Here is a 288,358-nt window from a genome sequence, read left to right on the forward strand (position 1 = left end):
CAAAGTCCCGGTTGACTAATTTTTTATGAATTTTTGTGGTGCATTTTGGAATTCCTGTTTTTACCCCCTTCCCAAACCGTTTGTGCACATGGGCGGCTGAAGGGCAGTAAAAGTAAGCAGTTTAGCCCCATTTGCTACATTTGCCCTGGATGACCTTGTCCCAGCACTGATGAAAATCATTTATGGTTTTTAATTTCAGAAACATAATCTTGCAACTTACATATGCAAACATATATCCTTGACAACATATTAATTCTTGGTAGGCTTATTGTTCCACAAATTTTGTTAGAATGCGTCGCAGTAGCAAGAAATGATTATGCTTTTCCCATTCTATTGCTGTCTTTTCTTGGTGTGTAAATAGTCTCTGCCAAGTTATATAAAACCGACTGAAATTCTAATGATTAAAATGTAAAAGAGCGTAAGACACACACTTTGCTTCTGAATGAGTCAGTGTGAATATCATAATTTTTGTCGCTAAATTGTATAAAGGGCATTCATTTAGATGGCTATTGGGATTTGTAAACATCAGCGGATGGAAAACTGTAAAAAAAAAGGCCTGTTGTGACTTTCTTTCTGAAACCCATAGAGAAAAAACATAAAATTGTGCTGGATTACTATTAATGAGGCTGGGATGAATCTGTCCTCTCATTATAGGCAGAAAACATTTAAAGATTGTTGTGTTGCGCTATAATAACACCAGCTGGGTCACACTCCATAAGTAGTCCAAAAAGGCATTTTTGAAAAATGACAGCAATAGACAATACACAGGTCTTGCAGCTTCCGATAATCTGTGCTCAAAGGACAAACTAAAAGAACAAAAAAAGAAAAGTGGCGAAGTGCACACCCTAGCACAGTTAATCTTTTTATTGATAGTGAATAAAACAAATAAATTAATCAACTCAGCAATGGACATGGCCGGGAGAGACAAAGACCTCTTGGTATAAGTCGGCATCCCACATGCAGCTAAGCACCAGCAGAGTGTAGAGAATCCGGTGTTTAGCGCCTCTCCGTTCCATACAGAGCGCTCTCAGTGGTCTTAAAAGCACCTAGGCAGGAGGAGAGCAGTGTGCGGAATCACAATCAATGCAGACAGGCTGTGTGGGAGAGGCAACTGTGCTCACAGCCACAGGGAAACACAAAAATAAAAAAACACATAAAAACACAAAAATAAACTATAAAGCCTCATACACACGACCGAGTTTCAAGAAACTTGCTGGGATTTTTTTTTTGCCGAGGAAACCGGTCATGTGTACATTTTTCGACGAGGAAACTGTCGAGGATCCTGTCGAGCCAAAAAGAGAGCATGTCTTTTTTTTCCTCGACGGGAATGGAGAAACTTGCCTTGTTCAGTTCCTCGACAGCCTAAGGCCCCGTACACACGTCCGAGGAACTCGACGTGCCAAACACATCGAGTTCCTCGGCGAGTTCAGTGTGGAAGCCGCCGAGGAGCTCGGCGGGCCGACTTTCCTCATTGAACAACGAGGAAAAAGAGAACATGTTCTCTTTTCGGCCAGACGAGTTCCTCGACGGGTTCCTCGCTGAAAAGTGTACACACGACCGAGTTTCTCGGCAGAATCCAGCTCTGACCGAGTTTCTGGCTGAATTCTGCCGAGAAACTCGGTCGTGTGTACGGGGCCTGACAAGGAACTCGACGAGGAAAACTATGTGTTTCGCCTGTCCAGTTCCTCGGTCGTGTGTACGAGGCTTCAGAATTTATAAAAAAGAATTACGCCTGACGGTGCAATATTGCAAACATTTTGAGCAGATTCTTGCCTTGCACCCTGTGTAGGCCTTCAACTCGTTTGTGAATGTTCCAGCACCCAAACACCTTTTAGCGGTGCACACAGTGGTGGTACCAAAATCAGGTAAAGATCTCTGCCAAGTCCCTAATTATCGTCCCATTTCTTTTTTAAATGTGGACATCAAATTATATGCTAAAGTGTTTGTAAAGTGTATAACGGGGCGGGTGTGTTGCATTTTTTTTCTCTCCTAGAAACACATTGGCTGCAGGGTGCTTAAGGCAGGGAGGGTTGGCCTGGCATTTTCCTTAAAGGACTGTAAAGAGTTTAGTCTGAAATACCTGATAAGGTTCCAGCTATGGATAACAGCTAGCCTTAACTGCCCTACATTTGATGTTTGATGTTCTTTCCTTGGTTCCTGATTAGTGTTTATTTTATTTTTGTTTTCAATTTAGTTACTGTTTGTCATTTTGTAAATGGTTGTGGTTTCTTGCACCCCTTGGGGAATTTTGATTCCACAGACATGCTTGTGATTACTCATTGTGACTAAATTGTGTATGATTCCTCATTTCACTGTATCTGTTTGGCTGTTGATATGTGTCTGTGGACAACTTTCTTTATTTTATTTTTCACTGCATAGAAATTTATTATGAAAAAAAAAAAAAAAAAAAAAAATATATATATATATATATATATATATATATATATATATATATATATATATATATATCATTTTGTTGTGACCATAAAAATGCTTTTAAAGGTGAAGTTGAAATACTCTAGAATTGTTGGAAATCATTGACATAGCAAAAGCATGCTTAAAAAGACACTGGCACTTCCCATTTTTGGCAGAATTACATTGCCACCTGTTAGCCCGTTTCACAAAATAAGTTGAACCCAGGTCTTGCCCGAGGGAACATGTATCAATGAAAAAAAAGTTTTAAAAACGGTCGTTTTTTGAAAAAAACTACCGTTTTTAAAACTTTTTTCCATTGATACATGTTCCCTCGGGCAAGACCCAGGTTCTCAAAGACGTTTTCACAGGCATACTATAGACACCCAGCAGGTACAATATTTAAAGGAATTTTTCATATATATATATTTTTTATTTAAGCATCATTAAAATCACTGCTCCTGAAAAAACTACTGTTTTTAAAACTTTTTTTCCATTGATACATGTTCCCTGGGGCAAGACCCGGGTTCTCAAAGACGTTTTACGACAATAACTTGCATATTAGGCTTTAAAATGAGCACTTTTAAATTTGAACGTTCAAATCCCATAGACGTCAATGGGGTTCAAAATGTTCGCGTGAACGTTCGGTCTGTTCGAAGGTTCTGGTGCGAACCGAACAGGGGGGTGTTCGGCTCATCCCTACTCGCCATGCCTCTTACTAAATTCCTTGGACTGTCTACTTTCCATAAATGGGTCTATACTGTCCTGACATTTTTGGGTCTCAAGAAATGAGATAGGGCATCAGTGCGTGATATACAGCACATACATTCCTACAGACTAAATAATGCACACTGATTTGGGTTATTTTGATTTTGGTTATTTTCACCAAAGCAATGAAGCAGAATACATTTTGGTCTAAACTTATGAAGAAGTTTTTTTTCAAAATGTAAGATTTTTTTTTTATTTATTTAGCAAAAAATAGAAAAAACATTGGTGATTAAATACCACTAAAAGAAAGCTCTATTTGTGTAAACAAAATGATAAAAATTTTGTTTGGGTACAGGGTTGCATGACGGCGCAATTTTCATTCAAATTGTGACAGCGCTGAAAGCTTAAAATTGGCCTGGGTAAGAAGGGGGTAAAAGTGCCTGGTATTGAATGGGTTCATGCACTAGGGCAGTGATGATGGCGAACCTTGGCACCCCAGATGTTTTGCAACTACATTTCCCATAAAGCTCATGCGCTCTGCAGTGTAGTTGAGAAATGTAGTTCCAAAACATCTGGGGTGCCAAGGTTCGCCATGACTACACTGGGGTCATTCAAACCTAGGTAATTTTAAAGGAAACTTGATGTGCTCAAAATGCTAGTTGTCTGTCTTCATAAATTTGAGTAGCTAGTCTGCAACAAGCATTCCAACAACCAAAGTCAGAATGATGTCAGAACTCCTGATCTGCTTACTTGTTGTATGTCAGTGACTCAGAAAAAACTGAATACAGTGGTTCAGCATGGCAGCCAGACAATTACCACGTTCACAAGATGGGGGTTAGTAAAGGCAGCCACCAATTTTCCTTTAAGTGGAAGCTCAAGATGGTAATTTTTTAAAGAATACAGAAGTATAATAATAACCACATTATATGGTGTATTTTGTTTAGAATAATGACGTGTATGTTAACCCTAACTTTGAAAAGTTGATAACAAATTCACTTAGTCCATCTTTAATCCCTAAGCAATATTTGCATTCTGTAAGTGACTTGTAATAGTTATAAATAGGGATGAGCCGAACACCCCCGTGTTCGGTTCGCACCAGAACCTTCGAACGGACCGAAAGTTTGTGCGAACATTTAGAACCCCATTGACGTCAATGGGACTCGAACGTTTGAATTCAAAAGTGCTCATTTTAAAGCCCCATATGCAAGTTATTGTCGGAAAACATCTTTGAGAACCCGGGTCTTGCCCCAGGGAACATGTATTAATGGAAAAAAGTTGAAAAGATGATATATCTTTTAGAGTTACTGGGCCAGATTCAGATACAATTGTGTATCTTTAGGCGGCGTAGTGTATCTCCTATACGCTACGCCGCCGTAACTTTGAGAGGCGAGTATGGTATTCAGAAAGATTATGCGCCCGAAGTTATGGCGGCGTAGCGTATAAGGGCCGGCATAAGCCCGCCTAATACAAATATGGTAGATGCGGGCGTGTTTCATGTAAATTAAGTGTGACCCCACGTAAATTACTTTTCTAACGAACAGCGCATGCGCCGTCCGTGAACGTATCCCAGTGCACATGCTCCTAATTACGCCGCAAATAGTCAATGCTATTGACGTGAACGCAAAGCCCTATTCGCGAACGACTTATGCAAACGACGCAAAATTTGACGCTGGCCCGACGTCCATACTTAACATTGGCTACGCCTTATATAGCAGGGGTAACTTTACCCCGGAAAAAGCCTTACGTAAACGACGTAAAAAAATGTGCCGGACGTACGTTTCTGAATCGGCGTATCTACCTAATTTACATATTCTACACGTTAATCTCCGGAAGCGCCACCTAGTGGCCAGCGTAAATATGCAACTAAGATACGACGGCATAAGAGACTTACGTCAGTCGTATCTTAGCCAAATTTTGGCGTATCTTGCTTTCTGAATACAGAAAGAAGATACGCCGGCGCATCCTAGAATTTACGCCAACGTAAACTCTTTCTGAATCCAGGCCGATAAGTTCACACACAATGGCATAGACACACTAAGATGAAAAGGATTTGTAAGGGCGTGCTTATCACTTCCACCTAAGTATGAATTTTTATTTTTAGCCTTTGATACAATGAAGCTAAATAGTATAACATGTTTGAATCAATAAAAATTATTAATACCAGCAGTTGTAATCATTTATTTGAATATAATAAGAAAAAAAAAACATATTTAATGCAAATTTTCTCACATTGCATAAACATTTTGCCTTCATGTCTCAGGCAATTAGTTCACACTGAGAAGCTAATCACTCTGTACTGTAAAAAAGATACCAATGAAAACACCAGCCGTCTATGAAACAATAAAAGTACAGCTTCTGAATGATTCTATTTAAACCAGTACTCCAGTCAGACCTGTAAATTCCTGAGCTACTAAAACACTAAACAAGTGGCAGTCAACTTTCTTGATGGTTTCAAGTACGGCCTCGGACATCACAAAAGAGCAGCACATTATGTTCAGTAAATGTAAAGCTAGAAAAACCTGTTTGATAATCTCCTGTTTAATGTCTGTAGTCTCTATGTTTATGGAATTGCTAGAAGAGATAGTCAGAAATTGCAGACATGGTGAACCAGCCGAAATTTGCTCAGTGGGCATCCCCCATTAGCAACCTCCCACCCAATATCCCCCAACTGTCCATCCACACTGTGCAACAAGGCTAGAGGGAGCTGGAAGATTTCTTCAAGTCAGCCTGCAGGCTAAATGTAGAAAAAAATGTGTATGACCAGATTCAGTGCCAAAGGGCTGCAAGTTGAGTTCCAGGGCCCTTAACCAACAGAAGCCACCGAGTCATAGACTTTACCAAACAAACTGATGCCATTGCACAACATTTGGTATCCACATTTATTCTAGACTGTTGGGGAATATTGGTAGTGTATTAATGTTCACCGGAGGTACATCCCTTGTCTACTGTCACCCAGTATACAGTAGATGGACTAGTTAGATTTGGTTTGGTATGCAAGATGTATTCCTAGTACCCATTTACACATCACATATACCCGACACATACATCCAAAACAAACCATTCTCCCACATGATGGTGCAAATATCCATGGCAACTAGCATTTAATGTGAGCCTGTCATGGTGGCTGCCACTGTTTCTTCAGTTGCCTGCATGTTATATTGATCCTCTGCCTTTAGCCCTTTAGTCACTCATTCAAAGTGTTGAAACAAATGGCGCACCAAACCAGCAATGCTTCCAGCATTTTCAGAGAGACAGTTTAACATTGGCAGGCTCCATGTGCCCCCCATTATGAATTAAATGTTATAAACAAATGTATTTACTTTTCACAGGACAAAAGATGTATTCTGATATTCTAATACCTGTATCAATGTGGACTACAATGTACAGTGTTCCTCTGGTGTTTCTATGCATCGCATGTCCCTCTAGTGCCCAGTGTTATCGACTGACATCATGTTTGTGAGACCGCCTAAAGGGATTGTGGGATGAGTAGATCCTCAGACTGTTAATTGCTTCACATGACTCTGTACTTGGACTACATATACTATATAAGAAGTCAAAGCCATGCCCTGTGCTCTCTTCCTTCTGTGCCTGATGCAAGATGGACTTCTCTGTGCAAAGGGGAGAGAGGTTGCGGCCTACCACGCAGTGTATCACATTCCAATCTGGGCGAGAGGGGCCTAGCACTGCTTGATGTTCATCAGACATCCATTCAGCACCACCTTGGCTGCTCGCCAACCTATGTTCAGAGCTTTGCATCAAGTGTTCGATACGGCGGAACCGCTACACGTGTGTCACTACAAGAGCTGCAGTCCAGAGGGTCTTAAATTGGCCTGGTCGTTAGTGAGAGGGCAATCGCCCACCTTTACAAATCCTTTATCACCGTTTCACTGGGACACTTTGCACAGACATCTTTACTTTGGGAATACTTTACTGAACTTATCTTGAACACTGTGCAACACCTTTAGCTACTACCATTTCAAGAAATCTTATGGCTTGCTTATTGGATACAATTAAAGATCTCCTACATGCCAGTGAAGACCATCAGATCTGCAACAAGGACATTACTGTCATTACTGCTACAGGGGTCCTTATACCATTGCCATTAAGTCTGACCTCTCATTAGGGTTAAAGGTTTATAGGCTGGCATAGGCTTTCCCTTTCAGAGGTCTGTCAGTATAACCAGGTGCAAGTTTGTGTTGTTTGGAGAAATTCCTTTGCTGAGTTGGTGTTGTTGCCCAAAACTCAGCAGAACTATTACCTCCTCTTTGTGACTATATCTTCTTTGAACTGTTCCAGTAAACATTACCAGAACATAAACACACAGAGTTGTCTGATTTATTGCTTTAAGGTGGTGTAAAGATGTCTGAACCCATAGTACCAGGTGGGTTGGAATGTTCATCGGGTCATGGCAGTGCAGTTGCAACAATTGTGTTGCTAGCTGTGATTGGTCACAGTGATCACATGGTATAGACTGGGCCAATCACAGTGCATCTGAGCCATATGATCAGCTGTGGCCAATCACAGCTAATCACAACAAAACTGTGATGGTTCTGAACCTCAAAGGGGTTCAAGATGGATTTCTACTGCTGTTCGAATTGTAAAGTGTAGATATGCGTGCACGCTGGGATTAACTCACTGACACATCTGTGCAGTCCAACTACTTCCTTATCTCTACTTTATTACAGGCAGTGCCAAGCTCTTTTACACACAGCACGATAAAGCATACATCACCATTATGTAAATGTTATCAGTCTAAAAAGCACATCTGATTGGCTGAAGCTTGCTCATCACTTGTCCAGCCTTTTCACTTCCTCATTCTTTTCATGTGTGGGTACTAGGGGCCAGACGTCATATTTGTCTTCAGCCATACTTGACTCGGTGGGAGGGGGTGTTCCTAGAGGCCATTTTGAGTAAAGACTTTTAAAGCAGTTGTGTACATACAAAAACAATATAGACTTTATAGTATAGAAAAAATGCATAGAAACATGTATACACATAAGAAAATAGGCATTTTTATGATTATCACATTCCTTCACAAAACAAACTGAATAAATCAATTTCATTCAGTAAAATACTTAAGCAATAAAATTCATTGTAAAGGCCAAAATAACATGTAAAAAAAAATACTGATCACAGAGTAGTACAGTATTACTATGGTAACATTATATTGCTCTGGTCAAAGTGAGTTTTTTTTTTCGTACTGTCACCAGTCAGTGTCCCTAATCACAGCCACACCAATTATATGATGACCGTAAGTAAAAATTAAATAATAACATTTTTAATTTCTTCATTTTCCCAAAAAATATGACAAAAAAATTAAAACTTCAAAAAACTCGCCATGCCTCTTACTAAATTCCTTGGACTGTCTACTTTCCATAAATGGGTCTGTACTGTCCTGACATTTTTGGGTCTCAAGAAATGAGATAGGGCATTAGTGCATCATATACAGCATATACATTCTTACAGACTAAATAATGCACACTGATTTGGGTTATTTTCACCAAAGCAATGAAGCAGAATACATTTTGGTCTAAATTTTCTAAAGTTTTTTTTCAAAATGTAAGGTCTTTTTTCATTTATTTAGCAAAAAATAGAAAAAACATTGGTGATTAAATACCACTAAAAGAAAGCTCAATTTGTGTAAACAAAATTATAAAAATGTTGTTTGGGTACAGTGTTGCATGATGGCTCAATTTTCATTCAAATTGTGACAGCTCTGAAAGCTTAAAATTGGCCTGGGTAAGAAGGGGGTAAAAGTGCCTGGTATTGAAGTGGTTCATGCACTAGGGCAGTGATGATGGCAAACCTTGGCACCCCAGATGTTTTGCAACTACATTTCCCATAATGCTCATGCGCTCTGCAGTGTAGTTGAGAAATGTAGTTCCAAAATATCTGGGGTGCAAAGGTTCGTCATGACTACACTGGGGTCATTCAAACCTAGGTAATTTTAAAGGAAACTTGATGTGCTCAAAATGCTAGTTGTCTGGCTTCATAAATTTGAGTAGCTAGTCTGCAACAAGCATTCCAACAACCAAAGTCAGAATTCAGAATGATGTCAGAACTCCTGATCTGCTTACTTGTTGCATGTCAGTGACTCAGAAAAAACTGAATACAGTGGTTCAGCATGGCAGCCAGACAATTACCACTTTCACGAGATGGGGGTTCGTAAAGGCAGCCACCAATTTTACTTTAAGTGGCAGCTCAAGATGGTATTTTTTTCAAGGAATACAGAAGTGTAATAATAACCACATTATATGGTGTATTTTTTTTAGAACAATGACGTGTATGTTAACCCTAACTTTGAAAAGTTGGTAACAAATTCACTTAGTCCATCTTTAATCCCTAAGCAATATCTGCATTCTGTAAGTGATTTGTAATAGTTATAAACTACCTGGTAATCGTGATAGTCAGGAAACAACCTGCTCCTGATTATACCTGACCAGGCTATCACAGTAGCATATCTGTCCTAGCCTGGCCAGTTTGCCTTTTTTCTTCACATGGAAGATATAGAATGGCTTGCCAATGCACAGTGTTCCTGTAGTCCTGAAGTGAGATTACAGCTGTCACGTCTCTGCCCAGCCCTCCTCATGCTGAGTGGCAGTTGCTTCTGGTAGGGATTGGTAAGAGATATCAATCATCCCTGTATCTCTGCCTACAGCCTGAGTAGATTTTACGTGAAGTTAAAAGTCTGTGATATTGACAGAAGCTGCTAAGCATTGTTTTACAATCTCCACCCAGCCTGCTGTGCTGCAGGAGATTAGGAGTCATGTGTATTTAATGAGTTAAAAACAAAAAAAGGGCAAATAAATAGTTTTGTTTTTTTAATTCAACTAAAACGTTAGAAATGTATAATAGTTTATACTAATACAAAATGTTCCTTTGCTTTATAAACTTCAAATATGTTTTAAATGATATTGTGCCATGAGAATAATTACACACTAGGGACTCATTTGTTTTGGTCTACTGCAGTTTTAAAAGCATAAGTCGCCTTTCCTCATGTGTCCATCGTCTTTTAACAGAAGGAGAAGTTCTGAGGCTTTAAAAATCACCCTAGCCAGCAAATTGGTTTGTGACTTTTTTGTGAGATGTCAAAGTTACAGTAAATGTCCCATGTTTCTACTCCCTCCTATATGTTTCCCTATTCTCATCTTTAACGTGCCATACATTGGAAAATAACCACCTATATAATGTTATTCTTGTCCTAATATAATGGGTGTCTTGAAAGTGAATGAAGTGAATCTCCATCTATTTTAGATTGTTTTTGATGTGCAAAATACTTTTTTTTTGCAATCTTCCTCCTATCTAACACCAAGTATTTACAGTGTAGAGAAATAAAGAAATCTATACAGCAGTGGTCATCAACCCTGTCCTCAGGGTCCACTAACAGGCCAGGTTTTATGTATTTTTTAAAGGGGGGAACTAAAGCGCTAGCCAAAACTAACAAAGTGAGGAATGAAAATCGTGAACAAAATAATAGAAAAATTAATGCAGCTCAAATCTAAAATGTACTAACGACAAAGAAGTTGGATGAATAATGCTGGATGATGAGCGCAAAAATTGTTAAATAGTGCATACACAAACAATGTGAATATGATCCCCTATAGGAGAATAAAACCAAACAATAATAATAATAATAATTATAAATAAAATCCCATAGCCACTCAAGGAAGCTATAGCAGTGATGCAAACAAGAGTGAACGAATAAGTAAATCAGTCCTGTGTTTCAAAAGAATTGAAATTAAATAGTGTCCCAAAATAGCAGCGATGAACTTGTGCATCCAAGTGTAAGTGCTAAACACAATCCAACCGGCAGCTGGGCTCACAGAGCGCTTACCTCCCTGATGTGAAAAGACAGCATGAAAATCCTCAGATGGAGACTGGACAGCCTTCTCCCCGCTCGGACGAGCTGCTGCAATCCTTTGGGTTCTTTCCTGAAGAGCGTCTACCTTCCACTGTGTACAGTACAGGGCTACACCAAAATGGAGGCTCCGTGCCCAGAACGTTCATAGGCAGTCCCCAAAATGATGAAAGAGGGAAAAAAAGGCTCCAAATAGTGAAGTATTTCACGGCAAAACAATTTATTGGTCCAAAATATAAAAATGCTGAGCATAAACTTAAAAAAATCTAACGTATAGACACCAAGTTGCGGATGTGCGGACGGGATGTCACGTCACTTCCGATCACGTCTTAGCAGGGCCTTACGCGTTGCGTCACGACACGTGACTTCATCAGAGGCCTCTGACGCTCTAAGAGGAAGTCCGAACGGACGAAACGTCAGAGCGCTGCTATCCAGCATCCAAACCGGAAGTGACGTTTTGCGCTCCACTCGTTGAGGGAACCAGGAAGCAAGCCACAGGAAGGATACCCAAGCGGTCTTCAGGGGTCCCGAGAAACAGTGAGAGTGGCATAAACACCCATACCAATTTTATATTTTTGCCTGACTATTTTACTTATCTGGTACGCATGTTTTTAAAGGGGATACGCATGTATGTTTTTGGGTAACATTAAATATTATCAAAAACTATATTGCATAAACTGCTATTACCTGGAGAGTGAAAAATCTATACGGTGATCGAGGAAAGGGGTATGCTGTTCCAATCCACCATCTGACAGCGACATATTATATTATAACGCGGTTTTAAAGTAACCATCTGGTGAGTGCTTTCCCCGAAGGGGACCCCATATCCCCCCACGTGGTAAATTCCTGATTGGTGATTGGAGCACATATTATTGATTCTTTTGATCGAGTCATCACACACAGCATACACATCAAACCAGGGGTTTGCAGCGCTACTGCAGGATTTTATACAAGCTCTGTACGGGCGGTTTTTATTTTTCTGCTTTTATACATGGTATACAGGGTTCACCTACATAAGTCCAGATTTTCCATCATCTGGTCCTGGAACCAGCTTGACACTTTGAGGAGGAGAACTAAAGGTTAGCAGCATGGAAATTAGTTAAAGCGGGGGTTCACCCAAAAATAAACTTTTTGACATTAGCTACATCCCTCCAGCATACTGCTAACATCTGCAGTATGCTGTTTTTTTTGTACTTATCGTTATACGAGCCCTTGTTATCCGGCTCCGAGCGGGGGATTACTTCCGGGTATAGGCGTTCCTAAGCAAAGAGGAGTTGATTGACGGGCTGCTAAAGCGCGTCATGCCTTACGAAAATACCCGAAGTCACACTCGGGTGTTTACGGCGCCTGCGCAGTCAGCTCTACACGGCAGGCGCAGGCGCCGTAAACGCCCGAGTGTGACTTTGTGTATTTTCGGAAGGCGTGACGTGCCTTAGCAGCCGTCAATCAACTCCTCTTAGCTTAGAAACGCCTATTCCCCGCTCGGAGCCGCATAACAAGGGCTCATATACGATAAGTACAAAAAAAAACAGCATACTGCAGATGTTAGTAGTATGCTGGAGCGAATGTCAAAAAGTGGATTTTTGGGTGAACCTCCGCTTTAAGGTTAAACACTGCATTCACCTTCTTCGACCAATCACCACAAAGTTTATTACATGACATAGAATGTAGCTAGTTAAATATCAAGCCAAGAGAAAACCTCTTTATTCAATAAATTACAATTACAAAAATGTATTTTAATTAAGACTTAAAGTTGACACATAACCTTACCTATACAGTTACAATTCCAATGCCGAAAATACAAGGAATCTCATGCATCTAACATCTGAGCCAACCTCAGGCTCAACCCGCGTTCCCATCCCTACTGCTTCCCTTTCTTCTATGGATGGCAAAAAGGTATTTTTTTTTTTTTTTTTTAGATGTCTTTATGCCAGTCATGTGATCAGGTGGATCCTCTGGCCAATTGCAAATATGACTGAAAACTACCTGGTTCGTGTGTTTAATAATCATGCATTTTCCATATTTTACCCATGATTATCGCTCATTTTCTTGGAAAATGTATCGCCCTGTTGTTTTATGTGCTAAGGTAAAAATTTATAGAGTGTGGACATTCCTATAAAGGGCCAGCCATCTGTTCTTAAAAATTAGTTCAACTGTATTTACATAGCCTCTTACAGCTTTTCCTGTATAATCAAGTCACTAATTAATTTCATTATGGCTGAAAAGATGCAACTACAGCACATAAAGGTGGCATGGGTATCTGTTGAGGACTCTGTGCTGCTAAAATAACTGTGTAGCTTAGAGCATCAGCTTTGTAATAATCGCTGCTCCATGCTGATGTGCAACTAGAAATCTGGTTTGTGTAACATACTACTTCAGGAGAATAATAACACTTCTTTTTTTAATCACTCAGGTATCGTAAAAACAATACAGTGGATGGAACCAGCTCTGTTTTATTCTATCATTTAGAAGGATGTGGCTTTAAATCTAGCATCCAAAAAAGACCACATATGATAAAAATATTTTTTTTTTAACAAAAAATAAATACATAATTCAAATAACTAGTCTAAATCATGGTGAATGTACACTTATGTACAACATAGATAAGCAATTTAAAACCCAGCTCACTGCATTATTTATCACATCAATAGGTCAACACATTTAACAGATTTTATTTTTTTCTGATTTTTTAGGACTATTATAGACAATACATTTAGCAGTATATATTGTTTATATGTTCTGTACATTTGTCTACAATAAAGAACAATCACTTATAAATCAATATAACATACAATACATATTCATAAAAATCATACATTTCTTCACATTCTAACAAAGTCATTTAGAATTAATAATCAAAGTACACAGAATAACAACTGTTAAGTCTCAAATTATTATTATTATACAGGGTTTATACAGCGCCAACAGTTTGCGCAGCGCTTAACAAATCAAAGTCAGACATTACAGTTACATTACAATTTGGTACAAGAGGAATCGGAGGGCCCTGTTCATTAGAGCTTACAATCTAAAAAGGGAGGGTCAATTGATACAAAAGATAATAGCTGTTGGGGATGAGCTGATGGAGGAAGTAAAACAGTGTTAGTTAGCAGGATAGGCTTCTTTAAAGAGAAGAGTTTTCAGGGATTGTCTAAATATGGATAGATTAGGGCACAGTCGGACAGATTGGGGTAGGGAGTTCCAAAGGATGGGAGAAGCTCTGGAGAAATCCTGGAGGCAAGTATGGGAGGAGGTGACAAGGGAGCTAGAGAGTAGGAGGTCTTGGGAGGACCGAAGAGAGCGGCTTGGTTGTTTTTTTGGGACTAGGTTAGTGATGTAGTTGGGGGCCGAGTTGTGGATGGCTTTGTAAATTATTGTTAGTACTTACGTGCTCAAATACAGTATATGTTAAACATTGCTAGGCCTCCTTAAATGGCAAGCCTGGTCCCGGTCTGGAACTGCAGCAGTGCTGAACAGGGGAAGCAGTAAAGAAGCTGGTGAGATGCTATGCATGTTGTCACCCAGACACTGTAATCCTCTATAGGGGGAGGCAAAGAGAAGCTCGCTATAAGCAACCACAACAGGTGTCAAGGTACTCAACCACAGAACACACAGTCACTCCCTATGCTCAAGGAACTGTCACAATTGAACTAGATGGCGACAGATGAACATCCATCAGGGATACTTAGCTAATGCAGCCATCCTCAGACTTGGGAATGGGTACAACCATAAAAAATGCACACACAGTAGGACGCAAGCACCTAGTGGATTACCAGAGATTTAATGTGTAACAAAGTGGAAGATAAATTGGTACTCACAAAAGCCTAAACCTAGCTCTGAAGAAGGGGGTATGCCTCTGAAATTAGTCAGCTTGGCACATAGAGGGGTGTATGTCGGGTTATGCGATTTATGCACATGGTGTCTCGTGGTTTTTAATGCTTTTGTACTGTTTTCTTTTGTTAGTACCCATTTTGTTATCTGTCCCTTTTTTATACATTAAGTCTCTGATAATGCACTACATGCAGTCCTGTGTGTTTTTTTTAAAGTCACTGTACTTAAAGGGGTTGTAAACCCTCGTGTTTTTCACCTTAATGCATCCTAGCCCCCCCCCCCGAGCCCCCGTTTTACTTACCTGAGCCCTGAATTTCCGTGGGTGCGATCTCGTGTCACTGTCTCAACGGCTTCTCGGCTCTTCATTGGATAGATTGATAGCAGCACAGCCATTGGCTCCCGCTGCTCTCAATCAAATCCAATGACGCGGCCGCCGGGGAGCAGGCCCGAGTCATACCGCCAAGTGTATGACACAGGAGCGCGCCCACAAGGTAACCCCCTTTGGGAGAGGGTTTCCCAGAGGGGGTTATCTATTGCTGGGAGGAGCAGGGAGAGCCGCCGTGGGACCCCAGAACAAGAGGATCGGGGCCACTCTGTGCAAAACGAATTGCACATTGGAGGTAAGTATGATATGTTTGTCTTTTTTTTTAAAACTGAACCTGTACAACCACTTTAAGATCAAAATCATTTTTATTTTTTATTTTTTATTTGCCAAATGTGTTTGCAGTGTCATTGATGTTTATCACATTATTCTCTGCAAGAGCTGCTGTGTTGCCACATTTAACATAGGCTGTATAGACCTAAAGTTGTAGCTAGATAAACTAACTCATACATTATTTTACTTTCTGAGCTTACTATGATAAACCTCCCTCAAAGCTTCCTGTGTCCTACAGGACACAGCATTTCAAATCCAATTCAAAGAGAGGTTAACAATATGTTTCTTGTAGAACTATGTACATTTTAAATGAATGCCTCATTCCTAATATAAGTACATTCTCCATTTACAATTGCATGCTGGGTGTGCAGCAAAAAAAGTGTCTATAGAAATGTTTTTGAAATGTGTGCAGCTTTATAAATGTGGGTGTTTTATAAGTGATACAATATGTGAATATATCAAAACCATAATGTAGTGCTTAAAAGAATGACCATTTGGACTGTGTCTGGTCATAGTGACCCAAGAATGCATATCTTGGTTGTATGCTACTACCATACTCATCCTAGTGGAACTTTAGTCTGAAAATTAGGTCCTGCTAGATCACTTCAGGCTGAAGTTTGCAGGTACAACCTTAAAAATAAGTGCCTATACTGTTTAAAATTCAGTATTACACTGATTCACCCTTCTCTGCACATGCTTAGTTTCTTCCTATATTTTGGCACTGTGATGAAAATCAGAGCCACTAGAGGCCGATGATTTACTGATGCTCAGAGGTTCTGGGCTTCAGCAAAATGGCAGCTTCCAGCAAGAAGAAACAGGGTTAATGGTGAAGGCATAATTAATAATGTGGAATGTATGTTCCTTGCTAAAAAAAATAAAATAAACATTATTTGTTATCAAGTTATAATGTGTAAAGTTCCACTTTAATGTGTGGATAGCATTTGCCAGTACCTTCTAAATGTGTAAATTTATTGTGAATTCTCTCCACACACAAACTGGTAATCTGGCAACCCTTGAATTTGCCAAATTGATTTTATTTATAGGCAGCTGTGAGCTCCAATGGGTTACCCAGTCTCAAACATGTTTTAACCAGAGAGTAAAGGTTATTTAGATAGCTGGCCTTGGTAGACAGGACCATTTTATTACTCAAAATTCAGCTACATGTTTTAACAAGCTGTTTTTTGGGGGATAGAGCCTGTTAAATGAATAACATTTAATGTAATCTTATGCAAGATATAATATGAAAGAAACAGAATAATGTGAAATATATCACAATTAAACACATATATGTTAAACAGGTACAAATTTAACAGTAACTTTGCAATTATTTCAAGATTATACTGTACTGCAAATGTGTTACAGTGATAACCAAATAGACTCATATGACAGTTAGAAGTTTCCAAGGAAACTGCTGTTATGCATCAATACAAGTACACTATTCTCTTAGCCTGTACACATTGTTTAAATTGAACATAGTTTAATGAGGATGATGAAAATGTGAAGAACAAGCATATTTCCAGTAATACATGACATGCTGCCTTGTGTAGTGTTACTAGAGCAATGACTATATGGAAGCACATATAGAACGTGCATAAGGCTATCAGTCATGGACTTTCTATGTGTCATGGTTTATCACGTGATTCACAAAAAAAGTCATTTATCTTATTAAATTCTCCAATGGATTCAGCACTAACATTTAACAATATATTTATAAAACAGAGAATGTCTTAATCATTTGATACTAATCTGTTATAAAAAGTGCATCTACCATTTACATTCTCCTGTATGTTGCCCATTTTAGGTACATTTACCAACATTCATTCAACAACAGTATTTTGCATTTTCAGTGGGAAATTCGGGTCTTAGTAATTCATAGGCCTTGTACACACGACCAAGGAACTCGACGGGCGAAACACATCGTTTTGCTCGTCGAGTTCCTTGTTAGGCTGTCGAGGAACTCGGCGAGCCAATTTTCTCCATTCCCGTCGAGGAAAAAGAGAACATGCTCTCTTTTTGGCTCAACGAGTTCCTCGACAATTACCTTGTTGAAAAATGTACACACGACCGGTTTCCTCTGCAAAAAAAAAACCAGCAAGTTTATTGCTGGTTTTTGCTGAGAAACTCGGTCGTGTGAACGAGGCCATACAGATTTTTGTAATAAGGCCAATGGTACATTTACTGACACAAATCATTTTTTGAACTCTGTGGAGACCTGTCATGCCTATTCAAAGGCTGTTGTTTGCTCAGTGTTTCTCAACTTTTTTTCAGTTAAGGCACAATTAAGGAAATTGAGGCACCCCATTCTAAAAAAAATTATAAATAATAACTAAACTGATAGGTGTACATAACGCTACAGCACAGGACAGCCAACATTAGAGGTGAATAATTCTTCCAATGGAAATACACCTTTGCACTCTGGCAGTGACTAGTATTCTAATGCTTATCTTCTACCTCTGTCTTTCTTCCTCACTCGGTGACCCCAACGGCTAGAAGGTTATAATGGTGCACAATATAAACCTGTGGCTTTGTGTAACTTAAAGGCAGGCTTGATCCACCCACTGACTTGTATACAATTTGGGGGCCAATTTTTTGTCATTTTGCAAAGGCACCCCTAAAAAAACCTGAAGTCACCCCAGTTGAAAAAGGCAGGTCTAGCTTCATACTCAACTCTCTGGATATCAATTCATGTTTCCACAGAAAGGTATTTACCTCCTGTACCTGCTATAACTTATTGTTAGAGCCCTAACTTATAGCAAAACTACAAATACTAGGGAATAGCTGGGATGTAAAATGTTAACAGCATCATTCCTGCCAAGGCTTTTTGTTGTTGTTTGGAGAGCAAATTACTATCTTTAGCAGGACATAAATTCCTAGAATCAACCTAGGTTTAACTATCTTATGTGTGGAAAGTCTACATCAGAGCAGACATTAAGGATGACCTGTGTCACTGTTTTCTCTACACATAGATAATATGGGTTGGTAAGAAATACATGCAAGGAGTGTGAGAGGATTAGGTGCCACTGTAACTTGAGCATTAAAGGGTGATGGGTCCACAAGTGCCATTAAAATATTTGCACAAATCGTTTCACTGTGCACCTTCCACTACACTACTACTGTGTCTGAGCTATATGCAGTGCTGCCTCTCAGTGTCACATCTACTAGTATTCCTTCTCCTTCTAAAGACGCATCCCCTGCAACTAAATATGTACCTCTGCCTGCCTGGTATTACCTACCTAAATAGACATTTCATCAATGAAATGCTCCTCCACTTACCAGACTCCACAGACAGTACAAACTTTTTAGGCATATTTTATTGTTGGGGCCTACAAAGAGGGGGTTTAAGCTGTGGCTTTAATCTGGTGGCTGAGTATAAGAGGCTGCATAGAAGACAGTAGGATTTGGCATGTACAGTATCTCACAAAAGTGAGTACACCCTCACTTTCTTTGTAAATATTTTATTATATCTTTTCATGTGACAACACTGAAGAAATAACACTTTGCTACAATGTAATGTAGTGAGTGTACAGCCTGTATAACAGTGAATTTTTGCTGTCCCCTCAAAAAAACTCAACACACAGCCATTAACCACTTAAGGACCGCTTAACGCCGATATATGTCGGACCGCCACCGCCGGAGTGCTTGCGACCCGGTCCAAAACTCTGTAACCTCGCCCGCGGGACCCGTGGACCCGAACGCCGCTGGTGTCCCGCGATCGGGTCACAGGAACAGAAGAACGGGGAGAGGTGTGTTAAACACACCTTCCCCGTTCTTCTCTGTGGCAATGTCACTGATCATCTGTTCCCTGTTATAGGGAGCGACAATCGGTATCGTCACACCTACAGCCACGCCCCCCTACAGTAAGAATCACTCACTTAGGGCACACTTCATCCCTTAGCACAGTCATTTTCACAGTAATCAGTGCATTATTATAGCACTTTTCGCTGTGAAAATGACAATGGTCCCAAAAATGTGTCAAAAGTGTCCGATGTGTCCGCCATAATGTCGCAGTCATGAAAAAAATCGATGATCGCCGCCCAAAAAGGGGAAGGTCCTTAACCTGCATAATGGTCCAGGTCTTAAGTGGTTAATGTCTAAACCGCTGGCAACAAAAGTGCGTACACCCCTATGTGACAATGTCCAAATTTGGCCCAAAGTGTCAATATTTTGTGTGGCTATTATTAATTTCCAGCACTGCCTTAACCCTCTTGGGTATGGAGTTAACCAGAGCTTCACAGGCTTCCACTGGAGTCCTCTTCCACGTCCCCATGACGACATCACAGAGCTGGGGGATGTTAGAAACCTTGCACTTCTCCACCTTCCATTTGAGGATGCCCCACAGATGCTCAATAGGGTTTAGGACTGGAAACATGCTTGGCCAGGCCATCACCTTTACCCTCAGATTCTTTAGCAAGGCAGTGGTCATCTTGGAGGTGTATTTGGGGTCATTATGTTGGAATAATGCCCTGCAGCCCAGTCTCCGAAGGGAGGGGATCATGCTCTGCTTCAGTATGTCACAGTACATGTTGGCATTCATGGTTCCCTCAATGAACTGTAGCTCCCCAGTGCCGGCAGCACTCATGCAGCACCTTACCATGAAGCTCCCACCACCATGCTTCACTGTAGGCAAGACACACTTTCCTTTGTACTTGGTTGCTTTCACACACACTTTATACCATCTGAACCAACTAAGTTTATCTTGGTCTCATCAGACCACAGGACATGGTTCCAGTAATCCATGTCTTTAGTCTGGGTGCCTTCAGTAAACTGTTTGCCGGCTTTCTTATGCATCACCTTTAGAAGAGGATTTTTTTTGGGAAGACAGCCATGCAGACCAATTTGATGCAGTGTATGGTCTGAACACTGACAGGCTGACCCCCCATCCCTTTAACCCCTGCAGCAATGTTGGTAGCATTTACAAAACTATGAGGGGTGTACTCATTTTTGTGAGATACTGTAGTTGATTGCTTTAAAAAGTGCTCATTCTGTAGTTTATAGGTCTGCCTAGGGCCAGGATAATATTTCAGAATCCAGCATCCTAAGTACTGTCACTTCTGCCATCTTGGAGAGCAGGTGGAGCACAAACCGGTGTTCCCAGTTTGTTTTGAATGCTGTGAATGGACTTACAAATTGTAAGTGTGTTTTTAGCTTTTTAATTAAAATATTTGGATTTACTGCACTATGAAATGCTTCTCTTTTACCTTCTGAGCATGGTCTGGTGTGAGAATTTATTAGCACAGGAGCGCAACAATTGGTGACTTGCCCTGAGATGCTCCTCTCAATACTGCAAGCAAAATCATCAAATAACCTATGCTGTTTTTGACTGTCTGCAATAGGGGTCAGAAAGTTCTGGTGAGTGGGCTGTGTGCTTGAATGTTGGTGAAGAGGAGACACTAATGGTCACTGTCAGAGTGATATCACTGTGGTGTTGTTGGATTTACCTTGGATTATAAGGACACTGTACATATTGTCTAAAATGGACTGGAATTATAATCCCGTGACCACGTCCTATTGCGACGAAACGTTGAGCAGGCGACGTTCTGACGTCACCGCAACACCAGCTGTACCCAGAGGACACGGGCAGGCACATCGAGGAGCCGGCCCGCTTGATCTTATCTGTATGCCCTTTAACAATCGGATGATTGTAAGTGCGCATTTTTATATTTTTACAATAAATCATCTGGGATTTTACTCTGTGAGTCCTTCTTTTTCATGGTTCATCCTGTTTGTGAATATCATCTAAGTGGACCCCCCTGGAGGAGAGTCGTTGAGAGGCTTCTGTCTCATGCACTTTTGATTTCCTTAAAACAGAGATCTATCCAGCTGGTAAGAGACAGTATTATCTTAGGTGGTGGCTTTCCTGTCTACACGATTTTCTGGATTTTGGGATTTTCACTGAACCTGCTCAGTTCCAAGACGTTGCTGCTATTTTGCTAATTCGCAGTTAACTTTTTTTGGACTTTACCTTTGGACTTTGTTTTACTGTTCACATGTCACTGGGTTGTTACGTTTATTTCATTATAATGTATGCCTTTAGCACTCTTGTTTACTTAGTGCACATATATAAAAAAAAAAAATTTGACCTGGATTATCACATTTCCAGGTTTAACAATATTTACACTTATTGATTATGTCATTAGTATGTCTTTAACCACTTCAATACAGGGCTTTTATACACACCTCAATACCGGGCCTATTCTGGCACTTCTCTCCTACATGTACAAATCATCATTCTTTTGCTAGAAAATTATGCAGAACCCCCAAACATTATATATGTTTTTTTAGCAGACACCCTAGGGAATAAAACTATGGTCATTACGTTTTATCTTGCACAGTATTTGTGAAATAATTTTTCAAACGCCTTTTTTTGGGAAAAAAATTGTTTCATGAAATAAAAAAATAACAAAACAGTAAAGTTAGCTCAATTTTTTTGTAAAATATTAAAGATTATGTTACACAGAGTAAATAGATACCTAACATGTCACGCTTTAAAATTGCGCACACTCATGGAATGGCGCCAGACTTTGGTACTTAAAAATCTCCATAGGCAACACTTTGAATTTTTTTTACAGGTTACTAGTTTAGATTTACAGAGAAGATCTAGTGCTAGAATTGTTGCTGGCACTCGAATGCACGCGGCAATACCTCACATATGTGGTTTAAATGGCGTTTACATATGTCGTGGGACTTGTGTGTGCGTTCGCTTCTGCGCGCGAGCTACCGGGGACAGGGGCGTTTACATTTTTTTATTATTATTATTATTTTCTTTTTTTTACATATTTTTTTTTTTACACTTTTTTTTAATTTAGTTTTTTATCACTTTTATTCCTATTACAAGGAATGTAAACATCCCTTGTAATATGAAACGTGTGTGACAGGTCCTCTTTATGGAGAGATGTGGGGTCAATAAGGCCCCGCATCTCTCCTCCAGGCTGGAAAGCATGAGATCGGTGAAAAAAAATTCACCGATCTCATGATTACTGTTGCTTAGTAGCTGCAATCGCGGCTTTGTTTACTTACGGGGACCCGGGCGTGACGTCATCACATCGCGCCTGGGTCCTCCGACGGTCAAAGAGATGACTGGTGACCATCTGGTCACCAGTCATCTCTATGATTCCTGCCAGCACCGGACGATTCTTTCTCCGGGCCCCCGATGGCACGGGAGAGCCCGGAGAAGCACCGGATGGCGGTGGGATGTCCCCTCCCGCCGCCTATAAGAACGATCAAGCGGTGGAACCGCCGCTATGATCATTCTTATGTTGCACAGAATCGCCGGCAGAAGAGAAGGATATCTGAATGATGCCTCTAGCTGTAGGCATCATTCAGATATCCCCCCACAAAGCCCAGGACGTCATATGACGTCCACCCAGGATGGGAGATCCCATCTGTGGACGTCATATTACAATGGGCAGGTATTGAAGTGGTTAATGTGTCAATATTTATTCAATTATTTTTTTCCCTCTAAGTGGGATCTTTGTTTAGTCATTTGGTTTTAGCGCAGCTTTTTTTGTATCCATTTATATATTGTTAAAGATGGACTCACTGGAAATATAATTTTTGTTATACCATTCTCAGTACTTTGCAATATGGTACTGCATAAGGGAGTATGTGAGACCATTTGGGTTTAAAATCTCATGAAACAAGTCCTAATTTACCCAGAATACCACAAGCACCTACAGCTCGGAAAGGTTGTAAGTGCTTGTGGTGCCCTGTGTAAATTAGGACTCTAGTTTCACCTGTATCCTTAATTAATCTTATGTTTTGCCCATGAAAAGGATATAGAGGTGTGATGAAAATCAGCACAATATGTGAAAAATGATACATGTTTATAGTATTGTCCTGTCTTTCACTCTCTTATGCCCTGTACACACGACCGGAATTTCCAATGGGATAAAATCCGATGGAATTTTTCGTCAAGCTGTCTTTCAAACACACTGTCGGACCAAATTCCGACCGTCTGAGAAAAATGAAGTACAATGCTTCTGAGCATGCGTCGACTTGATTCTGAGCAGGCACGTTTTTTTCTCCGTTGGAGTTCCACACAGACGATCAAAGTTTCCATCAGAAAACAATAAAACATGTTCTGTTTCTAAACTCTAATGGAAAAAAGTCAGATGGGGTCCACACACGGTTGGAATATCCGATGAAAAAATTCCATCTGACTTTTTTCATTGGAAATTCCGATCGTGTTTTCAAGGCATAAGGGTGTCCTTTTCTTACCTTTAGACCTTTTGCGTTTGTATTTTTAGTGTGTAGAACTTCCTAGAACTGTGGTATCTGACATTTGGTAAAACAAAGGTCTTGAAATACAACAAACAGCTGGTTCTTACTCTTTTTGTATATAGACTGAGTTTGTAAATCCTACAGGAACCCCAGCAAGCTATTCTGGCCATGCGGCATAAAAGGCAAGTAACTATGAAATTAGATATTATTTGTACCCTACAAATCTTACAGGGATTCACTACTCAACAATGGGGCTTGGGAAGCAGGAGACACCAAGACCACATTTCACTTAATATAAAAAATGAAAATATTTGCATAAATTCAACTGGCTAAATCTCTGGATATACTGATCTTTTTGATATGAAGTTTTTACTTCTAGTTACACAATTAACTATGACTGTGACTTATACATTTGATTGTGGGACCATGGCTTGGAAGTTGCTCTTTGTAATGCTTCATGCAAATGTAGTGTTTGTTCAAAAGCAAGGCCCATGTGCTGATCTGCTAAAATTGAAACCATTTATAGAACTGGCTTCATCACAATGAAATAAAGGCATAGCAGGGCCAATGTATATATGGCATGAATGCAGATTTTGTACTCTTTCCATGAGTGTACAGTGTATTTTCTCTGGGTTCTGTAAAAATTATAAGGTGTTTGAAAGCCTATCATTTTCTTGTCAAATTTTTTTCTCTTTGCTTTGAAAATTATTTTAAAAATAACAGTCGTTTACTGGTTTTATAGCAGACGAACATATTGGAAAGGTTAAAATATACAACTTCTAAGCTATAATTCCTTGATGATACAGTTATAAATGTTGACATTTATTTTGAAGGTTATACAACACTAGTTGCAGGATGAATGTTAAATTGCTGTGACAGCCAATCTTTTGGTGCATTTAGCTGTTACAGGGGAACGTTGGCTTACTTTTAACCATCAAACAAGTGGTTAGTAGGTGTTGTGTTAGCTGGACTACTACTGTTTTAAAGGAAAACTAAGATGAGATGCAATATTTTGCTATAATAAATATCCCCCAAAAACATATAATTTTTTTTCCCTCAGTTTAGGCCGATACGTAGTCTTCTACCTACTTTTGGTAAAGAAAATCGCAATAAGCATTTATTGGTTGGTTTGCGCAAAATTTATAGCGTTTACAAAATAGGGGATAGTTTTATTGCATTTTTATTATTTTTTTTTTTTACTACTAATGGCGGCGATCAGCGATTTTTTTTCGTGACTGCGACATTATGGCGGACACTTCGGACAATTTTGACACATTTTTGGGACCATTGTCATTTTCACAGCAAAAAATGCATTTAAAATGCATTGTTTACTATGAAAATGACATTTGCAGTTTGGTAATTAACCACAAGGGGGAGCTGATGGGGTTAAGTGTGACCTCATGTGTGTTTACAACTGTAGGGGGGTGTGTAGGTTTGACGTCATTGATTGTGCGTCCCTATATTAGGGAACACACAATCGATGACAGCACCACAGTGAACAACGGGGAACCCGTGTTTACACACGGCTCTCCCCGTTCTTCAGCTCCAGGGACCGATCGCTGGACTTTAGCGGCGATCGGATCCGCGAGTCCCGCGGCCATGGTCCCGGAGCTTCGGACCGGGTCACGGGGCGCGCGCCTGCGACCCACCGCTGGGCTTTATACAGTCACGTACAGGTACATGATTGTGCCCAGCTGTGCCATTCTGCCGATGTATATCGGCGTTAGGCGGTCCTTAAGTGGTTAATATGCATGTTGCACTTTCTGAAAGCACAGTGGTTGGAGCTTAAATCTGGAACACCGCAATCTCGCTACCAGTTCTACATTTGCAATTATTTGAATTTTTTTTGGATCTGCATTTTTTGGTTCTGCGTTTTTTTTTTTTTATAAATAATTTATTGGTGTTTACATGGACATTGTTGCGCCCTTTTGTACCTTTCTTTTGTTTATTATGGTCAGTCCGCCCCTGCTCGGGAGACGTCATCTGGCGCCGGAGAATAGAGAAGCCAGGAGCCATGGCTGTGCCCTAGGCGGCAGTGCCTAGTTCGCCTAGCGGTCCACAGCCACCTCTGTAACCCCCATCCACAGCTACTTCAGAAGCCCCCCTGTCCACAGCCACCTCTGTACTCCTCCATCCACAGCCACCTCTGTAAACCCTGTCCACAGCCACCTCTGTATCCCCCCCCATCCACAGCCACCTCTGTATCCCCCCATCCACAGCCACCTCTGTAACCACCCCATCTACATCCACCTCTGTAACCCCCTAACCACAGCCGCCTCTGTATTCCCCCTGTCCACAGCCACCTCTGTATCCCCCCTGTCCACAGCTACCTCTGTATCGCCCTTGTCCACAGCCACCTCTGTATCCCCCCATTTACAGACACTTCTGTATCCATATCCCCCTATCCACAGACACCTCTGTATCCCCCCCATCCACAGGCACCTCTGTACCCCCCCACCCCTTCACAGCCACCTCTGTATCCCCCACTGTCCACAGCCACCACTGTACCCCCATACACAGCCATGGGGTCTTGCTGCGGTCTGCTGCACAGATATGACAGCCAGAATCCACCATTTTGGTTCAACATGTCATTGTGAGCCAGCTTCCTCTTCCAGATTCAGGCAGGCAGCCCAGGTCATTTGCTGTATTTATTAACACTTGCTTAACTTGCCGTTCTGAAATTGTTCAGAGTAGAAAATCACAAGAAAAATTAACCAATTTTATTAGTGAAGGCATTGGAATATTGTATGATTGTTTGGTGCTCTCATTGGACTGTCTGTACTTGGATCTTCCAATACTCAGACAGTGGGCCTAGGGTCATGTGTGCTCGCTCTGCCCACCAGCTGCCATTTATCTTGCTTGGACAGGGGGGGCAGGACATTTAATTGTTGCCTAGGCAAAAATGGCAGCAGAGGACAGGGTCGGAAAGAAAAAAATATGAAAGATCAACAAAATAAATGAGTGGTTTTTACATTGTAAGGGGGAGGGGGGATGGAACCAGGGAGGAAAACTCACCAGAGTAAATGAAGGGCTGCTTTAAGTCTCACAACCTTAGAATGTTTTTCAAGATCTATGGGTGGTTATTAGTGTATAATAATTGTATAACTTCTATCATAGACTTAGATATCCTCATATATTAAGATGTTACTCAGGTAAAATCTATCAAACTTACATTTTTTTCTCTTTCCAGATCAACAGCAATACTCATGGTCACCCACCCAGCACTTCAATGAAGAAAATTTCTCTCCTACCCTTAGGAATATGAAAGGATTATCTGGTAGTCGGAATCAGTCACAGCTATGCGCTGGTCATACTTGTGGCCTAGCGTCCCCTGATGATTGTGAACATATACATGACCATGGGCACCATGGACAAGAACCTAGGCAATCATATTTACTTAGCCCAACGGAGAGCTGTCCGATGGACCACCACCGATGTTCTCCGCGGAGTTCGATCCACTCAGAATGCATGATGATGCCTGTAATGATGAGTGATCATATGTCAAGTAGCACTTTTCCAAGAATGCACTATAGTTCCCATTTAGAAACCCGAGACGACTGTGCTGTCTCACATACTAGTAGTAATAAAATAAACCGAATCCCAGCAAACTTACTGGATCAATTTGAAAAACAGCTTCCTTTACACAGAGATGGATTTCATACTTTACAATACCAGAAGACATCCACTGCTACAGAACAGCGAACGGAAAGTCCAGGGAGAATACGTCATCTTGTTCATTCTGTGCAAAAGCTTTTCACTAAGTCTCACTCTTTGGAAGGGTCATCAAAAGGTAATGTTAATGGGACAAAAGGAGAGAGTCGCAGTGATGATCACCATCATGGCCATTACTCAAAACATAGCAAAAGGAGTAAAAGTAAGGATCGGAAACCTGACAACAAGCATAAATCTGGGATGACAGGATGGTGGAGTTCAGATGATAATCTGGATAGCGATAGCACTTATAGAACACCTAGTGTAATGAATAGGCATCATGTAGATCACATATCTCACTGCTATCCCGAATCTCTTCAGGGACATTTTGGAGATCTTTCCCTTAAGACTTCTAAGAGTAGCAATGACATGAAATGCTCAGCTTGTGAAGGACTTGCAATGACACCTGAAGGTAAATATATGAAGAGAAGTTCTTGGTCGACACTTACTGTTAGTCAAGCAAAAGAAGCCTATCGGAAATCATCACTTAATTTGGATAAACCTCTTGTCCATCAGGAAATCAAATCCTCCCTTAGACCATGCCATTACCTTCAGGTAAGACACACTATAATCAATCTCATCCTCCTTATTTAACAATATGTGCTAGAAATCACAAATGAGTCTTTATTAGGTTAACCATATACTAGAGAAAATACAACTATAGAGCAATTTTGCTTATAAAAGTCGTTCAATATATTTTTGTTTAAAGATAAAAATACATGATACAAAGATACATTGACCAAGTGTGCATAGTTTGTATTCCAAGCAAACATCTTTAATTGTGACATTTTTCTTGCTGTTGGGATCAAAGTTACCTTTTTAGGTTTAAAGGGGTTGTAAAGGTTTGTTTTTTATTTTCTAAATAAGTTTCCTTTAACCACTTAAGACCCGGACCAAAATGCAGCTAAAGGACCTTGCCCCTTTTTGCGATTTGGCACTGCGTCGCTTTAACTGACAATTGCGCGGTCGTGCGACGTGGCTCCCAAACAAAATTGGCATCCTTTTTTTCCCACAAATAGAGCTTCCTTTTGGTGGTATTTGATAACCTCTGCGGTTTTTATTTTTTGCGCTTTAAACAAAAATAGAGCGACAATTTTGAAAAAAATTCAATATTTTTTACTTTTTGCTATAATAAATATCCCCCAAAAATATATATATAAAAAAAAAATCCTCAGGTTAGGCCGATACGTATTCTTCTACATATTTTTGGTAAAAAAAATCACAATAAGCGTTTATCGGTTGGTTTGCGCAAAATTTATAGCGTTTACAAAATAGGGGATAGTTTTATTGCATTTTTATTAATTGATTTTTTTTACAACTAATGGCGGCGATCAGCGATTTTTTTCGTGACTGCGACATTATGGCGGACACTTGGGACAATTTTGACACATTTTTGGGACCATTGTCATTTTCACAGCAAAAAATGCATTTAAAATGCATTGTTTACTGTGGAAATGACAGTTGCAGTTTGGGAGTTTACCACAGGGGGCGCTGAAGGAGTTATGTTTCACCTTGTGTGTGTTTACAACTGTAGGGGGGTGTGGCTGTAGGAGTGACGTCATCGATTGTGTCCCCTTATAAAAGGGATGACACGATCAATGCCGCCACAGTGAAGAACGGGGAAGCCGTGTTTACACGCGGCTCTCCCCGTTCTTCAGCTCCGGGGGGCGATCAAGGGACCCCATCGGCGATCGGGTCCGCGGGTCCCGCAGCTTCGGACCGGGTCGTGAGAGCGCGCCGCGGGCGCGTGACTGCGACCCACGGCTGGGTACATGTACAGGACGTACCTGTACGTACATGTGCCCAGCCATGCCATTCTGCTGACGTATATGTGCAGGAGGCGGTCCTTAACCACTTCCATACAGGGCAGTTATACACACCTCCATACCGGGCCTATTCTGGCACTTCTCTCCTACATGTACAAATCATAATTTTTTTGCTAGAAAATTACGCAGAACCCCCAAACATTATATATGTTTTTTTAGCAGACACCCTAGGGAATAAAACGACGGTCATTGAAACCTTTTATCTTGCACGGTATTTGCGCAATAATTTTTCAAACGCCTTTTTTTTGGAAAAAAATTGTTTCATGAATTAAAAAAATTAAAAAACAGTAAAGTTAGCCCAATCTTTTTGTAAAATATGAAATATGATGTTACACCGAGTAAATAGATACCTAACATGTCACGCTTTAAAATTGCGCACACTCATGGAATGGCGCCAAACTTCGGTACTTAAAAATCTCCATAGGCAACGATTTGAAATTTTTTACAGGTTACCAGTTTAGATTTACAGAGGAGATCTAGTGCTAGAATTGTTGCTGGCACTCTAACGCACGCGGCAATACCTCACATATGTGGTTTAAACGGCGTTTACATATGTCGGCGGGACTTGCGTGTGCGTTCGCTTCTGCGCGCAAGCTACCGGGGACAGGGGCGTTAAAAAATTTTTTTTTTATTTATTTATTTATTTTTATATATTTATTTCTTTTTTTACACTTTTTTTTTTTTTTTGATCACTTTTATTCCTATTACAAGGAATGTAAACATCCCTTGTAATAGGAATGTGTGTGACAGGTACTCTTTATGGAGAGATGCAGGGTCAATAAGACCCCACATCTCTCCTCCAGGCTGGAAAGCATGAAATCGGTGAAAAAAAAATTCACCGATCTCATGCTTGTGGTTGCTTAGCAGCCGCAATCGCGGCTTTGTTTACTCACGGGGACCCGGGCGTGACGTCATCACATCGCGCCCGGGTCCTCCGACGGTCATAGAGATGACTGGTGACCATCTGGTCACCAGTCATCTCTATGCTTCCTGCGAGCGCCAGACGATTCGTTCTCCGGGCCCCCGATGGCACGGGAGAGCCCGGAGAAGCACCGGATGGCGGCGGGAGGGGGGGATGTCCCCTCCCGCCACCTGTAAGAACGATCTAGCGGCGGAACCGCCGCTATGATCGTTCTTACGTTGTGCAGAATCGCCGGCACAAGAGAAGGATATCTGAATGATGCCTCTAACTGCAGGCATCATTCAGATATCCACCCGGAAAGCCCAGGACGTCATATGACGTCCACTCTGAACGGCAGAGGTTCTTTGTGGACGTCATTTTACTATGGGCCGGTAGGGAAGTGGTTAAGTGGTTAAGCTAGTGCATTGTAGAGCAGTGAGTGTGCAGTGAGGTACGGTAGTACTCTAGTGACATTGTACAAAACAGCCATGCTATTATCAGCTATCACTGCTATGGTTTTTAATGCCCTCGGCCTCCTGACTGTGTTTTAACCACTTAACCACTTTAGCCCCGGGCCTGTTTTTCAGAGTCGGTGTTTACGAGACAAAACCATTTATTTTTGCTAGAAAATTACTTAAAACCCCCAAACATTATATATTTTTTTTTCTAACACCCTAGAGAATAAAATGGCAGTCATTGCAATACTTTTTGTCACACCGTATTTGCGCAGCAGTCTTACAAGCGCACTTTTTTTGGAAAAAAATCACGTTTTTAAATTAAAAAATAAGACAACAATAAATTTGGCCCAATTTTTTTATATATTGTGAAAGATAATGTTACGCCGAGTAAAAAGATACCCAACATGTCACGCTTAAAAATTGCGCCCGCTCGTGGCATGGCGTCAAACTTTTACCCTTAAAAATCTTGATAGGCGACGTTTAAAAAATTCTACAGGTTGCATTTTTTGAGTTACAGAGTAGGCCTAAGGCTAAAATTATTGCTCTCGCTCTAACCATCGCGGCGATACCTCACTTGTGTGGTTTGAATACCGTTTTCATATGCGGGCGCTACTCGCGTATACGTTCGCTTCTACGCGCGAGCTCGTCGGGATGGGGCGCTTTAAAAACATTTTTTTTTGGTTTTCGCATTTATTTTTATATTTTAAAATTTTTAACACTGAAAAGAAAATTAAAAAAAATATCACTTTTATTTCTATTACAAGGAATGTAAACATCCCTTGTAATAGAAAAAAGCATGAAAAAATGTTTCTTTAAGAGGCTGGGCGGGACTGACGTTTTGACATCACTTCCGCCCAGCAGAGCTATGGGGACGGGCGAAGGAGATTTTTCCTTCAGTCTCGTCCCCGCTCAGCTAGCGAACGGTCGCGATCCCCTCCGCCGCTACGGTAAGCGGCGGATAGCGCGGGAGAGCGGCGGGCCCTCTCCCGCCATCGATAACGGCGATCTCGCGGCGAATCCGCCGCGGAGACCGCCATTATTGTTTACACGGCCGCCCACAGAAGAGATGAATATCTCGATTGTGGCAGCAGCTGCTGCCGTTACCGAGATATTCATCTTTAAAATGAGGACGTATAACGACGGTGGGCGGTCGGCATACGTCGGCAGAATGGCACGGCTGTGCACATGTACGTACAGGTTCGTCCTATACTAGTACCCAGCCGTGGGTCACGGGCGCTCACCCGTGCGCACCCGCGGCACGCTCCCGCGGCCCGGTCCGAAGCTCCGTGACCAGGACTGCGGGACCCACGGACCCGATCGCCGCTGTTCGGTCCCCGGAGCTGAAGAACGGGGAGAGCTGTGTGTAAACACGGCTTCCCTGTTCTTCACTGTGGCGGCAGCATCGATCGTGTCATCCCTTTTATAGGGGGACACAATCGATGACATCACACCTACAGCCACTCCCCCCTACAGTTGTAAACACACTTCAGGTCACACATAACCCCATCAGCGCCCCCTGTGGTTAACTCCCAAACTGCAATTGTCATTTTCACAATAAACAATGCATTTTAAATAAAATAAAATAAAAACCACAGAGGTGATCAAATACCACCAAAAGAAAGCTCTATTTGTGGGAAAAAAAGGACCCAATTTTGTTTGGGAGCCACGCCACGTCGCACGACCGCGCGATTGTCAGTTAAAGCAACTCAGTGCCGAATCACAAAAAGGGGCAAGGTCCTTTAGCTGCATTTTGGTCCGGGTCTTAAGTGGTTAAAGGTTCAACTTTACATCTATGCGATGCATCAGAGTATGTGCCTTGCTGCAGAACAGCCTATTTGATAATGAACTGCCTGCCACCCCTCAATAGCACCAAAGTGCATAGGCCTTTTTTTAATGCCGCTGCACCAAAATGCATGGTGCTTTTGTTAGCATGCATTTTTATTTTTGTGATTTTTTTATTTTTTATTCACACACATATATATATATATAATGTGTGTGTAAATAAAATAAAAAACAAATCACAAAAATGCATTCTAACAAAGGCACCATGCATTTTTTTGAGAATCGTGAGAGAATCGTGATCTTCATTCTAAGATTCTTTGTGATTCTTATTTTTCCCAGAATCGTGCAGCTCTACTGCCTTTAGGAATTAATTTGAGAAACACCAGCAAATCTATTGACGTAGCTTTAGGTGCACACTGTACAGAGGACACAGACAGTACACCACATGAAAATACTGCAGCTAGCACAATCACCTGCCTGCCAGTATATTAGGAAGAGCGGATCTATCTAAACTCAATACAGTGTATAAATATATATACAACACCTGGGATGCATATATATATCCTCTACACACTGTAACTCTAACTCACTAGCCTGCCTGCTCTATCTAACTCCAAAAAATGACACTCTCTCTCTCTGTCTCTCTCTATAAACCACCAACACACTACACAAGGCTGACTTCCAGGCAGCATTATATAGTGTGGGGCGTGTACTAAACCCCCTGAGCCATAACTGGCCAAAGCCACCCTGGCTTTGGCCAATTATGGCTCACCGTTGGCTCACCGTTTTTTGAACGCTGTAATTGGCCAAGCATGCGGGTCATAGTGCATGCTTGGCCAATCATCAGCCAGCAATGCACTGCAATGCCGCAGTGAATTATGGGCCGAGACACGCCACTCAAATTTGTCGCGAACGGCCCAAAACGTTCGTAATTCGACGAACGATCGAACATACGATGTTTGAGTCGAAACGTGAGTTTGACTCGAATACGAAGCTCATCCCTAGTGCTCCCTATATTTTGTAGTCTCTTGCATCTACCTCATGGCTAAATGTATGCTCTCCAGGCATTTTCCCATGGTGGGATTTCTGATGGTGACAACAGTGGAATATATCTGTGTAATGTGGGTTGATTTGAACCATTTGCAGTCTCCATTTTTCAATGGAAGCTTTAGATTTAAAAATATTGACAATGGCTTTTAAATATTGTATTAACATGTTAAAACTTATATGGGATTTTATTGATTGTATTTACATATATGTAAACGTATAAACTGTATGTATTGCTTGTCATTTTTCTCTTAGAAATGTTATATACATTTTTTTTCAAGTACTCGCCGATTGCCAATACTTTTTTAATTTCAAGTGACAGTAGCATTAATATGCAGCACTGATGGGCACTGATAGGTGGCACTAATGAAGCGTGGACTGTGTCAGTAGTTTTTTTTTGGAATTTGCAATTTATATTTTTATGTTCTTTTTTATGTTCTTTTTTTGACAATGCTTTTTCCGAAAGGGAAGGAGCCAGTAAGGAAGGAGCCTCCGCTCTCCATCTTGCCAAATTTGAGGCATGGGGGGACCAGAGGAGGACACAGAGGAGTAGCAGAAAAGGAGCAGAGGAGGACACAGAGGGATAGCGGAGAAGGAGCAGAGGAGGACACAGAGGGGGAGCGGAGGAGGACACGGAGGGGGAGTGGAGGAGAACACAGATGGGGAGCAGAGAAGGGGCGGAGAAAGGCATGGTGGGGGAGCAGAGGAGGACAGAGGGGGACTGGAGGAGGCCATGGAGATTTTTTTTTCTCCCGCCAGCGCAGCACCTCAGTGTGAAAGCCCTCTTGCTTTTACATTGAGAATGCTGGGGCAGGAGTATTTCAGGCGTTATTTATGCGATATTTTTAGCGCTAAAACGCCTGAAATACTCCTCAGTGTGAAAGGGGCCATAGGAAAACTGGGGAAAAGGACAAGTCTCGTGAGCCTAAAAAGAGGGACAGGATAAAGGGGGAGTTTTAGGAGAAACGTGAACTGTGGGTATTGAATGATTCCAACACCTTCTTTTTTAGTCCACTCGGTCTATGTGAGTGAGTCCAGTAGGAGCCACCATGGGAAAGGGCAGTTGGAGAGGCAGAAGTTTTCAAAGCCAGGTTTTCGCAAAAGCAAGTAGCTTAAGGGCGTTATGCCGCGTACACACTATCATTTTTCGGGTTATAAAAAACAACGTTTTTCAGGCTCTAGAAAAAACTAAGTTTCTTTCAACTTCATCACTAAAACGGTGTTGCCTACACACGATCATGAAAAAAAAATGCTCTAGCAAAGCACGGTGACGTACAACACGTACGATGGCACTATAAAGGGGAAGTTCCATGCGGATGACGTCACCCTTGGGGCTGCTTCAGCTGATTTTGTGTTCGTAAAAGACGATTTGCGCTTTTCTGTCTGTTACAGCGTGATGAATGTGCTTACTCCATTACGAACGGTAGTTTTACCAGAACGATCGCTCCCATCTCATAACTTGCTTCTGAGCATGCGTGGGTTTTTCACGTCGTTAAAGCCCACACACGATAATTTTTTACAACCCGAAAAACAACAACGTTTAATACGTCATTAAAAAATAGAGCACGTTCGGAAAAAAAATTGCCCGGGCGGCAAGTAGTTAATAGAGGAATTGTCAAAAACTGTGTATTGTGGTTTTTACTTTTTGACACTTTTCTTGGTCAAGGGGTAGGGGTACAATGGATCTGAGGGGCCCCTTCCAGATTCTGATAAGACCTCTGCTGGCAAAGCCTGGGTTGTGGGGACGAGGCCCTTGTCCCCATCCCCATGTTGAGGGCAAGCGGCCTGGTATGGTTCAGGAGGGGGGCGCTCGCTCGTCCCCCCTATCCTGACCTGCCAGGTTGCTTGCACGGATTAGGGTCTGGTTTGAATCTTGTGGGGGCCCACGCAATTATTTTTTTAAATTTGGCATGGTGTTCCCCTTAAAATCTATGCCAGACCCAAAGGGTCTGGTATGGATTTTGCGGGAGACCCTTTTTTTTTAATTTTGGCGTGGGGTTCCCCTAAAACCCTTACCAGACCCAAAGGACCTGGTATGGACTGGGGGGGGGGACCCATGCTGTTTATTTTCTTAATTCTGTCACAGGGTTCCCCTTAACCACTTCAATACGCTGTATTATATACTGCACACTGACTGCACTGTATATATACTCTACACTGACTACACTGTTTTTATATATATATATATATATATATATATATATATATATATAAAATTAGACTACCTGCACTGTATATCTATATACTAGACTGCCTACACTGTATATATAGTCTACACTGAATGCAGAGTATAATATATATATATACACTACACGTATATATATATATTAATACACTAAACTGCTTGCACGCCACTAACTTCTCCCATTCATAACACTAGGCATTGACTTAACCCCCTGAGCCATGATTGGGTAAAGGCACCCTGCTTTTGGCCAATCATGGCTCTCACAGCAAAGCACGCTGTGATTGGCCAAAGCACGCAGGTCAGGTGCATGCTTTGGCCAATCATCAGACATCACTGCACTGCGATCTTACAGTGCATTATGAGGCATTCCGCAGCGCTCAAATTTGCAGAGAACACCCCATAAAGGTGGGTTTTCCCGAAATGGCTGAGCACATGATGTTCGAGTCGAACTTGCATCGCGCTCATCTCTACTCTTAAGTTTGCTCTTTTATGTCACCCTAGAATAAGTAATTGGAGATGGACAGGCAACAAAAACTTGGTAGTACAATATTCAATCAATTATCAGAGCATCTTGCAAATGCTGATGACATTAATGTGTTCTCTCAAAAGCTGTTAGACCTCAAGGAAGGTCTTTTAGAACTAAACCAAATTGTAGCAGTATTATAAATTGGTGATTACTGAGCACAACTACATTAACATAAGAATAGCAGCAGGTAATACAGAAGTTACTTTGCAAAGATTATTGAAAACATGTACTCTGCAGAGACTTAAAAACAATCATTTACTGTCATAGCGCAGCCTATTGCATTAGGATGTGCACCCCAAAGGTCAGAGAGGAATGGAAAGAGAGAGGGAGAAATGTAAAACCTAACTAAATGGCATTTCGTTTGCGAAAGTCCTGTGTATCATAAAAAATTATGTAATATAGTTCAGCGCCAAAGAGTGTGCTAAACCAATAAACGTATAAATATATAGGTGCGCAACCCTGTGCTATCACTGTGCACTCCACAACGTGACTAATAATCGGTGTAAAATGTGCAAAAAACAATCACATTACTCCACCTAAAACCGAAAATTTGTATACATCTGATATCAGTGTCCACATGAATTAGATGTGCAATACTATTCCTAATGTTAGTGTATGTCCACCAGTCTGGGTTTAAAAAATGTCCTCAAATCGTTCGTGCTCCAATTAAGTGTAGAAATTCACTTAAAATTTCACCTTATTTCTGTTGCCCTGTTTAGGTAGTAGATGTGCAGAGAAAAGGGTAAGATCACATCTACTACCTAAAGAGAGCAACTGAAATAAGTGAAAAATACCATTACTTATGGGGATTATGGCTGGATGCACACACACAGGCCCAGATTCTCAAAGGACTTACGACGGCGTAGCGCCATGTACGCCGTCGTAAGTCCGAATGAGAGCCGTCGTATCTATGCAGCTGATTCTTAGAATCAGTTACGCATAAATTTGGCTAAGATACGAGCGGTGTAAGTCTCTTACACCGTCGTATCTTAGTTGCATATTTCCGCTGGCTGCTAGGTGGCGCTTCCGTAGATTTCAGCGTCGAATATGCTAATGAGCTAGATACGCCGATTCACGAACGTACGTGCGCCCGGCGTAGAGTTACCCCTTATAAAGCAGGGGTAAGTCATGTTGGGTATGGACGTCGGAAACGTCAGAACAGCGTCGTGTTTTACGTCGTTTGCGCAAGTCGTCCGTGAATGGGGCTGGACGTAAGTTACGTTCACGTCAACTAGGCATTGAGCGGGCGTAATTTAATTTGAGGTCACGATACATTAACATAAAACACGGCCACACTAGCCTACTTTGAATTACGCATGTTTACGTCGGCACAGTTGCACTACGCCGACGTAACTTTGGCCGCAAGTTCTTTGAGAATTCGGGACCTGCCTCACTAAGTTACGGCGGCGTAGTGTATCTGAGATACGCTACGCCCGCCTATAGATAGGTGCTTTTTTGAGAATCTGGCCACAGTGTCCAGCTGTGATCCTCGCTGGTAAATGCTGGCTGTCTGAACAGCCGCAAACACCTTTGGTCACTGGCAGCCGGCGTGATTGATAATGGATCTACTTTAGGGGACATTGTTTTTTGATTTTTTAATAAAGGACTTGTCAAAAACTTGTGTCTTCACTCATCATTTACATGTTTTTGATGAATGGGTAAGGGTACTGTGTACCCCATACTCATTCACATGAGGGGGCCAGGTTCTGGGCGACCTCTTTTTATATGGGTCTTCCACATTCCAATAAGCCCACAGACCCCCAAAACCACCGCTCAGGTTTCTGGGGAAGAGGCCCTTGTCCCCATCAACCGTTGATGGGGTCAAGGTGCTTTGGGGTGGAGGGACAGACCCATGTTGAGGGCATGTGGCCTGGTATGGTTCAGGAGTTGGGCACTCGCTCGCTCCCCCCCTTTCCTGTTCTGCCGGGCTGCATGCTCAGATAATAGTCTGGTATTGATTTAAGGGGGGGGCCTCACATCATTTTTTTTTTATTGCTTTGTTTACATTTCAGCTCTCAGTGGGGAAGCCTGCTGACAGCTGACGAGTCATTAGGGTGCGGCAGCCAGCCTCCCAGCCTGCTCCTTAACCACTTAAGACCCGGACCTTTATGCAGGTAAAGGACCTGGTCAGTTTTTGCGATTCGGCACTGTGCCGCTTTAACTGACAATTGCGCGGTCGTGCGATGTGGCTCCCAAACATAATTGGTGTCCTTTTTTTCCCCACAAATAGAGCTGTCTTTTGGTAGTATTTGATCATCTCTGCGGTTTTTTTTTTGCGCTATAAACAAAAATAAAGCAACAATTTTGTTGAAAAAAAAACAATATTTTTTACTTTTTGCTATAATAAATATCCCCCAAAAAAGATATAAAAAAATAGTTTTTTTCTCAGTTTAGGCCGATATTCTTCTACCTATTTTTGGTAAAAAAAATTGCAATAAGCGTTTATCAATTGGTTTGCGCAAAATTTATGGCGTTTACAAAATAGAGGATAGTTTTATTGCATTTTTATTAATAATTTTTTTTTACTACTAATGGCGGCGATCAGCAATTTTTTTCATGACCGCGACATTATGACGGACACATCGGACAATGTTGACACATTTTTGGGACCATTGTCATTTTTACAGCAAAAAAATGCTATAAAAATGCATTGTTTACTGTGAAAATGACAATTGCAGTTTAGGAGTTAACCACTAGGGGGTGCTGAAGGGGTTAAGTGTGACCTCATATGTGTTTCTAACTGTAGGGGGCGGGGCTGGACGTGTGATGTCATTGATCGTGTTTCCCTATATCAGGCAACACATGATCAATGACATTGCCACTGTGAAGAACGGGGAAGGTGTGTTTACACACACCTCTCCCCGTTCTTCAGCTCCAGAGGACCGATCGCGGGACACCGACAGCGATCGGGTCCACGGGTCCCGCGGGTACGGTCACGGAGCTTCGGACCGGGTTGCATGCGTGCACCCCCACGGCTGGGCTTAAAGGGCCTTGTACAGGTACGTGGATGTGCCCAGCCGTGCCATTCTGCCAACGTATATCGGCGTGAAGGGGTCTTTAAGTGGCTATTTTTCACACAGATTTTAAATGAAAGAGAACATGCATCAAAATGCAACTAGGGCAGTCCCCATGGACTTTTAAGGCAGAGAATATAGTAAGTTATTGATAAAGGGCAACAGATGACACTTTTATTGAGTACAAAACTTAATGAAATTGTAAACATAGCCTTATAGGCAAGATATTTTAAAATGCACAATGTATACAAAATAAATCAAAATGTACATGTTACATACAGTATATATCAAACCCAAAGGAAACAAGTCTACCCAGGCACTGCCAGAGACATTCTGTAGTCAGTCCATAGGAATTTCTTGGGGAACAAAACAGGAAGTGCCACCTAAGTGCAATATGTTAGTCACAATTTATTGTCCTTCCCATGGTGCTCTCTCTGGTTCCGCTTCCTGTGACGTCATCGTCTGTGTTCCACGCTGGTTCTGGTTGGCTTCCTGATCACTACAGGATGAATTTCTACACTCTCCTGTCTACCCGTGAGCCTGGATGCACCTGAGACCAGACCGCACTGCAATTACAGCACACAGATGAGCCCGGTTTTTATACATGTTTGTAAGTGCATTTCCTTTTTAACTCAATAAATTTGGACTAACATATTGCACTTAGGTGGCACTTCCTCATAGGCGTGCGCACTGGGTGTGCCAGGTGTGCCCAGGCACACCCTAATCACCCTGTGCAGCACAGATTCCCTCTACTGCCCTCGCTCCCATCTTTCCCCCGCAGTGCTGCCAGCTTCCCTCCTCTCCTATTGGCTGTTGCTGCTGGGATGTTTTAGAAGTGGGGAAGGGGCCAGTAAATATGTAATTTATTGGCCCCTTCCCTTTCTGAATGAACACCTTGAGCGATCGGTAGTGTGTGTTTGGGGTGCACACCCTAATGCCATAGGCTGCGCACACCTATGCACTTCCTGCTTTGTTCCCCTGTCTTCCCTTTACAGAGCCGACTTTCTCTGAGGACAGCTGCCGCCTACCATCCTCCTATTCCACTCCTCTCCTCCTTTAAAGGACTGGTTATTACCACATATTAGAATATGGACTAAAGAACTGTGACTGTTTTTTAGATCTATCATCTGTCCATATCTATTTACATTTGTTATGCACTAGTCTTTTGCGCTGACAGTTTATCTTATTGTTTTCATAGGAATTTCTTGCATATAGCCCAGGGGTGTCCAAACTTTTTTCAAAGGGGGCCAGATTTGATTAAGTGAACATGCGTGAGGGCCGACTATTTTGTCTGACATTCTTTGAACCATTAAAATTCGGTCTAAAGCCCCGTACACACGGTCGGACTTTTGCCCAACCAACTTCAAAATCCGGCACTTTTCGTATTTGTCCGACCGTGTGTACGTTCCATCGGACCAACTTTTTTGGCTTCAATCGGACAAAAAGTTGGGTCTGTGAACGGACCAACTTTCTGTTCCGAAAAGTCCGATTGTGCAAAGTGCGACCGTGTGTACAGCAAACCATCGGACTTTTGGACAAAGTACAAATGCGCATGCTCAGAACCAATGTTAAACTCAACCAACAATAGCAGAAGTTAACCAAAGGGTGGCGGTAAAGAGCAAGTAAAACCACGTGATGTTGGGAAAGTGTTAGAAAAGTTTGCAGAAAAGTCCGAGCGTGTGTATGCTATGGGTGTGATCGGACAAATCAATTAAGACAAAAATCCAAGGGAAATTTTGTTGGATGTCCTACCGTGTGTATGAGCCTTTAGTGTGTTCGTCTGAGCACTAATACACTGCCCAACAAGAATTCTCTTGCCTTTGTGGCTGTGTGTGGTGAAGAGATGAGCTTGGGCGTGTTATTTGGATATATTGTATATATTTCTTTTGTGGCCCCAACGAATCCCAGAGCGCTTCTCAGGACTAAGGATGAGCTTGGGTGTGTTATTTGGATATACCATATTTATTGGCGTATAACACGCACAGGCTTACAATTGCCATGAATGTATCCTCACCAGTGCCATGAATGCAGCCTTACCATTGCAACGAATGCAGCCTTACCATTGCAACGAATGCAGCCTTACCATTGCAACGAATGCAGCCTTACCATTGCAACGAATACAGCCTTACCATTGCAACCTCACCATTGCAACCAATGCAGCCTCACATGTGCCATGAATGCAGCCTCACATGTGCCATGAATGCAGCCTCACATGTGCCATGAATGCAGCCTCACATGTGCCATGAATGCAGCCTTGCCATTGCAATCAGTGCAGCCTGAACGATGCCCATCTGCAGCCTCAGAGGGCAGAGGGAGGGGGCGGGACGAGTGCCAACAGATTACAAACAGGAGAATCTCTTGTTTACCCTATGGCCTCTTTAATACAAAGTCCCGCCTCCTATGATAGACAGAACAGTTGCCCAATGGCATCTCAGGTGACGGGACTTCCAATAGAGATGCTGCTGAGTAAACAGGAGATTCTCTTCATGTAATCTGACGGCGCTCGTTCTGTCCCCTCCAAGGCAGCTCCAATAAATACAGTATATATCTTTTGTGGCCCTGGGGGCCACAAACAATATATATATATATATATATATATATATATCCAAATCCCCAGGGGGGCCATATTAAATCAACAGGGGGGCCGCATTTGGCCCCCGGGCCAGACTTTGGACATGCCTGATATAGCCCAACATGTTTTCGGAATTATTAGTGTATATTCCGTCATCAGGGGAGATTATATTTTGGGTGACTTTGTTTCTCTTTCTGAAATATAAGCATAATCACATATTAGTCACACTGCAATACATAGTGTAAACAGGACCAATAATTTGTAATAATGTAAACTATAATGTATATGTGGCTATGTAGATACTTACATAAAGGGGTTTACAATACAGAAACACAAAAGGAACAGAAAATAAAATCAATGAAAAATCCCACAATGGCTGAGACAGTCCTCATAGAGACAACAGGTAGATGGGTGTGTATCCCTGGATGAGTAGTCTGCAGAAATCCACAAGAAACGCCCTGTAGGCTGCACTAGCAATAGAGGTTACAATATCTAAAGAAAAAAAAGTTGGGGAGACATGTTAACATACATTTGTTTAGAGGTCCTTACATAAAGGCATAGACAGCAAGACAGGAATACAGATTGAAGTGATGTATTTCTGTCAGAGATTACAGTACCTTTTAACAAGCTGGTGCAGACATTCCACCACAATGGCAGTGCTTATATATAGAGAGTATCACACTGAGGGAGCCAATCCTCAGAGGGGGAGGTGCTGGATTTCTGGCGCCAAAAATCGTTGCATTAAAAGTGGCTGGAGCCAGGAACGGGGCAGTTTTCTGATGAGGAGGCGGGATGACGTAATGCGCCGGCACGCCACCGGCGTTAAATGTTCACCAAACATGTCCTAAGACGCAGTGGGGATGGGTAGGAGCTCCTCCCTGCAATTAGTAAAATTCTAACCCCTTAAACCCTGCACCAATGTACTGCAAGTGTGTGTATTGCATTGTGTAGTGTTTAAATTCAGCAACTGCCTGATCAAGGGTGTTCTTGTTCGAGCATGTTCTTTTTTGCCTGATCTGTCTGCTGTCACTCTCTGGACAATTCTGAGGGTCACAATCAGACATTGCAAGAGCTTCTGCTTCAGTGAGAACCTTCTGTTGCTTTTTGGTGACACAGTGGATCTACCGAGGGCCAGTTCACACCACATGCAGTCCAGTGTGTTTTTTTTTCTACATCAAAATCACATGGACATTAGGTTACATGGATTCTAATTGTAAAGTTCACACCACTGTGGTTCCAGTGCAGTCAAGAAATGTTGATTTTTTTTTTCTGCATGGAACTGCACTGGAATGTTGCAAAATGCATAAAATTTAGACTGGAACACATTACAGCAAAAAAAAAAACAGGGAACTGTGGCAAAAAATAAAAAACAAGAGTGGAAGAAAAATGCACAGAAACACATTGAAAACGCATCAAAAACGTGCATGCATCTGGATCGCAAAAGTATGGTGTGAACTGGTCCTGAATCCATAACACAAAACAGAAACCTGCAAAACTGTAAAATCTAACAAAGGGAAAAGCCTGCTTTGCAATGTACAATACCAAGTTTTTCCCTCATTTTTTGTTTGTTTAGCAAAAAATAAAAAAACCCATTTGGTGGTAAAAATACCACCAAAAGAAAGCTTTATTTGTCTCCAAAAAATTATAAGAATGTCATATGGGTGCAGTTTTTTAGTTACATAGTTAGTCAGGTTGAAAAAAGACACAAGTCCATCCAGTTCAACCTCAAAAAAATAAACAAACAAAATAAAAAACACAATACAATCCCATACACCCAACTCCATACCCACAGTTGATCCAGAGGAAGGCAAAAAACCCCAGCAGAGCATGATCCAATTTGCTACAGCAGGGGAAAAAATTCCTTCCTGATCCCCGAGAGGCAATCGGATTTACCCTGGATCAACTTTACCTACAAATCTTAGTACTCAGTTATTTTATGTACATTTAGGAAAGAATCCAGGCCTTTCTTAAAGCAATCTACTGAGCTGGCCAGAACCACCTCTGGAGGGAGTCTGTTCCACATTTTCACAGCTCTTACTGTGAAAAAACCTTTCCGTATTTGGAGGTGAAATCTCTTTTCCTCTAGACGTAAAGAGTGCCCCCTTGTCCTCAGTGTTGACCGTAAAGTGAATAACTCAACACCAAGTTCACTGTATGGACCTCTTATATATTTGTACATGTTGATCATATCCCCCCTAATTCTCCTCTTCTCAAGAGTGAATAGATTTAGTTCTTCTAATCTTTCCTCATAGCTGAGCTCCTCCATGCCTCTTATCAGTTTGGTTGCTCTTCTCTGCACTTTCTCCAGTTCTCCGATATCCTTTTTGAGAACTGGTGCCCAAAACTGAACTGCATATTCCAGATGAGGTCTTACTAATGATTTGTACAGGGGCAAAATTATATCTCTGTCTCGGGAGTCCATACCTCTCTTAATACAAGAAAGGACTTTGCTCGCTTTGGAAACCGCAGCTTGGCATTGCATGCCATTATTGAGCTTATGATCAACTAAAACCCCCAGATCCTTCTCCACTACAGATCCCCCCAGTTGTACTCCCCCTAGTATGTATGATGCATGCATATTCTTAGCCCCCAAGTGCATAACTTTACATTTATCAACATTAAACCTCATCTGCCACTCAGTCGCCCAATTAGACAGAGCATTGAGGTCGGCTTGTAAATTGGAGACATCCTGCAAGGACGTTATTCCACTGCATAGCTTGGTGTCATCTGCAAAGACAGAAATGTTACTTTTGATCCCAGATCCAATATCATTTATAAATATATTGAAAAGTAAGGGTCCCAGCACTGAACCTTGGGGTACACCACTGATAACATTGGACCATTCAGAGTAAGAATCATTAACCACGACTCTCTGAATTCTGGCTTTCAGCCAATTTTCTATCCATTTACAAACTGATATATCCAATCCTGTAGACCTTACCTTACACATGAGCCGTGTGTGTGGAACTGTATCGAACGCTTTTGCAAAATCCAAATATATCACGTCCACAGCCACGCCTCTGTCCAGGGTTTTACTTACCTCTTCATAAAAGGAAATCAGGTTTGTCTGACAACTTCTGTCTTTCATGAATCCATGTTGTCTGCTGCTTAAATAGTTTTTTTCCTGCAAGAACTCATCCATGTGGTCTTTTATTAAACGTTCCAGTATCTTCCCAACTATAGAAGTTAGACTAACAGGTCTATAGTTACTTGGTAAAGACTTTGTTCCCTTTTTAAATATAGGCACCACATTGGCTCTACGCCAATCCAGTGGTACTATTCCTGTCATTAATGAGTCCCTAAATATTAGATACAGTGGCTTTGAAATGACAGAGCTCAACTCACCTAGGATCCGTGGGTGGATGCCATCTGGTCCAGGTGCTTTATCCACCTTTATTCTGTCTAAATATTTCTGGACCATATCACTTTTGAGCCATTGTGGATTTGGGGCTGTGTCACTCCCACCCCCATTTTGGACATGAGCTCCCCCATGCTCCATTGTATACACAGAGCTGAAGAAAGCATTTAATAAATTTGCCTTCTCTTTGTCCCCAGTCACCCACTCTAGATTATTTTGTAAGGGGCCTACATGCTCAGACTTCACCTTTTTACTATTAATATATTTAAAGAATTTTTTGGGGTTTGTCCTACTATCTTTTGCAATCTGTCGTTCATTTTGAATTTTTGCATCCTTGATTTCCTTTTTACATATCCTGTTATATTCTTTGTAACATTTAAACAACACTAGTGTTCCTTCATTTTTATATTTTTTAAAAGCTACTTTCTTATTGTTTATAGCTTTTTTAACTTTGTCCGTGAGCCACATAGGTTTTATTTTTAGCCTTTTAAACTTATTGCCCATGGGAACATACTTTGCAGTGAGGTTCCACACAGTCTTTTTGAAAAATTCCCATTTCTGTTCTGTGTTCATCTGTGTCAATAGTCCCTCCCAGTCCAAGTCCTGGAGAGCAGCCCTCATCCTTGGAAAATTTGCTCTCTTAAAATTTAGTGTTTTAATATTTCCTGTATGTATTTCCTGCTTATAGTTAACATTAAATGAAATCATGTTATGATCACTGCTACCCAGGTGTTCCTTTATCTGAACATTAGTAATAAGCTCTGCATGGTTTGAGATTATCAGGTCCAACAGAGCATCATTCCTAGTTGGGGCCTCAATAAACTGCACCATAAAATTGTCCTGCAATAGGTTTTTAAATTTTTGTCCTTTAACTGTCCCAGAAGTGCCATTAATCCAGTCAATTTCTGGGTAGTTAAAATCCCCCATTATTATCACCGTCCCAGCCCTTGCAGCCCTTTCCATCTGTGCAAGGAGCTGAGTCTCCACCTCCTCATTAACATTGGGTGGTTTATAACAAACTCCAATGATTAATTTTGAACTACGCACATCTGTATGCAGTTCCACCCATAATGCTTCAGCCTCACCACACTCTCCATCAACCAGGTTCTCTTTCACGCTTGCTTTGAGGTCACTTCTCACATAGAGACAGACCCCTCCACCTTTCCTTTTTACCCTGTCTTTAAGTTTTGCATGGTCACGCAATTGTCATTGAAATTGAGACAGCCCTGAAAGCTAATAATTGGCATGGGCAGGAAAGGGGTCAAAGTGCCCTGTATTGAAGTGGTTAATCTATGCCATTACACACATTAATTAAGGACCGGCTCACGTACATATACGTCGGCACTTTAAAGATGAGTATCTCGGTAACGGCAGCAGCTGCTGCCACCACAAAAAGATATGCATGTTTTCCGTGGTCGGTCCTGTAAACGATAATGGTGGTCTCCGCGGTGGATTCGCTGCAAGATCACCGTTATCGGCGGCAGGAGAGGGGCCCCTCCTCCCGCCACTCTCCCGCGCCCTCAGCCGCTTACCAGAGTCGTCGGTAGCGGCGGAGGCTATCGGGTCCTTCTCCCTCTGTGTCATGGATACGAGTGAGGGCAAGATGGCCCCACCCGTCTCTTAAAGGCACATTTTTTTGTTGTCATATTTTCAAATGACAAAAATGTATTTATTTTTATTGCATTTTAGTCTAAATATGAGATCTGAGGTCTTTTTGACCCCAGATCTCACATTTAAGAAGACCTGTCAGGCTTTTTTTCTATTACAAGGGATGTTTACATTCCTTGTAATAGGAATAAAAGTGACCCATTTTTTTTTTAAACAGTGTAAAAATAAATAAAATCAAGTAAAATAAATAAGAAACCAAAAAACGTTTTTTTTTTTTAAAGCGCCCCGTCCTGACGAGCTTGCGCGCAGAAGCGAACGCATACGTGAGTAGCGCCCGCATATGAGGTATCGCCGCAATTGTTGGAGTGAGAGCAATAATTCTAGTCCTAGACCTCCTCTGTAACTCAAAAGATGGTCCTGGTGTTATCCAGAGTGACCTTTCGGCACTCAGGTAGAGGCTTGGCTATAACCCCAGGAAGTGATTATCCAGATGGGCGAACACACAGGCGATGGCTTCCCAGTCAAGGGGTCATCTTGCCTTTATATTTGTGGAGGGTAGTGGTGGGGGATCACCCCAGACGATGCACTATTTGATGCCATTTTGTATATTTGAAAAGCGCTGTTCATCTTTTTGGAATGTAAGTGTTCTTACCTACATTTAACATTGGTACCTATTCAGTATCACGCTATGTGCTCTTCTCTTCTTTTTCAACATCTCCATTTATTGGTATACATTTTTGGCCCTAATTGGGTACCTCTTGGAAGCACCCACTCATCCTTATCGCCCTCCTGGTACTCCTTTTGGATTGACGTACAAGTTGTTCCAGTGATGACTGCAGCTGACGATCCAGGTTCAACAGTGGTTCACATTCTGCTTTACTGACCCTCTGGACGTATGTCCATTTGGGTACAGTAGCTCCGGTAAGCTTCCCCTTCAATGATCGGTGGTGGACTTCTTTGCTGGCCTTTTTTTTTTTTTTTTTTTACTATTGGGAGTAACATGACTTATTCTTCTCACTTTTTGGACCATCACTATTTTCACTGAGGACTTTATATACACTTTACAGTGTTCTTACATATTTTTTATGATTGAAATTTATTCACAATATTTTTGAGCATGTTTATTGATGTGGTTCATTCATTTATTCACCTGGATGATTTTTACTTTTAAATTCTGTATATGCGCTACACTTTCTATGTTTGTCTTTAACTCAAAAGATGCAACCTATAGAATTTTGTAGACATCGCCTATGGAGATTTGTAAGGGTAAAAGTTTGACGCCATTCCACGAGCGGGCGTAATTTTGAAGCGTGACATGTTGGGTATCATTTTACTCTGCGTAACATTATCTTTCACAATATAAAAAAACATTGGGCTAACTTTACTGTTGTCTTATTTTTTAATTCAAAAAAGTGAATTTTTTCCAAAAAGTGCGCTTGTAAGACCGCTGCGCAAATATGGTGTGAAAAAATGTATTGCAATGACCGCCATTTTGTTCTCTAGGGTGTTAGAAAAAAATATATAATGTTAGGGGTTCTAAGTAATTTTCTAGCACAAAAAAATGTTTTAAACCTGTAAATACAGAGTCTGAAAAACAGGCTCGGTCCTTAAGTGGTTAACGCATGTGCATTATTGCACCACAACAGATACAAAACATGTACATGATAATGTTTTAAAAACGCTGTGCACCACATTGCGCAGTATATGCATTACACTAGGCATTGTGCTTGGGGCTCTGCTTCCCATTCACTCAAAAATTGAACCACACTACGCGTATTGCCATGTGTTGTGGTAATGCAGGTTACCTCTTGCAGTTTTGCACACATTCCCACATAGCACAAGTGTGAATGGGCCCCAAAACCCTCACCCACTGTATAAACAAAATTTTGCTTGCCTAACTTACAGCTCTCATTCAGGGGTGGACTGACAACCCATGTGGCCCCCGGGCAATAGAAGATTATCTGGCCCCTGGGCTTACAGATGGCCACCACGCCAGGAGGCAGTGCAGAGCCAGGGTAGCTAAAATCTCAGGAATTTCACATCAAAAGCATGTCGGTTTCGAACATATAGAAACACAGAAACACAGATTTTTACATACTGTCCCTGGTAACCCTGATGGGGGCCCCCTAATGGCATGGGGCCCTCAGGCAGTGCCCGAGAGTCCCAATGGTCAGTCCACCCCAGCTCTCATTTATACCATATGTTTTCTCATTATTACAAGGAAACGTTATTGAAAGCTTATTTCTTAGGTGTAAGAATGCTGTCTACACTTAAAATAAAGCTGTCAGATATTTTCAGCTTATAAAAGTACAGCCTAAGGGCAAATGCGTAGGAGGGCATTCTGTTTAATAGGGGTAACAGCAGGCATCCTGTGGTACCTTCTCCTGTGGATTACCTTTCGTTTGGATTATTTTAAATGCTGACAGGTTCGCGTAAGGCCCGGATATTGCAAGCTGCAGACATTTGACTTTGTTGTTATTGTTCTGCTACGATATGATGATTGGGATAAAATGTACTGTTCTAACTGTCCTTATTTCAAAGAAGTGGAAATTCTGCAGCATACCAAGTTGCTTAGCAACTGACATTTGCTTGTGCATACTGCACTCTTTTGATGGGTTCTTATTATGACACTCTTGCTTAAAAGATAGAAACGTACCATCACCGTGTTAAGTTTAAAATGAATTAGGCAGCCAGACTAAAGCTTTTCATTTTAGAGGTCACAGCAATAAACTTCATATTCCATAATACCTATAATACCTTATGCAGTGCGTGTTACTACTGTATAATGAAATTGAGGTTAATTGAATAATAAAGTGCACATAAAATATGAACCACGGGTATTGTTGTGAAACAAATGTAAACACCTCTGTGTAAACCTGATTTGTAAATTGACTCTATACCCAACTGAATGGGACTAGATCCATAAAGTGATGCTGCTTGGAATAAATATACCACAACAAAGCCAGTCCTAATAAAAGTCCTCAAGACAAAATTAGTGCATAAACACAATTGAAGTGACAATCTTGGTGATGGTTTTCTTGAAAAAGCTTCCTGATGACGTGCATAACGAAACAGCTGTCGAGGCGCAACTAGGTCACGTGATTACATCACCTCCGGTCCCCCTGGCTCACCGCCATCACAGGTGGAACGCACGCCAGGCATCTCCACAACGGGACTTTGTGTATTCAGCCATATGAACTGCTATCCAGCCTCAGTGCCGGGTCCGAGGCACCCACAAATGTAAGTGACCACTTGGCTTGTTACTTGTGTTTAATTTTTTTTAATAAATGGGATTACACTATGTTCGGTCTATCTTGTCATTTGCATATGCGGTTCTGAGCCTGCCAGTGTATGAGAAGTTCTGATCTTGTCTGCATCAATTTCCCCTATCTGCCATCATCCATTATAACTAGAAGCACATTAGACCTCTTTTTTAATTAAAAGGGTCAATGTGTTCTAGTAAGCTGCCATCCTTACCTTGAGCACTTTTGGGTGTCGTTTATTTGCAACTGTGGTGAAGGTGAATGTAGCAAGTCACTTTAAGTTTTGGATTGTTTCCTTCAACAGACGTTTTTTCAAGAAAATCATCACCAAGATTGTCACTACAATTGTGTTTATGCACTAATTTTGTCTTGAGGACTTTTATTAGGACTGGCTTTGTTCTGTTTTGGTATATTTATTCCAAGCAGCATCACTTTATGGATCTAGTCCCATTCAGTTGGGTATAGAGTCAATTTACAAATCGGGTTTACACAGAGGTGTTTACATTTGTTTCACAACAATACCCGTGGTTCATATTTTATTTGCACTTTATTATTCAATTAACCTCAATTTGTTTACACACTATTTTTAGTAATTTAGATGGTGTGGGCAGGGTGGTGTCTATACCATTAATTAGATAGCTTTTGTAATATTAATTTGAGTGCCCCCATTAATATATTATATTATTTTATATAAAAAAAAATCGCTACGTCTTTCCAGTTTGGTTAGTTGGGGATAGCGGCTTATATTTAATATATTTTTTATTAGGCGTGAGATTTATACATTTTTTCACTGTATAATGAGCATTGTTGTCATGTATGTGTACCAAGGTCCTGGGCCTCCTTTGATCTGATGAGAACCTCCAGGGCCAGAGATAGCTGACATCCTTCTGTATATAGTGGATTGTGAGGCATGGTGCGTGCAGAGTAGTTAGTTATTGGGCACAAGACACTTCTTAAATAGAAAATAAAGTTTATTTCTCTTAACAAACTTTTTTGGGGGGGAGAGGGTTAGGGCCAGGATACCATTGGGTAGTTACAAGCTTAATTGGCAGACTCTGAGACTTCAATAGGAGGACAGCCATGCAGGGAAAGGCATCCAGCAAGACGTCACATCTGCATGTGTAGGAATGCTGTCTCCTATGGCAACAGTCTTTAACAGTTCCAAACACAAGGCTCAACAGTTCCTTCACTTTCACTACAATCACTCCCACTGAGCTCCCAGTCTCTCACTAGACCCACTGATCAACTGCCACCGAATCCCTTGAGCTCATCCTCAAGTGTCACTCCTGCTTCTCTGCTGGGTCCCTAGATTGGCACTCTAGATACCTCTCAAGCTTCACCCGCGCTGGCCTGCTCGGTCCCTAGCTTCACAAACAAGGTTGCGTGCAAGCGTCACCTCCGCTGGCTGGGTCCCTGGCTTGATTCCCACTGAAGTTTCCTGATTCTTCACCGTCCCCAGTTGGTGAGAATACTGCTCCACTACTTGATTCAGTTACTCACTGTGTTCCTTGGTAATGAGGCAGATAGTACCTTATTGGCTAAAAGAAAACACACACAGTTCCTTACTGGCGACAGCTCCCCCTCTTCCTCCGACCATGTCAGGTTCTCTGGCCGACAGAACTGTCAATTCTGGGTGGACTGCAAGCCGCAATCCCAACCCTACGCTGCTCTCTTACTTCTGGATAGGCCCTGAGACAGCCTAGCAGCCAGATGTGCCCGGGATAGACCCCATCTCTGACCCTTGCATCCCGGGCAATACAACACACGTACACCCAGACAGCCATGCACGTGTCACAGATCACCTGACCTCACCCGAATATATAGGCTCTCCCAGCAGGCCAAGCAATACAAGAAAACCCCTGTTCATTGGCTGAGATACCCCATATAATTATAACCTGATCTTGCATTGCCCTTCTTGTATCTAGTACCACCAAGTACCCAGCCACCTAGTGGTAGAGGAGAAAAGTGCAAAAGGCCAAACTTATGGAGAAATCAATAGATCTCTAGCAATCAACCAGGATAACTACTCCTGGCAAGTAAATTTGTGAGGAGCAACTCTGCCTAACCTCCAGGGTGCTACATCTGCATAAATGTAACAACCTTAAAATGATACTAAAGTCAGTTTTTTTTGTTTCTTTAAAAATAACAATCATGTTATACTTACCTCCTCTGTGCAGTTGGTTTTGCACAGAGCAGGCAGGGTCCGTCTTTGGTTCTCCTGGGCCCTCCCTCCTGTGGAGTGCCCCCACAGAAAGCAGCTTGCTATATGGAGGCACCTGAGCCGCAGCTCTGTGTATTCATTCAGACACAGAGCTGCGGTTTGGCACTGCCCCTCTTTCTACTGATTGGCTCACTGACTTTGACAGCAGTGGGAGCCAATGCCGCTGCTGCTGTGTCTCAGCCAATCAGGAGGGAGAGTCCTGAATGGCCGAGGCACTCGTGCACATTGCTGGATAGAGATTGGGCACGGTTAAGTATTAGGGGTGCTGCTGCACACAGAAGTTTCTTTTATCCTAACCACTTCAGCCCCGGACCATATTGCTGGTCAAAGACCAGAGCACTTTTTGCGATTCGGCACTGCGTCGCTTTAACTGACGATTGCGCGGTCGTGCGACGTGGCTCCCTAACAAAATTGGCATCCTTTTTTTCCCACAAATAGAGCTTTCTTTTGGTGGTATTTCATCACCTCTGCGGTTTTTAGTTTTTGCGCTATAAACAAAAATAGAGCGACAATTTTGAAAGAAAAAAATGAATATTTTTTACTTTTTGCTATAATAAATATCCCCCAAAAATATATAAAAAAAACGTTTTTTTCCTCAGTTTAGGCCGATACGTATTCTACATATTTTTCATAAAAAAATCGCAATAAGCGTTTGGTTTGCGCAAAAGTTATAGCGTTTACAAAATAGGGGGTAGTTTTATGGCATTTTTATTAATATTTTTTTTTTACTAGTAATGGCGGCGATCAGCAATTTTTTTTCGGTACTGCGACATTATGGAGGACACTTCGGACAAGTTTGACAAATTTTTGGGACCATTGGCATTTTTATAGCGATCAGTGCTCTGTAACAGCTCCATATTGGCTGCTCAGCGAGATGACGTATAGATGACGTATAGCTACGTGATCTTGCCCAGCACCTGTCGCTGTATAACTGTGGCGACTGGTCGGCAAGCAGTTAATACATAGAATTCAGATGCCTTTTACATGCACATGAACTTTAATGGTATCCCAGACTTGGTCCATAGGGTTTTAATTTTTAGATGACCCACCCTTTGCAGTTATAACAGCTTCAACTCTTCTGGGAAAGCTGTCCTCAAGGTTTAGGAGTGTGTCTATTGTAAAGTTTGACCATTCTTCCAGAAGCATTTTTGGTTTCAATGGTGTTTATTAAAGGGTTTTCAAGTTTACAAAATAATACATTACATTCGCAAAATTTGTTTGACAATATGACAGTAACCTCGCAGGAGCAGCAAACTGCGGTCCAAGTGGCAAAAACATGCATTATAAGGCACAACCTCAGGGGCAGGCCCTGCAATAAACAGACTTGGCAAGTGTCCTCTGGGGTCAAACACCCCCCGGGACAAGCACCGCCCCTGCAGGGGCCCTCAGAAGCATTTTTGAGGTCAGCCACTGATGTTGGACAAAAAGGCCTGGCTCGCAGTCTCCGCTCTAATTCATCTCGAAGATGTTCTATCGGATTGAGGTCAGGACTTTGTGCAGGCCAGTCAAGTTCCTCCACCCCAAAATTGCTCATCCATGTCTTTATGGATATTGTTTGTGCACTGGTGCGAAGTCATGTTGGAACAAGAAGGGGCCATCCCCAAACTATTCCCACAAAGTTGGGAGTCTGAAATTGTCCAAAATGTCTTGATATGCTGATTCCTTAAGAGTTCCCTTCAATGGAACTAAGGGGCCAAGCCCAACCACCGAAAAACAATCCCACACTATAATCCTTTCTCCACCAAATGATTTGGACCAGTACACAAATCAAGGTCATGGATGAGTTTAGGGTGGAGGAACTTGTCTGGCCTGCCCAGAGTCCTGACCTCAACCCTATAGAACACCTTTGGGATGAATTAGAGCAGAGACTGCGAGCCAGGCCTTCTTGTCCATATCAGTGCCTGACAACAAATGCGCTTCTGGAAGAATGGTCAAACATTCCCATAGACACACTCCTAAACCTTGTGGGACAGCCTTCCCAGAAGAGTTGAACCTGTTATAGCTGCAATGGGTGGGCCAACTCATTATTGAACCCTATGGACCAAGACAGGGATGCCATTAAATGTCATGTGTGTGTAAAGGCAGGTGTTCTAATACTTTTGGTCATGTAGTGTACGTATATATATATATATATATATATATATATATATATATATATATATATATATATATATATATATATATATATATATATATATATATATATCTATATATATATATATATATATATATCACAACTGTCATATAACAAAAATGGCAAAGCTTGTTAAAGTTTTGTTTACTAAGTATTGCTGCATTTGTGATGATCCTTGATGTACATGTGAGGTACAATAGGGTGGAACATAACTTTCTATATTTTTATTATAACATACCAGAAGGAATGAACAGGCATCTAAAAATGTGGATTCTGTGTCATATTCTTGTGTATCAGCTACTGTTCCTGAATGCCTAGAATATCAAATGACATGGGTACTTTTATAACTATTTATGACATATTGACAGGTGCCTCAAGATGAGTGGGGAGGGTATCCCTCTGGTAGTAAAGATGAGGAGATCCCCTGTCGAAGGATGCGAAGTGGGAGTTATATAAAAGCCATGGAGGAGGACAGTGGAGATTCTGATACAAGTCCTAAAACATCCCCTAAAATGTCAGCAAGGCCTGAACCACTACTGAAATCTATTGTGCAAAGATCTCACGGAGAAGTGCAAAAGTAAGTCACTTTCAGTTAAAATGATTGTGTTTTATTGTGGGTGGTATTATTGCTATATCAATTATTATATTTTTTGTGAACATTTAGCTACAGCTATATCTGCAAAAAACGAAGACTTGGTATAGTAAAAAAGTATGCCAAACCTCAACCTAAAATTCAGTGTTAAAGGGGTTGTAAAGGTTTGTTTTTTTATTTTCTAAATAGGTTCCTTTAAGCTAGTGCAATGTTGGTTCACTTACACTTTCCTTCGATTTACCTTCTAAATGTTTTTTTCTTTGTCTGAATTTCTCACTTCCTGTTTCTCCTCAGTAAACTTCACACCATCATCCGAGCGGTGTTTAGTCAGCCAGAACAGCTTACTGAACAGATTACTGAGGAGGAACAGCAAGTGAGAAATTCAGACAAAGAAAAAAAAAAAAAATTAGAAGGGAAATCGAAAGAAAAGGTAAGTGAACCAACAATGCACTAGCTTAAAGGAACCTATTTAGAAAATAAAAAACATGTACTAATGTGAAAGTTGTATCAAAATGTACTTAATCATCCCTTCATGGTCGCCAAAAGGCGGGAATAACTTCCAATTCTGGTGAAAATGGTGGAGTCTTGGATTAAAAATACTCCACAGGCAGAATTTAAAACTTCCCCTGACAGACTACTGACTAATCGGACTCCTGTAGGCTGTTTGCTAGAATTTGGTTCAGAATATCAGCTCCTAAAAGATTGTGGGCCAGATTCTGAAAGGACTTATGACGGCGCAGCGCCATGTACACCGTCGTAAGTCCTAATCCGACCGTCATATCTATGCGCCTGATTCTTAGAATCAGTTACTCATAGATATCCATTAGATCCGACAGGCGTAAGTCTCTTACGCCGTCGGATCGTAACTGCATTTTTCCGCTGACCGCTAGGGGCGTGTAAGCTGATTTACGCGTTGAAATATGTAAATCAGCTAGATACGTGAATTCAAAATTTAAAAAAGTTGCGTTGTTTGCGTAAGTCGTCCGTGAATGGGGCTGGACGTCATTTACGTTCACGTCGAAACCAATGACGTCCTTGCGGCGTACTTTGGAGCAATGCACACTGGGAAATTCCACGGACGGCGCATGCGCCATTCGGGAAAAACTTCAATCACGTCGGGTCACAGTAGATTTACATAAAACACGCCCCCTGATCCAAATTTGAATTAGGCGGGCTTACGCCGGCCGATTTACGCTTCGCCGCAACTTGCGGAGCAAGTGCTTTGAGAATACAGCACTTGCCCGTCTAAGTTGCGGAGGCGTAACGTAAATCAGATACGTTACGCCCGCACAAAATTGCGCAGATGTACGAGAATCTGGCCCTGTCACTTTATTACTGTCATTTTAGTGACAATTTTTGCTTGCTGTCCTAGCCCGAGTTTAAGTAGCTTGGACTCAACCAAATCAGTAGAGGTCCTGGTTAGGCCAACACCAGAGGTAACATTTTCGGATAATAATCCTGGAGGTAAACCCTCTATATTAAAAACAGATCAGCTTTCACCAGTATAAATTTAACAGGTTAAAGGAGAAGTCCAACCTGAGCTCATTTGGCAGGGCTTCTCCTATGGGTCACAGGAGTGCAATTTGTTTTGTACTCCTGTGACTCGTTTTCATCAGAGAGCAGTCTGAAGTCCACTCTCCTCTGACGTCAAACAGATCAGGTCAGGCACTGCATCATCCTGACTCTGGAAGTCTAGATCCGCCAGGTGCCTAGACTGATGGCTGTCTCAGGCTCTCAGCTGAGAGGCTGAGACAGCTGCTCCCTTCCCCCCCACAGCTCAACGCTCCAATGAGCGTGGAGGAGCAGAGCAGGAGAGCAGCTCTTTGCCCAGGGCACTGAGAGAACCGAGCCATCGGCGGTGTTCGATGGCTTGGTTCTCAGTGCAGAGACACCGGGGGACAGATGCCGCATTGGACCTATGCTGCATCCACCTAGATAAGTATAATGAGGGAAAAAAGCCCAAAACCATACTACTTTAATTCTGTTTCTCCTCCAGGATAAGGGGAGCTCTTGTAAAAATACTTTTAGTCTGGCCTCGGAACCATTGTCTCCCCTATTTAACATGATTGACACGGGCATGACATTTTCCTAGGCCTGATCCAGTGCTTTTGGCAAATTGGCAGAGAACTGGGATCAGCATGAGGTGCCTCTAAGCTCCTTTCCAGTCTACGGTCAGAAAAATGATAGGATTTGGCTAGATTCTCCCTATCCACACACAGTTCAACCCGTAAAGGAGGACACAAACATATTCACACACATGTTACCCAATCAGAGAGTGGGTCTGGTTTCCTTGAGAACTGACAGATAGGGCACATAGGAAAGGCAGAAAATATAGCGAGCTTAAGAACAGCTTACCTAGCTGGCATTTAGAGGTCTGCGTTCCCAATGATCCCAATCAAAGCGCGGTTCCATCTGAAGACTCTGCCAACTCCCGATATCTGACTCGCCTTTGGGTAAGCACAACAAAAATGGCTTAAAATAGACGATTTTTGAAAATATGCTATACCTTCACTTTAACACCTCTATATATATTATTTAATACTGTTCATCATCAAGAGAACCACCAAAAAAAAAACGAATTTCAAAGTTGAAGAAAAAAGTAATTCAGGTAGATTTTCTGATTCCAGAGAAGAAAAGTAATTGGAAACTGTTAAGTCTAATTAGGGAAACTAGACTGATATTAAGTAGAGCCCTGTAATACAAAAGGATACTAATGTGTAGAGAATGGCTTTTTTATTAAATCATCCTCACTAGAAAATGGAAGGGAAGGCATTAAAATCATGTGACTCAAATTTAATTGAAAGCAAATGCTGTTTATCACCAGTAAATAATTCAGACTTACAATGCATTAAATGAATTAACGTTGCAACTACATTTGGAAAACACAGAGGGCCAAAAGGAAATGTGATTTAATTAGATGGCAAACAAAAAGCACTCTGACAAAGAGTTTCTGCAGGGAGCTGACTATCTATAGATTATTTCATTACATACCTGTGGTTGTTTTTGTCGTTCTCTAAGCTGACACTGCTTTAGAAAGTATTTTCCTTGGTTCTTTGAGCACAGACTGAACTGGCTCGATTTAGCCTGACAATCCTTGATAACTTTTAGGCCTCGTACACACGACCGAGTTTCTCAGCAAAAACCAGCAAGAAACTTGCTGTTTTGTTTTTTTTTTTGCCAAGGAAACCAGCCGTGTGTACACTTTTCGACGAGGAAACTGTCGGGGATCCTGTCAAGCCAAAAAGAGAGCATGTCTTCTTTTTCCTCGACGGGAATGGAGAAATTTGGCTCGCCGAGATCCTCGACAGCCTAACAAGGAACTCGACGAGCAAAACAATGTGTTTCGCCCGTCGAGTTTCTTGGTCGTGTGTACAAGGCCTTAGAAGTGTTTACCACTTGGCTATAGTTCTTGTTGTTGGTGCTTTAGGTGGTCACTTTTCTGGCAGTAATTACAAGTGCATTCTATCTAGGTTAACTGTGGCTGTGATGATCCCTGATTAATGCAATGGTCAGTTCATATATGTAGTGGATGTAATGCATTGGATCTTGTATTGGTAATTACCCCCAGAATATAGTAGTCCTCAATCCTAGAATTTGTGTTGTCTACTTCATAGGTCTAGTCATGCTCACTATTTGTGTCTTGTGCTGTTCCCTCATTAAGGTTGATTTACTAAAACTGGAAAGTGCAAAATCTCGTGCAGCTCTGCAAAGAAACCAATCAGATTTCAGGTTTTACTGTCATAACTTCAAGTGATTCTAAAGGTTGTAATAAGAATAAAAAATAAAATAACAAACTCGTTATACTTACCGCCTACCAGCAGTTCTGGCTCCTCCCCCCTGCTGAGAGCCCCCAATAGCAAGCCTCTTACTTTGGGAGCACTCAATCGGGCTTCTCCCCGAGCCCACCCCTGTAAATTGACATTGTCCATTCACACAGAGAGTGGCTCGGCCCCGCCCCTCTTGTCTCCTCATTGAATAAATAAAAGTGCAGCGCCGAATAACAGGAACTCTTATGACTAGAGTTCTAAAATATTGAAGTGTAGCCAAAAAAAATTGAATTTGTTTTTGCTACACTTCAATATTTTAGAACTCTAGTTCAATATTTTAGAACTCTAGTCATAAAAGTTCCTGTTATTAGGCACTGCACTTTTATTTATTCAGTTTGTTACAATTATCCTTTTGTTGTGTTGGCTGCCCACTATAGATACTTTTAAGGAAACGCAGTATTTACTTTTTTTACTTTGTCTCCTCATTGGCTCACTAGCTGTGAATGACAGCAGCAGGAGTCAATGGCTCTCACTGCTATGTGAGCCAATGATGAGAGAGACCTGGGAGAGTCACTGCTCTCATGCACATCACTGGATTGAGATAGGGCTCAGGTAGGTATAAAGGGAAGTGCTCTGGAGGGAAGCTGCACCCAGATTTTTTTTTTACAATGCATTAAGATAAAGAGTCTGCCTTTAGAACCACTTTAATTTAACAAGCTAAAGTTAGAAGCTGATTGGCTACCATGCACAACTAAACCAGATTCTGGGTGGTCCAGTTTTAGTAAATCAACCCGATTGTGTCTAGTGATGGCCATTCCCTGAGTCTAATTGTTGTTGCTACCTAGTGGTCACTTACCTTCTTATTCTCAGTATTCTTTTTCATTTTTGCATTCAGGGTTGTTGTGAGCTGGGCAAGAAATAATACACTTCCGGCATGTAATCTGATTGATGAGTTAGATACATATAAACATAGAAGGGTGATGGCAAAAAGTAAATAGGAATGTTTCAACAAAAATGTGGAGATTATACTCAGAGCCGGATTACTCAGGGGCAACCCGACTTACAGTGCGACTTTGCAAGGCAACTTCAGCTCGACTTCAGCTCGACTTGGAGCAACTTACAACGCGACTTAAAGTTGCCTCCAGGACAGGCAACTTTGGCTGTGGCCAATCACAGAATAATCAGCTCTGTGGGAGGGAGGGGTTTGCCTGAGTAAAATATTTACTCTTCCTGTAAAGTTGTTTCAGTTAAGACGGTGATCTGACTTTGGAGGCAACTTCCATTGAAATCTATGGGTACAAGTTGCATACAAGTTGCCTTTTTTTTTTAAAATACTTAAAATACCTCACCCCCCCCTTCTTTCCCACAGCCCCCAAAACACACCTTCTAAAAAAAAAATGATAATTGTTTTGAAGGAAATCATGTAAGCCACGTGGTGAGTTAAATAGAGAGTTTCCTCTTTAGTAAAATTTCAGCATTAGAGAAATCAGTCTTTTAAAATTGCTCCATTAATCCCTTGACCCATAACCCATTGTACCCATAACTCATCACTACAAGGCTTTAGATTTAAATGCAAAGCCATGGGGTTTTGGTCAATTTAAAGTCACACAGCAGTGTTGCATCCTCAGCTCTTCTGCACAGCTATATAAAGGACATTTACCATAGTATAGCTACATATAACCTAATGTGAAGGACTTTTACATTGGGATGTGCTACCAATTTTAGGATTCATTTTCAGCTGATGGTAACTGTAAGTTCTCTATACAAAAAGAAGTCATGAAAAATCTCTCCAGTGTGGACACAGACTACAATTTTTTCATTAAATGGGGATAGATTAAAATCTTTCTGTAGTCATTATTACTCTGTATTAATCTGTCTTCCTGTCCTAGTATAATTATAAAATGTATTATGTAATTATGCATTGACAAAATCTAACTATAAAAATATGTTTCCTCTGTCAAAATATGGCAAAAAAGTGTTGAAAAGCTCTGCAAAATGGAAAGGCTGCCACAGTGGGTTTTTCCTCTAAAAAATTCAATTTGGGAGGTCAAGTTACAGTATATATTTAGAGAAGGTTACTTTAGTTATTTTATTGTTCTTTATTTGTATTTTTTTCCATTTTTTTAACAGGTCATTTTCTTTTGTGAAAAAAACAAAAAAAACATTGGCACAGCAACAAGTCCATGATAGCTGAAAAACCTCAGGAGTCATTTTAGGCCTATTGTAACCTTAAAAGCCTTTTCCATGTACTCCAATACACTGCTAAAAAGATGACATTTTGTTGAAGTCTTCCAATTTTTGCCTAAGCTTTAGGAAAATGAAAGCTGTTCATTTTGCCTATACTTAAAGTGGATATAAACCCTCCATACACACAGTGAAGTGAACAGCCTCAGATGATACACAGATTACCAAATAACCCTACATAGGTTTTATATGTATATCTGCTGTCTTCACATTTATATACTGTTTAGAAGTTGAGATCATGTTAGGAGATTTCCTCTTCCTGGTTAACATAGTGTTAGATGTCTGGGCATACAGCCAAGATAGCTAACATTGTTGATTGGAGGAAAGGCACACACCCCATCACATCATAGGCAGAGACTCTCAGAGCTGTTTTGTAATAGGAGCTGCTCTCTGCTACTCTATTTTAGCAACCTCCTTTGACAAAAGATTCAGGCTGCTTTTGTCTAAAAAGTAAAAAAATATGTCATGAGTTCTCAGGCTAACAGAGGAACCATTCAGAAGAGAGCTATAAGGCTTGGCTCATTAAAAAGAGATAACAAAATACTGCAGCTATATGTGGCCAGCTCAAATTTCATGACTCGGGTTTACATCCACTCTAACCACTAATGTAAATTTTCTTCCCTCAAAAAAAAAAAATCGACCTCATTTATCGGCGTATACCGCTCACTTTTTTCCCCTTAAAATAAGGGGGAAATCGTGGGTGCGCGATACCCACTTCCCGCGCTGAGTTTGAACTGCGCCGCCGACATATTCCGAGCGCAGTACACTCGGGTACATTCGGCCAGGCTCGGCTTCGCTCGCGGTCACGCTCTGTGACGCCTCCTAGCCTTTATGCGTGAGAAGCCGAGCGTGCCCGAGTGTACTGCGCTCGGTATATGTCGGCGGCGCAGTTCAAACTCAGCACGGGAATCGGGGATTCGACTCAGAGACAGCGCGGGAGGACACCACCTAGGCCGCAGACGGACGCCGGACCGGACAAGGCCGCCGATGGACGCCGGGGCAAGACACCGACTAGGGGCATTCAAACTGTAAGTATTTTATTTATTTTTTAAATTTCCTTTCCAGGTTGGGGGTGCGCGCTATACGCGGGTGCGCGCAATACCCCGATAAATACGGTATATACCGTAGTCTTTACTTTTTATAAGGTCAGACTTATGTTTTGTAAGTGCAATGACACAAACTGCTGCATACGTAAAAATAATTTCACTGCAACCTAGGAACACCTGCAACCAGTTTCTTAATGCCACGTTTATTCATCAAATTGATCATTTACATATATTATCTTGTCAACGTTTTTTTTTGGTTCTTTAACAGTGGCACACACGGGAAATCTTAAAGAGCTCACTTTTCAGCCTGGTGAAAAGGGTTGATAAGCTTTGCATAATTAACAGTTTGAATGAAGTTCAGTAAAATTAAAGATGTGTGGATATTTGTAACATTTGCTGTAAGTTAGCATCCGTTTTATACAGCACAGCAAGATCTTAAAGCAGAACTTTAGCAAAATATAAAAATAACACTTTTTTATTTCAGTTCTGTTTGTTTTAATATCATATAATTATTGAAGATACACCATTGCAGAATAAAAAAATAAGCTCCTGTAACAAAAGATACTTAAAGTGGTTGCAGCCCTAAAAAAAATCCTCCTGTCCCGTTAAGGCACAAGATATAGCAAAGTGCTTTTGCCATGTCAATCGTCCCTTTCTATGTTGTAGAATACCTGGTTGATCCTGCCTATTTCTGTGTACCCCTGTTTAAACTGACCACATTTATCAATGGTGCTGATCCATGAATGCATGGTCAGATTACGTGCCTCCATCATCCAGCTCTCTCCTCAGTGTGTCTGCATCTCCCCCCTCCTCTCTCCCCCTGTCATTTCTTTAGTCTTTGTGTAAAGCCGATCTCCTCCCTGCCCCTCCCCTCCCCTCTCCTCCAGCCTTAATGGTGTAATATTATTCTCTGGTACCTGCTCCTCCCCTTCTTTATGATGCAATAGAGAAGAAACTGAAATCAGTTCTCACAAGGTCAGAGTGAGAGAGGAGTAACAGCCCTTCCCACTGGCATCCCTCTGCTTGGGAGTGAGAGCAGACTGAACCATGTGACCACACAGAAATTTTGCAAAAAAATAAAACCTCACTCCCATTACTATTGCCACATAAGAGAATGGATAATGGGAGTGTGTTTATGAGACTTTACAACCACTTTAGGCTGAGTTCACACTGTCTTCGGCCACGGCTCGCAGTAGGGGATCCGGTGTGTCCATGTTCTCCGTTTCAGGGACAAATTAGGACTGAATTCGTAACCTGAAAGGGAGCCAAAGACACACAGGACCCTTGTGCAATCCGCTCTGTGGAGATGTTTGAACCAGCTCCATTAACCACTTGACAACTGGGCACTTAAACACCCTTAATAACCAGACCAATTTTCAGCTTTTGGTGCTCTCACGTTTTGAATGACAATAACTCAGTCATACAACACTGTAACCAAATGAAATTTTTGTCCTTTTTTTCCCACAAATAGAGCTTTCTTTTGGTGGTATTTGATCACCTCTGCGTTTTTTTTTTTTCCCGCTATTAATGAAAAAAGAACGGAAATTTTGTAAAAAAATGAATTTTTCTTCATTTCTATCATATCATTTTGTAAAAAAGTAATTTTCCTCATACATTTGGCCTAAAATGCATACTGCTACATATTTTTGGTAAAAAAAAAAAAATTTGGATATTATTTAGTCTGGGTGAAAGTTATAGGGTCTACAAGCTTTGGTACCAATTTCTGAAAATTGAACAATTTGATCACACCTGAAGTACTGACAGCTTCTCTCATTTCTTGAGACCCTAACAAGCCAATAAAGTACAAATACCCCCCAAATGACCCCTTTTTGGAAAGTAGACATTCCAAGGTAGTTAGTAAGAGTCATAGTTAGTTTTTTGAAGTTGCCATTTTTTCCCACAAATCTTTGCAAAATTAAGATTTTTTTTTTTTTTTTTTCATACCAATATTGTCATTATAACAGGTTATTTCTCTCACATGGCATGTATATTCCACAAATGACACCCCAAAATATATTCTGCTGCTCCTCCTGAGTATGGCGATACCACATGTGTGAGACTTTTACACAGCGTGGCCACATACAGAGGCCCAACACCGAAGTAGCAACTTCAAGCATTCTAGGAGCATAAATTACACATCTAATCTCTCAACCACCTATTACACTTTTGAAGGCCCTGGAGCACCAGGACAATGGAAACGCCCACAAAGTGACCCCATTTTGGAAAGCTAACACCCCAACGTATAATCTATGAGGCATAATGAGTCTTTTGAACAGTTTATTTTTTTGCAGATGTTTTTGGAAAATGTGGAAAAAAAATTAAAACGCATTTTTTTTACACAAAGTTGTCCATTTATAGGATATTTCCAACACATAGCATGTACATAGCAAAAATTACACCCCAAAATGTATTCTGCTGCTCCTCCTGAGTATGGCGATACCACATGTGTGAGACTTTTACACAGCGTGGCCACATACAGAGGCCCAACACCGAAGTAGCAACTTCAAGCATTCTAGGAGCATAAATTACACATCTAATCTCTCAACCACCTATTACACTTTTGAAGGCCCTGGAGCACCAGGACAATGGAAACGCCCACAAAGTGACCCCATTTTGGAAAGCTAACACCCCAACGTATAATCTATGAGGCATAATGAGTCTTTTGAACAGTTCATTTTTTTGCAGATGTTTTTGGAAAATGTGGAAAAAAAATGAAAACGCATTTTTTTTACACAAAGTTGTCCATTTATAGGATATTTCCAACACATAGCATGTACATAGCAAAAATTACACCCCAAAATATATTCTGCTGCTCCTCCTGAGTATGGCGATACCACATGTGTGAGACTTTTACACAGCCTGGCCACATAGAGACCCAACATCCAAGAAGCACCATCAGGTGTTGTAGGGACACAAATTACACATCCAATTTCCTTACAATCTATCACATTTTTGAAGGCCCTTCATATTTCTAACACAGCATGTACATACCAAGAATTACACCCTAAAATACATTCTGCTGAGTAATGGGTACAAAAAAAAAGGATTACCTGTGTTTTTAGTAGTGCAATTGTCCACAGGAGGAGAGCCCTGATCCAGGCAGCAGGCAGGGACGTGGTCAGCGACAATGAATGGAATTGTCCAGGCAGCAATATTGTTCATAGTCGGTACATAGCCAGCAGTGCCAAAATATTGGTCCTGGTAGTAAGGCCAGGAAAGAATGGGGACAGGGGTAGAGGCTTCTCCCACCCAAATCTCTTTGAAGCCTCCGGGCAACCAGACCCTAATCTGGGAATGAGAAAACTAAAAAATTAGTTTTTTCATCCAGAAAAACAATTCTGGAGCCCCTCACATGTGTGAGACTCCTGTGTTCCCACTAGCATAGCAGGGTAAAAGATCAATCCAAGGGGCAGGCAAAAAACGTGGTCAAACAGTCCAGGGTCAATTCCAGAGCAGGCAGATGTAGGTACAGTTTAGGGTTAGGCAAAAGAGTGGTCGTATAACAAGCCAGGGTCAGTTCCAGAGAAAGCAGAGGTATTTTTAGCATTAGGCAAAATCGTGGTTGTATAACAGTCCAGGGTCGGTTCCGGAGAAGGCAGAGGTATGTAGAGTGCAGTGGCATAAGGGGTGTGGAGGAAAATGACAGGGAATTTGAATTTTGTTTACCTAATAATTTTCAATAGTGTGGTAACGGCGGAAACATGCACCTAAACAGAGGCCTGGTTGGGAGGGACAATCGGGACAATAAACTGTTGTGTCTCTTCTGACTCCTCCTCTGGCGCACACCCGACATTTCTTCTGACGGGCTGCACCTGTTCGACGGGGGGGGATTTTGTCAGGAAAGTGCCGTTCGTGAAGTCTGCTCACGCAATCAGTGCGAAGAATGTCTGGTGGCATTTCAGGGAACAAAAGGGCGGTGATAACGTCTTCTTGGTAGAGTAGATATGGAACGGGATTCTGTGTTGCTTTTTTGTAGATAACATAAGAGTTATAGAAGGCCAAACTGAAAAAGTAAATGGACACTTTTTTATACCAGTGACGGGATTTTCGGGAGGGAAGATAGGGTTCAATCATCTGGTCATTGAAGTCTACGCCACCCATAAATAAATTGTAGTCGTAGACACAAGATGGTTTCTGCACTGGGCCGCTTCTTTTGGGGACTTCCACGTAGGTGTCATTGTGGATGGTGGTGAGCATGTGGACATCTCGTCTGTCCCTCCACTTGACAGCCAATAGCTCCTGGTTCCGTAAAGACGTCGTCTCTCCTCGTCTCAGCTTCTGATTCACCAATTTTTGGGGGAAGCCCTTTCTGTTTATTCTCACTGTGCCACATGCTGGGGTGTCTCTCCGGTAAAGATTTCTAAACAGGGGCAAGCTAGTATAAAAATTGTCCACGTAAAGGTGGTATCCTTTTCCAAGTAGTGGATAGATGAGCTCCCAGACGACTTTTCCACTTGTTCCGATGTATTCGGGGCATTCGGGGGGATGTAGTTGGGAGTCCTTCCCTTCGTAAACAATGAAGGAGTAGATGTACCCCGTGTCTCGGTCACACAGTTTGTACATCTTCACCCCATATCGGGCCCTTTTGCTTGGGATGAATTGTTTAAAGCCCAGCCTGCCGTGGAATTTTACAAGGGACTCATCTATTGATATATTTTGTTGAGGGGTATATAACTGGGGGAATTTTTCAGAATTTTTTTTTAGAAGTGGCCGAATTTTAAATAATTTGTCAAAAGCAGGGTCATTTCGGGGAGGGCACTGGGTGTTGTCATTATAGTGGAGGAACCGTAGAATCATGAAGTATCGGGATCTGGGCATACGGGATGAGAAGACGGGCATGTGGTGGATGGCTTTGGTAGACCAATAGGCGTACCCTTTGTTTTTTTTTGAGAGACCCATATTGAAGGTCAGGCCTAAGAATATTTTAAACTCCTCTACGGTCAGGTCTCTCCAATGAAAGGGGCGGGCATAGCTGGAATCGGGGTTGTTTAGAATAAATTGCTGAGCGTAGAGATTGCACTGGGCCACAATAGATGACAATAATTCGTCTGTAAAAACTAAATGAAAAAAATCAATCGTGTCAAAATTATCGGTGTTCACCTGTACACCTGGTTGGGCGGTGAAAGGGGGGATACTTGATGCTCCAGAATTCGAAGGCAGCCACAGGGGGTTTTGAAGGCCATAGGGAAGGCTGGCATGGCCCCTATCCCTTTGGGGCAGAGAGGACACCCTACTGGTGCCTGACCTTTGTTGCACTGCTTGCGGGGTGGACGGCACTGCTTGCGGGGTGGACGGCACTGCTTGCGGGGTGGACGGCACTGCTTGCGGGGTGGACGGCACTGCTTGCGGGGTGGACGGCACTGCTTGCGGGGTGGACGGCACTGCTTGCGAGGTGGACGGCACTGCTCGCGAGGTGGACGGCACTGCTCGCGAGGTGGACGGCACTGCACTAGTAGTAGGCTGCTCCACGCCAGAACGCCTTCTTTTAACGGGCACAGGTTCCTCCTCTGAATCAGTATCAGACCCGCTTCCTGTTACGGGCTCATAGGCCGAATCGGAATCGGACAGAGACTCCTCACAGCTGTCATCAGACGCCCATAGTTTCTGGAAGGCCTGCTCGGTGGTAAAAAAAATTTTTGCCATACTGGTGGCTAGTGAGGCTGGACTGCAGAACACTGGTGGGCACTAGTGGCACTGCAGTGGCGCAGGTGTAACTGATGGGCAAATGTGGCACTGGTGTGGCTCTGGTTGCACTGCTGTGGCTCTGGGGTCACTGATTAGCAGGCGGCACTGGTGGGCACAGGCGTCACTGCAGTGGTGCAGGTGGAACTGGTGTGGCACTGGTGGGGCACAGATGGCACTGGTGGGGCACAGATGGCACTGGTGGGGTGCAGATGGCACTGGTGGGGTGCAGATGGCACTGGTGGGGCGCAGATGAGCACTGGTGGGGTGCAGATGAGCACTGGTGGGGCGCAGATGAGCACTGGTGGGGCGCAGATGAGCACTGGTGGGGTGCAGATGAGCACTGGTGGGGTGCAGATGAGCACTGGTGGGGTGCAGATGAGCACTGATGGGCACAGGTGGCACTGATGGGCACAGGTGGCACTGATGGGCACAGGCGGCACTGATGTGGCTCAGATGACACTGGTGTGGCACTGATGTGGCTCAGATGACACTGGTGCGGCACTGGTTTGGTACAGGCGGCACTGGTTTGGTACAGGCGGCACTGGTGTGGCACAGGTGGCACTGATGGGCACAGGCGGCACTGATGGGCACAGGTGGCACTGATGGGAACAGGCGGCACTGATGTGGCAAAGATGACACTGGTGTGGCACTGGTGTGGCTCAGATGACACTGGTGCGGCACTGGTTTGGTACAGGCGGCACTGGTTTGGTACAGGCGGCACTGGTGTGGCACAGGTGGCACTGATGGGCACAGGCGGCACTGATGGGCACAGGTGGCACTGATGGGCACAGGCGGCACTGATGTGGTTCAGATGACACTGGTGTGGCTCAGATGACACTGGTGCGGCACTGGTTTGGTACAGGCGGCACTGGTGTGGCACAGGTGGCACTGGTGTGGCACAGGCGGCACTGGTGTGGCACAGGCGGCACTGGTGTGGCACAGGCGGCACTCGTGGGCACAGGCGGCACTCGTGGGCACAGGCGGCACTCGTGGGCACTTATGGGCACAGGTGGCACTTATGGGCACAGGTGGCAGTGTTGTGGCACTGATGTGGCAGTGTTGTTTTACTTTTGTGGCACTGGTGTTCACTGGTGTAGGACAGGTGGCACTGTTGGGGCACTTGTGGGGCACAGGTGGCACAGATGGCACTGCCTGGGGCACAGATGGCACTTCCTGGGGGACAGATGGCACTTCCTAGGGGACAGATGGCACTGCTGGGGTAAAGATGGGGCACTGCTGGGCACTGCTGGGGACTGCTGGGGATTGCTGGGCACTGCTGGCACTTACTATTGATTTGAAAAAATCTCTCTCCTCTCCTCTCACGCTGCAACGGTGTGAGGAGAGGAGAGAGATGACCTGCATGTGACCCAGCCGCAGGGTTTGTTTACAAATGTGATCGCGCCATCATTGGACGGCGCGATCACGTGGTAAGGAGCCGCGTCCATTGGCTCCTTACCGCGAGTGCTGTTGCTGCGGGTCCCGTAGACCCGGCGAGCACCGGCGATCGCGTGTGCGCGCCCGCTCGGGCGCGCACAACGCAGTCTCTGGGAGGACGTACATTGACGCCCTCCTAGAGTACAGTAACCGCTCTGTAGCCGTATTTTGGCTATAGGGCGGTTACCAACTGGTTAAGAGCCAGTCAAAGGCTCCTGTCATGCAAATTGGATGCAGAGAAATCTGCATCCAATTCGCATTAGTGTGAACCCAGCCTGAAGAGCCCATTCACACCTCTGTGTGGTAGTTATGTTAACACCATGTTGCCACAGCACACAGGAAATACGTGTGCAACAGTGTGCAACATTGCATGTTTATGTACTTCCGTGTTGGGGTGCATTGCATTACCAAGAATGTTGCAGGTCCATATTCCGGTCCCTTTGCAGTGTGTTGAGGCAAAACACATTAAAGAGAAGTTCCAGGCTTCCCCAAATAAATTAAAAGTCAGCAGATACAAATACTGTAGCTGCTGACTTTTAATATAAGGACACTTACCTGTCCAGGGATTCAACGATGTCCTCACCTGAACCAATTGTTCTGTTGCCTTCGGATGCAGGCGCCGGCATCTCTTGAGGGGGAAACAGGAAGCAAAGCATTGTGGCTTCACAGCCTGTTTCCTACTGCACATGTGCGAGTCACACTGCTCTTTGTAAATAGTCCTGTAGTCTTCTGGGACCTGTGATGTCCTAGAAGACTGCAGGGATTGAGGGGGGGCCGAACTTCAGATCTGAACTGAAAGTGGGAGCAAAACCATGTATCCGCTCCCCCCAAAAAGTGCCAACTGTGACAGTGGAGGGGGGGGGCAAACAAGCAAAGCTTCCCCTTTTGGGTGGAGCTCTGCTTTAATGTGCATGCATTAAAATGCACTGCATTGGATCATACTTATGGGTGTGTTGGATTCCTGCATCCTTTGGCACAGTCTGTAATTTCGCCCGCCAGCCCCTACAGGACACAATAATGACTTATACATTAGCGGCTTCACCTTTCTGGGTACGCTGTGTGGCAGGGTTGTATTAATTCCAAGAATGACTGAACAGCATCGAAAATATTTTGTCAGTTATAATTCCTCACATATGTATTTAACAGTGTATTTCGCGGCTTGGTGTTAATTGAATTTATTCAGCACCACATCAAGTCCTCAATACAACAAAACACTAGACAACTGTGCGGTGACCTGTCAGTCAAATTCTTTAGCAAATATTAAACATTAAACACCATTTGTTTAAACATTATTCCAAAGTTCACCATGCTGTTTAATTCTTTGCGATTCTGCACCAAATGCATTTTTTTCTGCACTTGCAGTTTTGACAAGTCTTTTGCTGTGCTCTGGAATCTGATGAAAAATGGGTTTTGTAAGTTCTTTGAAGAGAGCAATTTCTCATTCATTATCTTGCAGCTGCCTAGCTCTTGTACTTCCCCTTCCTCAATCAATTATAACTGAATAAGAAGCTGATTATGGCTCATTATCACTGCAGTCAGGGATAGGCGTTTTTATAAATACAGGCGGCTCTGCTATAATGAGATTGTTGCGTTGTACTGGAAGATAGTGTTATTCAAAATCGTGTTATAGAAATAATGGGTGCCATTGATGGGGTTGTGGGAAAATGTACATAAACAGCTATGGTAACCCATGAAACACAGAGCACCCCAAAACATAGGAAGACAATGTATAGTCTAGCAGTGGTATTATCCACTGTAACAGTGCACAACAATGCTGCCCAGTAAGACATTTATGACCTTGCTTTGTGATGGTACTCTACAGAACAAAGGAGACTTGCTGGCATGGATTCAGGATTATGGGGTTTTGCTTATATTCTTTATGGAATAAAACACTTTTTGGTGAGGCAAATAAATCAGTTTGTCTTACTACATGTCCAGAACCAAGGGGTTGTTTAACTAAAAATGGAGAGTGCAAAATCTGGCTCAAGTGTGCATTGTAGTCAATTGGCTTCTAACTTCAGCTTATTCAATTCGCTTTGGTTTTTATGCAGAGCTGCACCAGATTTGCACTCCTAAGTTTTAGTAAATCAACCCCAATATTCCCAATGCACCACATGTTCCTGTGAGTGGGTGTAGAGTAGTAAAGGTGAATATTGGCACCCCAGATGTTTTGGAACTACATTTCAATGATGCTGATGCCCTCTGAAGTGTAGTTGAGCATTATGGGAAATGTAGTTCCAAAACATTTGGGGTGCCAGGGTTCGTCATCACTGGTGTAAAGTAAATGGATGCTGAAGCAACTGCTGTCTGAAGACCGGAAAGTGCAAAGGATATGTCACCAGTAGTGGCGTGACAAGGTTATCCAGTGCCCAGGGCAAAGAGAAAACTGGGCCCACAGGTAGAGGCGGCAGGGCTAATACCGGCGCATGGAGCAAATTGTATGTATGTTTGTGGCATATGCTGAAAGTACCAGTAGTTGTGTTACACTTCAGCAAACTGATGATTTTAAAATCAGTACACAAAGAGACTAAGGCCGTGTACACACGGTTGGTCAAAACCGATGGAAACGGACTGAAGGACCGTTTCATCAGTCCAAACCGATGGTGTGTGGGCTCCAACTTGCGTTAAAATTGGAAACAGAAAAACCGCGCTGCCACAACACAGTCCTCAGGCAGCAGCTAGCGTGTGATAACAGAAAAAATTACAATATAGAAAAGCCGCGCCCAAAATTAAAAAAATATTTTTGTAACATTAAAAAAGTCTATAAGATTCAACAGATGAGAGGAGTAATGAATCCCAAGCAGCATCAGATAAATACTTCAGGTGAAAGATCCAAGGCTGGTTTGCATGTAAGGACAATAGCTGGTCAAATTCTCAATGCACCAGGTGACATGCATGCAGTCTGTGTTATCCCACCACCAGAGACATATAGCAGCTTACCAGATGACAAGCCTTTGATGCAATTGGCTATAGCCCAGCCACGGCCTTTCAATCCCCTGGACACTTGACTAGGACACTCCGTTGTCACCAACCAGATCACAGCCTCCAACCTCAAACACCGGGACTACTGGCGCCAGTAGTCCCGGTGTTTGAGGTTGGAGGCTGTGATCTGGTTGGTGACAACGGAGTGTCCTAGTCAAGTGTCCAGGGGATTGAAAGGCCGTGGCTGGGCTATAGCCAATTGCATCAAAGGCTTGCCATCTGGTAAGCTGCTATATGTCTCTGGTGGTGGGATAACACAGACTGCATGCATGTCACCTGGTGCATTGAGAATTTGACCAGCTATTGTCCTTACATGCAAACCAGCCTTGGATCTTTCACCTGAAGTATTTGTCTGATGCTGCTTGGGATTCATTACTCCTCTCATCTGTTGAATCTTATAGACTTTTTTAATGTTACAAATATATTTTTTTAATTTTGGGCGCGGCTTTTCTATATTGTAATTTTTTGCGTTAAAATTGAACCGATGGACGCCTGACCGATAGGTCGAAACCGACGGTTAGTATGCAAAGGCATCGGTTAAAAACCCGTGCATGCTCAGAATCAAGTCGATGCATGCTTGGAAGCATTGAACTTCATTTTTCTCAGCACGTCGTTGTGTTTTACGTCACTGTGTGGGACTCGATAGTTTTTTTAACTGATGGTGTATAGGCACATCAGACCATCAGTCAGCTTCATTGGTTAACCGATGAGAACGGTTGATGTTACTGGTAGAGTGGGGCCGAACACCCCCCAGTTTGCATCTCACCAGAACTCCCGAACATGTAAAAAGTTTAGATCCGAGCGGTGAACTCTATTAGCCCCTTGCCGACCAGCTGCCGTCATTATACTTCAGCAGGTAGGCTCTCCTGTGCAAACCGCCACAACTGAATGGCGGTCCGCACATTGGAGATAGCGGGAATGTGTATACAGTGGCAGGACTAAGTTCTGCAGGTGTAAACAAGCGGATTCCTGTTCTGCCAGATGTCGGAGATCTTCTGTTCCCAGTGATCAGGAACACGATCCCTGTCCCCCCTACAGTTAGAACACACCAGGGGAACACACTTAACCCCTTGATCGGCCCCTAGTGTTAACCCCTTCCCTGCCAGTGTCATTTATACATTGATCAGTGCATTTTTATAGCATTGATCAATTTAATAATGTCACTGTAAAAACAATAAAAAAAATAAAAGTCTGTAAATCTATCTCATCGTTTGTAGATGCAATTACTTTTGTGCAAACCAATTAATATACTCCTATTGCTATTTTTTTCCAAAAGTATGTATAAGAATATACAGTATCTCACAGAAGTGACCTCCAGTGGCGTAGCGTGAGTTGTCAGCGCCCGGGGCAAGGCAAGTAATTTGCGCCTCCCTAACTTGTGGACTTTTCAGACTCCGAGTCCCTTCCCAATAGTACTGACCAACCTGACCACTAATCTACCCGATTTCTACAATGACCACTACACTATATAATACAGTGATCTATCCCATTCCTATACTGACCACTACACTACACACTGACCTACATGATTCCTATACTGACCACTACACAATACACTATCCACTGACCACTACACTACAAACCACTCCACACTAACCTACCTGATTCCTATACTGACCACTAAACACTAACTGCTACACACTACACTGACCTATCTCATTATTATACTGACCCTTACACTAACCTACCTGATTCCTACATCGACCACTACACACCACACCAAACTACCTGATTCCTAGACTGACCACTACACTACACACTGACCAGTGCACACTGACCACTACACTACACACTTACCACTACACTACACACTGACCACTACTCTACACACTGACCACTACTCTACACACTGACCTCTACACTACACACTGACCACTACACTACACAATGACCATTACACACTGACCACTACACACTGCTACACTACACACTGACCACTACACTGCACACTGACCACTACTCTACATACTGACCACTACTCTACACACTTATCGAACGTCAACTAAGTGACAATGCCACTTATTTGAAATTACCTGGGAATCCTATAGTTCGCTATAAAGATGACCTGGCTAGCCTGATAGAAAGAGGAAAGAAAAAAGGACTCCTAAACAAGAAAGAGGGAAAATACCTACAACCAATGGGATGTAGGATTCCCATCATATATACTCTCCTGAAAATTCATAAGTCCAAAGAAGATCCACCAGGAAAGCCTATTGTTAATGGATACAGCTTAGACCATAATTATTTTTGGTGTGAAGACAAGTATTATAAACAAATCTGCGGCATAGCAATGAGCGCGAAGTATGCGCCAAGTGTGGCCAATTTGTATATGGCAGAATGGGAAGAAGAAGTTTTATATAACAGAAAACAACAACAATTACATTTATACAAACGTTTTATTGATGATATTTTAATAATTTAGACAGGGGTTAGGGAAAGTCTGATGGATTTTGTTTTTTATCTAAATACGAAAGATAAAAACATAAAACTTACATGGGAGATAAGTGATGTTAAAATGAATTTTCTTGATTTAGAGATTTTTAAAGAAGGAGGTACTTTGGTAACACAGACGCATTTTAAAACAGTTGATAGAAACAGCTATCTATCTTTGGACAGTTGCCACCATACCCCTTAGTTGGACAATATACCAAAAGGACAGCTTCTAAGACGAAATTGCATCAAGACCGATGTATTTCTTAAACAGGCAGATTTTATCAACAAATGGTTCGTGGAAAAGGGGTATAAACAGGATTTTATAAAGAAGAAAATAGAAGCTGTCTCGGCTTTGGAAAGAGATACTCTTATTCAAGATTCAACAAGAAATAATACCTTTGCTGGTGGAGTGCCTCTTGTTATGGATTACAGTGTGCAACATAAACAAATTGAGACAATTTGCAGAAAGTATTGGAATATTGTGAAAGCTGATCGCCATTTAGGAACAATATTGCCTGAAAAACCTCTATTTACATACCGTAGCGCTCCCACCCTGAGGGATATGATCGCTAAAAATGTATTGGATCTCCCTGTGAAGAAGTCTTTCTCATTTTTTAATGGAAAGGGCTATTATCCATGCAAGACTTGTTTTATCTGCAGACATACGAAAGAAAGTAAAAAGAAAGAGGAAACGTTTAAGTCTGCTTTTACAGGAAAGGAATATAGAATTAAAGACTTCATTTCCTGTAGGACTGAAGGGGTAGTCTATCTCTTAGAGTGCCCCTGTAAAATCCAATATGTAGGGAGAACAAAAAGGGAGCTTTGGAAAAGACTCCGTGAACATACACAGAACATAAAAAATGGGTTTCCAAAGCATAATCTATCCCGTCATTATAACCGTTGCCACAATGGAGACCCCTCGTCCTTAAAAGTATGGGGTATTGAGAAATACAAACCCCATTGGAGGGGGGATAATATGGTCAAAAATTAGCCAGGCAGAATCCCGTTGGATACATGAACTTTGCACTTTAGTACCCCATGGGCACAACGTGGATTTTGATTTAAATTGTTTTATTTAAAATTATTAGCGTTTTTTTTCTTCCCGAAATAAGAATTGAATTTTGTCCTTTTTTCCACAAATTTAATTATGACCCCTTACATATTTTATTTTGCCCTCCTTTAAGACTATTCATCCTCTCAATTATATATTTGATAGATATCTTATGCTATGGTGTCTTGAATATTGGACCCGGATTCACTATCCTATTCATTATAGGAAACTGTTTAATATAATATAAAACTTCATATTTTTTATATTATTTTATTTATTATATTTTTATATATTTTTTATGAACATTTATTGGTGAGTGATATTATGGTTATCAGGATCGATTTTATCTCATCTACATGCATTTTAACATAATGCGACCATTGGATGCACTATTTTTATACTTACACAGTTCATATATTTTAAACATTTAGATGGGGCCTTTTTTCAATGGTGTTAGGTTTATTCAGGTTGTTATTTCACCATCCAACCACCAGAGGGAGCACTTGATGGCCGCACTATTGTTAATATAATTTTATTAAATTTCATATTATTGTCATTTTAAATCAGTATTGTGTCCGGATGGCGATGATTCATTCACAGTGTCATTGCTATTTGCAGTTATTTTAATTATAATTGGGCCCGCTGAAATGTTTGCATTAGTTGCCATGATGGCGCGGCAGCTATTAAGTCACGGTCTGCACCTACGGCTCCATACCCTATGATTAAGTGGCGTGACCAGCCATGTAACACGTTAGGGAGGGAGGAGAGCCGTTGGTGACGTCATCCCCGCTCGCGACCGAGGAATCTGTGTATATCGCATGCTGTCTTGTTTCTACTAAATTGTGAGTGCATATTAGTTTATTAAAAATAATTTTCTTAAATGATACTGCACTATGGAGCCTATGTTTTCTTTTTATGTATCACTGGGGGCTATGCATCCTCAATGAGAGCCTTTTAGACATCGCCAGCTTGGAGTTGTGATCAAGTGATCCGTCAGTGGTGTATCTGGATACCGTGGTTGTGAGCTGCTGCCCACATTTGAAGGCTTTCAATATAAGCCAGCTGAGATGAGAGGCTGGTGAGAACGGGGTCACTTTGGAGTGGAGCACCTGTCAGTTTTGCAGTGGATTGTCTGTGTCACTCTACACTTCAGGATACTTATGGACATTGTTATTTATCATTTGCATGAGATTGAATCAATATTGATTGTTTTTTCAAGGAGCACATCCTAAATCATTCACTCATTTCACGTGAATGCATGAAGTATTGTTCATGGTCTGAATTATTGCTATTTTTGCACATCTTTTAGGACTATTTTTGCACTTTATTACGCTGGTTGATACACATTATTTATGCATATATTAATTGTTATTTCACGTGTTATTAATTATTTGCACTATTTATAGTTATTATTCTATGAATATTATTATTAGACTTTACATATCTTAATTATTGGCAAGCGCCCCAACACCTTCGTTTTTTTATACTCTACACACTGACCACTACACTAAACACTGACCACTACACAACACACTGAACACTACACTACACACTGACCAGTACACACTGACCAGTGCACTACACACTGCTACACTACACACTGACCACTACATACTGACCACTACACACTGACCACTACACTACACACTGACCACTACACACTGACCACTACACGCTGACCGCTACACTACACACTGACCAGTACACACTAAGCACTACAATGCACACTTACCAGTGCACTACACCCTGACCACTACACTACACACTGACCAGTACACACTGACCACTACTCTACACACTGACCATTACACTAAACACTGACCACTACACACTGCCACTTCACTACACACTGACCAGTACACACTGACCAGTTCACTACACACTGCTACACTACACACTGCTACACTACACACTGACCACTACACACTGACCACTACACACTGACCACTACACTACACACTGACCACTACTCTACACACTGACCACTACACACTGACCACTACAGTACACACTGACCACTACACTACACACTGACCAGTGCACTACACACTTCTACACTACACACTGACCACTACACACTGGCCACTACACTACACACTGACCACTACACACTGACCAGTGCACTACACACTGCTACACTACACACTGACCAGTACACTACACACTGACCAGTACACTACACACTGACCACTACACTCTGACCGCTACACTACACACTGACCGCTACACTACACACTGACCAGTGCACACTGACCACTGCAATGCACACTGACCACTACACTACACACTGACCAGTACACACTGACCAGTGCACTACACACTGACCACTACACTACACACTGACCAGTACACACTGACCACTACTCTACACACTGCCACTACACTACACACTGACCAGTACACACTGACCAGTGCACTACACACTGCTACACTACACACTGACCATTACACACTGACCACTACACTACACACTGACCACTACACACTGACCGCTACACTACACACTGACCACTACAGTACACACTGACCACTACACTACACACTGACCACTACACTACACACTGACCACTATACACTGACCACTACACTACACACTGACCAGTGCACTACACACTTCTACACTACACACTACAGACTGACCAATACACTACACACTGACAGCTACTCTACACACTGACCGCTACTGTACACACTGACCGCTACTGTACACACTGACCACTACTCTACACACTGACCACTACTCTACACACTGACCACTACACTACACACTGACCACTACACACTAACCAGTGCACTACACACTGCTACACTACACACTGACCACTACAGTACACACTGACCACTACAGTACACACTGACCACTACACTACACACTGACCACTACACACTGACCACTACACACTAACCAGTGCACTACACACTGCTACACTACACACTGATCACTACACTACACACTGACCACTACACACTGACCAGTGCACACTGACCACTACACACTGACCGGTACACACTGACCAGTGCACTACACACTGCTACACTACACACTGACAACTACACTACACACTGACCAGTACACATTGACCACTACACACTGACCACTACACTGCACACTGACCACTACACTACACACTGACCAGTGCACTACACACTGCTACACTACACACTGACCACTACTCTACACATTGACCACTACACCACACACTGACCACTACTCTACACACTGACCACTACTCTACACACTGACCACTACTCTACACACTGACCACTACAGTACACACTGACCACTACCCTACACATTGACCAGTACACTACACACTGACCAGTGCACTACACACTCCTACACTACACACTGACCACTACACTACACACTGACCACTACACTACACACCTAGCACACTAGAGGGTGCCACATAAAAAAGACTACCCAGTACAGCTTGCCATGCATTCAATTATTTACCCTACGTATTTGTTAAACGTATTCAGAAATGGGCCGTATGTGCTGGTAAACAATTTGTTGACTGAGAAGTAACAAAATGTCCTTTTTTTAGCTTATTACAGAACAACTCCAGGAAGTTCCACTTTAAGCACTCCTCGCCCCCTTACATGCCACATTTGGTATGTCATTTTTTTGGGGTGGGGTATTTGTTAGGAGCGGGACTTCCCAGTTCCACCTAGGCGACTCCTCCTCTTAACCTAGGCAGCCCCTCCCTCTAGGCGATCTCCTGGGACACGTGACAGGTCCAAGAAGATCGCCTGTCCACTCCGAGAGCGCAGAGTGACTTGTGCATGCGCAGTGCGTGCCCGGCCGTGAAACCGAAACCTGACATGGCCGGGTGCCCAGAGTGGCAATGGAGGCACCGGCGGAGAGGAGCGATGCCACGGGTGGTTGCATCGCTGGACCGTGGAACAGGTAAGTGTCTGTTTATTAAAAGTCAGCAGCTAAACTTTTTGTAGCTGCTGACTTTTAATAAACATAAAAAGCCTGGAACTCCACTTTAAACAAACCCCCCTACAACAGTGAAACAACAAACGTGTTAGAATTTTTACTGATTTTGGGGTTCACATGCTTCTAGTAGTCACTGAGATGGAGAAGAAATTCCATTATTCTTGTGTGCCTATAACACTTCTAGTCATACAAAATGAAATGACAAATGTCAATCTGCCCAATTATCACAATCATGCCAGGGAGCAAGCTAGTACTTGTAAGTGATATTTCAATGTGTACCAGTAACAAAATATGTAGTGCAGTCCTACCCTCATTAAACTCAATTCACAGAATGTGTTTTCAATAATTAAAGGGGTTGTAAAGGTTCGTCTTTTATTTTCTAAATTGGTTCCTTTAAGCTAGTGCATTGTTGGTTCACTTACCTTTTCCTTCGATTTCCCTTCTAAATGTTTTTTTTCTTTGTTTGAATTTCTCACTTCCTGTTCCTCCTGAGTAAGCTTTCCACCATCATCTGAGCGGTGGAAAGTCATTTAGAACAGCTTACTGAACAGCTTATTAAGAGGAACAGGAAGTGAGAAATTCAGACAAAGAAAACAAAGAAAAAAAACATTTAGAAGGGAAATCGAAGGAAAAGGTAAGTGAACCAACAATGCACTAGCTTAAAGTAACCTATTTAGAAAATAAAAAAATGAACATTTACAACCCCTTTAAGTGATAAAAAAATGGCGAATGACTGTAAATATTACTGACAAAAGGGCACTGTGTGAAAACTAAGGCAAAATCATAATAAATGCAAAGTTCACATACAAAGTCTTAGATAACCAAAATACTGTGAACAATCAACAAATAGTTGTGCACAACAAAATAATAAAGTCACAACCCAGTGAGTCCACAAGCTGCGTGTATTCCTTTAAATTACATACTGGGAAACGCAGCCTGATCACCAGTTTCACTCCATCCTGCCCACCTTCATAATATGACCTCTACAAGGAATTCATATCTAACATGCTTGTATCCTCACAGTGATGAAATACTACTCCGTCATCCAGATCAAGAATTGTTTTTTGAGGTCTTCCAGAACGAAAATTCCTCTGTATAACACTCATCGCCACATATTACAGTACATCAATTTGAAAGAGAAAAAAAATCTGATAGTGCTCTTTGAATGCTTTATTTAGCAATAATGAGATTAAAAATGTGAGAACTACAAAGATATGGCTATTTGTCAAATTTCCACATCAATTATAGTAAATTGGAGAATCTTTCGGTCGCATGGTTCCCCGGATCCTAAATTGTTGCAGTTGTGTAGGCATGTGCATTTTGTTTCGTTCCGAATCGAAATTTGGACAAAATTTTTTATTATTCGGATGCATACGAATTCCCGAATTGTAAAATTAACGAATTTAACCGAATCCGAACGAACGTTTTTGAATCGAATACCCGCGGACGAAATTCGATCGAATTCGAAAACAAATTCTATTTGAATCGAATTCGAAAACAATTCGATTCGAAAACAAATTCGAATGAAAATTGAAAGCAAATTTGAATCAAAGTCTGAAAAATATAAATCGATTTCTAAAAAAGAATACAATAAAATAGAATATAAAATAATAAAACAATAGAATGAAAATCAAAGAATAGTAAAGAACAGAATGGAATTTAATAGAATGTAATTAAATACAATAGAATATGACCTGGCTTCTTCTATCTATCTTCCATTTTCTGAAATTCGAAATTCATATAGAATGAACTCAAATTTCGAATAGAAAAATATTAGAAGAGTATAATAATAAAATATATATATATATATATATATATATATATATATATATATATATATATATATATATATATATATATATATATATATATATTTCATTCTGCTCTATTCTAATATTTTTCTATTCGAATTTGAGTTCATTCTATATGAATTTCGAATGTCAGAAGATGGTTATATATATAAATGTAATTATATTAAAAAATATTAGAATAGAGTAGAATAAAATATATATATATATATATATATATATATATATATATATATATATATATATATATATATATATATATATATATTTTTTTTTTATTATTCTAATCTTCTAATATTTTTCTATTTGAATTTGAGTTCATTCTATATGAATTTCAAATTTCAGAAAATGGAAGATAGATAGAAGATAGATAGAAGAAGCCAGGTCATATTCTATTGTATTTGATTACATTCTATTACATTCCATTCTGTTCTTTACTATTCTTTGATTTTCATTCTATTGTTTTATTATTTTATATTCTATTTTATTGTATTCTTTTTTAGAAATCGATTTATATTTTTTAGATTTTGATTCAAATTTGCTTTCAATTTTCATTCGAATTTGTTTTCGAAATCGAATTGTTTTCGAATTCGATTCGAATAGAATTTGTTTTCGAATCCGATTGAAATATTATCGAATCCGGTCGAAATATTATCGAATCCGGTCGAAATATTTTCGAATTCGACCGGGGTTTTCCAATTCGGTCGAAAACGAACAAATTCCGAAAATGAATTTAACACATGTAACGAATCTAACTTAACAAAATTAATGAAATAACAAATTAAAACAAAACAAAACACATTTTTCCCTTTTGCACATGCCTATAGTTGTGCAACTATGGCACACTCTTTTACACCATGGAAAGGGAACTGAAAACATGGCAGCATAGTACCTTTTATGTGGCTAGGGTGTGTCAATGTCATTAAAATTACTGTTTTACCAAAAACGTTTTATATGCTTTGTAGAACACCAATTTGATTGTCCCCCTGTTTTTTGTATATTTTTCGCTACTTTCATTTGCACCCCGACCTCTATCCACTACACCAGCCTGGGAGAAGGAGTTCAAGGGCCAGGCGCATCACCCTGGGGTGGAGGCAGGCAGAGGGAGCTGTTGGCTTTGAGGGGGGGCACAGCTGAAATCTAGGGGGTGCAGCACCCCCCCCCCAGATCCTGCCATGCAATATAACATTCTATGAAACATTACCAAGCACCATTCTTTGGATACTTTAATATTGATTACCCACCTACCTGAAACCTAATTTCCATAGCCACTGTTGCCTTTGAATCTATATGGGGCTTCTCTTATTTCATATTGCATTTTGTATGTCAATGTTTGCATATATTGGAATAGGTTTCATGTTTTGTTACTGTAACTTCTGTTTGTTCTTATGTATTTTAAAACTTTAATATTATAATATTTTGGCTCACAATACATGTGAACCAAATGAATGGCCCCAATTGCACCACTTACCTCTACTTTCATGGATTCCGAGCACCCATTAGCAGTAAAACATGTATCATCCTGTAGTGGGACAGAAGTGTGTCATACAAAAATATAACACATGGTTTCTTCTTCATCCCCATCTGATATGAATGGGCTGCTACCAGATGGTGCTGTTACTATATCAAGTATATGAACTGCAGCACCAGCAAGAGTAGACCTTATATCAAGCACATCAAGGTTTACATACTGTATTACTCTTTTCTCCCTTTTATGTGGGAAAGTCATGACTCATGAATAGACAATTAATGCTTTTTTAGTTTGCCAAGAAAATTTATTTGCATATTCAGACACAAACAATTACTACAATATACAGTGTTTGTGCATCGTTACAGCATGGTCATGCATTTGTACAAATATTTTCTTTAATACAGGTAAGGTAATTAAGGTTATTTAAAGTTTTTAATTAATTTTAAGATTTTTTAATATCTGTCCACCCACTGTGGATTTGGAAAATTACGTTCAGGTAAACTTGTAATAGAAGTTTAATTTTTTTTATATTTTTAAGTGGGCAAGCTCCAGCTTTGTCCCTGTAAGCAGAGTCCCACCACTACCAGATCTTTGCTCCAAAAAAAGTAATTATGGGCAAACCTTACCCCCTACAGTACCTCTTTATTTGCTTCCATTCAGACTCACTGTTGTTTTACCATAATCAACTCTGCAACATTTCACACACACACTGCATATAATTGGATGCTTAATTTGAACACCCATAAATAAGTTGCTCTGTTTGGGGACCCTAGCTTGCTCCATTGGCTTTACAGTATATCAAAACTCTGTCACAATTGTTATTTCTATTTTTTGTGTGTCTTAAATATTTTAGGTCTGCAGCAAATGCTCATTATAGGAGAAACAATAAGGTCAAGTACTGTATGAGAGGTAACCACTTCTCATTATAATGGACATTATGTAAAAAGTATAGTTGCACTACAACCAGAAAAGAGAAGGCACAAAATGCAGCTTCAGGTGGTATTAAAACAAATTAATACTTTATCAAGGAAATAAAAAACTTGACATATTAAATTTAATCAAACCTTATTATGGCATTTAAATTGGTAGATGAGATAGAGGTGGAGATCAGGTCGACATTTTCTAAGGTGAACAGGCAGCCTTCCAGTGAAATCACTGATATAAGTAAGGATACATGCAGGAACCATACGAAGCTTACCATTAAATATTTAAATGTAAAGTGGAACATTTCCCTTTCTGGAATCATGTGGAACACCGTAAGATACTGAGAGGGCTTAAGGAAAAGGTGGTCCCATCCCAACACCTACACGCAGAATGTTTTTAGAAGAAATGGAAAGCTGTCTCAATAGAAGCTTAGCGGTTATGTGTCTTATCATAGAAGAGGAGAAGTTACAACTAGAGGAAATTAACAAACAGACTGAGGAAAATGTGGCTCAACTATACCCCTTTAAAGATGAATGGGAGTTTTCAAAACTCAATACCCCAGCTAGGAGTGGAATCTTCCCTTCTGATAGTGAAGGCGGAGGTATATCTAAGTCTGTGTATTTATTTATTTTAGAGAGAGAGGACAACAACGAGGAAGGATTCAAAAAGAAAAAAGTTTGCAGTATAGGAGAGAAGAGTCAAGTAGAAGAAAAAGAGGGCTCAAAAGCCAGAACGGTGAGAACAACCATGAGTCAAAAGAGATGAGGATGGAGAGTAGACACTCCAAAATGTAAATTAATGGGATATTGGTGACATTAAGGTGATCAATCTCTCTAGATTTGAGCTACAGGAAAGACACATCGGGCTTCTCCAGAAGAGGCTCTCATTTCTCCTTTGAACGCTATGAATGAATTTGAGGTCTTTAAAGACCTTCAATTTTTTTTAAGAAAAGTGATTTTTAGATACTCAAGCCTGATGTTGAGGAGGTTCTCCTGAAAGATTTGGCAAATACCTTGATTCCTTAATTAAAGAAAGGGTTTTGAATCTCCCTTTTATGTCCAGGATATGAGAGGCATTCTGAAGACGATTTTGGACGTGGTTTTTCCAGAGGAGGTCCTCCTTGTGGGGGTGGACGTGGAACCGCTTTACAAGTCCATACCCCACAAGTGGGGCCTTCTGGCAGTTGCTCATTTTTGGGATATTCGTTATCCTGGAATGGGGGCCCAGAATGAGTTCCTCATGGAGCTGTTGGAGTATGTACTCATGAACAATTCTTTCCAGTTCAGACGTTTTTAGCAGCAAATCAGGGGTATGTGAATGGGTGCCCTTTTGGCATGGGCGTACGCCTGTTTGCCTCTTGGTCTGTGGGAGGAACAGTTGGTGTATGCTTCATTGTTGTATCATGCCTATGTTTCAGTTTGGGTACGATGCATCGATGATGTACTGGAAAAAGGGGGTGGAAATAAAGGCCGTCTACTGTGGCCACCCTCACTGCGCGTAGCTGGAGAATAAATGTGAACTATAGTGATATTAATAAAATAAATAAATAAATTATTAAATATACATGAGCTGCTGCTATAAAAGTATAAATTCAAAAAATTGTTAATATGCAAATACAGTGCTACCTAATGTGAAAAAGGTACCAAATGTGATATTAAACAGCGCTCACAAATTAATACGTGAAAAATGAAACAACATATATAATATTGGTACAGTGACACAGTGAAAAATATGTGAATAATCCACCCTCTAAGTGAGATAATATATACGTGTCCAAAATATGTGCCAAAATTGCACCAAAAATAACAGGTTGGCAAAAAAGTCCATTAACTGACTAGGTGAACATAAATAAAGTTCATAAGTGAAAAACAGAAGAAATTCCTTCACAATCTTCAGTGAGTGCTTTCACCACACCATAGTGACTACGTGCTTCCACCACCAGAAATGCAAACTCACCGCAACAAATGGCCTGACACTCTCGTGTTTAGGCACACAGGCTTTTTAACTGACCCACTCAGTTATTAATTGATGGAGCTCCTTCTTAGTAGAGTGGAGCATTCAGTTAAAAGGATGAAGATCCGATGCAAACAGAAAACTCCAAGATGACAGCCATATGCAATGAAGAGAGAGAGCACAATAGTGTGATATTGTAACACAACTTTTAATAACACACTAGAAATCTCCCAAAAGTAGCACTCACAAACATAATTCTTGTCAAAAGCAGTGAATGAAATCCAAAAATAGCACGGTGTACACACAAACGAAAATAATTTTTCTCCAAGTGAACTAGTGGTCACAGCGGACCAACGAATAGCCCAAGTTATTACTCACAGCCCTTATGCAGGTAGTACTGGAGCTGCTGCTCAGGTGATTAAGCTGGTAGCAAAAAAAATAGACCATTCCACGTCCAAACTAGCAGGTTAAGGTAGCGGTTGTGACTTTAGCAATCACACCCCGACATGTTTCATCAACTGATTTATTCATGGGGTTTGCTTACCATCTGTCTAATGCCGCTTTATGTAGTTGCCAGTGTCTCCACCTCACTCACGCATTGGTGCGCGCTCTCCATTGTTTACACAGCTGTAGCGTGTAAACAATGGAGAGCGCGCACCAATGCGTGAGTGAGGTGGAGACACTGGCAAGGAGGTAAAAACCATTATGAAAAAACTTTGCCATGTGCTAACATCTAATCTTCAATTAACGAAAATAGTGGCCCTTGTCCACTTATAGGGCCAATCATTTAATACACATTTGGTTAAATCTGAATTTGTTAAAAGTCCATCACAAAAACAGGTTGCCCAAAATGGTAGGCATGTATCCATGTGCTCGTGTGCCATTTTGTGGAGAAGACCAAGGTCTTTTCCAGTAAAGACAGGTCTAAACATTTTCACATTAAAAATGTCATCAATTGTTAACCACTTCCATACCGGGCCTATTTTGGCACTTCTCTCCTACATGCAAAAATCATATTTTTTTTGCTAGAAAATTACTCAGAACCCCCAAACATTATATATGTTTTTTAGCAGGCACCATAGGGAATAAAATGACGGTCATTGCAAATTTTTATCTTGCATGGTTTTTGCGCAATAATTTTTCAAGCGCCTTTTTTTGGGGGAAACGGTTTCATGAATTAAAAAATAACAAACAGTAAAGTTAGCCCAATTTTTTTGTATAATGTGAAAGATGAAGTTACGCCAAGTAAATAGATACCTAACATGTCACGCTTTAAAATTGCGCACACATGGAAGGGCGCCAAACTTCAGTACTTAAAAATCTCCATAGGTGTCGCAAATTTTTTTTTTACAAGTTACCAATTTAGAGTTACAGAGGAGGTCTAGTGCTAGAATTGTTGCTGGCGCACGCGGCGATACCTCACATGTGTGGTTTGAACGGTGTTTACATATGTGGGACTTGCGTGTGTGTTCGCTTCTGAGTGGGAGGTACCGGGGATAGGGGCGTTTAAAAAAATTTTTTTTTTTGTTTTTTTACTTAATTTATTTTATTTTTACACTTTTATTCCTATTACAAGGAATGTAAACATCCCTTGTAATAGGAATGGTTCGTGACAGGTACTCTTTATGGAGAGATGCGGGGTCAATAAGACCCCACATCTCTCCTCCAGGCTGGAAAGCATTAGAACGTGAAAAAAAATCACAGATCTAATGCTTTCAGCCGCGGTTGCGGCTGTGTTTACATTCCGGTACCCGGGCGTGACATCATAACATCCCGCCCGGGCCTCTGACGATCATTGAGATGACTGGTGACGTCCCCTTCCGCCGGAACTGCCGCTATGATCGTTCTTATGGTGCACAGGATCGTCGGCTAAAGAGATGGATATCTGAATGATGCCTGTAGCTGCAGGCATCTTTCAGATATCCCCACTGAAAGTCCAGGACGTCATATGACGTCCTTGGGCGGGAAGTGGTTAAACGAACAGGGTGCTCTATGTGATTGAATATCCTTGCCATATGTTGTATATTTTATGTTGGCAAGACAAAGAAACCTTTTGGGGTCTGCATTGGAGAACACCTTCATTCCGTTAAGAAGAAAAAAACAGCTAAAAAAAAATCAGGAAAAAAAGTTTAACCCAATGGCACTCCACAGGCAAATACACAGGGGTTGTGTAGATGGATTTCACACTAAAGGTTTTTTTTTGTTAAATTTATCATAAAAGAGAGATGACTTTGATAAAGTTCTTCTTCAAATGGAAAATAAGTGAATTTTTAACCTTGGTACACTCTCTCCAGGTGGACTGAACACTGAGTTGAATCTTGGAATTTTCTTTGATAAATTACCTTTCTCTGCCGATCAGGCCATTTGGAGCTTCATTAATATTTATCTCTTCACTTTCCTGCTAACATAGATGAACAATTAGTCACTACCATTTATGTTTTATCCTTTACCTTGGCTCTTTACAATAAGCTATAAGCTCATTTTGCTTTGGATGGAACATCTCTAGGTCTTTACCCTAATATATGGCCGACTGATCGTTTCCCTTCTATCTCATCCCCATACACCTTGTTTCAAGTTAATGAGGATTGATTACTATTCATTCTAATACATTTTGATTTAGCTGGGTTATGGCCTGAATTGCAGGGTCAACAGCCTATAAATTAGGAATGACAGGTGCCTTCTTTAAGTCCAGATGAAGTCAGCATTTACAAGTAGCAGGCAAAATGCATAGACTGAAGCTCTGTTACCACAGAGTCTGAGTCACTCATCATGACTTTTGACTAAGCCGTATGTGACATATGGCGGGTGGAACTTTACTGCACATGTGCAAATACACTTGTTGGAGTTGGAGCCATTACGAGTAACGCCAGCAGCATATCCACAGAATGGGACACCCTCCTTAATTGGAGATTGCCAGCCATCATCTAGCCTTTCCTTCGGTTACCAGCCATTTGACAACAAAGTTCATCACATTGAGCCTATTTTGGAGAGCACACATATGTATGCTCAGTTTATTTACTCACAGGTTGGCTATCTGGGCAACAGACTGGCTGGTTAAGAGCTCACAGAATATATAGCGTGTTTATTGTGCACTCTAGGACTGCTTTGATTTTAGTGTGCCCTACATATTTATTCTTTCCAGATGTGGAACTGTTCCTTGAACACTGGAATTTCATCTTATATACTCATAGGGAATCTTTGCAATTACTGTAATATGTATACAAGTGGCTGCACTGCAAGGACCTTAGCTCATTCCCCCAATTTTAAGCAGCAAGTTGTTTTCCTGCAGATACTATAGCTAATGTTACAAGTTACTTTAATTTCATTCATGCAGAACAACAACCTGCCTACACCGATTTTTGTCATTATTATTATTATTATTATTATTATACAGGATTTATATAGCACCAAAAGTTTACGCAGCACTTTACAATATAAAAAGGAGAAAATACAGTTATAATACAATAAAATACAAGAGGATTAAGAGAGCCCTGCTCAGAAGATCTTACAATCTAATAGGGTGGAGCTGGTGGTACAAAAGGTTGAAACTGTGAGGAATGAGCTGATGGAAGTGGTAAAAGATTAGTTGAAGACGTGATGGGCTTCCCTAAAGAGATGAGTTTTCAGGGATCGCCTGAAGGTAGCAAGAGTAGGGGATAGTCGGACAGGTTAAGGTAGCGAGTTCCAGAGGATGGAAGAGGCGCTGGAGAAATCCTGAAGATGAGCATGGGAGGAGAAGACAAGAGATATTGACAGTAGGAGGTCTTGAGAAGAGCAGAGAGGACGGTTTGGGATATGCTTGGAGACAAGATTGGTGATGTAGCTCGGGGCAGAGTTGTGGATGGCTTTGTCATCTCTATTTATGCTATTTTAACACAGCACATGTATCCGTCTATTATTGCCATTATTTAAAGTTATTCTATTTAATAGTTGTAGAGCGATTACCATTCAGTGGGTGCTCGTTGATGAAATCCCTTTGTCTTAAATTGCGATTTGTTATACATATTAAATTGCAATAGTATACTGCGCCATAGATTAAACAGCTGCCAACTCCACAATTTGACAAACATTGTGCATGATTATAGAAAGTTAAAAAGTGTTGCGTTATACATCTCATTGATGTACAGATGTACAGTGACTTATTCAGAAAGTGACATATATTGATCAAATTCAGACAAATGGTTTATCATACAATCCTATCCAGACTGAACCATTCACTTATGTATATAAATTATAGCCCATACATGACATCAAAAAGAAAAGAGAAAAATGTTCATAAAAAAAAAATCCAAAGTGTATCAAACTTCCATAATGATAGAAGAAAGCCTTTATATTCCTAAAATCACCACGGTGTGTAAGGTTGTATAGGTTCAAATGCGCTTACCGGATAGTGTGGACTCAAATGTTATTAACGTAGAGTCAGATGGGCATCTGAAGACTAAGCTCCCCCAGACTTTAAAACGGTGTAGCAGATCCACCATTCGTTCTAAAATCATTTACGGTAAACTTCTTCACTCAGTAGGTCAATTTTCCTAGAAGCAAAAAGAATCTCCACAGTGTAAAACCATTTATATCGAATTTATTAAAAAAATATTTCCCTTACATCCAACAGGAAGAAAACAGGCATGTCATCAGTGGCGGCTGGTGCTCAATTCTTTTGGGAGGGCGCAAAAAAAAAAAACGAAAACAAGAAAAAAACATCAATTGCAGCCTCACTGTGCCCATCAAACGCAGTTACTGTGCCCATAATTTGCCACCACTGTGCCCATCAAACGCAGCCACTGTGCCCATCAAACGCAGCCACTGTGCCCATCAATTGTCGCCACTATTTTTAGATTTCAGTTGGCAGGGACGCTTTAGGAGCGGTGTATACACCATTCCTACAGCACTGCAAAGATGTGGCTTGCATGACTTTCTTTAGCTACAGTGTGAAAGTCCCCAGGCTTTCACATTGGAGTGAGAGGAGAGACACTTTACAGGCGCTATTTTAGCACTATAGCGCCTGTAAAGCATCTCACTGTGAAAGCATCCTTAAGGTACGTGGGCCCATACCTAACTCGGCGTAATGGTGAAATAATTGAAATTCAGTCCCTAACTGATTTTGTGGATCTTTTTTCAGAGACACTTACAGTAACGTAAATTTATTTTATTGGGATTTTATGTGATGACCCAAGACAAAGTAGCACATAATTGAGAAGTGGAAGGAACATGATAAATGGTTTTCATTTTTTTTTTACAAATAAATATCTGAAAAGTGTGGTGTGCATCAAATAAATATCTGAAAAGTGTGGCGTGCATTTGTATTCAGCCCCCTTTACTCTAATACCCCTAACTGAAATCGAGTGGAATCTATCACCTTCAGAAGTCACCTAATTAGTCCACCTGTGTGCTGTTTAATCTCAGTAAAAATACAGCTGTTCTGTGAAGCCCTTAGAGGTCTGTTGGAGAACCTTAGTGAACAAGCAGAGCATTCATCAGAGAAGCAGCCAAGAGGCCCATGGTAACTTTGGAGGAACGGCAGGGATCCACAGCTCAGGTGGGAGAATCTGTCCACAGAACAACTATTAGTGTGGGCAGCAAGCTCACCTTATAGAGTTTGGGATACATTTATTATATACAGCACCTAGACATGGGTGTCAGGGGCAGCGCCAATACCCCTACCAATCTTTTCACATATTCACATGGTAGTCCTATATTAGGACTTACAACTAGGGGGGCAGCAGCTGTTTCTTCTCCATAGCGCGGGTACCTTCACATTTAACAAGACTTTGTTGCATAATCTCCTTACTGGGAATGACATGACTCCTCATACTTGCCTGGAGTAAAGCTAAGCTCCTTCCCCAGAAGTGGGCATTTTACAACTGCAATCCCTTTTCCAGGTTCTTATTATTCTTGGTGTAGTTGAAGTTGTTTCACTTCTCTGGATGTAATATGTGGCCTAGTGACTGCACGAATTCTGATTCCAGTATAGAATATTAGCTATGTTTTAGAGGTTTAGGAAAGATAGGACAAGACAATGGTGACTAGAGAACCAAATGAGCCTCTAATAATTTTGCCTTGTATATAGTAGCTTCCTTGCTTCTTTTCGTGCTGTGTACCCAGCCTTTTGTCACTTGGTTCATACAGTATACAAAAGGATTTAACTGATATCAGGATGGTATGAACATTTATAGGAAAAACAGAATCCGCACATTTATTTATATCAGCAACAAAAACAACTTTTCCTAACCAAATGATTTATCTCTATGGTACTTTACATACCTTTTGCTGGCCATGATTTTGACCCCTGGAAGTCAAATGACTTAATAAATGTATTATAAGCTGAAAGGAACATAAGCTGCTATTGTTTTTCAATGAAATTATACTAGCATTTGCATTAAAAAATATAGCTGTCAAGCAGGGTTATTAAGTGTGTGCAGTTCTACACACCTGAGCTCACACTGCTTTGTATACTAAACACGAAAATGCAATTTATCTTCCCTTTCTTGCCTTCCTAAACAATAAAGAAGAAAATTGCTGCTACAACTGTTTTCTGAGCTGAATACATAAATTAAATTTTCAGAGACTGTGCAGTCATATTTAGCAATGTATCTGATATAGATGTACTGAGACAAGAGGATTGATTAAAATAAAAATACTTTTTATACCTAAACTGGCCAATATTCTCATTAAGAATCTTCCAACACTGTCTTTTGTGTTTTGTAGCCAGAGTTACCTACAAGCAGCAAGTGAAATGCCTGCGGGACATGTCCTGGTCCTGGACCCATCAGGAAACTACAACTCTCCAAAATTTCGTTCAAGGAACCAGAGCTACATGAGAGCTGTCAGTACGCTTAGCCAGGCCAGCTGTGTCAGTCAGGTAGAGCACTGGCTATCTTTGCCCTATTATTAATATATATATATTGTGCTGTGTATGCAGGTCTCACACACTGAGTCAACGCGCTTGAGGTCAGTAATTTGTTTTAGCTTTCTTATGAATTTTACCAGCATATATGATCAAACAAAAAGAGTAGTTTAGCGGGAACATCACAACATCATAATGTAAATATGCAGCAGCACTACAGGTGGGCCTTAAAGCGTTTGTTACCCTAAAAAAAAAAAAAAAAAAATGGACCCTGTTCCTTTAAAGCATGTTATACAGCACAGTGCCTGTGCTGTGTAATTTGGCCTTTTCACTTGAAATACCTGGCTGATCCTGCCAGGTTCTGCCCTCCCTCCTGTAAACTGACCACGGTTTATTATGCCTGCTGAGCCCTGACAACATGGTCAGTTTATGTGTCTCTGTATCCTGCAGCTCTCCTGTCTCTCCTCTGTCCTCTGACTCCCATACCCCCTGCCTGTCTGCTCTGACAGAGTCAGTTTATAAAACAAATGCTGTCTATACCTGATTTCAGAGTGCTGCCTGGCACTCACGTGGTGGGCTAGCTCTCTCCTACTCGCCACCTCTCATCCTGACTGAAGTCAGCAGGAGAATCTCGGCCTCTCCCACTCTCGCTGTCAGATCGAGAGGGAGAGAAGCGACGCTCTGAAATCAGGTATAGACAGTATTTGTTTTAATAAAACACAGAGACAGGAGCACTTGGCATAACAAGACACATAGGAATATATAAAATGGCACAGTGGGTTAACAACCACTTAACGCCCAGAGGACACATATATGCATTGCTATGTTGTCATGGACAGCTTATGGTCAACAACTGATTAACAGGAGTTGGTTGGAAGGACTCTTACAAGAATACAGTGAACAGGAGTCCCTTCTATTGGTCTCTGGCATGATCCTGGCAAGGGGTTAAAATCTAATTAAAAGAGCATTCAACCAACGGGTAATAGGGCAGCTGATGGGCGAATCTTATGTTATCAAAATCTCTCTATTTTGTATGTGAATGCTGATTGGTGTATCTTGTTGAATTTAAAAATGATGCATGACTCTTATGTAATGGGCAAATTGTGTTGTATTTCACTCCTAATGGGTGAATTTTTTCAAATGTTGATGGATGAATCCTATTTAGAAATGATGGGCGGCTAGGACAAATGATCCTATAAAATGATGGATAAAGTCCATAAAATACAGATGAACAAATACCTATCAAACATTAGGTGTGACAAATTAGCAGCCTTTTAACCACTTGCCTATTGGGCACTATCACCCCCTTCCTGTCCAGGCCAATTTTCATCTTTCAGCTCTGATGGGGTGTACTTACTTCTGTGAGATACTGTATGAAGAGTGAACCTTCAATCTAAATCTGATGGCTGCAGTAGCAGCCATCAGCTTGTGAGTGTTTTGTAGAGCCATCTCTCAGCTTCAAAGTGAAAGTGATGTGGCAGCTTCGTAGCTGCCGATCACAGCCAGAAGTGCGGTGCCCCCCCCTCCCGCGGGAAATTCCCGCAAACCCCCATAGCCCTACACACCTGCATAAACGCGAGCCCAGGGTGTGTACGTGCATGTAAACCACAGTCGCACCATACATTTGACATATCACTGCGAACATTAGAGTGAGGACAATAATTCTAGCACAAGAACTACTAGTAAACTGATGAGCTGTAAAGGCTTTTAAAGCATCACCTATTGGGAATTTTGGGCACCAGCATTTTTGGAGATATCGCGGGTGCGCGCAATTTTAAGCCATGGAATATTTGGTATCTTTTTACTCTATTCAACCTCATCTTTTAGATTTTAACCAAAAATGGGTATTATATGGTGTGGTTTTGCACTAAAATGTATTTTATTATATTCCTGAAAATTTGCATTTAATAAACAGTTGTGCAAATATCATGTGAAGTAAAAATGTGCAACTATTACCTTTTTATTCTACAGGGCCACCGCTTTCATAAAATATATAATGTTCTGGGGGTTTAATTAATTTTATTGACAAAAATTAAGATTTTTACATGTATGTGGAAAATGAACAAAATTGCTCTGGAGCCAAACTGATTAATACATTCTCTGCATTAGGGTCAACAAACTTCCACTAGCTGCTGCTCGTCTTCAGTGCCATTGCTTTCACTTCCTGGTCTTACAGGTTTCTGCTGCTGTCTGTCAAATCCTGTGAGGAGAGAGTGGAGGGCATGGCCAAACCATGCTGTGTGTGTGTCTTATAGGTACCCCCACAGCAGCCGGCTTGTTGAGGGGGCACTTGTAAGAAGATGGAGGGATAATGCCAGTAGGGGGACTCCAGAAGTGGGGGTAAGGTCTGATTAGTGCAATACAATATCCTTGCAAAGAGCAGGCAAATATACCATCTTTTTTTTATTTAAGGGAAAAAGTGAGCCCCCATTTATAGCTCTCAACTATGAACTCAGAAACCTTCAGTTCCACAGCGATCAGCTCTGCACCTGCCCCAATCCACAGCTCTTACCTCTGCACTAAGATCCCCATTCATAACACACATCTACACCAAGCCCACATCCCCATCCACAACACTCATATATGCACCTACCCTGTTTCCCCAAAAATAAGACCTACCCTGAAAATAAGACCTAGTGCTATTTTCCAGGAAGGCTGCAATATAAGCCCTACCCCGAAAATAAGCCCTAGTTAAAAATGCTTGTAAAATCCTATAATCCACTATATTACAGTAGTTTATAATGTACAATGTGTGTGTTTCTGTGATATAATTGTGGGGAAGAGAGGCTGCGGCGGGTAACGGAAGTGCAGAGCGCGCTATATGTATTTGGCACAATTATATTACAGAAATGCACACATTGTACATTATATAATACTGTAATAGAGTGGATTATAGGATTGTACAAGCATTTTAACTCAGTTCACACTGGGGATTCCTGGCAGGGAGGGAGAGAAGACCTACCCTGAAAATAAGCCCTACTGTGTCTTTTGTTGGCATAATTAATATAAGACCCGGGCTTATTTTCGGGGAAACACGGTAGCACTGCCCCACCCGCAACTCTGCATTCTTCAAAAACTTCTCCAATGGAAGGCTCACAACTTGGCTTCCAGTGTAAGGATGCTTGACTTCATTAATGTGCTGCTGCCTACATTTTTTATTTATAGGCTAGGGCAGTGATGGCGAACCTTTTTGAGCCCGAGTGCCCAAACCGCGACACAAAAACAATTTATTTATTTCAAAGTGCCAACATGGAATAAATCTACCAGCGGCTCTGTACATAGGATAGGTCTGATCATCCCTCTGAATGAGCCATAAGGGACCAAAAACCTTACCATTGTGCCCAGATAAAAAACCTTTGTGCTTTTTCAAATACAGGGATCGGATGGATGCATTGTGCTCAGAATACAGGGATTGGATGGTTGTATTGTGCTCAGAATACAGGGATCGGATGGATGCATTGTGCTCAGAATACAGGGATCATATGGATGCATTGTGCTCAGAATACATTGATTGGATGGATGCATTGTGTTTAGAATACAGGGATCATATGGATGCACTGCGCTCAGAATACAGGGATGGGATGGATCAGAGATGGGATTCTCAGAATACAGGGATGGGATGGATCAGAGATGGGATTCTCAGAATACAGGGATGGGATTCTCAGAATACAGGGATGGGATGGATCAGAGATGGGATTCTCAGAATACAGGGATGGGATGGATCAGAGATGGGATTCTCAGAATACAGGGATGGGATTCTCAGAATACAGGGATGGGATGGATCAGAGATGGGATTCTCAGAATACAGGGATGGGATGCTCAGAATACAGGGATGGGATGGATCAGAGATGGGATGCTCAGAATACAGGGATGGGATGGATCAGGGATGGGATTCTCAGAATACAGGGATGGGATGGTTCAGGGATGGGATTATCCGAATACAGGGATGGGATGGATCAGGGATGGGATTTTCAGAATACAGGGATGGGATGCTCAGAATACAGGGCCCTTTCCAACAATGCAGTGTCCTCTGCCCCCTTCACATCCCCCCACATACACAGCAGTGTCCTCTGCCCCCTTCACATCCCCCCAACATACACAGCAGTGTCCTCTGCGAGCCCCCATCTCTCCCTCCCTCACCCATAGCACTGTCCTACCTGTGTATGTGTTCAGCCAAAGTCCTCCATATTGCCATGCTTCAGTGCTGGAGGCCCGGCCTGTACAGGAAGCTGCTCTCCTATTGGCTGCCTAAGTCCAGGAAGGGAGGATCATTCTTCTCTTCCTGGCTATTCAGAGGCATTGTGCGCTGCTTACAGCAGACACTCCCTCTCTGTGTTATTTCCATTGGGCTGCTTGTATGCAGGGAGGGCTATACACACATCTGCCGTCCCACTGCCCGATCGCATTAATGATAGAAAAGGAGTCGGCTACTCCACGCCTGCATGAGTGAAAGTAACTGCATTGCTGGGGGATTCCCTCCCCTATTCTGGGAGCCTGCTGAGTGCCCACAGAGAGGGCTTGGCATGCCAGATGTGGCACGCGTGCCACAGGTTCGCCATCACTGGGCTAGGGTGTGTTTTAACAAAGTTGTATTGCTCGTTTGCAGTGTAGTTTGCAGAGAGTTTTCAGAGATTGCAAAGCTGTGTTGTGCTCGTTGTTATGAGAGCATATATGACAATTCACATACAGTATATGTATTAAAACTGTATTTAGCGGTTTGTTTGGAACTCAACTTTAAAAAGCGGAATTTGCTGTAGCTTACTGTATATAAATTCTACTCTGGGCCTTTTAAACTTTACTAAGTAGATGATGAATTAGCATTATTGGTTTATTGCAATGTTTAGCAGACTATAGCTAACTATGAGTGAGTGAGTGAGTGAGTGAGTGAGTGAGTGAGAAACTTATATAGCAAACTGAATCGCCTCATTCATAACTTGTCATGTCTAAATACTAAATATGTAATTTCTGTTTGTCAAAATGGGGCATTTAGAATGACACTTAGGAACCTACAAGGCCAGTGGCGGCTGGTGCTCAAAATTTTTGGGGGGGCGCAAACAAATGAAAAAAAAGAAAAAAGACAATTGCAGCCTCACTGTGCCCATCAAAGGCAGCCACTGTGCCCATCAAAGGCAGTCACTGTGCCCATCAAATGCAGCCACTGTGCCATGCCATCAATTGTCGCCACTGTGCCATCAATTGTCGCCACTGTGCCATCAATTGTCGCCACTGTGCCATCAATTGTCGCCACTGTGCCATGCCAGACGCAGTCACTGTGCCATCAAACGCAGCCACTGTGCCATGCCATTAAACGCAGCCACTGTGCCATGCCATCAAATGCAGCCACTGTGCCATCAACTGTCGCCACTGTGCCATCAATTGTCACCACTGTGCCCATCAAGTGTCACCACTGTGCCATGCCAAACGCAGCCACTGTGCCAACAAATGCAGCCACTGTGCCATGCCATCAATTGTTACCACTGTGCCCACATCAATTGTCGCCACTGTGCCCACATCAATTGTCGCCACTGTGCCCACATCAATTGTAGCCACTGTGCCCACATCAATTGTGCCCACATCAATTGTCCCCACTGTGCCCACATCAATTGTCCCCACTGTGCCCACATCAATTGTAGCCACTGTTCCCTCAACAATTGTCGCCACTGTGCCCTGTTAAATGCTGCCAGTCAGATTGCCCCCCCCCCGCCTGGCACTTACCTTTCTGGGGTTAGCCAACCTCCTTCCATGGTCCCTCGATGTCTTCTGCCACCCTCGATGACGCTTCAGCCAATCGGGTTACCGATAACCAGAATAGGTGAACCTGATTGGCTGAGACGGCCGTCAGTCTTATCCAAGGGACGCAGCCCCCGTACGTTCCGAGGATAAGACATCCGGGAGCTGAAGGGCTGTACTCGGAAAGCCACTGGCTCTAATAGGCACTTCCGCACAGCCAACCAGCTGCCGTTATTCAGTTAGCCGGCGCCCTATGTCCGGCTATCTGCATATACCAGCGGCAGCTGGCCACAATAACATACATTCACACAATGCATGAATGTACAGTATGTTATTTGTGCGGTGCTGCAGAACGACATTTTAATGACTATAGGAGGGGGGGTGGAGCCCGGGCACCCCCTATGGACGGGCCGCCACTGTACAAGGCCTTTGTCAAAATTACATTAAGACACAGAACTTTAAGGCTGGGTTCACACTGTCTTTGCATGCGGCTCGCAGGAGGGGGTCTGGTGCATCCCTGTTCTCTATTTCAGGGATAAATCAGGCCCGAATTATTGCCTGAATTCAGACCTAAATAGAGCCAAAGATGCACAGGGCTCCAGTGCATTTCTCTCCGCAGCCACCATGGTGATGTGTGAATTGGCTCCATTGAGTCAGGTGCGGTGATGGTAAAGCGGTTTACCGTTGGAATTGCGGCGGTATTCGGCCGCTAGCAGTGCAATTTTCCTTGGGAAGGAGCGGTGGAGGAGTAAACACACCGCTCCTTCACCGCTTCAAAGATGCGGCTAGCAGGACTTTTGGATCGGTCCTGCTAGCCCAAAGGCTTTCACACTGGAGAAACAGGTCGGTTTGCAGGCACTATTTTTAGTGCAATAGCTCCTGCAAACCGCCCCAGTGTGAAAGTGGCCTAAGGAGGATAAAACAAATATACGTGTAAACAAAAAATATGAATAAATAGAGAGAGCGGAAACTGGGAAGAGATGAAATTTAGTGCTGATACAAGTCCAATTCCCACTGGTTTAACCCATGAGTTGATCTAGTGTTTAATCTAAAAATCCACCATGCCACACTCCCCAGTAACCTTCTGTACCTGTCCCCTCCTCTTGGTGAGTGAGACAGCCTTTCTATCAGTGGTGGGCCATCCATTAGCAACTGCACCGCTAAGTGCACTTCCAAGTGCACTTGTAGTGCAAAGTGGATTTTTCTTTCGTATATAACCCCCCATAGTGTCATTATGTTAAGATGTCACTGGCTGTATGTAGTATAAATATCTCCTAAACAGTGAAAGTTTAGAAGATATGTACACTACCTATAGGTAAAAGTCAGCAAGGTAAATTTACTTCCACTTTAAGGTACGTGTAGTGCAACCCACATATTGTAGGCTGCACAAAGTAAAAGTAATTAGGTAAACTACAAAACTTACCACAGTTAACATGCTGTTGTATAGTAAACTCTTCTCCTGTAGCAACAAACATTTTACCCAACATGCTTAAATAATAGTACCTACAAGTCTGTGTTACATGGGGAACTCCCAGGGTATGATAGCCAGGTGGGTTTATTGATCCTCAGCTAGAACATGTTAGTTAACATTAGAGTGAACACGGACACTAAAAGGAGAGCACAGAGATATAGATCTTGATCTTCTGCCTTTAGCTGCTGAGCTTCCAAGGGTACCTAGAGGAAGGATTACCAGTATGCATTCCTCACTTTCTAGAACACTGGTCTAATAGTCTAACCCAACCTTGCTTTCTATGCCAGTGCTGCCTATAACCACTACTCTGGGACTAATATGTGATGCTTGATATTGAACCAATCACATGTAGCATTAATATAAACACATTATTTTTTTAATAATGAAAGCACCACTATAAAAAACAAAAAAGTTCAATGTGGTCAAACAGCGCTGAAAAATTGGTTATAACTGTCCAATTTCAATAAAATTATCTTATTTTATTGAAATTGGACAGTTATAACTAATTTTTCAGCGCTGTTTGACCACATTGAACTTTTTTGTTTTTTATAGTGGTGCTTTCATTATTATGTTTTGATGCATACGTCTTTTTGATAGTATGTTTTAAATAGCTGCTTTCACACAATATTTGCCTGTTTTTATTATAATTTGGTAAATATTAATATATCCACATTAGTCTAACTACTTAGAGGTTATTTGTCAGACCATTAACCTCTGGGTGATTGATTCATTTGTCAACATATCATTTGTGGCTGTGCATCCTGGCGCTGAGGTGTGCCACTAGGCCTAGTGTGGCATTGTTTTAACATTATTTTTTTAGGGGATTTAAAAAAAAAAATCTTGATCATCAAAGAATCGCCAAAGAAGTGAATATTCTGGAACAATGGACCTTAAAAAAAAAAAAAACTGTGCATGTTAATCTTCAATGGCAACTAACAAAATATGTTTTCTTCTTATTTTTACAGGATTTCCTCATTGAAAGTCTTCAAGAATGCTTTACCTCAAAGGATTATCCTGAGCTCAAGGTGGCAGTACCCTGTATATTCCCAGGCTAGGAGAAATCTTTAATTCACTGTTTTCAAATCTAGAGCATCACCTGTGTTCATTTTCTGCAGCTGTGATGATCTTATTTCACTGCTGTGTGAAAGCAGCGTAGCCTATTGCACATCTCTCTGAGGCAATGACTACATACATCATACTAAAATACACTGCTAATTCTGAACAATGCAATTATTGCAAATAATGCCTCCAACGTCTAATTTTTCTAAAAGTACAATTTTGATCAGGATCCAAAAATACAATTTATAAAGGAAATGGATATAAAATGTTCACTTTACACAACTAGTCTTGTTCTACCATTACATTAAGTGTTATCAAAATGTTTTAAGGCAAGATTGTGCCACATTCATTGTGCATCAATGTAAAATGGAGGCCAGATTTGATGGACCTCAAATTTTTTGTTAATTATTTAGTATTTGCATTCATTGTTGTAACAGCATGCTCGGATAGAGCGCTTGGTGTTTTGCAATGACAGAATTCTGTGTATGAAGTATGCATCACAGCCAGTCCCCTATCATCGTTCCATATTACATTGTTCCTCCCTCTGTTTCATCCACTGTATGGTGCAAAGCTTACAACTTTATTTGTGCTAAATGTTTTTCATTGTACACACATTCATAAAAGTGTTTGGTTTGTGCAGCCTCCGTCCTCTGAGTGTGATGATGCCAGGGTTGTTCAGTGGGATTCCTGAAGGCTCAGTTGCCAATGAAACCACAGATCCATGTTCCCTTATAATACCTCTACAGATTGTTCACATGGCTACAGGGGCAATGGAGGGAAACATGTGGAGAAGGCATGTTATGGATTCCAGTATTTTGTGTATGTACCACCAGTGTTGCCAACCTACCAGATTGAAATTTACTGGCACGACACCCGAAATTTACTGGCGCAGCCACATTTTTACTGGCATTTCACAAAAGTTACCCAATTAAACTGTTAGGTGCACATTTCAGTATTTAAGCTACAAACAAGTACACTAGGCAAATAGCAATGTGATTTAAGGTATATATTAAAGGTAAAAAAACATATTTTTGTTATTTTCTAATATAATAAGGGCAAATTATTTAGTCACATCACTCCCTGCCTCCATCCCCCTCTGCCACCAACACCCCCTGCCTTCACCCCCCTCTGCAGTGCCACAATCTCCCCCTGCCTCCAATCTTCTTCTGTCTCCAATCTCCCTCTGTCTCCAATCTCTCCCTGCCTCCAATCTCCCCCAGGCCCCCTGCCTCCAATCACCCCCTGCCTCCATCGTCCCCTGCCTCCATCCCCCTCTGCGGTGCCACCAACAACCCCTGTCTCCATCCCCCACCCTCTGCGGTGCCGCCATCCCCCTCTGCGGTGCCACCACAGCCACCATCACCCCTTGCCTCCAATCTCCATGTGCAGTTCCAAGCCAAATCGATCTCAGCTATTTTTACTGGCACATTCTCCGCAACCACAGACATTTACCAACGGGTGGAAAAAGTGCCCGTTTTTACGAACTGTCTGTTACAATACGGACGGTTGGCAACACTGTGCACCACCAGGTTTCTACCCTGCAGTGCCCCAATTAACCATGTAAATGGCTTGTAAATTTATCATAGTGGACAATAGCACCCTGCAGGTCAATCAGAAGGGACAGCACAGGACAAATGCAGTTGTGCCTGATAATGGCAAATATTTTTGCATCCTTCAAAATTGCCTTCCTGATTTTGAAGATTTTGTAATCTTTAGTCTTTTCAACCAATATATAAGTAAAAAAATAAATAAAAATGGTGTAAAAGATAATGTTTTAACCAAAACAGATGTATAGTGCTCCAAATCAACCAAACAGCAATTGCCTTATACAAGTCTCATAGTAAGATACCATATATAATGTTTTTATACTGATCAGTAGAAAATCTTCCTAAGAGAGTCAATAATGTACTTTATTAGTACATTTATTAAATGCAATATACAGATTTGACCTGTAGTAAGTACTTTATTTATTGCTATATCAGCTGAACACGTTTCCCTTGACATGAAAACAGACCAAATCTTGAATTCTATTAACATAGTGCTAGTAATCATTTATATAAGAATTCTTCTTCTCTGGGAGTGCTATGACATAACAACTGCCATCTTGTGGACTCTGATGGAATGAAAAAGGGAATAGCATCAATTCAAATTTTTATTGAAACATCTTCAAAGAAATATAATTGCATATCAGCCATAATGAATTTGGCTATTCAACTGTAAAGAAAATAAAGGCCTGCATGGCAACTTGCCATTTCAGGAGTCAGTGAATCAGTTTAATGTAAAGGTTTATTGATCATTTATGTCTATTCCCTTATTCTTTCATGGATTGTGACTTCATATCAGATGCATTTGTTTTGCTTATTTCTCTTTTAGTACAGAGCCTGTTATGATGAATGTGTTTTCTACGTATATTATTGATTGCAGTATAATTCACATGTTAATATTGTGTTTGATTAAAGAATGCACCCATTTACTACTGCAGTTGATTGTGTTGTAGAATGGCACACATTGTATTCTAGTGTCAGAGTTCTTTAGTTTTTTTTTTTTTTATAATTTTATTTTTTCAAATTAGGCCTTGCATGCAAAAATTATATTCCAACACTTTAATATAAACTCACAGTTTGTAAATTAAATTCAACGTTTAAAAAAAAAAAAAAAACATTGTTATGTTCTGAAGCCAAATCCCTGGCCCTGTGCAGTCCATCTTGCCCTTGTTCTGAAGAAAACAAAAGCCAAATAGATAGCTGAGAGTTTCTGGTATACTAAGCCCCGTACACACAATCAGAATTTTCGATGGAAAAAGTCAGACGGACTTTTTCCATCGGAAATTCCGACCGTGTGTATGCCCCATCGGAGTAGTTCCATCGCAAATTCCGATGAATTTCATCGGAATTTAGATAGAGAACATGTTCTCTTTTACTCCGATGGAATTCCGTGGGAATTCTGATGTGATTTTGGTCGGACAAAGGTCCGATCGTGTGTACGGGGATTAATATGATATGTGATGTCAGTCTCCCTTCTCCACAGAAATGTATCAGACTTCAAAGCCACATTACAATTAAAACAAAGATTAAAACAGATTACAAGGATTAAATGTCCTATAAAGCAGTGCTGTTCATTCCAGAATGTAACTATAATAAGTAGAATGGGGTATAATTTGGGGATATCTATTTTTTTGTTGTGAGCACAACGCAAGACCTAAAAGATTTTTTATATCCAGGTTTTATCTTAAATTTTCTCAATGCATCGCTACTGACTGACTAATATTAAAAAGTTACGCATCTGCCACTAATGTGTGTGACTTGTCGATTTTGCTTTATGTGATTCTTATAGGCTATATTGTTTTGTTTTTTTTAAACTGATTGTCCCCTACCTATTACATTATATAATATGTATTTTATTATATGTAGTAAAATACTGCAATAGTAGCCATCCCCTGTTTTTTTTTTTCCCTGCCGTGCACTATATTTTCTATTCTAATAATAATACCTAATTCATAATTGTTGTACAGTGACTTTTGTGTTTAAATCCTGTACACCTTATATGTATGTTTTGAAATGGGGAAATTCTGATTTGAGATTTCTTAAAACATTTCTTTGGCTTATCACATAAATAACAAACCATTTCTCCCTAAAAATAGATAATTCACTGACAGTGATTGACAGGCATCTTTCATTTTTTCATCAGTAGTCAGCATATTTAAGGACCTTGTCCCTAAAGCAAGGTCTCCTGTTCCCTTAGTGATAACATTTGTATTCACTTACTTCATTCTTCTTTAATTAGCGTACATTGTATCACCATGTTCCTTTGATAAAATATCTACAGCTCTAATTGAATGGGATTCTCATCAGTGTTATTTGCTGTACCAACTCCATGTGTCCTCTTCTTCCAGATGAGTGAAACAGAAATTAATGGGCAATATGAGTCGGTGTGTGAGTCAGTGTTCAGTGAAATTGATTCTCATGCAATGGAAGCTTTAGACCTCCCAGGATGTTTTCGAACAAGAAGCCACAGTTACTTGAGGGCGATACAGGCTGGCTATTCCCAGGATGATGACTGTGTTCCTGCTATGATATCTTCCAATGCCACCCCAACTACCAGGTCAACAACAGGTAAAGAATAGACTTTGTCCATGTCAGTCCTTATTTAATGTGCATATCATTGTCTGTAATTTTCTACACTTTACCACCAAACCAAAACATTATGACATGTGCCAACAAAATTTTTGCTTTGCTTTCTGACTAATATGAAAAGTGTTAGTTTAGTAGAAACAATTGTTCCCATGTATGCTGGTGCCACCTGAGAACTTTTAGTCTGAAGGACCTTTAATCAGTATAACAAACTCCTTTACCTAAATAAGTCAAATCAATTTGCATCATGCTTGATGACATCATCTTTTTATTGTCACACCAGACTTTTAATCTTATGTAAGATTTTTTTGATGTGCTTGGTAGTAATACCCCATATAAGTAAGTAAGGCACGGGAAGGGAACGGTATTCAATTTTTTAAAAGTCTTAACACATATGGACATATGAAAGTGTTTTTATTGCTGCTTTATGTGAACACAAACAAGAAATACCATTATACTGTATTACAATAATGTAAATTGACAAGCAATAATTGGCACTTCCAAAGGCCTTTTCTAGGGGTACAGTTGCTTGATGAGCTCTTGCTGAAGGACTGCTTATTTCTCCCTAGTTCCTCTTTTGTAAAAAGAATAGCTTGCAAGCTATTCATCTAAAAACTATGGTGTGTGCACAACTAATCGATAGCGGCTACACATTTTGTACTTAGCAAATGGGAAGGGCAAACGGGTAGGGAAGGTCCTAAAGGTGAGCACCCTGAGAGAAAAAAATAAAGTATGTTGCATGTGAGATAGATGTGATGAATGATGGGGTTTTGGGCAGCATATGAGGGGATTTAAATATAAAAAGCCGCGCCAGATGATTTACACCACCAAAACGGTGTAACAATTAGGATAAAACCCAATTGAATGTCTATAGCACCCAACAGATAACAGGATTTGCTAGATGCTCTATAAACACTGTTCATAAATTGCAGATGGAGACTTCAAAGTTGATTGGTATGTTGGGATAATGACTGATCAAAACTCCAAATCACCAGGTGACATGCATGCAGTCAGTGCCAGCCCTCCACCGTAAACAAAAGCAGCTTACCAGATGGCAAGCCTTTCACACAGTTGGCTATAGCCCAGCCACGGCCTTTATAACCCAGGGACACTAGTTGGATTCATCCGTCGTTGAACAGGATCCGAGGCACCGGTGTTTGTGATAAAAAATATAACAATTCAGCCGCTGATAAGGCTCACCAATAGTACCGATTCGGTCAGTGGTTCCCCAGTACATAAAATGATGGATGAAAGAAGGACGCAATAGCGTGATACCGTCGGATATCATAATTTAATAAAAACAATATTGTACTTACAACATCGAAAGTTAAAAGCAGCATATGACGAAAAAGTTTGCAAAAGCCGGCCGGCTTGAAGGAGCCCTCCTCCTTGGCGTGGTGACGTCACTGACGCAGTCTCCCAGACGCGTTTCGTCACTAGTCGGACGTTCTCAATGGGGGTAGGGCTTTCGACAGTGAGGCACCAATATATAGCAACCACTCAATGCAGAGGGCAATCCGATGGAAACAGACCCCACCATCTTTGTTGAAGGAATTATGCCCTTACCGCAGCGAAAGTTGACACCACCAGGGCTCGAAGTTTAATTTTTAAAAACAGCCTAATTTAATGTTACAACGTGGCAGTTCAACCACCAGTCTTTGTAATATAATAAGCAATTCAGTAAGTGAATATAAAACATAGACGAACACTCTGAGCTAGAAGGAGAAATTCATATCCGGCACAAGATATTCCCCCTCAGAGCTCATCATCGCCATCTTGTGGAAAAATTTCAAAATGTTAAAAATTAATAATGGATTTTTTGCCATGGAATCAGACCTAATCTTCCATCCCAGGGAGAGAAAGGAAAACAATTATATAATGTGAAAAATATAACCGCTGGGTCTAACCCGCTTTAGGCAACTTAATTAATGTTGCATAATGAAGTGAGTGACAATTTAAGTGTTAAATATATAATAGGATGAGAAACACTTTTATGTGTTGCCCAAAGTGAATTTAAATAAATTATGTTGAAAATTATAAAAGTGGAAGTGTTGTGCTTCTAGTTTGAGAGGAAAAGCCTCGCAAATAAGGGAAGCGGCTAGCTAGCCTCCCACCAAAAAGGGATTAACCCCAAAACGGATTAGTGAAAAATGTATTTATTTATAAAAATAAAAATATATAAATTTAAATAAAAATATAAGTGCACAAAAACCTAATAAAAATATGTATAACCTGTATAGGTCCGAACTTACTATAGGCCCCAAACCAGAGTTTAATCTATAAAAAAAAAAAAAGGGGGGGAGGGAGGGTTGGGAGGAGAAGCTCTTCTGAGTAGACCCCAAATGTTGGTCCATTAACTACATGTATTAATAAAAAAAAAATATTTTTATATACAAATGTCTCCAGCACAATGATTGCTGGGGAGGTAAAAATGGATTAAGCAACCCCGCGTCTGTTCCTATAGGTGCCCTTTACAAAGATTTACATCAGGCATTGTTTATAAAGGCATTCACATCCGTTTCGATGTTGAGGCCATGGGGGGTGTATGATTTTAGCCAATGGATCCACCCCATTTCCATTTGGGAAATTTCCCTAACCAGATTGCTGCCCCTCCAGTGTGCCTTAAATGTATCTATTCCTAAGAATAGAGTGTTAGAGGGGTCTCTTTTATGTTTTAATCTGTAATGATTAGATACAGAGTGGTTCCTAAAACCTGCTAGGATATTTGTAATGTGTTCATTCACCCTTATTTGCAAAGACCTCTTTGTCCGGCCTACATATTGTAGGCCGCAAGGGCACTGTAATGTGAGGGGATTTGCCTGACAGAGATCAGAATGTGGCTGCAAAATGAGAGGTTATACTGCATGTGGGGGTGATTGTAGGCATTGTAACCAAGAGCATGCAGGATGCAGAGGAAAGGGATGTAGTGGTAGGAGGTGTATAATGAGGTTGCATGGTGTGGATCCATGGGGGGGGTTGGAGACAATTTGAGGAGAATTTTTGTTGGCATATTTAGGCTTCTCAGTTGTAAACCTATGTGGTTGATATGAGATATTCTCAGCTGGTCATCAGCTGTAATTATCAAGACTTGTTATTCCAGGACAAAAATATTAGGAATATGTGCAAACATCAACCTACTGTAGAACCCGTGCTTAGAGCCTTAGATGCAGACTTTCATTGGCCCAGGACCAAGGCCAGTAAACTTACAGTACATGTAATCTTTGAAATGTAGCTTTCATGTCTTTCGTTTACTCCTGATTCCATATATGTATTTACATTTTAGAAAAGATACAGTCCAAATAATATGTACATCTTCTTTACAGCGTCTAATAATGTCAGGTGGTTCATTAAGATGTGTACCTCTAAGTCAAATATTGTTGGTACCCATAGTAATTGTCCTATGAATAAACCCTTCTAAAATGGATACTGTGGGATTTTCTCACCGCAACTGTCCTCATCTGCCCATTTTTCTCAAATCCAGCACTTGCTTTATTGATTAACTTGATTTCCCTCTATATCAAATCAAGCTAATCTCTCATGCAGACATGTATTGCTCTTTATTTTGCTATTGCCAAACTTAAAATGAGATTCCAAGATTGCATGATTCTTATTGATAGACTCCACCGAATACGGTAGTTTATTTTTCTATATTACTTTATCACTACTTCTTGTTCTTCACTGTCCTTGGTGTTTGCACATAATTTCACATTTCCACACTAAATCTACAGTCTGCTTCTCCTCTCAGCCAATCGGGTCTTAAGACCCGCTTCCTGATTGGATGCGAGGAGAAGCAGGAAGACAATAGCAAATATTAATTTGCTATTGTCACACAACTGGGTGAGCTGAGGGCACAGTGCTCTGCGCCACAAGCCCACCCTTTCTTGAAGCCACTTAAAGCCTCTGGTTCTAATCACGTGCTTCTAAAAAAAATAGAATCCATGCGCCCTTGCACCTTTAATGCACCCTTGAGAGGAAGCAGGGCAAAGTTTAAATTGAAAAAAGTCAAGATTCGCAATTAAAAAATAAATTATTGGCACCCTCAATTTAATATTTGGTAGCACACCCCTTGGAAAAATCAACTATATAGAATCCTTCAAAAGATTGTGTTTCATTAATAGAAAATGCTGTTATGCTCTAAAAAGGCACATTTTTTAAATTGTTAAATATATAAATGGAGGGTTTAAGTGGTATCGGTGTGTATTTGTAAGGTGTGAATTAATGACACATAAGATCTTGAAATTCTAACAAGATATCTAGGATGTAAAGATATACTGTAACTTTCTATCTAGCAATATGAATGAAAGTTTGTGCCAGATCCTTAGCTAGGAGAAAACCCAGTCAAACTAATTATCCACCAAACAGAATTTTTGCCCATAAAATAATGAACCAACATATTGGACAGGTTTTTTACAATTTACCTGACAGGAATAGGTAGAGACTGTCACACTTTTCCCAAAGTGATAAGATTATCACGAGAATGAACAGCACAGACCTAATTGTCTCTAATCAACTATGTCAAATATATTTAATGTACTTTGCAAAATCATATGTAACATTAAAAATAAAGTGTGTAATATATTTAAAATAATTAATATGTATGCTGTTTGGTTTCAAGAAGTTATAGAAAAAGTGGCTTCAGTGTGTTACGTGGCTTTTGTTAAAGTGGATGTAAACCCGAATTTTTATTTTTTGCTGTCACAATGTAGAGTAAAATATTTTCTATCATCTGTGCCCAGTCTTGCCACATAGAGTTAATCCAGCTCTGAGCAATCCTCTTTTATTGTTCAGTGAGATAAAATGGACTAACAGAGAAAAACCTTGGTCCATTCCGCCCCCTTGCTGTGAGTGACAGGTTATTTACATATCTCATGCACTAGCCTGGAAACAGGCATTATTTTTTAATTCCCACCCCCACTCCTTTTCTGAAGTCATGTGGCTACTTTTCTGGATTTTGACTGGTTAGTGATCATACCAGAATTCAGTGTAAGTGTAAGTAATACACAGGACAAAATGCATGTTGACAAGGAGAGTGTAGAGGTGGGCGGGGAGTCTACTGACATCACGACTCCACCCACCGAGCTCCAGACAACAGACCCACCCACAGAATCTTCAGTTTTTCAGTTCTTTGACAGGTAAGGATACATGCAGGAGACATCTATGTCCTTATAGATCAGCACTATGGCAGTAGTTTAGAAAGGATAAGAGTGGGTTTACATCCACTTTAAAGAACTCTGTTCTTCTTCATTTGCATCTAAAGTGGCCAAGTGATATTAACACATTATAACTTTAGGAAATCTTTATGCTCCATTCACACCTGATCGCGGGCGTAGCCACTCTAGGCAGGAACTGTCTTGATGGTAATCCACTTCACAGAAACCCCAGGTGCAGGCAATGCATATAGCAAGGCAGAAAAAGAAAAGTCTTTCTGGACAGCCGCACTCCAAACAAACGTTGCCTTTATTTGTTAAATAAAATGAACCAGCACTACAAGCCACAGAAAGCTGGACAGTTGACGCGTTTCACACTATTTCTAATGTTTAATTATAGTGTTTTAATCAAGCCCTGATGGGGTTTACTTCCTCTATCTTTCCCTGCAAAGATAAAGCATAATGGGCTACTATGCATTGCATTGCATAGTAGACCATTATGTGACACTTACCTGCAGTAGAAGCCCGAGATGTCTTCCGTCGCTGGCAGAGAGCATCCATCTTTACACCTCTTTTTTTGGGGGCTGTGAACTCTGGCTCTCTGACTGGCCGGAGTCGCGTGACGTCACTCCCACAAATACACACTGGAGCACAGCTTTTCACAGCATGATCCCGTCTTGAAAGGGCACATGCGCCGTTGAAGTCGTTGCTCGGGGAAATTGCAAATATCTCCAAGACCGTTTAGGTCTCAGAGATATTGCAAGTACCTACAGGTAAGCCTTAATCTAGGCTTACCTGTAGGTGTAACTTCCGCCAGAGGGTTTACAACCACTTTAATATAACACAACTTTAGGGGATCATGTGTCAAATAGATTTCAAAGTTCCTGTGGATTTAAAAACATAATGATAACTTTATTATGTCTAAGAGGTCAGAAGCTTAATGTATTTTATACTCAATAAACAACATGTCAGTACAAATATATTTAAAGAACACCTGTCAAATGTTCTAAAATTGTTTCAAAATAAAAAGCCTTCAGATGTCTTGACAGGGGCCATATGAGTCCTCAGTCATAGAGCATTTTTGGTATGTAGATTATAACATTTATCTGTGATGTCAATGATTCTTATGTCTCCTCCTTCTTCCTGAACCCTTCTAATGGTCCATAACTACGATAGGTAACTAGGGTTTGACCAGCCCTTGGCATTACCGAAAATAATCAGCATTTGCATGTTATCACCAGGACTGTAGACACCAATTGAATATACCGGTATGTTGTCCATAAATTAATTTGTGTCTACATTGTATTAATGTAGACAGCATAGTATTTATAAGTGCTACAGTACTCCCTGCGCTACCTGCTTTTCCCAAAATTTTATATAGCTACACATGCACATAAAATTGCTGCAGGCATCTATTTTTTCTCTCCTGCAATAAGCAATGAAAATGTTATAATAACGGATGCCACGCAAAAACAATTTCAGTGTGTAAAATACCATTCTTTTACCATAAACCCAAATATATAAATATCTACATCACAAATTAAGTGACAAATCAGGTGCTCCAATGTGAAAACCTGTGTCCAAGTGAAGTCTCCACCCCTTAAAGGTGTATACCTCTGGAGTGATTAAAAGTGTGGAATTGGGAAAGTATAGTGGATCCATACAGTTTTCCCACTGAGAATAGACAAGAGAGGAGGAGTGGAGGGGAAAAGTGCTTTAGGTCTACATTCTCATTAGGTCTACATTCTGAGGTGGGAGTAACATATGGACGGTAGCTGAAATAATCGAAGAGGTGGATGATGGTTTAAAATTGAGAAGGACAGTTTTTGGTGAAGATTTGCTGTTTTGTGTGCAAAAGTAAATATATTGGGCCAGATCCACAGTGAGAGTACACCGGCGTATCTACTGATACGCCGGCTTACTTTCAAATTTCCCGCGTCGTATCTTTAGTTTGAATCCTCAAACCAAGATACAACGGCATCTGGGTTTGATTCGAAGGCGTATGGCTTCGTACGCCTTCGGATTGTAGATGCAATACTTCGGCGTCTGCTGGGTGGAGTTTGCATCGTTTTCCGCGTCGGGTATGCAAATTAGCTATTTCCGACGATCCACGAACGTACGTGCGGCCGTCGCATTCTCTTACGTCGTCTCTAGTCGGCTTTTTCCGGCGTATAGTTAAAGCTAGTATTTTGCGGCGTATAGTTAGATTTGCCATGTTAAGTATGGCCGTCGTTCCCGCATCGAAATTTGAATTTAAATTTTTTTTTGCGTAAGTCGTCCGTGAATCGGGATGGACGTAAGTCACGTCTAAGTTTAAAAAATGACGTCGTTGCGACGTCATTTCGCGCAATGCACGGTGGTAAATTTCGAAACGGAGCATGCGCAGTTCATTCGGCGCGGGGACGCGCTTCATTTAAATGAATCACGCCCCCTAATCGCCGATTTGAATTCCGCCGCCAGAAATACACTACGCCGCCGTAACTTACGGCGCAAAATCTTTGAGGATTTTAAAGTACACCAGGTAAGGTACGGCGGCGTAGCGTATCTCTGATACGCTGCGCCTATCCATTTCTATGTGGATCTGGCCCATTGAGAATAATTATAAGAAGAATGTTTTATTATTTTTATTTCGATGTTAATGTTTATTTATATCTTTGCTTTTATTTCATGTGGACCTTGAATCTACACATTTCCTTTGAAATATTGATGTATATGGTCATAAGTTTTCACCTTGGATCATCTGATTTAGTGATACAGCTATTTATATATTTTGGTTTATGGTAAAAGCATGGCATTTAACACACTGACATTTTTTGTCTGTAGCGCACATCCTAAATTATAACAGCTTAGAACATCTGCAGATATGACAGGTATACACTTAAAATGTAGTGTTAGTATTATTTGTGAACATCTATCTAATTAGTCAAGTGCTGTCATAATTTGGACATAACGTATTTGTTTATGATGTTTTGGCTTTTGGTCTACTCATGGCAAATTAATTACATACAGAATATGGTGTATGTGTGCAGTAAATGTAATATCCCTTGGCTAATCTATAAAACTTCAAATACAAATGAATTTCCTTTCTGTTTGGTGTGAGATGAACACTAAGTGGAATGATCCCCTTGCAGCAAGTAAAGAGCTCAGTAATTAATATTTAAGATATCATCAATACATGTTTTATCTGAATAAGCATTTAGCTACTAGTTCTTGGACCTATGAAATCAATATATACAACATTTTCCTCTAATTGATTTAGTTGTAATTAAGCATGTTTAAAAATGACTTCTAGCCATTAATTTGTTTACTTACTTGTAGAACAAATACGTGTCTGTGTAATGAAAAAAAAAAAATATTTCTCATTCAAATGCATTATATAGTGATCAAAGATGAAGTGGGCCGTATGTTAATAGTTAAAGGGACCCTGAACCAACAGAAAACGACGTTGGTAAATATATATTTACCAAATACTGATCAAATAAATTACTTAGAACTATGTTTACAAAAGGTCCACCAATACAGGGAGGGAATTTTGGTGATAGGGGGCGACCTGAATGTAGCCTTGGATCCTATAAAAGATACATCGAAAGGTATCTCTCACCTGTCTTATATTAAATTAAGGAAAGCTAAAAAACTCCTACAAGAATTACAACTGATTGATAGCTGGAGAACAATACACACACAAGAGAAGGATTACACGTTTTTTGCAGCAAGACACAAGTCGTATACCAGAATCGACTACGTTTTTATTCCGCAAAATATAGCACCATTATTAATGGGGGCCAATATTGGAACCTTTACGCTCTCGGATCACGCTCCAACAGACTGTATAATAAAATGGGGAGAGGTAGATAAGAAAGAATGGCACTGGAAAATAAACGAGACTTTACTGAAAGATAGCAACTACGACGAAAAATTAAGAGCAGAATTAGAGTTTTTTTTGAGACAAACGACACAAATGAGACAACCCCCTTCTGTCTATGGGAAACGCATAAATGTGTAATGAGAGGCAACCTTATCGCAATGGGAGCACATAGAAAAAAAATATTAAACGAACAGATAGATACACTATTTAAATGAATCGGTGAACTAGAGACAGTACATAAAAAATCACAAGCCCAGGCGATAGAATTAGAATTAGACACGGCACGAGAAAAATTAAACCTCTTACTGATAGACAAAGCCAAAGCTAAATTAACAATGGGGAAAAGAACATTTTATGAGTTTGGAAATAAACCAGGTAGAATCTTAGCAAATGCTTTGAGAGAAGCACATAAAGGTAACCAGATCGCACAAATAAAGACATCAAATGATGAAATGGTCAGTACACCACAAGAAATCGCAAATAGCTTTAAAAAATACTACGAGAAACTATATCAGCTGGAGGATAAAAGGTCAGCAGAGAAGGAAAGAGAGAAAATAGAAAAAGCCAGGGAATATATAACAGACACTCTGATGCCAAAAATACCAGAACATATAGCAAGGAAACTAGATGAGCCAATCACAACAGGGGAATTTATGGAGGCCCTAAAAATATTAAAATTAGGCAAAGCACCAGGCCCAGATGGGTTTACCCTAACATATTATAGAGTGTTCTCGGAGAAATTGGCACACAGATTCACATCAGCTTTTAACTCACTAAGGGAAGGAAATAAAATACCAAACGAAACACTACTGGCACACATAGTAGTTATTCCAAAAGAGGGTAAAGATCCTTCACAGTGTGCCAGCTATCGCCCTATATCACTACTAAATGTGGACTTGAAAGTCTTTGCTAAGATTCTTGCTACTAGGTTAATAGAACTCATTCCAGACCTGCTACACCCAGATCAAGTGGGATTTATACCAGGAAGAGAGGGAAGAGAGAATACACAGCGAGTGGTAAATGCGATACATTTAGCTAAGAAACAAAAGAAGTCAATGATATTAGTAGCCAGCGACGCAGAAAAAGCGTTCGATCGAGTGGAATGGTCATTTCTAAAAGCAACATTGCAGTACATAGGACTGAGAGAAGGAATGCTGAGTTGGTTTTCGAACCTGTACTCAGAACCACGCGCGAAAGTAAAAATAGAAGGTAAGACATCTGACCCATTCAATATTCGAAATGGGACAAGACAAGGTTGCCCTCTATCACCCATAATCTTCGTGTTGACTATGGAGCCTTTTTTACGGAAAATTCGAGCGAACGAGAATATTAGAGGGCTAGTAGCCAAAGGAGAGATACAGAAAGTAGCGGCATTCGCGGATGATTTAATTTTTTTTATAACATCTCCAAATATCTCCTTGCCGTGTCTAATGGCGGAAATACGAGAGTACGGAAAACTGTCCAACTTTAAAATCAATTACGGGAAAACAGAAGCATTAGGAATAGAAGTAAAAGCGGGAGAACTGGAGCAGATAAAAACGAATTTTAATTTCAGGTGGACAGACTCTCATATAAATTACTTGGGCACAAAGATAACGGGGTGTTTAAACAGACTTTTTGAGCTCAACTATGTAACGTTGGCAAGGCGTATAAAAACAGACCTAGACAAATGGGACAAAGGGACCTTTACGTGGTTCGGGCGGACAAACATATTAAAAATGAACGTGCTCCCAAAAATGTTATATATAATACAGGCCCTACCAATTAAAATCCCTCAAAGCTACTTAAGAGAATTAAGATCAAGATTCTTGAAATTTATATGGGCAGGGAAACCAGCAAGGATAAGCAGGACCATTCTATCTTTACCCAAGGGGAAAGGGGGGATTGGATTTCCAGATCTGATAAAATACCAGGAGGCAGCACATATAGCCAAAGTAGTGGATTGGTGTGGGCGGAATGAAAAGCCGTGGATAAAAATGGAACAAGCTATGGTAGAAGTACCATTAGAAGGACTGGCATGGACCCCAGATAGGGAAATAACACCAGAAGTAAAAAAACACCCCACGGTAGGAGCGACTATACGAATTATCAAAAAGATTTTTGCAAAAACGAAACTGTCTGAGGATCCAAGCCCACTCGCACCGATCCTGGGAACTAAGGCTTTTCAAATGGGACTGACAGACCCAAAGTTTAAGGCCCTGCGACAGAGGGGTATATATAGGGTGACCCACTTCTCAAAAGATAACCGATTAATGACGAGGGGAGAGATGGAAAGAGAAGGGATGCAAGAACTAGATTTTCTTAGGATGATGCAATTAGAAGCATTTCTTCGAACAAAGGCAGGGACTTACACGACAGTCAGGAACCCATCTAAATTCGAGCAGACATGCCTAGAAGGGAAGTCAATAAGACACTCTCTGTCCCATTTTTACGCAATGTTAGTAAATCTAGATATACCACAAGAATTTAAGTTCATACAAGAATGGGAGAGAGACCTGAAATTAACATTCACACAAGAACAAAAAGATAAGATCTTGAGATTCACGCATAAAGCATCAGTAGCAAGTAAATACAAGGAGGGAGGCTACAAAATATTAACAAGATGGTACAGAACACCAGCGGTGCTACATCGAATATACCCAGAGACGTCAGAAGTCTGCTGGAGATGTAAGGAAGCGGAAGGGACACTAGTGCATATCTGGTGGGAGTGTAGAAAAATACAGGAATTCTGGCAAATGGTAATAGAAATAATTGATAAAATTACAGGATTTAATCTGGCGGACAGACCATCGGCGGTTTTACTATTAGATATTCCAATAACAATGGAAAAATATCAAAACTCGCTGTTAAGACAGCTGCAAGAGCGTGTATCCCAGTCTTGTGGAAGCAGGAGATGTCTCCATCAAGAGCACAATGGCTCGCAAAAGTGGCAGAAATCCAACAAATGGAAAACCTAATTTTGACACTGAAAGATCAAGATGAGAGATATCAATCGATGTGGGCCCCATATGAGAGGTACAGGGAGGGGTTGGGGAGGGGGAGCGGGGAATAGCCAGCAGAATTTTTTTTTTTTTTTTTTTTTTTTTTTTCCGTTTTTTGATTTATCTATTTATTTATTTTTTTGGGAAAGGAGTGGGGGTGGGAGAGGGTAGGGATGCAAGAGAAAAAAAGAAAGAGATAAAAGAGAAAGGAAAAAGAAGGAAAAGAGAAGAAGTACTGCCGAAGAGGGATGGAAGCGGGAGGGGGAATGGTAGGGTACTTATCTTTTCCTTACCATCTCTCCAATAATTTGATGATATAGTTTATATAAGTGGTTGAACCACAATGTATAACCCTGTAAAGCAATGCTTGAAATAAATAAAGAATTTAAAAAAAAAAAAATGCATTATATAGTCAGCCCATAGGTATTGTTTCTGATCTTTTTAAAAGTACTCTGGGCTCTTCTAATTAAGTGTCTAAAATAAAGTGTCTGTCTGTGTTAGCAACAAGCAGTCAGATTTAAACCTAGAGCGTACCTCCTAACTGTCATGATTTCTGTGGGACAGACTCGGGATTTAAATCATATCCAAGGGTCCGGTGGACCCACTTTATATCCAGTTGTCAGGTGCTATAATGCTCAATTTGATCATCTGACCTGCACAAGTACAGGAGAGTGAAAAAGGCCTATCCCCACTTCCTGTTTCTGGTCATGTGACCATAGCATCACATGACCAGAAACAGGAAGTGGGGATAGGCCTTTTTCACTCTCCTGTACTTGATAGCATCACATGACTTAGAGCCACAAGGGAAGTTTGGGTTATACTATCAGTGCTCTGAGATGCCATGTGCTGGTCTGATGTTTGAAGGGTTTTTGTAGAGTATAGGGGGAATGACCTGAAGTCTGGCATTAAAGATTTATTACCAAATTAAATCCCCCAGGGGGCCCTATGCACATAGCCCATGCCACCAATAAAATGCGAGCAGTAGAATTTAAAACATGTAAAAAAAAACATTATTGCTGGCTGTAGCTCTTACCCACATGAAGCCTGGGTTCCCAAGGGGGGAGTTACAGCCAACGCTAGGCCTTGCTTCCTCTAGAATGCATGAAGGTAAAAACCTTGTGCTTTACAACCATTTCAAGGCGGTTGGTGGAAACTGTCAGCTTGTGTGGTGAAAAGGGCTTTCATTCACAAAAACACAATCTGACAGCAAAACAATCCAGATACTCTATTAGGCTATCTTCTATTGACAGCATGTGTTATTGTGAATAAAAGCCCTGTTCTGCAATCATTCATGACACAGCCTGACAGTTTCCTCTTTCTCTGCACTCAGGCTGCATGTCCGGACTTTGTAAACTAAGCAGAAAAGGAGACAGCAGAGTTCTGTCTTGCAGCTTAGGAGGAGATTTGGGGGTGTGCATGCTATATGTGCACTGCCTATCTCAATTGATCTGTGATGTTGGATAGCTAGGCGGGTGGGTGGACTAACTGTGGGACACCACAGCTCAGCAACCCCTGCACAGATTTAGCTAGGGACAAGTGCTATGTGCACATGATCTTTGTGTTCTTCTGGTGATAGACCTTCTTTAATGAAAATATCAATGCGTTTTATATGTTAAAACTAGCATTTTTGTAGTTAGCCTTGTTTCTCGGCAGTTAGAGGATATTCATTATTGAACACTGGCCCAGGTCTTTCTCACCAGTTGTGATAAAGTGAAAGTTATAATCATCTCATAAAAGATGTTTCAGATGTAAACAGGGATTTTTATTCTCGAAAAGGTGGTGGAGTTTCTTATGTCAGAATGTGAAATACACATCAGAAGGGCAGTATGTAGTGTTTTATCATTAAAAAAAAAAACTGTGACTTTGGAATCTGTGATATGGCTCGAAGAGTATTCTAAAATTATAAAGCAACTACTCAAGAATACAAATATGGCTGAATAAAAACAATGCAAGGATGATCAAATGGGGATGTGTGATCTGGGGAATTAGGGCATTTGTTTCTCTCAATGACCAATAGGGCCAGGCATGTTTTCTCCCACTGACCAATGATACCAGGTAGTTTTCTTTCAACTGACCAGTGGTGCAGCCCATTTTTTCCAGTTAACCGATGAAGCTGTGTGCTGTTTTTTCTTCCAATGACCAATAATCACAAGAATTTTCTTTCTACTGCCACAGGGGCATGTTTTAGTCCATTTTTAGTCCTGTATTTTTTTCCTCCTACTGACCAATAACATCAGTACATTTTCTTCCACTGTCTAATAATCCTTGCCTTTTTTCTCACTGATCAATAAAGCTGGACATTTTTCCTTCCACTGACCAATAAAGGCAGGCATTTTTCTCCCACCAACAGAATATTTTGTTTTTTCTTACTGAACCATGATGCTGGGCATTTGTTCTCCCACTGACCACCAACAATAGGGCATAAAAGTAGCTCTTACTACTGCAACTGTCATACTGGTTGTGGAAGACTCCAAAAGCATTACCGTCAGTTCACAGATAAGAAACTGGTGGTAATTTAAGCCAATTCTGAGCTGATTTACAGCGAGATGTCAGAGTTGACGATCATGATATTATCAAGACAGCTTTCTACAGAAGGCTTCTGGGTTGCTACGAAGCCAGAAGCATCCAGCTTCCTAGCAACCAATGACTCAAGAGATTCCCCAGCTGACAGCTAAAACATAAGGTAGGGGAAGCTGTCTGATATCATTGTCATGAGCCAATAGCATTCTAGTTAGCATGAGGTTAAACATCTATTAAGTATGAAATGTCTGCAGTATGGACAATTCAGCCACAGTGCCACCATCTACAATGTACCTTCTCTGTCAAAAACTGAAGGCTTGAATGTATATTCAAATAGAGTGAAATTTTGAAATCATGAGATGTTTCCTGTAATCACAAATCAAGCCTACAGGCACAACTAGACTTAAAACAACAAAAACTAAATATGAAGAACATTACTGAACATCTCAGAGAATATGTATACAAAAGCGTTCATTGTTGTGCATGTGTGCAGCTTTATACTGCGTACTATAAAGGTATGAAAAAGAAAATCCAAGTGTATTTTCTGTTTGAGGGTTCTGAATAAATTCTGGGTCAATTTAATGCATAGATCTATGACCATAAGAAACAGTTTGCCATTTGTCTGAACCAAGTAATATTGAGTGCCGAATGAGAGTCTTAACAGCAATACTCAAAGGTACCTCTGTGGCTAACAGAAAACCAGGTACAAAAGAGAATAGAGAACCTTAATATAAATCAATGAGTCCAGGTGGCTTAAACTCAAAAGTACCTAGGGAATTTAGCTTAAAGGGGTTGTAAACCCTCAAGGTTTTCACCTTAATGTATTCTATGCATTAAGGTCAAAAACCTTCTGTGCAGTAGCCCCAGTGATGAAAAAAAAACGAAATGTTTTGTGAAGTAAAAAAACAAAGTTTTTGAAACTTCATTTTCAAAAACAACGTTGCCTACACACCATCGTTTTTTCAAAATGCTCTAGCAAAGCGCAGTTATGTTCAGCACTCTTTTCCATTGAAGCTCGCTTCATAACTTGCTTCTGAGCATGCGCGGGTTTAAAAATGTCGTTTTAAAGTCGTTTTAGCTACACACAGTGATTTTTTGTGACACAAAAAACGACGTTTTGAAAAACGACACAAAAAATTGAAGCATGCTTGAATTTTTTTTTTGTAGTTTTTCAGAAGACATAAAACAACGTTTTCCCCACACACGGTCATTTAAAATGACGTTTTTAAAAATGTGGATTTTTTTCATCACATAAAGTGATGGTGTGTACGCGGCATAACACTTGGGCTAACATTGAGGAGAGATCCTGTGAAACCATCTACACCCACAGTGACAGACAACAGCTGGAGACCAACGCAGAGGAACTATCCCTGGATTATTTATATCCGCACAAGCTGTTGTACACCTGCCATAAGGTAAGCGCTCTGTGAGCACAACTTATAGAAGCGCTACATAAGAAGACTGTGAAGACACATTTGTTTGGATATCTGTTTACACAAGGACACTTTATCATCCACTTTGGAACTTTTTTGTTTACTATTCGTCCTATGCATATATTGCACAGTATTGCTGCACTTTGCACAATATTTTTGGGTATTTTGCCACTTTGTACATTATTTTTGGCATTTTACCACTAAGTGAATTTTCACGTTGGAATATTTATTTATGTATTATTGATTTACTTAATTTATGTGCTGATCACTTTTTATAACAACTCAGTGGACATAGTTTATCTACATTTTGCTAAAGCATTTGATGCTGTATCTCAAAAACATTTGAGTACTGTCTGTGAAACTTTTTTTATTTGCACTAATTTGCTAATTTTCAGGTCAAGCGTTCTTAGAGGTCCAAGCAGTACTTATGCCGCATAGACACGATCATTTTTCGGCATGTAAAAAACAACGTTTTTCAGCATCTAGAAAAAACTTTGTTTTTTCCAACTTCATCATTAAAACGACGTTGCCCACACTCGATCGTTTAAAAAAAATGCTCTAGCAAAGGTGACGTACAACACATACGACAGCACTATAAAGGGGAAGTTCCATGCGGATGACGCCACCCTTGGGGCGGCTTTAGCTAATTTCATGTTAGTAAAAGACGATTCGCATTTTCTGTCTGTTACAGCGTGATGAATGTGCTTACTCCATTACGAACGGTTGTTTTACCAGAACGAGCGCTCCCGTCTCATAACTTGCTTCTGAGCATGCGCAGGTTTTTAACGTAGTTTTAGCCCACGCGCAATTATTTTTTTTTTTTTTGGTTTGGTGTTTCCCTTAATATTCATGGACTGGGGGGAACCCATGGTGTTTTTTTCAATGACTTTTATCTGTATTGCGGGACCCGACAATTCATTACAGCCGCAATCAGTTTTAAATTACTTTTTTCCTTTAGAAATGTCATTTTGCTGCAGGAACTGTTCTAAACATGGGGACAATGTGCCACTTTACATGCATACTATAGACACCCCCCAGGTATGAAATTTAAAGGAATATTTCACCTTTATTGTTTCATTTTAAGCATTATTTAAATCACTGCCCTCGAAAAACGGGTGTTTTTAAAACCTTTTTTTTTGCTTTGATATATGTCCCCTGGGGCAGGATACAGGTCCCCAAACTCTTTTTATGACAATACCTATAAGCCTTTAAAATTAGCACTTTTGATTTCTCCCATAGACTTTTAAAGGGTGTTCCACGGCTTTCGAATTTGCCGTGATCACCGCAAATTGTTCGCTATTCGGCGAACATTGGGCTCATTCCTAGTCCATAGGCAAAGGTGGATGTGGTCCATCATCAGGCAGGGCATCATTTCCTCGGTTTAGCAATGTTGCCGTGTTATCCAACCACAGCATGCAGAGGAGGTGGTGGACTGCTTTACTAAACCATTCTCATGCTCCTCATCCTCCATTACTCAAGCAGAGACTAGTGTGCAGTCCACCGCAGCTGCCAGAGTGGCTTTTTCTGCCTCCTTGTCCACAGCTACTTCTGCCATAGCCCCAGCATCAGGTATGGAGGAGTCAGCTGAGTTTTTTAAACACAGCGTGTGCTCTTTGATGATGAACAGCCATTACTTGATTCAGATCTTGGTTCCGAAGTTGAGGAAAGTAGGAACATGAGCCTACAGAGAGGGGAGAATGCAACAAACTGGCTGTCATTTTCCCCCAGCCACAGCGTATTGCCAAATTGTCTCCAGTGATGACGAGGATGGAGGGGATGATGATAATGATGATGAGGTCACTGACGTGACTTGAGTGCTGGATAGAGCAGAGGAGGAAAGTGAGGGAGAGGCACAACCCCAATGAGACAGCCATCATGGAAGGGTAGAGAGCAGCCACCCTATTCCATCAGATTGTGGAGCTGTCATATTCCGGCAACCACTTCCCACAACTCAGCTGTCTGGGCCTTTTTTAACAGATGTGCAGCCAATCGTATTGTTGCAATTTGCAAACTTTGCCTTAAGCAGTTTAAGCGTGGCAAAAACACCAGCCATTTGGGTACCACATGCTTGACAAGGCATTTAACATTAACTACTTAGCCCTTTGGCAAGAGCACCTGAAAGCCACACAAAAGGGATGTAATTCTGCTTCTCCTCACTACCCCTGATTTACCTCATGACCTCTCAGTAGCCTCCACTGACAGGGATGATGGTATAGTAAAGGGTGTCACATGTCTTTTCAGCACATCTGCCAGTAGCACACCACCAGCTGTAGACTATAGCAGGCAAATTTCTCCGCCACATCTGCTGCAGCATAAAAAGAAATACAGTAACTGCCACCCACATGCCCAGCATCTAAATTCAAGCTTGTTAAAGCTGCTGTTTTTACAAGCCCTGCCTTTCCATCTTGATGGATTCTGACCCCTTCTGTGAATTTGCAGAATGTGCTGTATTACAATGGTAGGTTCCCAGTCACTGTTTGTTTTCACGTAATGCCATTCCAGATTTGTACCATCATGTGGAAGGCAATGCTGTGGTATCATTGGGCAAAGCAGTCAGCCGCAAGCTCCAAGTTCCTGCTGACACGTGGTCCAACAAGCATGGTCAGGCACAATATATTTATTTCACAGCACACTGGGTAACTTTGCTTGCAACTCAGAAGGATGCAGGACAGGGCTCAGTGCTGCAGCTTGTTGTGCCGCCATGTCGCCATACAGCTACTGGTAATGATGCAAGTCTTGTCAGCTCCACCCCCTCCTCCTCCTCCATGCCCTCCTCTGCTGAACAGCAGTACCCCCTAAGTGTTCAAGGGGCTACTTCATGAGTCAGGCTAAAATCTACCATGCAGAGTTATAGCTGGTCTGTGTAAGGGACAGGAGCCACACTGGAGCAGAGATTCTTTCGGCTCTGCAGGGGCAGGCCTAGAGGTGGTTCAAGCCACGTCATCTAGAGCCAGGAATGATAGTGTGCAATAATGGCACAAACCCCCTGTTTGCCCTTAGACAGGGAAAGCTGACACATGTGCCATACCTGGCACATGTCCTCAATTTGGTGGTGCACCCAGGGGTGGAATATCTGCTAAAGCAGGTCAGAAGAGTTTGTAGCCATTTTAGGCGTCATACACAGCTAGTGCTCAGTTGGCTGAAATTCAGCGGGAATACCACCTGCCCATAAACCACCTGATTTGTGACATGCCCACCAGGTGGAACTCGACTTTGGCAATGCTACAGAGGCAGCACATGCAGCAGAGGACCGTCAACGAGTACCTGTGTGAGTATGGCAAAATTACAGGCTCAGACTATCTCACTTTTTTTCCCCTACACCAATGGCTGCTGATAAGGGATGCATTCACTGTACTGTTACCATTTGAGTAGGCGACAAGGATGGTGAGCCGTGACAGTGCATGCATCAGTTACACAATCCCTTTTGTGTTCCTGCTAGAGCAGACTTTATGTGGCATTATGGACAGGGCACTTGAGGTAGGACAGCAGGCAGAAGAGGATGACTTCCTTTCCTCTTAAAGTCCGCTTTATACAGACACTATTTTTGCGACACCACACAACACACAAAAGGAGAGGGAGGAGAAGGATTGTGGCAGTTTTGGAGACATTGAAGCAGAGGAAGATATGTGTTAACCCTTAACAGATGGTTTTCCATCCCCAGAACCCCTGGGAGTAGTATGTGGCTGTGAGAAGGCAGTTCCATATATTGTAATCCTCAATGACCCCGAGGAGTCTGCTGCTCATGCCTCTGCAAACTTGCAGTGCATGGGCTACCTCATTCTTTAAAGCCTGCAAAAGGACCCAAGAATATGTGGCATCAAGGAGAAGGATCACTATTGGTTGGCAACCCTTCTTGACCACCGTTACAAGGGGAAAATCATTGTAAATCCTTATTCCGTCCCTACATTCCGTCCCCACAGAGGAGAGTTTATGTAACGCAAGACTCTGGTAGGTTGCAGTCTCATGGAAAACATAGTTTTGAGGCTTCTGTTGGTTAAGAAGAAGAGTGGTAGAGAAGGGGGCCACCTGAGTGATGCATTTTACACATGCCATCGGCAGCATCTGCATCATATGTTGGAAGATTATCTAGGGGCAAAAACAGACATGGAGAGCTTTCCAGTTGACGATCCACTGGGTTACTGGGCCATGAGAATAGACAACTGACCAGAACTTGCCCAGTATTCAATTGAACTGTTGGGCATTCAGTTCTGCTGGAGGTTTTGTGACAGATAAAAGAGCACGTCTGTCCACAGACTCTGTGGACTGGCTGACATTTATCAAAATGAATCAGTCCTGGATTAGCAGGAGCTTAATGCCGATGTCGCTGATTAAGTGCTTTCTGGGTCTTGAATCTCTTAGGCCGGGTTCACACTTGTCCGACAAACGCTCTGACACTTGGAGCTCATGTCGCATGATGTGTGAAAATCAATGTTTGCCTATGAGAGCCATCTTAACTGGTCCGACACAAGTCGGTCCAACTTTGAAAATGCTCCCTGTACTACTTTGGTCCGACATTGATCCTACTTCAGCCCATTGAATATCATTGAAGTCGGACCAAAGTAGGAGCTTTGTCCTTACCATCCGACTTTTGACATCCGACATGTGATTACAGCAGCAGTAAAAGGAATTTATCACACTCCGGGATTGTTTTTTTTGGTCAAAGGACAAGTCAGACTATCACAAAGTCGGATCAAAGTAGTATCCTGTTCATGAAAGTCGGATGGATGTAGGACCAATGTAGGATCAATGTAAGACAGATGTCGCAGAGAAAAGTAGGATGAAAGTCGTACTGCTGTTGTGTAATATAGTGTGAACCCAGCCTGAAAGACTGTCTAGGCTGCCTAGCTTTGGGTGTTGATTTCATCTGTAAGGACTTATTTTTCTGCACCTGTTTGGCAGGTGCATATCATTTAATTTTTTTTACAGCAAGGCTAATTCTTGTTTTTATCAAAAGTACCTCTATAGGTGTGAAGGCACCACCAACACCCAAAGCCCAATTTTGCCACACTAAATTGTGGCTTCATCATACAGACTGGCTCCCCAAGCCGTTGTTTACAAAATAAAGAAAATTACAGGGAAAATGTCATATTTTTTACTTTATAAATATCATTATTTCTGAAGCAGGTTCTATACACGGTACAGATGTGCCACTTTACAGGCAATAAGGGGACCCCAGGCACTATATATATATATATATATATATATATATATATATATATATATATATATATATATATATATATATATATATAATTTTATTATTCTAATTTTTATGGTTTCACTTTAAGCATCGGTAAATCACTTTTTTTACAAACGTTTTCTTCTTTGATACATGTCTCCCAGGGCAGTACCTGGACCCCCATAACCATTGTTTGCCTAATTACTTGCATATACGCCTTTAAAATGGGCACTTGATTTTTCCAGTTCAGGTCTCATACACCTCAATGGGTTCGTTATTCGGTTTCGAACTTTTGCGATGTTCCAAAGTTCTGATGGCACACTGAGCTCATCCCTAATAAGTGGACATATTTATCAATGAGGAAGAGCATCAATTTCAATTAATTTATTATAATGCCTGAGAACCATCAAAAAACAATCAAAGGTCCGCAAAGCAGATTCCAAAGAATACTGAGCATCATTTATGCTCAAATATTGCTCAGTGGCTGGACAGTATGTACACAGCTTGGTTAGGCTGCAATATAAGGAGAAGGGGGAGTGCTAGAATTTGTGGCAAACTTGCAGACAGAAACAAACAATTGAAATTTGAAAACAATTGAAAATTTAGTTGGCAGCATCAGCAGCAGAGATTTTCTACCCACTGCTAATGGACGACCGGTTAATTTTTATGAAAGTGGGCCAATCCATAGTGTCAGGGGACAGGCTGATTCCTCTTTCAGTAACAAAACCTCTTTCTGTGCTGAAGGTTCTCTCAGACAGCACACTGGCTGCAGAGCAAACCAGAAACCTCTGTGCATACTGTCCAGGCAGTGGTCCAGTCTGAACATTCCATAGTCCTCAGGATATTAACTTCTAAGTGTGTCTGCACCACCCAGTGTAGTCTGAGATTATGTGGCTGAGGTGTTGGCTGCAGGCAGGCCTGTGTGCTATGGTTGTAAAAACTCTTAAAAGCATTACTAAGGAAGCAGCCATTGATGCTTCTTCTTTTAGGGATAAAAGGGTCAGAGACAAGTTGGGCATGAGAGGGAATTCTGTCATCATCCAGAAATGTATTCAATGTGTTGAACATAAAACAGCCCATTTACCAAGACCTCAATGTCACTGAGAACAACACTTTCCTCAATCTCACTCTAGTTCACTCAGTTCTGGTGCTTGGAAGAGTTGTAACATTTCCCTGAAAACCTGTTACATTTTCTCCTTCTCCTTACTGGCTGCACCCTATCCCCCCTCCTTCTCCTTGTATTCCTGCTCTTCCATCTGCTACTTCTGTCTCATAGAAATGGCAGCAGTAAGCAAAAGAAAACAAAGTGTTACTACCGCGCTAAATAAATATAAATATTAAAATGTGAATAAGACTGTCGTAAACACCAATAAGCAAATCCGTGTCTAAAAAATGTATTAGAAATAGTGTTGATGTTGCGCTGTCAATGTAATCATGTATTACTATGCAATAAATAACATAATGTGCATAAGATACTTCATAAAACGAAACATTTCATAAAAAAGACAAATATATATTCATTGTTTCTATAATAACCATATACTCAAGTGCCAATAAAGTGACTGATTAAATAACTAAAGTACCAATGATGACAATATAAATCCAACAATGCAGCTAAAATAAAATGCTCTGATTCTTTCACATTCCAAACAGTGAATAGAAGTGACTGGCGTCTCTTCTAAAAGTGTTCGACACCTCAGTGCTCACAAGCCTCTCACCTTACTGCTGTAAGGTAACATTATCAGTATCATTGGGTGTAGATAACTCTCATGGGGGATCCTTGTGCCTCCACTTATTCTAGGGATCTCTCTGCAATGGATGCAGCCATTGGGACTGGATAGATGGCAATACTTCCTTACAAGTAATCCTGGGGCTCCATCCAGTCTCTTCTGTTATGGTGGTATATAAACAAAAGGGGCTCCAATGGTGAGATATAGTTTCTCAAACAAATTTTATTTAAAAAAACAGCGTGGTTTTACCCACATTATAAACAATTAGCAAGACAAATAATCCACGAGCAGCAGGCTCATACTCCACGGTTACTTCCAGTCTATCTGTTGCCCAATCCCGATGCGTATTGTCACGTATTACGTGACTTCAGCAGTGGTATGTGACGATACGCATCGGGATTGGGTGACAAACCGGAAGTGACATAGGAGAATGAGCTTGTTGCACATGGATTATATGTCTTGCTAATAGTATATAATGCAAGTAAAACCATGCTGCTTTTTATAATAAAATTTGTTTGAGAACTACGACTCACCAAACTATATCTCACCATTGGAGCCCCTTTTGTTTATATACCACCATCAAGGAGGAGACTAGGTGGAACCCCAGAACTACTTGTAAAGAAAGTATTGCCATCCATCCCATCCCGAGGGCTGCGTCCATTGCAAAGCAAACCCTAGAGATAAGTTGAGGCATATGGATTCCCCATGAGAGTGATCTACACCCCCAATGCTGTTACCTTACAGCAGTAAGGTGAGAGGCTTGTGAGCACTGAGGTGTCATATACACTTTAAGAAGAGACACCAATCAATTCACTGTGTTATGTACGAGAACGTACCTGGTAGTCAGAGCCTAGTTTTCAGGAGGAGGCCTCTCTTACAGCCCTGGCTCGAGAGCTGCTGGAGTGGGGACAGCGAGCTCTGGAGCGCAGTGAGGTAGGAGTGCCTGGGTGATGGCAGCAGTCAGGCACAGGATGGTGCTCCTTCAGGAAGGGCTGGCGCAGGAGGCGGTGGTTGCAGACGTGGAGGGTCAGCGACTCTGGAGCTGGCACAGGTACTGGAACAGCAGCAGCAGGAGATGGTGAGGAAAGCCGGGTTAGGTACAAGCAGTCAGCTAGTAGTGGGGTCAAACAAGCCGGGTCAAGCGGGTGATCAGTCAGAATATCGTGCAGGCTAAAGCGTGGTTGGATTCAGGCAAAGGGTCTGGCAATGGTAGGCAGGAGAGCAGAGCAGTGTCAGAACAAGCCAAGGGTCGGATTGGAGAGGTTCGGGTGGTCAGCCAGAGCCGGGTTGGTACTGGTAACAGGTTCAACAGGTCACAGAATACTGGTACAACGCTGCAGACCAGACAGCAAAGTGCCACTGCAGCTGCTGGCTTTTAAAGGCAAAAATGGCACCAATCGTGCGTTAACGTGCACGCGCACGCTTGGCACTTGAGTATATGGTTATAATAGAAACATTGAATATGTATTTGTCTTTTTATGAAATATCTTATGCACATTATGTTATTTATTGCATAGTAATACACGATTACATTGCAACATCACCACGATTTCTATTAAGCAAAATAACCTGCTGGCCCTGAGACAGCAACAAACCTTTTTCTATCTCCTGCTATTGTGTCCGAAATTACTAATTTGTCAAGCCATTGAGTATTTGCTCCAGGAGGAACAAGAGAAGGATCATATCACTAAACCCCGCCCTGTTACAGCTTATCATTCTGGTCACTTTTTCAATAGATGCCAGGATGCTGCATGTGTTCTAAATGATGAGCCACTGACATATCATGAGCATTTTCTTGTACCATAGTCTCACATCTAATCATTGATGGCCCACTACTGCTGGTGAAGCCTCTGCAGCATGGCCAAAGTGACCACAAAACTGTCCAGGCCTCATGCAGGGCCTCCTAGCTCAGATTCACACTTTTTTTTTTCTAAACAACAAAATGTCTATTCTTTTAAATTGTGCCTATTCGCATATGAGAACTCAGGCACCTCTAGTTCAACACCTGAAGTTTAAAAAGGTAAATGGGCTACTTGTAAAGCAGAATGGCAATGGGCATGTTTGGTCCTATACACATCAATGGTAGAACCTGAAAAACACCTGAAAATTAACATTTTCAAAAATAACCAACCAGCTCCTCCTCCTAGTAACTATCTTTCCATTGGCTAAAACAAAAACACTCTAGCAAGGCTACACCCAAAAAAAAATGTGCAAAGACACACAGAAAAAAATGCTCCAAAATTGCCTTTGAATGCTGACACACAAGTGTTAATGCAGCCTTAAAGCTAGATTACTTAAAGCGGAGCATGCGCAATAGGGAACTGTCTGTGAAGCCAAAAGACTTATCTTTGGCCCCTGAGCAAAGTCCCCCCTCTTTGCTGTTCTGCCTTAGTGACTTATAGCGGGACTGTGATGTTGCAGCAGACAAATCGGACACCTAACTGACACTTTTGACACTTTTTTGGGAACCAATGACACTAACACAGTGATCAGTGCTATAAATATGCACTGCCACTGTACTAATGATGCTGGCAGGGAAGGGGTTAACATCAGGGGCGATCAAAGTGTGTCTAAAATGTGTTTCAGTGTTATGGGGAGGTGCTTTTACTAGTGGAAGGCATAGATCAGTGTTCCTGCTTTAGAGGAACATAGGATCCATGCTTTCTGTACTGACGACAATCTGCCTTGTTTACATAGGCAGACTGCCATTCTGTCAGTGTACCAAACGATCTGCGGGTGCCAGCAGATATCGGGACCCGCTAATCAGCTCACAGTGGAAGCAAGTCACTGGCAGTGCACACTCGTGCCCAATACTCAGAAGTTTAAAATCAGGTGTGATATATATGTATGTGTGTGTGTGTATATATATATATATATATATATATATATATATATATATATATATATATATATATATATATATATATATATATCCCTAAAAACAAACCCTGAAAAAGCCACAAAACCCACACCCTCACTGGTAACTCTAAGTGAGGGAGGGTGTGAGAAAGATAGCCGGTTGTGCAGCACAGTATCATGTCATTTGACAAAGCAGGTCTATTTATTTTGAATTAATTACATGAACCCCAGACTAGGGAAAACTAAGTGGGTTATTCAGCAGCTTCAGAATGTTTCAATGATAATACCGACACCTCACGGATTGATTTTACAGGAGTTACATTATAAAATGTATTTGTAGCAAAAAAAAAACTTTTGTTTTACATATAACTGGGAAAGATAAAAAACACTATCTGACATTTTACAGCTACTTAGGCCTTTGTTAGAAAGATTTTTCTTCACTTCCCTTTTGTTGTTCCAGTAAAAGCATATATCTATCGCTGTTGAAGACTCTCCCTCATCCCCTGTCTGGAAAAACGTCAGAAAGGGAAGGAATGTCTCTTATAAACCTTTCTAACACTATAGCCATACACATTTGGCTGGGCATACACATTAACAAGATGTAAGAAGCAATTGTGACTAATATCACATAGTTACATACTGTACAGGTAGTTACAATCCTATACCCACAGTTGATCCAGAGGAAGGCAAACAAAAATAAACAATAAAGCATGATTCAATTTGCTACAAGAGGCAATCAGATATTCTCTGGATTAATTTTACTTATAAATGTCAGTATGCTGTTATATTATGTATGTCTAGGAAAGAACCCAGGCCTTTCTTAAAACAATTTACTGAGCTGGCCAGAAACCTCTGCAGGGAGTCTATTCTACATTTTTACAGCTCTTACTATGAAGAAGGCTTTCTGTTTTTGAAGACTAAAGCCCTGTACACACGATCGTATATCTGATGGAATCTAATCCGATGGATTTTTTCATTGAATATCCGATGAAGCTGACTTTCATCAGTCTTGTGTGCACACCATCAGACTAAATTTCGATCGTGCCAAACCGCGGTGACGTAAAACACTACGACGAGCCGAAAAAAAGTTCAATGCTTCTGAGCATGCGTCGACTTGATTCTGAGCATGCGTGGTTTTTTCTCTGATGGAGTTCCACACAGACGATCAGATTTTTCTATCAGTTTTTTATCCATAGGAAAAATTTAAAACATGTTCTATTTTTAACACCGATGGAAAAAAGACCGATGGGGCCCACACACGATCGGTTTGTCTGATGAAAACAGTCCATCGGTCTGTTTTCATCGGACAAACCGATCGTGTGTACACGGCTAAAATCTCTTTTCCTCTTTGATGACCTGAGACCCTGTACACACGATAGAACATGTCCGATGAAAAAGGTCCGCGGACCGTTTTCATCGGACAGGTCCGCTGGGAGATTTTGGTCTGATGGCTGTACACACCATCAAACCGAAATCCCTGCGGACAGACAGCGCGGTGACGTTGACGCCGCCAAGTCACAAAACCAGGAAGTAAAATACTTCCACACATGCGTCGAATCCATTCGACGCATGCGGGAGATTTCTGTCCGCTGGTTAGGTGTACTAACCAGCGGACATGTCGGACGGACGGGTTTCCAGCAGATACGTTTTAAAGCATGCTTTAAAACTTTTGTCTGCTGGAAACCTGTCTGCTAGGCTGTACACACGGTCGGATCTGTCCGCTGAAACTGGTCTGCGGACCAGTTTCAGCAGACATGTTTGATCGTGTGTACAGGGCCTCAAAGTGAATAACTCAACACCAAGTTCATTACATGGACCACTTATGGATTTATACGTGTTGATCATATCCCGCCCATAATCTCCTCTTCTCAAGAGTGAATAAATTCAGTTCCTCTAATCTTTTCTCATAGCTGAGCTCCTCCATGCCTCTTATCAGTTTAGTTGCCCTTCGCTGCACGTTCTCCAGTTCACCAATATCCTTTTTGTAAACAGGTGCCCAAAACTAAACTGTATATTTCACATGAAGTCTTACTAATGATTTCTACGGGGGCAAATGATATTGCTCTCTCTGGAGTCCATACCTCCCTTAATACAAGAAAGGGCTTTGCTTGCTTTAGAACTGCAGCTTGGCATTGCATGCTATTGTTAAAGGGGCTGTAACACACAGCTCCTTTCTCTATCTGCAACATAGAGAGCGTCCTGACTTTCCTGTAGTCCAAGGGAGGGGTATGAGCACAACACTCCACATCAGGGAGAAAGCCTTGCATTACTGTGTGGAGTTACATAGAGAAGAACAGGAAGTGAGGATTTCTCAGAAGAAATAAGGACATTTAAAAGCAAACTGGAAGGATGAGGTAAGTGAAGGAGGACTGCACTAAGGTAAAGGAAGCTATTTACGAAAAAAAACATTTACCTTTACAACCCCTTTAAGCTCATGAACTACCAGAACACCCAGATCTTTCTCCACCATTAACTCCCCCAGTATGTATGATGCGTGCATGTTTCTAGTCCCCAAGTGCATAACTTTACATGTGTAGCGCCTGTGTACTTTCAGTACAGGTGCTATGTTAAATCTAGAAGGGGGATGGGAGAGTTACTTTGCTCTCATCCATGTTGATTTGGTTAAATTGGGTTTCTGCCAGGCTGGGCTGTCCTGTGGGTTCATTCTGTGTTCCAAAGATACGTTTCCATCTTTGGATAGCAGGTGGTGCCAGAGGAGACCAGGCAGAGGCACCTTTCCCCAGCAGCCAATCAGAGGAGTGTTTCCCTTGCGGGGCATGCTGGGGGAGGGTATTTCTTTGTCAGAGGCCATTTTGTGGGGTCTTTCTTCTTCGCCCGTTCCGAGTTCCAGGTGCTGCACCCACCTTTAGGGTGTGCGCACAATCACGGGCCCCGGCGAGATGGCCTACCAGGCCGGGGCACACGTGCTGCGCGGAGTTCCCAGTTGTGGGCCCTCATGGCCCGGAGCAACTGAAGCTGCAAAGGGGCCCCGGTGGCTTACTGGGTCCTCACATTCTATGAAGAAGATCCCAGGCGAGCTGTGCTGTTCGGTGGGGAGTCGGTCTGAGGTGAGCCCGGAGGCAGGTGATCCAATAGGGCTTAGACGATCCATCGGGGATCTGGGTGACTGGACACTGAGAAGTTGTATGCTGCAACTTGTCAGTCGGTGACACTAAAAATTAAAAGTCTACCTGAGGGAGATTCAGGCAAATTATATTCGCTGAGAGGATTCACTCTATTATCTACATTCCTGAGTGGAGGGCCTGTGGCAGAGGTTCCACTTCAAATTCTAATCCCATTAGAGCCAAGTCGGTGGCAGAGACTTGTTCCTTCTCAAAAGTTCCGAGTGATACTCTGGCTGCCAGGTCGGTGTGAGAGGACTGTCCAGATACACTTTACCCACTCCGGCTGGAGTGGCGACATGAGTTAAAGTCCCATTGGAGGCAGGACTGCTTCCGTTATCCATATCCCTGAATCTGCAAATTCTCCTTTCACCAACCTTTCTCTATCTACCTCAAGTTGACTGTTGGCCATGTTGGGCGAGAAATAAAAGCACAGAAAACGACACCCTATTGTTTGGACATTCCGTTATTGCATCATCATCATCATCCCTAGATGCATCACAGAGGTAACATAACATGGCGTCCCAATCTAACCAGCGGGTAGCGATACACGTTTATTAACATTAAACCTCATTTGCCACACAGCTGCCCAATGAAAAAGGGCATTGAGGTTGGCTTGTAGCAGTTGCTAATAAATTAACATGTATTTATCCATTCATTCTAATCTGCTGAAACACTAATTTCTGACCAGGCAACTGCAATTTGGAATGGCCCAAAACCTCTTTTTTTTTTTTTGTTGTACAAACGTGTTTTATTAGAGAAAAAGGTCTCAATACGAGGTAGTTACATTAAGGTATACCTCTTTTTTTCATGTGCCAAGCTGTAAGCTATGAATAAGCACTAAAGTTTGGTGTGAAACGCGTCAGTATTTACCCCGTCTGCTGTGGCATGCTTTTTGTGTGTATTTTGATTTTACAATAAAAGCAATTTATTTTTGGAGTGCGGCTGTCCAGAACATTTTTCCTTAATTTTGCATCATGCCAAGCTGTAACATTGTAAATGTAGAAGTTAAATGAAATTATGTGTAGCATTACCCCCATTGGAGCTGCTGGATTTTTGGGCGGCGTGTTACCTCGTGGCTCCTCTGAAATTCCTAGGGGTATATGATGCATATTGCATATAGTAGAAGTAAAGGAATGTCCACGACAGGTGCTCTTTGCTGTGCTCTTTATTACCCAGCCAGGAAAAAAACAGTAAACTTGTGGTGAGGAAAGTAAAGCTGAAGAAGATAGAATAGCAGATTCAGGCGTAATGATAGGAAACAGTCCTGCTCCCAAACGTAACACTTCTTAGCACCACTCCCGCCGGAATGGGTTTAGTGTACACGGACAGGCCTATCTCACTGACCTGGCAACCTGAGTATCACTCGAACAATTGTAGGATAAAGTCTCTGCCACAGACCCTCCTTGGTGAAGTTGAACGTGGGAGAAAGTCTCTGCCACAGACCCCTCTCAATGTGCCTCAGAAAGATACCTCTGCCACAGGTCCCCATCTGGGTTTGATCCTTGGAGAATTGCCTCCTTAAATGAGTTACGTCTGGATCTCCTTCAACTTGTCGCCTAGGTACCGACTGACAGGTGATAAATCCCTCGGTGTCCAGCTACCTCGATCCCCGGTGGTTTGTCCAGGCCGTTTTGGACCACCAGCCTCTCAATGGCCCTCTTCAGACTGATTCCCCACCGAACAGCAGTACAGCTTGGGATCTTCAAAGTGGGAACCCAGTCACTCACTGGGTCCCTGTCACTGTTCAGATGCTCCGGGCCAGCAGGGCCCCGGAAACCAGGAACACCGCTTGGCACACACGCCCTGGCCAGGTAGGCTGTGATGGGTGCCACACTGGACGAAGAAGAACCAGAAGCAATGGTGTCTGCCCCATAAATACCCCTCCCCAGCATGCACAGTGAGGACAAACCCTCATCATTGGCTGCTGGGAAAGAGCACCCAAACCTTGACTCTACTGCTGCCACCTGCAGCAATGGGCTGGAAGAACACCCCAGCACAGCAGAATGGGCTCAAAGCACAGCCAAGCTGAGACAGAGACCGCATTTTGCTACTAACAATCTGGATCATAGTTTAACTACACTCTGATCTGCCCTTAAATTTAACTTGCACCAGTACTGTAAAGTACATAGGCGCTACATATGTGCAATTAAAACTGAATTTCAGGCAAGTACTCCAATGCAATTCTGTGCAGCTAATTTTGTAATCAAGGTACTGCTGCTGCACAGTCAAATGTTTGACCTTCAATGTAGCAGCAACACAGGGAGATCACGAACACTGATCAAAATTCCACACAGGATATTTGAAAGCTCACTCTTTAACTCTTTCTGCTCTTTCCTCCTCTTGGCATGTTTCTTGTGCACTGCCCCTAATTTCCTCTGTGTTGCCCCCTTTCCCCTCAGTCTGAGTGGTGCTTTTGTGGGAAATACTGTAGTCTACTATCAGGATACATATAAGTATTTACACTAAATTGTAGAGATACATTACCTCTGAATTGTTTTTATATATATATATATACTGTATAATTTTTGTTTTTGTTTTATACATCTGCCTGGAGTTCAGCTTTAAATATATTCAACCATGACATTAAAAAAAAATCACGTAAACCATAATAAAAACGCTGTCTCTAAGCAAAAAAAATGCGGAGGGCGCTGATAATCAGAACTGATTCTGGGAATAATATCCAACCACAATTAATGAGGAAATATTTTCAACAGTACAGCATTACTATATCCCCAGTGCAAACGTACTAGCAGTCTTATTAGTGCTGAAATCTACCTTGTGAGCATGTTAGGACGTCTTCAGCACAAAGTAAACTGATAAAGTGTTAGAAAGTCATTAAGGCATTCAGTAAGCTAGAATTGAAAATGCAGAGCCTGCAATAACTGTAGTCGGATACATCACTTGCTGCCAGTCACAATGTCAAAATAAATGAGTCATTTAGCTGCTTCTGCTTGACCATAGGAAGCTGCCAGCCTTGTACATTTTTCCATTTAAGAAGACTTGCATCTTTTAAAGCAACAACATGGAATTTCTCTTGATGCTTACTGTGCAGTCAATCTTGGACCATTGGGTTCTGTTAAAATGTGTGCATTGATTTCATATTAAAAGAACATTGTTTTTTCTGTTTTTGCTGGCAGTATGTCCATCCCAGATAGAGGCCCAATTTACAATTTATGGACATTGCTATATGCGGGCTACAGCCAGCACTGAAGCCACCTTCCCCTCTTCATTCTGCAGCTTTCCATCTAATCTTGCAGTTCTCTGTTTCTTCTGCTGCATCCCTCTGACATCTTCCTTGTACTATACACACTTTGTTGTTATAAAAAGAAAGGCTGATTTGGTGCAGTTTCAGCCCATTCAAATTAATAACACTGTTTATTCTGTGTTTGTGGGAAATGCTTTAGAAAGCCAGCACCTGGCCACAGGGGATGAATATGAGAGTTCAGATCCACCTGGAGTGGTTTGTTTGATATCGATTTGACTTTTGCAACCATTGACTTATTTTTTATTTATTTTTTTTGTTTCAAGACTGAGGCAGCATTTTTGCTCATGAAATAGTTAATATTGTTTTCACAGCTTCCATTTTCTAACAAAGCTGTTAATATGCTTGGAAGCGCTTTAATCAGCAAATAGAGTCCTCCATTGTAGAAACTCGAGTTCAGTGCAAGCTCCTGGTCCCTGCATCGACAATATTGGAAATTTGAAAAGAGCCTCAGGGGTAAAGTAAATTAATATTATAGTGGGGGGTACCATCATCATTGAGATCAAGATATAGGGTACTTGGGTACTTTGGCGGACCTTTTTAGGTGAGCAATCTAACCTGTAGTTTCCCCCTTGTTTGTTTACATTGTTGTTTTTTAACCTATTATTGATGTACGGTTTAATTATTCTTAGATCTACTCCTGATGAAGCGGTATAACCCGCAAAACTAGTCGAGATACTGTTACAACCCTCAACTCATCGCAATGTCTTCCCTTTTGGGGACCTCTGTTCTGGTGCCGTTGGATGGTTGTCACAATTTTAATTCTGTTACGGTCTTGTTTGTGCTTTGAATAAAAATGTATACATTTTTTATATTCTCATCCTATTTTGTAACTCTGTATCGGTACCACAATAGTCCTAACTGGCCCTTTTCCCCTTCTTGGCTCTTTGGTTCGGGGACCTTAGACCCAAGTACCCTATATCAATATTGGAGATTTACAGAGACTGGAACAGACCGAATCATAGTAACCAATTAGCTTCTAGCTTTCATTTTCAAAGTGTAACTGAACAAGCTGAAGCTAGAAGATGATTGGTTACGATAAACAGTGGATCCAGATTCTGTCTGCCCCAATCGAAGTAATATCGCCTCAATGTGGTGAAAAGACTGTCTAATTATATCAACTCTTCTCATCTTTCACTGGGCCTTATGAATCGCCATCTCTACTTGTTCCCATTCTCTGTGACTGAATTCAGAGGGAGGAGCTAGATTGCACTTTAAAAATTATAAAGTGTGTGGGGTTTTCTGTTTGTGCATTGACCATGAAGTAAGCCTAGCTTCTTTGAATATAAATTGGCTTTATCATTGCCTTATCATACACTTTATTATAAAAACCAAAAAGTCAAGTACATTTCATCATTAACAGGTGAATATAAAATACTGCATGTGAATATTGTGTTAATTGCAAGTTGTAGTTGGCAGTATTACACATTGCTAAGCATGCAGATTCCTCCATAATTTACTTACAGGAAACCCACTTGTCGTCACCAGATCATTTATCCTCTTTCTCTACCCATGTGTTTAGCCATCAATTCCACTCTACTTACTCCTCCTATTCTAGGGGTATGAGGACACTGGTCTCTTAAAATGGTCTCTTCTCATGTGCACTCTCTGTTATTGATCCGCATGTTCATTATATTTTTCTGATATGGACTTTGGAGGGGTTGAAGTGTATAATAATTACATCCCTTCTCCGTGGAAGTCCTTAAAAGGCTTGTACGTTTTTTAGCCCACCATCCAAACACCCCTGCATTAGTTGTAGGGGATTTTTAAAATTTTTATTGATGCTGGGCTTGATCAGTTTTCCGCATCCTCCCTACATCAGGTGGTAACGGAGGGCCAGACACTTTATGCCAGACTTCTATAGGAGATGGGCTTACGGGATTTTGGGGTGTACTAAAAACCCACAAGCCAGAGTGTATTCGTGGTATTCAGCCTTACATTGGGGCCTCTCGATGATCAGTCTTAGCTTTTGTAATGAGGAAATATTTCCTATAATTCCTCTTGTCCCAATACGAACCAAGAGCTATCTCTGACCACTCCTCTTTTTGGGCTCAGGTTCTCACCTTGAGTATAACTAAACAATCCTACTGGAAAATAAACCCATTCTGGCTTTCCCTATTTCCAGATCCTATACTGCATACCCTGACCACCTTTATGCATATCAACAAGGATTCAGTGGCTTCTGGAGTATTCTGGGATGCCCTAAAGGCTTTTTTGAGGGGCCAATTTATTAAAGCAATTTCCTCTATTAAGACCAAGACCAGATCCTGGGAAAACGTTGTATTCCAAGAGGTTAAAACAGCTGAGGCTGCATACATTGATCTCCCTTCTGAACACAATGAGAGAGTGTAGAAGGAGGTTTTTTGTATGCAACAGAGGTAAAAACACGGGTCACATGCTAGGGGAAAAGGGGAAAACACGGGTCACATGCTAGCAATGTTATCGAAAGGCGCATCTTTTATCCCTACAGTTAACACAGCCTCTGGGAGTGCTATCTATACACAATCTAAAAAAAACTTATGACGTTTTATGATTTTTATGTAGATTTTATAAGAAGTATGCGGATACTCTTTTACCACGCCTAAAATCTGTTCTGGTAGAAGCTCTGGGCTTGGAACGCCTTTCTCCATTAATGAATGAGGCAGTGGTTATACTTTTACTTAAACCTGGCAAGGATGGCCTACTCCCTGATTTATATAGTCCTACAACTTGCAGTAAGCTGGTGACACTCTAAGCAAAATAACATTTGAATCTTAGACCAGAATGATCCTATGTTATTCCTGTGCGTTCCCCTGCAGTACAATTTTCAACATATTAATTTGAATGGGCTGAAATTGCACCAAATTGCACAAAAAGTAGTGCATGCAAGCCTGGGAAGGCTGGTTGCCGAATGCCTCCTCTGCGCTTTGAAAGTTCTTATATTGGTAAGGGCGGGGCCACCTGGCAACCTCACCTGGTGGCCCTGCGCCCTTGTAATGTCACTGACTGGTGAATGCTAGGCCAGTGATGTCACAAGGGAGCAGGGCCACCAGGTAATGTTGCTTGGAGGCCCCGCCTTTACCTATATAAGAATTGTCAAAGTGCAGAAAATGCATTCGCCGGCCAGCCGTCTCAGAAGGCAGAGCGTTATTTTAATAAAAATTGGGGTCCGGCGGGCGGCATGATTGACAATGGATTACTTTAAGGGACAAATAAAGGATTTGTCAAAAACTTGGCTCCTGTTTTTATTTTTTGTACACTTTTTTGGTGAATGGGTAGGGGTACTATGTACCCGATACGCATTTACATAGAGGGGAGACCAAGGATCTGGGGGCCCCCTTTGTTAACGGGGGCTTTCAGATTCCAAAAATCCCCCCGCCCACGGACTCCCACAACCAATGGCCATGGTTTTGGGGATGAGGTCCTTGTCCTCCATTTTGAGGGCACATGGCCTGGTATGGCTCAGGGGGGGCACTCGCTCCTCCCCCCTTTTCCTGACCTGCCGGGCTGCATACATGGATATGGGTCAGGTGTGGATTTTGGGGGGACCCCACGCCATTTTTTTGTTTTTTTTCAATAGCCGGGTGCTATATATATATATATATATATATATATATATATATATATATATATATACACACATATATATATATATATATACACACATATATATATACTACATCTGCGCCACTTTACAGGCAGACTCCCCAGGCACTATAGTTAAAGGTATTTTCCATTTTTATTGTTGCACTTTTTAGCATAATTAAAATCACTACTCCTGAAAAACTATTATTTAAGAAAAAATGTTTTGCATTGATACATGTCCCCCAGGGCAATACCCAGACCCCATACTGCATTTATTAACAATTACTTGCATATAAGTAATCAAAATGGGCACTCCTGTTCGGCTCCCATAGACTTCAATTGGGTTTGCTGCTCGGGTTAGACCACCACCCTGTTTGGTTCGCAGCAGAACTCCCTAACAGGGGGGTGTTCGGCCCATACAGTATCTATTTATCTATTTAACTAATGCACTCAACCAGAATGCAAAGAAGCCTTTGAAATTAAAATAAAAAGAGTAAAACAATTTATAAACATGTAAATTGCAATTAAGTAAAACTATTACAGTTTCCTTTTGCTTTTCCTTTCAAGACTATGAGCTGACATATGCACAGTATTTGCTCAGGGTGGCTGAATTCAAATGCACGCCTTTTCACATATTTATTTGTAAAAAAAATGTAAAACCATTTATCATTTTCCTGTCACTTCACAATTATGTGCCACTTTGTGTTGGTCTATCACATAAAATCACAATAAAATACATTTACGCTTTTGGTTGTAACATGACTAAATGTGGAAAATTTCAAAAGGTAAACAATACTTTTTCAAGGCAATGTAAATAACTAATCAGACCCCTTTAGTAATAGAAAGTTTATGTTACTGCAATAAAACGAAAAAGTAATATTGCTTTACTGTACATGGTAATAGTAAGGTATTAATTACTGCCGTTAGTCTTTTATTATTAACAGGTGAAATAAATGACACTGCAAAATAATAATGAAATAACAAACTTTAAATGCTGCATATATAAAAAGTATCGTATCTTTTTATTTTTTAGCGGTATCATACCCAAATTACAAGAAAACACCTCCTCCTGTACCCCCGCGCACAACCTCCAAACCGCTCATCTCAGTGACAGCACAAAGCAGCACAGAATCTACCCAGGATGCCTATCATGAACGGACTCAAAGGATGTCCCCATGGCCTCTAGATGGGCGGGGTCTTTATAATTCCACAGACAGCCTGGATAGTAATAAGGCCATGAACCTTGCCTTGGAGTCAGCTGCAGCACAGCGTCATGCCTCTGAAAGTAAAAGCAGTTCTGTTCGGACCACCAGTGACAAAGCTGTTCTAGTGGGCAAATCAGATGACTTCCTTAAAAAGCGGCGTGCCTCAATTGGAATACAGGTAGAATATATTTTATATGTAAAAAAATTTAAATTGTGTCCGTGTGTAGTTTCTTTCAGCTATTTAAAAAAATATTTAGTCAGATTTCTTTATTGTTGATCTTGACTCCTGATGAAATCTAATATTCTATGATATTCTACCATGGTAACTTTTGTGTGAAAGAGTTTGACAACAATCTGTGTACAAGCAGGTACAAAACATCATTTTGGGACTCTGGTAAAACCAGTGACAGTTGAACTAGTGGAACATTTACCTTGATACCTACATGTTTTCTGGTTGCGGTGCAGCAATACAGGACCATTGGGAGTTGTTTTTCATGTACTCAATAGTACATGAGCACAATGAATGAAAAGCACATCTTTAGAGGTTACTAACTGCAATGCACAAGCAGCCTTTCTAAGGCTACTTTCACACTGGGGCGTTAGGGGCATCGGCGGTAATGTACCACTATTTTTAACAGCACTTTACGGTAATTTTTGCGGCGCTATTTGGCTGCTAGTGGGGCACTTTTAACCCCAGCTAGCAGCCGGAAAAGGGTTAAAACTGCCTGCAAAGCGCCGCCACAGCGGCGCTTTACTGACGATTTGGCAGCGCTGCCCATTGATTTTAATGGGCAGGGGCGCTTTAGGAGCGGTGTATTCACCGCCCCTACAGCGCCTCAATGATGTGGCTAGCAGGACTTTTTTTTACCGTCCTGCCAGCACACTGCTCCCTCGGGCTTTCACACTGGAGTGAAAGGAGCCGCTCTTTCAGGGCGCTTTGCAGGTGCTAATTTTAGCTCTATAGCGCCTGCAAAATGCCTCAGTGTGAAAGTAGCCTAAATGTGCAGTGCAAATCATTTTTATCCATGACCTAGCATATAGCGCAATTAAGAAGATTATTATAGGTAGGTTTCCATTGTTTCCTTTAAAGCTGAACTTAATAATAATAATAATAATAAGTGCTATTAATATAAACTGTCCTTAATTTAAAGAATGTTAAAACTTTATATCTCTCTCTCTTTATTTAGCTTAATTTAATCTGTTGAATCTTAGGGTCATATTCATCATACACATGGATCAGAGGGTCATATGGCACCTGTGATGGTTATTGCCTTTACATATGATACATGATTACACACTTAGAAGCAGATTACTGTTGTAAGTTTTCTGACCCCGTTTCCAAGTATGTAGTGTGTGGGATCAGACAGAGGACAGGACTACCAATGTATTGTACATATAACTAATTGTGATAGTTGGGTTATAGTGATGTCTACAGAAGAATTTGAACACTGGCAAACAAAAAATCAGTGACCAGCCTGGTATGGTACTTCCAACATGCCTCAATTTTTTACTAGTGTCCTAGGAGGATGGACACCTTTGCTCTTTTGAGAAAAGTGTAACCATTTTTACGTAACATGTTTTAAAGATTTATTCTTCAAATGAGTTAAAAGTCATAAAAGTCAGTTTATTACTAAAATCACAGTGTATATATGGGCATATCTGTTCTACAGTGGTTACTGGGCTGCTTTCAAACAAATCCACAGATGCAGAGCAGTTTACCTGCGCGTTACCTGCACTGAGTCATAGACTTCTGTAATTACCTGCGAGTTTGGTGAGTTTTCTGAAAGTGCACCAAACCTGCAGAATATAATAGAAGTCTACTGCAAAGTATAGGTAAGCCAAAAGGTACACTGCGTTGCACCCGTGGTGCCGGTAAACCGCAGCGCATCAGTGTGAAAGCAGCTTTGGACCCCTTTGACATGGTCAGTCTGACCAATTGGACCCTCTATTTACCTCTAAGGAGTGGCAGACATAAACCGACTTGTGTTCTACCTCCAATACGATCTGCTAAAAAGTATCGTGGGCAGTGTCCGCTCTGCATATGCAGAGCAGACACGGACATGCCATCCACCCGCTCCACTCATTGTGGCCAACGACCAGTTAATACGTTGCTTAAGTGGCCCTCGCTCTTCAAAAGGTTGGGCACCCCTGAGCTAGGGTCTATTAATACTTTCTCTGTGTCCTGTACAATTGTCATGTTATCTCCGGAACCACCGGTCTGGTTTATTCAAAGACACAACACTCTCTACACTTGCATGCACTCTGTGTGAGTAACCACGGCTTTGAAATGGCACACCACACTAATGTACTTGGAACTTTACAAGGCGGTTTTCACAAATATGAACCACTAGGTTTTGACACTTAGTTCTCTAATACTCCAAGGTTAAAGAATCCTGCAACTTCTTCCCCAGATAAAGTAAACTTAGTGCTATATGCAACTCCCCTTTTTCCTCTTTAAAATGTATCAGTTTCTGAAATAAGGCTGCTCCCCTAGTAGAATATGTACAGCTTGATTATACAATTCATCTTTTCTTTCAGGAATTACTAAGAGCTTCTCACAGTTGTCCAGTTTTCAAACACAGTTCAGCAGGCAAAGCTTATTTTATTTCACTGGATGGCACATATATATTTATTTGAACAGACTTTGACAGAAATTCCACAAGCTTTATAGTACAATACAATCATTTTGAGTTTTAACTTTTTAGATTGCAAAACAAAGCAGACCTCCAGGCACAAAGCTAAATACAACAATTAAATACATACTGTATGGGAGCTGCGGTGGCTCAACGCGATTGGCGCTGATAAGCCATTCACCTCTGCAGCTAGGGGTTCGAAACCCGGTCTCGACTACATGTGAATTGAGTTTGGTGGTCTCCCACCCCCCTCCCACAAAAACCACCACACTTACATGCGCACTCGAAATTGGGTTGACATGCACGCACTTTGACCATGCGGTCTCTAAAAAAGAGAGGCGAAGGACTAACGGGGCTGGTTGAGCGGGCAAATCCTCTCACTCCCTTATAGGGAGTCCCTCTGCCCCGTTGGGCTTCAAAGCGGAGCAGGTAGGGCGGGCTGTGTGGGAGGACCCCCTCACACACCCGCCATTGCCACCTGGGGCATGGGGAAAGGTGGCAGATTGCCTCTGGGGGAGTACATGCACAAAATACACTTAAAAAAAAGAAAAAAAATACATACTGTATGTTTAATCTTATATGCCTGCCAAAAGACAGTTTAGCTTTGTATGTCATCTGCCCAGCTCTAGACAGATTATTGGGCAGTGACAGGGCCGGATTAACAATGGGGCTGATGGAGCTGCAGCTCCAGGCCCCTTTCTCAAGATAGGCCCTTTGCCCAAAAAAAAAAAAAAAAAAAAAAATTTTTTTTTTTTTTTTTTAAGATCGAATTTGGGGGGTTGTAGCTCGATGACCAGAGGTCACAGAAACCCTACATTTGGGGGTAGGCATTGGAAGAGCTACCCCACAACTGGTTAAAATATGGGACGGCTATCATTTATGGTTCCGGAGATACGGGCCTGCTTGCACAGCCTGTCAGAAGCTACATTCAGAGCGGCCAATATAAATACAAGCTGACACACTACAGCAGACTGATAGGATCACAGTGCTTATAATAATTATTTGTATATTACTCATGGTAATTAACCCCTTGCCACCCAGGCCAATTCTGACACTTCTCTACTACATCAAAAATCATCATTTGTTTTTTGCTAGAAAATTACTCTATGGTGGTCTTTCCACTTTTTATGTTGCACGGTGTAGAGCTGCACGATTCTGGCTAAAATGAGAATTGCAATTTTTTTGCTTAGAAGATAGATCACGATTCTCTCACGATTGTTGCGGCGTAACATCATCTTTCACATTAAAAAAAAAAAAAAATGGGCTAACTTCACTGTTTTGTTTTTATGGTTTTTATTGTTCATTGAAGTGGGAAAATGCAGTGTGACATAACATATTGCAGCAATAGCCATTGTATTCCCTAGAGTCTCTGCTAAAATATATATAATGTTTGGCAGTTCCAAGTAATTTTCTAGCAAATAATATTGCTTTCTAACTTAAGAAACAAGTGCTGGACTTTAAGTGGTTAAATTTAGTTACAATGTTAGTTAGTTACAATGTTTCATTTTGTTTACAAACTTCGCAGACTGCCCAGATTTGTTCTTTACACACAGAAGTGTATCCCTTTGATCTAAGAAGGAAGTGTCAGTTACAATGTTTCCTGTTAAAAACTTGGCAGACTGCCCAGATATTTTCTTTTGACAGCTGAAAGTCTCTCCACTTGTTATATGAAAGAATCAGCAAACTCTGCATTGGAGATCGTCAGGGGGGTTGAATCGATATCACGATTTTTTTTAACGATTAATTTTGCAGCTCTAGCACGGTATTTGCGCACCAATTTTTCAAACATGTTTTTTTGGAAAAAAATGTTTCATTCATTAAAAAAACAGTTAGTTAGTTAAGTTAGCACAATTTTTTTTGGTATCCTAAGCGATGCTTTACATTTTTTTAGGTTACATGTTTAGTTACAGAGGAGGTCTAGTACTAGAATTATTGTTCTCGCTCTAACGATCGTGGCGTATGTAACCTGTGTGTATCTGGCTCTGATACTACCAGTGCCTACCCAGCCACTGACTAGTATCTCTCCCCAGCCTGTCCCCACACACCCTCTCACCTGCTGACCTGTGGATGGGGGAATCACTCCTGCAGTGTTATTGTGTTCTGCCAGTGCGTACAATGATCAGTGTTGCTAACTTTAGCTGGCAGCACTGATTGTTTTAAGAAAAAAAAACAGGCTGGTTGTACTCAAGTTGATTAATAGATTGACTTGTGTAAAACCAGCTAGCCCATACATAGATTGACTATGGCTGGTCTCTGCATAATTGGCATAATTTCAATCCATGTATGACCCGCTTAACCACTATTCAGTCCCTAAATATCCTTCCACTCCTGTACATAGTGCTCACTGTCATACTCTCCACACTCCTCTCCTGTACATAGTGCCCACTGTCATACTCTCCACACTTCTCTTCTATACATAGTACCCACTGTCATACCCTACACACTCCTCTCCTGTACATAGTGCCCACTGTCATACCCTCCACACTCCTCTCCTATACATAGCGCCCACTGTCATACCCTTCCCACTCCTCTCCTGTACATAGTGCCTGCTGTCATACACTTCTCTCCTGTACTTAGTGCCCACTGTCGCACCCTCCACACTCCTCTCCTGTACATACTGCTCACTGTCATACCCTCCACACTCCTCTCCTATACATAGTGCCCACTGTCATACCCTCCACACTCCTCTCCTATACATAGTGTTCACTGTCATACCCTCCACACTCCTCTCCTATACATAGAGCCCACTATCATACCGTCTACATTCCTCTCCTGTACATACTGCCCACTGTCATACCCTCCACACTCCTCTCCTGTACATACTGCCCCATCATACCCTCCACACTTCTCTCTGGTACGTACTACCCTCTGTCATACCCCCTCACTCCTCCTGAACATACTGCCCATTGTCATACCCTTCACACTCCTCTCCTGTACATAGTGCTTTTTTCCGTACCCTTTGTACTCCTCTCCTGTACATAGTGCCCACTGTTAGACCCTCCACATTCCTCTCCCTCACCTGCACATACTTCCCACTTATATACCGTCCATACTCCTCCCCTATGTCGCTTACCCACAAAAACAGTTCTTTAAAATTATACTGAATATCCTCAATGTTACCAGCTCTAGAATGGACACAATTTTGTTAGTTCAACTAAAGGAAATATCAGTTCTCATATTTGTTCTGCCCCATTATTAGTACTCATTTAATTTTGTGATTACTACTATGATGTATAGAGGAACATCGGGGATCTCGGCTACTCTAAATATAGCACTTATATAAAAAAGTGGCCCTGAAAATATTTTTTAAATGTTGGCAACTGTGCACTTAGGCACTGCCCAAGGGCCACCGTCCACCGGGTCAGTAGGGGGCCCCATGAGAGGCTCCTGGGATCCTGTGATAATAACGCGGTAGTAAACTTTCCTGACATTACTACTTTTTAGAGGCCCTGGGGTAGGTTATGCCACAATGTAAGTATGCACAGCATATTAGCACATTAGTGTACACTTCAATTTTCAGACTGAGCCCTCCAGTGCTGCGATGAATCAGGCGGGGCCTGGACCCTTTCATCTTCACCCGGTCTTCCTTCTGGGTTCTGTGCCTTTGGTCACTTGCCTTGGCTGGGCTGCGTTCATGTCATTCCCACGCATTTATTTATTATTTATTACACCCCATTCACACCTCCGCGACAAAACGCTCGACGCCGGCCGCTCGTGCCGCTGGAGGGGAGAATTCCCATTGCTGTCTATGAGATGGTTCACATCTCATAGACGCCGTACACCTGCGGCATGAAAAAAAGTCCCGGACCCTTTTTTTCAGGTGGCATTGGCGTTCGTCCATACAAAGCAATAGGAAGGATTTGTAAAAAAAAAGTTACACTATTCGCAGCAAAATACGCCGCGTACGCGGCGTTACTTGTCGCGGAGGTGTGAATGCAGCCTAAAAGGCCCCACCAAAATCCTCAGCACCAGGCCCATGATGTTCTTAATCTGGCCCTGGGCAGTGAATGTGCATCATCACTATTGTCCAATAAGAATGGGGCTGACCCAGGAAGCAGTAATGCTAAGCAAGGAAGAAACATATTAATCTCACTTATTAGCGAAATGTGTATGTAGCAAACAAATGGGATACACATGTGACAAGTAAAACAGTAAGCATATAATGTATGTATCACATTCTTCTATTAATTGTGTTGAAACTAGAGTAAGTTCAAACTTACACAGAAATTTTGAGTGGGTCTGAGTAAACCATATACATTTAATTGACTCTAGTACTTTGTACAGAAAAATTAAAGTTTGACCTAAATAGAAATGTCCTCAGTCACTTTAAGGGGTATATTTAAATCAAGATAACAATCTATAAAAGCACAGGGATCTAAATTGGTCAAGTAGTATACAGAGCAATTAAAGAAGGGTACTGACTCACTAAAGCAGCCTGGTTCCCCCATAACAATAGCAACGGTTAGGATTTATATAGAGCCAACAGTTTGCACAGCGCTTTACAACATGTGTTCTTGGGAAGAAGAGAGATGGGAACTAAATTGTGTTGATTGCGGCTGCTGCCAGAGGGTGCAGGGTGATGGGTGCATTGGGTACAGCTAAATGATGGAGACTCGGGGTTTGGGGATATCGCTCCAGAGGTTAGGAGAAGCAGAAGGGTGAGGGAGGTAATATGGAAGTGGGATGAAGGAACATGCCCCAGTGTCCTGGAGATTTTATGTATGTGTGGATTTAGAATTAGCAGGAGTTGGTGGGTGCAGTAATAAGGAGAGGACAGAAGTGACTGTAATATATGTATGATGTGGGGGAGGGGGGGTGAAGGAGAGATAGTTTAAGGATAGAGGACAGAGCTGTCAAAAGGAGTGGTAGAGGGTGCATGTTACAAGGAGAAAGAGCTGAAGGGGTAAACAAGGTCACCTGATGTCTGTGTGGTGTTTTCAAAGTATTTTCTTTGTGTTCATTTGCTTCGTGCATTCGCTGAATTGCAGAGTCAGAAGTGCTCCCACTTATAGAAATAGCCCCACTTTGAGAAAGAGCCCCAGCTACAAATGTGCACCCTGAAAATGCCTCCCCAAAAGATGCTTATATTTATACTGATAGGGATGGGAGGTGGGTGCATTTCAATGATCAAACCAGGAGGTAATAAAGGTTTGCTGGTTAACAGGGCTAACTTCTCACAATAGTTGAAGATAAGCAGGCAAGCAATGCGACAGCAAGGAACTTTAAAGAATGTGCTACTTAGGACTTCTTTATACAAGATTGCCCTCCACTTTCGGATGGACTGTGGTCTGTTGACTTTGAAGACGCTAAAGTTCCAGGTGGAGAGGATGAATGTAACTAACCTCACAGTGAAGGTTGCTCTGCACACGAGGAGCCTAGTTCACCACCGCAGCACCACTCCTTATAGCTGGTTTACATCTCACCACTTGCCAAGGTACTGTCGTGGTGATTTCCATGCTGGTCAGCATTCCGTCCCATGTGAGGAGAACTTTGTTGGTTTTCATAATTTCACATCATTGTTTAACAAACTAATTTGTGTTTTACCACATTGGCATCATTAGAGATTGTTTCCAGTGACTTAACAATTTATTGCTTTCCCTCAATGGAAGTTTCGATTCAGCGCTTCTAGTTGTGTCTGTTTTTTTTTATGCAAGTGTTGTTATTGCCAATTCCGACACCGCTCCTGGTGCGGAAGCTCCATACAGCTGCTTTTTGGTCTCCCACAGGGCACCCTACATCGAACCTGTTCCCCAGTTCACTAGTGCCAGAGTCATTGTTGTTTCATAGAAGGATCATGGGCAGCGCAACATGGCAGTGCAACCTGCATCCTTGCAGTAGGCACAAAAGATAGGGGTAATCTTAAACCATATACTTCAAATAACATTTCGGATGCAAATGGAGCTCCTGCAGACCCACTAGTACTAGATCTGAACAAGTTTGTCCTTACAATTCCAAATAATATGACTACGGGTTGGTGCTGAGGGCCACCTGCTACATTTTCTCTTCATCATCTTTCAGATTCAAAATGAAAAACGAAGCATCATTACAAGTTCAAATCTTTGTTAAATCTCTTAGGGATTGCATGTAGTATTTGGTTTCGTTCTGATCCATCCCCTGGTCCCTGAGCAACATGATCAGGCAGTTTGTCCGTTGCTGCTATCAAGAAGACAAATGCACAATGTGGTCTGAATATATAAAGAGTGTGATGTATGTGCTGATGCAGAGGATGGTTACTGGCAGCTCTATCACACAGTCCTGCAGTACTGATTGATGCTTTATTTTATGAAATAACAGTCAGTGCTGGAGGGGTTGTGTGATAGAGCTGCGAGCTAATAGTACACTTCCACTACGCTGGCAGATACATCACAGAGCCCTGCAATGCTGACAGATGTTTTACTTTTATGAATGAACAGTCTGCACTATCTGGGCTTTCTGATAAATCTGCGGGTGCTGTGAATGTTTGCTAGAAGCCAGCAGCTCTATCACCCAACTCCGCAGTGCTGATTGTTCATTCATAATTGCACACAGTCAGCTTAGAGGGTAGGTGGGTGCCTAATCTGTGCTGTAACTCCCCCTTAAGAATGCCTGATTCGGAAACAAAAAATAAATCCTACAAGACTAAACGGGTTGCAAATAGTATCATATAAAGATTCTGTGCTTAATTCATTAAGAAATGGTTCTAGATAAGTAAGAAGAATTGCACAAAATCATGCATTACGCTTTTATTGCCAGGAACTTTGCTCACATGAATCAAGACATTTTTGTACGTAACTTAGAATGCCACCTGTTTTGCCATAACGACCACATACTCTATCCAGAGAAGTAAATTCTCTGGAATCGAAATTTCAGCTCCAAGTGATCTGAGTTTAGAAATGCATCATAGAATGGGAAATAAACATGCTAAAAACTGACACATTTCCATTCATTCTCTGTTTTTTGCTGTGTCATTAGTGCATTGTATTGCGCTCAACTGACAAAAAAGACAAATAAGAATGAGTTAAAGCAAAGGGTAAAGTTTCTACAGAAGCAACGTTTAAGCTTCACAAATGTAGAGCGAAAAACAAAGCTTAACAATTACCACTCACGCATTAAATTGAATCATTTAAAGGGCCAAATGAGTTAACTAGCACTTAAAAAGAAATTACTTACATTCCTGTTTGCCAGTCAGGTCCCAGTGTGGTAAATACATGTAGATTGTGAGCTATTTTTGGATGTACAGGTCAGTGTACCCATAGTCACAGTACTGTATATTGGCAGCTAGAAATAAAAGTTTTCACCAACCGACAAAACAATAGTTAGGAAACAAATCAAACTACATTATGGACATTTTTGTAACATAGTTTTCAATAGTTTTATTACTCGCAAAATGAAATATTATCATTGTTATCGGAGTATAACTGTTCTTGGTTGACAGAGCTTTTCATAAAACCTTGCCAGAATCGTCCGTGCCAGTAAGCATTTTGTGTATTAGAATTTGCACATGAAAATAAAGGGATATGTCATATAAAATTAGATAGTAGATTCTGCCTGCTTGATTAAATCTGATTACTGCCTCACAGGAACAGCCAAATTGTGAGGACAACGTAGTGTGCCTCCTCCATAAATGAAGTGCAAATATGGTATGATTGTTTAATATAAAAACCACTATACTGTAGGATCATTTGGCATTACAATTTGCTGTCTGTAGGGAGTTCAATCAATATATACAGTAAAAAGGTAGAACAAATGAGTAACTAAACTGTGCATCTTACTATCTGCTAATATAAAATAAAAGTCAGATTTCAAGATATGTATAATTCTATAAGGTTAGCGCTGTATATATGGCTTTATAAGCGATTGATGTACAGATCAACGGACAACTGAACTTGTTTTCTTTCCAAGTAGTCAATTAAAGGAAACAAGTACTGAGGAAATAGGTGGGCTGCCATTATTGAACTGTCCTTTTATAAATTGCTGGCTGTCTGTCATAGCGGCCTTCAGGCTTCAATACTTTCATTGATTCACTGACCTGGAAAAATTGTGCAGATCAGAAGTTATGACTTCCTTCTTACTGTGCTTAATTCATGATTGTTCTAGGTCATTGAAACAGACAGAATGGAATCCAGAGTCTGCTAGACAACTAGTATTTTTTAGAAGGAGAGCAACAGTTGTAGCCTACTTATTTATCTGCCTGAATGTTTCCATTAAAGTGTATGTCCAGTCAATGTTTTGTTTCTTTAGATTTGAATAAAGTGGTTGAGTTGGGTTTACTACCATTTTGGGGTACTATTAGTTTTCCCTGTCACAGTGACAATGGTTTCACCATACAGGAAGTGAAGGTAAATTCACAATGGCAACACAGTCAGAATGAAGGGGTTCTAACCATTTTCCACTGCAAAAAAATAAATAAAAAATAAGCTTTTGTTAGACTTTGATACTATGAGTTGGGTTTTTATTTTGGTACAGGTTATGTAAGAGATTTTTTGGTGTGGAAAGTATTTTGGGTAATGTGTATTAGTATTATCATATGAGGGGAGAAATAGATTTCCTAAGTTCTTGATAAGATCCAGACCTACTTTTAGAATCATGTTTGTAAACCATTGTCAGTTTTCTTTAGTTTTTTTGAATTGGGGTTAGCAAGTTTGCCATTCCCATTTAAATACCCGTTTCCCCCTGATTTTAAGGGGAAAAAGGTGTGTGTTATAAGCCGATAAATACGGTATGTTAGAATCTGTATAAATAATAGCACCATGCAGCTACTGTATTTTAACCAGGATTCTTGATTGGACTCCATAAATGGCTAAATCGATTTTTTTTGTAGACAATGCTCAATGGGAACTGTCATGTAGTCCCTTAGTAGACAATTAAGGCATGGTAAACTATCTACCTACCTACCTGCACTTTACACCTGAATAAGATGTTTGTTGATCATGTAGTTTCATGTTGTCATTTGTTGACCTGTGTGCACAGCTTATAGTAGCATAAATCTTAAAATGCAACCACAACATATAAGCCTGTCATTATAAGTTAAGGCACCAATTCAATTGGCTGCTCTCACCAGTCCACTAACCATACATAATTTTAAATGGTGAGACTTCATCTGCCCGATGGCTTGTATACAATTTTTGGGCAATTTTTATGTATTTTGGCAAGGCACCCCTGAAGAAACCTGAAGGCACCCCTGGGTGAAAAAGGTTCTCCAAGGATATATCACTTATTCGAAAATGAAAAAAATACTATTATATATACAAAGCGAGAAAAATAGTGTTACACCCTTTTAAATCATTGTAAAACCTTTGAAAACTGAGAAGCTGATTTATTAAAGCGGAGTTCCGGCCACAATTTCACTTTTTAAATATAAATACCCCTGTAATACACAAGCTTAATGTATTCTAGTAAAGTTAGTCTGTAAACTAAGGTCTGTTTTGTTAGGTTGTTACAGCATTTAGACACTTTATAAAATATAAATTGACTGGGGCCATCTTAAGTGTGGGCATCATGAAGCCAGACTGTATGACCTCCTGGATTTCAGCCTTGCAGATCTCGCACATGCTCAGTGCTGCACAAGCAGTGTAATAGGTTTCAGATCAGGTTTCAGCACCTGTACTGTCCAAGTCACATGATTCTTCGAGACTGGGGAGTGCACAGACTCCTGGAAAGTTACACCCACTACATTCCCAGGAGTCTGTGCGGTGTAGGTTAGGAAGCTTAAGCACCTAGGTGCAGGAAGTGGGAAGATTAACTATTCTGCCTAGCAACAACACTTTGAAGGCATCTAAAGAAAAAAAAATTCTTAAAGGACTAATGACATTTTTTTAAAACTACTGATGTAATGTTATATTTATGGGTGGAACTCCACTTTAACTGTTTACCTTTAGAGAATGGGAGAGGGACCTATGCCAGGAACTCAAACTTTGCAAAACATATAAAGATTTGCTGATGCTTCTTTCTTTCTTTTCTGTAGATGGTATAGAACCCTGGTGAGAACTCTTGGTCTTGTAATTTTTTTGTAATTCTTTTCTTATTGCGTTCTTTCCACAGCAGACAATAATAGACATTAAGAGGAATACCAAAGAGTAAAACATCTGCTAAATTCTCTTGTCGTAGTCAATTACAAGAAAGAGTAACTACAATTGTTAGGCGGTAGAGACAGTTGTTTTGAATTACCAATCATGAAGTTATTTGGTGAGGAGGCATTTTGTTTTTGTGTCAACATATTCCAAGATTACAAAGAATCAAATGAGGGTACCTACGAGACAACAGGTACCAGCAATTTTGTATAAAATGATTTTCAGGGTCCAAATTACATTATAGTATGCTTGCAAGTAGAGTATAAAGGGTTATGGGTACCAAATACCCTTTGAGGTAAGAAGTTAGAAGCAAGCTAAAAAAATAACAAGGGGAAAGAGGGAGCTGGTAGAACAGGTAGAGGTGTGGATGTCACTCCTTGGGGGTATTCTTAAAAGAGACCAGGAAGGGCAATCCAGAGTCTGATGTATGCAGAGATGCGTGCAATCTCCCTGAACACAAGACGTTACCTGTAGATTGTGATCAGTGGTAGTGTAATATTCGGAAGGACCTCCATTTCTCTCTGAATTTTTCCTCGGTATTGTGGAGGCTGGCAGTAAGGTCCTCCATAAGAAAGTATTGTTAATTTTAGAATACCATAGAAATTTAGTCAGTGGCTGCATTTACTTCCACAGGTGGAATGCAAGCTTTCACTGCATTTAGATTGTTCTTGTAATTTAATGATGAGATCTTGAAGAGATCTAAAATTGCCTAACACTGTTCATCTTAATCTTATGTGCAATGTTTCCAAGGAAACCGGCCATCTATGTGATTTAAGTCTCTCAATATAGTACCAGCAAAATTAAACACATGCACAATTCACAAAAGTATGAAAAATAACATTTCCCTAACTTATAACAGATGACAGGTTACAGAAATAGCAGTTTCTCTCAGGTCACATGCATCACAGCGAGGGGGCCAAACCTGCAGACAACTTGCACAGCATACTGCTGAGTTTGATGGTCATGATTGCCTTTCCACTATCACAAAGCCCACTAAAAGCAACAGCTCAGCAGTAATAATGTCACTGCCAAATCTTGAACTCCAGCAGCAGCTTCGCTGAAGATGTTTACCATAATTCGCTAACTGCTAATTTAATTTATCTGTGAATTCTATGTATAGATGTGTAATCCAAGATAATAATGTTTCTATAAATAAATCTAGAAATACAATCTAACCTGAATTCAAAAAGCTAACTGTCGAACTGGAATTCTCTAGTCTTATGCATCTAAAATAAATTCACAAAAGTAGAAATTAATGTTGTGGTAAAAAAAACTTTCCAGTGTATTAGTACATGCTTTTATTTTCCCTACTACTTCAAATATTTGCTTTAAATTAATATAAAACTCACTTAGGCCTAGTTTATGCTTGTAGTTGGGGGTGCTAAAAACAGGCAGTTGAGCCACGTTTTTGCTGCCCTTTTAAATCTAACAAAGCTGCATGGAATTTCAGAGTCAGGTTAAGTGGTAGTAAACTCACCTGGACAACTTTGCACCATATAAAGCAGTATAAAGAGACTTAACAGTTGTTGGCTTTAAAAGTATTTTACAAATACTATAGCTGCTAAATTTTAATATACGGACACTTACCTGTCCAGGGATTCCGCAATGTCGGCACATCAAGGTGATTTGTCAATTGGCTTTGGGTGCAGGCATCCGCATTGTAAGTAAGGGAAACCGGCAGTGAATCCTTCAGGCTTCACAGCCGGCTTCCTACTGCACATGCGCAAGTCACGATGCACTTTCTGAATGGTCCTGCCATCTTCTAGGACCTTTGAGTTTTCCTGAAGGCGTAGGGGAGAGGAGGAGGGGTTGGAAATGCTCAGAGATTGCCGTGGCGATCTTACCTGGAAGTGGGAGCAGGTCAAAACCAGGTACTCACCCCCCCCCCCAAAAAAACTGCCAGATGTGGCAATGAAAGGGGGACGGTGCGAACAACCGGAGCTTCTCCCACTTTAACTTGTGCAGTTTAAGAAATATTACCCACTGTCTCTTTCAATGACATCACTGATGCCTGCGCATTTTTTACCCCATTGATGGCACACTGAGTGTGACATCAAACCATCCATCTACGTGCCTTTCCTCTGCTTGCATTACTTCACAGCATTAAATTGAAATCCAAGACTGTTGACCGATCATGCAGAGCTAAGTCACCATGGTAACTTTACACGAAAACGAGGCTTGGTTCACTTGTGTTGCACATTCTGACAAGGACATACTAGAAAGGGCGAAAGTGCAGATGTGGATGAAATAGAAAGGTAGCGGCAAAGATGGTGCCAGCTTCAGCCGGAACAGAGGAATAACAACATAAGCTGTACAAATAGTAAGAAAGCTTCAATGATGCTCCAGAGTATACCCTTGTGTGTAGAAATGCAATACATAGTGGTGTTATGCTTTTAAAATTTTCATTTTAATATTAATCAACAGTATCGTGGCTATCATGCATTTTTTTTTAGTTTTTACTAAACAATAAACTCAAATTCCCAGTAAGTAATTTTTTTCTACCTTGATCCTACCCTTCCTATTGTTCAGAATCAGATTGGTAATTAAGCAAGCAGTCACTTCCAGCACTATTAGGTCTTCTGTAGTGTAGAACAGCGATCACAATGGTAATTCCAAAAATTGAGTGCATGCTGCCCTCCACAAATGGGGTAATCTGATTGATACTACAAAAACAAAATAGAATGTATGGCGCAAGCACCTAATGCATTACCAAAAGACATTTAATCAATGATGAGATCAATAAAAAATGGATACTCAAAAGGTGAGAACTAATAGTAAGCCATAAAAACACACATTGCTGAGCAGTGTGGAAACACATGTGCCATATTCACAGCAGGGGGTATACAACTGACCCCCTTTCTCAGAGGTAAACTACCGGGGTCTACAGGGAGAAGTTATGGATTAAAACCAGGTTTTGGTTGGTTTATGCTTTTTACATGGCTTACTAATCTATATGCTTGCCCTCTATCCAGATCTTGATGCCCCTTTGAAAATGAGGTGCCTGGCTTACTAAAACAACTTTGATGTTATTCTTAAGCCCCTTTGACTTTATAGTCTAAAACTCTTGGGAGATACGCCTATTTGCGCTGTCTGCTGACAGGAGCCATAGTAACTGTTGCTTCAATATAGATAACCTATATTTTTTTTTATCTATTCCACAGTGCTTTGTTTATTAATTAATAATTGCACGATTTAAGCAGAGAGAAGAGATGGGATTTATACTAAGTACCCAGATTCATATAAACTTTGTTTTATATCTTCCCAAATAGTCTATTTGCAGCTTATGAAAGGGAAGTGATCTTGATGTGTCTTTAGAAAGATCAAGACATTTCAATTATAAGCAGTATATTAAGTTACATTGTGCATGTGTGACTTTAACTACATGGGTATATGTCATATTTCATAACTACAATATATATGATGCAGTTGGCAATGCGTATTCTGGCTAATTACAGTGGTTCTATTGTGCTTGTCATAGGTTTTCAGATGTATTTAACCATTTTTTTTTTATTTAATTGGTAGAAGATGTATTCTTTGAGAGTCTTTGGGACAAAGTAGGCCTTTTTTTTCTTGTATCTCTTTCTCTAGTTTTTTTTATTGTTGTCTGTTTTGCTGTTGCAGATTTTTCCTCACTTCCTGTCAGTAGTCCCCAAAACTGGAGGCCCTAAATAGAAATAAAACCAGACAGGCAATATAACCCTTTCCTACTCGATCCGAAACATTTTAGCTATAGATAAAATGTAACCACTTCCTGTCCAGTGTACATACAGTATATACATCCTAGACCAGAAGCTGTTATACCAGAATCATGGCTGCAGCTGAACTGCCTGCGTCCAGGGCCAATCAATTGCAGGTAAGCTCTGCATAGTTGTTACCTGTGAGTGGTTTCAATTAGCTGTGAGAGTGAGTAGCCTCCCACCTCCAGTTGCTTTCAATGGGGCTGTCTTCCACAGTTAATTGGCAGGATCCCCTGCAGCTTTTCTCACATCAGGCAAAAATGCAGGTGTGTATGTAACCTTAAAGGACAAGTTTCAAAATAATTTAAAAATAAATCACCACCACCTCGTACCAATTCTCTAACCCAATCAAAATCTTAACACCTTCCCCCACCCAGGTGCCTGCCTAGCTCTTCTCAATGATGGCAGTGTTTACAACCTCCTTCCTAGAATAGGGATGTACCTAAACTATTTTTTTTTATAAATCTTGCACTTGTAATTGTATAGCCACAGCAGGTTTTTAGACCCAGAAATTTGAGCACAGAGATCTCACCAAAAGAGACAGAAGTTTGAAATGTTTAGCTTCTATTAATCACTTGAATTCTATTATTCTATTAATCACTTGAATGGCAGTTTTTGTTTGACCAATGCACATTTGGAGTAAAGAAACAAAAAAACAAAGGATGAGTATGGAAATAATTTAAGTCTCAGATCATCAATAAGTACCCTATGAATTTCTGACAACGCAGCCTTCTGCTTTCTACAGACACATCTACTCTACAATATGGAACGTAATGTATGTGAAGTCTGAAAACAGACAATTTGTTGTGCAGAAATTCTGCTGCATCTGAAACTGTTAAAAATAACTGGCCCTGAGGAAGAAGAATGCGTGATAAGTCAGCAGCTATGTTTTCTGAGCAATCGTCGTCATATGTGAGGAGCTTTCTGCTGACGAGTAAGCTGAAAACAATCTCATACCTAGAAGATAAAGCTGCTTCATTAAAAAATGTAATTACCTGAAATATCCCTCATGGCCTGGCCATATGCATGTATGTGTCTTGTAGGCTTATGTTGCCTTTCAGGGAACTGGTCATTAACATTAACCAGTGCTGCATTACTCCAACAATCAGTCAGATTGAAGCAGTTATCTCAGCAAATGTTATGGATGGCAGAATGAAGGTGGTGCTAATTTTCATATTACAAATATCTAAAGTAGCTTGTATTTCACATTTATTCAGATATGGCACATTATTAAATAATGATATAGTGTATTTGGATACAAAAAAATACATTGGCAGGCTGTAGAGGACTACCATTTTCACTTCTATTTCCACTTCTTTTCCTTACACACACACACACACACACACACGGGAATGTTAAAAGAAATGTATAGGAATTGTTTATTTTTTAAATATTGTCATGACTAAAATGTAAGTATTTTTTCACACAGGTGATTCACCAGTATATTTTAGCCCCATGGTTAAAGGTATTGCTTTGAGCGCCAGGGTATGAGCAGATGTGCATCCGTTTATAACTGTGTCCATTTAGGTTTGTCGAACCAAACACAATGGAGTTGATTTACTAAAGGCAAATAGACTGTACACGTGCAGTTGCACCTATTTTCCCCAGAACTTAGTGAATGTGGTGAAGCGTCACTTTATAAAGAATACCCAAACAGGTGCAAGGAAATTTAAAAAAGAAAATGCATTTTTGCGTGCGCATGATTGAAATATGGAAATCAGCAAAGCTTCACAACATTCTCTAAACGGTGGGGAAAATTAGTGCAACTGCACTTGCAAAGTTCACAGTCTATTATTATTATTATTATAGAGGATTTATATAGCACGTTACTTTAATAGGTAGGGGCTGGTGGAACAAAAGGTAATAACTATGAAGGATGAACTGATGGGAGAAATAGAAGATTTGGTTATTAGCAGAAGCGGGATGGGCTTCTCTGAAGAGATGAGTCTTCAGGGATCACCTAAAAGTGGACAGCATAGGAGATAGCTGAATAGATTGGGGTAGTGAATTCAGTAGAATGGGAGAGGCTCTGGAGAAGTCCTGGAGACGATCATGGGAGGAGGAAACAAGGGAGCTAAAGAGCAGAAGGTCTTGTGAGGAGAGAGGACAATTTGGGTGATATTTAGAGACAAGGGCCCAGATTCTCGTATCTGGGCGTAAAACTGCGGCGGCGTAACGTATGTCATTTACGTTACGCTGCCGCAAGTTTTACAGGCAAGTGCTTTATTCACAAAGAACTTGCCTGTAAAGTTGCGGCGGCATAGCGTAAATCCCCCGGCGCAAGCCCGCCTAATTCAAATGAGCCGGGTAGGGGGCGTGGATCATTTAAATTAGGCGCGTTCCTGCCCTGAACGTACTGCGCATGCGCCGTCCCTAAAATTTCCCGACGTGCATTGCGCTAAATGACGTCGCAAGTACATCATTGGTTTTCGACGTGAACGTAAATGGCGTCCAGCCACATTCACGGATGACTTGCGCAAACAACGTAAATTTTTAAATTTTGACGCGGGAACGACGGCCATACTTAACATTGGTTGCCCCTCATATAGCAGGGGCAACTTTACGTGTCGCAAATCTAACGTAAACATCGTAACTTCACTGTGTCGACCGCGCGTACGTTCGGGAATTCGCGTATTTTGCTAATTTGCATACTCGACTGGGAAAACGACGGAGGCGACACCTAGCGGCGAAAAAAAAAATTGCATTTAAGATCCGACAGCGTAAGAGCCTTACGCCTGTCGGATCTAATTGTTATCTATGCGTAACTGATTCTAAGAATCAGTCGCATAGATACGACGGCCCAGATTAGGACTTACGACGGTGCACATTGCGTTGCGCCATCGTAAGCCCTTTGAGAATCTGGGCCACGATTGGTGATGTAGCTCAGGGCAGAGTTGTAAATGACTTTGTATGTTATTGCTAGTGTTTTGAATTTTATTCGTTGGGCAATGGGAAGCCAGTAGAGGGATTGGCAGAGAGGAGTGGTGGACACTGAATAGTTGATAAGGTGGATAAGTCTGGCAGCAGCATTCATGGTAGACTGAAGAGTTAATGGAGAGGTAGGCCAATGAAGTTACAATAGTCAAGGCGAGAGATAACGAGGGAGTGAATAAGTTGCTTAGTCGTTTCAACTGTCTATTGGCCTTTAGTAAATCAACCTCAATAAGTTATCAGGCATTGTAAACAGATGTAGGAAAATATAGGCAGACATAAGTCTGTTAACATCCAGCTGCCTATAGGGATTATATGGGTCTGTATCTCATCAAAGGTCTTATCTGTTTTTCTTCTGATATGTGAAAAGCGTGGCATGCATTTCTAATCAGCCCCCCTAAGTCAATACCTTGTAGAACCACCTTTCGCTGCAATTACAGCTGCAAGTCTTTTTGGGGATGTCTCTACCAGTTTTGCACATCTAGAGAGTAAACTTTTTGCCCATTCTTCTCTGTGAACAGCAATTTTCAAGTCTTGCCACAGATTCTTCATTGGATTTAGGTCTGGACTTTGACTGGGCCATTCTAACACATGAATATGCTTTAATCTAAACCATTCCATTGTAGCTCTGTCTGCATGTTTAGGGTTGTTGTCCTGCTGGAAAGTGAACCTCCAGTCTCAAGTCTTTGCCAGACTTTAATAGGTTTTCTTCTAAGATTTGAACCTGTATTTGGTTCCATCGATCTTCACCATCAACTCTGGCAAGCTTCCATGTCCTACTGAAAAAAATGGTGTGTTCAGGGTGATGTACAGTGTTAGTTTTTCGCCACACATAGCATTTTGCCTTTAGGTCAAAGAGTACAATTTTTGTTTCATCTGACCAGAGCACCTTCTTCCACATGTTTGCCGTGTCTCCCACAAGTAGGGATGAGCTTCATGTTCGAACCGTTCGCGCCAAATTCGAGTGGCATATCACGGCCCATAATTCACTGCGGCATATCGCAGTGCATTGCTGGCTGATTATTGGCCAAGCATGCACTATGGCCCGCATGCTTGGCCAATCACAGCTTGCAAAAAACAGAGAGCCATAATTGTTATGCTAAGTGACTATCCTTTTCCTCCTCAATGATCATGCTGATAGGTTGTAAGAACATTTTTGGTTCTGGGCACCAGCACCAGTGCCTAAGGCCCAATTTGTCTGCCCCTGTTTAACAGGGGCGTATAATTACAATTTTTGATGCAATACTTTGAAGCGGGCTCATTCCTGTGCTCCAACTAGAGTATCTGTGAGGGGTTGCAGTGTTGTGGCACCAGCACCAACGCCCAAGACCCAATTTTTCTGCCCCTGTTTAACAGGGGCGTGTAATTACAATTTTTGATGCAATACTTTGAAGCGGGCTCATTCCTGCGCTTCAACTAGAGTATGTGTGAGGGGTTGCAGTGTTGTGGCACCAGCACCCCCACCACCACCAACAAAGGCCCAATTTTTTTGCCCCTGTTCAACAGGGGCATGTAATTACAATTCTTGATCTAATATTTCACAGCAGGGCCCATTCCTATGCCCACCAAGAGTAACTGTGAGGGCTTACAGAGTTGTGGCACCAGCACCACCACCACCACCACCACCACCACCAAAGGCCCACTTTTTCTGCCCCTGTTCAACAGGGGCATGTAATTACAATTCTTGATCTAATATTTCACAGCAGGGCCCATTCCTGCGCCCACCAAGAGTAACTGTGAGTACTTACAGTGTTGTGGCGCCAGCACCAAAGGCCCAATTTTTCTACCACTGTTCAACAATGGCATGTAATTACAGTTCTTGATATAATAGTTCACACAGCAGGGCGTTCCAGCACCCACCAAGACTAACTGTGAGGGCTTACAGTGTTGTGGCAACACCAAAACCTAGGGCCCAAATTTCTGCAGAGTATATACGACAGGCCCCTACTTTCAAACATCCAACTTACAAATGACTCCTACTTGCAAACGGAAGCAGACAACAGGAAGTGAGAGGAAATCTACCCCTAGGAAGGGAAATTCTCTTCTGTAAGAGGTGTCTCCTGTCCACTGATGCTTTATCACCAATCCTTTTTTTACAAAATAAATAAAAATAAATCATGATGCATCGCATAGATGTGAAGTTGAACCTTTAAAACACAGTCAGGAGGCCGAGGGGCACCAAAAACCCAAATTTTCAAAAAATCATTTGTCATTGGGACAGAAAGTGAATTGCAATCTTCTGAACAGATGCACACAGACAGCACAACAAATGTTACAGGGGTGATAACTCTTCTCTATGTTTTCAGAAAAGCTTAAAAATTGATTTTATGGCTGGAGCTACACTTTAAAAAAGTACCAGTTCACAATTACAAACAGATTCTAATTAACAAACCTACAGTCCCTGTCTTGTTTGCACCGCCTATATACTGCTGTTCAAAGTATATAGGGCCAAAGGGGCTTGTAATGACCTGGGGGGAGTTGGGGGAAACCCATGCTATTTTTCTCAATGATTTTCATCCATATTGCAGGGACCAGACATTACATTTAAGCCGCAAGCAGTTTTAAATTACTTTTTTCTTATAGTAATCTGATTTTGTGCAGGGACAGTTCTAAATACATGCCACTTCACAGGCATACTATAGACACCCATCAGGTACGATATTTAAAGGAATTAAAAGCAAAAATCCACTTTAAGCATCATTAAAATCACTGCTCCAGAAAAAACGACAGTTTTTAAAACTTTTTGATACATGTTCCTTGGGGCAAGACCCAGGTTCTCAAACCCATTTTCCGACAATAACTTGCATATTGGGCTTTAAAATTAGCACTTTTGAATTTGAACGTTCAAGTCCCATAGACGTCAATGGGGTTCTAAATGTTTGCGCGAATGTTCAGTCCATTCGAAGGTTCTGGTGCGAACCGAACAGGGGGGTGTATGGCTCATCCCTACCCACAAGGGTTTCTCGTAAACTGCAAGCAGGACTTCTTATGGCTTTCTTTTAACAATGGCTTTCTTGCCACTCTTCCATTAAGGCTATATTTTTGGAGTGCACAACTAATAGTTGTCCTGTGGACAGATTCTACCACCTGAGCTATGGATCTCTGCAGTTCCTCAATAGTTACCATGTACCTCTTGGCTGCTTCTCTGATTAATGCTCCCCTTGCCTGGCCTGTCAGTTTAGGGTGATGCCCATGTTTTGCTAGGTTTGCAGTTGTGCCATACTCTTTCCATTTTCGGATGATGGATTGAACAGTGCTCTGTGAGATGTTCAAAGCTTGGGATATTTTTTTATAACCTAACTCTGCTTTAAACTTTTTCACAACTTTGTCCCTGACCTGTCTGGTGTGATGGCCTATTGAAAATGAATACCACTTCCAGGTAGCATCCATGTAGCATCTAAGTAGCACTACATAAGTGCATTGAAATCAGATTGCAGCAGTATGAACTTGCCTTAGATTCTCAGATTCTCCAGACCCTCAGGATATACAGACAACAAGCAGAGGAAAGAAAAAACAAACTTGCATGGGGTAATAACATTTAGAAATGAATTTGAACTTACAAATCACAAAGTGGATAGGCACAAAAAGCAAAACAACATACAGTGGGGTAAAATGGCGCACTTTGGATATGACAGTGTTGTTACATATAAAAGGGTATGGAGTGGATTATAAAGGAGCAATAAGACCAGTCCTTAAAATTAAGTCCATGTAAGGATAGCTGTTATGCTGTCCTCAAGAGGCTGCCAATTCAACAGTTTTAGAAGGAAAAAAAACTCTGGAATATAGGAAGGAAAAAGAACAGTGCCCTCTAAGTGCAGCAGATTAAAACGTTTTAATTATAAACAATAGATGAATACAGTCACAAACAAGTATTATGTTCAGGCATGGGATATAGTTCATCCGCTCTGGCTTCCGGGTGATTGCTGGTGTCACTGGCTCGGATGTTGTTCCACGATCTGGCCGTCCTCCGACCGCATTGTTGGTTTACATGGCTTCCGGATGGCTGGAACGTTGACCAGTGGTGCACACAGGCGGCGTTACTTTCAGGTCCCTCACACCAGACTCCAATCCCATCCACTGGCTGATATTGCCTCTGATGAATATGATTGGCAAAAAGCACTTAAAATCAAACCTAGGGCTCCTCAGCTCACAGATCCCGAATGTCCTCTAAGTTACCGAGTTTATGTGATTATAGTGTAAAAGCCTGTTCAGTACAACAATGCTGTTGCCTCATATATGTAGTGTGAAAAGAGATAAATTATAGCCATTTCAACAAAGATATTCTAAAATGGCCTGGACAGATTTGTTAGTACCCTTATCCCCCGTACACACAATCGGAAATTCCGCCAGAAAAAGTCTGATGTGTGCTTTTGAACGGAAATTCCGACCGTGTGTATGGCCCATTGGACTTTTGCTGTCGGAATTTCTGCCAGCAAAAGATTGAGAGCTGGTTCTCAAATTTTCCGATGGAAAATTTGATCGTCTGATTCCGATGCGCAAAATTCTGACGCATGCTCGGAAACAATTTGGCACATCCTCTGAAGCATTGAACTTAATTTTCTCGGCTCGTCGTAGTGTTGTATGTCCCTGTGTTCTTGACGGACCAAAGTTCAGAGAACTTGTGTGTGACCGTGTGTATGCAAGACAAGCTTGAGTTGAATTCCGTCGGAAAAACCAGCCAAGGTTTTTCTGACGGAAAATCCGATTGTGTGTACGATTATAAATAATTAAAGTGATATTTCAAACGAACTGTTTTCTGTATCTAGTATTACACGTGTCTTAAATCTTTTAGTCAGTCAGCCTATTTAAATGAAGAAAAGTTGTCACTGCTGTATGATAATTATATGTGTTCGCCACACTGAACATGGACCAGAGAAAGGAAAAGCAAGAGTTTTCTGAGGAGATGAGAAAGAAAATGTTATACCAACATTTGGTAAAGCTATAAGACCACCCCAAGCAGCTTTATGTTCCTGTGACTACAGTTGCAAATATTTTTAAGAACCCTCTCCCAGGTTCATGGGAATGTTCACAACCTTCCTGGCTGTTGCCTCAGATAGAAAATAATGATAACGAGTGAGAAAGGTAGACAAAGAGCCAAGGAAAACTTTCAAAGATATGCAAGTTAAGGTCAATATGAATCAGTGGCAGTGTCGCACCATCCATTGCGACAGTGGGCTCAAAGGGAGAAAACCCAGGAAGATTTCACTCTTGAAAGAAAAGCATAAAAAAGCCTGAATGGAATTTTCTATATGCATATTATTAAGCAGCAATGCTTCTGAGAGAATGTCCTGAGGACAGATGAGACAAAACTGGAGTTTTTGGGCAAGTCACATCAGCTCTATGTTCACAGATAAAAACAATTAAGCTTTTAGGTCTTATTTGCTGTGCCTGGCACAGGGCGTCTTAAATCTGTGCAGGGCTTCAAGACTATCAAGGAATCCTGGAGTAAAATATACTGCCCAGTATTAGAAAGCTCTGTTTCAGTCACAGGACATCGGTTCTTCAACAGGATAATGACCCAAACCACGCATCTAAAGGCACCCAAGAATAGCTCAGAACAAAACTTTGGACTATCTTGAAGAGGTCTTTTATGAGTTCTCATCCAAATCCCTGTGAACATCTGTGGAAAGACGTACCCTTAAAAAATGAGACAAAAGAATGAGCCAAACTACCTGTTGGCATGTACAGAACTCTAATTAAGAGCTACAAAATCTCTTATTTGTTGTGGTTGGTCCTAAAGATTTTCCAACAAAATATTGGGTTAAGGGTCTTGTCATGTTTGTCCATGCCCTATGTTTTATCATTTAAATATTCTGTTGAATCAAATGTGGAGGGGTACCAACACATTTTCCATGGTTGTACTTATAAACATTTTCAGCATATTTCCTAAAATGACTACATTGTACATTACTCGTTTGCTCGTTTGCCAAGGAAAACACTTGACGATGGCACATTCACCCCATTATAAATCTAGTGGATGTTGGTGAATGTGTGGCATATGCAGTGCCACAAATGTGTGTGGATTTGCTGGGGCGTTTTAAATAAAATTGGAAGCTTATAAAATCAGGCATACCCATATAATTTTTATTTTCTTTACATCTGTATATAATATAGAGTATATAATATAGAGCTTACAACTTACTAAATAAACATCCGCAGAATTCACCACATTTCCTAGAGTAGGCTGAGCCTTCTGTTAACTCTTAATACTTTACTTATTACGATGCAATGGTAGTAAATATTGAAATATTGAAATTTAATCAGAACCAATCAAATCACATTTTTAAGAAATATGAGATAAAAGGATGATGATACAGTCAGATATGCAAAATAGTAAGCATTTGTTAGTAGATTATTATTTGGAAATGTAATAACATATGTAAAACAACATTGTTTATTGCAGTCAATAGTTTTCCAATGTCTGTATCTTAATAATCTTTTTTTTTTTTTTGAGAAAATCAATAAAAATAAATTTGAAAAAAATAAATAAATCATAAGCACACATTACAAATATTTAAATTAAAATATTTTTGTCTTTCGGTAAAGATTACCAGCTATACATAAGCAGTCACTGTACAGAGATTTCCTACCAGACCTATAAATACCTTTAGACTTTGGCAAAGCCTTTTGCTTTGTGGTAGCTTAAATATATGGGATTTGTAACCAGACATTTAAATTAGGGATGTCCCGATACCACTTTTTTAGGACCGAGTACAAGTACCGATACTTTTTTTCATGTACTCGCCGATACCGAATACCGATACTTTTTTAAAAATGTATCCATTGGTCCCCAAATGCAGCTGTATGTCCCCAAATGCACAGCACCTGCAGGGCACTAAATAGGAAAGCTGCTGGGCCTGCATTCCCCAGCGAATGACAGCTTAGTCAGGCTCTGGTCTTACAGGGCATGAACGATTCTGACTGACACTGCATCTGCTGTGAAAATCATTTGCCCAATGAACCCTGATGGATGAGTTATTATGGCACACTGATTAACTGCAAGAAAATAGCTGCCCCCCCTTTTGTTTTATGGGTGGTAATTTTAAGTTTTTGCTTTGGGGGTTTCCCAAAGCACAGCTTGTCCCTGGCTATCCGTTTTTGGAGCTGCTGATTGCAGCACACTGCTGCATTGTTTGAAAGAAAAATAAAAGTGAAAACAAAAGTGGAAGAATGGTGTGCAATGTAAACATATTATATCACTCACACACATTGTCCTGTTCCCATAGATAAAGTTAGGTCTATTATATTTATATATGATTAAAGCTGACCTGCTGCTGGTCACTGCTGTAGCCTCTGCGTCTAATTCATCAGCGCTCGGGGGAACATACATACCAGCTTTCATTTGAATAGCTGTGTGTTCCCCGCCGCGCGTTATAAATAGCCCCTCCCCCTTGTCCAGGCACTTCGACAGACAGATCACCTGTCCAATCCTGGGACGGGGGGTTATCTGTCTATCAAAGTCCCTGGACAAGGGGGAGGGGCTATTTATGACGACGTGCGAGGTGGAACACACAGCTATTCAAATGAAAGCTGGTATGTATGTTCCCCCGAGCGCTGATGAACTAGACGGCGGCAGCAGCAGCAGAAGCAGCTCTCCTCCATTAGTGGTATGTAGTAGCCTGTTTTACATACCGGAGGACTGCTCTGCTCTCCGCCTCCTCAGTCCGCTCTCCGCCTACTCGCCGCCCCCTCTCCGCCCACTCAGTCCGCTCTCCGCCTGCTAGCCGCCGCTCTCCGGCCCTTTCAGTCTGCCCTCTGCCTGATAGCCACCCCCTCTCAGCCCGCTCTCCGCCCCTTTCAGTCAGCCCTCCGCCTGCTAGCCGGGTGAAAAAAAAAAAGTATCGGATCTGGCATCGGGAGCATTTGCGCGAGTACAAGTACTCGCGCAAATGCTCAGTATCGGTCCCGATACCGATACTAGTATCGGTATCGGGACAACCCTAATTTAAATGATCCATTTAAGCATAGCATTGTCTTGTGCCTTAATTTTTCAGTGTAAGAAATGCTATTTTCATGATAAATTGTTACTGTCAGAATTTGAATACCTTTGCCCTGAGGTGTAGTACACTTGGTATAACCAAGTTTAGTATTTTTGGAAAAATCAATATGTAAGAGCTTATGACATGGCTATTAATGATTACAGAGGCCTCCTGTATCTACTGAAGAAAAAAGAAATTAAGCCTAAAAACATAATTTTAACTAGGAATCATCACTAAAATAGTCTCTGAAGCTTAAGTAATTAATCTTAATAATTAAACTCCTTGAGGTTAAGTGAATGAAAGTCACTGCAACATAAATAATGATTTTAGTAGGTCAGATGCTCTCTAAAAACTCAAATGTATCACATACACACCTCATTAATAATCATTTATTTGACACTTTGTGAAACACTGTTAGCTATTTGTTGAAATCTCTTTGCTGCAATGACCTTAAAATGACATACTTCCGCAGAAGCCTGCACTAAAACGAATCACTAAATAAAGCATATTACACTGTATTTACATATTATTTTCAGGCCAATTTCTTAACTAGACTGTGACCATTTATACAGTTGAGATATTATATATATATATATATATATATATATATATACAGTAAAACCTTGGTTTAAGAGTAACTTGGTTTGAGAGCGTTTTGACTTGTGAGCAACTTTGGGAGTGTTGACTCACAAGACGAGCAGAATTCAAACTAAATAGGCCTGCAGTATCTCATTTGGCCTGAGGTACGAGGGCGCAGAAGCCGAACATTGGCCTGCAGTACCTCATTTGGCCTGAGGTACGAGGGCGCAGAAGCCGAACATTGGCCTGCAGTACCTCATTTGGTCTGAGGTACGGGGATGCAGGAAACAAGCCGAAGTGTCCTCGGGCCTTTTCGGGTGTTTTTGGTGCTCTCTGGCCCCCCCCAACTCTGGCCACATTCAGTATTGCATTACATTGAAGACAATGCGGAACAAATTATTTTCTTTTCCATTGACTTGAATGGGAAAACTTGCTTTGATATGCAAGTACTTTGCATTACGAGCATACTCCTGGAACGGATTATGCTCGTAATCCAAGGTTCAACTGTATATTTATATTTGACAGTACATGGCCCCATCCATCGTCCCTTTGATGCAGTGAAGTTGTCCTGTTCCATTAGCAGGAAAACACCCCCAAAGCATAATGTTTCCACTTCTATGTTTGACAGTGGGGATGGTGTTCTTGGCGTCATAGGTACAATTCCTTCTCCTTCCGAACACGGCGAGTTGAGTTGATGCCAAAGAGCTAGTTTTGGTCTCATGTGACCACAACACTTTCACCCAGTTCTCTTCTGAATCATTCAGATGTTCATTAGCAAACTTCAGACGAGCCTGTACATGTGTTTTCTTGAGCAGCTACACCTTGCGGGCGCTGCAGGATTTCATTCCTTCACGGCATAGTGTTACCAATTGTTTTCTTGGTGACTATGGTCCCAGCTGCCTTGAGACCATTGACAAGATTCCCACGTGTAGTTCTGTGCTGATTCCTCACCGTTCTCATGATCATTGAAACTCCACGAGGTGAGATCTTGTATGGAGACCATGACCGAGGGAGATTGACAATTATTTTATGTTTCTTCCATTTGCGAATAATCTCACCTGTTGTCACCCTCTCACCAAGCTGCTTGGCGATGATCTTGTAGCCCACTCCAGCTTTGTGTAAGTATATAATCTTGTCCTTGACATCCTTGGACAGCTCTTTGGTCTTGGCCATGATGTTGGATATCTGATTGATTGATTGCTTCTGTGGACAGGTGTGTTTTATACAGGTAACACTTTGAGATTAGGAGCACTCCCTTTCACCTCATTACCTGTATAGAAGACACCTGGGAGCCAGAAATCTTACTGATTTGATAGATCAAATACTTATTTCAATCATTAAAATGCAAATCAATTTATAATTTTTTAAAATGCGTTTTTCTGGATATTTTTGTTGTTATTCTGTCTCTAAGGCCTCGTACACACGACGGGACCAGTCCGATGAAAACGGTCCGCCGGACCGTTTTCATCGGACATGTCCGCTGCCGGATTTTGGTCTGATGGCTGTACACACCATCAGACCAAATTCCCAGCGGACAGCGAACGCGGTGACATGGCCGCGCCGTCGCGGCGACGATAACGTGGCGACGTGCGCGACCCTGGAAGGTCAATGCTTCCACGCATGCGTCGAATCACTTTGACGCATGCGAGGGCTTTCGGCCGAGCGGACATGTCCAGTGAGTCGTACAGACGACCGAACATGTCCGACGGACAGGCTTCCAGCGGACATGTTTCATAGCATGCTATGAAACATTTGTCCGCTGGAAACCTGTCCGCTCGGCCGGGAATCCGGTCCGGTCGGCCGTACACACGACCGAACATGTCTGCTGAAACTGGTCCGCGGACCAGTTTCAGCAGACATGTTCGGTCGTGGGTACGAGGCCTCACTGTTAAAATAAAAAGACCATTAATATTATAGACTGATCATTTTTTTGTTAGTGGGCAAATGTACAAAATCAGCAGGGGGTCAAATACATTTTCCACATCTATCTATCTATCTATCTATCTATCTATCTATAGATATATACACACACACTATATTGTCAAAAGTATTGGGACACCTGCCTTTACATGAACTTTAAAGGTATCCCAGTCTTAGTCCAATATTGAGTTGGCCCACCCTTTGCAGCTATAACAGCTACAAAACTTCTGGGAAGACTGTCCACAAGGTTTAGGAGTGTGTCTATGGGAATGTTTGACTATTCTTTAAGAAGTGCATTTGTGAGGTCAGGCATGGTGTTGGACAAAAAGGCCTGGCTCGCAGTCTCCACTCTAATTAATTTCAAAGGTGTTCTGTCAAGTTGAGGTCAGGACTCTGTGCAGACCAGTCAAGTTCCTCCACCCCAAACTCACTCATCCATGTCTTTATGGACCTTCTTTGTGCATTGGAACAGCAAGAGGTGATCCCCAAACTATTCCCACAAAGTTGGGAGCATGACATTTTCCAAAATGTTTTGGTTTGATGACGCCTTAAGAGTTCCCTTCACTGGAACTAAGGGGCCAAGCCTAACCCCTGAAAAACAACCCCACACCATAATCCCCCCTCCACCAAATGACTTGGTGTCATTGAGATGCAGAACAATTCCAACAGGCAGTTTACCTTTGTGACTTCTTCCCCTTATCTGCAAGTCACTACAAGCTGTTCAGATTAATAAAAAAAATGACAAAACCTTACATCATTTGATTCCTGACACATAAATCTAATTTTTAGCCACTAGATGTGCTTAAATGATTTATGATCTGCAGCACTAGGGGGAAAACACCACGTACTCCAGACAGACCTCTTGCCAATAACTAATTCTTCAGGTTGTCAGTTTTGCCAGGGAAACTCATTAATATGAGACACATCTTGGTAAATAGAAAAATCACTACAATATAGTCATCAACCACAGGAATTTTTTTTACTTTTACTACACATTGCTACAAGCAAATACAATGTATTCGATTTCCATAAAAAAAAGTGCCTACAGATAAAGGTGATATACTGAAACAGTGGGCCGGATTCAGAAAGAGATATGACGGCGTATCTCCTGATACGCCGTCGTATCTCTGAGTCCGGCCGTCGTATCTATGCGCCTGATTCATATAATCAAGTTACGCATAGATATCCCTATGATCCGACAGGTGTAAGTGACTTACACCGTCGGATCTTAGGCTGCAAACTCACGCTGGCCCGCTAGGTGGCGCTTACGTTTGTTTACGCGAGGAATATGCAAATGAGGAGTTACGCCGATTCAGAAACGAACGAGCGCCCGGCGCTTTTTTTTTACGTCGTTTGCGTTCGGCTTTTTCCGGCGTATAGTTACCCTTGCTATATGAGGGGTAGCTAATGTTAAGTATGGCCGTTGTTCCCGCTCCGAGTTTTGAAATTGTACGTCGTGTGCGTAAGTCGTTCGCGAATACAGCTGGACGTAATTTACGTTCACGTCGAAAGCAATGACGTCCTTGCGACGTCATTTAGAGCAATGCACACTGGGAGATTTTATGGACGGCGCATGTGCCGTTCAAGTAAAACGTAAAAAAAGGCGGGGTCAAGGGAAATTTTAATAAAACACGGCCCCTACATCCCCATTTGAATTACGCGGCCTTACGCCGCAACACATACGCTACGCCGCTCTAACTAAGGGCGCAAGTTCTTTCTGAATAAAGAACTCGCGCCCAAACTTAGAGCAGCGTAACGTATCTCAGATACGTTACGCCGGGCGGACAGATACGCCTATGTACAGTAAGTACACACTTGTCCTTAGAAGCTGCCATTGCCCCCCTTGGCAGAAATTACTTTTTGTAGGCATGTTGCATAACTGCCCATCAGTCTCTGACTTCAAACACACAGATTTAATCACTCCTCCAAATTCCTTCAGTTGCAAGTTGGTTATGCGTTTCCTTGCTTTAACTACCCATTATAGATCTCCCCACAACATTTTTGGTTCAATACATTTTCATTGATTTTACAAAGTTATTTTTCAGTTCCAGAGAAAATATACACACAGAGGGGCAGATCCACAAAAGAATTACGCCGGCGTATCTATTGATACGCCGCGTAATTTTAAAGTTCCCGAGTCGTATCTTTGTTTTGTATCTACAAAACAAGATACGACTGCATCTGGGATCGATCCGACAGGCGTACGTCTTAGTACGCCGTCGGATCTTAGGTGCATTTTTCCGCCGGCCGCTAGGTGGCGTTTCCGTCGAATTCCGCGTCAAGTATGCAAATTAGATAGTTACGGTTTTGAATTGCGCGCCCTTACGCCGCCAAAGATACACTACGCCGCCGTAACTTACGGCACGCATTCTTTGAGGATTTGAAAAAAAAATAAGTTACGGCGGCGTAGTGTATCTTAGATAAGCTACGCCCAGCGGGAATATGCGCCGCGCTACGTGGATCTGCCCCAGTGTGTGCAAACACTGAGCAAGTCATTAGAATATAAGTTGTTTGAGATTGTACATCATGTATTGTAACCTTGCCATTACAGAAACAGAACTAAAAACAAGTATGAAAGCAGTGGTCTTTAATGGAGCTAGGAAACCAAAGTATACAGCTTCAACATTATACTGGGATTCAAGTCATGGCTTTTATTATACCAGTCTAGAACTAACCTTTTTTTTTAACCTTTCCTTTGTATATTTGCTTGTGTGCTTCAAGTGGTTGTAAACCCCTACAGACCACTTTTACCTACAGGTAGGCCTAGATTAAGGCTTACCTGTAGGTGCAACAAATATCTCCTAAACCTACACGGTTTAGGAGATATTTGCAAAAAAGACAGCACCGATGTAGACAACGGCGCAGGCGCACTGAGCGGGCCGTTAGTTAATGGGATCATGCCGTTAGTGGCGGCTCCCGCGCATGTAACATCGGCCAGTCACAGCGCCGGAGCCCTGATACCCGGAAGTCACTCTGGGAAAGATGGCGATGACGGAGGAGGCAAACGAGGACTGCTGCGGGGGCTTCGATCTCAGGAAAGTAATTCATAATGAGCTAGTATGCTATGCATACTTGCTCATTATGCCTTTGCCTTTACAGAGGCTTTACTTCCTCTTTCAGATTTTTATTTTGGTTTAGACTTTTTCCAACTGTAGATGTATGCACTTTGACACAAATTGTTGCAAGAGTTACCTGCAGATCCCAGGGATGCAGGGTTTACATAAATAAAAGCTGACCATTTTGTCATTGCTAAAGCAGAATTACATCTATTTGACTGTTTCCCACTTTTAAATGCAAGACATGCCGCGGATGATAACTGTCACAGTTGTGTGTGATCATTTGTGTGTGATATGGCTGGTGTCATAACTGATTACATGGGCAGCACCATGGCAGCTGCATATCAGACAGAGGCTAAGATGGCAGCTTCCTTGGCTGTAAAGGATAGAAGGGCTTAGCTCCACTTTAAGCTAAGTGGTTTGAATGCATAAAGGAAACCCCCCCCCCCCCCATGTGAGGATTATTGCTACAGTTTTCTTTATACTCCAATATAGTGTCTTAGAATAATGGTCTTGTATTTCTCACTAGCTGAATACCCGGCGTTGCCCGGTCTTCCTATCTTAACCTTTTGGGGAGGAAAATCATAGTAATATAAATATACCCATCTTTTATATAAGGGTGTAGGTAAGGGTTAATTTAACTGTCATATTTTTATTTGGCATATAAGTAATATGTGTACCAGGTATTATTGAAATATCTCCAGGCGTACAGAAGTTATGTGGGAACATACATTTCCCATTGATTTGCATGGGACTTTAAACAAAAACCCCGACCCTCACAAATGGGGGTAGTTAAGGGATAAATTAACTATCCTATAGTTTAAGTGGACATATAAGTAACATGTGACCAAGTGTTATCGAAATATCTACAGCCGTTTGGAAGTTATGAAGTAACATGTATTTCCCATAGAGTTGAATGGGACTTTAAAGAAAAACCCCGACCATGGCAAATGGGGGTGGGTAAGGGTTAAACCACCTATCCTATGTTTGTTGCTGACATATAAGTAAGATGTGTGCCAAGTTTCATGTTAATATCTTTAGCCGTTTGGACGTGATGCTGGAACATGAAGTAACATGTATTTCCCATAGAGTTGAATGGGACTTTAAAGAAAAACCCCGACCATGGCAAATGGGGGTGGGTAAGGGTTAAACCACCTATCCTATGTTTGTTGCTGATATATAAGTAACATGTGTGCCAAGTTTCATGTTAATATCTTTAGCCGTTTGGACGTGATGCTGGAACATACATACATACATACATACACACACTTGGGTTTTATATATATAGATAGATTATACCTCCGCCCTTAGCATTATGTTTGTGTCTATTTATTGATAAATGTCCTGCACGTGTATTTGGGTATGTTCACTGATTCATTAGGAAAAAATGTCTGTATAATTCTTATATATATTATCTGTTTTTTATTTTCACTTATACACATGCGGCTCACATAAATCAGCTACACTTCCATAAATTCAACATTGATGATTTTATTGTTTCTTTATATTAATTTTTAATTATTCATTGGTTGTTGCTAAATCACGTTATAGATTTATACATTTTTATTAAATTTGCACTTGGGTATATTTATATACGCAGTTTTCTTTTTTCATTATTTATTTGTTTGTGTTTTGTTTATTCTTCATTCAACATTATAGTGTTTTTTTATCATTTAGATTTTATGAATTTGGGTCCTTTTTGCCTCCAGTTTGGTGCAACGTGGGTACCCTTTATTCATTTACTTATTTACTTCTTTACCTATGAATTATTTTGATTATCACTATAAATTTGTTTATGGTATGTTTACTTCATAGAAAGACCTAGGTTCTTTTGTGGTTACCACCCTTTGAACATCTGTGTTTATAGAGGGTGGCTCTGTATAAGCTTACTTAGCAGGATATGTCTTTGTAATGATTAAGCAAAATTGTACTGTGTGAAACGCATGTACAAGACTTTGTGTTAGTGTCTCCTGGTGTCATTTTGGTGACCAATAAACAACATTTGGAATCTATTGATGTGCAGCCATTTCTTCATTGTTCTAACATCCTAGATAGCAAGCAATTGTGCTGAAAGTTTGAATATGACTTCCTAAACCATAGCTAGACATGCCAGGTTTCACAAGTTTGTTGCATAATTGCATGACTCTAGATCAACTTTCTTGGCCAACTTTCTGCAAATCTGCTGCAAGTTCTGGTTCAGTTATGTTGTGCAATAGTCATCCCACCACAGGGGTCAATGTAAGTTACAGAGCTCTTGCTGTAGACTCACCACTGCAACTTTGCTCTTGCTAGAGACTTGCCATGCAAATTTGCTACAAATTGGAAAAGTGTCAACTAGAACTAGTGATTCAAGTGCCTGCAAGTGTACAACTTGCCAGTGAAAATGTGCAGCAAGTTAACAGACTTACAAACGTATGATAAGTTATCCTTGCTATCTTGGTATATTCTCAAGCTACTGCCTAGTAGACTACACTGTGTTCAGTCAACAAAATAGCTCCTCAATTTCAGATGTTTTATAATGTAGCTGAACCTGAGATGTGTCAATATTACATGTACAATACTTTCTGAGCTCTCACACTCACAAGATGTCAGTATACTAATTCTTAATGCTTTTTACTAGTTATTCTTAACTTCTTTAATAATTTAGGTGGAAGCAGCTGATTCGGATACAGAAAGCAAAGGAAGAGAATATCATTCTGTTGGGATACAAGTGGAAGACGAAAAAAGGTAAAATCCACGATGAACCATGCTGCACAATTTTCTGATGGCTATATTATCCCTTAAGCCCTGTACACATAATCGGATATCTGATGGAATCTAATCCGATGGATTTTTTCATCGGATATCCGATGAAGCTGACTTTCATCAGTCTTTATCAGTCTTGCCTACACACCATCAGTTAAAAATCTGATCGTGTCCAACGCGGTGACGTAAAACACTACGACGTGCTGAGAAAAATGAAGTTCAATGCTTCCGAGCATGCGTCGACTTGATTCTGAGCATGCGTGGATTTTTGACCCATGGACTTCCCCACAGACGATCGTTTTTTTCTATCGTTTTTTTATCCATAGGAAAAATTTAAAACCGGTTCTATTTTTTTTCACCAATGGAAAAAAAAATGATGGGGCCCACACACAATCGGTTGATCCGATGAAAACGGTCCATCGGTCCGTTTTCATCAGACAAACCGATCATGTGTACAGGGCTTAAGTCTTTGGTTGTTGTTTATTATTGTTATATGACCCATACAGGTAGCTTAAGACACTAATAAGTTTATTCAAAAATGCAGTGAAAAAATAATAAAAATGTTGTAAAGTTTGCACTAACCCAAGCTTTCCTAACTGATTTGAAAATGGCTTCTTTCAGTATTAAAGCGTTTGTTACCCCAACACTTCATATCTCTGATGTGTGCCTGCTGTACCATGTACTTGTATGAGAAAGTATCCGATTCACTTTATATTGCTACCTTTATGATGTTCCTACCAATCCATCTGCTTTTCTATTAAAAAATGACCACTCTAAGCAGGAGAGCACACCATGGTCAGTTCTCTAGCTATGCTGGGAACTCTGTGTACTCTCTTCCAATAAACAGACTTGTGCTGACATTGCCCCTGCTGCACAGCCAGTCACTGGAAAGCTCAGAGTGCTGTTGCTTCTCCTAACTCCAGCTCTTATGCAGCTGAGAACAGAGGGAATTTGATCACTTAAAAAGGGAAAAAAAGGTATTTATAATTTTTTTTATATTTATACAAAAATGTTTTGCCTTTAATTTCTATTTTAAACAGAATGGGTTGTTTTACAAGGTGATCATTTACAATCACTTTAAACTGAGCACGCTTCTTTATTAGTTTCTTTTTAATTTTTTTTAATTATTATTTTAAGGTTATATAAACTAAATTAGGCATTCTCTTTTTTTCCCTCTCTTACACACCTTTTTTCATTTTCTGTCACTTTTTCTCTCACTTTCGTTAATACCTAATATTGGATTCCATTTCTATACAGAAATCTGGTATTCATGATAGTTATTTACCACATGAGGACACAATTCTAATTCCTATATACTGTTAACCCTCAAAGTTCTGTTCAAATGTGTTAACTATCCCTAAGGTTAAAACAAATCCACCAACATGCAGACTACAGTGTATTGGCATGGTCACATCCAATGATAGTATACTCTCAGTTATGATGTAAAAGTCCAAATCCAGCCTTGCTCCAAAATTAGTATGACCTTTAACGCCTGAAAATGTTTACCTTTATTTCCACATTTCTTGGTTAATCACCAAGCTTAGCCCTCCCTTCTCAGTGCTCAGCTGTCGGTTAATTACCAGCACCCATCTTTCCACAGTGCCTCACCTGGTGATTGTTTCCTGCTTGTCAGCCAGCCCCTTCTGGCTATTTAAACTGCCTGGTTCATTTTGCTCATGCCTTGGCCTTGGTCAACATATCTGAAGATTCTCTGGTCTGTTCCTGTTAAAGACTTGCCTGGTTCCTGATCCTGTTTGCTGTCTCCAACTACACTGATCTCTGACTTCCTGATTTATTGGCTTGCACTGGCTACGTGCTTTAATTACTGAACCCTGGCTATGTTTTGACTGCGTTTACAATTTGTACCATTTTTACCACTATATTAAAAGGTGTGATCTGTACTGCATTTTCTGTCTCCATCTGATTCATGGTTGCTGACAGTAGGAGAAGGCCATGAATTCAGAAGATGCAAGCAAGCCACCCAATGGTAATATTTTTTTCAGATTGAATGAGCAGGATTACTGCATGGATCAGTTTTCAATAGCGTTACAGACGCTTCTGATTCGCACTGCTCACCTGGATCCTTCCACTGTGGCTGTTCCGGTACAACATGTGGAGCTGCCGCTCTAGTCTCTGTGCAGGCACCCGCCAGCAATTTGGGGGTGATCCAGTTCAATACAGATGGTTTCTCAACCAGGTTGGGAGATACTTTGAGATGCTGCCCCAGGCGTTCCCCATGGACAGAAGCAAAGTAGGCTTCATCATTTCTTTGCTTTCTGATAGAGCCTTGGCTTGGGCAAACCCTCTATGGGAGATGGAAAAACCCATTGTCATGAGTTACCCAGAGTTTGTGGCTTTCTTTAAAAGGGTATTTGAAGTTCCCGCTTACTCCACTTCTGCTGCCAAGAGCCTCATGTCCATCAAACAGAGTACCAGAACTGTTGCTGTCTACGCCATTGAATTCCGTACTCTGGCAGCAGAAGTCGCTTGGAACAATGAGGCCCTTGTGGCTGCTATTTCTCATAATCACTCAGATAACAAATCCTCAAAGATGACATAGCAGCCTGAGACATACCTACAGATCTGGGGAAGTTGATCACGTTTACCATTCTGATTGACTCCAGACTCCGAGAGAGATCTTCCTTAACCACTTGCCGACCGGCCACCGCCGTTATACGTCGACAAGTTGGCTCGGCTGGGCGAGAGCACGTAATATGACGTCCTCTCTCCCAGCCGCCACTAGGGGCTCCCGTGCTCCCGACTCCCGTGCGTGTGCCCGGCGGGCGCGATCGCCGCCGGGCACACGCGATCGCTCGGTACAGAGTGGGGACCGGGAGCTGTGTGTGTAAACACACAGCTCCCGGTCCTGTCAGCAGGGGAAATGCTGATCTTCGGTTCATACAATGTATGAACCGAGGATCAGTGTTTCCCCTAGTGAGGCCACCCCCCCCACACAGTAAGAACACACCCAGGCATACTTAACCCCTTCCCCGCCCCCTAGTGTTAACCCCTTCACTGCCAGTGGCATTTTTATAGTAATCCAATGCATTTTTATAGCACTGATCGCTATAAAAATGCCAATGGTCCCAAAAATGTGTCAAAAGTGTCCGAAGTGTCCGCCATAATGTCGCAGTACCGAAAAAAAAAAATCGCTGATCGCCGCCATTACTAGTAAAAAAAATATAATAAAAATGACATAAAAATACCCCCTATTTTGTAAACGCTATAACTTTTGCGCAAACCAATCAATAAACGCTTATTGTGATTTTTTTTTACGAAAAATATGTAGAAGAAAACGTATCGGCCTAAACTGAGGAAAAAAAATGTTTTTTTATATATTTTTGGGGGATATTTATTATAGCAAAATGTAAAAAATATTCTTTTTTTTCAGAATTGTCGCTCTATTTTTGTTTATAGCGCAAAAACTAAAAACCGCAGAGGTGATCAAATACCACCAAAAGAAAGCTCTATTTGTGGGGAAAAAAGGACGCCAATTTTGTTTGGGAGCCACGTCGCACGACCGCGCAATTGTCTGTTAAAGCGACGCAGTCCCGAATCGCAAAAAGTACTCTGGTCTTTGGGCAGCAATATGGTCCGGGGGGTAAGTGGTTAAGGAGCGTTTTTGGAAGCCTCCTGTGTGTTTGGCTGCAAGCTTTGCAGTCCCACCCTTGCCTCCCTCACCTACCATTCCTGCCAGTCTGCCAGTGAAGTGGAATCCATGCAGTTGGGCATCACATGTTTCTCTGCAGATGAGAGGGCCTTTAGAAGGAGGGAGAGATTGTGCCTTTATTGTGGTCAGGCAAGACTCATTCTTACACAGTACCAAGAATGTAAGGGCTGATGCATTGTCGTGACAGTTTTTCTCCACTTACAAGATGGAGTCAGTTCCTGTTCCTGTGATACCTCCCGATCATATTCTGGCAACTGGTCGTACCAGTCTCACTTTACCTTTGGGTGAAAGAAGTCTTGCCGCTCAGATCCAATCTCCTCCCGAGAAACCTTGTGACCTCTGCTTTGTCCCTGAGATTCTCCGCGCTGCTTTGCTCCAGAATTACCATTCTCCCAAGGCAGCTGGCCACCCAGGGAAGAATCATATAATTTGGGCCATTTCCCAACAATTCTGGTGGCCTAGTCTCTGCGCGGATGTAGCCGATTGTTCCGTGTATGCTCAGTGTAAGACAAAACAACACCTTCCAGTGGGTCTCCTACAACCCATACCCAATGGAGAGAGGCCTTGGATCCACCTGTCTATGGATTTTATTGTGGAGTTACCCAACTCCCAGGGCAACAGTTATTCTTATGGTGGTTGACCAGTTCTCGAAAATGTCACACTGTATTCCACTTAAAAAGTTGCCCACATCCAAAGAACTGGCGTCCATTTTTGCTCGGGAGATCTTTTGATTACATGGGCTACCCAAGGTTATCATCTTGGACAGGGGTTGCCAGTTTGTCTCCAGATTTTGGCAGGCCATTTGTGCACAGTTGGGAATTGAGCTTTCTTTCTCCTCTGTTTATCAGCCACAGACCAATGAGGCCGCAGAACGAGCCAAATAAGCCTTGGAGCAGTTTCTACGCTGCTATTATTCTGACCACCATAACAACCGGTCAGACCTCTTATCTTGGGTGGAGTTTGCTCACATTAGTGCTGTCAATACCACTTCCCGATTTTCACAGTTTTTGGCAAATTATGGCTTTCAACCATACATGTTGCCTTGACGCATTTGCTCCTCAAAGTATTCCTGCGTTAGAGGAGCATCTCTGTGGTCTTCGTTCCACTTGGGTACAGGTTCAAGAGTCCTTGCAACATGCCAGTGATAGGTACAGACTCCATGCTGACCACAGATGCCTGTAAAAAAAAATATGTAAGTGCAGCGCAATGAAAGTCCATATAAAAGTAACTGAAGATGACACCCAGTGATACAGCGAAAGCTCTTCAAACTAAAGTGATGTAACCTCCACCAACAAGAGAAATGCTTACTTACCAGATGGGATGGACCATTTGCGTTAACAACTGGTCAAAACAGCTTGGTCTCACCATAGGAGAGAAGATGCGGATGGATCCAGCAGAGTGGTAAGTAATCCGATCAGATCTGAAAAAACAACAGAAAACACGATCTCAGTGTAGACTGTTTGTATTTTATTCCAAGGGTAAAAAATTTCACTATACAACCAAAGATCCTGGACTGGACAATATGCACAGAGAAATCCACTGAAGGACTACCATCTGGTATAGGGAATGGGATTAAAAAACATAAAAAAGCATGGCATGTAGCCGTGGTGTACAGCCGTGAACGGCAATGGAAAGGATGCGGGTGACGTCACAAAGCTCCTCCCCCGTATGCACGTTACATCCGATTGGACAGATGCCTACCTGCGAGAGGGTCTGGCTGTCATCACGCAAACTCCGTCAGATTCATGGTTAGTTTATATAGCCTTAAAATAATTTTAAAAAACCTTAAAAAGAAAACTGTAAAGAAGCTTGCTCAGTTTAAAGTGATTGTAAACGATCACCTTGTAAAACAACCCATTCAGTTTAAAATGGAAATGAAAGGCAAAACATGTTTGTATAAATATAAAAAAAACATTATAAATACCTTTTTTTCCCTTTTGCCATTCCCTTTTTTTCTCCTTTTCCCTGTTGTCTTTCTAAAAAATGTTAGAAACATTTAGCGCTTGAGGGCATTTAACATGACATTGTACCCTTTACAAATTGCTCTTTCATCCTAAGGCATCTTTGCACTGATGTTGCATGCAATGCATGCACTGATGTTGTTCTAGCAGTGTTCTGCCCACAGCTGGACCACTCTCCTGGAAGGGGGCCCACTGGGGAACTAAATACTATCCAAAAGGCTTCTACATCCCCGATCCCCCATGATGCAGCCGCAGCTTTTAAAATGAAAAGGGAGGGGATTTTGTTTTGGCAGGGGTCAGGGCTGCTGCCAGGCACTCCATTTGAATAGCAGTATGAATAAAACCATTACACTATATACAGTATATGTCTGCCATATACACCTAAGCTGGATTATGTAAGAGAATGTGTTCCTCAAATTACTTGGACACTTGCATTTTCATTCTAAACTTTCAATAGTCAAATATAAAGAAAATGACATAGATCTTTAACAATGGACAAAGCAAGAGAACTTACTGTACTTCTTAAAATCTAAGCTGACGTAGTAAAAATGATGTAAAACTATAGTATCTATTAAACTTTCTATGATTTCATCTGTTTAGGCAAGGACGTTTTAAAAGGTCGAATAGTGTGACTGCAGCTGTACAAGCTGACCTTGAATTAGAGGGCTTCCCGGGTCACATCACAATGGAGGATAAAGGTCTACAGTTTGGATCTTCATTTCAAAGACATTCTGAACCTAGCACCCCAACTCAGTATGGTGCAGTAAGAACGGTACGGACTCAGGGATTGTTTAGTTACAGAGAGGATTATAGGACCCCAGTGGATACATCAAATTTGCCACCACCAGACCCTTGGCTAGAGCCTGCTCATGAACCAGTGGACTCAGGGCGAATATCTCCTAGTCGACAAGATGGCACATGGTTTATGAAGTTGCTCCATGCAGAAACTAAAAGAATGGAAGACTGGTGTAAGGACATGGAGAGGGAAGCAGAGGAGAATGACCTTTCTGAAGAAAGTAAGAACCCCCTCTATTTATATATGCACACACTTACACATGTTTTTGTACAAGTAGGGTTTTTTTGTGCTCTAATTTGTGTCTACCAGGAGTTAGTGCTTACTGTTGTAGGATGTGATATAGAAATCATGGTAAGATATCTGTCTGCACTGAAAAAAGTTTCTATAGTTTGATTTTATAATAATGGTTTACTCTGGTGCCAATATATGTGGAAATGTGTAAGGATCTGTACTGTATTTTATGTAATTTTAATCTCTATCCCATTATACAAAAAATTACAATAATTTTCTTTTTGTTGAACTATCATTGCACAGTCATAATGTTGAAATCCTTACAAGCCTTCATATAAGCTATTAATAGAACGTATTCTGTACAGTACTAGCCAAATATATATGAGCTCATTTCATAAAGTAGTATGCTATGCAGCATTTTACAGGGTACTTATCACAATTCATATCAGACCCTGCTTCTGGAGGGAGACTACCATCTAATATCTCATCCACATCATAACCTGCCTTTGGGGAAGGCTGCCATCTAACATCCCATTAACACCAGATCCTGTTTCTGGGGGAAACTACCACCTAATATCCCCATCACATTTATACACCCACACTCACTAAGAGCAGTGTTGTCACATGCCTTGTGGTTGTGGAAGAAGTAATGGAAGCCCTAGGAAAATGTATGCTAAATACTAGTAGAACATAAAATACAGCAATCCTGATGGGGTTGGAGCCCAAATCCCTTTGTTAGCCACATACAATGTAAGGGGTCACCGTATAATATCCATGGCATATATGAGGTTTAAACATTGAATTTTATCTTGAAAGCATGCAAGTTTTACCTATATTGTCCCTCAAAAAAAAAAATGTAGCAGTGTTTATACTATATCAAACAGAGAACTTAAGTTCCAAATTGTAAAACTTTAAAACAATAGATGAAAGGTTGATTTGTTAGTGGATAGTGATTATTTTGGATAGTGATTATTTTGATGAATGATCTGTTGTTGTATATAGTCCTTGTTATAGGAGTAGGCCATTTACATACAGCAATTCCCTGGCCAACTTGGCCAAAGAAACTCCCAGAGATGGCATCATTCCATCCTGCCTTGTTGCTAGGACATTACTGCTCACCCCACCATCACAGAAGCATGCTCTCAAACTCCAACGCATGTGTGGTCCACTATCTCTTCTGTAACAGCATCACTAAGCTCAGAGCTCAGGAGACAGGAGAGAGAGAGAGAGCACATGCCAGGGGGTTTCAGGAATCAGCTGGGAGTGTCCTAGCAATGACCTGCCTGTCATGGATATGCAATAAAGTCTGGCAGCTTACCTGTTTCCATCTGTTCATTAGAGGCCTGACTCTGTTCTGGTTGCCTTTTTATCACTTCCCCTTCCTGTATGGCCCCACCCAGGCCATCCCAGGAAGTCCATATTAACTGTCGCACTACAGGTCTGCAGTGTTGTTAGCTTAAGTTCCTGTCTGCAGTGTGCTATGATTACCTTCCTGTGTACCGCTTTTGGCTCGTCCCTGACTTCTCCTGTTTGCCTGTGATCCTGACCTTTTGCCTGTCCCTCGGTTACCCTTGTCTGCCTGTTGCCCTGACCTTGGCCTACCTATCACTATCGCTTGTCCTGCTTGCTGCTTCCCCTCTCTCCCTGCGGAGCGTGACCTAGGGGATCCCAGGGGTCGCGACCTGGATTCAGCTGCGGCGAAGGCCATCCTCACCACTAGAGGCTCTGGTGAACACAAAGCTGGGTCTTAGACTCCGCGCCCTGGAGGATCTTCGGTTCACGCTTCCTCTCTGATAGCAGCAGTCGGTTATAGGGTTCACTACCCTGTGGTGCATCCCTGACCCCAACGGAGTGCACTTGTCACCTGGCCACAGGTGACCTGACACTACCATCACAGCAGGATAGGATGATGCCATCTCCAGGATTTTTTTTCTCCCGCTTTGGGAGGTGCATAAATGGCCCACACCTATAGCAAAGGTATTATTCAACTTTGATCAAAGCTGCATAGTTTGCTTTTATCCACAGACACCCCCTTACCTGCATAGGCAGTTTTTTGGTAAAAGTGAACCAACCCTTTAATACAAGTTTTAAGCTTTTGGTTGACCAGCACAATACACCTATTAGTGTTTGATGCTATGAAAGTAATGGAATTCAGGTTCTAATGGTTGATAAGGCTATAATTCCTAGTATATGTATTGTGGCCCAAACTGAACCTCTAGCTATTAGGCTATGGAAATCCCTACCAATGGACAACATATATGTCATTACAGTAATAGGACACTGGTATTTTTTCAAGATGTGAATAAAAACCTACTCAAAATGGAACTAGATAAAAAAAAGTCTCAACTCTAGTCCTTAACAAACTCCAAAAGTTAGTGATTTTAGGATTTCCCAAAGATAAAACAGCCGTGGTAATGATTAAGCATGGGATATTAATTAAATCACCTAATATTATAAGGAATTAAAAAACGCGGGACTTGTTAGGGGTACCTAAATACCGCAGAAAATAAATACTGTTCCAAAGAAAGTATATCCCTTTACAAGAACTGTAGCTGTAGACCTGTTTGTGCTGCATATCAAGATTACAGGTTTATGTATAGTTTATATTATAAACCAGTATAATAGGTTTCACTAGTTTCTCCCTTTAAAAATTTACCCAACTGCCAGCAAATTAGCATTGCATTTCTTAAAACTTTAGTAAACCGCAGCAAATAATTAAAAAAAATTGAGCCACAGGCAGCGCATACTAGCACATTATGACAGACCTCCCTAAAAATTAAGCCTTCCAGCAGCGCGCTGTCACTGTTGTAGGTGCTTCCCTCTTCACCTGGTGTTCCTTCTGGGTTCACAGGTTTTGGTGGCATGAATGTCCAAGCCGCGATGAGGCCACTACCGAGCATGGGTGTAGGACACTGTTTACGGGACAGTGTTCTGAAGGAACGGCGCAGCTATGCCATTCCTTCAGAGCGCATGCGCCGGTGATGTCACCGACTGCGTGTCAAGTAAATATCTCCTAAACGGTGCACATTTAGGATATATTTATTGTATCTATAGGTATGCCTTTTTATAGGCTTACCTATAAGTAAACATCAACCAAGGGAGTTTACTCCCACTTTAATGTACAAAAATGATGGGGGTATAACATTAAACTTCTAAAGAATTCCTAAGCATACTATGGAAATGTTGAGATCTTTAATTGTGGGATAGTTTTATAATAAACAGTCCCAGGCTACTTAATCCCTTAGTGAGAATTGACACTTGAATAATTTATATCTAGATTTGTGTTAAAGCTTTAGATTTCTTGCTGGATCCACATAATTACTTCATTCAATTATATGTAGTATGTAATCTTTCAGTAAACCCTTGCAAAGAAGCCTTAGTGTTATCTTATGCAGGAAAGACAATTAAGCCCCACTTGATAGATAATGTTTGACGGAAGAAATTCGCCTACAGACTGACAAAATGTATTACATATGATATGCTACAGAGCGTATCATTGAGATTCTGCTACACAAGCACTAGACAGAAACATGAACCAAATATAGAATAAGAAAATGTGAATGTGCTGTGGTGAGTACCATGAGAGCTCATAAGAGAATAGAAACATAGGCACCTCTAGGTTAGAACTGTAAACATTTTAATGAGATACAGGTGCATTATCCACTTACATGGAGGTTAAGGAAGTAAGGCCACAAGTCCATCCACACTGGTGTGGCGTTCACTGCAGAGCGGCATTCTGAAGAGCTGCTTTTTCTGCCTGTGGGGGAGAAATCCTATCCAGCAGGATCTCTGGAACCACGGCGATAAAACCAAGGCTTGGTTCAGGCCGATGGTGAGGGCTAGAACGCAGCGCCGGGCATGATGACATCACTGGTGGGTTGCAACAGCGCTTTGGAGCATGCACACTGGTAGATGGAACTCAGGGCGCGCTCCTTTGTCAAGCTAGTGAGACTTTGCCTTATAACATCCTTATATATGCCTTGGAACACTGCCATCTAGTGGAAAGGATCTGACATACTTTCCAACATGAAATACCCAGAGCTAAAATAATATAGATATCAACAGACTGTTAACCGCCTATGGTTTAGCACAGGCATGTCCAAAATCCGTCCCGCGGGCCAATTGCAGCCCACGTTACGGTTTAATATGGCCCCTCTGGTAATTTGGATATATATCTTTTGTGGCCCCCAGGGCATCGATCAGCCTGCACTGGGGCAATGGTGAGGCTGCATTCATGGCAATGGTAAGGCTGCAGATGGATGGGCACTGATTAGGCGGCATTGATGGGCACTGGCCCTTATTTTGCTTCACAGTTCTTTATTTAAAATCCTGAAACTTCCTTCTTAAAGCGGGGGTTCACCCTAAAAAAAAAAAAAAATTTGTTCTAACATGCCATCCAGCATACTAGCGCGAGCTACAGTATGCCTTTATTTTATTTTTTTGCGCCGTACTCACTGTTTAATCCCGTAGTTAAGTTTCAGACTAGTAGGCGTTCCTATGCAGAGGGGAACATGATTGACGGCCTGCTATGGCGCATCATGCTTCCCGTAAATAGCCAAAATAGGACTTGGCTCTTCACGGCGCCTGCGCAGTCAGCTCCTAGTCTGTGCGCAGGCGCCGTATAGCGCCGTGAAGAGCCGAGTCCTACTCGGGAAGCGTGACGCGCCATAGCCGGCCGTCAATCATGTTCCCCTCTGCATAGGAACGCCCATTCCCCGCGGGGAGTCTGAAACTTAACTACAGGATTAAACAGTGAGTACGGCGCAAAAAATAAATAAAGGGAAACTGTAGCTCACGCTAGTATGCTGGATTTCATGGTAGAAACATGTTTTTTTAGGGTGAACCACCGCTTTAAAGTGAAGGTGCGTGTTATACGTCGATAAATACTGTATATCCAAATAACACACCCATGCTCATTCTTAGTCCTGAGCGGCACTTGGGGGCCACAAAAGATATATATATATATATATATATAAAAAAATAAAAAGGGGGCAGGGAAATTAGATGTTAACAGTAACACTATGGGGGTTATTTACAAAAATGTAATCTGAGGGGTAAATCTGAAATAAGGGGAAGCTTTGCTGATTTTATTAACCAATCATGTACAAGCTAAAATGCTGTTTTTTTTATTTTCCTTGCACGTCTCCCTCAGATCTACAGCGACTGCACTTCCAAGTACACTTTCAGTGCAATTTCAAGTGCACTTTGCACTTGTAGTGCAAAGTGGATTTGCCCTTAGTAAATAACCCCCTATGTTTCCTTATTATTGGGACGAACCTCCAACAGAAAAGTATGTTATATGAAAACCATCATGATAGGGAAAAAGAGGGGAAAAAAAGGGGAAATATTGTGGAAAAATTTTATAATATAGTAGATGCATCTAGTTTCTTGTTGAGTCCCCCTGGTGAAAGAGTATCGAGAGAATAAATCCAATATGTTTCGTGTTCGCAGAGCCTATGGAATTGCTCAGCCTCTGACAAGTTCTTAGGCATCTGTTCCACAATTCATACTTTTAGGCCTTCAGTAGATTTCTTATGATATTGGGAGAAGTGGCGAGGAACACTGGGCCTGATTCCCAAAAAAGCTGCCTAACTTAACTTTCAGCAGTTAAGTTACACTGACTTAAAATCTCTACCTAAGTGCCCGATCTTCAAAGCACTTACCTAGAAATTTCAGGCCGTGTAACTTAAGTGCCGCCGTCGCAAGGCGGTCCTCCTCTCTGGGGGGCGTTTAAAATTTAAATGAGGTGCGCTCCCGCGCCGGCCGTACTGCGCATGCATGTGACGTAATTTTCCCGACGTGCAGCGCGCGAACGTAATTGACGCCGGGCGGCTTTGTGGATTGCGACGGGACACTAAAGTTGCGACGGGTGAAAAAAAATATACGCGCCGGGAAAACAAATAATTATAAAAAAAATGACAGCGTCGCTCAGCATGCATTCCTGAGAGGGAGAACTCCATGCCAATTTTCAAAGAAAAAACCGGCATGGGTTCCCCCCCCCCAGGAGCATACCAGGCCCTTAGGTCTGGTATGGGTTGTAAGGAGACAAAAAATCGACGTAGGGGGTCCCCCTACAATCCATACCAGACCCGTATCCAAAGCACGCTACCCGGCCGGCCAGGAAGGGAGTGGGGACGAGCGAGTGCCCCCCTCCTGAGCCGTGCCAGGCCGCATGCCCTCAACATGGGGGGGTTGGGTGCTCTGGGGCAGGGGGGCGCACTGCGGGCCCCCCCACCCCAGAGCACCCTGTCCCCATGTTGATGAGGACAGGACCTCTTCCCGACAACCCTTGCCGTTGGTTGTCGGGGCCTGCGGGCGGGGGCTTATCGGAATCTGGGAGTCCCCTCAAATAAGGGGGCCCCCAGATACCGGCCCCCCACCCTAAGTGAATGGATATGGGGCAGGTACCCACGTGGTGGGTGCCTACCCACGTGCACCCACCACGTGGGTACCTACCGGAGCATGATGGGACGGTGATGCCTATATAAATGGGATGCAAGGCGCGCTTCCATCATTACAGTGACAAGAGGCGACGAGTCAACATCGGAAGAGGGGAGATGAAGAACCTGACGTCACAGAAGACCGCGCTGGCTGCCTGTTACTAATTGAGCTAACACACAAAGATAGCAGGCAGCCAGCGCTGAAGAAGAAGGCACCGGACAGCTGCAGAAGAACCGGGGTTCGCCGAGTCAACAGCGGAGAGCGGCGAAGATAGAAGAAGACCCCCGGAGAGCGGAGAAGCCCCCCCCCGGAGAGCGGAAGAAGAAACCCCCCCGGAGAGTGGAAGAAGACCCCCGGAGAGCGGAAGAAGCCCCCCCTGGTATTAGAGCTAATAAAGAAGACAGGGGGGGCCTCCGGAGCAGAATAATTATTTTAAAAACCCTTGTGTTGTGTGTTTACTAACTTTTACTTTTTGCCTCCAGGTGAATGGGTAGGGGTACGATGTACCCCATATCCATTCACTTAGGGTGGGGGGCCGGTATCTGGGGGCCCCCTTATTTGAGGGGACTCCCAGATTCATCAACATGGGGACAGGGTGCTCTGGGGTGGGGGGGCCCGCAGTGCGCCCCCCTGCCCCAGAGCACCCAACCCCCCCATGTTGAGGGCATGCGGCCTGGCACGGCTCAGGAGGGGGGGGGGGCGCTCGCTCGTCCCCACTCCCTTCCTGGCCGGCCGGGTAGCGTGCTTTGGATACGGGTCTGGTATGGATTGTAGGGGGACCCCCTACGTCGATTTTTCGGCGTGGGGGGGGTCTCCTTACAACCCATACCAGACCTAAGGGCCTGGTATGCTCCTGGGGGGGGAACCCATGCCGGTTTTGAATTTAAAAATTGCCGTGGAGTTCTCCCTCAGGAATGCATACCAAATGCCGTCGCTTGAATGGGCCTTTACAAGGTGTGACTAACTTTACACTTTGTAAAACCAGCCCTAGTTTTGCGCAAGCAAAATCGGAACTTACGCAGAAATCACAATGCTGAAATGCTTTGAGAATCTGCTTAAGTCCTCATTTGCATACTCAAAGCTGCATTTCCATGAGAAATGCCCCCAGCGGCGGATGCGGTACTGCATCCTAAGATCTGACCGTGTAAGTGTCTTACACATGTCAGATTTTCTGCCTAACTTTGGAAAAAGCCTTTTGAGGATCGTTTCCAAAGTTAGGCACAGACTGAACAGCAGTTAAGTCTGCGTATCTCTTTTGGGAATCAGGCCCACTGTGTTTATCTTTGCCTTCCGCAACCTTTCTCCGGTGCTCGCCAAATCTCTGTCTGAGGGGGAGGATAGTACTACCTATGTAAAGTTGATGACAGGGGCAGCTGAGGTAATACACCACATCATCGTGATATTGTAGGTTTAGCCCTTGGTAGTAAATTGTTTCTTGCCATTTTGTACAAAACTACAGGTCTTGCATAGCGTTTTTTACATTGAAACATACCCTGTAATGCAGGGGTCAAGTCCTGGGGAAAAAAGTGTGGGAACTCCTACCCAAGATCCATTCCCCCACCAAAAAAAAAAAATGATACGCTCATATGCATAATTACTAAACCGCATGTTATGTTTTTTTTTTCGATCCATTGTACCTTAGTAATCTTTTATGTTACTGGCCGCTTCCTGTATATGGATTCATCGGGTAGTGTGTGGGTATTCCGTCACTTCCTCAATGCCGCAATGTCTGACACTACCCGAGGAATCCATATACATGAAGCAGCCAGTAACATAAAAGATTACTAAGGTTCGCCTGCCCCTGACAGTGACTCGAGCTGGGCATCGCCGCTTAGTGAAGGATTGGCTCGGGCGGCTCGGCTGCTCTCGGCTGCTCTAGTCCTGAAAAGGGAACTGCGTTCCCGCTGTGAAAAAAGTGCAGGAACTCCATTCCCACGCGTTCCCGCAGGACTTGAGCCCTGCTGTAATGGTATGAGGCATATCTGAGGTGTCAAATTGATGGGGCAAGATTTGAGCTTGCTGGGTGTGATTTTGTTTTTGATATTAGATGCTTTTCTGTATGTGATTCTGGGGAGGTTAGGGAGAATAGTTTTGAGATGTATATCCTCAAATAATATCGGCCAATGTGTTTTTACTATGATAGCTCATACGTCATACCCTGTGATACTGGTATCCAAACTAACCAATGTATGTAAAGCACCCCCCCCCCCCCCCCACCAGTGGGAGTAATAATTGCCCCTGCATATATAGTCACTGGTTGTAATAAATGCCTGTGTAAGCCCCACTTGATAGACAATGCTTGACAGAAGAAATTCCACACACAGACAAAATGTATTACATATGATATGCTGTAGAGTGTATCTTTTAGATTCTGTTAAAAATACTTCCACAGCTTCAAGTAAGCTTGAATCACAGGACTCCACTTATCCTGCATAAAAGTGTGCCAGATCACGACTGCATCATACAATGAATAAATTTGAATGGGTTTACACCTAGAATTCTCATAAGGTTATGAGGAGGCATTGAACTGTGTGTGAAATGTGTCAAGTGTCAACCATCTCTCTACAAATTCCTGTAAATTAATGAACTACAAGAACCATCTTCCATCATGGCAGACAGACTTAAGTGTACACACGACCGGTTTTCTCGGCAGAATTCAGCAAGAAACTCGATGGGAGACATATTCTGCCGAGAAAAACGGTCGTGTGTACACTTTTCGCCGAGAAACCAGTCGGGAAACTCCTCAAGCCAAAAAGAGAGCATGTTCTCTATTTCCTCGTTGGGCAATGGGAACATTTGGCTTGACGAGTTTTCTGACAGCCGAACAAGGAACTCGACGAGCAAAACTATGTGTACAGGGCCTGATAGTTTCAGTTGGATGTTGAGACGCTTATGAGCGTGCACATAGTTCACATATCCTCCAGCTTTCAAACATAAAGCTGAAAGCCCAAGGACATGTCTGCGGGTGCAATGCTTTCCAGGCTCCTGCAGGAAAAAATATTAAATGCACATTTTTCTTTTACAACAATATGTGTATTTATTATTTTTTCTGTAAAGGGGTACTCAGCCTTTAAGATATATAATTCCGCCCAGAATTGAATATTGAACGTGTTTAATTCCCCATAGTCTAAATTGCTGGTATGTTTGCAGCTGAATCCGCCCAGAATTGAATATTGAACGTGTTTAATTCCCCATAGTCTAAATTGCTGGTATGTTTGCAGCTGAATCCGCCCAGAATTGAATATTGAACGTGTTTAATTCCCCATAGTCTAAATTGCTGGTATGTTTGCAGCTGAATCCGCCCAGAGTTGAATATTGAACGTGTTTAATTCCCCATAGTCTAAATTGCTGGTATGTTTGCAGCTGAATCCGCCCAGAATTGAATATTGAACGTGTTTAATTCCCCATAGTCTAAATTGCTGGTATGTTTGCAGCTGAATCCGCCCAGAATTGAATATTGAACGTGTTTAATTCCCCATAGTCTAAATTGCTGGTATGTTTGCAGCTGAATCCGCCCAGAATTGAATATTGAACGTGTTTAATTCCCCATAGTCTAAATTGCTGGTATGTTTGCAGCTGAATCCGCCCAGAATTGAATATTGAACGTGTTTAATTCCCCATAGTCTAAATTGCTGGTATGTTTGCAGCTGAATCCGCCCAGAATTGAATATTGAACGTGTTTAATTCCCCATAGTCTAAATTGCTGGTATGTTTGCAGCTGAATCCGCCCAGAATTGAATATTGAACGTGTTTAATTCCCCATAGTCTAAATTGCTGGTATGTTAGCACTGATGAAACGCCATCTTTAATTGAAATAATGGGAACTTTTTTGCTTATGCCTTTTGCTTAACAATCTGTAGACTATCCACATACCTTGATTTTGTTTTCCTTTCCTCCCTTTGCTTTACCCCTAAATTATGGCCTTTCCTTATCTCTATTAGCTGTCCACTTGTAAATCTGTTTCTTAAGTGAGAATTCTGCTCTGCATAGCCAGCCATTTTATTACCTTCCTAATTAGTAATTGGAAGAACACACCCCCCATTCCTAACAGTATATATCTAACCATCTCTTGGGAAAGGCACGTTTGCCTAGGGGTGGCACGTTTGCAAATGGGGTTCCTTCTCAAAGTGGGGGGATTTATCTAAGTGGGAGCACTTCTGAGCCTGCACTTCAGCGAATGCACAAAGCGTAGGAAAAAAAAAAAAAAAAAAAATTGGAGATTTGTTGGACAGGTAACCTTGTTCACACTCTCTGCTCTTCCTCCCCCTACTAAAATGCTGTGTCTACCACTCCTTCTGACAGCTGCATCTTCAATCCTTAAACTGGCTTTCATTCATCCCTCTTCTCCACCCCACACCTTGTATATATCACCCTCACTTCTGTCCTCCCCTTATTACTGCGCTCACCAACTCTGGCTAACTCTAAATTTACACGCCCAATACTCCAAACCACTGGGGAATGTCCCCTCATATAAATCACATTCCCACATTACCTCCCTCACCCTTCTGCTTCTCCTATCCTCTGGTGATGTATCACCAAACCCTGGGCCTCCTAACTGTGCTCAACACACCCATTACCCTACACCCTCTGGCTGCAATGCACACAATCTAGTTCCCATTACTCTTCTTCCCAAGACCAGACTCCCTTTCTCTTGCGCCCTTTGGAATGCTCGCTCCGTCTGTAACAAACTGACCTCCCTCCATGATCTCTTTATCGCTAAATCATTTAATCTTCTCGCCGTTACCGAAACCTGGCTTCACGAATCCGACACTGCGTCTTCTGCTGCTCTATCTCACGGTGGTCTTCTTTGGACTCACTCCCCCAGAGCCAGTGGACGCAAAGGAGGGGGTGTTGGAATCCTTTTAGCCCCACATAGCACCTTTCAGGTACTTCACCCACCTCCCTCTCTGTCACTCTCCTCATTTGAGGCGCATTGTGTTCGTCTCTTCTCCCCAGTTTCTCTAAGGATAGCTGTGATCTACCGGCCCCCTGGCCCAGTATCATCCTTCCTGGATGACTTCTCTGCCTGGCTACCCTACTTTCTCTCTTCTGAAATCCCCACAATCATTCTTGGTGACTTCAACATCCCTACTAATGCTAGCACTCCTGCAACTTCAAAACTTCTCAGTCTAACCACCTCCTTTAACCTGAAGCAATGGATACAGGCTCCTACTCACTCCGAAGGCAATACCCTTGACCTTGTCTTTTCCCACCTATGCATTCCACGTAACCTCTCCAACTATCCTTACCCCCTATCTGATCACTACCTTATTAATTTCACTCTCTCCTTCTCCTCCACCTCCTCTCCACCCAAACGCCTAACGGCTTCTCGTAGAAACCTTCACCATATCAACCCTTCTCTTCTATACTCTGCGACTGACCACCTCTACGACAAAATCGCACCCCTGTCCTGCACTGACCTAGCCACTTCTGTCTACAACACTTCACTTCTAGCATCACTGGACAGACTGGCCCCCCTCACTACACGCAGAATAAGGCCCCGCCCCCTTCAACCCTGGCAAACAGATGATACCAGAAGTCTGAAAAAACACAGCCGTGCTCTTGAGCGCCAGTGGCGCAAGAGCAAGTCCAAGGAAGACTTCGTTCAGTATAAATCTGCCCTCCAAAAATACAATTCCAGCCTCCTCACTGCCAAGCAGACCTATTTCATCACCCTCATTAAAAACTTATCATCCCGTCCCCGTCAACTCTTCTCTACCTTCAACTCTCTACTTCGTCCCCCACTGCCTCCACCCACCAACTCACTCACTTCCCAGGAGATCGCCAATCACTTCAAACAGAAGATTGATACAATTCGCAAGGAGATCTCTACTGTTCAGATACCCTCCACACTTCCCACCTCATGCCCACAGGTACAATCTTTACTTCCCTCTTTCAACCCCACCACTATAGACGAGGTCGCTAAATTACTTGCCAACGTCCATCTTACCACCTGCGCTCTGGACCCTGTTCCCTCGCAAATGCTACGTTCACCCTCTGACTCTATTCTACATTCTCTAACCCACATCTTCAATCTCTCCCTCTCTTCTGGCATCTTCCCTAACTCTTTGAAACATGCACTAGTCAGCCCCATACTTAAAAAGCCCTCACTGGACCCATCCAATCTTGACAACCTACGTCCCATCTCCTTGCTCCCCTTTTTATCCAAACTCCTTGAACGTCTAGTCTACAACCGACTGAGCGTACACCTTGCTGATAATAACCTTCTTGATCCCTTTCAGTCTGGATTTCGTCCTCAACATTCCACAGAAACTGCTCTCCTAAAACTTACAAACGATATACTAACAGCCAAAACTAAGGGACACTATTCTGTGCTCCTACTCCTGGACCTCTCTGCCGCCTTTGATACGGTTGACCACCCACTCCTCCTCCAAAAACTTCACACCTTTGGTCTCCGTGACTGTACTCTTCGCTGGTTCTCTACTTACTTATCCAACCGTACCTTTAGCGTTACTTACAATTCTACTTCCTCCTCTCCGCTTCCATTCTCAGTTGGGGTCCCCCAAGGTTCTGTTCTTGGACCCCTCCTATTTTCAATCTACACCTCCTCCCTGGGTCAGCTGATAGCCTCTCACGGCTTCCAATACCATCTCTACGCTGACGACACTCAAATTTATTTCTCTACCCCTCAACTCACTCCTTCATTTTCCTCACGTATCACTAATTTACTATCGGATATATCACTTTGGATGTCGCACCACTTCCTCAAACTCAATCTATCTAAAACGGAACTTATCATTTTCCCTCCCCCACGTGCCTCTTCCCCTGATCTCTCTGTCAAAATTAATGGCACAACTATCAGCCCATCCCCACATGTCAAGGTCCTAGGTGTAGTCCTGGACTCTGAACTGTCCTTTAAACCTCACGTTCAATCATTGTCCAAATCTTGCCGCCTCAACCTTCGCAACATCTCCAAAATACGCCCCTTTCTAACCAATGACACCACAAAGCTCTTAATTCACTCCCTGGTCATCTCTCGCCTTGATTACTGCAATTCCCTTCTCATTGGCTTACCGCTGCATACTCTAACCCCCCTTCAATCCATCATGAATGCTGCGGCCAGACTTATCCACCTTACCAACCGCTCTGTCTCTGCTACTCCTCTCTGTCAATCCCTCCACTGGCTTCCGCTCACCCAAAGAATTAAATTCAAACTACTAACTACTACCTACAAAGCCATCCACAACTCTGCCCCCAGCTACATCACTGACCTAGTCTCTAAATACCAACCTAATCGTTCTCTTCGCTCTTCTCAAGACCTCCTACTCTCTAGCTCTCTCATCACCTGCTCCCATGCTCGTCTCCAGGACTTCTCCAGAGCCTCTCCAAGCCTATGGAACTCCTTACCCCAATCTATCCGCCTATCTCCTTCTCTACTAGCTTTTAGAGGATCCCTGAAAACCCTCCTCTTCAGAGAAGCCTATCCTACCCACACCTAACAACTGTATTTGCATTTGAGTCCATCTGATCATCCCCCACAGCTACTACCCTTTGTTCCACTTGACCCTCCCTTCTAGATTGTAAGCTCTAACGAGCAGGGCCCTCTGATCCCTCCTGTATTGAATTGTATTGTGACTGTACTGTCTTCCCTGATGTAAAGCGCTGCGCAAACTGTTGGCGCTATATAAATCCTGTATAATAATAATAATAATAATAATAATAACCATGTCCAGAAATCACCTCTCAGCTGTATCCTTGAAATCCAGATGTGTTACAGTGTAGAATTATCCCATCTCCTTGCTGCATTTCACAGGAAAACCTGGTTCTTTAGAATGGGACATCAATTTAGGTGCTGTACCTGCAGTAGTATATATGTATGAACAAAAAGTCAAAATATACATCAAATTCTAACAATAAAACAATATAGTATTCATCAATAGAGTTAATTATTTATTCATTTAAATGTGTAGACGTTTTCCCAGTCAGACATGTCTTCCCATGGACTATTAGGGATAATGTATTGGGTTTTGACTACTTATCTACAGAAAATTGCAACCCAAATCAAATATTGCATAATATTCTTTTAAAACCAAGATATTTTCAAATCATTCAAGTACGCACTCGGATACAGAGATTTACCTTTAATACTTATATGTGTGGAACATAATTAAAAGAACAACTCAGCTTACTTAAAATTACTGCGGAATAACCTCAACTTATCTAGGTTTAAAGAAATGTCAGTATTCTTGGGCCCCATACACACGAGAGGATTATCCGCTGGAAACGGTCCTCCGGACCGTTCCCGCGGATAAATCCTCTGGCGGATTTTGATCTGATGGTTGTACTAACCATCAGATCGAAATCCGCGCGGAATCCATCCGCGGTGACGTGTCGCGCCGTCGCCGCGATGATGACGCGGCGATGTGCGCGACGCAGGAAGGTAAAGACTTCCACGCATGCGTCGAATCATTACGATGCATGCGAGGGAGGGGATCGGACGGATTGATCCGGTGAGTCTGTACAGACCACCGGATCAATCCGCTGGACAGGATTCCAGCGGATAGATTTCTTAGCATGCTAAGAAATTTTTATCCGCTGGAAATCCATCGGCCCGAAAAATATCCGCGGATAAATATCCGCTGGGCCGTACACACCACAGGATCTATCCGCTGGAACTGATCTGCGGATAAATCCCAGGGGATAGATCCGATGGTGTGTACGAGGCCTTAGAGATACCGTGTTTCCCCGAAAATAAGCCCAGGTCTTATATTAATTTTGGCAACAAAAGACACAGTAGGGCTTATTTTCAGGGTAGGTCTTACCATGTAATGTGCAGTCTTCTCTCCCCCTCTCCCTCCCTGCCTGACAGGAATCCCCAGTGTGAACAGAGTTAAAATGCTTGTAAAATCCTAAAAATCCACTCTATTACAGTAGTATATAATGTACAATGTGTGTGTTTCTGTAATATAATTGTGCCAAATACATTTGATATAGCGCCGCTGTGCGCTTCTGTTACCCGCCAGAGCTCTCTTCCCCGCAATTATTTTACAGAAACACACACATTGTACAATATATACTACTGTAATAGAGTGGATTATAGGATTTAACAAACATTTTTAACTAGGGCTTATTTTCGGGGTAGGTCTTATATTGCAGCCCTCCTGGAAAATAACGCTAGGTCTTATTTTCAGGGTAGGCCTTATTTTTGGGGAAACAGGGTATTTTGGTTTGTAACACTGTCATTCACTAACCTCCAGTTCCAAGTGAAGCCACCACAGAAGTAGAGGAATCCCTCTAATTCCTACCCTCTCATATTGCTATTGTTGTTTTATTTTGAATCAAGATATGTTGGAGTTATTCCCCTATGATTTACAGTAAACTGAAAGTAGATTTCATTATTTTCCACTGCATCATGTAGGTGTAAAAAACACTCACTGATGGGAACTATATAGGATTAGTGGTAATCCCTTGTATCCAAGCAAGTTCTTATATGATATGAAATGATATCTTGGTTTTAAAGAAATAATATACAACGTATACACCTTGGATTGTAATTTTCTGTGGAAATTTAACCAAAGCCTCCATACAATATCCTTAATGATTCCCAGGAAGATGTCTGTAATCTGGAACACGTGGTTGCACATTTAAATGAACACTTTTTATTGTAAGTAACTCTGATATATACTGTAATTGTTAGAATTTGATGCACAGTTTGCGTATACATTTATGCTATCATATGTAAAGCTAAGCTAATATTCTATATTCCTAAGGATGCAAGTTATCCTAAAAAAACGTGTTGAGGAAATATGAAATATTTATACATAGTAATGCATCTGTATTTTGAGGATACAAGCGAGATGTGGCTTCTAGTCATGGAAATATACACTTAAAACATGTTAACAGATTTGTGTTCAAAATAACAAATATGATACTGGGTGCAAACATGATGTATAAAGGCACAAGTCTTGCTTTCATTCATGGCTTTTTATTTGTATTTTGTATTGAATTGAAATTAATGAATTAGTGAAGATTATATATTCATGTATCTTTGTATGCACCTAAGAAGTGCCTGAAAATTCACTACAGTGCCTTGAAAAAAAGTATTCACACACCTTGAAATTTTCCACATTTTGTCATGTTACAACCAAAAACATAAATGTATTTTATTGGGATTTCATGTGATAGACCAACACAAAGTGACTTCTTATGGTCTTCGTTCAACAATGGCTTTCTTTTTGCCACTCTTTCATAAAGGTCAGATTTAGCGACTAATAGCTGTCCTGTGGACAGGTTCTCCCACCTGAGCTGTGGATCTCTGCAGCTACCATGGGCCTCTCGGCTGCTTCTCTAAAGAAATGCTCTTTACCCAGCCTGTCAGTTAAGGTGGACGGCCATGTCTTGGTAGGTTTGCAGTTGTGCCATACTTATTCCATTTTCAGATAATGGATTGAACAGTGCTTCATGAGATGTTCAAATCTTGGGATATTTTTTTATAACCTAGTCCTGCTTTAAACTTCTCCACAACTTTATCCCTGACTTGTCTGGTGTGTTCCTTGGCCTTCATGATGCTGTTTGTTTACTAAGGTTCTCTAACAAACCTCTGAGGGCTTCACAGAAGAGCTGTATTTATACTGAGAAATTACACACATCTACTAATTAAATGACTTCTGAAGCAATTGGTTCCATTAGAATTTAGTTAGGGATATCAGAGTAAAGGGGGTTGAATACAAATGCACGCCACACTTTTCACATATTTATTTGTAAAAAAAAATGAAAACCATTTATAATTTTCCTTTCACTTCACAATTATGTACCACTTTGTGTTGGTCTATCACATAAAATCCCAATAAAATACATTTACGTTTTTGGTTGTAACATGACAGAATGTGGAAAATTTCAAGGGGTATGAATACTTTTTCATGGCGCTGTAAAAGTTGGGATAAGACTGTATCAAATTTGTTAAAAGATTTAATGAAAATATGACAAGTGGAAAGACAAGCACAATATGCTAGGTACACAAAATGTGTCTGGTAACAAACAAGGGAGATAGCAGTCAAGCCAAACTATTCAGGTTGCATAATACTATTACAAAATATGCTACTTCCTTTCATTCATTAGGGTCATTCTGAAAATGCATCAGTACTGAAGTTTTTAATGTTATTTTAGAACAATTAAGTTTTATTGCATCTTATGTCAAATGTTTTGAAAAAGTATCCTGTATATAAGCAGACTTTCATGGTAACCCGACTTTCCCTGTTTGTGTAGGTTTGTGCATTGGTTATCTATTTCCCAAACCCAGTGAGAATTTAATATGTTTATTTTCCAATGGTCTTTTAGCACATCATATGTAAATAGCATTCCTCTCCTTGTAAAGTATGAAAATGTTTGTCTCCTGCTGACATATCTATCAGAAAAACGAGAAACAGGAGTCATTGGCAAGACAGTTACAGGCCTGTGACATTAAATAAGGACATTAATCAATGTTCCTACAAAAAAATGTAAACTGTCTTTCAGCAGAGCCTATAAAGTTAATGAACAAAGCTGTGGGGCATAAAATCTGCATCATGTTCTGTGTTCCATGACATTCCTAAGAGCTGTAATTTAGTTTGTGAGATGCATAAAAATGTGTCTGTGCATAGACACAACTGACATTGGGTTGTATAACTTGGTTTACCTTGCCATATGAGTTTGCTAACATTTAGTTTACAGTGTCCTTAAAGTGGAGGTTCACCCAAAAAATACATTTTTAACATTACATTCAGCCGAGTTGTCCTAATGACAATCGGCTGTTTTTTTGTTTTGTTTTTTCGTACATACCGTATTTCACTGCCGCTTCCGGGTATGTCTTCTGCGGGACTGGGCGTTCCTATCTGATTGACAGGCTTCCGACCGTCGCATACTGCGCATCACGAGTTGCCGAAAGAATCTGAACGTCAGTGCGCAGGCGCCGTATAGAGCCGCACCGACGTTCGGCTTCTTTCGGCAACTCGTGACGTGTAGTATGCGACGGTCGGAAGCATGTCAATCAGATAGGAATGCCCAGTCCCGGAGAAGACATACCCGGAAGCGGCGGTGAAATATGGTATGTACGGAAAAAAACAAAAAAAACAGCTGATTGTCATTAGGACAACTCGGCTGAATGTAATGTTAAAAATGTATTTTTGGGTGAACCCCCCGCTTCAAAGGGGTTGTAAAGGTTTGTTTTTTATTTTCTAAATAGGTTCCTTTAAAGCGGGGGTTCACCCAAAAAAAACACATTTTTAACATTAGATTCAGGCGAGTTGTTAGAAACACAATTGGGTGTTTTTTTTTAAATCATTGCAGTACATACCGTTTTAGAGAGAGATGTTCTCCGCGGCTTCCGGGTATAATCTGCGGGACTGGGCGTTCCTATTTGAGTGACAGGCTTCCGACCGTTGCAAACAGCGCATCACGAGTTGCCAAAAGAACACGAACGTCGGTGCGCAGGCGCCTTATAGAGCCGACTCGCAGTCCGTATTCTTTCGGCAACTCGTGACGCGCTGTATGCGACGGTCGGAAGCCTGTCACTCAATTAGAAACGCCCAGTCCCGCAGATTATACCCGGAAGCCGCGGAGAACATCTATCTCTAAAACGGTATGTACTGCAATGATTTAAAAAGAAACACCCGATTGTGCTTCTAACAACTCGCCTGAATCTAATATTTAAAAAAAAAATTCGGGTGAACCCCCGCTTTAAGCTAGTGCATTGTTGGTTCACTTACCTTTTCCTTCCATTTCCCTTCTAAATGTTTTTTTTCTTTGTCTGAATTTCTCACTTCCTGTTCCTCCTCAGTAAGCTTTCCCCCATCATCTGGCTGGGGGTTAGTCAGCCAGAACAGCTTACTGAGGAGAAACAGGAAGTGAGAAATTCAGACAAATGAAAAAAACATTTAGAAGGGAAATCGAAGGAAAAGGTAAGTGAACCAACAATGCACCAGCTTAAAGGAACCTTTTTAAAAAATAATAAACAAACCTTTACAACCCCTTTAATAGTATTATTTAAAGTGTAAGTCAACAGATTTTTTCCATGTGGTAATCCTTCACCCTAATTATTGTGTCTTACAATTTACATTATTATTCTGCTGCCAACAGTTAAAGCGGTAGTTCACCCTCACCCACATGATTTTACCATCGAGACAGGCATTGTAGCGCGAGCTACAGTATGCCTGTCCCGATTTTTTTAACCCCGGACTCACCTTGTAATCGTACATTGTAGATTTCGGCTCCCGCGGGGAATGGGCGTGCCTATGGAGAGGGAGGATGATTGACGGCCGGCCCTGGCACGTCACTCTCCCCGAAGACAGCCGGAGTAGGTCTCGGCTCTTCACGGCGCCTGCGCACAGGCTATGCGCAGGCGCCGTGAAGAGCCAAGCCTATTTCGGCTATTTCCGGAGAAGCGTGACGCGCCAGAGCCGGCCGTCAATCATCCTCCGTCTCCATAGGCACGCCCATTCCCCGGTATCTTCGATGTACGAGTACAAGGTGAGTACGGGGGTAAAAAAATCGGGACAGGCATACTGTAGCTCGCGCTACAATGCCTGATTTTATGGTAGTAGAAAAAAAATAAAAAACATTTCCGTTCATAGGGTGAACCCCCGCTTTAAGCAAAACCAATTTTTCTGATACCCTGGACATAAATAAACATTTAACCATTGCAGTTCAGGAGCAGTCCCACTGCAAGGGAGTTTTTTTTTATGTTTTTTTTATTTTTTTATCTAGTAATTCATTTGCATAGAAAATGATGGCTATTGCACCTTTATCAATTATGGGTATTGATTCACATAGTCTATGACAAGTATTAAATAAGGATTTATTTTTCATAGATTTTTCACCTTTATGAATTATGTACATGGAATGGAAACATTTTTCAATTATTGGTATTGATTTATAATTTTGTTCAACATTTAAAGTGACAGTATACTTGTTTTATTTAAAAAATGTGACCAATAGACAGACTGACAGATCGGTGCATACTAGCTCATTATGCCTTTTCCCTTACAGGTGTAAAAAAAAAAAAAAGTTAGCGGGTATACAACCGCTTTAGGGCCAGATTCACAGAAGAGATACGTATTTTCTAATTTGCCGCGTCGTATCTTAATTTGTGATTCACAAACAAGATACGACGGCTTTTGGCTAAGATCCGACAGGCTTACGGCTTCGTACGCCTTCGGATCTTATGCCGCATACACACCATCACTTTATGTGATGAAAAAAAACTAAATGTTCTGTGAAGTAAAAAACAACGTTTTTGAATCTTCAATTTTCAAAGACGACGTTGCCTACACACCATCGTTTTTTCACAATGCTCTAGCAAAGCGAGGTTACGTTCACCACGTTTTCCCATTGAAGCTCGCTTCATAACTAGCTTCTGGGCATGCGTGGGTTTAAAAACGTTGTTTTAAACGTCGTTTTTTGCTACACACGGTCAATTTCTGTGAAGCAAAAAACGACGTTTTGAAAAACGACACATAAAATTGAAGCATGCTTCAATTTTTTTTGGTCGTTTTTCACAAGACATAAAACAACGTTTTCCCCCACACACGGTCATTTAAATTGACTTTTTAAAAATGTCATTTTTTTTTTTCATCACATAAAGTGATGGTGTGTACGCGGCATTAGGCTGCAATACTTTGGCCACCGCTGGGTGGAGTTCGCGTCGTTTTCCAGCGTTGGGTATGCAAATGAGCTTTTACAGCGATCCACAAAGGTTTTCGCATTCGTTAAGTCGTCGCTAGTAATTTTTTCCCATCGCAAAGTTAAGCATGCTTTTACATGGCTTAACTTTAGACAAGCCATGTTAAAGTATGGCCGTCGTTCCCGCGTCGAATTTCAATTTTTTTTTTTGCGTAAGACGTCCGGGAATCCGAAAGTACGTTACGCACGTCGCCGTTCAAAAAAATGACGTCACTTCGCGCAAAGCACGGCGGGAATTTCAAAACGGAGCATGCGCAGTACGTCCGGCGCGGGAGCGCGCCTAATTTAAATGGTACACGCCCCATTTGAATTAGGCGGGCTTGCGCCGGACGCCTTTACATTACACCGCTGTAAGTTTACAGGCAAGTGCTTTGTGAATCAAGCACTTACGCAGAAAACTTGCGGCAGTGTAACGTAAACGGGATACGTTACGCCGCGGCGCAGGTACCTGAATCTGGCCCTTAATGTGTAGTTTGTAAAGTAAACATGAACATAAGGAGCCACAATTTGCTCTTCACATACACGATATGGGTTTTATGATTATTAGTGTGGCATTATCCACTTCAGCCACAGAAGATTTGGCTGCTCAATGACCAGGCCATTTTTTGCGATACCGCACTGCATTGCTTTAACTGACAACTGCGCAGTCGTGCGACGCTGTACCAAAACAAAATTGATGTCCTTTTTTCCCCACAGATAGAGCTCTCTTTTGGTGGTATTTGATCACCTCTGTGGTTTTTCTTTTTTGCACTATAAACAAAAGAAAGCTCCAATTTTGAAAAAAAAAACACAATGGAATTGCACTGAAAGTGCACTTAGAAAGAGGGGAAGCTCTGCTGATTTTTTTATCCAATCATGTGCAAGCTAATGTTTTTTTTATTCTCCTTGCATGTCCCCCTCGGATCTACAGCGACTGCACTTCCAAGTGCAATTTCAAGTGCACTTTGCATTTGTAGGTTTTCACTTTAGTAAATAACCTCCAATATCTTTTAATTTTTGCTATAATAAATATCCCATTTTTTTTTTTAACAAATTTTTTCCTTAGTTTAGGCCGATATGTATTCTTCTACATATTTTTGGTAAAAAAAAACGCAATAAGCGTATATTGATTGGTTTGCACATAAGTTATAGAGTCCACAAAATAGGGGATAGATTTATGGCATTTTTATTATTATTATTTTTTTTACTAGTAATGGCGGGGATCTGCGATTTTTATCAGGACTGCAATATTGTGGCGGACACTTTTGACAAATTTTTCGGACCAATGACAATCATACAGCGATCAGTACTATAAAAATGCACTGATTACTGTATAAATGTGACTGGCAGGGAATGGGTTAACACTAGGGGGCGATCAAGGAGTTAACTGTGTTCCCTAGGTGTGTTCTAACTGTGAGGGGCATGGGACTGACTAAGGGAGTTCATAGATCAGTGTTCATACTTGAATACACGATCTGTCTCCTCTCCTCTGAGAGAACCGGGATCTGTGTGTTTACACACACAGATCCCAGTTCTCACTCTCTCGCTCTGAGTGATCGCGGGTGCTCGGTGGTCATTGCTCCCGCCGGGCACTCGCATCGGCTCCGGGCACATGCTGCGGGCGCGTCTTAAAGGGCAGACGTACAGTTTCGACAGCTCGCCCAGTGGAGCCATTCTGCCAACTGCGGCAGCCAGTTGGGAATCAGTTAAAATTGTGTTTTAGGCTGGCCATACACCATACAATTTTCTTATTCAAGTTCCTTTAGAATTACCTTCAACTATGTAGGGCAAGGGCCTGCCTGATTGCATACATATTGGAAGGAAGTGATTTGGTTTGACATCTTATTATATGGATTTGGTAAATCTAAAGGAAAATTGAATAAGAAAATTGTATAATGTAACATCCAGCCTTACTGTTCCCTATCAATACAAGTCTAAATCAGCTTTGACTGACTAACAACAATAGACAATGTGGCTTTTTTTTTTACTTGGAATCTCAGCGGTGTCATGCTGACTACGTTGTATAAAACATGCATTAAGAAAGATAATTCACAAACATTAAATATGAAACAATGTTATAATATAAACATGTGAATTGCACATCACAAATTGTCTTTGTGTACATGTTAGAGCAACACAAAATGAAAATGCATTACAATTTTGCTTTAATCACATTGTATTGACATTTATGACGTTATAGGTAAATCAAATGTTTAAATAGTTAATTAAAGGTAATTTTTTCCTCCTTCAAGACACTTTATTGTAATTATTTATTACACAGGTGCCAAGTCATGCGTCACTCATAGTAAAATAAAATAAAAATGCATTCAGAAAAGACAACAAACCATTTATTATTTATTTGCTCTAAGCCTACTATCTTAAAAAAAAAAACAGATGTTATCTTAAAAATTAAGTCTACGCAGCTATTTGTTTTACAAAGCACAAAACACTCTCACAAATGTAAATTTATATATGCTTAGGATATGTGCCGAATTTATGTAAAAATTTATTTAATTAATAAACAATTTATGGGGTTGCTGCTCCTTTAAGGTGTAGTGCCTTTAAGGGCTCTTTCACACGTCCTGTCAGTTTCTTTTGTCTGCTCCATCGGCTCAGCGGGGATCCCCGCTGAGCTGTCGGCGGATAGGGCGGTCCCCGCACACAGTGCAGGGACCGCCCTGTCTCAGCTCCGCTCTGCCCTATGGGGAACCGGATGCAGACGGACCGTCTGTCCATCTGCATCAGTTCCGTTCTGCCGGACGGAAGAAAAATAGGGTTTTCTTCCGTCCGAAAACCGGATCCCGATGGACGCGGACGCTAGCGGATGCTCCATCCGCTAACGGACGCGTTCCCATAGGGATTCATTACAAGTCCGTTAACGGACTTGTAATGAACGGACAGGCGGAACGGACATGTGAAAGGGGCCTAAATTATATGCGTGTGTGTAAAAAGCGCTACTCAATGATCAATCCTAGTGCTAGTAACAATATATATAAACAAATTAAAAAAAAACATTAAGTGAACAAACTCATGACTTAATTGCATTAAATATCCAAACAATGTCCATCATTAATAGTAATCTTCTTAATTAAAGTGGTGTTCCGGCCAGGAAAAAAAAAAAAAGCCAGCAGCTACACATACTGCAGCTGCTGGCTTTTATTAAATGGACACTTATCTGTCCTGGTGTCCAGCGACGTTTCCATCAGCTGTCGGTGCTCCGCTGCCATTGCGGGTAGGGGAACCCAGCAGTGTAGCCTTTCGGCTTCACGCCGGGAACCCTACTGCTCATGCGCTCCGCTCCGATCTCCTATTGGCCCGGCGGCCAGGGGAGGAGGAGGGTGCCCCGTGGTGACGTCACAGCTCTGCGGCAGGGACTCCCGGAAATTGGAAAGGATGCCTGTCATAGACAGGTATCCTGTCCCCCTTCCCCCCGAAAGATGCCAATTGTGACACCGGAGGGGGGGAGGAATAATATGAGCGGAAGCTTCACTTTTGGGTGGAACGCTTTAAACTTTGATCGCGAATAAAGTGGCAAGTGCTGTAAACATAAATTGGTGAAGTCCGTGCTCCCCTCCTATGTGCCCGCTCATCAGCTGCAATGTGCTTGTGTAAATGTCTCAGATGCTGGGCTTTGTAGTCCTTCTCCGTGGCTCCTTTATTGCAGGTAAAGGTGTGCTCATGTATAGTAATAAACAGCAAAAAAAAGGGAAATATAGCGCAATTCCATTTATTTAAAATATAGGGTAAAAAACAAGGTATTCAACATGGTATATTCTCACAAATATTTCTTAGTTTGAACTAAACTATTTTATGCATGAACACAGAAATCAATAATCAATACAGGTACCTGTCTTTAAATGATCCGTGTCACTAAACCCATTGAGCCCTAGACCCAGGATGTTTCTCCAAGCTGAGATTAAGTCCCACCCATTGTGACATTTATTACTGTCGTAATTCCACTTTTACATGAGCAGTTGAATCTCTGGCATTTGGCAGAGCTTAGCCCAGCAAAAGGGGAGGACTTGATCTTAAAGCAGGGGTTCACCCAAAAAAAAGAAATTTTAACATTAGTTTCAGGCGAGTTGTTAGAAGCACAATCGGGTGTTTTTTTTTTTAAATCGTTGCCGTACATACCGTTTTATAGATATATGTTCTCCGCGGCTTCCGGGTATAATCTGCGGGACTGGGCGTTCCTAATTGATTGACAGGCTTCCGACCGTCGCATACAGCGCGTCACGAGTTGCCGAAAGAAGCCGGACTGCGAGTCGGCTCTATAAGGCGCCTGCGCACCAACGTTCGGCTTCTTTTGGCAACTCGCTGTATGCGACGGTCGGAAGCCTGATTGTGCTTCTAACAACTGTTAGCTTTTCAGCAAAGCAATTTTACATTTTTGTGTTAAAAATTGTCACCAATGACAGATTTGAAGTGGTCATTTAGTGACTGCAGGAGGGGCAAAACGATCAGGCTACAAAAGATAGTATAGAAGCATAAAATTAGTTAAATCATAAAAACTTTCCACTTCCGGACCGCCACATGCCTATATATGTCGGCTGATTGAAGAGGGATATCTTTGTTATGGCAGCAGCTAGATCCAATTTAGTTTGGTCAAACTTACAGGCTGCATTATAACATCCAACGGCACAGTAAGAAACTGACCAAGAAATCAAAATATGTATAAATGCTCTGCAAAGTAAGGTTAGTCTCTGGTTTTAGTCAGAACTACCTCCCATAATACTACTTTAATATTTGTATGTAAAACAATATTTCCTTGCAGTGTATACACATATTTAAAATACAATGGCTGCATTACTAATTAGTGTATTCTGACCGGGGTGGGTGGGGATGTCCCACTGTCAGAATACAATAGTGCAGCAGAGGAGAGCCCTGCTTCTACAATGGTTGTGTGAATGCAGGGATCTGTGAGTTTATTTGCTTTCAAAGGATTTCTAAAGGTTGTATTTAAAAAAATAATAATAAACATCTTATACTTGCCTGCTCTTTGCAATCGTTTTGCACAGAGCAGCCCTGATCATCTTCTTTTTGGGACCGCTGGTGGTCTTGCAATCAACAGCAAGACTCGTGCTAGGGGGGCTCTCGAGCCATGCTCCAGTGAATGGACATTGCCAGGGGTCAAGTCCTGGGGAAAAAAGTGTGGGAACTCCCACCGAAGATCCACTCCCCCACCAAAAAAAAATGATACGCTCATATGCATAATTACTAAACTGCATGTTTTTTTTTTCCGATCCACTGTACCTTAGTAAGTTCTTTCTAAATCCCGCGATAACTCGTGGCAGACCTCCGCAATGTCTCCTGGGAACAATGACAAAAGCTCCCAGGAGACATTGCGGCATCGAGGAAGTGACAGAATACCGACACACTACCTGATGAATCCATATACAGGAGGCGGCCAGTAACATAAAGGATTACTAAGGTTCGCCTGCCCCTGACAGTGACTCGAGCTGGGCATCGCCGCTTAGTGAAGGATTGGCTCGGGCATCTCGGCTGCTCTCGGCTGCTCTAGTCCTGCAAAGGGAACTGAGTTCCTGCTGTGAAAAAAGTGCAGGAACTCCGTTCCCACGCGTTCCCGCAGGACTTGAGCCCTGGACATTGTCCATTCACACACAGAGCGTGGTTCGCTCTCCTCACCCCCCATTCTCTCCTCAGCTGCTGTAATAAGATGAGACTCACATTAGGGGGGCTGAGAGGGAAGCCACACCCAGAAGTTTTTTTTAACCTAATGTATAGAATGCATTAAGATAAAAAGAACTTCTGCCTTTAGAACCACTTTAACCCACTTGTTAAATAATGATGAAAAACTCAGTATACACCTAACTTTATTTCCTGGGTTTAATGAAACTGGGAATCATCCAACCTGGAAGACAGAGCACATTTTGTGGCAAAGTGGACGACACACAGAAAGGTATTGCATCCAGAGGATTGTCCACTGGTTGTAGAATAGATCCAACAGCACACAGCTGTACTTTTCCCTTAGCTACTACACCATTACAAATAAAGTTTAAGATCTTCCTGAAGAAGTCATGTTTTCTCCTACCCATTGACTTCTAATGCAATACACCAAGTTACTGTTCCACCAGCTATATCGCTGCCCTCCTCGTGACCTCCGTGGTCTTAATCAGAACAAAGGGGAAGGAACCTTTTTGATGGTCACCCAATATATCATTTTGGTTGTTGGGAAGTAGGCACTCTCAGCCACAACATTATTAAATATTTTAATTAATCAAAGATAGCTGTTGTTGCTATTTTTTTTTAGAATCAAGTTATATTTTGCTTCTGTGTTTAGATCTAGGTAAAATCCGGAGTGCAGTGGGAAGCGCACAGCTGCTTATGTCACAGAAGTTTCAGCAATTTTATTGGCTTTGTCAGCAAAATCTGGTAAGTCACTTCTGCAAAAAAATAAATAAAAGAATAGCTTATGTATGTGATTTTGCATCAACTTTTCTTACACCTGTGATAATTCTTTAGCATGATGCTATAACAGAGGCGACCCAGGGTCAAATCTTTTAGAAATAATCAGAAACATCTTTACATATGAACTGTTCACTAAGCACAACTCCTAGGCCCTGTACACACGATCGGACAAAACCAATGAAAACGGACTGAAGTTCAGTTTCATCGGTCCAAACTGACCGTGTGTGGGCCCCATCGGTCCGTTATCCTTCGGTCGAAAAATTTAGAACTTGCTTTAAAATTGAACCGATGGACGCCTAACCGATCGGTCAAAACCGATGGTTAGTACGCAAAAGCATCGGTTCAAAACCTGCGCATGCTCAGAATCAAGTTGACGCATGCTTGGAAGCATTGAACTTTATTTTTCTCAGCGTCGTTGTGTTTTACGTCACCGTGTTGGACTCAGTTTCTTAACTGATGGTTTGTAGGCACATCAGACCATCAGTCAGCTTCATCGGTTAACCGATGAGAACGGTCCTTTGTACGCGGCCTTATTGTTAAAGATTATGCTATCCCAGTATTTCATTTTCCTGATACGTGTCTGTTGTACCACGTACTTGTGTTAAAAAAGTATTCTATTTGCTTTGTATTTCTTCCTTTGTGTGAAATACCTGCTGATCCTACCAGCCCCCCTACTTTCCTATTTCAAATTGACCATACTGGGATAGATGTACTCTTATTTCTAGCATGGTCAGTTTTCTGACTGTGCCGGGAGAACAGGCTGCCTGTAATCCAATGGCCAAGACTTGTGATGACACACCCCTTGCACAGCCATTTACTGGAAAGATCAGTGTTCTGCTGTTTCTCCACCCTCAACTTTCCAAGCTCCTTATGAAGCTGAGAACAGAAGTCATGCTATAATTAATAACAAATAAAAAATAAGAAGTATTTGTTATTTCTGAATACAATTTCTATAAATTCAAAAAAACATTTATCTTTAGAAGTCATATTAAAGCAAAACTCCAGGATACGAAAATATTGTCTAAATACAGTATTCTGCACAGAATGCATTAAATAGCAGAGAGATTGAAATCCTATATATAGACGTTAATGCTAGCATATATCTATCCACAATATCAAGCATATAACACATCTTTGTGCAGAATGTTTTATGTCAATCAGCTAACACCACAATTTCATTCCGTCTTTTATTTATTTTATTCATTATTAGTATTAATATTATTGTTATACAGGATTCTGTGAGGGAGTAGCTTGACCCCCTGGAAGAGTTCACTACACAAAAAATAGGCACAGCAAACAGTAGTGAAGGTGAAAAAAACAATAGTCAAAAACAGCAAAACAAAAAAATAAATCCTTGCCAACTTGGCCACTTACTACGTACACAGGTTCCCTGACTATCAGCTAGGTGCAGCCTTGTGCTGTCCCTGCACCTATCTCCCTGTTAAAGAGGCTTGCCACACAGGTGTTGTCTCACCGCACACACAGGTATCACGCTCCCAGTTTCAACAGGCACAAAACTGGTTCCAGGATGGAGCAACTTCCTTTGCCTGCTGGGAGTTTTTGTAGAGGCCTTAATGAGCAAACTTAATTCAGCTGGGTTCATTACCTCTACCCCTGCAGGACTCTCAGCACTTCCCCCTAGTGGTACAAATCAGCATATAGCCTGAATCTGGGACACACATATTTGCCATCCTGGATGCAACAAAGCGATTTTACCTGCCTGTTGTCACAATTTATATAGCGCCAACAGTTTGTGCAGTGCTTTACATCGGGTACAGAGATCTCTGTCATGTTCCAGTAAGCCCACCCCCCTATAGTTAGAACACACCTAGGGAATACACTTAACCCCTTGATCGCCCCCTTGTGTTAACCCCTTCCCTGCCAGTGTAATTTTTACATTTTTGTAGCATTGATCAATGTAATAATATCACTGGTCCCCAAAAAGTGTAATTTGGGGTCAGATTTGTCCACCGCAATGTCGCAGTCCCGCTAAAAATCGCAGATTGTCACCATTACCAGTAAAAAACAATAAAAAAAAATAAAAGTCCCTAAATCTATCCCATACTTTGTAGACACGTTAACTTTAGCTCAAACCAATCTATATACTCCTTTTGCAATTTTTCTTATCAAAAATATGTAGAATAATATATATCAAGCTATACTGATGAATAAATTAGTTTTTTTAATATATATATATTTTTTTGGATATGTATTATAGCAGAAAGTAAAACATAACAGATCAAATAGCACCAAAAGAAAGCTCTATTTGTTGGTAAAAAAGGACATCAGTTTTGTTTGGGTACAGCGTTGCATGACCACACAATTGTCTGTTAAAGCTACGGGGCAAATCCTTCCAGGGCTGAAGTGGTTAAATGATCACAGAGATATCTTGGGTATATGCCCTAATTAATATTTTAAAAATAAAAATGCTTAGTATTGTTAAAGGGGTTGTAAATGATGATGTTTTTTCATAGGATGCATTAAGGTGAAAAAACTTCTGGCAGTCACCGGCCCCCCAGCCCCCCCCCCCCGTTTTACTTACCTGAGCCTCTTATTTCCCTCGGCGGAGATGCGCTCTCCCTCTCTGCACAAGGTCCCGGCTCTTGATTTGATAGATTGATAGCAGCACACCCATTGGCTCCCGCTGCTGTCAATCAAATCCAATGACACGTGCACCGGGGGCAAGGTAACCACCTGGGAGAGCGCTTCTCCTAGGGGGTTATCTGATGAGAGGAGGGACCCCAGAAGAGGACGATTGGGGCCACTCTGTGCAAAACAAGCTGCACAGTGGGAGTAAGAATGACATGTTTGTTATTTTAAATAATAAAAAAAAGGCTTACAATCACTTTAACTTTCTTGGTCAGGAAATTAACCTTAATATGTACCATTTGTGCCAAATATACAGTATTTGTATTATAGTACTGTATAGTGAAGAATTGGTTTAATGTTTAATAGAAGAGTGTGGCACTGCCATCTAGTGGAAATATAGCATAATTACATTAGTAAAAAAAAACGATAAAAAAAGTTTTATTTGAACATTGTCATTTTTTTTTTTACAGCTCCTGCACTGTGGAATACAGTACACAGATATAGTACATCATGCAAAGATCACCAAACCTTTAGGGATATTTCTGACAAGCATACAAATACATTAATTAGGATCTAAAAGAAAAAACTTGTCATACACAGTATACATATTCATCATGCACATTCCTTCATTGTTCTAGCCCAGTCTTGCAGCAGTGGAGTGGATGAGGCAAGCCAGTGTTAATACCACCCAACTGTCACAGGATTTCCACAAAATTCCAGCATCCACGGAATCTGGGAGAGTTGGAAAGTATGAACAGTGGCTTGCATCATCCACGCCAATAGAATTTTTTTTTTGAAGGTTGTAACTGCCCCAGCCAAGTAAAATAACATTTTGAAAAGGTAAAAACCCTTTCCATTCACTGTTATTGATGTTCACATGAATCTCATGTACATTAGAAAACGATATGTCACTCATATGTTTATAGCTGGTTGTTAAAGGAAATGTAAAAAAATTGAAATTGCCAGCTAAAAAAAAAAAAAAAAAACGCAAATCGCGGTAAAAACGTGTGTATACATGCATAGGTGTGAATCGAGCCTTAACCACACCATCTTTGTTATGCTCTGGAGGGTTTGGACCTAAAAAGAAGTGTGTGTGCCTTTCTACTATGCTCATTCATGGAGGGAAAATCCTGCAGTAGTGAATAGGAAAGTTATAATCTCTCTTTTTAACTGAAACTCAACCTGTGAGCAAATAATAATACATTTTTTCTGACGTTTAGTAAATATACAGGGGACCCACATATAATAAGCAATGTCCATTCCCATAAAGAACCACCCCCATGTCCCACACCCTGTCAGAGGTGTGTCATAACTAGTGCAAATACTTGCACCACAAATTAAACTTCATACATGCTTAGTCCAAAATCCGCCTTCTTTTTTTTTTTTACCCTCCTGTCCATGTCCAGCTCTGATGCTGCATCCTTTTCCAGTGGAATTCAGAGTTGCCATTCACGATCATCTGTTTTCTGCATTCTTTCACTCTCCTTGGTATTGAATCTGCTCACACTTTACCTTGTCTCTCTTTCCATTAATTGCCAGGTCCTACTCTGCCTCCTCTGCTATTTCCAATGGTCCTTTCCCCTCTGCCCCTTCCTTTATGCCTCCTGGTTGGCAATCAGGTGCCAATTTATCTCATCTATCCCCCCCAATCCATGTTAACCCACCAGGCCAAATAATACATTTCCAGCAAATATACTTTGTGATTGAGCAACAATATAGTACTTGAGACCAACATTTGCCTAAATGAACTCTTTTATGAATGGGCACACATTTTCTGATGTAATATAATATTTAATAATTTTGTATAGATGTGACTATAGTAGAAAAGAATGATCATTTGCAGTATTAGTCAGAGATTTTCATATATCATTATTGCAACAATAATAGATTGAGTTTTGAGCTAAACAGGTAAGATTGGTAACACTGTGTGTATAAAAGGGTCATACTGACATTCTATTATTGTGTCTTATTAAAATAAGGATCCAAGTGCTATGCCCAGGCCAACATCACAAGACTTAGCAGGATTTTGGGACTTGTTGCAGTTATCCATTGAAGATGTAAGCATGAAGTTTGACAAGTTGCACCAGCTAAAAGCCAATGATTGGAAGACAATTGATTCTCCCGAGAAAAAGGTATGGGTTACACACCATATACAGGCAGCAGTGATCTACTGCTGTAGGGACAGGGGCGTCCCTAGGGGGGGGCCAGAGGGGGCCCTGACCCCCCCAACATCATGCTGTACCCCACCATGTGCCCCCCCAAAAAAAATTGCAATTTTTGTATTTTGCTCCCCGAGAGGGAGAGCGTCCCCAGTCAGCTCTGCGGGGGATTCCTCCCCCTCCCTCTGCTCGCCATCACTGCATAATGTGAGCGCTCACACAACCAGATATTCTAGCCTGGACCGTGTTTAAGTGTGTGCACTGCAGACTGCAGTACACTGTAATCACTGAACTACATTATCTCCATCCCTTCTCTCTCCCCCATCTGTCTCCCTCCCCCTCTCCTGTTCTTTCAAAACATTCACAATTTACTTTCACTTTCAGTTAGGCAGATAATATACAGTGCAAATTTCTTTCCTGCATCCACAGATTGCAGGAAAGAAACTTGCATGATTCCCCCAATCAACAGACAGTGGTGACAAGGGAATATCCCTCCTGCCCAGCAATTATATTCTCCCGACAAACAGTGATTATCACTAGTGGCTATACAGCAACCACTAGTGATAATTATAAGAGAATCTGCTCATTAATGGTTCAAATCTCAGCCAGTTTCTGCTGAACCAGTTGAGATTTAAACTGTCTATGGCTGGTCTTAGCTCTTAGGCAGCCCATACATTGATTAACACTGTGGAGTGTCGGCTTCCTGGCGTGATCGGGCATGTGGGATTTTAAACACACCCGAGCCCATCTCTATTGGTTGTAGACAGTTGAGCTCCCTGTTTCCCTGCAGGTTGCTTAGCAGCAGTGGACCCTTCTCTGATATGCTGATCGGGATGCAATCCAGGTGATGCTCTTAGTCAAATCCTAGTCATAAATATCAGTGATTTTATTGATCAAAGCCCACACTTTACAGGCATAGAGCCCACATGGCTGCTGATCATACGGTTGAATATATTTATGTGGTTGTACTGTTGATGCTAATAATTACTGTGTTTATTAGATCTGACTGGGAGCATCACCTGGATCACATGAGGATCAGCATGTCAACAGAGAAGGTTATACAGCATTACTGCTGCTAGGTGACCAGCTGGGGGCTCGGCTCTCTATAACCAATAGTGCCAGCCTTTCCCTGCATGCACCCGTAATGTCACCAGCACTAGGTCCTAATAGACTGCCGCCGCTGCCAAGGAGACAGATGCCAGACCAGCGCTGTAAATAGCAGGGACAGGACAGCTGGGGATCCCCACTGTGGCAGAACACCAGGGCCCGGTAGCAAGACAACCTGTGCAACCCTGATAGTTCTCCCACTGCTTTGGACCCTTATATTTTCTTGGTGTGCTGGTGACATATATCTCTTGTTTTCTGCCACCCTGGGGGGCCCCAGTATAGTAGGAAGGGAGCTCACTGCAGAACATATGAAAGGGCCCATAGTGGGATCGTAGTAAAGGGCCCCAGGATATATATATATATATATATATATATATATATATATATATATAATTGCATTTTATAGTTGGCCCCCCTACTTTTGTCCCTGTCCCCCCATGTGCCCCCCCTAAGTATGAAAGCTGGAGACGCCACTGTGTAGGGAATGCTAAAGTGGTATTAAAGGTTCATTATTATTTTTTTGCTGTTTCTTAAATAACAACATGTTTTACTTACCTGCTCTGTGCAGTGGTTTTGCACAGAGCAGCTTCTATCCTCTTCTTTTCAAGTCCCCTGCTGTTGTCCTGGCTCCTCCCCCTACAGCAGAGCCACAAGAGAAAGCAGCTTGCCCTCGGGGGAACCGATGCATGCTCATTCCCAAGCTGCTGCTTGCACCCAAGCCGCTGCTCTATGCATCCATAAGATACATAGAGCCACGACTTGGCCCCACCTCCCTGCTCTCTTCTCATTGGGTCACTGGCTGTGATTGACAGCAGTTGGAGCCAATGGGCTCCCGCTGCTGTCTCAGCCAATGAGAGGGGAGAGTCCTGGGGGGGCCGCGGCTATAGTGAACATTGCTGGATCGGAGGGAGTTTAGGTAAGGATTGGAGGGGGGAGGCTGCTGCACACAGAAGGTTTTTTACCTTCATGCATAGAATGTATGAAGGTAAAAAACCTTCAGCCTTTAGAACCACTTTAAACAAAGCTGACAAAGTCTCTGTACTAAAAAGAAGTGCTGTGATATCACAACACTTCTCCTGTAAATGTAATGCAGAATAATCGTGTTTATAGTGATGTGCTACTTAAAGTGGAGGTCCACCATAAAAAAAAATGGCTAAAAAGGCTAAAATTTTTTATAAATAAATACATTTTATACTTACCAGAAATTATTGTTACTAGGCAGATCGTCCTAATCTGCCTCTTCCTCTTCCGCGGTGAGGTTCTGTGTTCGCCTCCTCGCGTTGCCTCCTGGGAAATGGAGGCACGCTGCCTTCTGGGACACACAGGACGGTGTTCCCATTTACAAATAGCCGCGCGACTCGCGCATGCGCAGTAGGAAACAGGCAGTGAAGCCGTAAGGCTTTACTGCCTATTTCGCTTAGTGAGGAAGGCGGCGCCGGGACCCAATCCGAGGGACGGATCTGCCTCGGTCTGCCGACATCGTAGGCAACCTGGACAGGTAAGTGTGCTTCTTAAAAGTCAGCAGCTACAGTGTTTGTATCTGCTCACCTTTAATTAATTTATTTTTACCGCCGGACCTCCGCTTTTAAGTCCAAATTACATATTTTTGCCAAAACATGGCCAACAGTGTTGCTTTAGCCTTAGGTCCCTTTCCTTTGCAACCTCTTAGCTGAAGGATAAAATTGGCATGTGAGCATCTATCAAGAGTCATTTATATATATTTTTTCTTTCTTCAAACATAATACCTTTTTAATTACAAAAAGAACGTGAACATCTGTGCACTTACACCCTCTTGTCAAGATTGGTGGCATCATTTGGGTACTGTGATAGTTCCAAGGCTTAAGATCTGTAAAAAAATAATTAAATAAAAAAGTGGACCACAGGTAAAGTGATCCGTGCAATAGCAACTTTAAAAAACAGACTTTTAAAGGTAAAGTCTTCTAGTACACAGTCTAGATATTATCCCTCCTTTCCCAATGTACTGGAACTATTATTTTTTCTGTTATCTGAGGTCAGTTGAGATTATGTAAATTGGATTTTTTACTTTGAGTTTTCGCAGCTGTTATCTGGTGATTGCCAGAGAGCTGTGGCATGAAAGATGGAGAAATGAAATGCTTGCAACAATGTATGTGCACAGGAACTGTTGGATAAGATAGCAGTCGAAATGACATGCTATAATGCATTCGTAGGTGGAAAATTTATATTTCTTTCTGAAAGTAATTTTTTTGTTCTTTAAAACGTGCAGTCCAAGCTGAAAAAAGCTACCCAAAACTGTCACTGCTGTTTATCTGGGGGCAGTAAATATTGTTGAGTTAATCGTAAGCAGAATGTAGGGTTAGCAGCAGGCCTTTTTTTCTCAGAAAATAGGTGCAGGAACGCAACCGTAACTCCCAAAACCTCCTCCTCCAACACACACACACCCTCCAAACCACATCAAATAGTGGGTATGGTGAAATCATACTAATAGTGGGAGGGTTTCAAAGGGGCATTAAATACCAGGAGTGCATTATGTATAGAGTGCAGAGTTCGGTAAGGTTACACACAGACTGCAGAGTTTAGGGTTGTGCTACATACATAGTGCAGAGTTGAGGGGTGTGCTAAACACAGTGTGCAGAGCCTTCTTCCACAGCTGCTTACCTCTGCATCCTCCAGCCACATGTCACCTTCACCCCTCTTCTTTCCTAGTGCTTCCCCGCACACTGTATGTGGCTCCGCCTCTCTCATTTGCAGGGAGTTCATCCAGTGGGGGTGTCGGCATCCATACTGCTCTCCAAGCACCTACATCTCCCAGGTCCCCATCCCGCACTCAGTGGGAGTCGCTTAGGAGATCCAATCTGTGGGAGCCATCGGAAGACAAGTTGTCACTTGTAAACACAGAAGCCAGTGTTTACAAGTGATAGTGGTGAGCAGGGAGCAAAGGGCCTGAGCCAGAGGTGGTGGAGCTGAGTTCCACCAAGTTCCAGCTGAAAAAAAGCCCTGGTTAGCAGTATTGCTTTACATAATAGCGGGGCTATACTGAGAGATCAACACGTTTACAGGTAACAGGTAGTTACATTGGTACAAGCAGGAACAATCCAGCTGGCAACACAGCTCATATTCCACTGAATTGTACCTGTCCTTTTCAACATAAAAATGCATGTGTATTTGCAATTACAGTTAAGTTACATATCCAAGTCTATATCCAATGGATTACTTAGTGATGTAGTATAGTTTGTCTGTTTCATTAATGTGGAATGTACAGTTGCAAGAAAAAGTATGTGACATTATATGGATTTCTGCACAAATTGGTCATAAAATGTGATCTGATCTTCATCTAAGTCACAACAATAGACAATCACAGTCTGCTTAAACTAATAACACACAAAGAATTAAATGTTACCATAATTTTTATTGAACACACCATGTAAACATTCACAGTGCAGGTGGAAAAAGTATGTGAACCCCTAGACTAATGACATCTCCAAGAGCTAATTGGAGTGAGGTGTCAGCCAACTGGAGTCCAATCAATGAGATTGTAGGTGTTGGTTACAGCTGCCCTGCCCTATAAAAAACACACACCAGTTCTGGGTTTGCTTTTCACAAGAAGCATTGCCTGATGTTAATGATGCCTCGCACAAAAGAGCTCTCAGAAGACCTACGATTAAGAATTGTTGACTTGCATAAAGCTGGAAGGGGTTGTAAAAGTATCTCCAAAAGCCTTGCTGTTTATCAGTCCACGGTAAGACAAATTGTCTATGAATGGAGAAAGTTCAGCACTACTGCTACTCTCCCTAGGAGTGACCGTCCTGTAAAGATGTCTGCAAGAGCACAGCACAGACTGCTCAATGAGGTGAAGAAGAATCCTAGAGTGTCAGCAAAAGACTTATAACATTCTCTGGCATATGCTAACATCCCTGTTAGCGAATCTACAATACGTAAAACACTAAACAAGAATGGATTTCATGGGAGGATACCACAGAGGAAGCCACTGCTGTCCAAAAAAAACATTGCTGCACATTTACAGTTTGTACAAGAGCACCTGGATGTTCCACAGCAGTACTGGCAAAATATTCTGTGGACAGATGAAACCAAAGTTGAGTTGTTTGGAAGAAACACACAACACTATGTGTGGAGAAAAAGAGGCACAGCACACCAACATCAAACCCTCATCCCAACTGTGAAGTATGGTGGTGGGCCATCATGGTTTGGGGCTTTGGGGAAAATGAATTCTCAAGTTTAATAATTCATTTTGCAGGAGAACTTAAGGCCATCTGTCCACCAGCTGAAGCTCACCAGAAGATGGGTGTTGCAACAGACAACAGGACAACGGCCCAAAGCATAGAAGTAAATCAACAGAATGGATTAAACAGAAGAAAATATGCCTTCTGGAGTGGCCCAGTCAGAGTCCTGACCTCAAACCGATTTGAGATGCTGTGGCATGACCTCAAGAAAGCGATTCACACCAGACATCCCAAGAATATCGCTGAACTGAAACAGTTCTTTAAAGTGGAATGGTCAAGAATTACTCCCAACCATTGTGCACGTCTGATCTGCAACTACAGGAAATGTTTGGTTGAAGTTATTGCTGCCAAAGGAGGTTCAATCAGTTATTAAATCCAAGGGATCACATACTCTTTCCACCTGCACTGTGAATGTTTACATGGTGTGTTCAATAAAAACATGGTAACATTTAATTCTTTGTGCGTTATTAGTTTAAGCAGACTGTTTATGTCTATTGTTATGACTTAGGCCTCATACACACGGGCCAGAATCTCGTCAGGAAAAAAACTTAGTTTTTCCTGACGAGATTCTTGGCAAGAATCTCTTGCCGCCCGAGGGTACACACAGACCTTTCAAAAGAACCGTGGTTCTTTTGAAAGGCAAGAACGTAGTGACGTCAACTCGTACAACGAGCATGCGCTCGTCACATTCGATGCCACCATTTTGCTTCACCCTACCTATGCCATGGAAGCTACCGCACATGCGTAAAAGTCATTTCGAGCATGCGTGGGTTTCCACGGCGACAGGTAAGTATACACACTCTCTGGTTTCTCGTCGGGAAGCAGGCCGACAAGAATCTCAACGAGAAAATAGAGAGCAGGATCTCTATTTTTCTCTTCGAGATTCTGGCCAGATTTCCAGACGAGAAACCTGAAAGCTTCGTACACACGCACGGTATACTCCGCAAGAGTATAGTTTTCTTGCTGGTTTTTGCAGAGAAAACCGAGCGTATGTACATTTTATGACCAATTTGTGCAGAAATCCATATCATTCCAAAAGGGTTCACATAATTTTTCTTGCAACTGTAGTTCATATGGGCAGCAAACACAAATCCTTCCCTCTCTTACAAAATTAACTGCAATATGCATTAAACACACACACACACACACACACACACACACACACACAGTGTATGTATGTACTGTATGTGTATACATATATAGATATCTATATATAGATATCTATATATACTGTATATATGTAACAGATCCCTTATTTACCCTCTGTATAGTGTTTGTCTTTTGAAGTCAGAGAGATAGCAGCTGTCATGGAAACAGTTATCAAGCTACTGAAGCTCTGCACTTTTTTTTTCCTTCATCAAAGCAGTCCTTTTAATCATCTTCATTAATAAAGTATTGTTTCACTATGTATATAATTTACAATATGAATATAGCATCAATATGCATAAGATAATAGTGAATATATTACATTTTCAAACTATAAATATCTAATTTGATTATATTTTTAGGATGACAAGAAACCCCCACCTCCAATACCAAAGAAACCTTCCAGGGGAAAATTCCCTATCACTCGAGAAAAGTCTCTGGACCTACCTGACAGACAAAGGCAAGAAGCCAGAAGGCGGCTAATGGCTGCAAAAAGAGCGGCCTCATTTCGGCAAAATTCAGCCAGTGAGCGGGCAGACAGCATTGAAATATATATACCTGAAGCCCAAACTAGGCTTTAAGAACAAAGAACCACTTAGATCTTTTTTAAAACAACATGCTTGTACAGTTTGTAGCACACATTACCAACCATTTGAATCAATTGCTACTGAATATGCCCTTGTCATTGTGCTCGTTGTGCCATACACACAGTGGATTTTTATTTTATTTTATTTTTTTCCTTAGAGTTTGCTAAACTCATTGCAAAAAATGTGTTGTTTTGCAAATCATGTCTGACTTCAAATCAGCTACATGCATAGGGCTTGTTGAGACCTGATTCTCCAACATGTTCTCAGAGGACAACGAGAAAAACCTCTCAAGATGGAACCCAGCGTCAATTCTTGTATATTTCTATTTTTATAAATGATGTGATAATTAGGAACAAGAATAACTAAATGGGTACATCTCACCACTCCCTAGAGGCATTAGCTATTACAAGTAGAAGGTGCTACACATTAGACATGCAGGGGGTAAGGATGCATTGTTTTATGATATTTCAGTTTATTTTAAATAGGTACTGATGCTGCTTCAGTAAGCACTGCTGCGTTGCATTATGCAACCACATGTGTTCTTGTATAGATTACCAACCAGTATCATTTCAAATCGTTTGGATCTTAAAAAATAAAGCTGAAGACCCAACATCCAGTCAAGCTCCCAAGATCTGGTATGGAACCGTCTACTGGGTGGACAGTCTCCTCTCTCCATCCAGCTTTGTATTCTCAATGCAGAAAGACTCAAGGGGGATACAGGTGGAAAGAAAGTGAATGCCTTAAAAAAATTACAGAAAAAAAAGAATGATCTTTATTACCCAGTATATGAAAAGGATACTAGAACATCCTTCCACGGACCCTATATTTATGTTTACATTTTTTTGTCTTTTTTTTTTGAGTAAATAATTTTATCATTTGCTGTGTAACTTTGTGTGTTTACTAAAAAAAAACACACAAAGCTGCTATTACATTGAAAGGGCATCCTTGAAAACGTATATAAATGTTCGCTTTTTAAAATGCCAGTTGTGATGTGGTAAGCAACTTAAGAATCATTAATATCAGTGGTAAATATATTTTGCTTCAATGGTTAATTTAAGGTACAGTAATGGTGAAATGTGATTTACACCTGTAATTTTTTTTTCTTTTATTTTTTATTTTCCTTATGAGAATTCTATAACAACTTGATTGTTTCAGCAAATGGCTGCAAGGGACATGCAATCATAAAATATGGGGAATGTAGCAGTTTATTTTATTCATGTGTCCATTTAAATGTGTGCAAAACAGAAATAGGAACAATGAAACCTCAGATTTATTTTTATTTACTGTAATTATGTGTACGTTTCATTTGGTTTGTCAGAGCTCTTCCATTTCTTTGTGTAGCTTATTGAGGGCAAGTTCTGATGACAGGTTTGCATGATTACTTTATAAAAACAATTACCAAAAACATAGCCTAAAATAATGAATACTTTTTTCTACCCTGTCAGATTATTTTCCTAACAGCTTACTCCCACTATCCCTCTTTTGATGGCACACTTTTCATAACCAATGGAGGTTGTCCACATGAGTCTTCAGTACAAAATTGAAAACATACAAACCTGTTACCTGACCAGGTCCTCACATAAAGGGCTCGTTTGTCACAGATATAGACTGCTCTTGCAGGAATATGCACTGTTGCTAGTAACTTGGTTCCTTTGGGATGTCATGCACTTGTCATCTAGAGTCTGATTATTGTAAAACCTTCTTACCAGCTATTAAGAGCTCACATATTATCTGAAAGAGATGTTTGTATGCCATCTTAAAGGGGCTGTAAAGGTTTGTTTTTTTTATTTTCTAAATAGGTTCTTTTAAGCTAGTGCATTGTTGGTTCACTTGCCTTTTCCTTTGATTTCCCTTCTAAATGTTTTTATTCTTTGTCTGAATTTCTCACTTCCTGTTTCTCCTCAGTAAGTTGTTCTGGCTGACTGACGTGGACATTTTATAGATAGGCAACTCCTATCCTCGTATTGATTAGTGGTTCCAAATTAAGAATAACTACTGCAGTAGGGAACAGACACAAAAGATACACTCAGCATCTTTCCAAATAACCGTTCTCCTTTATTATGACGCAATTGAAGATTTGTATACACATGATTACGCAGGTATCACATTAATATTACAATTGTACTTTTATGGTAACAAGGGGCGTAACATAGGCAGACTAATTCTAATCAGGACTCGAAAGAATGCAAACATGTAATGAAAACATTATTAGTGCCGTGTGCACAGTGAGGGCATTGTGCAATACATACAAAATAGAATACCTTTATATACAGAACTTACAAATTTCCTTAACAATCTCCTCTCTTTTGGTCAATATTTTGATCACTAACCATACCTGCTATCACCTTTAACCTGAAACCTTCACACGCTTAGGTGGAGGTAGTCCTGTCCAAAGAGGTACAACTCCATTGTGGAGAATATAATAGCTGAGCAGCTTTTTTCTTTACAAAATGACTTTTCATTGTGAAAAACAAATGATTGATAAGACATATTTACAGAGTACTGGCTGGTGATGGGGGCAAGCTTACAGGAAGTGAGAAATTCAGACAAAGAAAAAAAACATTTAGAAGGGAAATTGAAGGAAAAGGTAAGTGAACCAACAATGCACTAGCTAAAAGGAACCAAATTAGAAAATAAAAACCAAACCTTTAAAACCCCTTTAATTTAGCACATAAGAAAATAGAAAAATTACCTGCTACATATGTAAATCAGCTGTATTTATTTTCCTTTTTTATTACGTCAGCCCCAAATCCTAAAGAGGTGTCATCTTTCCAGTTGTTAAAGTTTCCCCTCATTGTAAATATTTCCAATTTAATTGCCAATTTGTAACCTGCAAGCAGCAGTAATGCTGTGTATATTTTAACAAGAGGGGTTAAATGCCTTCATAAACCTTTCTTTTATGGAAATCCCCATAACCATCTGCCTCCTTTCTTATCTTTTTTTAGTTGTCTTTTTCAAGCTGCGTAATTTGACTTCCAAGATGTCCCTCTTTCCTCATTTTAAGGCTTTAAGGTCTTTCCATTTAAATGTATTAATTTAACTTAGTGTTACTTCAAAACTAATTTTGATTTGCCAACCCAAATATGAAGTATAATACCCTTTAATACCATTTCTTATGAAAAAAAAATACCCTTTGATACCACATTTTGGCAAAAATGTGGTGTTAATTTACAGAGACAAGAATTTCCCTTTTATTTCAGCGGATAAACCAGTAGGCAGAGACAAACCACTTTATGGATAAACTGGTGTATTTATCATGAGCCGACATCGCATTCCACTCAAAACTGAATTTCCAGTGCCGTTTTAAATTGCTTTTACTATATTAGAACTGAAAATAAGTACGTAAATCATCCAAGCAATTGAATGTAAACTTGCTTATCTTTTAGCAATGTTAAAGAAAAGTTTGCTTGATGTTTTATTTAATTTGGTATAAATAAAAAATGTACATTATGTGCATTTGGCTTAGCAAAACAAAAGGCTTAATGTTTTGCAGAGGGCAAACTTTGCAATCTTTGGAAAATGTATTGTTACTGGAATTATTAGTGTATTTAAAATATTTTTGTCCCCAGAACCAGAGCTGATTTCATGGAAAATGTGAATGTACTCATTCCTTTGTTCATATGTAATATTAGTTTAAGTGCAGGTTTGTTGAGGTGCACATATGGAGAATTTACATTCATGCAAAGATATTCAGTTGAGAATAATAATAATAATTGAATGTTGCAGGCAAAATTATAATAGTACCCTAATTTATAAAGCCTTTTTGATCCGTTTGCAATAAATTTGGCATTTTGAAATGTAAAGTACATCTCTCAATTACAAGAAATAAATATTTATGGATGGGCTATAAGATGGGAGCTTGGCATTACACCGTCAAACACCTTAATGTACATATTGCCTTTCTCTATTCAAAACATTACAAATTCAGTGTTGGATAAGCACCACTAAAATTATAAGTCATTCTATCAAAGCCAGTGTTTTTGACAAATATGAAGAGTTATGGCTTTTGCACACGGTGCATGTTTCCCTCACACAGGAAGCCCAGACGACCATAGACATAAATGAGGAATATAATAAGGAATGTAGTGTGAGATACCAGACAATGCAAATCTGAGGGGGGATCTTGCAGTTAGAACATGCATTATTTAAAAGAAACCAGGTGCTTACTCAGCCAGCCAGTCTTCACCTTTTAGGTGATTTTAAACTCTATTTTTTATTATTTTTTTAAATAACAAACAGGTTAAAATGTACCTGTACTGTGCAATAGAATTGCACAGATGGCCCTGAACCACCTCTTCTTGGTGTGCCATCATAGGAAGACGCTTCCTGTCATAGCACAGCTGCAGGCCCGATCCTATGCCACACTGCCTGTGTCTATAGACACAGACAACACAGCTTGGCCCAGGGCCGTCTTAATAGCATCATGGGCCCCTGGGCAAAGTAATGCACTGGGCCCCTACCAGCCTGTCCCAATTTAAGCATTTACTCTCAAGAATTAGTTATAATATTAAACATATATTTACTGGTACTTTCAATAAAATAGATTTTAAACAATATAAAAAGCATTTGATAAATCAAAGACAAATCAACATAAAGGGCACAGTACAGGGTTGGAGACTCAAGGTATGCAGGGGGGGTCAGGAGGGCACAATACTGGGATCAGGAAAGCACAGCACAGGTTCCAGAATGCTGCTCAGGACACGGCCATCCTTGGACAGCGTTGTAAAATGCTTGACTGGTCTGGGAAATCCGGGACAGTTGGCATGTATGATGTAATGCAAGACTATCATGGGGCCTCCTATGCACCTGGGGCCCCTGGGCAGTTCCCAGGGGTGCCCATGCATTAAGACAGTCCTGTTTGGCCCCATCCCTCTCTCCCTTGTCACAGGATCCAGGGCACATCACTGGATCAAATGAGGGCTCAGGTATGAATAAGGGGGGTGAGGGGGTATAGTGCTACCTAAACATTTTTTACCTTAAAGCAAGGAATGCATTATTATAAAAAAAAAATAGGCTTTATAACCACTTTAACTAAAGTATTACATTTGGGTGGTCTGATACTTTAAAAGAGACAGCACCAACTTGCACATTTAGGGCAAAAGGGACAGTGAAGTTTATCTACTAAAGGCAAATATGCTGTTCACTTTAAAAGGGAATTTTCCCTTAGCTTAGTGACAGCAGTCACCTTTTAAAGAATACCTGTGCAAGGATTATAATAAAAAAAACAGTACTTTTGCTTGTATATTTGCACATGATTAGATTATGGAAGTCAGTCAAGCTTCACCTCATTCTCTTGCAAAGTCTATTTGCCTTTAGTAAGTTAGCCCTGGTGGCTTTAAAAAAAAGGGGCCTCCTGACCCACTGATACTCGCCTTGCCATTAATAACCTATGATTCCTTCTTCTGTCACAGTTAGCAAAAATACCCAGTGCTTCCAAGTATGGGGGAGCATGTGACCTCATTCCATGTGACAGTGCTTGGATCTGGCAGCCCTTCGCTAGGCCCAAGCACTGTCACATGACAGAGGGAGTGACATTACTGCTTCCCCTAATGCCTAGGGATATACATGCTGGTTGTGATGGAGAAAAGAGCAGGGAGGGAGTGCAAGTGTACTTTTACTTTCCAGGGTTGAACCTGCAGTTCTCTGCCCTTTGTATTTGTCTCATGACAATGAGCACTGCATACCCAACTGCAACATACTAAGTAAAAAAAATTGCCCCCAGGTTTCTTCAATTACTCTACAGGAAAAATTTGTGATATGACATAACTCTTGCGTTTTAAAAAAACTGTTCATATTAACAAAAATATGTTAATTACACATGGTTGCTATAATACTTTCACGCAAAATCCTGCAAGGCTTGCTAAATCAACTGTGTTGGATGTAGCTTTCATGAACTAAGTGCATCTCTGTAGCACATGTACATATTTAGGTGCACCTTACCAAATCTGTAAGGTAAATAGCTTTTCTTGTGCCACAAATACTAAAGACTACTGTAAATATCTGTAAGTACAATATAGTTACATAGTATTATATAACCGAGTACTTCCATTTCTATTGCATTTTAAATATTCAGGGTATAAGTATTTTTTTCTTAAACAAAATATGACGTTGCTTTGTAATAATTCTATCTTTTCATTGACTAACATATTATAGCATACATTTAAATTGATAAATAATACAAAAAGCTACTATAGCAGCCTTAGATTTCTATATCATGACAATGTTGAGGCAATCTTAAGGATACTAAAGAATGGCTATAGTGATCAATGATTGATAGTTTTAAATCTGAGCACAAGGTTTCTTAATTGTAGGACCATTACAGAACATGCTGCATCCCTAAACTTCCTTACCAGTACTGGTATCTGACCATAGGGACGCTTGTACCACTCTGTCCTTCTCTAAAGTTATAGGCATTGCTAAAAAAAATAAAAAGGAGGACCCCCAACACTGGAGAAATATATTAGTGAGCAGAAAAACCCATGTAGCCAGTTTAAACCCTCTGTTTCCTTGGGGTCTAGTCACTAGTGTGGCTAAAACAACTATTCCAAAACCACTACTGGCAGCTAAAGGTAACACCACTCTCCAGGAAACAAATGTACACATAATGCAAGACATTCATTTATTAATTTGTATTTCATGTTTGGGCCATATATTAAATCTAGTTTTACTTCCAGCCCTAAAATAAGTAAAATGTTTTTGGATTTATCATTGCATTGATCCAATGTCATTGATACATTGAAACATATCGAGCTAATAGTAAGAGCCTACAGAAAAAAAATCTCCAGTTAATTTATTTTATACACCATTCCTAAGAAAATAATAATTTAATTAAAAAAAAATAGTTTTTATGTAATGTTTACAAATTCTGATACAAAATAAAATCAAATGTGCCAAACAAAATATTGAAAACCTTTATTGTAGTAAGGAGACATGTTGTCTTACTGGCGTGTTGTGCACAATTTGCACTTATTATTTCTGGATTCCAAAGTATTCTGAGAACAGTTAACCACTAACAACTAAAATGTATTATCCTATGCTACCATCTGGTTTTTTTTTTTCACCTCAATAAGCACTTTATCTATAGGTCAGCATCCCAATGAGTCTATCATATGCCTGCTAAATTAGGGTTGCGATGGTAACCTTATTGTTTCTTATACTAAGAGATTTATAGAAAGAAAATACTTAAATAAGCATGAACTGTATATGGAGTATACATAAACAAGCATGTTTCAACTTGGATCCTTGTTATCTCAAACAGGAATAGATAGGAGATCAGTAGATGGAAATGTTCTCATATCAGATCTGACATATCCAGAAGGATGTATTACCAAACCGCCTTAAAGTGTAACTGAAAGAAAAACTATACAATGAATGAATGTATAAGTTCAAAATCAAATTAAAGTATATATCTATTATATTTCTGCTTATATGTGTGTGTATATATATATATATATATCTATAAAAAAAAGTGACAAGAGGAGATTTTGAAAACAATGCTTGTTCTGTGCCATCATTGTCATAATAGTGGAGTCCTGTAAAGTAAGTTGTCTATACCACCACAGGCTGTGATTGTATAGCTCCTTATTTGCAGCCCCTGCTACTGTAATGTATACAGGTGTACTGGCAGTGTGGGCAGTCCAGAATAAAATAGACCTCTTTACCAAGTACTGTATTTATTGGCATATAACACTCACTTTTTTTACCCTGAAAATGGAGGGTAAACTGTGGAAAGTTTTTTTCCTGAAACTTCCCTCTTAAAGTTAGGGTGCGTGTTATACGCCGATAAATACAGTAACTACCAAGGAGGTAGAACAATTGTGAACTCTGCAGCAGGACTCTCTGCCATCACAGTCCACCACTGAATTCACTCAATATAATTTCCAGATACTTCATCTTTGGAGTGTAAGGTAACCATTATCAAGCCACTTTTCAAAGAGCAGAACAGTAGGAATTTCAATTTATAGTATTTCTATATTTGTCATAGGTAAAGACATTAGTGTAATTAGGAGCCCCTTTCACTGATTTCAAGTCTTAAAGCGGAGGTCCACCCTTAAAAAAAAAACAAAAAGGCTACAAAAAAATTGAAAATAAGACTTACCAGAATTGGCTGTTACTAGGCAGATCTCCCAATCTGCCACTTCCTTGTCCACAGTGGTCTTCTTTCTTCTCCTCCTCACGCTGCCTCCTGGGAAATGGGGAGCAGTGTTTTCTGGGACCTTGTGTGTGTCCCAGGAGACATCCGCCCATTCATCGTAGGGAATTGCGCAGTGAAGTCTCAACCCTTCACTTCCTGATTCTCTCAATGAGGATGGCGGCAGGGCAGCCGAGACCCGAGCAATTGCTCGGCTTCGGCTGCCGACATCGCGGGCACCCTGGACAGGTACGTGTCCTTATTAAAAGTCAGCAGCTACAGTGTTTGTAGCTGCTGACTTTTATTTTTTTAAGCTGGACCTCCACTTTAAAGTCATTTGGTAACAAACCTAAGAAATGTATACCATGAAACCATGCATAAACAGAAGTCATCCTTAGTGAAAAAGCATGGGAAATAAAAGTACCATTAGATCCAGAGGTATAGACCGCTGAAATTATTAGCGATTTGCAGGGAAGGCTTAGTCCTCCTCTCCCACCATATGAGAATCCCAATTTGTAGGCTTGTATATTGGGAGCAGGTGAGGCAACGTTTATTTCTACCAGAAAGTTTGAGATTTATGGAAAACTTTAGCTGTCTATCTTTCTGCATTTACTGAGCATTTTTTTCTGCCCTTTTCTCTAGAGGTGATGATGACTGAACTATTGTGCAATGTCTTTAAGCTGTCTTATTAGGGGACAGAAAAGATGTAGTACATTTTTTGTAAAGTAATACTCCTGTCAATAAATATAATTATTTCCAATACTTATCATTTTCCGGGTAGCAATAATTGGTGGTCACAACAATTTATTATTTCAGTCTTTGCAAATAAACAAGGAAGGGTGATGAATATGAAATGACTAGTTTAATGGACTGGAATAGCCCAGATGTTACTAATCCATTCTCCCGTTGTAACGAGTGCCAAAATGATAGAAATTAAATGTCATGCAAGCTTATAAGTATTATTTTTATATCACGAAAAGGCTATTAATCAGCTTTTTATGGCAGTGAAAACAGACATGTTCAATCTATTAATAAAAGCTTTTTGTGCTGGTGTAGCTGTCCTTGGTAACCAATCACCATCCAACTTCAGCATGTTCAATTAAACATTGACATTTTAAACCTAGAAGCTGATTGGTTACTATGTGTAGCTGCGCCAGATTCTGTGTGCACCAGTTTCAGTAAATTCCCCCTCCCCTCACCTATGTCTATCTAATATCTACGCAGTAAAGGCCTATACATCTACTACAGGTAGTAGCATTGTCAGATTCTGTGTTCATTATTAGCTGCTAATCAACCTAAGATACTGACACTGCCTGTGGCATTGACATTGTATGTAAAAGAGGGCCCTGTGGCTATACCTAGGCATGACTGGAGCTCTTCATGGCTGAGTTCAAGATATCCATTACACTGCTAGTCAGTTTGTTAGTATAGATACAACTCATAATTGCAGTTCAAAATACCCTATTCACCCAAGATATTAGCACTGTATCACGTTTAAACACTGCAAACTCATGCAATGAGGATCCTATAGGCCACTGACTGCAATTAAAGCCATTCACTAGAAAAAAAACGACCTCCAAGCACCTTAAATACAGAATAAATAGAGATGTTGATGGTTTTATTGCAGATTTTGTGTGAACGTGGCATAATATTAACCTGTCCTATATGAAATTTGCTCTCAGTGTTGCAGAGCTAATTTTACTATTTAAAAGATTGTTGACAGAGTCTTTTATTTAAAGTTCTGCCTCAATACTAGATGGTTGTATGTGTTAGGCACTGTCAATATAGTGTTATTGCCTGGACACACTACATCATTTTTCAGAATTGCCACACCCACTCTGATTTTAGATTTAGATCATTAACATCTTTGGATACTATTTCACCTGTTTTTGGAATTTATTTTTCAAAACCAACATTTAGAGCAGGTTCACACAGGGGCGACTCGTCAGGCGACTCAGCCGCCTGACAAGTCGCGCTCCTCTCTATTCAACGGAACCGTTTTAATAGGAGGGACTCAATTCGCTCCGACTTAGAAAAAGGTTCAGGGTGAATTGCATTGACTTCAATACAGAAGTCATTTTGCAAGTCGCCTCTGAAGTCGTCTTGAGATTGCCTTGCCAAGTCGCCCCCAAAGTCGTGCCACCCCTGTGTGAACCGGGTCTAATAAAAGTAGTTTTTGTTCAGAAAAAGAAACAATACTTATGTTAACTGCACTATTGTTGGCTACAATTTGTATGATTTCCTATCATGAAAAGCTGAAATTGAAACTTTATTGAATTTTGCCAAGATTTTTCAATCATCTCTACTATTCCTAGGAATATATTATTAGCTGTATTTACAAATCACAAAAATATACAAGTTTATTTAACAATTTAGTGCAAAGTACACCGATGTGCTCTTAACTGTTGTATTCAGATAGTAATATAAGTTTCATTAGAACAACTGACAGATTGTATATTATTAGTTTATTTATGGGAATGTAAAGAGCAGTAAAGGTGCCAAATATAGCAACGATATAGTAACCCGCAACAACAGATCTCAGTTTACTGAAATCTAATCAGTTAAAGTGCTCTCATTGGTAGTTCTGGGTTATTGTGTGTTGTTCTTTGCCTTATTAAATAAGGCTGAGCAAGTTGCAGGACATACAGGCTATTTGCACCATGTTATTAAATCAGTCTATTGGCGTCTTCTGTGCAATTCAGAGAGGTTTAGTTTCCAAACATATATTGCAGCATTAACGCTTGGAAGCATTCATAGATATTCAAACTAATCATGTGAATAGAATTTTGTTATTACCTGTTTTTACTTTATAATCGATAAACCAGCCACTATTATTTAAAACAGGGCCTGTAAGAAAAGCAAATGTTCTGAGTTAATTATATTGTATTTATTAAAGTATGAAAAATATACTTCTATGGACATGTATAATTCATGATTTGTTTCTTCTTTTCTCCAATAGAAGAACATATAAATATATAATATATATAATGTATACATAATGTCTACTGCTGGTGGTAAAATGTTTTCGGTACAGGATTACATTTTTAAGTGCAATATATATACATCTTTTTAAACCGGTAACATTCTATCAACAAGGGCAGCAAAAAGCCATGTTTATCTATGTATTGTATATATTAATAGCTAAAAACAATAAAATGATGTTTCTAAGACCTGCATTGTTTTGAATTCAGTGTAAAAGTGTTGTGTAACTCATTGCTTGTCATCCACCATCAAAGGCATTTTAAAGTACAAAACCTAGATGAACATTTTACACTACCTGTTCATTTGTAATTACGACAGTCAAAACAGAATGCATTTAAATGCTACAAATAAGATAAAGTAGAACCAGTAAAACACAATAATTTGATAGCAAAGCAAGTATATGCTTTAAAATTATGCAAAATTACCGCAACTATCTTTCTCTCCAATCCACAAAATAAATTGGGCATATATTTTCATTCAAGTACCAAGTTTGTTTTTTTAATTTTTGAAGCTCAGACTTTTTAAAAACATTTCCATAGGCATCAGAAGCATTGAAAAGAATGTTGCATATGTTTTGGCTTTTTAAAATACTGCTAAGCTAAATTGTATGTTCAGACATTATCCAGAATAATTCCTAAACCTTTGTCTCACTACCTCTAAAGCATGTATCAGCATTATTATATTGTTTTTATTTTTACATTGTTCGTGTAGTACGGAAATAGGATTTGTGTACCATACAATCATTTTCTTGGTGTTCATTGAGGGACACAGAATGTTTAAAACCTTTGGTTACTGCCACCTACATGCCATGATAAATGGCCACTGGCAACAGAAAACTGTTAGCTAAGACAAGATAATGGTGACCACAACCCAGAATGGCTTAGTTTTGCAGCAAAGTAGTACTGAGAACATGAAGATAAACACAGATTAGTAAAAACATTGTCCCTCGATGCTCAATGGATCCCAAGAAAACCATTTTATGGTGCATACCAAAATCCTATGTTTTTTACCATCCTTTGAGGGACTTGGGAAGTCTTAAACTTTTGGGACGTCCATAAGCATTCTGACTAAGAAATGTGTAACAGCCAACAAAGGTTTACAGGCCTAAGTATGTATACCACAGAAACTGGTAACTGCCTGCAGCTCGAGAGCTGTCTATAGGACCTTACACCTGAAGCTGGTCACAGGTGAGGCCTAAATACTTACCTCGTAGAACTGGGATACTAAAAATTTAAAAGCTGCGCCAATATAAAAATTCAATAGATTGTTGCCGGCCGGCAAATACAGAACCCCGTCCTCCTCTGCTACAGTGTGGTGACGTCAGAACGTCGCACCCATACGCGTTTTGTCACAGCAGACGTTTTCAATCCCCATTGAAAACGTACATCACCACGCTGTATTTGCTAGCCAGCAACAATCTATGCTGTGTTTAATCTAATTAAATGTAAGTGCATTACCTGTTTTTATATAAATATACCTTACGTTATTACGCTATGGTCCGTGTCCTTCCTTCCTTTGAGTTATCATATTGGCAACACGGACTGTTGTGACTGGAATGAACGTATACAACGGATTCATCTACTGGTATATCCTGGTCCTGGTACACACGTGCAAGCTAAAGGCTGTGGCTGGGTTACAGCCAACTGCTTTGTGTACTTACCTTCCGGTAAAGGGGACATCCTAATACGGTGATGGGCACTCCTATCCGTGTTTGTGTTTCACTGGGTGATATGCATGGAATTGGACTTCTTATTTGATATATTCTACATGCAACTTTGTCATTCATTTAATATCATCGCTGTGGACTATATTATTATCTTAAAACTTGCTCTTAACGGCTTAGACATTTGATTATTGGTTTGTGCATTCCTTACAATCTTGATGTCACTCTATTGGGATTCATTTCATCAATGGTCCTCCTCACCCTGGTGGTCAGCTGTGTTAATTAACCTGGACACTTCTGGTTTGTTTTGTTTAGTGTGTATTGTTTTTGGTGTACAAGCCCCTGGATGTCATTGCAACTATTGAACTTTTTCATTGGCGTAGCTCTTTAATTTTTAGTTTACTTATTGTGTAATATCACACTAGTGTTGCCGCCTTTGTCTTTCCTTTTATATTTTTTATGAGCACAGTTTTTCCTTGTTTATTGTAGAACTGGTATAAACAGAAGCCCAGGTGGTAGACTTGCAGATCTGGGGAAAGTTACTAGATGCCAAAAAGACCAAGAAACATACTGACCAGTAGAGCAGCTTGAGGAGAAAGTTTAGAACCTGATTCTAGAGACCATGCGCCTGATTAACTAAAGGATCTGAGAATGACCACACACTAAATTGTGTGAAGGTTCACTTTAATGAGAACAGAATATCCATATTTTTGTTCTTGACCTGCACATGATTGGATAATTTACTTTTGTAAATCCCTCCCTCCTACAGAGTCACAGTGCAAAGGAAAGGGAGAGCTACTGGGGAACTCCCAAGAAACAAGACAGAAGGGGCCTTTATAGTGCTAAGAGCCAAACACTGGCCCAAACCCAGCTATAGGAAGGATAGGATTCATCCTGTGGAGAGGCTTCTAGGGGGAAAGCACCATAATTCACATTAGGTGAAGTATGTCTTTCAGGAGCGATAATTGTTATTGACTTTGTGAGAAATAGACATCCTAGCTTTTAACAAGATTTAGAGATATCCCTATCTCTCACATCTTGGGCTTCAACAGACATGCCATTAAAGCCAGTGACTGTGAAACAGGATGGTAAATTGGTCTTTAAAGGGCTTCCCTGATTCCAGAGTTGAATTCTTAAGCCAACAGGCCAGGAACAGTTTGATATTTGATGTCATGCAAACATATTAGGTCGATGTTTTCAAAGCATCCTTGCCCCTTTGTGTACTAGCAGTTCAGGAAACCTCCCACACACAGCTGGCTGGCCCAGCCTAAAAGCTGCCTCATAGACCAAATCTGGGGCCAAACCCTACCTCATGCCTTGATCAGAGAGGTGAAGACAAACCCAGTGAATAACTTGCAGAATTTCTGGACTAGAAAGAAGACATTCATAGTTTTGATATCCAAAATGGAAAGGATGGAAGTGAGAAATCGTGGAGGAGGCAGGGTGCAAAACTCCAGTGTGTAGCTCAAAGTAACCATTCCCTGAACCCAAGCATCAAAAATGTAAGTTGTGTAAATAAACACAAAGGTTACCAAATATTCCCCCACTCTGAAAAGCAGGGGTGCATCATATGCAAGGACAGGGAATCCGGCTAGGTGGTCTTAATGGGAAAGTCAAAGTAGTGAAACATGATGGGAAAATTTACTGAAACAGTCACACATTAGAATCCTAGATAAATAATATTTAGAATCAATCCAAAAAGATGTTGTTGCTCAAAGAATTGCAGAGGAATTCTGACCAAACCAAAGAAGTCCATTGAATTTGTGTCAGATTTGCCAGAGGATGGAGGAAAGCAGATTTTAAAAAAAAGGGGATTTGACACTATGGGCCGGATTCAGATAGGAGATACAACGGCGTATCTCCAGATACGCCGTCGTATCTCTGAGTGCGGGCCGTCGTATCTATGCGCCTGATTCAGATAATCAGTTACGCATAGATTTCCCTAAGATCCGACCGGCGTAAGTGTCTTACACCGTCGTATCTTAGGCTGCATATGTACGCTGGCCGCTAGGTGGCGCTTCCGTATAGTTACGCGAGGAATATGCTAATGAGGTATTTACGCCGATTCAGAAACGTACGTCCCGCCGGCGCATTTTTTTACGTCGTTTACGTTAGGCTATTTCCGGTGTAAAGTTACCCCTGCTATATGAGGCGTAGCTAATGTTGGACGTCGTTCCCGCGCTGAGTTTTTAAAATGTACGTCGTTTGCGTAAGTCGTTCGCGAATAGGGCTTTGCGTAAGTTACGTTCACGTCGAAACCAATGAGGCTTTGCGGCGTAATTTCGAGCATGCGCACTGGGATTCTTTCACGAACGGAGCATGCGCCGTTCACAAAAAAAAGTAAAATACGCGGGGCCAAGTGAAATTTAAATAAAATCACGCCCACAACATCCCCATTTGAATTAGGCGGGCTTACGCCGCCACACATACGTTACGCCGCCGTAACTAAGGGCGCAAGTTCTTTCTGCATATGGAACTTGCGCCCAAAGTTACGGCGGCGTAACGTATCTCAGATACGTTACGCCCGCAGATAGACGAATCTATCTGAATCTGGGCCAAAATCTGTACCCATCCCAGAAATGTATTAGTATGTAAAGAAAACAATATAGCAGGAATTTAAAGGGCACAATGATGCACATGGATATTTTTTTTGCGGGTTATTTAAGAGCTACTGTTTTGTGTTTGCAACATGTATGGGTCTAAGAAACTGTTGACTTTAACTAATATGTAGATTATACTAACTAGCCACTGGATTGCTTTTACAAGCAGCGGGAAGGGATTGTCCCTCCCCTCCTGCTGTCTTCCGCAGCTTTACAGGGATCTCCCATACCACCGGGAGTCCTAAATAAGCAACTGGTGCTTTCGCCAGTTGATCAGAGAGTCGAACAAAGACAGATCGGCTTTGTCTAACTTCCAGGTATGGTAACCCAGAAGCGATGACCTGACATCACTTCTGGTTTACCCAGGTGTTGATTGCGCCATTTTTAAATGTCAAAAGCAGTCAAACACACAAATCTTGGTGTGATCAAATAGATGTAAAAATGTAAAGCTACATTGTAAAATATAAATAAATGTAAAAAAATATATTTGAAAGTGCCCCCATCTCCACGTCCTGCGGGCAAAGGTGAAGCACATGTCGCTCTCATATGCATGCAAACAGTAATTGTCCCACACATGTGAGGTATCACTGCTAAATTCAGATCATGGGCAGACCTCTCGTGTTAATCCAATACTAACTTGTAAAGGCTTTTAAAGCATCGCCTATTTTTAAAGCATCACCTATGAATAGTAATATGTGCATCGTTTGTCGCAGTTGCACAGGCATGTGCAATTTTAAAGTGTGACATGTTTAGTATCTATTTACTCAGTGTAACATCATGTTTTATACTCTACCCAAAAAATTTGGGTTATGTATTATGTTTTATTTTTAATTAAAAAAAGTATAGAACAAATTTCGTTTGAAAAAACGTTATGCAAAATGTGATTTACAAAAATTACCAATTTATTCTCTAGGGCTTCTGCTTTAAAAACAAATATAATGTTTTGGGGTTCTAAGAAATTTTCTAGCAAAAAATACTGATTGATGCATGTAAAAATAAAAGTTTCAGAAAAGGCCTGGTCTTAAAGTGGTTAAAACAAAAAAAAAAGTGCAATCTGTCTGTTACTCAGCCTTCACTCCTGTGCAGCTTCTCCATCCGGAACACTTCTTCACTGTAAATTCATGATAGTGTGTACTAAATATATTTTTGTTTAACCCCTTGCCAACCAGCTAACGCAGAAATACTGCAGCAAATTGGCTCTCCTGCGCGAACCGACGTACCTGTATGTTGGTCAGTGCAAGGAGAAAAACAGGCCACGGGAGCGTGCCCGCAGGTCCCGTGGACTCGATGTCCGCCGGTGACCCGCAATCTCTGTGTAGAGGCAGAACGGGGAACTGCTTATGTAAAACAAGGCGATTCCCCATTCTTCATAATGTCAGAGATCTATTGTTTCCAGTGATCAGGAACAGTGATCTCTGTCATGTCCCTGACAGCCTGCCCCCCTACAGTTAGAACACTCTTAACCCCTTGATCACCCCCAAGTGTTAACCCCTTTCCTGCCAATGTAATTTTTACATTGATCATTGCATTTTTATAGCACTGATCAATGTAATATTGTCACTGGTCCCCAAAAAGTGTAATTTGGGGTCAGATTTGTCCACCGCAATGTCGTAGCCCCGTTAAAAATTGCAGATCACCGCCATTACCAGTAAAAACAATTTTTAAAAGTCCCAAAATCTATACCATAGTTTGTAGATCCGATAATTTCTGCCCAAAACAATCAACATACGCCTATTGCAATTTTTTTTTAACAAACATATGTAGAAGAATATATATTAGTTAAACTGATGAATTTATTTCAATGGGCAGGAGCGGTGGAGGAGGGGAGTATACACCGCTCCTTAACCGCTCCAAAGATGCTGCTTGCAGGAGGGTTTTTTTAACGTCCTGCCAGCGCATCGCCTCAGTGTGATAGCCCTCTGGCTTTCACATTGAGACTGCAGGGGAGCCATTTTTCAGGCGCTTTACAGGTGCTATTTTTAGCCCAAAAGTGCATGAAAAATGCCCCAGTGTGAAAAGGGTCTAATGCCTCGTACACGCGATCCGATTATTGGATGATAAAAATCTCTTTAGGATTGATCGTTCGATAATCTGATCATTGGTATACATCTTAGTACAGCCGATCACGACAGTCCGTCCAACAAAATTCAAAGAAGAGGGGAGATTTTGGGACTTTAGATGAGATGCGTTTTTAGGCAAACAGTAAGTATAAATAAAGTTGTAAACGTTTTTAATCAGGCTCACACTTACCACCCAAACAGCAAGCCAAATTCAACTGTCTAACTGTATATGTTAAAAGCAGAGGATTGGTTGCACGCATTTGCAAGTACATGATTAAGCTGCAGAGCCATTGACACTGGTAAGTGTGAGCCTGATTAAAAACGTTTACAACTTTATTTATACTTACTGTTTGCTTAAAAACGCATCTCATCTAAAGTCCCCAAATCTCCCCTCTTTTTTGTATCAGGGATGGAGGCGTACGTTGTTCATATGCCTCATTTAAAGTCCCAATGCTAGTTTTCTTTATACCATACAGGGATGGAGATCATGGGTGTAGGAACCCTTACAAATCTGGGGGGGACAACATTTTTACTCGCCAGGTATATTCTTATTCAGTAAACTGGGAGGTGTGTGTGTATAAAATCTCACAACAAAAAAATATGAAAAAGGAACAGTTCTTTATTTATCAGGTCAAAGAAATTAACCAAACGTTAGGCATATATGTCTGTTCTTCCACCTAAAGCCAGTGGTAAGAATACTGTAAGTAATGCGCTATTGCCTGATTTCAACAAAAGATCTTGTATAAATACAATTAAATACTATAACTATATAAATAGAACCAATTTTCTCATTGGTATCAGCGGGAGGAATAGTGCCCCATCATTGGTGTCAGTGGGAGGAATAGTGCCCCGTCATTGGTGTCAGTGGGAGGAATAGTGTCTCATCATTGGTGTCAGTGGGAGGAATAGTGTCCCATCATTGGTGTCAGTGGGAGGAATAGTGTCCCATCATTGGTGTCAGTGGAAGGAATAGTGTCCCATCATTGGTGTCAGTGGGAAGAATAGTGTCCCGTCATTGGTGTCAGTGGGAGGAATAGTGTCCCATCATTGGTATCAGTGGGAGGAATAGTGTCCCATCATTGGTGTCAGTGGGAAGAATAGTGTCTCATCATTGGTGTCAGTGGGAGGAATAGTGCCCCATCATTGGTGTCAGTGGGAGGAATAGTGCCCCGTCATTGGTGTCAGTGGGAGGAATAGTGTCTCATCATTGGTGTCAGTGGGAGGAATAGTGTCCCATCATTGGTATCAGTGGGAGGAATAGTGTCCCATCATTGGTGTCAGTGGAAGGAATAGTGTCCCATCATTGGTGTCAGTGGGAAGAATAGTGTCCCGTCATTGGTGTCAGTGGGAGGAATAGTGTCCCATCATTGGTATCAGTGGGAGGAATAGTGTCCCATCATTGGTGTCAGTGGGAAGAATAGTGTCTCATCATTGGTGTCAGTGGGAGGAATAGTGCCCCATCATTGGTGTCAGTGGGAGGAATAGTGCCCCGTCATTGGTGTCAGTGGGAAGAATAGTGTCCCATCATTGGTGTCAGTGGGAAGAATAGTGTCCCATCATTGGTGTCAGTGGGAGGACTAGTGTCTCATCATTGGTGTCAGTGGGAGGAATAGTGTCCCATCATTGGTGTCAGTGGGAGGAATAATGTCCCCATCATTGGTGTCAGTGGGAGGAATAGTGCCCCATTATTGGTGTCAGCGGGAAGAATAGTTCCCAATCATTGGTGTCAGTGGGAAGAATAGTTCCCAGGCCACAGTTTGGAGACCACTGAACTATTAGGTAGAGAGAAGGGGGTGGGGCTTTCTGCAGATCACTATGGTAACCAGGGGGATCAACCATGCTGTCTCCGGTGTAATGATGGGCTCCCATCCCTTCCAGAGAATAATCTGGAACTATTCTGTTTTGGGTGGGAGGATCCTTTACAGATTTTCCTTTTTACTTGTGACTCCGCTGGAGGATTTCCTCTCACTTCCTGTCCCGGTGACACCCCATGACTCCAGGAAGCTCAACCTTCGCCTTGCCCCATTCAGAACAGCAGCGGTTCTGGCTGTAGAATGGAGAGGGATATGGAGGCTGTCATTGCTCATTCGGAAAATGCCAGGTGCCTGGCTGCCATGCCAGTCTGGTCCCACCCCCTCCCCCATGTACATCTGAAGCTGTGCCGTCACTGGCTACACGCTGCTCCCAGGCACAGGGGATCAGCCCCCGGGGGCAGCCAGGCACTCAGCATTTTCAGGGTGATCACTGACAGACATCCAGCAAGCACTGTGAGTGGAGTGCCCCTTGTGGTCTCAGACAGCTGAGAGAACTACAAGTCCCAGCACACCCACACACAGCTCACCTGTCACTGCTGACGTCACATCCCTGTGGGACCGCCCCTCTAACCTGGCATAAGCAGGATCCGGGACTCCTTCGGCTGTCACTCTGTGGCTCCATCCCCGGTCCGCCTCCACCCGTCACAGCGGTTACGTGAACACCGGCCATTCCTGATTAGTGCATCTGCGACGCTGAACATGCAAAGCTCTATGCGCAGTATAGAGCGCCTCCCCGAATCTGCACTGACCCCCAGGGGCCGGAGACCGAAACTGCACCTCTATTATAATGCTACAGTCCATTTTGCGGCGTAATCAGCAGTCAAGTCCTCCTAACCTGGGGGGGATTTTACAATACCTGTCCCCCCCCCGCATTATTTCCTGGGGGGGATGCGTCCCCCCCGTCCCCCCCGGTTCCTACGCCCATGATGGAGATGCGTTTTATACCCTTATACATTTATGCGTTTTTTTCCAGTGCTCTTTACTACCATACCAAGTATAGGTGGAGGCGGGGACACAGCCCTAGTCACCTGCCCTCTATCTACCCATCAGTATTTATATGCCTCTATTGAGGATACTTTAAAAGTTTAGTTAGGACTGCAGAACGCAGAGAGCCTTGTCGATGGCTCTGCAGCTTAATCATGTACTTGCAAATGCGTGCAACAAATCCTCTGCTTTTAACATATACAGTTAGACAGTCGAATTTGGCTTGCTGTTTGGGTGGTAAGTGTGAGCCTGATTAAACACGTTTACAACTTTATTTATACTTATTGTTTGCTTAAAAACGCATCTCTTCTAAAGTCCCAAAATCTCCCCTCTTTTTTGTATCCAACAGGGATGGAGGCGTACGTTTTTCATATGCCTCATTTAAAGTCCCAATGCTAGTTTTCTTTATACCAAACAAAATTCAAAGGGACAAACACAAAAACTTTGCTCGGACGACAGCCCATCGTACGACAATCGTTTAATCAGTACAGTATGCGTCTGCTAAAAATCGATAGACCACGCAAGATTGTAAACACAAAAATAAATCAGAAGGACATAGGGGTCACACTTATTTGACATCATTTCAGATATGTAGCTACGCACACCGGAAGGTTTTTCCAGAATGGTACGACTAAAATCGTACTTTTCGTAGAGCACATTTTGCACTGTTGTATTCGATTAGTTTTATGCAACAAAATGCGAATGATACGTCGAACGATACGTCGTACGATAATCTGATCGTGTGTACGAGGCATAAGGCTGGCAATAACTATGGGGGAGATTTACTAGAACTGGAGCACTCAGAATCTGGTACAGCTGTGCATGGTAGCCATTCAGCTTCTAACTTCAACTTCTTCAATTAAGCTTTGACAGTAAAACCTTGAAGCTGATTGATTTCTGCACCAGATTTTGCACTCTCCAATTTTAGTAAATAAACCCCTGTGTGTTCCAATTAAAGCTGAACTTCAGGGGGAACAAAATGCTTCTGTGTAGAAGGGTTACCCCCCTACAGCAAGGGTTACATACTAATTTAGGTCTAAAGGACCTAAAAGCACCCGAAATCTGGTCCAAGTCTACTAGCTATAAATACAATTTTAACCCTTGCAGTGCCATCCCGGAGATGGGTTTAAAGTATCCTATTGCCAATGGCAGGAGAAGTTAGTTATTTTAATGTGGTACAAAAATAATACATTTTATCGTGAGTTAATAGGTCTTTCCAGAATTAAATTTTCATCTGTTAAAAATGACATACCACTGCAATGATTATTTTTTTGAATTGAAAATTATTGATTTCAAAATGACCATAAGTAAAAAATAAGTACCATGAGAAAAAGCACTCCTACAAAGGGTTAACAATGCTGTAAGTGAAACTATAAAAGGGAAATGAAAGGTGAAGTTAAGGAACACAAGAAAAAAGACAAATGTTAACGCCCAGATGATACAGCATTCTCCAATGTATTTGTTAGTTCCCTTGTTAAGATACTGTCCCTGCAAAGACTGTGACATGTCAATGGACCTGCAAAACAATGCTGCAAAATGCGTATTTTAAGGGTAAATTTACACTATATGCGGCGACAGACGTTTTACCGCATGGTAAAAGGTCAGTCAGGGCCGGCCTTAGGTGTTCAGGCACCCTGTGCGAGCTAATCCTGTGCCCCCCCCCCCATCTTCACCCCTCGCCCCCTGGTCACCTAAACATACACAAAGAGGAAAAAAACCAACATGCCTGGGCCCCCCATCCCTCATCATCCACAATGTCTAGGTACACCTTACCTGTGCCTGTAGCCCCCCTTGTTGCAGAAATACTACAGAAGATGGTCAGAGACTGCAAAACATACTACAGGAGAAGGTCAGAGACTGCAGACATGGTACAGGAGATGGTCAGAGATTGCAGACATTGTACAGGAGATGGTCAGAGACTGCAGACATGGTACAGGAGATGGTCAGTGATTGCAGACATTGTACAGGAGATGGTCAGAGATTGCAGACATTGTACAGGAGATGGTCAGAGATTGCAGACATTGTACAGGAGAGGGTCAGAGATTGCAGACATTGTACAGGAGAGGGTCAGAGATTGCAGATATAACATAAGAGAAGGTCAGACTGTGGTCATAACATAGGATATGGTCAGAGACTGCAGACATTGTACAAGTGTGTCCTAGTGACCAGTGTGGAAAAACATTGATCACTGCAAACAGGAGTTTACAAGCTATAACTTTAAGTGCCAAAAAAAAACAAAAAACATATTTTCTAACAATTTCTCAAGCACAGGAGGACAGTAAATGGTTAGCAGGTCTGTGAAACTCACAGCCTGACCAGCTAATTAACGAAGCCAAGGAAAGATGGAAAAATCTCCAAAGGCATCAAATTACAGATTAAACATTCTTATAATATGTCAAAAAAAGTTCGATTTTATTTCCATCATTTACACTTTCAAAATTACAGAAAACTAAAAAATGGCATCTGCAAAAGTTTGGGCACCCTGCAGAATTTATAGCATGCACTGCCCCCTTTGCAAAGCTGAGACCTGCCAGTGTCATGGATTGTTCTCGATCATCGTCTGGGAAGACCAGGTGATGTCAATCTCAAAGGTTTTAAATGCCCAGACTCATCTGACCTTGCCCCAACAATCAGCACCATGGGTTCTTCTAAGCAGTTGTCTAGAAAACTGAAAGTGAAAATAGTTGTCGCTCACAAAGCTGGAGAAGGCTATAAGAAGATAGCAAAGCGTTTTCAGATGTTAATATCCTCTGTTCGGAATGTAATTAAGAAATGGCAGTCATCGGGAACCGTGGAAGTTAAAGCAAGATCTGGAAGACCAAGAAAAATATCAGACAGAACAGCTCGCAGGATTGTGAGAAAAGCAATTCAAAACCCACGTTTGACTTCACGATCCCTCCAGAAAGATCTGGCAGACACTGGAGTTGTGGTACACTATTCCACTATAAAGAGATACTTGTACAAATATGGTCTTCATGGAAGAGTCATCAGAAGAAAACCTCTTCTACGTCCTCACCACAAAAATCAGCTTTGGACTTTGCAAATGAACATATAGACAAGCCTGATGCATTTTGGAAACAAGTTCTGTGGACCGATGAGGTTAAAATAGAACTTTTTGGCCGGAATGAGCAAAGGTACGTTTGGAGAAGAAAGGGCACAGAATTTAATGAAAATAACCTCTGTCCAACTGTTAAGCATGGGGGTGGATCAATCATGCTTTGGGGTTGTATTGCAGCCAGTGGCACAGGGAACATTTCACGAGTAAAAGGAAAAATGGATTCAATAAAATTTCAGCAAATTTTGGATTGTAACTTGATGCCATCTGTGAAAAAGCTGAAGTTAAAGAGAGAATGGCTTCTACAAATGGATAATGATCCTAAACACACCTCAAAATCCACGGGAGATTACATCAAGAGGCGTAAACTGGAGGTTTTGCCATGGCCTTCACAATCTCCTGACCTCAACATAATTAAAAATATATGGATAGACCTTAAAAGAGCAGTGTGTGACAGACAGCCCAGAAATCTCAAAGAACTGGAAGACTTTTGTAAGGAAGAATGGGCAAAGATACCTCAAACAAGAATTGAAACTCTTGGCTGGCTACAAAAAGCATTTACAAGCTGTGATACTTGCCAAAGGGAGTAGTACAAGATATTAACTCTGCAGGGTGCCCAAACTTTTGCAGACGCCATTTTGTTGTTTTCTGTAATTTTGAAAGTGTAAATGATGGAAATAAAATCTAACTTTTTTTGACATATTATAAGAATGTCTAATCTGTAATTTGATGTCTTTTGGAGATTTTTCCATCTTTCCTTGGCTTCGTTATGCACATTAATACACATTTATACCTGGGGTGCCCAAACTTTCGATCCCCACTGTAGCTATAAAAATAGCTTAAGTTTGAAGCATCTTGCAGAAGTCTTATTATCAGTCACCATGCTGTGTGTAGTGTAAATAAAAACACAGATAAGCAGTGTGAGAAGATGGAGGGGAAGTCATCCCTCCATAATTGTCTAATCTACACACAGGACAGGAGAACACTCTGATTATTAGACTTCTGCATTACCAGCGACAAGATGATCATACCTTCTTCATTCTCAGGTATGTCGGATCCTCTGAATCCTGCCCTGCTCTGGTCACTATCATCTTCTCCTGATCAAATGTGGCAGGCTGGGCAATCTGATTGGGTGGTGATAGGCAGAGCAACTTAGAAGTCACACCCTCCCACTCAGAAGAGCAGCGCTATTGGCTGTCTGACACACTGGTCTGTCCCTCTCCCTCCAGCATGTGAAAGCCGTGGGAGGGAGGGGGGGGGGAAGCTGCACACCACTCTGCAATGAATAACACCCGCACTGAGCGCCTTGCTGTCCAGGGCCCCTCAATCCTCTGCCGGGAGCCTGGGGAGCGACAATGAGAAGGAAGAGGTGACTCAAATTCTGCGAGCTGTGCTGGCCGCACGGCGCCCTCTGTTGCCCATGGTGCCCTGTGCGGGCGCACAGCTCGCACACCCCAAAGGCCGGCCCTGAGGTCAGTCACCGCAGGGACACGCAAGAAACAATTGTTTCCTATGTGTCCCATTCACACTGCAACACAGCCTAATGGCCCGTACACACGATCTGAAAATTGGATTAAAAATACCGCTTTCGAAACTATCGTACGATAATCAGATCGTTAGTACAGAGCTTTTGAGAGCCGATCACGACAGTTCATCCGATATTATTACCAGTTTGTACGATTTTTGTTTAATCAGTACAGTTGTGGTCCAAAAATACAATTGAAATACATTACAACACATGACATCACGTCTGATTTTTTTTTTCTTTTGTATGAGAATTTTCATCATTTTAGTAACCTCTCCATTTTCGATATACGACTAGAATGCAAAAAAAAAAAAAGAACGGACGATCTGCCATCCGATTTTCAGATCGTGTGTACAGGCCAAAAGGCTGCGCTGCAGCTTGGTGAGATAAAATGCAGACATGCTGCATTTTATTGTAGCGCACAATGCTAAATTCGCACAGCAATATACAACAATGTTTTGTACACTCAAAATGCGCTGAATAGCAACTGACAGCTGCCGGAGAGGTGAATCGCTGCTGCCGTTCTCCATTGTTGTGGGAATACAGCCTAAAAAAAATACAATTCATACTTTTCACACACCAGGGAGAAAGCCTCACATTACTGTGTGGAGTTACAGACAGAAGAACAGGAAGTGAGGATTTCTTAGAAGAAATAAGGACATTTAAAAGCAAAATCGAAGGATGAGGTAAGTGAAGGAGGACTGCACTAAGGTTAAGGAAGCCATTTAGAAAAAAAATATGTACCTTTACAACCCCTTTAACTTCAATACCAGGCACTTACACCCCTTCCTGCCCAAGCCAATTTTCAACTTTCTGCGCTATCGCTGTTTAAATGACAATTGCGTGGTCATGCTACACTATACCCAAACAGAATTTTTATCATTTTATTCCCACAAATAGAGCTTTCTTTTGGTGGTATTTGATCGCCTCTGGGGTTTTTAATTTTTGCTATACAAATAAAAAAAGACCAAAAATTTAGAAGAAAAAAACTTTTTTTTTCTGTTATAAAATGTTGTAAATAAGTACGTTTTCTCCTTCACTGATGGTCACCGATAAGGCGGCACTGACGGGCACTTATAAGGCAGCACTGATGAGGTGGTGCCAATGAGGTGGCACTGACGATGGGCACTGATATGCGGCACTGATGGGCACTGGTAGGCGGCACTGTTGGGTGGCACTGATATGCAGCATTGATAGGTGGCACTGGTGGGCACTGATTGGCTCTGATAGGCGACACTGATGGGCACTGAAAGGCTGCAATGGTGAGTACATATGGGTGGCATTGATAGGCGGCAATACATGGCACTGATGGGCACTGACATGCGGCACTGATATGCAGCACTGATGGGTATCCCTGGTGGCACTGGCAGGGATTTGGGGTGGGCACTGGCAGGGATTTTGAGTGGCACTGGTTGGCAGCTGCCTGGGCATTGATTTACAGCTGCCTTGGCATAGATTGGCATTCCCTGGTGGTCTAGGGGCAAACCTGTGGATGCCCATCCCTGGTGGTCCTGGGCGGCATGCTGGTGGTCCTGTGCAGTGATTCGAGGGGGGGCTGCGCTGGAAAACTATCAGCACATACCCCCCCCCTGTCAGGAGAGCAGCCAATCGGCTCTCCTCTACTCGCATCTGTCAGACACGAGTGAGGAAAAGCCGAGCAGTGGCTCTTCCTTTTTACATTGTGATCAGCCGTGACACGGCTGATCACGTGGTAAAGAGCCTCCGCCGGAGGCTCTTTACAGAGACTGGTGTAGCGGTGTGTCAGACTGACACACCGCACCACCGATTGCCGCGATGCCCGCCCCCAGGGCTGTTATTCTGCAGGACGTCAATACAGGGAGTGCAGAATTATTAGGCAAATGAGTATTTTGACCACATCATCCTCTTTATGCATGTTGTCTTACTCCAAGCTGTATAGGCTCGAAAAGCCTACTATCAATTAAGCATATTAGGTGATGTGCATCTCTGTAATGAGAAGGGGTGTGGACTAATGACATCAACACCCTATATCAGGTGTGCATAATTATTAGGCAACTTCCTTTCCTTTGGCAAAATGGGTCAAAAGAAGGACTTGACAGGCTCTGAAAAGTCATAAATAGTGAGATCTATTGCAGAGGGATGCAGCACTCTTAAAATTGCAAAGCTTCTGAAGCATGATCATCGAACAATCAAGCGTTTCATTCAAAATAGTCAACAGGGTCGCAAGAAGCGTGTGGAAAAACCAAGGCGCAAAATAACTGCCCATGAACTGAGAAAAGTCAAGCGTGCAGCTGCCAAGATGCCACTTGCCACCAGTTTGGCCATATTTCAGAGCTGCAACATCACTGGAGTGCCCAAAAGCACAAGGTGTGCAATACTCAGAGACATGGCCAAGGTAAGAAAGGCTGAAAGACGACCACCACTGAACAAGACACACAAGCTGAAACGTCAAGACTGGGCCAAGAAATATCTCAAAACTGATTTTTCGAAGGTTTTATGGACTGATGAAATGAGAGTGAGTCTTGATGGGCCAGATGGATGGGCCCGTGGCTGGATTGGTAAAGGGCAGAGAGCTCCAGTCCGACTCAGACGCCAGCAAGGTGGAGGTGGAGTACTGGTTTGGGCTGGTATCATCAAAGATGAGCTTGTGGGGCCTTTTCGGGTTGAGGATGGAGTCAAGCGCAACTCCCAGTCCTACTGCCAGTTTCTGGAAGACACCTTCTTCAAGCAGTGGTACAGGAAGAAGTCTGCATCCTTCAAGAAAAACATGATTTTCATGCAGGACAATGCTCCATCACACGCGTCCAAGTACTCCACAGCGTGGCTGGCAAGAAAGGGGATAAAAGAATAAAAAACAATGACATGGCCTCCTTGTTCACCTGATCTGAACCCCATTGAGAACCTATGGTCCATCATCAAATGTGAGATTTACAAGGAGGGAAAACAGTACACCTCTCTGAACAGTGTCTGGGAAGCTGTGGTTGCTGTTGCACGCAATGTTGATGGTGAACAGATCAAAACACTGACAGAATCCATGGATGGCAGGCTTTTGAGTGTCCTTGCAAAGAAAGGTGGCTATATTGGTCACTGATTTGTTTTTGTTTTGTTTTTGAATGTCAGAAATGTATATTTGTGAATGTTGAGATGTTATATTGGTTTCACTGGTAAAAATAAATAATTGAAATGGGTATATATTTGTTTTTTGTTAAGTTGCCTAATAATTATGCACAGTAATAGTCACCTGCACACACAGATATCCCCCTAAAATAGCTAACACTAAAAACAAACTAAAAACTACTTCCAAAAATATTCAGCTTTGATATTAATGAGTTTTTTGGGTTCATTGAGAACATGGTTGTTGTTCAATAATAAAATTAATCCTCAAAAATACAACTTGCCTAATAATTCTGCACTCCCTGTAGATAACGAAACCACTTCCCGGACGTCAATTTACTATTGACCTGGCGGGAAGTGGTTAAAGAGGTATAAAAAACAAAATTCAACATGTTGCAGTTCACCAATTCTTAAATTCGGTGGCTGCATTTGTTTTCTTTTTAAGTCTTAGGCCGGGTACACACGAACAAACATGTACGGTGAAAGCGGTCCGTCGGACCGTTTTCACCGTACATGTCTGCCAGAGGGCTTCTGTACGATGGTTGTACACACCATCGTACAGAAGTCCGCGCGTAAACAATACGCGGGGCGTGTCCGCGTCGTTGCCGCGGCGATGACGCGGAGACGTGGGCGGGCCTGCCATTTAAAGGCTTCCACGCATGCGTCAAAGTCATTCGACGCATGCGAGGGACGGCGGGCGCCTGGACATGTACGGTAGGTCTGTACTGACGACCGTACATGTCCGAGCGGGCAGGATTCCAGCGGACGGTTTTAAAACACGTCCAGGAATATTTGTCTGCTGGGAAAAGGCCCGGCGGGCAAATGTTTGCTGGAATTCGGCCCGCTCGCGCCCACACACGACCGAACATGTATGCTGAAACTGGCCCGCGGACCAGTTTCAGCATACATGTTTGGTCGTGTGTACGGGGCCTTACTTTCATTTATTTTCCCCTACTGATCTGGCCAGTAACACACTGCAGTGGGTTGTGTCAAACACCTTTCAATAACAACAATATAAATCTGCGGTAGTGTTTAATACATTGGCAGATTTAGACTTCATTAACAAATTAAAGACTCCAGCTAGTCCTTTTAACCACTTAAGGACAAAGCCTCTTTCTGAGATTTGGTGTTTCCAAGTTAAAAACTGTTTTTTTTTTGCTTGAAAATTACTTAGAAGCCCCAAACATATTATATATATTTTTTTCTAACCTTCTTGAGAATAAAATGGCAGTCGTTGCAATACTTTTTGTCACACAGTATTTGCGCAGAGGTCTTAAAAGTGCACTTTTTTTGGAAAAAGAACATTTTTTTTTATTAATCACAATTTTTTTATGTTGTGAAAGATAATGTTACACAGAGTAAATTGATACCCAACACGTCACGCTTCAAAGTTGCACCCGCTCGTGGAATGGTGACAAACTTATACCCTTAAAAATTCTACAGGTTGCATGTTTTGAGTTACAGAGGAGGTCCAAGGCTAGAATTATTGCTCTCACTCAACCGATCCTGGCGATACCTCACCTGTGTGGTTTGAACACCGTTTTTATATGCAGGCGCTGCTCACATATGTGTTCGCTTCTGCGTGCAAGCTCGTCGGGACGGGGCGCTTTTAAAAAAAAATCGTATTTATTTTACTTTGTTTTATTTATTCTCATTGGGTCACTTTTATTCCTATTACAAGAAATGTAAACATCACTTGTAATAGAAAAAAGCATGACAGGTCCTCTTAAATATGAGATCTGGGGTCAAAAAGACCTCATTTCTCATATTTGGACTAAAATACATTTAAAAAAATAATAATAATGTAATTCTAAAAGAAAAATATAAAAAATGTCCCTTTAAGAGCATTGGGCGGAAGTGACATTTTGACGTCGCTTCCATCCTGCAGTGATATGGAGATGGGTAGGGGACATCTTCCCCTCACTCTTCTCCATACACAGCAAGGGAGCAGACCCGACTGCCTCCGCCGCTACCGATGGCTCCGGTAAGCGGCGGAGGGCATCGGAGAGCAGCGGAAGGTATGTATGTAGCCTTATTTACATTATGTATGTAGCCTTATGTAGGTCTGTATGTAGCCTTATTTACAGTGCCTTGCAAAATTATTCACCCTCTTTGGCATTTTTTGTGTTTTGTTGCCTCACAACCTGGAATTAACATGGATTGTTTGAAGATTTGCATTATTTAATTTACAGAAAATGCCCACAACTTTGAAAAAAAATATTCTTATTGTGAAGCAAACAACAAATAGGACAAAATAACAGAAAAAGTCAATGTGCATAACTATTCACCCCCCTAAAGTCAATACTTTGTAGAGCCACCTTTTTCGGCTATCACAGCTTCAAGTCGCTTTGGATAAGTCTCTATGAGCTTGTCACATCTTACCACTGGTGTTTTTGCCCATTCCTCATTGCAAAGCTGCTCCAGCTCCTTCAAGTTGGATGGTTTGCGCTTGTGAACAGCGATCTTTAAGTCTGACCACATATTTTCTATTGGATTGATGTCTGGGCTTTGATTATGCCCTTCCAACACATTTACATGTTTCCCCTTAAACCACTCAATTATTGCTTTAGTAGCGGGTTTGGGGTCATTGTCCTGCTGGAAGATGAACCTCTGTCCTAGCCTCAAATCACACACAGAGTGGTACAGGTTTTGCTCAAGAATATCCCTGTATTTAGCAGCATCCATCTTTCCCTCAACTCTGACCAGTTTCCCAGTCCTGACTGCTGAAAAACATCCCCACAGCATGATGCTGCCACTACTATGTTTTACTGTGGGGATGGTGTTCTTTGGGTGATGTGTTGGGTTTGCACCAGACATAGCGTTTTCTTAGATGGCCAAAAAGTAAAATTTTAGTCTCATTAGACCAGAGCACCTTCCTCCATTCTTTTTGAGAGTCTCCCACATGCCTTTTTGCAAACTCAAAAAATACATTTTTTTGCTGAAAGTAATGGCTTTCTTCTGGCCACTCTGCCATAAAGCCCAACTCTATGGAACATATGGCTTATTGTCGTCCTACTTACAGATACTCCAGTCTCTGCTGTGGAACTCTGCAGCAACTCCAGACCTTAGGTCTCTGTGCTGTCTCTCTGATTAATGCCCTCCTTGCCCGGTCCGTGAGTTTTGGTGTGCGGCCGTCTCTTGGCAGGTTTACTGTTGTGCCGTGTTCTTTCCATTTGGTTATGATATATTTGATGGTGCTCCTAGGGATCATCAAAGATTTGGATATTTTTTTCTAACCCAACCCTGACTTGTACTTCTCAACAACATTGCCCCTTACTTGTTTGGAGAGTTCCTTGGTCTTCATGGCAGTGTTTGGTTTGTGGTGCCTCTTGCTTAGGTGTTGCAGCATCTGGGGCCTTTCAAAAAGGTGTGTATATGTAATGAAAGATCATGTGACACTTAGATTGCACAAAGGTGGACATCCTTTCAATAATGATGTGCTTCATAACAAAGGGGGTGAATACATACGCACATGCCAATTATCATTTTTTTATTTCTGAAAAATAGTTGTATGTATATACTTTTCTAATTTTACTTCACCAACTTAGACTATTGTGTTCTGATCCATCACATATAATTCAGTTAAAAAAAAATATTTAACTAAAGGCTGTAATGTAACAAAATAGGTATAAAGCCAAGGGGGGTGAGTACTTTTGCAAGGAACTGTGTGTGTATGTGTGTGTATATATATATATATATATATATATATATATATATATATATGTCCATATATATTTGGACACAGGCATAATTTGGGATTTTTTCAGGTATTTACCATAACATATCCAAGCTATAGTTATATAATGGATTTGTACTGAAAGTGCACACTCTCAGGTTTAGTTTGAGGGAATGTACATCTAAATCGGAAGAAGGGTTTAGGAATTACAGCTCTTAAGATTAGCCGCCCCCCTTTTTCAAGGGACCAAATTGGACAATAAATTCAAAGGCTGTTTCATGGACAGGTGTGGGCTACTCCTTTATAATTTCTTCATCAATTAAGCAGGTAAAATGTCTAGAGTTTATTTTAAGTGTGGTATTTGATTTGCATTAGGAATCTATTGATGTAAACCTACCTTATGAGTTCAAAGAAGCTTTCCATGCAAGTAAAACAGGCCATTTTAAGGCCTTAAAAACAAACAAATCCATCAGAGACATAGCAGCAACATTAGGAGTGGCCAAATCAACAGTTTGGTACATTCTGAGGAAAGAAGAGCGCACTGGTGAGTTTAGAAACATAAAAGGGCCTGGATGTCCAAGGAATACAACAGTGGTGGATGATTGCAGTATCCTCTCTATGGTAAAGAAAAACCCATTTACAACATCCAGACATGTGAAGGACACTCTTTAGGAGGTGGGCGTATCATTGTCAAAGTCTACACACTTCACACTACAGACTTCATTAGAGCAAATACAGAGGGTTCACCACAAGATGCAAACCATTCATAAGCCTGAAGAATAGAAAATCCAGATTAGACTTTGACAAAAAACATCTAAATAAGCCAGACCAGTTCAGGAAAAGCATTCTTTGGACGGATGAAACTAAGAATATTCTTTTACCAGAATGACGGGAAGAAAAAAGTGTGGAGAATGCTTTGAACAGCTCATGATCCAAAGCACACGTCATCTGTAAAACATGGTGGAGGAAGTGTGATGGCATGGGCATGCATGGCTTCCAGTGGCACTGGGTCATTGGTATTTATTGATGATGTGACAGAAGACAGAAGCAGCTGGATGAATGCTGCAATGTTTAGAGATATACTGTCAGTCCAGATTCAGCCAAATGCAGCAAAGTTGATTGGAAGGTGCTTCACAGCACAGAAGGACAATGATCCAAAACACAATGCAAAAGCAACCCAGGAGCTTTTGAAGGAAAAGCAGTGGAATATTCTGCAATGGCCGGGTCAATCACCTGATCTCAACCTAATTGTGCATGCATTTCACTTGCTGAAGGCAAAACTAAAGGCAGAAAGACCACAAAGTACAACTGAAGACAGCTGCAATTAGAGCCTGGCAAACCATCAGAAAGAAGGAAACCCAGTTTTTGGTAATGTCGATGGGTTCCAGATTTCAGGCAGTCATTGCCAGTAAAGGATTCTCAACAAAATATAAAAAAATAACATTTTCTTTATGATTGAATTAATTTGTCCAATAACATTTGAGCCCCTGAAAATGGGGGTACTGTACTCCTTGAATTGAAGCTGAACGTTTGCACTTAAATGGGTTGTAAAGGTTTGTTTTTTATTTTCTAAATAAGTTCCTTTAAGCTAGTGCATTGTTGGTTCACTTATCTTTTCCTTCGATTTCCATTCTAAATGTTTTTCTTTGTCTGAATTTCTCCTCAGTTAGCTTGCCACCATCATCCGAGCGGTGGTTAGTCAGCCAGAACAGCTTACTGAGGAGGAACAGGAAGTGAGAAATTCAGACAAAGAAAAAAAAAAACATTTAGAAGGGAAATCGAAAGAAAAGGTAAGTGAACCAACAATGAACTAGCTTAAAGGAACCTATTTAGAAAATTAAAAACGAACCTTTAGTTCAAATTAATTTGCATTGTTTCCTTTTAATTTTATTCTGGTGGCATGCAGAAATAAAAGTATGAAATTGAAAATTGTGCATGTCTCCAAATATATATGGACCTAACTGTATGTATATATATATATCTATATATATATAGATATATATATTCAATATTAATTGATACACAAAAACTATTCATTACATTACTGTATCTTGAAAGCATTTGCATTTTACAGCTTTTTTCACAAGTAATGGAGTTTCTAATATATTCAATTGAACTATCATCTACATGTTTTCGTCAGTCAGTTCCAACCTAAAGGGTGCACAATGCAACAGTCAAAAGTCCCAATTAAATGCATATTTACGTGTAGCACTACCCCTGAAGGAGCTGCTGGATATTTTCGGGCGGCATGTTACCTCTATTTCCTTGCCGTCCAGGGTGATGGATGAGAGTAAAGAAAGTTCAATATCCACACTTTACACTTCCTTTTTAAAGATTTATTTGCTGAACTTGGTAAAAGAATAAAAGAAGTGGTTGAAGGGGTGGAAGGGTAACAGGTAAATAGGTTCAGGTGTATTAATTCAATCGGGAAACACTCCTGCTTCCAGCTTTACAGTTCTTGTCACCACTCTAGTCAGTCAGGATAGGTTTCTCTCACTAGCCTAGCAGCCGGAATGGCGCACGGAATATGGTACAGTCTCTGCCACAGACCTTCCCACAAATGGAGACACTTTTCGGTCCAAAATCCTTGTAGTACAGGATTCAGCACCCGGATCTCTCCAGATTGACTTCTTTCAAAACTTTGGACTGACAGGCGATCACCATCAGGCCTTTCAGTAAACGGTGCATCCTTCGATGAAGTTCAAGGCCTCTCTCGAGACACAAGCCCCGTGCTTGGTTCTCTCCAAGATAGGTCCTTCATCAAGTGGCTTCCTCCCTCCAGGACGGACAGCACAGGATCACTCTTAAAAATGCAGACCCAATCTGCTTACTGGGCCTACTTAACAGAACACAACCCCGGACCAAAGTGATCCGAAGCCAAGATTACAGGAACACGCACCCCCGTCCAGGAGGGCCACACATGGGGTGGTGGGACGACAGACCCAGAATCGACGACCCTTGTCCAATGATGTCTGTCCATTAAGTACTCCTCCCCAGCAGGACGATCAACCAACACTGATTGGCTGCCGAGGAAAAATACCCAAATCACCTTGACCTAGCTGCTGCCACCCTTGGCCTGGATAACAACACCCCAGGGGAACAATAATGGTCACTCATAGCACAGCCATGGCTGGAACAGAGGCCGAATTTGCTAAAAAACACACATGTCTGAGTCAACTAACTCTCAAACTTCCCTCTAAATTTAAAGCAGTGCCAGCCCAACAGGAGCAGGCCGCTACATACATAATGGGGCTGATTATCAAAGGATTTACAGAGACCTTTCCAGAAGCAGAAGGTTAATTGGACCCCATAGTTGGAAAACGATGTGGATTGGCATGCCATTAAACCTGAAGATTTCCATCATAAAGACAGGCACCAGAACTGTTACCAAGGGCAGCAATGGAGGGGTAAGAAATGTGCCAACTTTTAAATGCAGGCTACCATTAACCAAATAACCATACAGCCCTTACAAATAGGGAGATTGCTAATAAAGTCAATAGAAAGGTGACACCAAGGTGTTCTCTTGTAATGGTTAATGGAGGAAGAGGACCAACTGATAAGTGGGTAGGACGCTTAAACAGTCTTCTACATTCCTTCAGAGGCACTGCCACCAGTAAATGGTAGGGCAAATTAGTTTTGGCTTAGCTGGAGCTTTAGAATCGTGAGAACTTAAGCAGCATGAGAGTGCATCAGCTCTGAAATTGGTAGTCCTGGGCTTAAATGTGATCACAAAGCAATTCAAAAGAAGAACAAGGACCAATGGACTTGTGTGGGATTTAGGTGACAAGCGTTTTTTAGGTACACACCCCTTTAAAAGTCTCACCCACCATCACTGTCCTTGAATGCTCCCCATGTGGAGAATGTCAATTTCCCATATGGAGTGGAGTATCGCTGCCATTGAACATGCTATATGTGGGGATTCACAGTATGGAAATCAGCTTGTTAGAAGATTGACCCTGCTGACAGAGCAAAGATCAGCTGAACACAGTAAAATTCCAAAAACAGGGGTGCTATGAGGGGGTTTTACGTTTTGGGGCATATTTTCTCCAACTGACAAGTAGTAGTAGTGGGCACAATATTACTGACCACTGCACCCTTTAGTAAATCACTAAATACACCACTGCCCCAGACATTGGCCCGGATTCACAGACAGCGGCGCACATTTATGCCGCCGTAGCGTATCTCCTGTACGCTACGCCGACGCAGCGCAGAGAGGCAAGCATGGAGTTCACAAAGCCAATGCTGCCTAAACTGCGCTGGGTTTCGAAGGCGTAAGTCGGCGTAGGTGGAAGTGGGTGTGAGCCATGCAAACCCATGCAAATGAGGCGTGTCCCCATGCAAATGATGGTTTGAGAGCCAGACAAGTAGGTTGAACGAACTGCGCATGCGTCGTTTCGTGGACACATCCCCGTGCGCATGCTCATAACCACGTCGGAACAACTACCTAAGATACGCCGGATCACTGCCTATGCCATGAGCGTAATCTACGCCCATCCAGACACACGTAAGTCCAACGTAAACTACGTAAAAACCGCCGGCTTCTGTTCCCTGATGTGCGCCCACCCTACGCCGGCGTAAGCAAGTTACGTCAGCGGGATTAAGCCTGTTTTTAGGAGTATCTTAGTTTGTGGGTACGACGCACAGATACGACGGCGCATATTTACACTTACACGGCGTATCTGGAGATACGTCGGCGCAAGTGCTTTGTGAATCCGGGCCAATATATATAAAACCCTAGAGAATAAAATGTTGATCATTGCAATATTTTATGTCACACTGTATTTGCGCAGGGGTCTTTGATGCAATTTTTTTTTGAAGAAATACACTTAAAAAAAAAAAACAGTAAAGTTAGCCCAATTTTTTTGGTATAATGTGAAAGATGGTGTTACGCTGAGTAAATTGATACATTACATGTCATGCTTAAAATACTACGGTACTTAAAGGGGTTGTAAACCGATTGCGGCTTTGTTTGGGTCTCTGGCCAGCTGGTGGACGTGCCTGCTGGTTGCTCGGGCCTCTCGGTGGGACAGGAGAACCCAGGTGGAGTGGTGGAAGGTGGCAGGAGAGGGGGGACACCCCCCGCTGCTGGTAATAACAGCCGAGCAGCTGATTAACTGTATCAGTTGTTATCACCATAAAGCCAACCATCGGCTCTAAAAAAACGGTACCGGGTGGTACAACCCCTTGAAACCGAAAGTCACATATTTTCGTTACGTCTGCGTGAAGGGGTTAATGTTATTAAAAATTACCTTTTGTTTTCAAACTGCAGCACTGCCATATTTCAATGCAAAATGGCAGCTTGAAGACTCTGTACACAGTTGGGGCTAGATTCAAGTAGCCCGCCGTAAGTTTGTGCGGGCGTAGCGTATGTTATTTACGCTACACCGCCGCAACTTACACGGGCAAGTGCAGTATTCACAAAGCACTTGCTCCGTAAGTTGCGGCGGCGTAGCGTAAATGGGGCCTGGGTAAGCGAGCCTAATTCATATGAGTATGAGGGGGCGTGTTTTATGTAAATGGGTGGTGACCCGACGTGATTCACGTTTTTCCCGAACGGCGCATGCGCCGTCCATGGAATTTCCCAGTGTGCATTGCTCCAAAGTACGCCGCAAGGACGTCATTGGTTTCAACGTGAACGTAAATTACGTCCAGCCCTATTCGCGAACGACTTACGCAAACGACTTAAAAAATTCAAAATTCAACGCGGGAACGACGTCCATACTTAACATTGCGTACGCCTCATAATAGCAGGAGCAACCTTACGCCGAAAAAGCCTAACGTAAACGACGTAAAAAAAATTGTGCCGGGCGTACGTAAATTTGTGAATCGGCGTATATAGGTCATTTGCATATTCTACGACGGAAGCGCCACCTAGCGGCCAGCGTAAATATGCACCCTAAGATACAACGACGTAAGAGACTTACGCCAGTCGGATCTTAGGCTAATGTCGGCGTATCTTGCTTTCTGAATACAGAAAGAAGATACGCCGGTGCAGCTTTGAATTTACGCGGCGTATCTATAGATACGCCGGCGTAAATCAATGATGAATCTAGCCCTTGGGTGTACAGAAGAACTCCTGCAGAAATGTAATTTCCTGCTTGTGTATAGAACTCTGCACTAAAGTCAGGCTTTAGGCATCCTCTTCAACATAAATGTCATTTTTGGTGAGATATTTCCTGAGGGTCCTTTCACATGACTCATGAGTGGTTTGCATTCCAATGAGCAGGGAAATCACTCACAGATCCCCTGTTGATATCAGAGCGGGGTGGATGACAGGTCCGTGTTCACTCAGTTTATGCATAGCATACATGGACAGATCCTGCTCTGCTCTATGGGTGGCAGACTCTGCTGTAAGTTTACACCCAGCTGCCTCCAATCCGATCTGCCCAAATGGAAGAGGATGTAGTCCTCCATTTTGTTTAGTAGGTCTGATCAGACCAAGGGGTAGGTGGGTGTAAACGGACACAGGTTTATCCATAGGCATGCATGGACCATTCAATCAGAGCTGTCTGAAAAACTGACAGGCGGACCTGATAGGATTGCTTGTATACAAGGACCCCAGTCACCCCAATGGTTAATCACTTCTAAGGGAATGCTGGCACTGCAGCTTTTCTCATCAGAATATAGAAAGTGCACCAACTGATTACAATGAATTATTCACTCCTATTCAAAATCCGTATCTAAAGACACAAAGTGGAACAAACCACCAACAGAGCAGAAACAGGTAGGAATCTGCAACACAGTTTGTTAAAATACTTGCAATGTAAATTAATCAAAAGCGGAGTTATTCTTTATCCATATTGCTTCCTCTTCTGGTGGAATGTTCTTAGCCTATAGTGTTAGGTTATTTTCTATATTGGTCAAATGTTCTTTTCGTCTTCTGATCAAATGTTCTTACTTGTGAATTTCACGCGACTGCTAGAACATTTACATAGCATTTTTTTTTAATAACATTTGTCTGTATATATTTAAAATAATAGATTTTTATTAAAACAGCGTACCAAATAATAGCCTAATATGCCTTTATAAGAATGCAAATTAGTCATAGAATTATTGCCAAGTTTATTGGTGCTCACTGAAGTTATTAAAGTTTAACTAGGTGCCTAGGTGTCAATAACCTCTGGGCAAAAGAGCTAACTGACAGACATTCTCTGACTGAGCTTGCAGAGCCACATTTTTACTCAATAAATTAGAACAGTTTTTTTTAACACTTTACTTGCTATACAATTTGATTTGGCGATGAAGGTTTATAATTTTTTTATGCAAAATCAAGGTTATACATATGGTATTGCGAACATAAATTTGACCGTATAAAACTTTCTTGCTAAAGTGTATCTATGGCCAAAATTTATAATCATTTATTAATTTCCAATTATTTCTAGCCTACTCCTATGAATCCGAATGATCTTGAAGTTTGTAAATTTAGTTTGTGAAGATCCCCACACAGTTGCTTATTTGAATTCTGTGAGACGTATAAACTATACCCTGTGAGTAGACACTGCTGTGTCACACATTTCACAGAGCCTGCCTTCTAAACTATAGAGGGGCTGAGAGGTAAGGTACCTTGCAGACAGTAAGGTACCACGGGACATGTAGTCCTTAGAAATTGAACGTAAACAGAAGCAGATAAGCTGCAAAGCATGCAGGGAATCCAGGAAGTTGTGGAAGGTAATGGCCAGCAGACGGGCAGCTCCCAAAACATTAAAGTATATTTTTCAAGTACATCCTGAGGAAGCAGGGGATCCCGCAAAAAACGCATTGACCATGACATTGACTGGCTTCTATGCTTTGTACACAATAATTGTCTGATACAGTGACCACTACAATCACAATTTTGTAAATATTTTTTACGTGACCACATTGGTGGTATTTAACACGTTGGAATAAAGTTTTGATTATTTTTAATTGTGTGGTTTACCATTTTGAGGCACAGAGTCTCATTGTATCATTGTATGGTTTGGTTGTAATATATTTTCAAGTACGCCAATAGTGGATTCTCAAATATAGCTATGGTTTGTGTTGTTATTACAATGATGATGTTACAAAATCAAAGTCTATTCTGTGTTTTCTATTAGGTAACAATATGGGTTGGCTCAATCACAGTAGTGGTTGTGGGGTGGTGAAACCCTGAGGTTAAGTCCCACTTTTACCATCCCCAAACCGCTACCCTCTTTAGGCCTCGTACACACGATCAGTCCAAACCGATGAAAACGGACTGAAGTTCAGTTTCATCGGTCCAAACCGACCGTGTGTACGCCCCATCGGTCTGTAGTCCTTCAGTCCAGAAACAGAGAACTTGCTTTAAAATGGGACCGATGGACGCCTAACCGATTAGGTCAAAACCGATGGTTAGTACACAAAAGCATCGGGTCCAAACCCGGGCATGCTCAGAATCAAGTCGACTCATGCTTGGAAGCATTGAACTTCATTTTTTTCAGCACGTCTTTGTGTTTTACATCACCGCACTCGATCGGTTTTTGAACTGATGGTGTGTATGCACATCAGTCCGTTTTCATCGGTTTAGACTGATCGTGTGTACGAGGCCTTAGCCGCGGAGGCAGCAGCTAATGGTGTACACATGCCATGGCCGCAGCAGGAATTATATCCCCTGTCGCTTTCAGTGGGTGTGTGCCTGACAAACACAACCCATTCAAGTTGCAGTGCACTAGTGGGGTTAAATCAGGCAGTTAAGAGGCGATACTAGCTCATGTGAACGAGCCCCAAGAGTCTGTGACGATGCACTTTGGGCTTGTGATGATGGGATTGATTTATGAGGTTTCCAAGATCATTTAGAATTCATTCACGTGTGCATTTGTCCTGCAGTTGAGTTTCAAGCACATTTTGCTTTCCTGTAAACTTGTATGGGAATACAAAACCCATAGATACAGACAGCAAGGTTGGGCCCTGCTCCCTCGTCAAAGGATTATACTGCAGTGTAGCCAATGGCCAAAGCCTGTGAGATCAGGTAGAAGAGGAGAGAGCAGCTGGAGATGGGCACAGCACTGGATCAAGATCAGGCTCAAGTATAAGAGGGATGAGAGGGTGATACACATAACAAAACATTTGTTTTACCTTAATGCAGGGAATGCATTAAAGTAAAAAATGTTTAGGCTTTACAGCCACTTTAATAAAAGTTAAAGCGGAGTTCCACCCAAAAGTGGATCTTCCGCTTTAAGCACTCCTCGCCCCTTACATGCCACATTTGGGGGGGAGTGGTGGCTTCGGTAGGAGTGGGACTTCCTGTCCCACTTCCTACTTTGACCTACAGGCCGCCTAGGCGACTCCTCCTGTCGCCTTAGGCGGCCCCTCCCGCTAGGTGTTCTCCTGGGACACGTGACAGGTCCCAGGAGATCGCCTGTCTACTCCTAGCGCGCAGCGCGACTCACACATGCGCAGTGCGTGCCCGGCCGTGAAGCCGAAAGCTGTCATGGCCGGGTGCCCACAGTGTGAACAGAGGCGCCGGCGGAGAGGGGGGGGAGAGGAGCGACGCTCCGGGCAGCCGCATCACTGGACCGTGGAGCAGGAAAGTGTCTGTTTATTAAAAGGAGACCTCCTTGAGAAACCTCTAATTTCTGTGTCTATCAAGAAATGTGTTTAAAAGTTAAAAAAAAAAGTGTTAGGAATGTATGCAACACCCATTTTATTTCACACACGACTTAATAGATCACATCCAGGAATGCAGAAGAAATTATGCCTTGTTTTAACTATTTGTTGGTGAATGCAATCTTGGGAGTTTGTCTCAAGCAGTAAATAGGACAAAATCTACTGTATGTATTAATAGACGTATACAGTGCCTTGAAAATATATTCATACCCCTTGAAATTTTCCACATTTTGTTATGTCACAACCAAAAATGTAAATGTATTTATGTGATAGACCAACACAAAGTGGCGCAATATTATCAAGTGACTTCAAGTCGCACCTACTCTAAAGTAGTCCCTGTACTACTTTGGTCCGACTTTGAGGTGCATAGACCTCAAGTTTACACAGGCATTCCCTGAAATTATGTCAAAATTGCAGGAAAATCACATTGAAATCGCAGTAAAATTGCGGCAAAATCGTGCGACTTTGAAGTTGCGAGAGTGTGAAAGGGGCCTAACTCTGATACCCCTAACTAAAATCTAGTGGAACTAATTGCATTCAGAAGTCACCTAATTAGTAAATAGAGTCCACCTGTGTGTAATTTAATCTTAATATAAATACAGCTGTTCTGTGAAGCCCTCAGAGGTTTGTTAGAGAACCTTAGTGAACAAACAGCATCATGAAGGCCAGGAAACACACCAGACAGGCCGGGGATAAAGTTGTGGAGAAGTTTAAAGAAGGGTTAGGTTATAAAAAAACATCCCAAGCTTTAAACATCTCACGGAGCACTGTTCAATCCATCATCCAAAAATGGAAAGAGTATGGCACAACTGCAAACCTACTAAGACATGGCCATCCACCTAAACTGACAGGCTGGACAAGGAGAGCAATAATCGGAGAAGCAGCCAAGAGGCACATGGTAACTCTGGAGGAGCTGCAGAGATCCACATCTCAGATGGGAGAATCTGTCCACAGGACAACTATTAGTCATGCACTCCACAAATCTGGCCTTTATGGAAGAGTGGTAAGAAGAAAGACATTGTTGAAAGAAAGCCATAAGAAGTCCCATTTGCAGTTTACAAGAAGCCATGTGGGGGACACAGCAAACGTGTGGAAGAAGGTGCTCTGGTCAGATGAGACCAAAATTGAACTTTTTGGCCTAAAAGCAAAAACGCTATGTGTGGTAAAAAACTAACACTACACATCACCCTGATCACACCATCCCCACTGTGAAACATGGCGGTGGCAGCATTATGTTGTGGGGATGCTTTTCTTTAGCAGGGACAGGGAAGCTGGTCAGAGTTGATGGGAAAATGGATGGAGCTAAATACAGGGCAAACTTAGAAGTAAACATGTTATCAAACTTGTGTTGCATACACACGGTCACACAAATGTTGTCTGAAATTCCAACCGTCAAAAACGCGGTGACGTACAACAACACAACAAGCCGACAAAAATGAAGTTCAATGATTCCGAGCATGCGTCAAATTGATTCAGAGCATGCATGTTTTTTTGTGCGTCAGAATTGCATACACAGATGATCGGAATTTCCGACAAGAACTTTTCAAATCGGAAAATTTGAGCACCAGCTCTCAAACTTTTGCTGTCGGAAATTCTGACAGAAAAAGTTTGATGGGGCCTACACACGGTCGGAATTTCCAACCGAAAGCTCACACCAAACTTTTCTTGACGGAAATTCAGACCGTGTGTCTACGCGGCATTAGAGTCTGCAAAAGACTTGAGACTGGGGAGGAGGTTCACCTTCCAGCAGGACAACGACCCTAAACATACAGCCAGTGCTACCTTGGAGTGGTTTAGATCAAAGCATATTCATGTGTTAGAATGGCCCAGTAAAAGTCCAGACCGAAATCCAATTGAGAATCTGTGGCAAGACTTGAAAATTACTGTTCACAGACACTCTCCATCCAATCTGACAGATTGGATGGAGAATGTGCAAAAATGTCACTCTCTAGATGTGCAAAGCTGGAAGAGACATTCCCAAAAAGACTTGCAGCTGTAATTGCAGCAAAAGGGGTTCTACAAAGTATTGACTCAGGGGGGCTGAATACAAATATACGCCACACGTTTCACATATTGATTTGTAAAAACTTTGAAAACCATTTATCATTTTCCTTCCACTTCACAATTATGTGCCACTTTGTGTTGGTCTATCACATAAAATCCCAATAAAATACATTTACGTTTTTGGTTGTAACATGACAAAATGTGGAAAATTTCAAGGGGTATGAAAACTTTTTCAAGGCACTGTAGAAGATATAATTTGCTGGAAAAGGTGATAAGGACAACGGGCCCCAGATCTGTTGCCACTTATGATACCAGCTGATCATGTCGGATAAAAACTAGTCCCTATCTTAACTTTCATTCTGATAAGCCAGCACTAATCTCATATGCGAACAGTAATCATGTACATACATTTTCAAGCTTGGCTTCTACAGATAGCTTGTTATGGCAACTGGATCATGCATAGACAATTAATATTTTGGCCAGTGTTTAAATACTTTATCAAAACCTGGGTCACATAAAGCATAAAGAAGATGTATTCTATATACAAAGCTACCTCTGATTGGCTGAGTCAGAGGTTGTCACATCCTGAGGGAGCCCACCTCTCTGACTCAACCAATCAGAGGAAGCTTTGTATTCATTGATAAAATACATTGCTTTCTCTGAATGGCTGAGTGCCGTTGTGTTAGGCCTCCTGTACACTGCTGCTAGTAAACGACTTGACTGGTGTATAGCTGATGTCCCGACTACAACCCAGTACCCGTGCCCCCACTTAACCTAAGTAACGACAAACTACTTCTTGGTTAAGAGGCCAGCCGGCCACTTTATTATTAAAAATAACAAACAATAAAACTTTTTAAATATATAAATATATATATATATATAAAACAACAACCATATATATATATACACCATAACAACCCACAACTTTACAACTGCTGTCTTATTTTAGGTGAGCGAAGGAAATATGACAACTACCCCATCGGCTGCACTAACACCACCCTGGCCCCTAGCCGTGGTCCCACAAGCTCAGGGACGAGCTATTGCTTCGTGCCACTGCAGCCCGATGTTATCCTGTAGCCCACTATTTACGACTAGGGAGGGTACCCATACCTAGATAGGTCCAACCCATCCCATGTCATAAACCGACTTCCTCCACTCTACCACCAAGACCCATGCCAAACATCTCCCTAAAATTCCTCAACCTAGCCACCACCAATAGGGCGGGCGGGCGGGAAAAACCTCCCTGCTGGTTCCCACTTTCCTGCTCTGCTACCCGGGAATGAGATGGGCCCACCCCCCAACCCGGGATACTATACTCTGCCCCCTCCCTATTCTCAAATCACACCCCATCACCAGATTTTTAACCCCTCCTCAGACTACCCATTGGTGCTCTCCCCCCAGCTCCCCCAGTCATGCCGGCCCTCCACCTAGGTTCCCTTCTATTCCGGGCCTGTCCTTTCAGGGGCAGTTGGATGCTTTTTTTAGCTGCCCCTGAACTCACCCAATGTTAGTTTATGTGTACATGTACACATGGTCTTTTAATGTTGTTTTTAGGCAGCTGTGTTTAGAGGCTGCAGGAAAACTGATATAGCCAGATTCAGAAAGACGGCTTAACTTTTAGGCGGCGTAGCGTATCGCATATACGCTACACCGCCGTAAGTCAGAGAGGCAAGTGCTGTATTCACAAAGCACTTGCCTCCTAAGTTACGGCGGTGTAGCGTAAATGGGCTAGCGTAAGCGCGCCTAATTCAAATGAGGAACAGGGGGGCGTGTTTTATGTTAATGACTCGTGACCCAACGTGATTAACGTTTTTAACGAACGGCGCATGCGCCGTCCGTGGACATATTCCAGTGTGCATTGCTCCAAAGTACACCGCAAGGGCGTATTGGTTTCGACGTGAACGTAAATTACGTCCAGCCCCATTCACAGGCGACTTACGCAAACGACGTAAAAATTTCAAAATTCGATGCGGGAACGACGTCCATACTTAACATTGGCTAGGCCAGCTTTTTGTTCGACTAACTTTATGCCGGAAAACGCCTTACGCAAACAGCGTATCTTTACTGCGACGGGCAAGCGTACGTTTGGTGTGTATGGGGCTTTAGTGTCGTGGTAGGTTGCTATAAATAGATAAGCAGAGTGCAGCATGATTCATAGGAGAGGACTTGTAGCTAGATTCAGAGAGATTGCCTTAACTTTAAGGCGGCGTAGCTTAGCGTATTTAAGTCAGAGAGGCAAGTACTGTATTCTCAAAGTACTTGCCTCCTAACTTACGTTGGCGTAGCGTAAATGCGGCGGGCGCAAGTGCGCTTAATTCAAATTCGGCTGAGGGGGGCGTGATTTATGGTAATATGCTTTGACCCGACGTGATTGACGTTTTTTTGCAACTGCGCATGCGCCCGTCGCCTACATTTCCCAGTGTGCATTGAGGCTAAGTCCGCCGCATGGGCCTATTGATTTCGACGTGGACGTAAACGACGTAAATCCCTATTCACGGACGACTTACGCAAACGACGTAAAATTTTCGAATTTCGAAGCAGGAACGGCGGCCATACTTTAACATTACTATTCCAACTATTTGATGGAATAACTTTAGGCCTGATAATGCGTTACGGAAACAGCATATCTGTACTGCGTTGGCCGGGCGTACGTTCGTGAATAGGCGTAACTAGTGATTTACTTATTCTACGCCGACTGCAATGGAAGCGCCACCTAGCCGCCAGCCAAAATATTGTACCCTAGATATGTTTAAGTGTATCTCAGTTTGAGAATACACTTAAACCTAGGTCGACGCAGATTCAGAATCTACCTGAATCTAGCTATAAAAGTCTTTGCCTATATGGAGTGGGGGTGTATGCCTTTCCTCCAATTGGCTGTCTCCCAGTGTAATCCAATCTACACTGACTGCAGAATGAGGAAGTAAAAATCTCTTAACACGATGTAAGTATTCTAAAGAATGTGGAAAGATGAAGACAGCAGATAGAGATGTAAAACATATGTGGGAAGATTTGTTTCATCCCTGCGTATCATCTGAGGCTATTCACTTCACTGGGTATATGTGAGGGTTTACATCCACTTTCACTGTAAAAGGTGGCCCTAGAGTTACTCTTTCAACCTACATGGTGATACCTTAGGGAGAGCCCAGCTGTGGCAGGGTGCGGGGGTGCCCGAGTTGGGTGCTTTCTGTACCGCTACCCGGGTGACTCGCTGGACCGGCCGCCGGAGCAGGAGAAAAAAAAAACACTGTCTCTCGCTCTCTTGTACAGCAGGGGAGGGATAGAGAGCGAGAGACAGTGGGGCATAGGACAGGAAATGCTGGAGGAGTAGCAGGCGATTGGTTGCTAGGTGGTCCTAGCAACCAATCATTATCTTCTGAATAGGAAAGTGCAGGGTAAGGTAGGAACAGCCGGGCAGAGCTATGCAAAATGCGGGGGTCCAGAGCTGTAGAGGGGTAATGTGCAGGGGGTCCAGAGCTGTGTGGGGAGGGGGGGGGTAATGTGCAGGGGGTCCAGAGCTGTGTGGGGGGGTAATGTGCAGAGGGTCCAGAGCTGTGTGTGTGTGTGTGGGGGGGGGGGGGTAATGTGCAGGTGGTTCAGAGCTGTGTGAGGGCGTGATGTGCAGGGGGTCCAGAGCGGGGGGGTAATGTGCAGGAGGTCCAGAGCTGGGGGGATAATGTGCAGGGGGTGCAGAGCTTTGGGGGGGCTAATGTGCAGGGTGTCCAGAGCTGTGGGGGGGGGGGGGATGTAAAGGAGTCAAGAGATGCAGGGGGTTGTGTAATGTAAAGGGGTCCAGAGGTGCAGGGGGTTGTGTAATGTAAAGGAGTCCAGAGGAGCAGGGGGTTGTGTAATGTAAAGAAGTCCAGAAGTGCATGGGGTTGTGTAATGTAAAGGGGTCCATAGGTGCAGAGGGTTGTGTAATGTAAAGGAGTCCAGAAGTGCAGGGGGTTGTGTAATGTAAAGGGGTCCAGAGGTGCAGGGAGTTGTGTAATGTAAAGGGGTCCAGAGGTGCAGGGGGTTGTGTAATGTAAAGGAGTCCAGAGGTGCAGGGGGTTGTGTAATGTAAAGGAGTCCAGAGGTGCAGGGGGTTGTGTAATGTAAAGGGGTCCAGAGGTGCAGGGGGTTGTGAAATGTAAAGGGGTCCAGAGGTGCAGGGAGTTGTGTAATGTAAAGGGGTCCAGAGGTGCAGGGGGTTGTGTAATGTAAAGGAGTCCAGAGGGTTGTGTAATGTAGAGGGGTCCAGAGGTGCAGGGGGTTGTGTAATGTAAAGGAGTCCAGAGGTGCAGGGGGTTGTGTAATTTAAAGGAGTCCAGAGGTGCAGGGCACTGGTAAAGCTGCATTTAATGGGCGCTGGTGAGGCTGCATTGATTGGCACTGGTGAGGCTGCATTAATTGGCACTGGTGAGACTGCATTAATTGGCACTGGTGAGGCTGCATTCATGGGCACTGGTTAGTGTTAGCAACCTACCAGATTGAAATCTTCTGGCACGACACCCGAAATGTACTGGCGCAGCCACGTTTTTACTGGCATTTCACAAAAGTTACTAAATTACATTTTTAGGTGCAAATTTCAGTATTTAGGCTACAAACAAGTACGCTGGGCAAATAGCAATGTGATTTAAGGTAGATATTAACCAGTTAACAACCGCCCTATAGACAAAATATGTCTAAAAGGCGGTTGCTTAACTCTGGGAGGACGTCCATGAACGTCCTCCCAGAACCGCGCTCCCGCGCACCCTCTGGAGCGCGCACACGAGAATGTCCGTGATTGCCGGGTCCGGCGGATCACGGAGCAAGGTAAATCGCCGCTGATAGCGGCGGTTTACCACGTGATCGCTCCGTCCAATGAACGGTACAGTGTGAGAGAGGAGAGGGGGGAGAGCGGAAGCAGCAGCAGCAGCTGCTGTGGGCTGGATCTGTGACAAATGTAGTCACAGATCCAGCCATCCATCCCTCCATGTGCAATACTCTGCAATAACATAAATACTCTGCAATACCCCCATACTCTGCAATACCCCACAATACTCTGCAACGTCGCCTATGGGGATTTTTATGTAGCGAAGTTTGGCGCCATTCCACGAGCGTGTGCAATTTTGAAGGGTAACATGTTGGGTATCTATTTACTCGGCGTAACTTCATCTTTCACATTTATGCAAAAGAATGAAGAAAAAAATACTAAATTTGCTAAATTTTATAACAGAAACAAAGAAAAATTCTTTTTTTTTTTACAGAATTTCCAGTCTTTTTTCCTCTTATAGCGCAAAAAATAAAAAAAACAACGGTGATTAAATACCACCAAAAGAAAGCTCTATTTGTGTGAAAAAAAGGACGAAAATTTAATTTGGGTACAATGTTGTATGACTGAGTAATTGTCATTCAAATTGTGAGAGCACCGAAAGCTGAAAATTGGTCTGGTTATTAAGTGGGTTTACGTACCCAGTGGTCAAGTGGTTAAAGGTAAAAAAAACATATTTTTGTTATTTTCAATATAATAAGGGCAAATTATTTAGTCGCATCACCCCCTGCCTTCACCCCCTTCTTCGGTGTCACAATCTCCCTCTGCCTCCAATCTCCCCCAGGCCCCCTTCCTCTATCGTCCCCTGCCTCCATCCCCCTTTGCGGTGCCACCAACATGTAAACATATGAGATCATCTCTCATTGCCAGCTCTCGCAGACAGCGGTGCTGTCAGGGAGAGAGGAGACCGATCTGTGTCCCTTGTACATAGAGACACAGATCGGTCACCCCCCCAGTCACCCCCCTTCCCCCACAGTTAGAACACTATATAGGGTACACATTTAACCCCGTCCTCACCCCCTAGTGTTAACCCTTCCCTGCCAGTCACATTTATACAGTAATTAGTGCATATTTATAGCACTGATTGCAGTATAAATGTGAATGGTGCCAAAAATGTGTCAAAAGTGTCCGATGTGTCCGCCATAATGTCGCAGTCGCAATAAAAATCGCAGATCGCCTCCATTACTTGTAAAAAAAAAATAATAAAAAATAATAATTCTGTCCCTTATTTTGTAGGCGCCATAACTTTTGCGCAAACCAGTCGCTTATTGCGTTTTTTTTTTTTTTACCAAAAATATGTAGAAGAATACGTATCGGCCTAGACTGAAATTTTTTTTTTTTTTTTTAATTGGGCTATTTATTATAGCAACAAGTAAAAAATATTGTATTTTTTTTTTCAAAATTGTCGTTCTTTTTTGTTTATAGCGCAAACAATAAAAACCGCAGAGGTGATCAAATACCACCAAAAGAAAGCTCTACTTGTGGGGAAAAAAGGATGTCAATTTTGTTTGGGAGCCACGTCGCACGACTGCGCAATTGTCAGTTAAAGCGACGCAGTGCCGGAAGCTGAAATTTCACCTGGGCAGGAGGGGGGTATATGTGCCCAGTAAGCAAGTGGTTAAAAAGGTGGGGTAAACATGGGCAGGGCAAAGGGGGTGGGGTCAAAATTAGGTTTCGCCTAGAGTGTCAAAAATCCTTGCACCAGCCCTGCCTACCATACAAATGCTGTGCCACAAATGTACACTGTGCTGTGCTTGAGCATGGGTGTAGCAGTGTTTTTTTTTTTTTAGTTAAAACTTATAGTAAGGGAGATGACATATTACCTTTAAGCTGCCTTATACAAAGTGATCCACTCTAGAGGATTGCTTCTCAGAGGAGTACAGCTCATGTCACAATGAACTCTAATACAGAAATACAATAGCACAAATGTCATTGTAGACATGTGTAACACTAAACAAGACAGAAGGAAACATTGAACCACAACCCACATCGTGACATGACCAGTGGGAAGTAGAACAAGGTTCATTGAATTCGCCTTCTCTTCTATCTGCAGCGAGATGTGCACCACGTGCTCCCCTCCAGCCAGGCTGAGATACTGCACAGTGGTACGGTCCTCCTCCCCTGCTGTCCAGTGTGATATAGTACGTTCCTGGAGAAGCAGGAAGTGACTGGTGCTGGGGATAGCTGAGGCGGTGTCATGTGGTCTCGCTGTGTTTGTAATGGGATGCTGAGTGCAGCATAAGGGCTGCCTGTATACGGCTGAGAGTCCGCTACTTCTCAGGTATGTGCTATGTACACTGTATACTGTTATCTGATTGCTTTACAGGTTATTCCACTAGTATGTGTTCTGTTAAATGACTGCTAGAACTTTACAGTGCATGCACTCCAGCCATGGCATTAGTCACAGTGGGGGTTATTTACTAAAACTGGAGAGCGCTAAATCTGCTGCAGCTTTGCATAGAAACCAATCGGCTTTCAGATTTAGCCCTGGTTCACATTAGTGCATTTTGACATGACAAATTGGCGGCAATGGAACCGTTATAATCAGCGCCGATTTCGAAAAGTAGTTTCTGTACTTTTTTTTTTTTTTTTTTGCGATTTTTGGGGTGTGAGTTTCATTGACATCTGTGCAAAAACCTGCATGTGAAATCGCCAGGTAAAATCGGGACTGACATGCGGGAGTGAAATCGTGCGAGTTCATCTGAGTTTGGGGGCGATTTGACAGACATCTGTGTGGGTTCATGCACAGATGTCTATTGAAATCGCTCCGGAAAGTCTCCAAAAGTAGTGCAGGAACTATTTTTGGAAATCGGTGCAGTGCCGCAAAGTTGGCGTCGCACCCATTGGGAAAGTGCTGATACCGGTGTTCTGCCGAGATGTGACCCCCCTGGCGGATGTCCGCCCTGGACTGTGCAGGCGCAGCACCCTAGCTAACAGAGATGCCAAAAATTGGCGAACATGAAGAGCAGGGAATCAGCTGTAGCTTGCGCAATGAACAGGACATTGTGAGAGACGTTGCCGCACGCTCCCGATGCTTGCTCCACTCTGCAAGGGGCGGGTGGATTAATATTCTAACAGGTAAGGGGCGGGTGGCTACAGCAAGGGGCGGATGTATTAGGGTGGTTTTATCAAGAAACTACACGTATTTGCGGGCCATGTTTAAACAAATGAAGGGCGAAGAGGCCTTATTTTAAATTGATGGGCATAGACACTGCAAAACCCGCCCTTCATTTGTTTAAACATGCCCCACAAAGATGTGTAGTTTCTTGATGAAACCACCCTAATGATACATCTGCCCCTTTCTGTAGGCATCCGCCCCTTACACGATGCAATGGTAAAACACATCCGCCCCTTGCAGAGTGGAGCGAGCATCAGGAGCGTGCAGCGTGTGTTGGTCATTGCGCATGCGCCGTGTACAGATGAGTCACATCTGTGTTCATCTTCTGGTATTTTCGGAGGTCCGTGTGCTCTACTGCGCAAGTGCGGCGCCTGCGCAGTACAGAGCTGGCATTATCCACCGGAGGACAATTCTCGGCAATAGACCGCAATTTGGCATGCAATTTGACATGTCAAATCGCTCCAATGTGAGTGGGCATTAACTGCCAAAGCATAAAGCGTATGTTAACCCAAAAAAAAAAAAAGGATACTGCTCCTTTAAAGCATTTTATATGACACAGTGCTTGTGCCGTGTTATTTGGACCCCTGTAACACCTAAAATATCTGACTGATACTGCCAGTTTCTACCCTCCCCTATGTAAACTGACCACAGTAATCATGGCTGCTGAGCCCTGACACCGTTGGTCAGTTTGTGTGTCTCTGTCATCCGCAGCTCTACTGTGTCCTCCCTGGGAGAGGAGAGCTGTGGTGTGTCACGTGACCGTCAATCAGCGCTCACAAATAAGGTATATATGGCTTTTATTTTATTTTTATACAACACACACACAGGGACATATTCTTAGACAGAGCAGATTATATAAAGTAAGACGTGGGTTAAGAAACCCCTTTAATTGAACAAGCTGAAGTTAGAAGCTGATTGGCTAACATGCAGAGCTGCACCAGATTCTGCACTCTTCCCTTTTAGTAAATCATTCCCAAAGGGTTTCTTGATGGTGACAACTGTGGATGGGTCTTTAAAATGTAGACTCCTTTGGGAACCTGTGTAACATCACAAGATGCAGTTAGGGTGACAACACTCTGTTGGAGTCTAACAAGGACATTCATGACATGGATGTAAGCGTGCCTGCAAGAATCCAAGTCCACTTACTTCCACCTACTCATAGACATACCTTGTGGTTCAGTCTGGACCCATCAAAAAAACTGTCACATGCATCCAGGCTGAACACTCATGTGAAAGGGCCCTTAAAATGGTTCTAAAGGTTACATTTCTTTTTTTAAATAACAAATATGTTATATTTACCTGCTCTGTGTATTGGTTTTGCACAGAGCAGCCTTAATCATCTTCCCTTTTGGTGGTCTTGGCCCCTCCAATCTGCTGAGTGCCCCCAATAGCATGCCTCTTGCTATGGGGGCACTAGAGCAGGCTCCCTCCCAAGCTGCACACCTGTGAATGGCCATGGTCCATTCACACACACAGAGCGTGGCTTGCCCCCACTTTCTCCTCATTGACTCACTGGCTGTGGTTTACAGCAACAAGAGCCAACGGTTCTCACTGCTGTGTGAGCCAATAAGGTGAGAGAAACCCTCTCATGCACATTGCTGGATCAGGATGGAGCTCAGGTAGGTATGGGGGGCTGGGAGAGGGAGCTGCATCTAGAATTTTTTTTTTTTTTTTTACCTTAATGCATAGAATGAATTTAAGCAGAGCGCCACCCAAAAGGAGAAGCTTCGCTTGTCTGCCTCCAATCCTCATATATGCAAACTACAACCTGCACAAATGTGAATCAGGCCTTAGGGCTCATGCATACTGCAGCTCAAAATAAAAGCTGCTTTTATTTACAGGGGTTTGAGCTTTTATTTCTCTGCCTCCTACCACTTTAACACATGGAAGTCACAATGTCCTGTTAAATTACTTATAGTGCTGTACCTGGGGTTTTATAGGAATATAAACAAAGCTGTTGCCTTGTCTTCCAGTTAATGGTTAATTGGTGCCTGTAGTGTAGTAAACTTTAAATATGATATATTTGTTACATGTTGAACTGCAGTTATCCTATGACAGGGTTTGACAAATTTTGCTTGTAATCTAGGAGCCAGCTAAAAAAGTTAGGAGCCAGAAAACGCACCCCGTCCCCACGAGCTTGCGCACAGAAGCGAACACATACGTGAGCAGTGCCCCCATATGTAAACGGTGTTCAAACCACACATGTGAGGTATCGCCGCTATTGGTAGAGCGAGAGCAATAATTCTAGCCCTAGAACTCCTCTGTAATTCAAAACATGCAACCTGTAGATTTTTTTTTAAACGTCGCCTATGAAGATTTTAAAGGGTAAAAGTTTGTCGGCATTCCACAAGCGGACGCAATTTTGAAGCGTGACATGTTGGGTATGAATTTACTCAGCGTAACATTATCTTTCAGAATATAAAAAAAAAATGGGGATAACTTTACTGTTGTCTTATTTTTTAATTTAAAAAAGTGTAATTTTTTCCCAAAAAAGTGCGCTTGTAAGACCGCTGTGCAATTACGGCGTGACAGAAAGTATTGCAACGATTGCCATTTTATTCTCTAGGGTGTTAGGATAATATATATATATATATATATAATGTTTGGGGGTTCTAATTAGAGGGAAGAAGATGGCAGTGAAAATAGTGACAAATTGTGAAAAATTACATTAGAATTGCTGTTTAACTTGTAATGCTTAACTTGTAATACCAACGGCCACCACCAGATGGCGCCAGCTCACACATCTGGTGGTAATAACTTGTAATACCAACGGCTCACCACCAGATGGCGCCAGCTCACAAAAAAAAGCCAAGTCGCCAGGATGCTATTTCTAGTCGCCATGGCGACCGGGATTTGTCGAGCCCTGTCCTATGAAATAGTTGCATGTTTTTTTCATTTTTTGTGTGTGACATTTTTAAATGAATACAAACTCATTGGTTTCTATGCAGAAGTGAGCCTGATTTTACACTTTCCAGCTTTAGTAAATAAACCCCCTTTGTGTACTTAAAAGTGGGGTATGTCTGTACCCCTAAAGTTTACTAGAGACACCCTATAGACCTGAAACGACTGTTCCTGATGCAAAGTGTTTTGTCAGATAAAGGGTTAGATAATCTTTTCAGAAAAAAAATAAAAAGTGAACACCCTGCCATGGTCCTCTCATAAGTGTTTTTCCTTTCAATGTATTTTATTTACTTTTGAACATGCTTTAAAATGTGATTCTTTCATACTTGCCAACATTTTCATCCCAGTCCCCTGGACACTGTTGCCTCCACCCAGAGCCCACACTTGATACACGCAACTTTTTGGGGCATTGGTGCCCAAATCGCGCCCAATTTCCAAGGGGTTCAGTGTAAACCTTCAGTGTTTTTTTGTTGTTGAAGAAAGATCACAGAATAGCGCAATGCTTTGGAGTCATGCAGGACCCCTTTGTCAAGCATGTGATAGGTGTATACAGTTGTGCAACATAGTTAAATAAACATCCACCATCCGGAAATAGGAAAGTAACAACCCCTCCCTCACTTGGCATCAAACAGTCAAAAAAACATGAACAAAGTATCACAACAATAAAGTATTACAAATGTTGCTGGTGTTGGTATATACAGTATCTCACAAAAGTGAGTACACCCCTCACATTTTTGTAAATATTTTATTCTATCTTTTCATGTGACAACACTGAAGAAATGACACGTTGCTACAATGTAAAGTAGTGAGCGTATAGCTTGTATAACAGTGCACATTTGCTGTCCCCTCAAAATAACTCACACACAGCCATTAATGTCTAAACCGCTGGCAACAAAAGTGAGTAGTGGCCAGCATTGGGGTATGTATCAAGACGGCCCACAGATGGTACTTTACCCCCTACAGACTATGCACAATGTACTTGACTCAAAGCCGGAAATGTGGAGAAATTGTTTTCCTATACAATACCATCTGGCTGTGTAAATCTCCTAGATTGTTCTGGAATAAAATGTTCGCTGTAGCTTCAGAGATTCTAGGACAGTGATGGCGAACCTCGGCACCCCAGATGTTTTGGAACTACATTTCCCATGATGCTCATGAACTCTGCAGTGTAGTTGAGCATCATGGGAAATGTAGTTCCAAAACATCTGGGGTGCCAAGGTTCACCATCACTGTTCTAGGAGATCCCATAGTCCCTGACCCTGCTCTAGCATACTCCACATGTGTACTGATAAACTTCCACGAAGGCTGGAGTAGTTCTTGTACACCTCCCTTTATGGCGGCCAAACTTTCCATCACCAAACATATATATATTTTTTTCATTTCAAAACTTCAGTGGCGTGTCAGCTGCCATGTAAAACGGTTCTATGTAGCAGGGCTGTGTAAGTATCTGACTGGACTGGCTGGTCAAAAGTACAAACTCCTTAGCAGATAAAGTACTTCTGTGCACTTAGCTGTTTGGAGTTCATCACTTAAACCTGTGTAAACAAACGTCAAGTATCTTAAATGCTTTTATTGTTTTAACTGAACATGGATTTCTGCCAGTTGACTGGCAAAACTATTTGCTGGGAGATGATTTAATGCAAATGGTGAACTGCTCCTCCCACTGCTGGATATAAACGGTTACCTTGCTTGGTTTGTTCTTCTTTTTTTTTTTGTGCATGCTTTGCATTAGATAATTCACAAGGTATACCCAAAGGTATAGATGGTCTGAAAATAACATATAAAAATCTAGAGCAGAAGCAAAATAGGGTGTAGATTTGCTTTAATTTTTCTTTATTTTTGTAGGCGACGATGCTTATTGCATACCAAACAGCAGTTGAAGTACTTAAAAAATCATCCTAAGCTTTGTGCACGGGAAGTGGACTGTGCTGGCTGGAGAAGTGGACTGTGCTGGCTGGAGAAGTGGACTGTGCTGGCTGGAGAAGTGGACTGTGCTGGCTGGAGAAGTGGACTGTGCTCCTCTTTGGCTACTATGAATAGCTTTGATTTTGAATATTCATCATGGAACACTTGCCTAAAGCTAATATTTGCTGGTTTCCTAGTTTACTTAGGTTGTTTTCTTTTTTGCCACCTTGTGTCAGTACTTCTCTGTGCCACCTACAGAGGACTCTCTACCCGGGAGAAAGTCTTTTGGGATCTTGCGGCTACCCGGGCAGTTTTTGGAGTACAGTGCATCATTGCAGGACTCACTGCGTTACTCTTTGATCCTGTACTTGCATCTGACCAGATCACAGCACAGAGAGGATGGGCTTGGTTCACCATTTTAACAGCAACTGGATTCTTCCTGTTTGAGAACATAGCCCTGCATGTCTCTAATCTTGTGTTTTGGACGTTTGATGCTTTTTTAGCTACCCACCACTTTTTTGCTTTTCTGGGCTATTTTGGTGTGATCTTTTGCACAACAGCTGGACATTATTTGGCCATGGTTACTTTATTGCTGGAAATGAGTACACCTTTTACCTGCGTTTCATGGGTGCTGCTAAAGGTAAAAATTCAGAGCTGAGTATACTAATTGCAATGAGTAAACCCTCTAATCACGTGGGCTACTATGTTAACTTTCACATTTTATTAATCTAAAATTACTCCTGCGGTGCCACCATTTAAAGTGGTTGTAAACCCTGTTACACCACTTTTACCTATAGGTTATCCTATAATAAGGCTTACCTGTAGGTACCGTGAATATTTCCTAAATTTGCACAGTTTAGGAGATATTCACGTGCCAACATCATGGGCACATGCGCACTGAAGAAACAGCCCGCTTGTGCTGTTTCTTCAGTAGCTGTGCTGTTATAAAACAAACCATTAATGAAAGGTGTTTAAATGTTTGTGACCCCCTCATTTAATCTGTATTTCTTGAGAGCCCATAAACTAGGGTTGCACTGATACCAGTCTTTTACTTTCAGTCAAGTACTCGCCGATACAGAGTACCAAAACTTTGCGGTGCAATTTGCGTCTGTGCAAAATATATGGGTGCAAATCGCACTGCAAAGGAATTGCATGTGGTGCGATTCCTGTCCGAATAGCATGCTATTTTTTATTTATTTTTTATCCCACAATGATCCTGCATATGTGTGTGTGTGTGTGTGTGTGTGTGTGTGTAGAAAGGGAAGTGCCATCTAGTGGACACTTTAATAAAAATTCACACTCACATTAGGTACATATCTGGTCAAATGCAAAATCTGCATGGTGTCTCAGTCCTGCATATGATAGAAAATCACGGCCACTGGAGGTGCTCACAGGGTTGGTGGTAAATCTCCGGGACCCCTATGGCTGTAGGTTGGAATTGATGTCAACTTGAGGAAAGACTGCCAATACATCTCCTCCAGCCCTGTGAGCACCTCCAAGCGGCCTTGATTTGCTATCATCCGCGGGACTAGGATACTGCAGATTATTCAGCTGCATTGTGTTGCATAGTGGTGTTACTGTATTAAATTACTGTATATACTCGAGTATAAGTTAAGTTTTTCAGCCCCCTTTTTTTTTTTTGAGCTGAAAATGACCCCCTCGGCTTATACTCCAGTCAGTACCCAAGTTCATTCCCGCTTGACCTCACCGTGCCCATTGCAGAATTCGATCTGTGTATCCGAGTCTGTGACTTATTCAGACGGCTACCGTGCAGTTTTAAAAACTTGCGCTCCTCCTTTTGCTGTTCCGTGATAGGCGGAACACTCGGTTTCCCAGAAAACACTGTGTTCAGTGTTCCGCCTATCACGATCGCCCTCTCATCTATCGCGAACGAGAGGCCGATCGTGATAGGCGGAACACAGTATTTTCTGGGAAACCGAGTGTTCCGCTTATCACGGAACAGCACAAGGAGGAGCGCGAGTTTTTAAAACTGCACGGCCACCATCTGAATATGTTGCAGACTCGGGTACACAGATCGGATTCTGCAATGGGCACAGTGAGGTCAGGCTGCAAAGGTAACGGGACCTGTCGGTTACAGTAGAGAGAATGTAGGTGACAGGATGGTCAAGTTGAAGGGCTACAAGTGGGCACAGTGAGGGCAGGCTGCAGTGGGCACAGTGAGGGCAGGCTGCAAATGGGCATAGTTGACCCTCTTTTCCACTTACAGTAGCTTCTGCATTCTGAGGCCTCGTACACACGACCGAGTTTCTCGGCAAAAACCAGCAAGAAACTTGCTGGTATTTTTTTGCCGAGGAAACCGGTCGTGTGTACACTTTTCGACGAGGAAACTGTTGAGGATCTCGTCGAGCCAGGGAATGGGGAAATTTGGCTCGCCGAGATCCTCGACAGCCTTACAAGGAACTCGACGAGCAAAACGATGTGTTTCGCCCGTCGAGTTTCTCGGTCGTGTGTACGAGGCTTCACCCTTGGATTATACTTGGGTCAATACGTTTTTCCCATTTTATTTATTTATTTATTTTTTTGTAGTAAAATTAGGTCCTCGGCTTATACTCGAGTATATACGGTAGAATCTTAGGCCAGCCAGAGACAGAGCAAATTTCTTTCCTGCAGCTACAATTCCCCCATCACCACAGACAGTGTTAACGGAGAAGTATAGGTTTGGCTTTTTCCCCATAATCTTACTTGAATAGGTGGATGTGATGTGGTGTGACGTCATAAGAGGCCTATATAAATCGCCACGCACCGCACACCCGGCATTACAGCGGGAGTTGTAGCGTTGTATTTATTCGGTTCAATTTTGTGTGTCCAACGGGGAATCGCTGAATGGGCAGACAGCCACAGATGGCTGCGGTCGCTGCCAACCTGTCAATGAAGTGTGTAGAGCAGCTGAGCAGATTCCTGATGCTGTCGTCTGCATTGGGGCTGGTCACACATGTGAATAGGTTGCCTAAAAGTGGTTGTAAACCCTCACATATAACCAGTAAAGCGAATAGCCTAAGATGATACACAGAGATTAAACACATACTCCTACATAAACAAGTAAAAGTATCTTCTCCTCACCCCTTCAAAAGGGCAGAAAAGTGTTAATAATCTTTCTTCGTCTGTTAGGCGCACAGATAAGTGGGTGGAGAGGCTGCAGTTAGTGTGCGGGAGCTGATTGGAGGAAAGGAACACAACTCACAGAACTGTGTTGTTTACAGACCAGCTCTGTTCTGAGCTCTCCATCTAGTAAAAATAATTGTATCTCATGTGTTGGGAAAACTCTTCAGCAGTGACTCGTGCTGATAACAGAGGAACGAAGCACCAGAGAGAAATAATATAAGTAAACACTACAGATATATATGCTTTGCTCATAATTTATGACTGAGGTGTGGTTCACATTGAATCTACTTTGAAATCGCACCCACCTCACTTGAAGTAGTGTGATTTCAGGGCCAGTTCACACCAGACTCAGTGCACGTTTTTTCTGCACAAAATGCATGCACAGTGTTTTCCATGTATTCCAATGGCTCTAGTTGACACAACGCAGTCAGTTTCTGGTGCAGAAACTGACTGGAAACTGACTGCATGTTGTGAACTAGAGCCATTGGAATACATGGAAAACACTGTGCATGCATTTTGTGCAGAAAAAAAGGGTGAACTGGCCCTCAAAGAAACACGGTCAGTGCGATTTCAGCTGCTACTTGATGGACATCTGTGTGGCTTCATACAAAGATGTCTATTGAAGTTGCACCTGAAATCAGCAAAAGCAGTGCAGGAACTACTTTTGCAAATCTGTGCAGTGCCGCAAAATTGGTGTTGCACCGATTGGAACAGTGCCTTTGCCTCCAATAGGCTACCGCTTGTCATGCGATTTAATCTCTCAAATTGCTCTAATGTGGACCTAGGCTTACAACCACTTTAACATGTAAATAGTTGACAACTTCAGGTTTGATAAAGCAGATTTATTTATTTATTTTACTTTTATATTGCATAGTCAAACCATTAACCAGTTCCCGACCCCCGCATGTATATGTACGTCCACAATATGGCACGTACAGGCACATGGGCGTACACGTACGTCCTCGCCTATTAGCGGGTGGGGGGTCCGATCGGGACCCCCCCCGCTACATGCGGAGGTCGGGTCCGCTCGGGGAGCGATCCGGGACCACGGCGCGGCTATTGGTTTATAGCCGCTCCGTCGCGATCGCTCCCCGGAGCTGAAGAACGGGGAGAGCCGTGTGTAAACACGGCTTCCCCGTCCTTCACTGTGGCGGCGCATCGATCGCGTTATTCCCTTTATAGGGAAGACACGATCGATGACGTCATTCCTACAGCCACACCCCCAAACAGTTGTAAACACATACTAGGTGCACCCTAACTCCTACAGCGCCACCTGTGGTTAACTCCCAAACTGCAACTGTCATTTTCACAATAAAGAATGCAATTTAAATGCATTTTTTGCTGTGAAAATGACAATGGTCCCAAAAATGTGTCAAAATTGTCCGAAGTGTCCGCCATAATGTCGCAGTCACGAAAAAAATTGCTGATCGCCGCCATTAGTAGTAAAAAAAAAAAAAAAATGCAATAAAACTATCCCCTATTTTGTAAACACTATAAATTTTGCGCAAACCAATCGATAAACGCTTATTGCGATTTTTTTTACTAAAAATAGGTAGAAGAATACGTATCGGCCTAAACTGAGGAAAAAAAATGTTTTTATATATGTTTTTGGGGGATATTTATTACAGCAAAAAGTAAAAAATATTGCTTTTTTTTCAAAATTGTCGCTCTATTTTTGTTTATAGCGCAAAAACTAAAAACCGCAGATGTGATCAAATACCACCAAAAGAAAGCTCTATTTGTGGGGAAAAAAGGACGCCAATTTTGTTTGGGAGCCACGTCGCACGACCGCGCAATTGTCTGTTAAAGCGACGCAGTCCCGAACTGTAAAAACACCTTGGGTCTTTAGGCTGCATATTGGTCCGGGGCTTAAGTGGTTAAAAGATATTCATTAGAGTTAAAAAAAAAAAAAAAAAATGTTTATGAATTTCATGTCAACTTTTCAAATGAATGTTAATATTTATGTTAGTTTAATCAGGTGAAATTCTTGGTGCTAATTTAATTTTCTTCTCTTTATGAAACTTTGCGGTTCTAGGCGGGCTGGTCACATACCTTATTTTGGAAGGCAAATCAGTGGCTTATGATTCACATGTTCCACTGCCGTATGGTCCTTACTTATCACCTCTGGTGGGTATTGCTTTACAACTGGGATCGCTTGGTGACTGCAGTACCATTGGCATATATTGTGTTTTTCTTTACTGGCTTAGCTTTAGTGACTCTTGTTCTGAATCCATATTGGACCTACAAAAAGACCCACCAACTGTTGACTCCTGCTGACTGGAACTTTGAACCAGCGTCCTCAAAGGCAAAGGTGATCGCTAATAGTGGTGGAGTTACTTTAAAGAAGAATAAGTAAATAAACCACAAAGCAGTTTTGTATGATATTACAAAGACCACCGTTTTATTGTAGTACTGTGATGGAACATGATATTGTTAGTATTGGCTATCCAAAATGTATGTGTGGCCATATGGTATTTATTTCATGCATCTCCGTTACTATGTTTAGTGTTTTTTAAAACCTTTTTATTCATGTGCATAACCTAGATATTTATAACTGCATAGACAGAATTTTCATTTTAAAAAGATAGACTAACTAAAAAAAAAAAAATCACCATGGCTTGCTTTTTGTTCTCATGCGTTTTTTCAATGAGTGTTTTCATCATGCGTTTTCTCAGGTTATGTGCTCAGCATAGAGGGAGGTGTAGGAAAATCTTTCGGTTTTCCAAATTTGTCTAGGCCAAGAGTACAGGGAGGGGGTCGGGTAATCATATATTTTCATGCATTCTCATTGATCTCTATTGGCCCCTTGATGTACATTGAGGGATGAAAAAAACATACTTGAACTATTCTGTATGGCCTATTGCAACACATATGTGAACTAGATCCATTAAAAACAATGGGATGCCATATAATAATATATATAATATATAATATGTTCTTTGATTTGTTGTAACGCATGCGTTATGACACATAGTTGCTTGAATGCTTTTAGGAAATTATTCCTAATATTGTCTTCTACAGTAGATGTTTGAAGCTGTCTTCCTCTGTTCTTCTTCTTCTTCTTTTTTTTTTTTTTTTGCAACAAATGGGGTCCTTACAGAGAACATAAGAGGGGTATGATTGCTAAGGGCAGCTCATATATTTTGTCATTATTAAAAAAAATATAAAATAATGCATAATTTCCCACATTTTTTACTTTGAGGCTACAGCTACAATGTTGTGATCTAAAATGCTTTGTAGCTCATGCCTTATCTATGCAAAGCAGCCTAGTTTACTTTCAAGTAAGAAAAGCCATTACACATACGGTTTACAGTGCCTGAAAGGGTTTTTGTATGGTACAAAGGCAGTTAAAGTAGAACTAAAAACAAAACCCTTCCTTTTTTATGTCGTTTAGCACACCCCAGTCAGTTTTTTTTTTTTTTTTTGTCTCAAAACAATATTACATTTTATATTCACTTAAACAAAACCCTTAACGTTTAATGGCCACACTTCCAGGAATCCACCTGCCTTTAGCTTCTGACACCCTGACATAATTTTGGCCCAGGAAGCAGCTTAACAGCTGGAGCCCCTTTCCTGGTGAAATGGGGGGAGCTTGTAATTCCCCGAGAACTGAAAGTTCTTCATCATATTCACCTTGTAATTCCCCGACAATCTCCGTTTCCTCATATATTTTAACATTTTTTTAACCAGATATGCAGCAACGGTTATGAAGAAAAACAGCATAGCTGGGTCCACGCTCAGGTGTCAGGTACTTGAAAGGTGGCTTGTCGGTGAGCGGCGGTGGCAGCTTTGTGATCACCTTCACAGGCCTGTGAAGTATCGAGCTGGCTTTCTGCTTCAGGTTTTGCTCGGCTCTCCTCAGACTTTCCCTCACGATGGAAGAGGCGGGTGGGCCCCTGTCCATATCTGGAGACCCCCTTTTACAAGATAATATTGATAGGAGAGAGTCTAGAGATGGGCAACCAAATGAAAGCGGCTGCAACATGTTTTTTTATTTTAAAAAAATATATATTTTATATATAATATATATATATAATAGTATACACCTATCTGTTCTGTGCAGTGGTATTGCACAAAGCAGCTTGGAGTCTCCTTTTCTGGGGACCCCCACCAGCACTACAGTCTCTTCCTCTGCGGTGTGGGCTTTATTTCAAGACAAGCAGCTTGGCTCGGGTCCTCCCATAGCAAGCTACTTGCTGTGGGGCCATTCAGCAGTAAGGAGGGACTTGAGTAGAGGATCTGGGCTTATCGGTGCAAAACCACTGCACAGAGCAGGTAAGTATAACATGTTTGTTATTTCTAAAGTAACACAAACAAGACTTTAGTATCCCTTTTAAAGGTTGTTTACCTTATTGCATAGAGTGCATTAAGGCAAAAAAAAATTAAAAAATATTTGACTTTCGAACCAATTTAATCCCTGATAATCAGAGTAAATGAGTGATTTTTTTTGTCCTGACAATAGTCTGGCATTTCAGGTCCATTTATTAAGAGAAGTATCCAAGGCCCTTTGCTTTCAGAGCAAGGGTCTCTGTTCCAGCTGTACACTGCAAACTAGATTTGCACCACAGTCCAGGTTTTAAAATCCAAGGTACCTTTCCACTAAATATTCTCCTTTTAATTTGCTTGCTAAAGCTCTTGTCAACGTCTAATGGAAACATGGGGTGATTTACTATAACCGTGCAAAATCTGGTGCAGCTCTGCATATAAATCAATCGGGGGGGGGGGGGGGTGTCAAAATGTTATTGAAGAAGTTGATTGGCTCCCATGCAGAGCTGCACCAGATTTTGCACTCTCCAGTTTTAGTAAATCAACCCCACAGTTATTCATACTGTTTTTGTTATGTTTCCACTGAATCTCTGCAACTACACGGTTTTCCTATTTCCCTTGAAAGTCAATGTATGTTAGCATTTTTTTTCTGTCCTCTTGGTTTACTAATACACTGAGACTTTGCTTTGCAGGAGGTTATTTTCTCTACCTTTTTTTGTTTTCTGTGTCTGCAAATGGGCCAGATATCTTGGTTTTATGGACATACAGGTTATATAGAAACCTGGTTTCCATTAGGAGTAATGTTCTCTTCATATGGAACCCTATTTACCCAGCTTCTATGGCATTTGGTAGTACAGGCAGCCCTGAGTTGCATACAATTTATACTTGCAAACGGAAGGAGACAACAGGAAGTGAGAGGAAATCTACCTCTAGGAAGGGAAATTCACTTCTTTTAGTTATCACAGGAAAAATGTGTCTCCACATTGGTTTTATCACCAATCCTTGTTTTCACAACCCAATTGTCATAGGGACAGAAAGTGAGTTGCACTTAAAAAAATATACCTGTTCCGACTTACATACAAATTCAACTTGAAGGGGTTGTAAATCCTCGTGTTTTTTCACTTTAATGCATCTTATGCATTAAAGTGAAAATACACCTTGTTGTGCCTGGCCCCCCATTTCCGTGGGCGCGATCCCGTGTCGCTCTCCCCATGGCTCTTCATTGGATAGATTGATAACAGCGCAGCCATTAGCTCCTGTCAATCAAATTCAATGATGCAGGGCCGAGTCATACACTCAGCGGCTATGGACGCCAAGTGTATGACACGGGAGCGTGCCCACAAGGTAACCCCCTCTGGGAGAGAGCTTCCCAGAGGGGGTTATCTATTGTGGGAGGAGCCAAGAGCCACCGTGGGACACCAGAAGAGGACGATCGGGGCCACTCTATGCAAAACGAACTGCACAGTGGAGGTAATATGACATGTTTGTTATTAAAAAAAAAAAAAACTGAACCCAATGGAGTTGATTTACTAAAGACAAAGACTGTGCACTTTGCAAAGTGCAGTTGCTCCAAAGCTTGGTAAATGAGGTAGAGCTTTACTCTGCAAAAAGTACCCAATCACGTGCAAGGAAAATAAAAAAACTGCATTTTTGTTGCACACGATTGGATGATGGAAGTCGGCAGAGCTTTTTGCTCATTTACTAAGCTTTGGAGCA

The 288,358-nt window shown here is 41.6% G+C and overlaps 2 protein-coding genes across 2 annotated transcripts; both read left to right on the forward strand.

Moving 5' to 3' along the window:
* Positions 1 to 26,759: 26,759 nt before the first annotated feature.
* Positions 26,760 to 224,224, forward strand: DLGAP2 (DLG associated protein 2). The gene is made up of 11 exons (XM_040349803.1): positions 26,760 to 27,947; positions 54,656 to 54,864; positions 92,329 to 92,482; positions 100,634 to 100,693; positions 104,620 to 104,839; positions 141,556 to 141,905; positions 177,259 to 177,338; positions 183,588 to 184,003; positions 211,412 to 211,503; positions 216,108 to 216,260; positions 223,123 to 224,224. Exons 1-11 carry the CDS (start codon positions 26,943 to 26,945, stop codon positions 223,339 to 223,341), a joined length of 2,958 nt encoding a protein of 985 aa, XP_040205737.1. The 5' UTR covers positions 26,760 to 26,942; the 3' UTR covers positions 223,342 to 224,224.
* Positions 224,225 to 247,657: 23,433 nt separating this feature from the next.
* CLN8 (CLN8 transmembrane ER and ERGIC protein) lies at positions 247,658 to 285,798 on the forward strand. The gene is made up of 4 exons (XM_040347747.1): positions 247,658 to 247,682; positions 273,562 to 273,610; positions 279,194 to 279,893; positions 284,412 to 285,798. The coding sequence occupies exons 1-4, from the start codon at positions 247,658 to 247,660 to the stop codon at positions 284,730 to 284,732; spliced, it is 1,095 nt and encodes a 364-aa protein (XP_040203681.1). The 3' UTR covers positions 284,733 to 285,798.
* Positions 285,799 to 288,358: the final 2,560 nt, after the last annotated feature.

The sequence above is a fragment of the Rana temporaria genome, chromosome 4 (genome assembly GCF_905171775.1).
Source record: "Rana temporaria chromosome 4, aRanTem1.1, whole genome shotgun sequence".
Lineage (NCBI taxonomy): Eukaryota > Metazoa > Chordata > Amphibia > Anura > Ranidae > Rana > Rana temporaria.

Coding starts and splice junctions, on each gene's coding strand:
- CLN8 (XM_040347747.1), top strand. CDS start 247,658: ATGATCATACCTTCTTCATTCTCAG. Junction 247,683..273,561: donor CATACCTTCTTCATTCTCAG/GTATGTCGGATC, acceptor TGGGATGCTGAG/TGCAGCATAAGGGCTGCCTG. Junction 273,611..279,193: donor GAGAGTCCGCTACTTCTCAG/GTATGTGCTATG, acceptor TTATTTTTGTAG/GCGACGATGCTTATTGCATA.
- DLGAP2 (XM_040349803.1), top strand. CDS start 26,943: ATGAAAGGATTATCTGGTAGTCGGAATCAGTCACAGCTATGCGCTGGT. Junction 184,004..211,411: donor GAATGACCTTTCTGAAGAAA/GTAAGAACCCCC, acceptor TTCTGTGTTTAG/ATCTAGGTAAAATCCGGAGT. Junction 211,504..216,107: donor GGCTTTGTCAGCAAAATCTG/GTAAGTCACTTC, acceptor TATTAAAATAAG/GATCCAAGTGCTATGCCCAG.